This window comes from Pseudophryne corroboree, chromosome 10, assembly GCF_028390025.1.
Source record: "Pseudophryne corroboree isolate aPseCor3 chromosome 10, aPseCor3.hap2, whole genome shotgun sequence".
In the NCBI taxonomy this organism is placed as follows: domain Eukaryota; kingdom Metazoa; phylum Chordata; class Amphibia; order Anura; family Myobatrachidae; genus Pseudophryne; species Pseudophryne corroboree.
Window position 1 is genome coordinate 105672910 of NC_086453.1, and position 288358 is coordinate 105961267.

General features: G+C 46.7%; 1 protein-coding gene and 1 pseudogene across 7 annotated transcripts; one reads left to right on the top strand and one right to left on the bottom strand.

Annotated features, from left to right (window-relative positions):
- Positions 1 to 3018: 3018 nt before the first annotated feature.
- EPN1 (epsin 1) lies at positions 3019 to 240929 on the bottom strand. Of its 7 annotated transcripts, none has more exons than XM_063942702.1 (12): positions 240705 to 240929; positions 199707 to 199981; positions 152458 to 152936; positions 148618 to 148867; positions 94512 to 94636; positions 90815 to 90892; positions 80669 to 80755; positions 78326 to 78623; positions 54437 to 54592; positions 21240 to 21341; positions 6215 to 6448; positions 3019 to 4461 (listed from the first exon to the last, which is right to left on the bottom strand). In XM_063942702.1, exons 3-12 carry the CDS (start codon positions 152683 to 152685, stop codon positions 4076 to 4078), a joined length of 1944 nt encoding a protein of 647 aa, XP_063798772.1. In that variant the 5' UTR covers positions 152686 to 152936; positions 199707 to 199981; positions 240705 to 240929; the 3' UTR covers positions 3019 to 4075. The 7 variants fall into 7 exon arrangements, with proteins under 7 accessions (XP_063798772.1, XP_063798771.1, XP_063798774.1 ...); XM_063942701.1 differs by having other exon boundaries at positions 94500 to 94636; positions 240705 to 240928; XM_063942704.1 differs by lacking the exon at positions 90815 to 90892 and having other exon boundaries at positions 240705 to 240928.
- Positions 161121 to 161239, top strand: LOC134968042 (5S ribosomal RNA; annotated as a pseudogene).
- Positions 240930 to 288358: the final 47429 nt, after the last annotated feature.

The window sequence follows — 288358 nt, forward strand, 5'->3', positions numbered from 1 at the left end:
GTTCCATGCGAAAATCAATTTACTTTGGGAAGAGTCCCCCTTGGCCTACCAACCTTGCTATGCGGCGCTGCACAGAGTTGCTCTCCTAGAGAAATCACTTCTCTATCTGGCTATTTCTTATGGAACTGCAAATTGCCAGCCCACTGCTGGCCCAAACACACAAGGAGAGTAGATCTACTGTAACAACTATTATAGCGGAAGCCTCTGACGAGGAGCCTGCCACATTACAGTTCTGGTATAAAAACTAGAAGAGGTGCATAAAATGGTGACCTTCTCAATCATGCAGAGAGGCTGAGGAAAGGGAAAGTCAGCTCGTATGGAAGCAAAATTTCTCCGGCAAGGCCTTTGACTGAAAAATATGTATATTATATTGGTTTATCAATTTTATTTGGTTAGTTTTTTGCCTTCGAGTGAACGTCGATGTAGATTTAACATTTACAGTGGCAAATAAAGAAAAAAAATAAACAAACCAGACCTGCAATATGAATAATTGGATCATTAATCACCACCTTTTGTGGCTGTAGGAACACCACTAAAATGCTGATTAAGGTTTGTTTATTTTCTTTTACAAGGATTGTAAAACGCGTGTTTAATCTGTGTGCAAAGAATACATTTACATATGTATGGGCATAGATGCTTTAATACAAAAAGAAAAAAAATGAACAAACCACAGCAGCTCCACCTGTGCGGAGACATGGTAAATTACAAGTCATATGGAAATCCCCATATAAGGTACATTTAATTACAAATATCTTTATTATTGTCTAAAGGAAATTTCTTCAATTAAAAATATGGGATTTATTATGTGAAATACTTTGCAGTTGATCGATTTCAGATAAGTTTTTTTTCCTGGAATTTGGATCCCAAGCCTAAAATTTCATTTAAAAGATTAAAATAAATGATGATTCCCTTCCATTAAATGTATTCTGTAGACAGAACATTATGAAATGTGCGGGTGATCTGCTTAGCATAGTTGCATGTAACTGGTTACCTGGATACTACCTACACCAGTGGTTCCCAAACTTTTTTTTAATCATGGCGCCCTATAGTATCAGAATTTTTTCACGGCACCCCTAGGCCAAAAGTTTCTTTGAGAATTTTAGAGAACAATAAGTAAATTATGTTTATGTGTCATCCTTAGTTTCTTTAGTGTGGTGCGGGACAATATTTGCTTCTGTTTGTCCTCATATTTTATAATTGGCAGTCACCAGCACTGGTTTTGTCTATTACTTTGACCAAAAATAGTTTGAATTGGTCCTGAACCACCAATCCAAGGCACCCCTGCTAGTGTCCCGAGGCACCCCAGGGTGCCTAGGCACACAGTTTGGGAACCACTGACCTACACAATTATATACATTGCTAGGAATGATTTACAGAACGCAGTTGCATCACCTTGTGTACAATCACACCCCTCCCTCTTCATTGCACTTTAATATTATGACATATTATACAACATAGTTTACAATGTCACATTTCCCTGTTATTAGGGTGCCATTAGTGCTTAAAGTATAGTGAACCGCTGCTGTAAACTATATTTTAAAATGTTAAAGGGAGAGGCTTCAGGACAGTTGTGTCAAAGCACCGATTTCTTACTTTGTGAAATCGCTGTCACAGTACTGCTAGGATCACAATGCTATTGATGCGTGTCCTCTCCGATCGCTGTCGCAATGGGGACGTGGAGAAAACGGAATAGTGTCCTTGGTACTGAGCAATGAGGAGCAATTGGAGAAGGATCTAATACCAGTATGTTTGCAATTATAACAAAGTGCTGCAAAAATCACAACTTGGAAGATAATTAAGATTTATTTTATTCCACCAAAACCCAATAATATATAATAATGCACAGTGTGCGGGCAGGGCATGGTGAAATAACAGTACTTACTACTCCCATGTCCTAGTAAAAGAAAAACAAAACAAAAGCATAATTTTCACACCTGATAGTGGACTCACACCTGCAGCTGGTGTGAGCCGCAGTCAGTAAGCCAATCAGTCTCTTATGATTGGATTTACTTAATTTGCAATTTGGATAATCAATTTTACACCTGATAGGAAGTTACCGTTTTTGTTCAGGGGAAGAATCCCTTTAAAAGCATTAGAAAAAATGAAGACTAATAACGTCATTTATTGATAAGAACACAATTTGAATTATATTTGATTTTGACAATATATATCCGTTATAGACTTACCATGGAAAGTCACAGAAAATAGTGGTACTGGTGCTGCACCGTGGATGTTTATTCTAGCAACACAATTCTATTTCTCTTTCCACTATTTCTGTAACTCTAGGTGTAAAGGAGACAGAGTTCCCTAATGTAAAGCGTCCATGTGCATGATTCAGAGATGTGGGCAGCGGCTGTGCTAAAATATGCTAATGTGGCAGGAGTGGTCTTGTGTAAACAGACGCCTCATGCCAGGTTCTGTGATCCACTGCTGCAGCATTAATTATATCACTCTGCGTGAACATTAGTCATTTTAGTAACACCCCAAGGTTACTGCAATACGCTTTACTGCAGACTGTAGACGTCCCTTCACTGCCCCCAAACGGCGGCAGTGTATCAACCTTGCAGCGGCTTAGCGGGCAGAGATATGCACATACGCAGTACAGATACCAGGCGTGCGCAGATCTGAAAACACTGGAGTTGAACGCAAAGCATCAGGTTTGTGTCTTCTCTGAATCAGGCCCCACGTGCGAATAGCTGGATCTTTCCAGGGAATACGCTGATTTAGACAAACTAACAAGTCAGCATACAGAAAGCTGAAGAGCATATTGTCTAAGGAAATAGGTTATAGCATTCCTTTGTATTCCATTTACGCCTCATGCGATGTTACGTTTCCATAACATTCTTTGTTCTCTTAAGAATGACCCTAGGTTCCCTTAAAAGAAAAACAGAATTCATGTAGATAAAATATAGATTTAAAAAAATAAATAAAACTTTTCATTTTAAATCAGCTACAAAGTTATTACATTACACTTTCAGACACGACAAGACTTTCTAAAGATCAGCTTGCCAGACTGTGTTCATTTGCAAGAAATTTATTTACTTTAAAACAATAAAATGAAAAAGCATAATCTAGCTTTCCCCGGATTAGTCTGAGCATCGGTATCCTCTTCTAGAGCAGAGAAAACGCTTCTGGAAATACATACGGAATTGAACCAGATGGACAGCACACCAAGCAAAGCCATCAGTTTATTAAGTGGTTATCAAACAGATCATTATCACATATTTGATTTGTAATGGGAATAGGAAAGAATTGGAATAAACTCAAGGGTTAAAAATCCACTTAAATCAGCATTCATGAATTCATTCTAATAAATAGGAAATGTCCTGCGATTATGGCAATATTCCCCATCACAACAAACAACCGCTTCTGGCATTTAAAGAGCTTAGTTTTTTTTTTTATTATTATTTTTTTTAGTGTTTTATGAATAGAAATTTCTAAATAGGGCAATATTTTATCGTGGTCCAGTAACACAGGAGGTCCTAGAGCAAGATGCTGTATTTACATGTGGGACAACCGAGACACCGTTCCGAGGGAAGAGTAAGGGAACAACGTTCAGTGAGGTTTTGGGCTGTAAATGCAGGTAAAAAAGTGTAGGTAAATAACACTTATTTAAATGGAACAAAATAGATGTTTAAAGCAAATATCACTTAGCTCACAACTGAATAACCCTTGGATTGCTACTAGGCAGAAGCAAACAAAACGATCCATACTGTGAAGTGCTGCTAATTAATGCAAGAAGGATGAGGGGCGGACAAACTGAAAGAACACGGACAGCAACTTCTGGCGTAATACTACTGATTATCAATCAACCTGCATAAAATAATATTCAATCTATGGTCTTCTACCTAAAACACCTTTACCTGTACTGCAAGGAGGGCAAAATACTATTTCTTGGTATTCAGAGGCACAGTGAAGAGGAAGCAGACACCAGAGATAACGTGTACTGCCAGCATAGGGTTGCCACAAATGATGAAGGGTACAGGAACATTCTGTGGTAGTAGCATAGAGATACCATTTTTGACCCATCACCCCCCGGTCATCACCATTATGAACTCAATGATCACACAGGCCGTTATAACAGGAAAGGGTTGGTGGTACTCGTCACAGCTTGTGCGGATAGGTTGGGCATTAGTGGCTGTGTCACTAACTGCTGCGGTGGCATCATTGCAGACAGGCTCATAGAAGATACACCGGGATGCACTGTGGCAACCGGAAGGCCGCCCACTCCAGGCTGCATCCCAACCATTGGCGACACGTTGGCTATAGGAATTCCCGGTGCCAGGGGGGACACAGACACCATTGGTGGGACAGAACTAAAAGGAATTGCTGCAGGAGTTTGTCCAGCTGGTGTAATTTGCTGTCCCAATGACATCACAGGGCTGGAACGAAGTTGGTTCAAGGTAAGAGATGACTGTTGGTTGGGTTGGAATGGATTTGTTGCGGTTGAACTGGCTACTCCTAGGATAAAGCAAAGGATGAGATATATAAATGTGTTTGCATGTGCAGGGGAACAGGTGCATAAGAGACCTCAGCCATGCATTATCCATTCTAACCAGAAGGCACTAAATGAACATTGACCACCTTGTTCCAAAAACAGTCTATTTGGGTAAGTTTAAATGTTTTGGTTACGGATCACTGAATGGTACTTGCAGCATCTCCTGCTAAATAACTGGCATTGGAGAACTGGTGGAGTGAGAAACCTGAAGCATCTCACAAAGTGGTCAGTTTCCTACGGAAAGCAGTACATTTCCTAGAGAGGATTTCCTGTGTCGTACGGCTCAGCATAGCCCCAGTCACAGCTCTTACAGTTGTTATGTTAACATTATTAATTGCTTATTTACAGGGGGTATAATAGTCATTTCTGTATTCCTAGATATTTAGACATAGGCAAACACCACTTTATTTTCTCTAAAGCAGGGAAAGCACTACAACAGGGGAAAGGAATGATATTTGTATACATAACCGATTACTCGGAATACAGAGTGTTAGCAATAACGTATACTGAAGTATTGTCAGGCTGAGCTAGCTGCTCTCATGGATTACACTGGCTGCAGCACTTCCCAGGCAGGAACCTTAGAGCAGTTTGTGGCTCGTGTCTCACTGTATAAAAGGGCCACACCAAGTTACTGGTCTGTCTTGCTACTAGTGTTATGTGCAAGCATATACTGTGTGATGATGTATTTTAAACAAGGGTGTTCTTAAACCTAAACTAGCCTGGTACTTGTACTAGTGAACCAACCCCCTTTCAATGTGTTTCTAATATAGATACATTTTATTTACTTGGGCTATACAAGTGTATTGGGAAAACTATGCGCAGATCATTTGCCAGGAGGCTGGGGTGGTTATGCTGTGATTACTATGTTGCCAGCAGGACTGAAGTGTGCCACAGTAGCGGAGGTCAGCCTGCATTTCTCAAATGCAAGGGTCTTCCAGCAGACATGAAGTGCTACACAGGTGAAGGGTGTGTGACATCACTAATGACTATGAAGATTTCATATAAAGTATGGCTGGGAGTAAGAAGATGGAAAGAGCATCTACAGGTAATTTGTGCCATCAAGGCTTTGCTGTGGAACAATCTATACTCAGGACTTTAACAATGTGCTACTTGGTACTATCACTTGCCACTGGTCAAGACTGTTACCCACCGGGCAGAAGTTACTGCTCGCTTGTTACCTTTTTGGTTTTCTATTACTTCAAATGTATTAGTTACACTTAACAAAACTGTGTTGAATTGGTGCCTGGTGTCCGAGTGATCTAAAGGGGTTGTGTTAGTGCCGGTCACCATACAGACACCGGGGTCCCAGTAAGATGTCCGGCAGGTGAGGGGAGGGGGAGACGGGGCAAATGCAACAAAACAGACTTGCGGCCTCAGACACCCACAAGTGGGAATAGTCCGTTAGTCGGGATTGTGAGGGGGCGGGATCCCGATGTCGGTATTGTGACAGACGGCACTACATCCCATCTAAAGAATCCTGCATCCCCACACCAATAACTCTGTACTGCTTCATATTCCTCTAGGGAAGTGCATATCTTACCATCCAGAATATAGAGGTTACCTTTATCTGTAGGTATCTTTTTACTATATAGATTTTTATTTAAGGCTACCATTCAACTTTCTTTGCGACTGTTCCATATCAGCATTTCTAAGATACAGTCCTATATCTACAATGAGAAGGTGAATCTACTATTATAAAGTCTTTATGTCAGTCACCTGTTACAAGGAAGGGATTCGAGGTCTTTGTGTTTTGTAGGGTGGGTTTTGAAATAAGAGAGTCCAAGTCTACTAGGGCGGCATTAGGCCCCAGAAAAGACTCGGGTGTTTTCCGTGTAGGCTTGCCGCTTTCAGAGAGTGACCCACTCATTGCTACCATGTCAAAGGCATCTGGGCTTCTTGATCCAAGGGAACGAGACATTGGGACTTCCCCAGCAAGAAGATCCAGCTCACCTGAGGGGGGAAATCCACAGATCAAAATGCATTTTCATACAGAAACCTTGGTAACAAACAAAAACGTACACACAACTATATAGACAAAGCTGTACCATGAAGTAACTTAAAATAAAACCAGAATGTGCTATCAAGGAATCTAGCTCCGTATGCCAAGTGTAGCATGGAGGAGGATATAAGAACTTTACAAAGACTGAGTGAAACATAGGATAAAAAATACCCAGTTCAGACAGCACTGGATCCGCACTATTTACCGTACTAGATGGTTTGCTTGGAATGTAAGCGTGAGGCAGAAGCCACATACTGTAAGGCCTTATTTAGAATTAAGAATTAACTCAGAAGGTGCAATTTAACAAGTTGCAAATGTACCACAAAAAGAAATGCAGAATGACGTGCACACATTTTTCCTATAATGCACTTGTGTCTCTGCCATGGATGCATGGCATTATGTTGGCCTTCTGTAATTTGACATTCTGCATCGCGGTAGTCCGTGAATTATGACGGAGACCGTGACAACACATTTTTGGCATGATGCCTTTTTAGCGAGAACACATATGTAGTTGAATGTACACTTATGTAGCAGTAGCTTTATAAAATTGCCCTGCATTTGGCCAGAAGTGTTGACTTATGGGATAACTGCATTTCAAAATAAAGGCAGGAAAATATTTTGCAATAAGCTATACATTTCCATAGATGCAATAAAAAATAAAATACACTCAGAAAAACAAAACTATTTTGTTCCCCTGTGTCTCTCTATATAAAGCAGACATATATTCTCCCAGTAGACGCTATGGGGCCAATTTATAAATGAGTTTTAGCTACGTACAAGTTGTTGCATATGATAAATAGTGCTCCAGCCAATCAGCTTCTGTAATGTGTTTGAAAAATGACAGTTAGGAGCTGATTGGCTAGGGCACCATTTGTCAAATGCAGCAGTTTTAAATATCTAAAAACTTGTTGATAAATATAGCTCTTCACTCTCCCTCATTTCTTTCTGCTCCAGTTCATTCACTAATTAAAGTGATGAACATTTTAACCAAATTATTTTCCCATTTTCAATTGCCCTACTCAAAACATAAAAAACAGTCAGTATACAGATATGTCCTCATAAACCTAGCCTCAATATGCCATGTGGTGCACCGAACGGTGTAGCATCTTTTTTCCCCAAAGGTGCGTCTTAGGCGCAATCGAATGTCACTAAACAGCTTCATGACACTGCACTGATTCATTTAATATAATAGACTTTTATATCTGTGTGTGTCTGATTCAGGATACGAAACAACAGAAATTGGCTTGAATACTAAAAAAAAAAAAAAAAAAAAAAAGGTCACGGACGCTGCATCATAGCACTATATGTAGATCAAACTCAGGGGTCTATTTACTAAGCCTTGGATGTTACTTTATTTAGGGAAGCAGCTATACAGTTGGAAAATCCCAAAAGGGTATCGATACGGTCAAAATAGACTTTAATCTTCCTGTTGAAACATATTAATCGAAATATTGCACAAAACCAGTATACCACATTTGGGTTACCAGTCATATGTTAACCCTTTTTCATTACCAATAAACAAACACAAAAATTGTCATTATAAGTATGCTGAAATGTAAATTTAAGGTCAGTAAATCATTGGATGTTATTTCCTTTTAGGAAGTGAGGCTGGGGATGGGTGCTCAGGGTTTGTGAATCTAGGGTCCCCTCTGCTCCTTTTAACCCCCTCTATCCAAACGAATAACAAATGACACAAAAAAGACAAACACTGAAAAAAGAAGACCTACTGTACACTAACACTACACTTCTCACAAACACACCACAGGTACACACAAGCGGACTGAAAAATATGACAGCAGACAAACTTTAAACTAAGACAAGATTACACAGAAAGGAATTTTCTAAATCACTCCTCAAACTGCTCTCCAAACTCACCTTTCCTAACACCAACTACCTCCAAACAGCTCTCTATACTAGACATGTGTTTCGGATTTACTCTGATCTCAATCATGGCATCTTATTGGCTATCCAGCTCTCACGTGGTTTGGATAGCCAATAAGAAAAATCTGGATAAATACGAACTTGCACTAGGTTCAGGTTTTTTTTTATTTTAAGGGGACTGTGATGTAGAAATAGCACGTGGTATGTTTTCCCCTACAGAAAACCACCAGGAAGTATTGGTCTATGTTGTCATCTGATGTCAACACCGACCTACATTGCCATCAATTGACACAGCAAACAGACAGCTACATTTTTATACACAAAACACGCTGACGATTTCTGACGGTTTTCAATTAAAACCAAAACTGATGGTTAGTAAATGTACACCCTAATGTCATAGTACTTAATATGGCCACCACCATATTGGATCTCTATTAATAAAGCAGCCTACACTTGAGCACTGGAGAGCCAGTTCTGGACCAGATTGCCCCGTCTTGGGTATTCTGGTCATGGGAGGTGACTTGAATTGGTCTCTTAAGCCATAAATTGATGTTTCAGGACCTCTACTAGACCCTCATTGGCCCCCCCCATCATAAGGTGGCACTCTCCATGAACATTATCTGTATCCAGAAGATAATACCACCAAAGCCATATACCAGATACATTTAGCTTCTGGTGGCTCCGTACCAGTGCTATCGAGAGGACCTGTGGTCCTTCATCAGATATTGGCACTTTATAATTTTCCCTACGCATGGATTAGAATATATTGGTCTCTTTCTGACCTGGTTCAGATAAATAAATGGCACTAGACAGGGGTGCCCCCTCTCCCCTTTTATTTTTATATTATGTATGGAGGCCCTTTGCATGCACTATTAGACTTAATCATAACATCACTGTCCTTCAAGTCAGTGATATTGAGTACAGTACAAACTAGCACTGTTTGCAGACAACCTGTTTGATATCCTGTCCAACCCAATCGTTTCGATCCCCAATCTGATAGCTGAGTTCCAGAATTTTCGTTCACTATCTAACATTATGGTGAACTGTTCCAAGTTTATAGCAGTGAATGAGTCTGTTCCACCCCAATCCATTGATGGGCTCAAACAGTCCTTTCCCTTTTCCTGGCATACCACTAGCCCCAATTATCTCTGACTTACTCTACATATTGACCTTTCCAGTCTGTTTAGCGCTAATTTAAAACCTTTACTTCTTACTCTGTGCTCTGAACTCAGACACTGACATACCAAACGTTTCTATTGGTTCGGTAGAATTAGTGTGGTTAAAATTAAATGTCCTTCCGCGGGTTTTACATTTGCTACAAACTCTACCTTTTTCACATCTCCGAGACTTGGTTTTGGGAACTGCACAACATAGTCAGGGACTTTGCATGGGGGAAAAGAGACGCAGGCACACTTCAAGGTATATTATGACAATGTTGTGTTGAGTAGGATAATTGAGTGGTCCTGGATGGCTGACACTAAACAGTGTGTCCAATGAGAGAATGAATCTCTGCCCATATATATCACAGATTGTCCCTGTAGGTCAAAGGTTCCTGTTTCTCATCCTACTATAGGCCCCACCCTGGCCTGCTGGAATAGGTTATGGACATTACCTTGGGTGTCCTCTAAGTTTTCTCCTCTGACCCCCCGTTAACTGGGTGTGGATCACAGCATAGACAGTAACTAGGTCGACACCTGAAATAGGTCGACATGGTCACTAGGTCGTCATGAACAAGGTCAACATGGAAAAAGGTCGACATGAGTTTTTTTGTTGTTGTTGTGGAGACAAATCAGGCCTTGGGCGGGGGATTTTGCAATAAAAAAAGGCGCTATGAGGCATGTAGGAGCATCATGGGGCTTTGGGCTGGCATATGAGAGGGGGTCTGTGCTGGCATATATGAAGAGGCTCTGGACTGGCATATAAAGGGGCATAAGTGGGCTACAGGCCGGAATATAAAGTGACATAAAAGACTCTGGGTTGGCATATATAGGGGCATGAGGGTGGTCTGGATTGCTGCATAAATAGGTACAAGGAGGCTCTCAGGCATATAAAGTGCAGTTTTAGCTATACCCTGGGTCAGGCCTACTGCCCAGAAATATGAAAAGTAATAGATGGTAACCCCAATTACAAACTAAATATTAAAATGCATCATAAAATACAAATAAGCAAGCAAACAAGACACCAAGGCCTTTCAGCAGAGAACAGGATAATTCTTCGAAAGTGCATTCAGCTCATCTACAGCACATTTATTTTTAAAGCTCAGGTTTGACACTACATATTAGTAACCAGAATGCCAGTCCATAACCTACATGGTACGCCTTAAGAGTTCCATCTTGCTGTTCTCCAAGCCTTTTAGAAGCTCAAGTCTGTCAGAACCTCAATGGCTTCTAAACAAACATTGCAGAGAGACTGTTGCTTCATGCTCAGGAATAAAGAGTCAATTATTCTGCCTGTGTGTACATGTCCGGAAAGTATTCACAGCGCTTCACTTTTCCTAATTTTGTTATGTTACAGCCTTATTCCAAAATGGAATAAATCCATTTTCCCCTCCAAATTCTACACACAATACCCTATAATGACAACATAGAAATTTTTTCTTTTTATATTTTTGCAAATTTCTTAAAAATAAAAAACTAAGATCTCTGTTACAGAGTAACCCCATTATATACATTTTAGAGATACAAAGAATGAATGATAATATTGGCTTCTGTAACCTGAAGCCGAATTAACATCCCTACACTGTAGCCATGGCTAATTAGCATTTAAATAACCAGCACATGGCCAGCTCAGCTCACTGATACAGCTAGCCCACATGCTGTGAAAGACACACCCACAGGTATGAATATACTGTACCCACTTGAAATCAGAGCTCACTCACTCAGAATCAATCTAGCTCTCAGAAGCATGGCTTGCTCATCACCAGGACCGATCTTCTTACTAAGGCTAAGTATCATACTCAATATCTCATAGATAAACAGCATAGAATAGTTAAATATGTGTTTGTGGTAAAGTAGTTGTGAAATGATTGGCATAGAATAGTTAAATATGTAAATACATCTGACTTTAAGGTTAATAGTACTTGTGCAATCATGTGATTGTTATGTGTTGGTGATAATACTCTATGAAATCTGTAATGAATTGGAACAGTAGACAATCTGTAGCATAGCATTCCTGGTATACATTTGTGGATGGTGATTTATAACAGATTGTAGTGGTTTTATATAGTGCATCTTGCTGAAATATAGCATGTGCTTGTAGCAATGGCAGGCTGATACTTGTGGTTATCTGGTGATCTGGTCTTGTGATGGTTCATATAATATGGACAGCATACAATATGCTCTGGTTATTGAGATACTGTGTTGGCTTGGAATTGTGAAAGGTGATTAGATGGCTTGGAATTGTAATATAAGTTGGAATATAGTGGAGTCTTATGGCTTCTGCTATGTGATTATGGTGTAGCAAAGAATGCCATGTGTTTGGACTTGCAAATCTAAAATGGCTGCTGGCATTCCCTTTTGAACCATATGTTACAGACTTTGGAATCATGGGAGTTTTCCCAATATGGAGTCTAGCTTCTGTCCCATGCGGTCTGTGGACAATGCAGCCACATGCTGCCCCTCCCCCCCACACACACACACATACATAAACCAAAACCAATCCCCTAAGGTATTTCTCTAAGATATATATATTTTCCAATATATATCAATAAATCTAGGATTTAGCCGAGTGCTTTGAGTAATATCTCCCCAGTAATAAATACACACATACAGTACAGTACATACATCTCTCACACTTTTTTCATCCTATTTGTTCCTTATATAGTTTAAATCTGTGAAACTATTATATGGTGACTTGCATTGTATTTGACCAATACTGTTTAATGATAAAAGTGAATTCTATGAGTAGCAATTGTTTGTTGAAATACATTCTTACGATTTACATTCTATATGACTGGCGTGCATTCTTATATGAACAGAATATTCCTAATGATTTAAAGATATATATGTCTAGATGCAACCTCTGCGGGTTTGCTTATAAAAAGTACACAATTAGTGATGAATTATTATAAATCACTAAAGGGTTAAAATTATACATTTGCTTCAAAGATATGAAATATAGTAATATAATACAAGCAATAGAATCAGATAGAGAAAAGAAGGGGAATAGAGAAGGAAAAAGTATACCCCCTTTACAATGATCCCCTTATCATTGGCGCCCGAACAGTACTGCTTTCAATTTAAAAGCAGAGAACCCATATTAAATTTTTTTTTCTGTTTAAATCGCTTGTATACAAAATATACTTTATCTCTCTCCATGCAAGATTTGGGGTTTTTTCAGCACTAACAAGTTTCCTCAAGACCAAGGATTCACGCTGAAGACATTAACCAAGCAAGTATGGTTTTAATTTATAACTTCTATTTGTTACAGCAAATCCAGTTATCTAATGTATTATAAACTGTAGGACTCTCCCCAAGTTTATAAAGCAGACATTTTTCTGTTTAGATCATTGTGTTCACAGCCAATACAGCCAGGAATTATCACCATTGTTCTAAGTGATGTGCAAACAGTTCCTTTTCTGGTTGGTTTAAGACCTAAGATTTGCATACTAATAGGTTTCCTTAATTACTAAAGTAACTAAAGAATTTTTATGGGACAGAGTAAAAATAAATTTTTACAGTTAAAGTCAAACTGCTTTAGTTTTGTTATTAACAGATGCATAATTAATTGCAGCAAACCCATATATGACTTGTACATTTTTTTGGGATAAATATAAAAGTTTTTATAGTTTTGAAGCAAAAATAAATAGAACTGAAAATTTATTAATAGCGATAATAATTTTTTCGTTTAACTGAAATGTATGGAAAGTGTATTCCAATGTACTGTGCTGAAGTAATGACACAAACATTACTTAATTGGCAACTTTTCTTATGTTTGTTAAGGAAATCCTACTTAACACAGGAAGGCTTTAAGCACCAATGTGAAGCATGATTTCAGCTTATCACACCAGAATGGGGGTATTGTTTACAGTGTACAAGACCCAATAAAACAGGGATCTGTATTACTGTACAGCAGCATTACAGAGCACACACATGAAATGCACTTACAATACAATTACCATATATACTCGAGTATAAGCCGACTTTTTCAGTTTTCTATGCTGAAAAAGCCCCCCTCGGCTTATACTCGAGTCAACAGCTGCAGCGGACGCCGTGGGCTGTGTGGGCGTCCGCTGCAGCCGGCTCCAGGGACAGACACTAGAGGTCATTATTGACCTCTTGTGTCTGTGCGGCGTTGCTATGGGAGAGACGTCATGACGTCTCTCCCATAGAGATGATCGGGTGCCGGGAAGCGGGCACCGGAGCGGGCGGCCAGACGAAGCGGGCGGACAGACGGAGCGGAGCAGCGCAGCAGCAGAAGAAGCGGTCGGGAAGCAGGAGCGGGGCAGTGGTAAATATTGTTTTTGTGTGTGTTTGTAAGCGGCGATGGGGGCACAGCAACAGGGGGCAAAGAAAGAGGGGGCACAACTACTTGGGGCAAAGAAAGGGGGCACAACTACTGGGGGCAAAGAAAGAGGGGTCATAACTACTGGGGACAATGAAAGAGGGGGCACAACTACTGGGGGCAAAGAAAGAGAGGGCATAACTACTGGGGGCAATGAAAGAAGGGGCACAACTACTGGGGGCAAAGAAGGGGCATAACTACTGGGGGCAATGAAAGAGGGGGCACAAATACTGGGGGCAAAGAAGGATCATAACTACTGGGGGCAAAGCAACGGGGCATGTTTTTATCTGGCACTGTGGGGGGATATCTGTCACTGGGGGTATATGTGGCACTGGGGGCACAACCCTAGCAACAAGCATTACCCCCTGGCAACAAGCATAACACCTACCGCATGAAACCCCTGGCAACGAGCATGACACCCTGAGCATGAAAACCCCTGGCACCGTGCATTTCCCACCCTAGGCTTATACCCGAGTCAGTAATTTTTCCCAGTTTTTTGTGGTAAAATTAGGTGCCTCGGCTTATATTCGGGTCGACTTATACTCGAGTATATACGGTAGTTAAAATTAATAGATTGTTAATGACTGAATATAAGAACCTTATTTAGGAAGAAGAAAAGAATATGGATAATTCTACATATGCTAAACATGCTAACACTATTTTCTTCTCTTTCCAGATGGACTAAGTGTTATATATTTTTTGTTGCTGATATTCCTCTTCTTAGAATAAGTTCATGTAGATTCCATGGAATTATGGATACTTGACAGGTTTTAGTCAAGGGTGTGATATCTGAGTGTGGTACTCAGTCAAGGTATGAGCCACGTGGGGCGCTCCCACGGACTCATAGATGTAATGCATTAAGCGTAACATCTGGGGGACTCTGCCCTGGTTGCAGTGGTACAAGGCATTCGTTGAATATGTCTTTGAAAGTTGTCTAGGTGGGTACGTGATTAACGACACATTAAGAATTTTGAGCTGACCAATGCGCACTGGATACCTGTTTTAAGGCCTTTATTAGCGATTTCGGCTGGGTGACTCCAGGTCTGCAAGATAAATTCACCGATTCTATAGAGAATCGAGGACTTCATTTCCACGCAGCAGGCAGCAGGGATATCACACAAATTAGTAATACAGTCATAGAACACCGAACATTAAAATATCAATTTCCTTAAATAGTTTAAGAAACTCGCAGAAGGGGGGTATACTAGACCCATTTATTCAACTCTGTTACAATTTATAGGTACCCTGGTAAGAAGCTTATAATCAGGTAAGGTATTGATAAGCAGGGTGTAATTACGTGGACCTTATAGCGGGTTTTGCAATGAGTCCTGTAATAATCGTTCTATAGATTGGTAAGCAGAAGGTATTTGAAAGAAGACTAAATCGCAGGAAGGCGAAGTCTTTAACAATAACGGTAAATATGGATATTCATTTAATTTAAGATGCCGCAGATGTCAGGATGTCTAAATTTTTCTTTCCTTAGATAAACGGGTCATATGGTAAGTATATATATATATGACTTCAGGAAACATGAATTTTTAGACTGCTATATACATGACATTATAAATATTAAGAATGAATGCCATATATGTAATACTCGGAACGTTGGACATGTAATATGCCCTTAGTACTAGGCATGTTATATGATAAGCAAAGATAAGGAGATCTGGGTCTGTCATTTGCATGTACATAAGGAGACGTCTTTTTGTAACATTATTGACAGATAATGGATTCAACCTTTCAGCTTATAATAACAATGAGATACATATAATTGTTCTTAAAACTGTATATGGTAATATATGGGATACAAATAGACAGGTGATATTAAAATCATTGTGAAATCCCAGGTATATACAGGTATTTATAATGGAATATATTGTGTATATATTGGAGGAAAATATCCTCAAACCACCTAGTGGTAGTAAGTATGTATTGCAGCCCTCTGATCAGATTCTTAGGAATTGGAAAATGGGCGGGACAAGGTTCTTTTGGAAGACCTGGAAAAGTTTAATAGCTGACATATCTCTCATAAGGTGACACAGTATTGGATAAACATTGTCACAACTGTTGTAACAGTACAAATGGAAAGGTTGTATAAATCCCAAGTGCTTGTTAAGAGCCGACACAAATATGATTTTATTTTTGTGTTCACAAATCTCTGTAAATCCTAGTTAAATTGAGATGTTCAGAATTAAGAATAACCCTGATGTTTATGGTCTTATACACCAGTACAGGGGGATGACCATAGGTCATAAAATATGATCATCCTGTTTAAACTGTCACAGTAATGATTGAAACTGTGGGAAGGTAAGTTATCCTTAAATGCATATAGTGGTAATTTTGATGTTTTTTTTTTTTTTTACCCCTGATGACCAGTAGAGACACTCTTGTACTTTAGGAGTTTTGGAAGTCCCAGATATTGATGTTGTTAGATCAAATGGTAGGACAATTTGTGGTTTCTTTTAACCAGAAAATTGGAGCAACGTCCTCATGTTAGAAAAGTGGCTTTGCAGAACATGCATGGATCAGCTGTTTGCAAAGAAACTATAAAATCATAATCACAAGGTAATCATAAGATATTGAGCTAATGGTTGCCTAATATCTGATATATGATTGGTCTGTTAACTTGAGTTGTTTCATCTCATCATTACCGGTCCACAGCAGGTAAAAGAATGGTCTCATATTTAAATAGGTTCTACAGGACAATGTTGTGTTTTTGGTAATCTATTTGGGTAAAACTTACTAACAGTTTGTGTGTTTGCAATAGATATGAAAAAGTTTCATTTTGACAGTAATTGTATTATGTATGCTAATGTTTCTATTTTCTCAGAACATCAAGGAACAGTCCAAAAATGTGTCAAAGAGCCCAAGACTTCCTTGATTCTCCTTCCCAATTAATATACAGATTATTGGAAAGGAGAAAGGGGGGGTGGTATATGGGTTAGTTCAGGATAAATATATGTGAAAATCCTGAATATAATGACATTTTGGGAGAAATGTTTTATGAAAATGTGAAAAGCAAAGGCATCCTAGGATCTGGATGCCATCTAGTGGCTAAAATAATGTGAAAGTTCAATCTGTAGTACTCTCAAATAGTGTCAAATGTGATTTGTAAAAATTTCAGAATGGAGTATACAAAATCATCAAGTATCAGAGGGTGGGGAGGGACAACTAATGCTCTGGAAGAGTTTCTGTTTCTCGCATCTACAGGGAAACAAGTCAACAGAAGGATATCAAAAGACTACAAGTGGATCGGATGGAAGAGAAGACATCATGGGTAGGTAGAGAGACATCCAAACTGATACCTCTTTATTTCCTACATAGATACAGATGAGAAGGACGAGCCCAGCTGTAGACAGACTATATATCCAAAGATGACTGCATGGACCCTTAGATTATCGGACAGGACACAGACCAGAAGTACCGGATACAGATTACCTGAACCAGATGATCCAAGGGATGATGACACCTTCAGAAGACCCCACCACACTATGAGAAGAAGACTTCACAAAGAAACAACTAGGCCTTTAGTTTCCATTGTTGAGGGATATTAGGAAAGGGCTTGCCCACATAGGCAGATTTTTTTGTCCTTGCATAAGTATGCATAAATAAAAAAACAAGGTTTTTTTCCCATCTACCTATGGCGGTGCAGGGGAGAAATGCCTCTTCTCAACCCCTTCATTACTTTATACTTTGAACTGTGAAATTACTTTGTTGTAATCTTTTCCAAACTAAATCTTTCCCTTTAGACACCTGTACTAACACAGAACACACACTTACACTAAAATGTTTTTGACTGTATGTCAGTTAAATCTGTTGAATGCCAGATCACTGTCAACCGGGGGATATGTTACAGAGTAACTCCATTATATACATTTTAGAGATACAAAGAATGAATGATAATATTGGCTTCTGTAACCTGAAGCCGAATTAACATCCCTACACTGTAGCCATGGCTAATTAGCATTTAAATAACCAGCACATGGCCAGCTCAGCTCACTGATACAGCTAGCCCACATGCTGTGAAAGACACACCCACAGGTATGAATATACTGTACCCACTTGAAATCAGAGCTCACTCACTCAGAATCAATCTAGCTCTCAGAAGCATGGCTTGCTCATCACCAGGACCGATCTCCTTACTAAGGCTAAGTATCATACTCAATATCTCATAGATAAATAGCATAGAATAGTTAAATATGTGTTTGTGGTAAAGTAGTTGTGAAATGATTGGCATAGAATAGTTAAATATGTAAATACATTTGACTTTAAGGTTAATAGTACTTGTGCAATCATGTGATTGTTATGTGTTGGTGATAATACTCTATGAAATCTGTAATGAATTGGAACAGTAGACAATCTGCAGCATAGCATTCCTGGTATACATTTGTGGATGGTGATTTATAACAGATTGTAGTGGTTTTATATAGTGCATCTTGCTGAAATATAGCATGTGCTTGTAGCAATGGCAGGCTGATACTTGTGGTTACCTGGTGATCTGGTCTTGTGATGGTTCATATAATATGGACAGCATACAATATGCTCTGGTTATTGAGATACTGTGTTGGCTTGGAATTGTGAAAGGTGATTAGATGGCTTGGAATTGTGAAAGGTGATTAGATGGCTTGGAATTGTGGAAGGTGATTAGATGGCTTGGAATTGTAATATAAGTTGGAATATAGTGGAGTCTTATGGCTTCTGCTATGTGATTATGGTGTAGCAAAGAATGCCATGTGTTTGGACTTGCAAATCTAAAATGGCTGCTGGCATTCCCTTCTGAACCATATGTTACAGACTTTGGAATCATGGGAGTTTTCCCAAAATGGATTCTAGCTTCTGTCCCATGCGGTCTGTGGACAATGCAGCCACATGCTGCCCCTCCCCCCCCCCACACACACAAACACACACATACATAAACCAAAACCAATCCCCTAAGGTATTTCTCTAAGATATATATATTTTCCAATATATATCAATAAATCTAGGATTTAGCCGAGTGCTTTGAGTAATATCTCCCCAGTAATAAATACACACATACAGTACAGTACATACATCTCTCACACTTCTTTCATCCTATTTGTTCCTTATATAGTTTAAATCTGTGAAACTATTATATGGTGACTTGCATTGTATTTGACCAATACTGTTCAATGATAAAAGTGAATTCTATGAGTAGCAATTGTTTGTTGAAATACATTCTTATGATTTACATTCTTTATGACTGGCGTGCATTCTTATATGAACAGAATATTCCTAATGATTTAAAGATATATATGTCTAGATGCAACCTCTGCGGGTTTGCTTATAAAAGGTACACAATTAGTGATGAATTATTATAAATCACTAAAGGGTTAAAATTATACATTTGCTTCAAAGATATGAACTATAGTAATATAATACAAGCAATAGAATCAGACAGAGAAAAGGAGGGGAATAGAGAAGGAAAAAGTATACCCCCTTTACAATGATCCCCTTATCAAACTCACATGTACATAAGTATTTACAGCCTTTGCCATGAACCTCAAAATTGAGCTCAGGTGCATCCTGTTTCCACTGATCATCCTTGAGATGTTACTACAGCTTAATTGGAGTCCGCTTGTGGTAAATTCAGCTGATTGGACATGGGGCAGATGTATTAACCTGGAGAAGGCATAAGGAAGTGATAAACCAGTGATAAGTGCAAGGTGATAAACGCACCAGCCAATCAGCTCCAATATGTAAATTGACAGTAAGGAGCTGACTGGCTGGTGCTTTTATCACTTTGCGTTTATCACTTCCTTATGCCTTCTCCAGGTTAATATATTTGCCCCATGATTTGGAAAGGCACACACCTGTCTATATAAAGGTCCAACACTTGACAGTGCATGTCTGAGCACAAACCAAGCATGAAGTCAAAGGAATTGTCTGTAGACCTCCAAGACAGGATTGTCTCGAGGCACAAATCTGAGGAAGGGTACAGCAGAGCTACAGCATTCCTCTGGGGGAGAGGAGAACATTCCAGAAGGACCATCTCTGCAGCAATCCACCAATCAGGCCTGTATGGTACAGTGGCCAGACGGAAGCTACTCCTTAGTAAAAAGCACATGGCAGCCCGCCTGTAGTTTGCCAAAATGCACCTGAAGGATTACCATCCCTACAGTGAAGCACTGTGGTGGCAGCATCATGCTGTGGGGATGTTTTTCAGCGGCAGGAACTGGGAGACTAGTCAGGATAGAGGGAAAGATGAATGCAGCAATGTACAGAGACATCCTGGATGAAAACCTGCACCAGAGCGCTCAACCTCAGACTGGGGAGACGGTTCATCTTTCAGCAGGACAATGACTCTAAGCACACAGCCAAAATATCAAAGGAGTGGCTTCAGGACAACTCTGTGAATGTCCTTGAGTGGCACAGCCAGAGCACAGACTTGAATCCGATTGAACATCTCTGGAGAAATCTGAAAATGGCTGTGCACCAACGCTTCCCATCCAACCTGATGGAGCTTGAGAGGAATGGGCGAAACTGCCCAAAGATAGGTGTGCCAAGCTTGTGGCATCATATTCAAAAAGACTTGAGGCTGTAATTGCTGCCAAAGGTGCATCAACAAAGTATTGAGCAAAGGCTGTGATTTCTTATGTACATGTGATTTCTTAATTTTTTATTTGTAATAAATTAGCAAAAATCTCAAACACTTTTTTCACGTTGTCATTATGGGGTATTGTGTGTAGAATTTTGAGGGAAAAATTAATTTATTCCAGTTTGGAACAAAGCTGTACCATAACAAAATGTGGAAAAAGTGAAGCGCTGTGAATACTTTCCGGATGCACTGTATATATTCTCTATTAAGTATAAGCGGTAACTTATTTCGCACTGTATCTTGCCCCAATACAAAAGGACTATGCTGTCCTTTATAAAAGGTCACAAGACTACCTTAACCTAAGGTAGCAATAATATTGAGCACAACTTCACAAAGAAACCATAGCACCATATTTTTAAATACTATCCAGCCAGAATGTGTGCAAATAAAGTATGGCTCATCAAAAAATGGAACAGCATTGGAGCATTAAATGTGGCTGTAACGTGAATGTACGTACTGCTTGCATGCTTTTTAAAAGGAAAAACAAACAAGCAAAATGCAAACAGTAAATAAAAAAATCAATAAATGTTCTCAAAAGTTGATTTCTTACAGTTTGGTCCCTGTGGTTTTGAAGATACAAACAAATAAACAAAAAAGTGCAAAAAACACAAAACCAAAGCCTTGAGAAGCATAGAGCAATATATAGAAATAAATAAATAAATATAAGACACACACAAAGCAATAAGCAAACGGCAAAGGGAATCACAGTAAGCAAGCAGGTAGGAAAGAGAGCATTCCCAAACCTGTGCTGCTTCCTGACTGGGGAAGGGCAGTCCTCAGGTTGTCAAAATCCGAAAACTCATCCTTATCTGCAGAACTGATGAACTGGTCAAAGGTGGCACTGGCTAAGGCGGCAGGTGGGGCGGACAGAGACAGGCACACACACAAAGACAAACATGTTAAAAACAACAAACCCCACAATGGACAGTCAATATATTAAAATCAATGCAGGATAAATGATTGGCCGATTTGCGCCAAACGGGTACACTGCAAATTACAAAATAAGTAACCAATACCAAATTCTGGCAACCAAAAAAAAGGAACGTAAAAGATTTCCTGTGGAAGCAAAATAATTATTCTGTTTATGACAGAAATTATCCTCATTAAAGCGTCCCACAAACAGGTGGGTCCAGTTTTTCGTATTATTCTCTAAATTACTAGTAACGATTAAGCTATTTAGATGTGTGCAGATACAGTACACCTATCCCCAAATAGCACCAAACAGCCCCATTTAGCACACCATGGACTTTGCTACATAACCGTACCAAAACACATGTATCTAGTTCGCTATGTTGTCAATTCAATTACCCGTGATAAAGCCACCGTGCAAGGAAGTAAGGCTGAATGCAGAACCTACGGTACAGTCAAACTCGTGGGTTTTCATTCGCTGCTGCGTACAAAAAAATCTGTGGTGAGATCGGGCCATAAGGGGGTGGAGCGAAATGTGGTGCCGTTGCCAGTGTTTACAACTTGCCCCCTTCGCAGGTAATTGGATTGAGCCCTATACATGAACTGAGACATCAAATTGAGGAAACTACTTTGTCTCCATTGTGCTACTTTTTCGTAAGTATCACAATGGATAAAAAAAGTAGCAAAGTTGAGGAAAAAGTACACAATACAGGTCTGATAGGGGACCTGTCCCATGCACCTTCTGCTTTGACAGCAACATTTTACCTATCCCATGCAGTTAACAAGTAATCCTAAGCACATAGTACATTATTTACATAATGAGGCACAAAAGTAAGGAAAAGTACGTAGTACGAGACTCTCGCCAGATATCTCACGCCATATAGCGCAAAAGGTGCATGAGGTCACATCTGTAGTCTGAATTATGTAAAAGTTTGGACTAATCAACAGCAGCACCTCCTCATTCCAAAGCCTCACCAGATTCAAGCACGTTTTTTTTTTTTTTTTTTTTTTTAAATATAGTCTGGTGGGCTCCCATAGTACACCATATCAACATATACTAACAGGTTTTGGATACAGGTCTGTGTGTAGTGGGAACACAGATGGAGGTCCCCAGCGGAGGTGGGTTATACCCAATGAGGAGTCTCTGTTCACCGGGCAGACAACCTTCACTCCGATAAGATATCGATCTCTCTCTATACACATATAAACAATAATACAAAGCAAATCTGTGTGTATCTAGCAAATAAAAGCATGGGGATTTTGATTGAAACATTTAAGCTTGTAGCCATCATCAAGGAACTCCAATTCTCTGCAAGTCCCTACAATAGCATATATGGCCAGCACATCACTACATTGCAGTTACATGCATTCACCTCTCTGGTCTCATGATAGCACTAGGCAAAACAGAAATGGAAAATGACTGCGCTCAGTTTTATCCATATTTTACATGGTACCAGCTATGTGGCAGTATTAATGCCACTTATGTATACAAATATATACTTAGAACCATTTTTATGTATCCCGAATCTAATTTTAGTACTTATTTCTCCGGCATGGTCCACAGGTTATCCACAGGATAACAATGGGATATGATGAAGCGACAGTGGATTTGCACCAATCGGTCAAAGTTTTTCCGGCCTCCCAGCATGCAACAGGCCCGTCCATATATCCCCGCCTCCTTGCTCAGGTAAATCAGGTTTTTGTTTGGTGCGGCAGGAGCCGGACCATGGTCAGAGGGCTGCTGGTTTTTAGCAGTTCTAAGCTTTCTTATTTTATTTTTATAGTCTTACTATTTTTTATCTTGAGGGATCTTTCTAAACAGCGTCTTATACGTACCTTCGAAAGAGTTGCTCCAACAACTCTCTGCCGGGTCGTGACAAAGCTTACCCACGAGTACAGTGCTGTTTCGGCGGGCGTCTGTGTCGGATATACTAGCAGGTCCAGCAGACGTTACCAGGCTGTGGCCGGAGCATGGGGAGAAGGTACGGCATCGATTCCGCTTAGTAGGGGAATACGGACACAGCCGCACTGTTTTGGGAGGAGACTACCAAAAAGTCGCTGACGCGGCTGCCACCACGGGTGCACCATCGCTAGATCTTAGGGATCAGAGACTCCAGAAATACTATGAGGCCGCGATCCCTAGGCTTGATGTCAGCAGTGGGGAGTCAGACGCTCTCCTGGTCGCCACTCCCCCCAGTTCATGACCAGTTTCCTCTGAGTCTCCCGCCATGAACTGTTTCCCGCTTCCATCGCAGACGCTGTACACGAAGGGGACCCAGTCGCAGCATAGGCGGCTGTGTGACTGGTGCGTCGGGGTTCACTATAGGTTCATGGAGCGGCAGTGTACACTAGTAGCGTCTGGATCCACTCAGCGTTCGCTAACGTATTGATTGGTCTTGGAAGCGAGGCGAGTCTCCCTGTATCCCACTCTACTGAGTACAGGTAATACAGCACTAAGTTTCTATCTAACCTTTTGAGTACGAATAGTTAGATAAGTGCCTATTGCATACGAGTCTGTATACATTTACTGTTTCTTTCGCAATTGCGTCTGAATACGTTAGATCTGTTTAAACATGATGCAGTAATATGTTCTCCTACATACTTAAAATGTAGTTGTAGTTGATAATATGCTCATATTGCTTATTATACTAATGTATAACATGTGACTGACTGCTAGTGTGATTGCTAACTTTACTATATTTCTGTCAGTTTGTTTATTCTGATCCTCAAGGCTGGTGCATGGGTAGGGTCGGATTGTATGTCACTTTAAGAAGTTTAAAGTGATTACAATCACAAATTGTGTAATACACTGTGGAAGTGTTGATTTATCATGTCTAAGAGTGGCAAAGATGAGGAATGCACACTCACAGCAACACCAACATTCATATTATGTTTTTCTTGCAAAGCTGTGTTATCCTCTCAGGATCTGGTTCAGGATGGTTTGTGTGCAAATTGGTTTAGCTTTCACAGGGGTTAATAAAAAATACAAGGAAAATTCAGGTGCAGATGGCTCCACCTTGGGCTATGTTTGCACAGACTGTATCCAGTATAGCTGAACGGATAATTCCTCTAACTCCTGTACCAGGGATAGGTTACACTATTAACCCTTACATGCAGCTCCCCACTTATGGTGTATCACTTCCAGCAGCAACCTCTCAAAAGAAACAAGCTGATAAGTAAGTAAAACTTCACCCTCACAGGCTACACATGATTCAGATGAGGATTCATCGGAAGATGAAAGCTTAATAAATTCTACTTCGGCATACGAAGAGGAGGAGGAAGGTCAGTGGATATAGCGGAGTTAATTAAAGCAATGAAAGCCATTCTATCCTTAGAGGATTCAGCAGAGCCTGTGTTAAAAACCAAGGCACCTGTGTTTAAGCGTCCCAAAACAGTTAAGACAGTTTCCAGAGTCAGATCAGCTGACGGAAATTATGGAAGAGGCTTGGGCTACTCCCAATAAGAAGTTTAGAATTCCTAAGAAATGGAATTCCAATTATCCTCTTCCAGCTGGGAATTGTTTAAAAAGGGAGGTGGCACCTAAAGTAGATACGCATGTAATTTAGATTAGTGCGAAAATCTACATTACCTTTGCCTTCAACATCATTAAATGATGTCACGGATAGGAGAGTGGATGGTTTTCTAAAAACCATTTTTTCCCTGTCTGGGGCAGTCATAAGGCCAGCCATAGCTTCAGTTTGGATAGCAAAGGCAGTGGCTGCCTGGGCTGATGCATTGGAGGGGGATTTTTCAATAGCTTCTAGAGAGCAAAAATCCCATATAGCACATATAAAACAGGCTGCAATGTTCTTGGAAGAAGCAGCATTGGATATAGGTACTATTGCCTCCAGGGCATCAGCTTCAACAATAGCTGCTCACAGAGCAGATTGGCTACGTATGTGGAAAGCGGATTCAGAATCTAAGAAGATTTTGGAATATTTGCCCTTTTCTGGAGATAATTTTTTTTTGTAAAGAATTAACAGATATTCTGGAGTCAGAAGCAAACTCCAAGAAGGACAAGTTTCCTTCCACATACAATTTCAAACCTAAAGTTACGGCTTTTTGGTCTCAGGGAAAAAGCTTAAAAGGAAAAAGTGATGGCAAGCAGCCCCAATACAACAAGTCTGGTAAAACTAAAAAGCATTGGGCTACCAGAGGACCGGTTGGGAAAACAGATAAGCCATCAGCCTGATGGTGCAGGCCTCCACCTGGGGGACCCCAGGGTGGGGGGGCCGACTTCTTCAGTTTGCACAGATCTGGCAGCAGTCTACAACAGATGCCTGGGTGCAGGAAGCGGTATCTCTAGGTTATGCTTTTGCCTTCAAGAAGCACCCTGCTCAAAGCTTTTTTTGTACCAGCCCTTCTCGGGTAGAGATGAAGGCCAGGGCTTTGTTAAGAGGCAGTTCAGAAATTGCTTCACTCAGGAGTAGTCATTCCAGTTCCTCCTGCACAACGAGGACTGTGTTTTTACTCAACCTGTTTTTAGTTCAGAAGCCGAATGGGTAATTTCGGCCCATTCTCAATCTCAAAGTACTGAACAAATACATTTGGGCATCTCGGTTTCACATGGAGACATCACGTTCCATCATTTTGGACATGGAGCAAGGGGATTAAATGTTATCCCTGGATATACAGGATGCTTACCTACATGTTCCTATAGCACTGTCCCATCAGTGCTATCTCAGGTTCGCTATCCTCGAACAGCATTTTCAGTTCTAGGCCCTACCTTTTGGGTTAGCCACAGCTCCCGGAGTATTTACCAAGATTATGGTGGTAATGGCAGCTTATCTCCGCCAGCAGGGGATAAGTATATTTCCATACCTCGACGATCTTTTAATCCTGGCACGGACGCAGGAATTGCTCTTATGTCATCTGCAACAGACAATAACGTGTCTGCAGAACCACGGGTGGCTCATAAATTGGGCAAAATCGTCTCTGGTTCCGTCCCAACGGATGACTCACTTGGGGGCTGTACTGGATCAAGTCCTCAGAGAGTATTTTTACCTCTGAACAAGATAACCAAGGTTCAGTCAAGGATTCAGGACTTGTTATACAGTAAAAAGGTATCCATTCACGCAGCAATGCACGTGATGGGTTTGATAGTGTCAACATTCGACATGGTAGAGTATGCACAACTCCACTCGAGGCCTCTGCAGCATCTGATTCTTGCCAAATGGAATGGGTTGCATCAGACGATAAAAACACAGACTGCGCTAAGGTTATTAGCCTGGTGACTGCAGGCATCCCATCTGGACAAGGTGAGACCCTTTTGGATATCAGATTGGGAAATTCTGACGACAGACGCCAGTCTCCAGGGCTGGGGAGCAGTGTCAGGAAGGTTGTGTTTTCAGGGGCAATGGACCAAGGAAGAAAGTTGCCTGCCAATAAATATTTTAGAACTACGGGCCATATACATGGCACTGATTCAGGCAAAGGACATTCTTCAGGGAAAACCAGTCCAGATCCGCTTGGACAATGTGACGGCAATAGCGTACCTCAACCATCAAGGTGGAACTCGCAGCCGAAAAGCGATGAAGGAGGTAAGTCACATACTAAAGTGGGTAGAACTTCATCATCCAGCCTTGTCCGCAGTGTTCGTTCCGGGAGTACTAAACTGGGAAGCGGACTTTCTCAGTCGACTTGTTGAAGATAAGCAGCCATCCAGCACCTTCTATCAACTGCATGTGCACCAACATACAAATGTTTTCCTCACTTTATAGTAGCATTGAATAATTCTTATACTACTTATTCCAGTTACAGTATCTTCTTCAATGTTCTTGTGATTAAATGAACCCCTATCTAAGATTAAATCTCCAGTGTATAGTCAGCGACAGCTATTCCTCCTGATTTTGAGTCTATGTGGAGGTTGTCAAATTTTCCAGGTTTGAAATTGTGCGTGTCCTTATCAGTGATCCACAAAGTTCTGTTCTCTGCCCATAACACGAGTGTTGATATCTCTATCAAGCTTTTCATACCTCCTGGTCTGTTCACAAAGGCTTACACAGTCTGCTTGTCTAAGAACATCTTCAGATGTTTAAGTAGTAGTTGAAATGCTAGAGGCCAATTGATAATCAAATAAAATGTAAATAGTTATCCAGCAAGCAGAATTAGAGGACGTAATCATGTTGTGGTGTAAGAGGTATGTGAAAGGTAGGTATCCTGTAACTATAATTTTGAGAAAGTCTCCTCCTCCTTCTGTAGCTCCGAGGATGGAACTTACAGAATCAATAATAAAAGTATTTTTCTTTATAAAAGGATTGAGTCTCCTAAGATCTCACACAGTGTGGAATTCTCCCGTTTCTCCATCAGAAAGAGTTTGGCGTAAAAACCTGTTTTACTCTGGGTAGAAGGCACTCTGAAAACCACTTGCTTCTCAACATATGCGGTTACATAGTGCTACCCTTTGTACATGAGACTGCAGAGTTTTTGACTTTATATATCACAGTTTGGTATTTGTGAAAAAAATGTATAACCAATATTTTTCAATTTCCTTGGCCCAAAAGGTCCTGTGAAGAAAGGATCCAAGCCTACACGTCTGGAAATCCCTCCCCCCCCAAATAGTTGAAAGTCATGTTAGTTCATAACTATTGTGTATTTGTTGTTTGTCTTACTTCTTTTTCACAAAAATAATGCCAGGATGTATTATCTGAATACAGTTTGATACACTCAATGCCATTGTGATAGGTCCTGGATTCATTGAGTTGCTGCCTTGATGGACAAACCGAAGATGTGTATTCCACCACAGGTAACCAATGTTTTAGATCTTCAGTCCCTCTTTGAATAACCTTGTCCAATTTGATTCCTACCAGAAACTTACTTTCAATGGGTAGATTACAGTAGTCTTTGATCTACGGCCAAATCCTCCGCTCTAAATATGAACTCTTAGCTGCAAACCTTACAGTATGCATTGAGGCTTGACATAAAATATCAATCCCATTTTTTTTTTATAATCTCTGAATTTTTTTTTTTTTTTTGAGTATTAGTCATTTGCCTTTGCAAATTCTGCAGCTATAGTAACATATCAATTGTACCTATGGAAACATGAAATCTGTAAAAATCTTTTCTGACCATAGATCTTCAAGTGGACCTCCGTCCTGTAGTTGTATAGCAGTTTGGCTGATAAAAGAGCTTCTGCTGAATCCACTTTGTGCACAGTCCTAATCCGTGTTCTCAGGCTCTTGAAAGAGAAACCTACAGCTTAATCTTATGAAATGAGTTTGTCCATTCTCCAACAGATTACATTCCGTATCCAGCAGATCTTTAATCACAGTATGCACAATAAATGCTCTGTTTATGAAGTTTTACTTAGGGATAAAATAATAATCTTGTAAGTTACATGTATAAGGCCTATACTGTATTATTAATGTGTATCCTGTTTTATTAATGTGTTTAAATATTATATCTACTATTTCAGGGTTAAAAGTTCTTAGTACCTATTTAAATTTCCCATTCCCCACTATCATAATCTTCAAATGAATTCCTCTGAGGAAACGACTTGTATATTATCCACAGCTATGCCTACAGCATCTGTGTTCTTGTCCTTTTCTCCCCATGAGAGGTTGGCAGTACTTATGCACAATGTATTTCACAGGGATACAGTGCATACATAATAAAAACGGTAATGTGTGGCTGGTTCTTTCCCTTTACAGGCTAAATAACAATGCTAAAAGAAGGAAAACAATGAAACATAAATAAAACCTATTACATAACAAACATCCACCCCTAGAAGAGGTTTAAGGTGCATACACACGGAGAGATTTTGTCTATGAGAGATTTTGACTGAGCGGTTTCCCTTGAACTGGCAGTAGGAGATTTTGACTAACTTTACCAGCGATTTTGGCTTACTCATTTAAGCAAGGGGATGCTTTTTTTTTTCCTGCGACCTAGCCAAAATTGATTTGCCTGCAGTCTTTTTTTTTTTTTAAATTGCATATTCTTTATTGAAAATTTCAGTCCAGAAAAAAAGAAAACGGTAACAAAACAATACAATACAGACTAGTGTTCCCCCTAGGATGAGGCAGGGGGCCGGAGTTCAGGGGCACATTGGCGCGCGGCCGAAACAGGGGCGCAGTCATGCAAATTAGGGGGCGTGGCCACCCCCATCATTTTAGTGGGCGGTGCGGCCTACAGATGCTACTATAGAGGGTGCCTGTGGCCGGCGACGTCACTATTGGGGGCGTGCCCAGCACCTCCGTCGGTGCTGGGCTTCCCCCAGCTCTCTCCCAATACGTGAATGGATGCTGCGTGCATGCGCACGGCATCTTTACATGCTGGGAGGGAAGCGGGCGGCTGTTCTAGCAGGGCGCCGCAAAAGGGGCAGGGCGGGTTTTGCCTTCTAAAAAACGGGCAGGGTGCGGCGCCCAGCTAAAACACTACAGACATTGAACAAAAACAATTACATTACGTCATCCGCCACTCAGTTAAACAACCAATTTAGCCCACATATATTAGTGACCAGAACAATCTTAAATTCGTATAATAAGAAAACGAGTTTTATGGTAAGAACTTACCTTTGTTAAAAAACTCTTTCTGCGAGGCGCACTGGGCTCCACAAGGATAGACATAGGGGTGTAGAGTAGGATCTTGATCCGAAGCACCAACAGGCTCAAAAGCTTTGACCTTCTTCCCAAGATGCATAGCGCCGCCTCCTATATCACCCCGCCTCCGTGCACAGGAGCTCAGTTTTGTTAACCAGCCCAATGCAGTAGCAAGTAAAAGAGACGACAACTGCCAGTTGTCACAAACACCACACTCTCGACAGGAGAAGTGTCAGCGGCTAATGCCATACCAACCCAAAGAAGCTAAGTGCGTCAGGGTGGGCGCCTCGCAGAAAGAGTTTTAACAAAGGTAAGTTCTTACCATAAAACTCGTTTTCTGCTGCGTGGTACACTGGGCTTCACAAGGATAGACATAGGGGATGTCCTAAAGCAGCTCCTCATGGGAGGGGATGCACTGTAGCGGGCACAAGAACCCTGCGTCCAAAGGAAGCATCCTGGAACGCGGCAGTATCGAAGGCATAGAACCTTATGAATGTGTCCACAGAGGACCACGTAGCCGCCTTGCACAATTGTTCAAGGGTCGCACCACGTTGGGCTGCCCAAGAAGGTCCCAACAGAGCGAGTAGAATGGGCCTTAATGTGATCAGGAGCAGAGAGACCAGCCTTCACATAAGTATGTGCAATCACCATTCTAATCCAACTGGCCAGAGTTTGCTTGTGAGCAGGCCAGCCCCGTTTGTGAAATCCAAACAGCACAAAGAGAGAATCAGATTTCCTAATAGAAGCAGTTCTCTTCACATAGATACGGAGAGCCCGTACAACATCCAAAGACCGCTCTCAGATAAGGAGAAACAAGTGCAGGAACTACAATCTCCTGATTAAGGTGGAACGAAGAAACCACCTTAGGTAGATAGCCGGGACGAGTCCTAAGAACCGCCCGGTCATGGTGAAATATCAGATATGGGGAACTACAGGACAAGGCACCCAAATCCGACACTCTTCTAGCTGAAGCAATAGCCAGCAGAAACACCACCTTAAGGGAAAGCCACTTAAGATCAGCTGAACCAAAAGGTTCAAACGGAGACTCTTGTAACGCCTCCAAAACCACCGACAAGTCCCAAGGAGCCACAGGCGGGACATAGGGAGGTTGGATACGCAACATGCCCTGAGTAAAGGTATGCACATCAGGTAAGGTCGCAATCTTTCTCTGAAACCACACTGACAAGGCAGATATTTGAACCTTGAGGGAAGCCAGACGCAGGCCTAAATCCAGGCCCTGCTGAAGAAAAGCCAACAACTTGGCTATACTAAACTTGGAAGCGTCATAATCGTTAGATGCGCACCAAACAAAGTAAGAATGCCAGACCCTATAGTAAATCCGAGCAGAAGCCGGTTTCCGGGCCCGCAACATAGTTTGAATGACCGCCTCAGAAAACCCTTTAGCCCTTAAGACGGAAGCTTCAAGAGCCACCCCGTCAAAGACAGCCGGGCCAGGTCCTGGTAGACACAGGAGCCCTGAACGAGGAGGTCTGGGCGTTGTGGAAGTAGAATTGGACGCTCTGACGATAGGCCTTGCAGGTCTGAGAACCAGTGCCGTCTGGGCCACGCTGGAGCTATGAGAAGCAGAATTCCTTTTTCTTGCTTGAACTTCCGAATTACCCTGGGCAGGAGTGACACCGGAGGGAACACGTACGACAGCCGAAACCTCCACGGTACCGCCAGCGCATCCACGAATGCTGCTTGAGGATCCCTTGTCCCTGCTCCGAAGACCGGAACCTTGTGATTGTGTCGAGACGCCATCAGATCTACGTCTGGAAGGCCCCACCTTTCCACTAAGAGTTGAAACACTTCTGGATCGAGGCCCCACTCGCAGGCATGCACGTCCTGACGACTGAGAAAGTCCGCTTCCCAATTCAGGACTCCCGGAATGAATATTGCCGATATGGCCGGTAGATGGCGTTCTGCCCACTGTAGAATCCGTGAGACTTCCTTCATTGTTAGGCGGCTTCGAGTGCCGCCTTGATAATTTATGTAAGCCACTGTGGTGGCGTTGTCCGACTGTACTTGAACAGGATGGTTCTGAATTAAATGCTGGGCTAGGTTCAAGGCATTGAAGACCGCCCGCAACTCCAGAATATTGATCGAGAGGAGGGACTCCTCCTTGGTTCACCGCCCCTGAAGGGAGTGTTGCTCCAGCACCGCACCCCAACCTCTTAGACTGGCATCGGTCATCAACAGGACCCAGTCGGATATCCAGAACGGACGGCCCCTGCACAGTTGTTGGTCCCGGAGCCACCAGAGCAGCGACAGACGAACCTCCAGAGTCAATGAGATCATTTGAGACCTGATCCGGTGAGGCAGGCCGTCCCATTTGGCTAGAATCAGCCTATGGAGAGGGCGAGAGTGAAACTGAGCGTACTCCACCATGTCGAATGCTGACACCATGAGGCCCAGCACCTGCATCACCGAATGTATTGACACTTACGGACGAGATAGGAAGCAACGAATCCTGTCCTGAAGTTTCAGGACTTTCTCCTGAGACAGGAACAACCGCTGGTTGTGAGTGTCCAATAGTGCTCCCAGATGCACCATGCTCTGAGCAGGGATCAGGGATGACTTCTTCCAGTTGATGAGCCACCCGTGGGCTTTCAGAAACCGGACCGTCACATCTAGATGACGCAGGAGAAGTTCTGGGGAATTTGTTAGGATTAACAAGTCGTCCAAATACAGCAGTATCCTGACCCCTTGACGGCGGAGTACCACCGTCATCACCGCCATGACTTTTGTAAAGACTCGCTGAGCCGTTGTTAAACCAAAAGGTAACACCCGAAACTGGTAATGGCAGTTGCCAATCGCAAATCTCAGGTATTGCTGATGAGACACTGCTATAGGAATATGCAGGTAAGCATCCTGTATATCCAGCGAGACCATGAAGTCCCCAGGTTCCACGGCCAGAACTATAGAGCGAAGGGTTTCCATCCGGAACTTGGAAACCTTCAGAAACCTGTTCAATGCCTTGAGGTTGAGAATGGGCCGGGAGGACCCATTCGGTTTCGGGACTAGAAACAGCAGAGAATAGTACCCCCGGCCCCTCTGCGCAAGAGGCACCTGTACTACGACTACTGTATCCAGGAGGGTCTGTACCACCGAATGTAGAGTGTTTGCCCTCGTCTTGTCCAATGGGACATCTGTCTGGCAAAATCGATGAGGGGGTCAGTTTTTGAAGGCTATGGCATAACCTCGAGTGACGACTTCCCGTACCCAGGCATCTGAAGTGGTCTTCAACCATTCCTGGGTATACCCTAGAAGCCGGCCCCCCCACCCTGGGATCCCCCAGAGGGAGGCCCGCCCCGTCATGCGGCAGGCTTATCTGTCTTGGAAGCTGGCTGACGGGCCGTCCAGGCTCTTTTGGGCTTAGGCTTACCAGGTTTGGAAGTACGGGCCTGCTTGTTGTACGCCTGACCTTTTGCTTTACCTGAAGGATGAAAGGGGCGAAAGGAAGTACCTTTCTTTAGCCTTCGGCACAGAAGGAGCAGTACTTGGCAGACAGGCAGTTTTGGCAGTAGCCAAGTCAGCCACAATCTTATTTAAATTCTCCCCAAACAGAATATCTCCCTTAAAAGGGAGTACCTCCAGGGTTTTTCTAGAGTCCAGATCCACAGACCTGGATCTCAGCCACAATATCCGGCGAGCCAGGTCTGACGTAGTAGAGGCCTTGGCTGCTAGGATACTGGCATCCGAAGCTGCCTCTTTAATATATCGAGAAGCTGTGACAATATATGATAAGCATTGTCTAGCATGTTCAGAGGAGATTTCAGCTTCTAACTCCAAGGCCCATGCTTCAATAGCATCGGCAGCCCATGTAGCTGCAATATTGGGCCTTTGCGCATCACCCGTGAAGGTGTAAATTGCTTTTAGACAACCCTCCACATGCTTATCCGTAGGCTCTTTTAGAGACGTGACGGTAGTGACAGGCAGAGCTGAGGAAACCACCATCCTAGCCACATGCGAGTCCACTGGAGGAGGAGTTTCCCAATTCTTAGACAGCTCTGGCGCGAGGGGATAGCGAGCCAGCATCTTCTTTTGAGGCACAAACTTTGTACCCGGGTTTTCCCAGGGTTCCTGACGTAAATCCACTAGGTGGTCAGAGTGAGGTAAAACTTGCTTAACCACCTTCTGACGCTTGAACCTATCTGGTTTCTTAGGAGGGACGGATGGCTCAGGATCATCCGTAATCTGTAGAATTAACTTAATAGCCTCCAAAAGATCTTTAATTGAGCAGATAAATCGTCCGCCCACGGCGGGTTTACTGCAGGGACCACATACGGTTGTACCGGCATTGGAGGTCCCATAGGGGGTGTTAGTTTATGAACTAGCGTATGCAGAAGCGTGGAAAAAGCGGCCCACGGTGGGTCAGTGTGTGCCTCCGTTGCCACAGTCCCACTGGGGGGCAAGGAGCCCCCAGAACCAGAGCCCACAGCTGCTATATTCTCCTCATATGCGTCTGTGGCCTCAGCAACACCGGCAGTGTGTTCAGCCCCAGAACCGTTACCCTCAGAAGCAGACATGATATAACTTGCAGTATGAGGTAACACAGTACAATTATCAGCAGCACTATACCTCTAAACCCAAACCCCTGCGCAGTGTAGTCAGCACTAGCAGAGATAAAGGAGAGATGGTGACTAAATCACAGAGAAAAATACGTAATACAGTATATCTTTGTGAAAATCCTATATTAGACAAAACCTGACGCACCAAGCCCCCTCAGGTTTTAGAATATAGGGATAGCAAGTTGAGTGAAAGACACGAAGTGGACAACACTCAGCTATCAAATGCACACACAGAAAGTCACAGTTTGTACAATGCAGAGGTTATTACTGACAATAATACTGCACTGGACTAGCTTACACAGCTATATAAAAAGAGATACAACAGTACACAGTATTATTATTTATTTATTATTTATTATTACCAGTTATTTATATAGTGCACACATATTCCGCAGCGCTTTACAGAGAATATTTGGCCATTCACATCAGTCCCTGCCCCAGTGGAGCTTACAATCTATATTCCCTATCACGTGTACACACAGAAACATTCACACTAGGGTTAATTTTTGTTGAGAGCCAATTAACCTACCAGTATATTTTTGGATTGTGGGAGGAAACCGGAGTACCCGGAGGAAACCCACGCAAGTACGGGGAGAATATACAAACTCCACACAGTTAGGGCCATGGTGGGAATCGAACCCATGACCTCAGTGCTGTGAGGCAGTAATGCTAACCATTACACCATCCGTACTGCCCAGTAAGAACTGGATGTATATCACAGGGTAATTGTACTATAAAACCCTGACTAAATGCACTCTTTCTTAACTATCACGGTCTAAAAAGGCAGGTAGAATACTTACGTGTCATGTAAAGGCACAGCACTGACAACCAGGCGGCTTTACATAGGAGGATTTGCCCAAGCAGTCTCAGGAACAGTGAGCTGAGGAGTAATGGCGCCGCAGACACTGACAGGGAGTGAGGAAAAGACAGAGATGCAGCTCCAGGGCGGGAACACTTGCTAGAAATGGCACCCTGGGGCTTGGGGAGGGGCTTCAGGTCTAAGCCTTATCCCCCTGCTGGCAAAACCACCGGGTACTGTGGGCGATATAAAAATCGGTTTAGAGAGAAAACCTGACCTGCACCCATCCCCTGGTGATCTAGTGGGATCGCCTGTACTGCCACAGTGTCCACCGCCAGCGCGCGCAGCCCGCCTCCCACTGACCGCGCCGGATCGCGATAAAGACCGGGTCCCGCAAGTGGGACCCACTTACCACCTCCCGAAGCGCTGCCACGTGATCCTGGAGAGCCCCAGCCGTGCGTGTCTAACGTGAAGAAAACCGGAGCCTCCGCTGTAGGTACCCGGCAACCAGGGCTCGGGAGTGTACAGCGCCGCTGGGGGAGAGATGGAGCTGCAAGCAGGCAATGTCTACTGACATCCAGCACAATCTGTGCCTCTGCTGCAGCCCTTGTAGTCTTCTTTTTTCCTCAGAAAAAGCTTTTTCTAGAGCTGCTGTGAGCAGCTCTTCCTGTTACATGCTTGCACTGCAAGCACAAACTACAGACTGAGCTCCTGTGCATGGAGGCGGGGTGAGATATAGGAGGCGGCGCTATGCATCTTGGGAAGAAGGTCAAAGCTTTTGAGCCTGTTGGTGCTTCGGATCAAGATCCTACCCTACATCCCTATGTCTATCCTTGTGGAGCCCAGTGTACCCAGCAGCAGAAACATATATACAGCACTTGTCCATCTGACCCATAGCTGTCACTGCAAGTCATTGTAGACCAATATACCTATATGTGTATATACGTGCCCACCTCTGCGAAGGTATATAGTAGACCATATGTAGAAGTGAAAGAGGAGGGGAGTAGAAGATATCAGAATAAATATTGAGATACCGCCCACACGTAGAAAGTACCCACATATGTAGCTACACCGCTGTCGCAGCTCCCATCTCCCCTCCCAACCCGGATTCGCACCATCTATCCCATTTATCATGAAATTTATGCATAGCATTTTGCTTTCTAAACATATGTTTCTCATGCCGGACCACGTTATCCACCAAAGCTCTCCATTTGTGTATCACCGGGGGAGTATTTGTACACAATACTCGCGCTACAATGACCTTAGCCAAAATAGTGAGGCACCTGTATAACACTAAAGAATGTGTCTCCTCCAGATCTAAGCCAAGCAAACATATTCTAGTACTAAAACCAGGCAGAGAGGGAGCCGTCTGCAAAATATCTCTCCATACCGCCTCCCAAAAGGATAGTACTAATGGGCAATCCTACAATAAGTGCCAAAATCCAGAATTTTCCACCTGACACCTTGGGCAAGAGGTATCCCCTCTAATCCCAGCCCTTTTCATAGACACAGGTGTATGATATATTCTATGTAGGATATAGAAATCTATTAGTTGATAATGAATATAAGGAGCAGTATACCTAAGGGATCCTAAATTCTGAATCCAATGCTCATTAGTTAATGGGCCTATGTCCATTTCCCATTTCAAATTTCAGAGGAGCGAGCCGATTTGGAAACAAATTATTATTAATCTGGACAGAGACACTGGATACATGGTCTCTAGAGCCTAAATTCTATAACATTGATTTAACGGGCGAAGGCGGCAGCACAGGGTCAGTGCGTGAAAACTGAGTTTGAATCACGTCTTAATTGTAAGTATGGAAAAAAGGCACTATGAGGAATACTGAACCCACTCTGTAGTTGATTAAATGATTTAAACATGCCTTCACTGTATAACTGACCTAGGGTAGTAACGCCTTTCAGCAGCCATATATTGTCTGTTGAGATTTTAAGCAGCTCGGAATATGAAGCATTGTGCCACAGTGGGGAATACGCATCATGACCGGACCACTCAAAAAAGTATGTGCATGTCGCCAAATCAATAGAGCCTGCCGGAGCAATGGAGGCAGATTAGAGACAGACAGTGCAGAAAGCAGAAAAAGTAAAGGAGAAAAGGAGGGCCCCACCTGCTCGCCCAGAAAGCCCACCAGAGTCGTGTCAGTGGTGTCCCGTACCCAACTAACAAAATGCACCAGCTGACTGCAGTCTATTTTTAGCAGCGAGAGCGATCTGGCGGGGACGTGCATCACTATCGCTGGCTGTGTACACACAGAGGAGCGATATGTACTAACTTTCGGAGCGATTTTCACTATATAGTCAAAATCGCTCAGCTATATCGCTGTGTGTGTATGGACCTTTACATAGAACTCTTGTCCTTCAGCTTCATGTATTTAATGGTTAGCATGACTGCCTCACAGCACTGAGGTCATTGGTTCAATTCCCATTATGTCAATAATCACTGTGTGGAGTTTGTATATTCTCCCTGTGGTTGCATGGGATTCTTACAGGTATGCCACTTTCTTCCCACAATCCCAAAAAATATATTGGTAGGTTAATTAGCTCCAAACAAAATTAACCCTAGTGTGTATGTGCGTGGTAAGGAATATAGATTGTAAGCTCCACTGGGGCAGGGACTGGAGCTGTGGAATGTTTGCGCAATATAAATAACTGGTAATATATAATAATTTGCTATTTGGGGTTATTTTTGCAAAGAATGAGATGGATACAGATAGGCTTTATTTTGGTAAACATCACTTTCACATATTTGCATTATATGGTGGAAACAAAGCATTTAAAAACTAGTAGAAAGGTATTGGCTTTATGGGAGGATAAGGGTAAGCGCAAAACTAGAATTACAACATATTAATTATGTTATAGGTTTGGTAGCAGAGTAGTGCAGGAACCATACAATCATTTCAATTTATTCACTACAAATTATTTTTTAAGTGTTAATGAAAGTAGTGAAAGAAAACGGATAACATCCACGTAAGTCCTCTGACGTAGATGAGGGCATTTCTTCCATCTTTACTTATAGTAAAAACATTGCTCATGATATAGACCTTGCCCCAGTAAAACCACCCAGCTCACAAGCTCACCATTGTCTGCAATAAGGTTTGGTAGCACTGCCTTCTACTAGCAGGATGACAATGACTGACAGTCACTGCTCACTCATGGGCTTGGTTACCCAATGACGTGCTTATAATCAGATACAGATGCAACTGCAATGCTGAAAAGTGGACAGGCACATGGTCACATGGTTACATGGCATGGGGCAGTCTGGTAGCACTAGGCAGGCAGAAATCTGGCCAACCATTACAAATGTGGTGACGTCTTCAGAGAGCCCCAAAAGCAAAACAAAAGAATTTAAAAAAAAAGAAGAAGATTCACAAAACAAAATTCTATAGGAAAAAAAAATGTCCTAAGCCTATGTTAGAGCATGATCTACTTGTGCCAGGTCCTCAGAGTAAATGAGTTTCTGGCCATCTCTGAAGAGTCTTTGGCAGGGAATATTTGTTTGGAGGCAGCTTTCATCATTCACATTGCAAAGCGAGGAGACTGTCATCTCCCTAAACCATACAATGATGGCTCTTAAAAGTTTAATGCCTGCTATTATGCAATGTACGTAGTAATTAAGATTTTATTGCTTTGCTGACTAGTGTGCAATATACATTCAACTCTTTTAGCATTTGTGATGTACTGTATATGGTTCTGTTGTACAGGATTATCAAGCATCTGGATATTTTAAAAACCAGTATGGACAACATAGTGGGGGTCATTCCGACCAGATAGTAGCTGTGCTAAATTTAGCACAGCTACGATCACTTACACCGACATGCAGGGGGACGCCCAGTACAGGGCTAGTCCGCCCCGCATGTCAGGCTGCCCCCCCACACAAGTACAAAGCATCGCAAAGCGGCGATGCTATTTTACTTGTAGAGTAACTCCCAGCCAGTGCAGCTCCTGCGGCTGGCCGAGAGTTACTCGTCGCTGCCCCGGGTCTCAGCGGCTGCGTGTGTGCCCCCAAACGCTGCCGTGCCGCCCAGCGACCTCCTCTGCCTGTCAATCAGGCAGAGGCGATCGCTAAGCAACGACAGCCATCGGCTGTCAGCCATGCGCCGGCCCGAACCATCGACTGGATTACCATTGCCTTTTCCAAGGGAAGGAACACCTTCTTAGACTCTGTGTCCAGTATCATTCCCAGGAAAGCAAGCCTCCATGTTGGCTTTAGGTGAGATTTCAGCATGTTCAGAATTCACCCGTGATCCAGAAGTAGTCTGGTTGAGAGGCGAAAGCTGTCCAACAACCGCTTCCTGGACAGTGCCTTTATCAGAAGATCGTCCAGATACGGAATTATGTTCACTCCCTGTTTGTGGAGTAGAAACATCATCTCTGCCATAAACTTGTTGAACACCCTCGCTGCCGTGGAGAGACCAAATGACAGGGCCTGGAACTGGTAGTGACAGTCCTACAGTGCAAACCGTAGATAAGCCTGATGGGGCGGCCAGATCAGAATGTGAAGGTACGCATCCTTGATATCCAGAGACACTAGGAATTCCCCCTCCTCCAGACCTGAGATCACCGCTCTCAGAGACTCCATCTTGAATTTGAACACCCGTAAGTACGGGTTCAACGAATTGAGGTTCAGAATTGGTCTTACCGAACCGTCCGGTTTCGGTAATACAACCCTTGTTTCGCAGGTGGTGTGGAACTGGAACAATGACCTGAGTCTGTACCAGTTTGTGAATGGCGTCCTGTAAGGTTATACTTGCCTCTTGTGAAACTGGTAAGCCTGATTTGAAGAATCTGTGAGGTGGAAGCTCCTGGAACTCCAGTCTGTAGCCCTGGGATATAAGAGTTATGACCCAGGGATCCTGGCACGATCCTGTCCAGACGTGACGGAAGAATTTTAGCCGGGCTCCCACCTGACAGTCTTCCAGGTATCGCTGTCCACAGTCATGCAGAAGGCTTTGAAGAAGCAGATCCGGAGCTCTGTTCCTGTGAACCGGCAGATCCTGGTTTACCTCTAACGCCTCGGACGGCTGTAGAAGAACCTCTGGCCTTGCCCCTAAACTTGGCAGTCCGAAAGGAAGAGTAACACAGTGCCTTACATGAAACACACTCGTTGTCTGACATACTGTATAGTGACAGCACACACACACACACACAACCACACACACAGGAAAAGGTTTAATGCACAATTAACCCACAAAAGAGCCCTTCCAGGGAGACAGAGAGAGAATATGGAGTCAGCACACGGCGCCCTAATGCCAAGCTTAGCCGGGCCGCAGACTAAGTACCTAGATTAGGAACTTAGTACACTAATAATCGTTCCCCCCCTGCTATGACCCCCCTGGTACCGCTGAGGTAATCTGGGCGCGTCCCTGTCAGTCAGCGTCTGTGTCAGCTGCATAGGGAAAATGGCGCTGGTGAGCTGCTGGATCCGCTCATAGTGAAGCCCCGTCCCTTCAATGGCGCGCAGTCTTCCTGATCTTCTTTATACTGGCTGTTTGTGTCTGAGTGCATAAAATGGAGACAGACTCCTTTTATGGCTTTGTTGCCAGTCTGGGTACTTTATGGTGGGAAATTAATACCTTAGAGAGGTATCAAATTGATAAATTAATTCCAAAAGGGTTGCAAATTACCAAGGAACCATCCTTCGGTTCCACAAATATAGATTTTAGAAAAGAATGGAATTCTATTTTAGATCACTGTTCTTATAGATCAGGGGTGGGGAACCTTCTTTCTACCAAGGGCCATTTGGATATTTATAAAATCCCATACAAAAATTATCAACTTAAAAATGAGCCTGCCCCCAGTAGATATGCCCCCAGTAGATATGCCACCCATCAGTTGCTATGCCCCATTAGATATGCCCCCTAGTAGCAACGCTCACACACACACACACATTCAAAGGAAAAAAACAAAACACAATACTCACCAGCCCCGCTCCTGCTTCCGAACCGTTGCCCTCCACCTAGCCGCTCGCTCCTCAGAACTATGGGAGAGAAGACATGACGGCTGTCCCATAACACCGCACAGCAGCACACGCACACTGCCAGAGCCGGAAGCCGGAGCTCAGGAGTGAGCTCCTGCCTCCGGCTGCTACTGAGGGTAAGAAGCCAGGCGCCCACTAGCAACAAAATCTCAGCGGCCGCCCGGCTAGGTGAGCCTGGCTGGGCCGGATCAAGTGGCTCTGCGGGCCTTATACGGCCCTCGGGCCGGAGGTTCCCCACCCCTGTTATAGATTAATGGAATTGATTGTACTTGAGAGAAAAAAAGATCTACAAAAATTAAAAGAAGAAATTGTAAATCTTCGAGTCACTATAGGCCCATTAATAGACTTGGTGGATGTAAAGAAGTAGAGATAGTGCGCAAATTAAATAATGAAACTACAGAAATTAAAGATAGAAAGAGAAGAAAGTACCTTGAGATAGTTTTTTTTTTTAGAGAATAAACAGAATGATGGTGAATGTCATTTACCACAGAAAGGGTGTGAGAATAAACAAAGGTTTCAAAAAGAGGAAATTAATGACAAATCATGAGATGGGGAAAGGCAAGAAGTAAGAAATAAAAGGAACCGTTATTATAGACCTAATACAAGATGGACAGAAAGATTACCAAATAATCCTAGAAGTAATTTTAACTCTTATAGAACAGATTATAGGAGGAACCATTTCATAGATAAAAGAAGGGAAGATTTTGACCGAGACGAGGACTGATGGGAGAGGAATGGTAAACGAAGAAATGCCAATTATCAGAATACTCGGTTTTTTTAGACAGAACACCCCTACGGAGGTGGTTTGTCTAAATGATCTCGTTGATGATGTCCCCCCAATTAAAGTGGTCAAATTGAAACCCATTACTAAAACTAAAAGGGGTAAAAGGGGAGGCATCAGGAAAAAACGTCCAATTAATACCAAATCGAGTATTAAAGATCCCATTATAAATGAAAGTAATACAGTAATTTTTTTAAATTTAAGTAAAAGGGTGCTTACGGTAGACGAGAAGAAGGTCCTTATGAGGGGGCTAAAATTCTCACCTACTAGTCAATTGGAACCGTTTGAGTTCTATATTGATTTACAAAATAAGATTTTACTCACCGGTAAATCTATTTCTCGTAGTCCGTAGTGGATGCTGGGGACTCCGTAAGGACCATAAGGAATAGCGGCTCCGCAGGAGACTGGGCACAGCTAAGAAAGATTTAGGACTACCTGGTGTGCACTGGCTCCTCCCACTATGACCCTCCTCCAGACCTCAGTTAGGATACTGTGACCGGAAGAGCTGACACAATAAGGAAGGATTTTGAATCCCGGGTAAGACTCATACCAGCCACACCAATCACACCATATAACTCGTGATATGATACCCAGTTAACAGTATGAACATAACAGAGCCTCTCAACAGATGGCTCAACAAAAATCCTTTTAGTTAATGATAACTATATACAAGTATTGCAGACAGTCCGCACTTGGGATGGGCGCCCAGCATCCACTACGGACTACGAGAAATAGATTTACCGGTGAGTAAAATCTTATTTTCTCTGACGTCCTAGTGGATGCTGGGGACTCCATAAGGACCATGGGGATAATACCAAAGCTCCCAAACGGGCGGGAGAGTGCGGATGACTCTGCAGCACCGAATGAGAGAACTCAAGGTCCTCCTCAGCCAGGGTATCAAATTTGTAGAATTTTGCAAACCTGTTTGCCCCTGACCAAGTAGCAGCTCGGCAAAGTTGTAAAGCCGAGACCCCTCGGGCAGCCGCCCAGGAAGAGCCCACTTTCCTCGTGGAATGGGCTTTTACAGATTTAGGGTGCGGCAGTCCAGCCGCAGAATGTGCAAGTTGAATCGTGCTACAGATCCAGCGAGCAATCGTCTGCTTAGAAGCAGGAGCACCCAGCTTGTTGGGTGCATACAGGATAAATAGCGAGTCAGTCTTCCTGACTCCAGCTGTCCTGGAAACATATACTTTTCAGGGCCCTGACTAAGTCCAGTAACTTGGAATCCTCCAAGTCCCAAGTAGCCGCAGGCACCACAATAGGTTGGTTCACATGAAAAACTGATACCACCTTAGGAAGGAATTGGGAACGAGTCCTCAATTTCGCCTTTCCCATATAAAATACAGATAAGGGCTTTTGTCAATTCTGATACACGCCTGGCCGACGCCAAGGCCCACAGAATGACCACTTTCCACGTGAGGTATTATAGCTCCACGGATTTAAGTGGCTCAACCCAATGCAACTTCAGGAAATCCAACACCACGTTGAGATCCCACGGTGCCACTGGAGGCACAAACGGGGGCTGACTATGCAGCCCTCCCTTAACAAAAGTCTGAACTTCAGGCAGTGAAGCCAGTTCCATTTTGGAAGAAAATCGATAGAGCCGAAATCTGGACCTTAATGGAACCCAATTGTAGGCCCATAGTCACCTCTGACTGTAGGAAGTGCAGAAATCGACCTAGCTGAAATTTCTCCTTTGGGGCCTTCCCGGCCTCACAGTACGCAACATATTTCCGCCATATGCGGTGATAATGGTTAGCGTTCACTTTTTTCCTAGCTTTAAATAGCGTAGGGATAACTTCCTCCGGAATTCCCTTCTCCTTCAGGATCCGGCGTTCAACCGCCATGCCGTCCAACGCAGCCGCGGTATGTCTTGGAACAGACAGGCCCCCTGCTGCAGCAGGTCCTGTCTGAGCGGCAGAGGCCATGGGTCCTCTGAGATCATTTCTTGGAGTTCTGGTTACCAATCTCTTCTTGGCCCACCCGGAACAATGAGTATAGTTCTTACTCCTCTCCTTCTTATTATTCTCATTACCCTGGGTAAGAGGCAGAGAAGGGAACACATACACCGACTGGTACACCCACGGTGTTACCAGAGCGTCCACAGCTACCGCCTGAGGGTCCTTGACCTGGCGCAATATCTTTGCAACTTTTAGTTGAGGCGGGACGCCATCATGTCCACCTGTGGCCTTTCCCAACGGTGTACAATCATTTGGAAGACTTCTGGATGAAGTCCCCACTCTCCCGGGTGGAGGTCGTGTCTTCTGAGAAAGTCTGCTTCTCAGTTGTCCACTCCGGGAATGAACACTGTTGACAGTGCTAACACATGATTTTCCGCCCATCGGAGAAACCTTGTGGCTTCTGCCATCGCCATCCTGCTTCTTGTGCCGCCCTGTCGTTTACATGAGCGACCGCCGTGATGTTGTCTGACTGGATCAGCACCGGCCGGTGTTGAAGCAGGGGTCTAGCCTGACTTAGGGCATTGTAAATGGCCCTTAGTTCCAGAATATTTATGTGTAGGGAAGTCTCCTGACTTTTCCATAGCCTTGGAAGTTTCTTCCCTGTGTGACTGCCCCCCAGCCTCGAAGGCTGGCATCCGTGGTCACCAGGACCCAGTCCTGTATGCCGAATCTGCGGCCCCCTAGAAGATGAGCACTCTGCAGCCACCACAACAGCGACACCCTTGCCCTTGGAGACAGGGTTATCCGCCGATGCATCTGAAGATGCGACCCGGACCACATGTCCAACAGATCCCACTGGAAAATTCTTGTATGGGACCTGGCGAATGAAATTTCTTCGTAAGAAGCTACCATCCTTCCCAGGGCTCGCGTGCATTGATGCACTGACACCTGTATACGTATTAGGAGGTCTCTGTCTAGAGACGACAACTCCTTGGACTTCTCCTCCGGGAGAAACCCTTTTTATCCTGTTCTGTGTCCAGAACCATACTCAGGAACAGTAGACGCGTCGTAGGAACCAGCTGCGACTTTGGATATTCAGAATCCAGCCGTGCTGTTGTAGCACTTCCCGAGATAGTGCTACTCCGCCGAACAACTGCTCCCTGGACCTCGCCTTTATAAGGAGATCGTCCAAGTACGGGATAATTATTTCGGCCATTACCTCGGTAAATACCTCTGTGCCGGGGACAGACCAACGGCAACGTCTGGAATTGGTAATGACAATCCTGTACCACAATTTTGAGGTACTCCTGGTGAAGAGGGTAAATAGGGACATGCAGGTAAGCATCCTTGATGTCCAGTGATACCATGAAATTCTCCAGGCTTGCAATAATCGCCCTGAGCGATTCCATTTCGAACTTGAACCTTCGTATATAAGTGTTCAAGGCTTTCAATTTTAGAATGGGTCTCACCGAACCGTCTGGTTTCGGTACCACAACATTTTGGAATAGTAACCCAGGCCTTGTTGAAGGAGGGGTACCTTGATTTCACCTGCTGGAGGTGCAGCTTGTGAATTGAGGCCAGTACTACATTTCTCCGAGGGCAGCAGGCAAGGCTGAGGTGAGGTAACGGCGAGGGGGAGTCGCCTCGAACTCCAGCCTGTATCCCTGTGATACTATTTGCAGAACCTAGGGATCCACCTGTGGGCAAACCCACTGGTCCCTGAAGTTCCCGAGACGCGCCCCTACCGCACCTGTCTCCACCTGTGGAGCCCCAGCGTCATGCGGTGGACTCAGAGGAAGCGGGGGAAGATTTTTGATCCTGGGAACTGGCTGCTGGTGCAGCTTTTTCCTTCTTCCCTTGTCTCTGTGCAGAAAGGAAGCGCCTTTGACCCGCTTGCTTTTCTGAAGCCGAAAGGACTGTACCTGAAAATACGGTGCTTTCTTAGGCTGTGAGGAAACCTGAGGTAAAAATTTTTTTCTTCCCAGCTGTTGCTGTGGATACGAGGTCCCAGAGACCATCCCCAAACAATTCCTCACCCTTATAAGGCAGAATCTCCATGTGCCTTTTATAGGCAGCATCACCTGTCCACTGCCGGGTTTCTAATACCCTCCTGGCAGAATGGACATTGCATTTATTCTGGATGCCAGCCGGCAAATATCCCTCTGTGCATCCTTTATATATAAGACGACGTCTTTAATATGCTCTATGTTAGCAAACTATTATCCCTGTCTTAGAGTATTAATATTATCTGACAGGGTATCAGACCACGCTGCAGCAGCACTATTTATGCTGAGGCAATTGCAGGTCTCAGTATATAACCTGAGTGTGTATATACAGACTTCAGGATAGCCTCCTGTTTTTATCAGCAGGCTCCTTCAAGGTGGCCGTATCCTAAGACGGCAGTGACACCTTTTTTGACAAACATGTGAGCGCCTTATCCACCCTAAGGGATATCTCCCAACGTGACCTATCCTCTGGCGGGAAAGGGTACGCCATCAGTAACTTTTTAGAAATTACCAGTTTCTTATTGGGGGAACCCACACTACTTTACACACTTCATTCATTCATCTGATGGGGGAACAAAACACTGGCTGCTTTTTCTCCCCAAAAATAAAACCCCTTTTATGTGGTACAGGTTGAGTATCCCATATCCAAATATTCCGAAATACGGAATTTTTTGAGTGAGAGTGAGATAGTGAAACCTTTGTTTTTTGATGGCTCAATGTACACAAACTTTGTTTAATACACAAAGTTATTAAAAATATTGTATTAAATGACTTTCAGGCTGTGTGTATAAGGTGTATAAGAAACATAAACGAATTGTGTGAATGTACACACACTTTGTTTAATGGACAAAGTTATAAAAAATATTGGCTAAAATGACCTTCAGGCTGTGTGTATAAGGTGTATATGTAACATAAATGCATTCTGTGCTTAGATTTAGGTCCCATCACCATGATATCTCATTATGGCATGCAATTATTCCAAAATACGGAAAAATCCCATATCCAAAATACCTCTGGTCCCAAGCATTTTGGATAAGGGAGACTCAACCTGTACATGGGTTCATGTCAGAAATGCGTAACACATTTTTCATTGCCGAGATCATGTAACGGATGTTCCTAGTGGATTGTGTATATGTCTCAACCTCGTCGACACTGGAGTCAGACTCCGTGTCGACATCTGTGTCTGCCATCTAAGGTAACGGGCGCTTTTTTGAGCCCCTGATGGCCTTTGAGACGCCTGGGCAGGCGCGGGCTGAGAAGCCGGCTGTCCCACAGCTGTTTTACGTCATCCAGCCTTGTAAGGAGTTGACATTGTCGGTTAATACCTTCCACCTATCCATCCACTCTGGTGTCGGCCCCACAGGGGACGACATCCCATTTATCGGCCTCTGCTCCACCTCCACGTAACCTTCCTCATCCCACATGTCGACACAGCCGTACCGACATACAGCACACACACAGGGAATGCTCTGACTGAGGACAGGACCCCACAAAGTCCTTTGGGGAGACAGAGAGAGAGTATGCCAGCACACACCAGAGCGCTATATAATGCAGGGATTAACACTATAACTGAGTGATTTTCCCCCCAATAGCTGCTTGTATAAACAATATTGCGCCTAAATTTAGTGCCCCCCCTCTCTTTTTAACCCTTTGAGCCTGAAAACTACAGGGGAGAGCCTGGGGAGCTGTCTTCCAGCTGCACTGTGAAGAGAAAATAGCGCCAGTGTGCTGAGGGAGATAGCTCCGCCCCGTTTTCGCAGACTTTTCTCCCGCTTTTTTATGGATTCTGGCAGGGGTATTTATCACATATATAGCCTCTGGGGCTATATATTGTGATATATTTGCCAGCCAAGGTGTTTTTATTGCTGCTCAGGGCGCCCCCCCCCAGCGCCCTGCACCCTCAGTGACCGGAGTGTGAAGTGTGTATGAGGAGCAATGGCGCACAGCTGCAGTGCTGTGCGCTACCTTGGTGAAGACTGATGTCTTCTGCCGACGATTTTCCGGACTCTTCTTGCTTCTGGCTCTGTAAGGGGGCCGGCGGCGTGGCTCTGGGACCGAACATCAATGGCCGGTTCCATGCGGTCGATCCCTCTGGAGCTAATGGTGTCCAGTAGCCTAAGAAGCCCAAGCTACCACCAGTTAGGTAGGTTCGCTTCTTCTCCCCTTAGTCCCTCGCTGCAGTGAGTCTGTTGCCAGCAGATCTCACTGTAAAATAAAAAACCTAAAATATACTTTCTCTCTAGGAGCTCAGGAGAGCCCCTAGTGTGCATCCAGCTCAGCCGGGCACAGGATTCTAACTGAGGTCTGGAGGAGGGTCATAGTGGGAGGAGCCAGTGCACACCAGGTAGTCCTAAATCTTTCTTAGCTGTGCCCAGTCTCCTGCGGAGCCGCTATTCCCCATGGTCCTTACGGAGTCCCCAGCATCCACTAGGACGTCAGAGAAAAGTTTATACGAAAACTTACGTTAAAAAGGTTTTTTGCTAATAAAGAGGACTTTGAAATTGGGAATACTGGAGGTCCCTCAAGCTCTCAATGTAAACCTAAATCAACTTTTTACTCCTCATATGCAAAGGGAAGTTTTATTGACTGTTTTTCTAAACTTGTTTTAGATGATGTAGAAAATACTTGACGTAAAAAAAGGAATAAATGAAACCTTACTAAAAAGGAATGGGCAGCGTTAAAATCACTTAGAGAAGATATAGATTTGATTATTAAGCCCACCGCTAAGGGCGGAGCCCTTATCCTTATGGATAAGACTGGCTATGTGCCAGAGTTAGACCGCCAATTAGGCGATGGTATCACATACTCAAAAATAAAATCCGATCCCACCAATAAGATCAGTGAAGCATTACACAGATTAACTACTGAAGCCTTATTGAAAAAAAGTATAACTAAGGACGAGTTTGAGTTCATTAACATCAAACAAACAACCCTCCATTCCGACAATCTACTGTTTACCAAAGGTTCACAAAGACCCCATACATCCACCAGGTAGACAGATAGTATCGGGTACCAATAGTATAACCTCTAATCTGTTAATGATCATTGATTACTATCTTCAACCTGTTGGTAAAAGAAACTAAATCCTATTTGAAAGATACGGGACAATTGTTAACCCTATTAGAGGATTTTAATTGGAAGGTCAATTACACACTTGTAAGTGCGGATGTATCAACTCTGTACACAATTATTGAGGAGGATAAAGACTTAGAGGCAGTGTCATACTTCCTTAATAAATCTGATTACAATAGTGATTTAATTTTTTTTTATTTTGGATGGTATCAAATTTATACTCAGAAATAATTATTTCATTTTTAAAGGTAGTTACTATCTTCAACGAGTAGGTACCGCAATGGGCACCAGGTTCGCCCCCAGTTACGCCAATCTTTATGGCATACTGGGAAGATCTAGTTGTATGGCCTGGAGATGTTCTGGGGGCGGGTCTGGTGCTATGGCGTCGTTACATAGATGACATTTTGTTCGTGTGGGGGAACAGTTTAGAAGATTTGAATTCCTTTGTTTCCCTTGGAAAAAATACTTTCAATACAGGTTGAGTATCCCTTATCCAAAATGCTTGGGACCAGAGGTATTTTGGATATCGGATTTTTCCGTATTTTGGAATAATTGCATACCATAATGAGATATCATGGTGATGGGACCTAAATCTAAGCAAAGAATGTATTTATGTTACATATACACACAACCTGAAGGCAATTTTAGCCAATATTTATTATAACTTTGTGCATTAAACAAAGTGTGTCTACATTCACACAATTCATTTATGTTTCATATACACCTTATACACACAGCCTGAAGGTCATTTAATACAATATTTTTAATAACTTTGTGTATTAAACAAAGTTTGTGTACATTGACTCATCAAAAAACAAAGGTTTCACTATCTCACTCTCAGTCAAAAAAGTCTGTATTTCGGAATATTCCGTATTTCGGAATATTTGGATATGGGATACTCAACCTGTATCAAATTATCCACAATGATTAGTCCCAAAGAGATCACTTATTTGGATTTATGTATATGTGTGTGTATATATATATATATATATATATATATGTATGGGTGTGACTATTATGTCTGTGCTACATTAAACCCTGCTTGACTACATGAGCCGTCTGGTGAGTGCACTCCTTTCAAGATTATATGCATTCAAGGGAAAAATAGGGATTATACCCGTTGTCTCATGAATATTGAGTGACACCCCAGCAAGTGTTGGAATTTGGAGTGTGCCAACAACCTGTGACTTTATATATATATATATATATATATATATATATATATATATATATATATATATACACACACACACACATATTATATATAAAATAATCTTTTAAAGACTAAACTATACCGTAAAATTACGGATTCCAACAGTTTTATTGAACGTACGAGCCAACATCATGAACATTGGCTGGGCGGAATCCCCTACAGTCAATTTCTCAGGGTCAAACGGAATTGTACCGACCCTGAGGTTTACTCTACACAGTCAAGGGAACTAACTGACAGATTACTAGAAAAAGGCTATTCTAGTGATTAACAAAAGCCCAGGAAAAAGCAAATGGTATAAATGGAAGCGATTTAATAAGGGTGAATAAGAATGAAAAACAGAAGGAAGATATTTCCAAGTGGTCTTTTATAATGAATTTTAATTCACAACATAAGGAAATTGAATCCACTATAAGAAAACATTGGAAAGTTTTAGTTAAAGATCCAATTCTAGGTGACCTATTACCGGTAAAACCTAGATTTATCTATAGAAGGTCACTGATCGCTTAGTGCATAGTTCCATAGAAACTGCTAAAAGAAGCAGTATTAGAAGTAAAGGCTTCTTTAGGTGCGGGCTTTGTGCAATGTGTAAATGCACTAAAGGGCCAAGTAAAATCAAGGAATTTACAGTTATAGTAATACTTATCCCATTTGGGATTTTATTACCTGTAATTCACGGAACGTCATTTATGCATTAGAGTGTGATTGTGGCCTGATCTATGTGGGCAAGACCAGCCGCAATCTAAAAACTAGACTCTATGAACATGTTTAGAATGTGAAAAAAGGGGTGGCGACTCATACAGTCCCCAACCATTTTCAACAAAAACATGCATGTAATCCCAATCATTTTAAAACTTTTTGGGGTATACAAACTGTGAATCTCACACCACGTAATAAAGGAGACCGATGTGACCCTTTCGAAAACAGAAATGAGGTGGATTTATAAGTTAAAAACCTTGGTCCCCCTTGGTCTTAATAGCGACTTTGAGCTTAAGTGGTTTTTATAAATGCTTTTTATCCAAATGTTTTTTTCCTTATATCAATATTATCTATATGGTTCCTATTAATTTTCTACTTGCTATTTCTTTTTTAACAATTAAACTCTAAAGATCTTCACTCATTTTTAAACATTTTTAAATGTTCTTATGTTTTTAATTGGTCATTTCTGCACATTTATATTTTGTTCACATATATAATGGACTTCTTGCGGTGGAACGCAAACACAGCGATGTGGAACGCATGTGAACATCCGGATATGTCACTTCCTGTAACCAAGACACCAGCGACTTCCTGTTTTGGAGTTGAGACGCATACAGTAGGACGTGATCTCTCTTCTTCCGGATACGTCACTTCCTGGGGACGTCATTTCCGGAATCAACAGGTGTCTCGAATGAATTCAATCCGATCGCTATTTAAGGAGGATTTGGTCAGTATAGCTCCCATGCTTCTGAAGAAGGACATCAGTCCGAAAGCGCTTAAGCAGGGAGACTGTGCAGTACGGGGGACTTGAGGACTGGTGCTGCAATTCCAAACTGTTGGGGACACCAGAGTTACCGGGACTTTATGGTGATTATACCCTTCTTGTAGCAGCCTTGTCCATGAGAAAATTTCTTCGGCACCTTACATGTCTTTTATTGAATGTTTGTGAGTGCAATTTTTTTATTAAATTCGTTGTCCTAAATTTAAAGGCGGTGTTGCACTATTACTACCATTTCTTTTCAAGTGACATTTGAATGAGGATTCTTCTATGAAGAAAAAGCCATTTCACCTATAAAGATCGTTGAATCTTGATTCTCTACATGCAATATTACCTTATCTCTATGTGAGTGGGACTGAGCTAATAAAAACACTGTTTGTTATTTCACAGGTTGACACTATGCCTGTATTTTGTTCATTTTTTTAGTGATGCTTCATCTGTAAAATACAACTAACTGTGGATGCGAATCCTACAGTACGCTTATTGTGTAAGCATTTTTTCTAACTGAGGGTGTTAAGTAGCGCCACGTGGAGTCACAATATTTTAAGTGGGTACTCGGTCCGCTGTCCAGCGTCTGTGTCTGTACACAGGCTGGAGACACAGTCCGCCCTGGTTAGAAGCCATGCGTCTCCGTACCCTCATGCCGCCATAATGGTCAGCGACCCGCTAAACGGGACGCCGGCTTACTGCTCACCACTCTTCAGTCTTCTGGCTCTGTTAGGGGTGGCGGCGTGCTGTGGGAATGTACGCTCGCCGTGGTGGGGCTTTCGAATAGTTCTCTCAGGAGCTAGTGTCCTGTCAGCAGGGAACGGGACCATTAACCCTTTGGGAGGTTGGGCCGTTATTCTTATTACCCAAGGCTGTCACATGCCTCCATTGCGTCAGGTTCTGTCAACCGTAAGGAGCTGGGAATCCAGAGAAAGTATTTTTGTATCACTTTCTGTATATAACACTAATTTATTAACACTATAGTTTTTTTCACTAGTATGCTGCCCTGGGCATTCTGGCTTATGCTGATTTTTGGGGTGCCGCACACTGCACCTAGGTATAGCGCTAGGGAACCCCAATATACAGAGAGACCTTAACACAGCTTGGGGGCTTATTCATACATTTGTGCAAATATATGTAACCAAGATCTCTGAATTCTAATATTGTGTAGGATTTATATCTGGTTACTGTTATCATTCAGGGTGCTGGGCGAAACAACATGCTTTTTTTTTTCTTCCTCCAGAGAATGGGCAGGACCCTTGCAGCTGGTCACAGCCACCTATTCTGTGCCACACTATAGCCGTTCTCCCTATTAGTAATGTGTAGCTTTCACCATCCTCTCTCTGGCCGCTCTACTTTCATTGACCTTCCCCCGGTCTACCCCACAACAGCCCTTCTCCTGCCTCACCCGGTTGCGCTATGGCCGGGTCCCAGTGTGACATCTCCCTCCACCTCTTGTCCTCTGTTATATAGATAAGACTGCCTCTTCCTCCTGTCCTTATTGCCCAGCACAGTCCTCCCTCTGGCACCTACGTGACTGCCATTAGCTAGTAATGCTAGTAGAGAGCAGACAGAGTGTTGCCTGGTGGCTCTGGGGCTTATTTGAGCAGCAACTGCATAAATATAGCTGATATCATCTATATTCTGTTAGTGTGATTTGGATACAGGTATTATATTGGTCATAACATAGTATGCCTTGTATCTGGGGTTGTTTAGTACATTATCCAGCTACTAACACCCTTTACTTATGTAAAAACAGATATGTTTTGTTAGTTTCCATGTCATTGCCTTGTAGCAGTCAAACAGTATTGCATTATGTACTATGGTAGATTGCGATAGAAGTTCATCCACTAGAGCAGATAAAGTCTAAAGGGGGGGTACACATGGAGAGATCCGTGCTTAAATTGTAAGCAATCTGACTACATTGCTTAGAAATTAAGCATGGATCTCTCCATGTGTATGCCCACAGCAATAGCTATGTGCGGCCCCGCGCGTCACCAATTCTAGATTTGGCATGCATGCCAAATCTAGTAGATCGCTCACTTCACCGCTGTGTGCAGTGAGCGGCCCCCTCTTCCTCGCTCAGCACACGATCGCCCGCGGGGAAAATAGCTGCGGGCATAACCAGCATCATAAACAATTATTCTATACCTTATAATACAACATTAGTTTATTTATAAAATCGGATAGCCGCATAGCGGCACCCGGGAATCAGCATAAGCCATTACACTGTTAAGCACGCCCCCCGGCCAATAGGAGTCCAGGGGGCGGGTTTAACTCATAATAGCTTATGCTGATTCCCGGGCGCCGTCACGCTGCACGGCTGTCCCCGGGGAATCAGTCAGCAGCATCCCCGGAAATCTGGCTACCCTGGAAGATTTCCAGGCATACCACTGAAGAGGTTTAAGGAATTCAAGATAACAATGGTTGTTAAGGGTAATTACAATACAACCATATTTGCTGCAAACAATACTATTTTTCAGGCACTGAACAATCAGCATTGTTCACACACTTGTGAAAGAAACTCGACTTATTGGTGCCTTTCTGGCAAGAGAAGCCACACGCAATAAAAAAAAGCACATTCTCATCTAAAACCACTGAGGAAGTCACTATCCAGGATCTTTACATTAAAATCCATTACTTATGCAGATATACAACACACTTGTTTTCACTTTAAAAAGAACAGAAACCTACCCATGGTCCCATTTGTACTTGGCCTAGAAGGAGATCCTCCCCATGGATCGGAAAATGTTGCAGCTGGGGCCCAAGGGTCTGCAGCTGGCTTAGCTGCCATAGATGGACTTGAAGACCAAGGATCATTGCTCTGTGGAGCACCAGTAGCTGCAGCTCCTAAACAGCAAGAACAAAGCCATATCAAGTATAATAGCAGAAAAGGAAAAAAAATAATTACGAAACATTAATGTTGCTATTTAGACCCATAAAAACTAGAACACAATATAACATGTTTCTTCATTATGTAATATTTGCATTGATGTCACCTAGGTCCATAGGGCTTCTGAAGTTCCATGTCAGCCGGTTCTGCTGAAAATGATGCAGTGGTTATATTCCCAGAGATTTGCACATACGCAGTCGAGAAGCTACTGTGCCAACCAGAAAGGAGAGGGTCCGCATGGAGCCTGCACACGGGTCCTCTCCTCTCATATATAAAGGTTGTTTTGAGGTCCTTATGGGTGCTTCATTAAATGGTAGCAGCCCTCTATCTTCACTAGTGGACCTATCCCAAAAAGGTCCAGGTATCAAAGACAAAAGTGGGAAAGTGTGAAGATGGCGCTACCAAAGCGGTGAGGATATAAAAGTGGGGCGGTAGAAGCAACCTTAAAAGTACTTAGAGCGTCGATAAAGAGTCCCTAGACTTGAAACGCGTTGGCAGAGGAGGTATCGGTTAGGTGGACAGTGCTAGACTCCAGAGGAAGGTAGGACCAATAACTTCCTGGTCTTTTTTTGGATCAGCTTTTTATATTATTGGTAATCGGTGGCAGTTTCACCCGGACCACTGCTCCCTTCTAAACATCTGTGGATTTTCACCTCCTGAGAAAGAAGGCACTCCTCCTGAATGATACTTTGTTTTACATTTTTATTTGTATTTTATCTGTTATTGTGTGTAATAAATACATTTTATTTATATTATACACACTGATTCTGCATCATTCTGGGCACCCAAAAGATACCTCTACGTGTGGAACCACGGAATCCTAATTGTGAGTTTCAGTATGATTCCAGCTCTTTTCCATTCTAAAGATACCTTTATGTGCGTCAACATGACCGTATCCATGCAAGTCAGGTGTGTTGATTAAGAAGAATACTTTGAACATTGTCATCACTGGAAAGAGATGGATATTTTTCATATTGAGCCCTAATGATACCTTTATATGCGTATCAAACCTACTTACCTTGTAAGTTAGGTACGCCTCTTTGGTGTATACCATAATAAGACTACTGAAACTCTTCATGTTTATATTTTTCATGTACCCACCAGTGTCATACCAGAAGTAGACCTTCTCTGGAGGAAAGGTGTACACACACCAGCTAAGTACTTTAAGGTTGCTTCTAGCGCCCCACTTTTATATCCTCACCCCCTTGGTAGCGCCATCTTCTTCACACTTTCCTCTAATCTCTTAAACCGCTCCTGAATATTCGTCTGTTGGTGTCTTATGCTCTGCAAATCATAGCTATTAATGCAAATGACCATACATATGACCATTTATCCATGTGCCTGTACTGCTAGGATTACACAGATGTAAGAGATCCTGATGAGACTACAACACACATTCAGATGTGTCCTCGTAGACTTATACTTTTTACGCGGGATGCTTGCATGACTTACATGATCCGCCACGTTAGAGAATCCAGTGCTGCAATACTTTTTCAAAACTTTTGCATCTTAATTCACAAATCGTGTAGCAGGTATCCGGTCTTTAGGTCGACACTCATTAGGTCGACCACTATTAGTCAACCTGCATTAAGTCGACATGGCAAAGGTCGACACATGAAAAAGGTAGACATTAGTTTTTCAATTTTTTTTCAATTTTTTGAACTTTTTCATACTTTACGATCCACGTGGACTACGATTGGGAATAATAACCTGTGCAGAGTGCAGCAGTAGCAGAGCGAGGCACCTTGCCCGAAGCACGGCGAGGGAAGCGAGCCATGTAAGGGGACACTCTGCACTAATTGAGGTTCCCAGTCACTTTACGAAGAAAACAACACCATTTAGAAGGAAAAAACAAACAAAAAAAAAACAACTCATGTCAACCTTTTCCTTATCAACCTAATGACCGTGACGACCTAGTCACTGTCGACCAATATTGGTCAACCTAGTTACTGTCGACCCAAGAAACGACACCCGTTTAGCGTACTAAGACTGGAAACTGTAGAAGATTAAGCAAAATGAAGTGTGGCACGAGTCACTGATCAAGGACCTCTGTGTTTTCCCTTTTGACCCGGATTGCACACATTTTCCAGAACTTTTGCATCTTGATTCATTACTAACATAGTAAGCACTTTAGATAAGTATTTTCATCGCAAGAGAATTGGTATAAAGTAGCAGAGTGAGACACACAGATGTAGCCAGGCTCATCGTTGCTGCCATGCATATGTGCGAAAATATGCGCAACTTAGACGTGTGTGCGACTAGGTGCAGCCACAATCAGCGTGGCTTCATCTGTATTGTAAAAAAAAATGTCACATGGTGTGGCTATATAACTAAACAAACATGGCTATTTGGCAGGATTTGAAGATGTGTATGCGCGCACGGTATCCAGTCTTTAGCTCGACCACACGTAGGTTGACAGTCATTAGGTCGACATTAGTTTTTCACTATTTTTTTTTCTTTTTTTTTTACTTTTTCATACTTCATGATCCACGTGGACTACAATTAGCAATGGTAACCTGTGGCAAGTGCATCGGTAGCGGAGCACCTTTCCCGAAGCATGGCGAGCCATGAGAGGGGACACTGTGTGCTTACTGGGGTTCCCGGTCATTCTACGATGAAAACACATGAAATGACCTTTCGTCATGTCGCCCATGCTCAAGTTGACCTATTTTAGGTGTCGACTTCGTCACTGTCGACCAATAGTGGTCGACTTAGTGGCTGTCGACCCTATGAACTACACCCGCGCGCACATATGTAAACATTTTAGTAAAGCATTTGAAAAAACAAAAAGTGTATTGTTATGCCAAAAGTTAAGAATAACCTGGCATTTCCTTCCTATTATATAAACTAGAGACTAATAAAAGGGGCACAGAAATACGTAAGAGTCACCCTGTAACACTTCTCCATGACCCTTTGTTGCCTGCAGCCAGTGCTGAAAAAGAGGTTGCAACCTCCCTCCTCCCTGACACAAATGAACAATCTCTCCGTCACCGCAAGTCCCCAGCTGGGGTAAGTGTACAGCTGATACTAGCCTTCGGCTTGAGTATTCCATACAGAGAGAAGCTGGGGGGAGGTTAAGCAAAGGACTGACCACTATACGGACATTGATATCTGCCAGCTTACACTATTAAAGCGCTACATTGGGCTTAAATACAGCTCGACTTTCCTAACAGGCACCCACTATTGGAAGTCACTTTACTGCAATTACAAACTGCTAAAGTTCTATCCACATTAACACTGGACCCTGGTTTCACCGATTCTCACTGGACCCTGGTTTCACCGTACCTCTGAAACGGTTTAGACAAGTATTGACTAACCTGAAATTATTCTTCCTGGTTGGAGTACAATTGTTCTACAACTAAATTCAGTCGAGTTTGTATTCTAAGGAGATTGTCCATCTCGTCATATATTTTAATATTTTTTATATATGCTTCGAAATTTATTATTAAATTGATATTAAATGTTTTGAAAACCGATTCTGTGAATGCACTGTCTTTGGTGATACACATTTATCAGGTTAAATGTTATCTGCATAATAGTCCCCTCCTCAAATCTGCCGATGTACATTATATATTTAATTATTTATTTTAGACTTTACAGATATCTTTACAAACAGGAAGGCAGACTAGAACACACACTAGGCTAAAATGATAGCTTAATTTGTTTTTGTTTTTGCAGAGGACAAAAAGGATGGAGAGAATTAACTTCTAAATCTCATCTACTGCATGTACTGGCCCGGGTGTGGTATGTTAGGTAGATTAGATTTAGGTCGACAGTGTCCAGGTCGACCACTATTGGTCGACAGTAAGTAGGTCGATAGGGACTCATGTCGACCTAGAGGTTTTTTTTTTTTTTTTTAACTTTTTTTGGTGTCGTTTTCTTTGTACAGTGACCGGGAACCCAAATTAGTGCACAGAGTTCGCTCGCCATGCTTCGGGCAAGGTGGTTCGCTCTGCTACTGCAGTGCTCGGCACAGGTTACCATTCCCAATTGTAGTCCACGTGGATCATAAAGTATGAAAAAGTAAAAAATAAAAAAAATAAGAATTTACTTACCGATAATTCTATTTCTCATAGTCCGTAGTGGATGCTGGGACTTCCGTAAGGACCATGGGGAATAGCGGCTCCGCAGGAGACTGGGCACAAAAAGTAAAAGCTTTAGACTAGCTGGTGTGCACTGGCTCCTCCCCCTATGACCCTCCTCCAAGCCTCAGTTAGGATACTGTGCCCGGACGAGCGTACATAATAAGGAAGGATTTTGAATCCCGGGTAAGACTCACACCAGCCACACCAATCACACCGTACAACTTGTGATCTGAACCCAGTTAACAGCATGATAACAGAAGGAGCCTCTGAAAAGATGGCTCACAACAACAATAACCCGATTTTTGTAACAATAACTATGTACAAGTATTGCAGACAATCCGCACTTGGGATGGGCGCCCAGCATCCACTACGGACTATGAGAAATAGAATTATCGGTAAGTAAATTCTTATTTTCTCTGACGTCCTAGTGGATGCTGGGACTTCCGTAAGGACCATGGGGATTATACCAAAGCTCCCAAACGGGCGGGAGAGTGCGGATGACTCTGCAGCACCGAATGAGAGAACTCCAGGTCCTCCTCAGCCAGGGTATCGAATTTGTAAAATTTTGCAAACGTGTTTGCCCCTGACCAAGTAGCTGCTCGGCAAAGTTGTAAGGCCGAGACCCCTCGGGCAGCCGCCCAAGATGAGCCCACTTTTCTTGTGGAATGGGCTTTAACAGATTTTGGCTGTGGCAGTCCTGCCACAGAATGTGCAAGCTGAATTGTACTACAAATCCAACGAGCAATCGTCTGCTTAGAAGCAGGAGCACCCAGCTTGTTGGGTGCATACAGGATAAACAGCGAGTCAGATTTTCTGACTCCAGCCGTCCTGGAAACATATCTTTTCAGGGCCCTGACTACGTCCAACAACTTGGAGTCCTCCAAGTCCCTAGTAGCCGCAGGCACCACAATAGGTTGGTTTATGTGAAACGCTGAAACCACCTTAGGGAGAAATTGAGGACGAGTCCTCAATTCTGCCCTGTCTGAATGAAAAAATAAGAATTTACTTACCAATAATTCTATTTCTCGTAGTCCGTAGTGGATGCTGGGGACTCCGTCAGGACCATGGGGAATAGCGGCTCCGCAGGAGACAGGGCACAAAAATAAAGCTTTAGGATCAGGTGGTGTGTACTGGCTCCTCCCCCTATGACCCTCCTCCAAGCCTCAGTTAGGATACTGTGCCCGGACGAGCGTACACAATAAGGAAGGATATTGAACCCCGGGTAAGACTCATACCAGCCACACCAATCACACCGTATAACTTGTGATCTGAACCCAGTTAACAGTATGACAAACGTAGGAGCCTCTGAACAGACGGCTCACAACAAATAACAACCCGATTTTTTTGTAACAATAACTATGTACAAGTATTGCAGACAATCCGCACTTGGGATGGGCGCCCAGCATCCACTACGGACTACGAGAAATAGAATTATCGGTAAGTAAATTCTTATTTTCTCTAACGTCCTAAGTGGATGCTGGGGACTCCGTCAGGACCATGGGGATTATACCAAAGCTCCCAAACGGGCAGGAGAGTGCGGATGACTCTGCAGCACCGAATGAGAGAACTCAAGGTCCTCCTCAGCCAGGGTATCATATTTGTAGAATTTTGCAAACGTATTTGCCCCTGACCAAGTAGCAGCTCGGCAGAGTTGTAATGCCGAGACTCCCCGGGCAGCCGCCCAGGATGAGCCCACTTTCCTTGTGGAATGGGCCTTGACAGATTTAGGTTGTGGCAAGCCTGCCACAGAATGTGCAAGTTGAATTGTGCTACAAATCCAACGAGCAATCGTCTGCTTAGAAGCAGGAGCACCCATCTTGTTGGGTGCATACAATATAAGCAGTGAGTCAGACTTTCTGACTCCCGCCGTTCTTGAAATATATATTTTCAATGCCCGGACCACGTCCAACAACTTGGAATCCTCCAACTCGTTAGTAGCCGCAGGCACCACAATAGGCTGGTTCAGGTGAAACGCTGACACCACCTTAGGCAGAAAATGAGGACGCGTCCGCAGTTCTGCCCTGTCCGTATGGAAAATCAGATATGGGCTCTTATATGATAAAGCCGCCAATTCTGATACTCTCCTGGCTGAAGCCAGGGCCAGTAGCATGGTTACTTTCCATGTGAGATACTTCAGCTCCACCGATTTGAGCGGCTCAAACCAATGGGATTTGAGAAAATCCAAGACTACATTAAGATCCCACGGTGCCACTGGGGGCACAACCGGGGGCTGTATATGTAGTACTCCTTTTACAAAAGTCTGGACTTCAGGAACTGAAGCCAATTCTTTCTGGAAGAAAATCGACAGGGCCGAAATTTGAACCTTAATGGACCCCAATTTGAGGCCCATAGACAATCCTGTTTGCAGGAAATGTAGGAATCGACCCAATTGAAATTCCTCCGTGGGGGCCTTCCTGGCCTCACACCACGCAACATATTTTCTCCAAATGCGGTGATAATGTTGTGCAGTCACCTCCTTCCTGGCTTTTACCAGTGTAGGAATGACCTCTTCCGGAATGCCTTTTTCCTTTAGAATTCGGCGTTCAACCGCCATGCCGTCAAACGCAGCCGCGGTAAGTCTTGGAATAGACACGGTCCCTGCTGAAGCAGGTCCTGTCTTAGGGGTAGAGGCCACGGATCCTCCGTGAGCATCTCTTGAAGTTCCGGGTACCAAGTTCTTCTTGGCCAATCCGGAGCCACTAGTATCGTTCTTACTCCCTTCTGCCGTATAATTCTCAGTACTTTTGGTATGAGAGGCAGAGGAGGGAACACATACGCTGACTGGAACACCCACGGTGTTACCAGAGCGTCCACAGCTATTGCCTGAGGATCTCTTGACCTGGCGCAATACCTGTCCAGTTTTTTGTTGAGGCGGGACGCCATCATATCCACCATTGGTTTTTCCCAACGGTTCACAATCATGTGGAAGACTTCTGGATGAAGTCCCCACTCTCCCGGGTGTAGATCGTGTCTGCTGAGGAAGTCTGCTTCCCAGTTGTCCACTCCCGGAATGAATACTGCTGACAGTGCTATCACATGATCTTCCGCCCAGCGAAGAATCCTTGCAGCTTCTGCCATTGCTGTCCTGCTTCTTGTGCCGCCCTGTCTGTTTACGTGGGCGACTGCCGTGATGTTGTCCGACTGGATCAACACCGGCTGACCCTGAAGCAGGGGTTTTGCCAGACTTAGAGCATTGTAAATCGCTCTTAGCTCCAGTATATTTATGTGAAGAGACATCTCCAGGCTTGACCATACTCCCTGGAAGTTTCTTCCTTGTGTGACCGCTCCCCAGCCTCTCAGACTGGCATCCGTGGTCACCAGGACCCAGTCCTGTATGCCGAATCTGCGGCCCTCTAACAGATGAGCACTCTGCAACCACCACAGAAGAGACACCCTTGTCCGTGGCGATAAGGTTATCCGCTGATGCATCTGCAGATGCGATCCGGACCATTTGTCCAGCAGATCCCACTGAAAAGTTCGTGCGTGGAATCTGCCGAATGGAATCGCTTCGTAAGAAGCCACCATCTTTCCCAGGACTCTTGTGCATTAATGTACAGACACTGTCCCTGGTTTTAGGAGGTTCCTGACAAGTTCGGATAACTCCCTGGCTTTCTCCTCCGGAAGAAACACCTTTTTCTGAACCGTGTCCAGAATCATTCCCAGGAACAGCAGACGTGTTGTCGGGGTCAACTGAGATTTTGGAAAATTCAGAATCCACCCGTGTTGTTGCAGCACTACTTGGGTTAGTGCTACTCCGTCCTCCAGCTGTTCTCTGGACCTTGCCCTTATCAGGAGATCGTCCAAGTAAGGGATAATTAATACGCCTCTTCTTCGCAGAAGAATCATAATTTCGGCCATTACCTTGGTAAAGACCCGAGGTGCCGTGGACAATCCAAACGGCAGCGTCTGAAACTGATAATGACAGTTTTGCACCACGAACCTGAGGTACCCTTGATGTGAAGGGCAAATTGGGACATGCAGGTAAGCATCCTTTATGTCCAGGGACACCATAAAGTCCCCTTCTTCCAGATTCGCTATCACTGCTCTGAGTGACTCCATCTTGAACTTGAATTTTTGTATGTACAGGTTCAAAGATTTAGAATAGGTCTTACCGAGCCGTCCGGCTTCGGTACCACAAATAGCGTGGAGTAATACCCCTTTCCCTGTTGTAGGAGGGGTACCTTGACTATCACCTGCTGAGCAAACAGCTTGTGAATGGCTTCCAATACCGTCTCCCTGTCTGAGGGAGACGTTGGCAAAGCAGACTTTAGGAACCGGCGAGGGGGAGACTTCTCGAATTCCAACCTGTAACCCTGAGATACTACCTGCAGAATCCAGGGGTCCACCTGTGAGCAAGCCCACTGTGCGCTGAAATTCTTGAGTCGACCCCCCACCGTTCCTGAGTCCGCTTGTAAGGCCCCAGCGTCATGCTGAGGGCTTTGCAGAACCCTGGGAGGGCTTCTGTTCCTGGGCAGGGGCTGCTTGCTGCCCTCTCTTACCCCTTCCTCTGCCCCTAGGCAGATATGACTGTCCTTTTGTCCGCTTGTTCTTATAGGACCGAAAGGACTGCGGCTGAAAAGACGGTGTCTTTTTCTGTTGGGAGGGGGTCTGAGGTAAAAAGGTGGATTTTCCGGCAGTTGCCGTGGCCACCAGATCCGATAGACCGACGCCAAATAATTCCTCCCCTTTATACGGCAATACTTCCATATGTCGTTTGGAATCCGCATCACCTGACCACTGTCGCGTCCATAAACTCCTTCTGGCAGATATGGACATCGCATTTACTCTCGATGCCAGAGTGCAAATATCTCTCTGCGCATCTCGCATATAAAGGAAAGCATCCTTTAATTGCTCTATAGTCAATAAAATACTGTCCCTATCCAGGGTATCAATATTTTCAGTCAGGGAATCCAACCAGACGACCCCAGCACTGCACATCCAGGCTGAGGCGATGGCCGGTCGCAGTATAACACCAGTATGTGTGTATATACTTTTTAGGGTAGTTTCCAGTCTCCTATCTGCTGGATCCTTGAGGGCGGCCGTATCCGGAGACGGTAACGCCACTTGTTTTGATAAGCGTGTGAGCGCCTTATCCACCCTAGGGGGTGTTTCCCAGCGCGCCCTAACCTCTGGCGGGAAAGGGTATAATGCTAATAACTTTTTTGAAATTAGCATTTTTCTATCTGGGTTAAACCACGCTTCATCACATACATCATTTAATTCCTCTGATTCAGGAAAAACTACAGGTAGTTTTTTCACCCCCCACATAATACCCCTTTTTGTGGTACTTGCAGCATCAGAGATATGCAAAGCCTCCTTCATTGCCGTGATCATATAACGTGTGGCCCTACTTGAAAATACGTTTGTTTCATCACCGTCGACACTAGATTCAGTGTCTGTGTCTGGGTCTGTGTCGACCGACTGAGGTAAAGGGCGCTTTACAGCCCCTGACGGTGTCTGAGACGCCTGGGCAGGTACTAACTGGTTTGCCGGCCGTCTCATGTCGTCAACTGATTTTTGTAATGTGCTGACATTATCACGTAATTCCATAAACAAAGCCATCCATTCTGGTGTCGACTCCCTGGGGGGTGACATCACCATTATCGGCAATTGCTCTGCCTCCACGCCAACATCGTCCTCAAACATGTCGACACACACGTACCGTCACACAGCAGACACACAGGGAATGCTCTTATCGAAGACAGGACCCCACTAGCCCTTTGGGGAGACAGAGGGAGAGTTTGCCAGCACACACCCAAGCGCTATAATATATATGGGAACAACCTTATATAAGTGTTGTTCCTTATAGCAGCTTAAATATATCCAGTATATCGCCAAAAAATGCCCCCCCTCTCTGTTTTACCCTGTTTCTGTAGTGCAGTGCAGGGGAGAGTCCTGGGAGCCTTCCTCACAGCGGAGCTGAGCAGGAAAATGGCGCTGTGTGCTGAGGAGAATAAGCCCCGCCCCCTATTTCGGCGGGCTTTCCTCCCGTGGATTTAGATAACTGGCATGGGTTAAATACATACATATAGCCTTAATGGCTATATGTGATGTATTCTTTTGCCTTAAGGTAATAAAATATTGCTGCCCAGGGCGCCCCCAGCAGCGCCCTGCACCCTCCGTGACCGCTTGGTGTGAAGTGTGTGACAACAATGGCGCACAGCTGCAGTGCTGTGCGCTACCTTCATGAAGACTGAAAAGCCTTCTGCCGCCTGTTTCCGGACCTTCAATCTTCAGCATCTGTAAGGGGGGTCGGCGGCGCGGCTCCGGGACGAACCCCAGGGTGAGACCTGTGTTCCGACTCCCTCTGGAGCTAATGGTGTCCAGTAGCCTAAGAATCCAATCCATCCTGCACGCAGGTGAGTTGAAATTCTCTCCCCTAAGTCCCTCGATGCAGTGAGCCTGTTGCCAGCAGGACTCACTGAAAATAAAAAACCTAAAAAACTTTTTCTAAGCAGCTCTTTAAGAGAGCCACCTAGATTGCACCCTGCTCGGACGGGCACAAAAACCTAACTGAGGCTTGGAGGAGGGTCATAGGGGGAGGAGCCAGTACACACCACCTGATCCTAAAGCTTTATTTTTGTGCCGTCTCCTGCGGAGCCGCTATTCCCCATGGTCCTGACGGAGTCCCCAGCATCCACTTAGGACGTTAGAGAAATTAGGTAAGGGCTTTTATATGACAAAGCCGCCATTTCTGAGACACGCCTGGCTGACGCCAGAGCTAACAGCATGACCACCTTCCATGTGAGATATTTTAATTCCACAGTGGTGAGTGGTTCAAACCAATGTGATTTTAGGAACCCTAAAACTACATTGAGATCCCAAGGTGCCACTGGTGGCACAAAAGGAGGTTGTATATGCAGTACCCCCTTGACAAACGTCTGAACTTCAGGCAATGAAGCCAGTTCTTTCTGGAAGAAGATCGACAGGGCCGAAATTTGAACCTTAATGGATCCTAATTTTAGGCCCATAGACAGTCCTGCTTGCAGGAAATGCAGGAAACGACCCAGTTGAAATTCCTCTGTGGGGGCCTTCTTAGCCTCACACCAGGAAACATATTTTCACCAAATGCGGTGATAATGTTTCGCAGTTACATCCTTCCTGGCTTTGATCAGGGTAGGGATGACTTCATCTGGAATGCCTTGTTCCATCAGGATCCGGCGTTCAACCGCCATGCCGTCAAACGCAGCCGCGATAAGTCTTGGAACAGACAAGGTCCCTGCTGGAGCAGGTCCTTTCTTAGAGGTAGAGGCCACGGGTCCTCCGTGAGCATCTCTTGCAGTTCCGGGTACCAAGTTCTTCTTGGCCAATCCGGAGCCACGAGTATAGTCTTCACTCCTCTCCTTCTTATGATTCTCAGTACTTTTGGAATGAGAGGCAGAGGAGGGAACACATATACCGACTGGTACACCCACGGTGTTACCAGAGCGTCCACCGCTATTGCCTGAGGGTCCCTTGACCTGGCGCAATATCTGTCCAGTTTTTTGTTGAGACGGGACGCCATCATGTCCACCTTTGGTTTTTCCCAACGGTTTACAATCACTTGAAAGACTTCTGGGTGAAGTCCCCACTCCCCCGGGTGGAGGTCGTGTCTGCTGAGGAAGTCTGCTTCCCAGTTGTCCACTCCCGGAATGAACACTGCTGACAGTGCCACCACATGATTTTCCGCCCAGCGAAGAATCCTTGCAGCTTCTGCCATTGCCCTCCTGCTTCTTGTGCCGCCCTGTCTGTTGACGTGGGCGACTGCCGTGATGTTGTCCGATTGGATCAATACCGACTGACCCTGAAGCAGAGGCCTTGCTTGACTTAGGGCATTGTAAATGGCCCTTAGTTCCAGGATATTTATGTGAAGAGACGTTTCCATGCTTGACCACAAGCCCTGGAAATTTCTTCCCTGTGTGACTGCTCCCCAGCCTCTCAGGCTGGCATCGGTGGTCACCAGCATCCAATCCTGAATGCCGAATCTGCGGCCCTCTAGAAGATGAGCACTCTGTAACCACCACAGGAGAGACACCCTTGTACTTGGAGATAGGGTTATCCGCTGATGCATCTGAAGATGCGATCCGGACCATTTGTCCAGCAGATCCCACTGAAAAGTTCTTGCATGGAATCTTCCGAATGGAATCGCTTCGTAAGAAGCCACCATTTTTCCCAGGACTCTCGTGCATTGATGCACTGACACTTGGCCTGGTTTTAGGAGTTTCCTGACTAGCTCGGATAACTCCCTGGCCTTCTCCTCCGGGAGAAACACCTTTTTCTGGACTGTGTCCAGAATCATCCCCAGGAACAGTAGACGTGTTGTTGTTATCAGCTGTGATTTTGGGATATTTAGGATTCACCCGTGCTGACGTAGCACTACCTGAGATAGTGCTACTCCGACCTCTAACTGTTCTCTGGACCTTGCCCTTATCAGGAGATCGTCCAAGTAAGGGATAATTAAGACGCCTTTTCTTCGAAGAAGAATCATCATTTCGGCCATTACCTTGGTAAAGACCCGTGGTGCCGTGGACAATCCAAACGGCAGCGTCTGAAACTGATAATGACAGTTTTGTACCACAAACCTGAGGTACCCTTGGTGAGAAGGGTAGATTGGGACATGGAGATAAGCATCTTTGATGTCCAGAGACACCATATAGTCCCCTTCTTCCAGGTTCGCTATCACTGCTCTGAGTGACTCCATCTTGAATTTGAACCTTTTTATGTAAGTGTTCAAGGATTTTAGATTTAAAATTGGTCTCACCGAGCCGTCCGGCTTCGGTACCACAAACAGCGTGGAATAATACCCCTTTCCCTGTTGTAGGAGGGGTACCTTGATTATCACCTGCTGGGAATACAGCTTGTGAATAGCTTCCACTACCGCCTCCCTGTCGGAGGGAGACGTTGGTAGAGCAGACTTCAGGAACCGGCGAGGGGGAGACGTCTCGAATTCCAATTTGTACCCCTGTGATACTACCTGCAGGATCCAGGGGTCCACTTGCGAGTGAGCCCACTGCGCGCTGAAATTCTTGAGACGGCCCCCCACCGTGCCTGAGTCCGCTTGTAAGGCCCCAGCGTCATGCTGAAGACTTGGCAGAAGCGGGGGAGGGCTTCTGCTCCTGGGAAGAGGCTGCCTGGTGCAGTCTTTTTCCCCTTCCTCTGCCCCGGGGCAGAAATGAGTGGCCTTTTGCCCGCTTGCCCTTATGGGAACGAAAGGACTGAGTTTGAAAAGACGGTGTCTTTTTCTGCTGAGAGGTGACCTGGGGTAAAAAGGTGGATTTTCCAGCCGTTGCTGTGGCCACCAGGTCCGATAGACCGACCCAAAATAACTCCTCCCCTTTATACGGCAATACTTCCATATGTCGTTTGGAATCCGCATCACCTGACCACTGTCGCGTCCATAACGCTCTTCTGGCAGAAATGGACATCGCACTCACTCTAGATGCCAGGGTGCAAATATCCCTCTGTGCATCTCGCATATATAGTAATGCATCCTTTAAATGCTCTATAGTTAATAATATACTGTCCCTATCCAGGGTATCAATATTTTCAGTCAGGGAATCCGACCAAGCCACTCCAGCACTGCACATCCAGGCTGAGGCGATTGCTGGTCGCAGTATAACACCAGTATGTGTGTATATACCTTTTAGGATATTTTCCAGCCTTCTATCAGCTGGTTCCTTAAGGGCGGCCGTATCGGGAGACGGTAACGCCACTTGTTTTGATAAGCGTGTGAGCGCCTTATCTACCCTAGGGGGTGTTTCCCAACGCGCCCTAACCTCTGGCGGGAAAGGGTATAGTGCCAATAATTTATTAGAAATCAGCAGTTTTTTATCGGGGGAAAACCACGCTTTATCACACACCTCATTTAATTCATCTGATTCAGGAAAAACTACTGGTAGTTTTTTCACACCCCACATAATACCCTTTTTTGTGGTACTTGTAGTGTCAGAAATGTTCAATGCCTCCTTCATTGCCGTGATCATGTAACGTGTGGCCCTACTGGATATTACGTTTGTCTCCTCACCGTCGACACTGGATTCAGTATCCGTGTCTGGGTCTGTGTCGACCATCTGAGGTAACGGGCGTTTTAGCGCCCCCGACGGTGTCTGAGACGCCTGAACAGGCACTAATTGCTTTGCCGGCTGTCTCATGTCGTCAACAGTTTTTTGCAAAGTGCTGACACTGTCACGTAATTCTTTAAATACGACCATCCAGTCAGGTGTCGACTCCCTAGGGGGTGACATCACTAACACAGGCAATTGCTCTGCTTCCACATCATTTTCCTCCTCATACATGTCGACACAATCGTACCGACACCCAGCACACACACAGGGAATGCTCTGAAAGAGGACAGGACCCCACGAGCCCTTTGGGGAGACAGAGGGAGAGTTTGCCAGCACACACCAGAGCGCTATATATATACAGGGATAACCTTATGTAAGTGTTACTCCCTTTATAGCTGCTGTTTTATATTAGCTGCCAATAGTGCCCCCCCTCTCTTGTTTTACCCTGATTCTGTAGCAGGACTGCAGGGGAGAGTCTGGGAGCCTTCCTTCCAGCGGAACTGTGAGGGAAAATGGCGCTTGTGTGCTGAGGAGATAGGCTCCGCCCCCTTCACGGCGGCCTTTTCTCCCGCTTTTTTTTAGGAAAACTGGCAGGGGTGAAATGCATCCATATAGCCCAGGAGCTATATGTGATGTATTTCTTTAGCCATATAAGGTTTAAACATGTTTTATTGCGTCTCAGGGCGCTCCCCCCCAGCGCCCTGCACCCTCAGTGACCGGAGTGTGAAGTGTGCTGAGAGCAATGGCGCACAGCTGCAGTGCTGTGCGCTACCTTATCTGAAGACAGGAACGTCTTCTGCCGCCGATTTCTCCGGACCTCTTCGCTCTTCTGGCTCTGTAAGGGGGCCGGCGGCGCGGCTCCGGGACCCATCCAGGCTGAACCTGTGATCGTCCCTCTGGAGCTAATGTCCAGTAGCCAAGAAGCCCAATCCACTCTGCACGCAGGTGAGTTCGCTTCTTCTCCCCTTAGTCCCACGATGCAGTGAGCCTGTTGCCAGCAGGACTCACTGAAAATAAAAAACCTATTTAAACTTTTACTTCTAAGCAGCTCAGGTGAGCCACCTAGCATGCACCCTTCTCGTTCGGGCACAAAAATCTAACTGAGGCTTGGAGGAGGGTCATAGGGGGAGGAGCCAGTGCACACCAGCTAGTCTAAAGCTTTTACTTTTTGTGCCCAGTCTCCTGCGGAGCCGCTATTCCCCATGGTCCTTACGGAAGTCCCAGCATCCACTAGGATGTCAGAGAAATAATAAAAAAAATTTTAAAAAAAAACAGGAATTTAACTATATCTCCACTGTAACTGCTCTCCAGTGTCCCCTGTGGAATCGGAGAAAGGGATTTATCGGTAAGTACCAAAATCCTGATTTCTCCTTCATCCACTAGGGGACACTGGAGAGCAGTTACAGTGGGGACGTCCCAGAGCTCCCATGACGGGAGGGAGAGCGCCGAGAGTCCTGCAAAACTGCCCAGCCAAACTACGATGCAGAGGCCGCAAAAGTATCATACCTGTAAAACCTGATAAATGTATGTCGGCCTGACCAAGTGGCAGCGCGACAAAGTGGTCACGGAAACCCCACGTGCAGCCGCCCACGATGGTCCCACAGAGCGCGTAGAGTGTGCCGAAATGGAAGACGGAGGTTATCGAAAAACCGCCAAATAAGCATGTCTGATGGTCAGATGAATCCAACGGGCTAATGTCTGCTTGGAAGCCGGCCATCCAGGATGGGCGGCATCGCACAGAACAAATAAGGAATCAGACTTTGGAATAGCAGAAGTACTATCTACATAGAACCTGAGTGCCCTGACAACATCCGAAAACTTGGAATCCGGTGAACCCGCCGAGAGGGCCGGAACCACAAGCAGCTGATTAATGTGAAAATCGGACACCACCTTTGGGAGAAACGACATGCGAGTACGAAGCTCAGCCCTATCCTCATGGAACACAAGGTAAGGAGGTCGACAAGAGAGAGCACAAAGTTCCAACACCCGTCTGGCCGAAGCCAGAGCCAGGAGAAGGACTACTTTCCAGGTGAGATATTTCATCTACACCGACTCCAGAGGCTCAAATAACGGAGACTGTAGAAAAGAGAGGACCAGGTTGAGGTACCACGGAGCAATCAGAGGGTGAAAGGGAGGTTGTATTCGGAGAACTCCTTGAAAGAAGGTCTGAACTTCCGGCAGCAAGGCTAATTTCTTCTGGAAGAAAACAGAGAGAGCAGAGACCTGAACCTTAAGCAAACCCAGTCTCCACCCTGCCGAGAAACCCGCCTGCAGAAAGCGAAGAAGGCGGGCTAAGTGAAAAGGGGGAAAATAATCTTTCCAAATGAGGTAATAGTGAGACGATGTGACTGACTTCAGAGCATAGTATGTATAACCGAACGAGGAATCCCCTTCCTCCTCAAGATGGCCTTCTCAAAAGCCACGCCATCTGGATAAAGAAAAGGACCCTGTTGTAGTAGATCCCGTAGTGGTAGGGGCCAAGGCTCCGCTACTGACAACAGGTGTCGGGCCGAGTACCAAGTCCTGCGCGGCCAATCCGGAGCCACTAGAAGGACCAGCATGTTTTCTTTCTTTATGCGTTGCAGAACCCAGAAAAGGTGGAAAGAAATAAACTGGAAGTTCAAAGGAGCCGTGAGGGCATCCACGGCTGCTGCCGCCTGGTCGCTTGTCCGAGAGTAGTAAAGAGGCAGTTGATGGTTCAGGCGTGACGCCATGAGGTCAATCTGTGGTCTTCCCCACCGGCGGACCAGCTGACGAAACACCTGAGGATTGAGTGTCCACTCTCCTGGGTGCATGTCCTGGCGGCTGAGATAATCGGCTTCCCAATTTTCTACCCCCGGAATGAAGATTGTTGACAAGGCCAGAGCGTTATCCTTTGCCCAGAGAAGGATGTTGGTGACTTCTCTCATCGCCGCACGGCTGCGAGTGCCGCCCTGATAGTTATGTATGGCACCGTGGTGGCGTTGTCGGACTGAACTCTGACTGCTCAACCGCGAAGCAGATGATCTGCATGAAATAGGGCGTTGTACACTGCCCACAATCCAAGCATGTTTATCGGGAAAGCGGATCCGTGGGATGACCAGCGCCCCTGAAACCGGTGTTCCAGGGTTAAAGCCCCCCACCTTTGCAGGCTTGTGTCTGTGGTGAGGAGAGTCCAATCCCAGACGCTGAACTGTTTTTCTTCCAACAGATGAGTAGAATTTAGCCACCAGAGGAGAGACAACCGTGCCTCTGGAGACGTCAACTGCTGATGAAGAAATAGATGAGACCCCGACCACTGATGTAGGAGACACAGCTAGAAGGGCCTGGAGTGGAACAGTCCGTATGGAAGGGCCTCGAACGCCGCCACCATCTTCCCCAGTAGGCGGGTACACAGATACCCGACTGTGTCGAAGGACCAACCTCACCAACGTCTGAAGAGAGAGGATCTTGTCCTGAGAAAGAAAAACCTTCTGACGGACCATGTCGAGGATCATCCCCAAGAACAGTAACCGTTGCGAGGGGCATAAGTGAGACTTCGGGAAGTTCAGGATCCACCCATTCCGAATCAGGTGGTAATGGATTATCCGGATATTTTGAAGCAACTGGTCTGCAGAGTGGGCCCTCAGCAGCAGATCGTCCAGATAGGGGACAATCGTCACTCCCTGCACTCAAAGTAGGGCCATCATGTCTGCCATGATATATGTGAACACAATGGGGGCTAAAGAGAGACCGAACGGAAGGGCCTGGAATTGGAAATGAGCGTCCTGTATAGCGAACCGGAGAAAAGCCTGATGTGGAGGCCAAATGGGACCATGTAAGTAGGCATCCTTGATGTCCAAGGACGCCATGAACTCGCTCTGTTCCAAACCGGCAATAACAGACTGAAGGGACTCTATTGTGAATCTGAACATTCTCAAAAAAGGATTGAGATCCTTTAAGTTCAGAATTGGCCTCGGTATCAGAATTGGCTTGGCCGAGCCGTCCGGCTCCGGTACAAGAAAAAGGCTTGAGTAATAGCCCTGTTTCCGTTGATGTGAGGGAACAGGGACCAGCACTCTTGCGGACAGGAGTTCTTGGACTGCCGCCTGCAAGACGACCCTCCTGTCGTCAGAAGCTGGTAAACCCATGCTGAAGAATCGTTGAGGCGTTTGTATTTGAAAATCGAGTTTGTAATCGTAAGTGATGAGATCTCTGACCCAAGCATCTGGACAGGATTGTACCCAGGCCTCCTTGAAATCCCACAGACGAGCTCCCACTCTGGGGTCCCCCAGGTGGGAGGAAAGCCCGTCATTCAGTGGGTGTGGTTGAAGACTTACCACTTGGCTGGGTTGAGGCTGTTGAACCTCTGCCTCGAGAGCCACGGGTGACGGAAGCTCCTCCCCTGGCATGGCCTCGAAACCTGGAAGGGGCACGAAAGGAAGGACCCGTATAGTTCCGTCGAAGAGCTGAAGCAGCAGTAGGAAGATAAGTCGACTTACCCCCAGTGGCTTGAGAAATCCAGGTATCAAAATCCTTACCGAACAGGACCTCTCCCGTAAAAAAGGCAACGCCCTGCTGCCCTCTTGGATTCAATATCCACTGCCGTAGCCAGAGACCTCTCAGGGCCAAAACAGCCAAAGCTGAAATTCTGACTCCGAGGATACAGATGTCCTTGGAGGCCTCACAAAGATATAACGCTGATTTGCGAATATGTTCTCCCAAAGGTATCAGCTGATCAGGAGGCAAATCTGAGGACAATTGTTCCGCCCAGGCTTCCATAGCCTTGTTGACCCAACAACCTACCTGCGTCAGGCGATGTAAAACCCCTGCCGCAAAGTAAATAGTCTTCAAGGTAGTCTCCAACTTTCTATCTGACCGTTCCTTTAGCGAGGTTGCTCCTGGAACCGACAGAACCGTCTTTTTGGATAGGTGAGTCACCAGGTGATCTAGAATTGGAGGGGCCTCGTATTGTTTTCCGTTATCTGCGGGAAAAGAATAGGAAGACAAATTATTTTTTCGATACCTGAAATTTTGCATCCGGGTGTTTCTAGGCTGCAGTCAGGAGCGCATCCAGTTCATCCGAAACTGGAAAGGTCGCTGTCAGTTTTTGGTTGGTGCCGAACCTCGAAGGTCGTGAAGTGTCCTGTTCCAGCTATTCAACCTTTAACACTAAACGAATGGCTGTAATAAGCGCCTTGATACCCTGAGCCACTGGTTCAGATTCCTCATAAACCTGATCGTCATCTGAATCCTGTACATCTTCCGCCTCCTCCAATAGAGGCATATCATTGTCAGAGTCATGTAATACTGAGGCTAGCAACCTCTTTTTTTAAAAACCTGAGAAGACGGGGTTTGGGAATGGACCATTGCCTTAGAGAGCCCCTCAACTGATCTTGCCAGGGGCCGAGCCCATGCTGGTTCAGGCTCAGGGATCTGGACAAGCTGTTGGAACCTGGAAGCTTCTCTATCTTGACGAGAAGCCTCCAGTTCCTTGGTTAACAGAGACATTACCTCCGTAAACTGAGTATAGTCCAAATAGGAGCATCCTGCAGCCGCTGTGAGGGTTGAGGCTCAGACTCACAATCCTCACATAATAGGGAATTTTCTGACTGACCCTGTTTGAACTTTGCAGCACATTTTTTACATGTGAAAACTTTCTGTGCTGCTTTGGACCCTTTTCCTGCCATGTCAGCACTTTCACACAGACACACACAGTGTTAATAAAGGAAAATGCAAGTACAACAGACAGAAGGGGGGATAGTAAGGGAGTGTAGTCACACCCACCCTGTAAGCCCTGTACTCTATGGTACAGCACCAGGCACGTTCTTACTGTAATCGACAGGTGCCTCACACGTTCCCCAAACTGTCCAACAAACACCCCACTGAACCGCTCACAGTGCCTGGGATGTTGTGCTGCAAACTCCACTGATGCTTCTCATCCTGTAGTGTCTCAGCCTGTAAAATGGCCACCAGCAAGTGCTGCCTGAGACACCCGGTGCCGCTGAGAGTCCAAGCCGGGAGTGAGCTCCGTCCACCCGCTATGGCGCCTATTTCAAACATAGCGGCGCTAGCGGTATTCACTGCCAACGGAGAGAGCACAGTGTAAATACCCCGCCGTCTGCTAGCTGCGGCCGGGCGCATTCTTACCACTGCCGCGCTGCTGGCCGTGAGGCTGAAGGAGCGACCCAGCCGTGCGCTGCGAGCAGCGGTGTCCGGTCGGATCTCCAGAGAGCCAGCGTCTCTACAGCCGGGGATCCTTCCTAAGGCGCAAGCAGCTGCGATGGAAAACCCCGCCAGCAGCTCCAATGATGCAGACTGGCAGAGGCAGAAGCTGCCAGTCTGTTCTTGTAAAAAAAATTAAAAAAAAATTCTTCAGGAGAAACCCAAGAGTATACCAGCTCCCTTGGGCACAATAAAAAGACTGGCTTGGAGGGGGGACAAAGTAGAGGAGGAGTTAGTCACATTGATAAAATTTATAGTGCCAGCTCCCGGTTACTGCCTACTATATCCCCACTGTAACTGCTCTCCAGTGTCCCCTAGTGGATAAAGGAGAAATATTGGAGTAAAAACCCCTGTTGTGTAAAGGAGGAGGTACAGGAACCACCACCCCTGTCCGTAAAAGTTTTTGTATGGCCTCTTGCAAGGTAACTTTTGCTGCGGGCAAAACTGGTAAGCTCGATTTGAAAAATCTGTGAGGAGGAAGTGCTTGAAATTCCAGCCAGTATCCCTGGGAAACACGTGGGCGAAGTGGTGAAGGCAAGCACCTACATGAAAATCGCCTTGCTGCTGGGGCTGTCATATGGAAGGCTTAGCGGCAGGGGATTCGGTGGTCTGGTCCAGGGAGACAGCAGTTGCAGGTTTACGGCACTTACCACAAAATCCTCCGAGAGTGGTGGAGACCCCTCGCGCCCCTTCCTCTGAACCTTGCCACACGAAAGGACTGCAAAGAGGGTCCTGTGGAAGAACGTCTAGCAGGTGGCGCAGCCGACGGCAGATAGGTAGATTTACCCACCGTTGCCTGGGAGATCCATTTATTTAATTTGTCTCCAAACAAGGCATCACCTGTAAAGGGAAGATTTTCAACACCTTTTTTGGCATCAGCATCCGCTGACCACTGACGTAACCACAGAGCTCAGCATGCCAAAACAGCCATAGCAGTAGTGCGGCCATTTATCTTACACAACTCTTTAATAGCCTCGGTCATAAAATGTGCAGCATCCCATATATGTTGCAGCAGAGTAATGACCTCGTTCCAGGGTAGAGCGTCTGAACCATCAATAACATTATCAGACCACTTGACTACTGCCCTGGAAATCCATCCACAAACAATTGTGGGGCGCTGTGCTGCGCCTGCTGCTGTATATATTGCCTTGAGCGTGGTTTCAATTTTACGGTCAGCCGGTTCTTTTAGGTCTACAGCCCCTGGCACCGGTAGTACCAATTTCTTAGACAGTCTGGATACAGACATATCGACTGACAGGGGTTTTTTCCAATGGCTTCCTGTCCTCAGCTGGGAGGGGAAAGGTAATTAAATACCTCTGAGGAATTTTAATTTTTTTTTATCAGGGTTTAACCAAGCCTCCCTGGCCAGGGAGTTTACTTCTTTAGATACACGAAAAGTTGCTGAGGTCTTTGGTCCAACATTAAAAGTACAACTCCTCATCTGGTTCTGCCTCCTGATCTGGTATGTGAAGGACCTCTTACAGCATAAATGAAGGCCTCCACCCCAGGGGACAGAGTGCTGTCCTCATCCATATCATCATCATCCTCATTAGGCTGATCAGAATCAGACTGGAGCACCTGTGGCAGTGAGCGTTTATGTGAAACCAACAGAGCCTTCTCGGCATCTGCTGCTTTGGCCACAAAATCAAGGGTGTTTCAACGCCTGTCTCTCTTTTGGCTGCAGCCAATTCTGAATTTACGTTCTGAATCATGCTTTTAATACTATCTAGCCAATCAGGTGTCTGAGAACGGTGTCCCTGTGGAGATAAGGAACACTGCTCACACATGAGTGACCCCGCTGAAGACGGGGTTGAGTTACAAGCAGCACACATTACCATGTCAACAGACATCTTACACAACCGTAATACAGCGCAGCCCACTGACCAACACCTCCACAAAGACCCTAGAGAGCCCTTGGCATGACACTGAGGAGCGGACACCAGCACACAGAAAAAAAAACAGGAGAACAATGCGTAGCCAAGTGTATGACCTGATAGTAGTGCAGCGGTGCTACCGCTAGCATGCTCCCCCCTGGTACCAGTACAGAGTCCTGTAGCAGCATGGGTCTCTGGAGGAGCAGCGTACATGCAGCTTGATGATCAGCAGCAGCAGGAAATGGCGCCTTCCCGCCACAGGTCCCGCCCCTTGTAATGGCGCGCGGTCCCTGATCAATAGATTATACTGGCCATGTTACTAAAACAACAGAATATGCAATACAGTACACACACAGCCTTTTTGTGACCGTGAGCACTGAGGGGCATAAGCCCAGAGCCAGTTTGTCTGCGGCAGGCACCGCAACTCTTGGCTCGTGACCGCCGCGCGACTTGCCACCAAAACTGAAACGGGGACCCCGGTGTAACACTCACCGCACCTTGTACTTCGGAATCTGTTAGAGGGTGGCGGCTAGCTGCTGGAGTGGGTACATTTACTGAAGATATGTGATCAGTACCTCACGAGCTCAGTGTCCTGTCAGATGGGATTACGAACCATTAACCCTCAGGAGGTTGGTTCGGTCCCCCCCTCTAAGTCCCTCGAAGCAGGTAGCCTGGTTGCCAACCAGGACTACCTGAAAAACAAACTAAAACAAAAATAAAAAAAAACTCTCTGGAGCTCCAGAGAAATGCATCCGGCTCCTTGGGCACATTTTTCTAAACTGAGTCTGGTAGGAGGGGCATAGAGGGGAGGAGCCAGCACACACACACACTAAAGGTTTTAAAGTGCCAGGCTCCAGTGGACCCGATCTATATGACATGGTACTAACGTACAGTACCCCAGTATCCACTAGGACGATTGAGAAAAAAAGGTGAAAAACTAATGTCGATCTTTTGTCATGTCGACCTAAAACATGTCAACCTAGGGTCCCAGTCGACCTACTTACTGTCGACCAATAGTGGTCGACCTAGACAGTGTCAACCTACTTACTGTCGACCTAAAGACCGGATACCTACTGGCCCACCCACGTAGCAAACAGCATGTCACAGGAGCCGAGAAGGACGGACTCAACCTATCCTGTCATATGCAATAGAGGACAGCAGCAGAATTGTTCTGCTCCAATAAATAGCTCTGGGGGCAGTATTTATTTGAACATAGACAGCCCACACCCCAGGGGAAGGCAGACTCCACCCTTTTGCTATATGGGGAAATGAGCAGAACAAATACAGTTCACAGTTCTCCCTAAATTCAGACATTAAGACCTAACCAATGGTACAATTTATAAACCGGTCTAAGCAATCTTGTTAGAAAGACAAAAATATGTGTTTATAACTTAAAAATACTGTAATGAAATGAATGAATTCAGTACTCTTACCTTTTATTGTCTGACTACACTAAACAGTTCTCTAGTTAATTATTCAGTCTCACAAGAATAAAACAGACCTACCACCTGGATTCCACGGGTCAGAGACAGACTTTGCCTCTACAGAGGAAATTGCTGGGGTCCCTGACCAGGGATCACTAGGAACACTGTTTGCCTGGATGCCAGTTCCCCATGGGTCAGTGCTTGCACCTGTAGCCACTGGAGGGCCTCCCCAAGGGTCAGAGACCACCGGCGCGGCAGAAGTGGTGACTGCTCCGGCCCATGGATCTGACGGTGGAGCAGATGTAGGTCCCCACGGGTCTGAGGCAGCGGCTGCAGGAGCTGGAGAGCTGAAGACATCTGCCAAGTCCATTAAGGAGGACTAAAGCACAAATAAATATGGTGTTAAGAAAATGATGATTACCATAAAACTAAGATTATACAACTATTTTAGGTACAGTCACATTCAAGAAGTACGAGTATGCATCACTAGGAGGCACCTAATACTTAAATGAAAAGGAATAAGAAAAACAAACAACTATTGGCTTAAGTGACCAATTCTATATAACACCGTAAATAAAAATGTCCAACCCTTCCCCCGGTTTTAATGGTGGGCACAAAACATAGGCTATACGGACATAAAACAAGAAAAATACAAGGACTGCCTTTAATTTAATTCATAGGTTTTCAAACTCAGGAGCAGATGTATTAACCTGGAGAAGGCATAAGGAAGTGATAAACCAGTAATAAGTGCAAGGTGATAATGCACCAGCCAATCAGCTCCAATATGTAAATTAACAGTTAGAAGCTGATTGGCTGGTGCTTTATCACCTGGCACCTATCACTGGTTTATCACTTCCTTACGCCTTCTCCAGGTTAATTTGCTCACCTGTCCTCAAAAAGCTTACATTTTACAGGTCACCTAGCAGGTGCACAGGTGTACCCATTACTCACTGACATTTTAAAAGATCCACAGGTGGTGCTAATTATTTCACTCGTGACTCTGAAGAGGCCTGGATACATGCACTGTTTGGGGTCATGAGGACAGAGTGTGAGAACCTATGATTTAATTGGTTTTATTAACCAGGCATACAGTCAGTGGGCCTAATTCAGACCTGATTGCTGTTGTGCGAAAATCGCACAGCACCCGATTATCAAATGACTGCGCATGCACCGCAATGCACATGTGCGAGCCCGAACAGCGACAGAATGGTGCGAAAATTTCAATCGCTAGGCGTACACAAAGTGATCGAGAGGAAGCGGACGTGTGTGGATGGTAACTGGACATTTTCCTGGAGTGTCAAGGAAAACGCAGGCGTTCCCAAGAATTTTTAGGGCGGTTGTGTGACGTCAGCTCCGGCCCCGATCAGCCTGTTTGTATTGCACTGCGGAGTATGTCCCGGGCTACGCACAGACTGGAAAAATCATTTGATTTACAGCTGTCCGCTGTCTGGCTAAGTTTTCGCACAGCGTACGCATGCATTCGCACACTTGCACAGGGCGGGTTTTCACTCTCTATGGGCATCGACTATCTGATCGCAGACCTCTGCAAAAACGCAGAGGAGCGATCAGGTCGGAGTTGGGCCCAGTATCAGTTTCTCAACAACTGGCAGTCTATATGCAACTTTTAAACTAGACTTTTCAATCAAAAAGAAAAACAAAAAATACTCTGAGCAGATAACTTTTTTTTATAAAATGGTGTATATATATTTTATAAAAAGAGTTATCTGCTCAGAGTATTTTTTGTTTTTTTCTTTCTGTTTGAAAAGTGCTGTGAGCATATATACATTCACATGTAAAATAAAGCACTAAATTAGAATTGTGTTGCATGGAAAAGGAAAATAAATTATTTTCCTAATGGGAGGAGAAATACCTATAGACCAATACGGTCATCCTTCTTTATGGATAATATGAACAACATGTGCAACAGGCAATTAAAATCCATTCTCAAAATAACCGGCTGTAGAGAATGCATGTACATTGCATACCCAGAGGACACGACAGGAGGAAAGGTGTTGGCTTATTTTCTTACATCCAGGGAAAGTTTACTCACCAATTGTACAGCACCATTGGGAAACTAAATGCCAATACTCAGAACACCATGGTTGCCAATGTAGAATGATATAGGTCCATAAAATGATGGACAAACTAAGCGACATGTACTATTTAAACCTAATTTTGTAAGTATTTACTTTCTATATGGTCAGCATAACAACAGGGATCATTCACCATTGAGAAAAGGATTGTGTAAAGATCAGTCCATTGGTTGTCCCAAATATGTGTACCTGATGCATTTTGTAGTTGAATAACCACAATTTCATCAGATGAATTTGTGGTTTATGTCACACCAAAATGTGCCATATACACCACTTTGGGACTAACATGAAACCGAGGATTTAGTAAAGATTGTTCCAAGTTAGGGATCACCTCTTCCTGCTTAGATGGTGCTTCTTTCTTGCTTTCTTCAATGGCCATTTGGAGCCTGAGGTCATCTCCCCTCTTGATCCTCTCCTCCTAGTTAGAATGCAAGCAAACAATTAACAATCTAATCCCTTCTGAAAATAAAACTTACAGTAAAAATAATGAAGCTGGTCATTTGTGACAAAATGGACAAATAATGGCAACATGACAAAATCCTGACTGCAGCAATCCTACTCACATAACCATTGTTAATTGGAATAAATGGACCTTCTGTAGTATAATCATGCTACAGAGCCAATTTTGGGCAGTACAAATGGTGTAATGGTTAGCAATACTGACTGACAGCACTGAGGTCATGGGTTCGATTCCCAGCATGGCTCCAACTGTGTGGAGTTTGTGTGGGTTTCTTCTGGGTAACTCCAGTTTTGTCCCACACTCCAAAACTATACTGGTAGGTTATTGGCTCCCAACAAAAAGTAACCCTAACTTGCATGTACTTGGGCAGGCTAGATGGGCCAAGTGGTTCCTATATGGCGTCAAATTCTAGGTTTCTATGCAAGTCTTTTTATACCCAACAATTCAAGTCAATGTTTAGTATGGTTTCGCTTAAATCAGACTGTGAAAATGTTTGACATAAAAACTAGAAAGATGCTTAAAGCTATATTGTGTCAATCCCGTTCTAGAATTAAATAGGACTATACATGCTTTGTATGTAATTGTAACAGCATTTAAGGAGGAATATGGGTGTACACGAATGCAAGATCTGAAGGGGAATTATGCACTTGGTGATAAATTGGTGTCACAAAATCATGTGTTTTAAAGGGCACTGTCCACTTATGACCAATTAAAAATACCAATACAACAAATAAATGAGGACCACTGCTCTTGGCATGGATGGACTCAAGGTCCTTCGTCTTATAATAGAGCTCAGTGTATTGGTGATTTATACGTTACTAGGTATCTGAACAGTTTTGTTGTATTTGTATTATCACGTCTCAGTTTGTCAGCAAGAGCAACACATGCTTAAAAGTAGTGGAAAGGACAGGCTAGCTGTAATACATGCCAGTTGTAGGTGCAAATTGGAGACCTAAAGGACCAGAGACAAATTCTAGGAAATGTTCCCTATGATTCTGCACAAGAATTCCAATTTACACTGTGTGTGTTTGTCCAAGTAACAAACAAAGAGCATTGGTATTCGCAAGACACAGGGGGATATCCAATTACCCCCGGTAATACATTGGGTCAGAAAAACTGCAGGTTTTCTGACTTTTTTCCGATGTTTAGCAGTTTTTTTTGGTTTGTTTTTTTACAGGCTGTCCAGATGGATCGCCAGAAAAAGAAAAAAAACTCAGGTTCAGTGAAACCTGTGTGTTTTCGTGTGAAACAGCCGATTATTGTCTGTCTCCGGGGACTCTGCGGCTTATTGGGGCTAATTAGCTAGCCCCTGGCGGGACAATTAGCCCCGGTAATTGGATATCCCCAACAAACTACTAAATCAGTATGAACTAAAAGTAAGAGTAAAAAAAAAAAGTTATTCAACTATATAAGAATGGAAATTCCCAACACAATCATCTGCAGGGATACAGTGTTAAATAAAGACAAAAAGTTAAGACAAATGGATATATGTATTATTTACATGGCTGTAGCTCCAACTGAACACAAAGCAATGTGCTGTCAACTTTTCTCAGTTTATTAAATAAATTGTAGAATTCTAATTCTATAGTCGAAGTACAACATGACCTTGTTCCATTTTTAAGGCATGTTTGACTATAGTTTGACCACTTTATTGAATTGAAACTTCAAATCCTGCTAATCTGTGTGCATATTAATTACTTGCCAATCAAATCATCAAAATGTCTACAGGAGCAGGAGATAATGTGATAATCCTGTGGGTGCCACCGACCGTACCAAATTTGTGCTTGTATTTGTGAGTACACAGCTATGTAATACAGGCAAGTCTGTGTGAGGACCGCAATGGGGGCAAACAAGAAGCCACAGAGTTAGAAGTAATTAGGAACCCCAAAGTCATAGTAGTGATAGGAGGCTCCCATCACACAGGAAGATTGTGGTATCAAATGCAAGGTAAAGTTTTACATTTCGATATAATAAAGCAATGCCCATTGCTTTGTATTACGATGGCTGAGTGATTGAATGGTGGTAACAATTAACATCAAAGCATGCCAGACAGCAGGAGTATTGAAGAAATAGCACAGTCACACGTGTGGTTTTTAGCGTGACAAGTCTTTAAATAGTTTTTTCCAAAATTAAATTCTGCACTGTAAGCCAAATTCACATGCACATTATTAATCACAAATATATGAAGATTCCACATAGCTAAAGGAAAACTTCATGAACCACAATAACTGTAACCTAAGCTCATTTATGCAGAATTATACTAAATACAAGAAAAAAAAAAAAAAGTATTTTCTAAGCAAAACAATTAGACCTAAAATTAATTGGAATAAATAATTTGACGTAGCATGTTTAAATAAGCATCAAAATAGGTTCCCTTCTATGTATCGTAAAGTTTTCTTACCTGCCAATTGGTAAGCATTGGAAATGTGTTGTGATTTACACTTTTTTATACTTACCTTTTAATGCCAATTTCCCAGAATCAAGAAATCAAGATTTAAAAGCACAGTTTTTAGATTTTGTCAATAAATCATTAAAATCAACAAGTGACCATGTTTTGAATTCACCATTACATTGAAAAAGGAAAAAAACAAACGTACAGAATATGCTGACTATTAAATACCTAATGACAATATAAAAGGTGAAACAAGATCTCAAACATAACATTGTACTCCATTTAATTATTAGAACATTAATGTGGCCGGCTGAAGCCAGAATAGAAATACATAAATTACCCTGAAGTGTGCGAGACGGAAAATGTTAGAATGGTTAAGGATTAATTGTAGAGATGTGCAGGTTTGGTTTTACTTAGGTATTTCGGGTTTTGCTTATTGGCTATCCAAAACGCGTGACATCAGTGATCCAATAAGATACCGTTTCGAGCCCAGAGTAAAACCGAACCCGCACATCTCTAATTAATTGGAAAAAACACGGACTTTAGGTGGTATAGGGATTTACAAAAAAAAAAAAAAAAATTTAAATTGTGACAAAAAAAAAAATCTGTATCACGAAAATAAGAATTTACTTACCGATAATTCTATTTCTCGGAGTCCGTAGTGGATGCTGGGGTTCCTGAAAGGACCATGGGGAATAGCGGCTCCGCAGGAGACAGGGCACAAAAAGTAAAGCTTTCCGATCAGGTGGTGTGCACTGGCTCCTCCCCCTATGACCCTCCTCCAGACTCCAGTTAGGTACTGTGCCCGGACGAGCGTACACAATAAGGGAGGAATTTTGAATCCCGGGTAAGACTCATACCAGCCACACCAATCACACTGTACAACCTGTGATCTGAACCCAGTTAACAGTATGATAACAGCGGAGCCTCTGAAAAGATGGCTCACAACAACAATAACCCGATTTAGTTAGCAATAACTATGTACAAGTATTGCAGACAATCCGCACTTGGGATGGGCGCCCAGCATCCACTACGGACTCCGAGAAATAGAATTATCGGTAAGTAAATTCTTATTTTCTCTATCGTCCTTGTGGATGCTGGGGTTCCTGAAAGGACCATGGGGATTATACCAAAGCTCCCAAACGGGCGGGAGAGTGCGGATGACTCTGCAGCACCGAATGAGAGAACTCCAGGTCCTCTTTTGCCAGGGTATCAAATTTGTAGAATTTTACAAACGTGTTCTCCCCCGACCACGTAGCTGCTCGGCAAAGTTGTAATGCCGAGACCCCTCGGGCAGCCGCCCAAGATGAACCCACATTCCTTGTGGAATGGGCCTTAACAGATTTAGACTGTGGCAGGCCTGCCACAGAATGTGCAAGTTGAATTGTGCTACCAATCCCACGAGCAATCGACTGCTTAGAAGCAGAAGCACCCAGCATTGTTGGGTGCATACAGGATAAACAGCAAGTCAGATTTCCTGACTCCAGCCAACCTGGAAACTATATTTTCAGGGCCCTGATAACATCCAGCAACTTGGAGTCCTCCAAGTCCCTAGTAGCCGCAGGTACCACAATAAGCTGGTTCAGGTGAAACGCTGACACCACCTTAAGGAGAAACTGGGGACGAGTCCGCAGCTTTGCTCTGTCCGAATGGACAATCAGATATGGCTTTGTGAGATAAAGCCGCCAATTCTGACACTCGCCTGGCCGAGGCCAGGACCAACAGCATGGTCATTTTCCATGTGAGATATATCAAATCCACAGATTTGAGTTGTTTAAACCAATGTGATTTTTTAGGAATCCCAAAACTACGTTGAGATCGCCCAGTGCCACTGGAGACATCAAAGGGGCTGTATATGCAGTACTCCCTTAACAACTTCTGGACTTCAGGAACTGAAGCCAATTTCTTTCTGGAAGAAAATCAACAGGCCGAAATTTGAACCTTAATGGACCCAATTTGAGACCCATAGACACTCCTGTTTGCAGGAAATGTAGAAATTAACCTAGTTGAAATTCTTCCGTGGAGCCTTCCTGGACTCACACCCTGGCACATATTTTCACCTAAGTGGTGATAATGTTGTGCGGTCACCTCCTTCCTGGCTCTGACCAGGGTAGGGATGACCTCTTCCGGAATGCCTCTTTCCCTTAGGATCCGGCGTTCACCCGCCTTGGCGTCAACGCAGCTGCGGTAAGTCCCGGAACAGACACGGTTCTTGCCGAATCAAGACCCTTCTTAGTATCTCTTGAAGTTCCGGGAACCAAGTCCTTCTTGGCCAAACCGGAGCCACGAGTATAGTTCTTACTCCTCTCCTTCCTATCATTTTCAATACATTGGGTATGAAAAGCAGAGGATGGAACACATACACCGACTGGTACACCGACGGTGTTACCAGAGCGTCCCAGCTATTGCCTGAGTGTCTCTTGACCTGGCGCTTCAGGTGGGACGCCATCATAACCACCTTTGGTTTTTCCCAACGGTTTACAATCATGTGGAAACTTCCAGATTAAGTTTCCACTTTTCCGGGTGGAATTCATTTATGCTGAGGAAATCTTCCCAGTTGCCCACTCCCGGAATGAACACTGCTGACAGTGTTATCACATGATTTTCCGCCCAGCGAAGAATCCTTGCTGTCATTGCCCTCCTGCTTCTTGTGTCGCCCCGTCTGATAACGTGGGCGACCGCCATGATGATGTCCTACTGGATCAGCACCGGTTGACTTTGAAGCAGGAGTCTTCCTAGGCTCAGAGCATTGTAAATTGCCCTTAGCTCCAGTATATTCATGTGGAGAGAAGTCTCCAGACTTGACCACACTTCCTTGGAAATTTTTTCCCTGTGTGACTACTCCCCAGCCTCTCAGGCTGGTATCCGTGGTCCCCAGAACACAGTCCTGAATGCTGAGTGTGCTGCCCTCTAAAAGATGAGCACTCTGCAGCCCCCACAGAAGAGACACCCTTGTCCTTGGAGACAGGATTATCCGCTGATGCATCTGAAAATGCGATCCGGACCATTCGTCCAGCAAATCCCCTGAGATCTGCCGAATGGAATCGCTTCGTAAGAAGCCACCATTTTTCCCAGGACTCCTGTGCATTGATGCACTGATACTTGGCCTGGTTTTAGGAGGTTTCTGACTAGGTCGAATAACTCCTTGGCTTTTTCCTCCCGGAGGAACACCTTTTTCTGGACTATGCCCAGAATCATTCCTAGGAACAGCAGACGTATCGTCGGAAAACAGCTGCGATTCTTGGAATATTTAGAATCCAGTCGTGCTGTCGTAGAACTACTTTAGATAGTGCTCTTCCGACCTCCAACTGTTCTCTGGAACTTGCCCTTTTCAGGATATCGTCCAAGTAAGGGATAATTTAGATGCCTTTTTTCTTTGAAGAAACATCTTTTCGGCCATTACCGTGGTAAAAGGCCCGGGGTGCCGTGGATAATTCAAACGGCATCGTCTGAAACTGATATTGACAGTTCTGTACCACGAACCAGAGGTACCCTTGTTGAGAAGGGCAAATTTGGACATGGAGGTAATCCTTGATGTCCAGGGACACCATATAGTCCCCTTTTTTCCGGTTCGCTATCACTGCTCTGAGTGACTCCATCTCGATTTGAACCTTTTATGTAAGTGTTCAAAGATTTCAGTTTAGACTATGTCTCACCAAGCCGTCTGGCTTCAGTACCACAATATAGTGTGGAAAAATAATACCCTTTTCCTTGTTGTAGGAGGGGTACTTTGATTTATCACCTGCTGGATATACAGCTTGTGAATTGTTTCCAATGCTGCCTCCCTGTCGGAGGGAGCCGTTGGTAAAGCAGACTTCAGAAACCTGCGAGGAGAAGATGTCTCGACTCTCCAATCTGTACCCCTGGGATAATACTTGTACTATCTAGGGGTCAACCTGCGAGTGATCCCACTGCGCGCTGAGACTCTTGAGACTACCCCCCCACCTTGAGTCCGCTTGCACGGCCCCAGCGTCATGCTGAGGACTTGGCAGACGCGGTGGAGGGCTTCTTTTCCTGGGAAGGGGCTGCCTGCTGCAGTCTACTTCCCTTACCTCTATGTCTGGGCAGATATGACTGGCCTTTTGCCTGCATGCCCTCATGGGAAAGGAAGGATTGAGGCTGAAAAGACGGTGTCTTTTTCAGCTGAGATGTAACTTGGGGTAAAAAGGTTGGATTTCCCAGCTGTTGCCGTGGTCCCCAGGTCCGATGGACCGACCCCAACTAACTCCTTCCCTTTATACGGCAATACTTCCATGTGCCGTATGGGATCTGTATCACCTGACCACTGTCGTGTCCATGACATCTTCTGGGTGATATGGACAACGTACTTATCTTGATGCCAGAGAGCAAATATCCCTCTGTGCATCTCACGTACATATATATAGAATGCATCCTATTAAATGCTCTATATGAATAAAATATTTTCAGTCAGGGAATCCGACCAAGCCAACCCAGCACTGCATCTCCAGGCTGATGGCGATCGCTGGTCGCAGTATAACCACCTTATGTGTGTATATACTTTTTAGGATATCTTTCCAGCTTCCTATCAGCTGGCTCCTTGAGGGCGGCCGTATCTGGAGACGGTAACGCCACTTGATAAGCGTGTGAGCGCCTTATCACCCTAAGGGGTGTTTCCCAACGCGCCCTAATTTCTGGCGGGAAAGGGTATAACGCCAATATTTGCTATCGGGGTAACCCCACGCATCATCACACACTTCATTTTATTTTATCTGATTCAGGAAAAACTACAGGTAGTTTTTTCACTCCCACATAATACCCTTTTTTGTGGTACTTGTAGTATCAGAAATATGCAACACCTCCTTCATTGCCCTTAACGTGTGGCCCTAATGAGAAATACGTTTGTTTATTCACCGTCGACACTGGATTCAGTGTCCGTGTCTGTGTCTGTGTCGACCGACTGAGGTAAATGGGCGTTTTTAACGCCCCTGACGGTGTTTCTGAGACGCCTGGACCGGTACTAATAGTTTGTCGGCCGTCTCACGTCGTCAACCGACCTTGCAGCGTGTTGACATTCTCACGTAGTTCCCTAAATAAGCCATCCATTCCGGTGTCGACTCCCTAGAGAGTGACATCACCATTACAGGCAATTTCTCCGCCTCCTCACCAACATCGTCCTCATACATGTCGACACACACGTACCGACACACAGCACACACACCGGGAATGCTCTGACAGAGGACAGGACCCACACTAGCCCTTTGGGGAGACAGAGGGAGAGTTTGCCAGCACACACCAAAACGCTATAATTATATAGGGACAACCTTATATAAGTGTTTTCCCTTATAGCATCTTTATATATATCTCAATATCGCCAAAATCAGTGCCCCCCCTCTCTGTTTTAACCCTGTTTCTGTAGTGCAGTGCAGGGGAGAGCCTGGGAGCCTTCTCTCCAGGCTTTCTGTGAGAGAAAATGGCGCTGTGTGCTGAGGAGATAGGCCCCGCCCCTTTTTCGGCGGGCTCGTCTCCCGCTATTTAGTGAATCTTGGCAGGGGTTAAATATCTCCATATAGCCTCTGGGGGCTATATGTGAGGTATTTTTCGCCAAAAAAGGTTTTCATTTGCCTCCCAGGGCGCCCCCCTCCCAGCGCCCTGCACCCTCAGTGACTGCCGTGTGAAGTGTGCTGAGAGGAAAATGGCGCACAGCTGCAGTGCTGTGCGCTACCTTTAGAAGACTGCAGGAGTCTTCAGCCGCCGATTCTGGACCTCTTCTTACTTCAGCATCTGCAAGGGGGCCGGCGGCGCGGCTCCGGTGACCATCCAGGCTGTACCTGTGATCGTCCCTCTGGAGCTGATGTCCAGTAGCCAAGAAGCCAATCCATCCTGCACGCAGGTGAGTTCACTCCTTCTCCCCTAAGTCCCTCGTTGCAGTGATCCTGTTGCCAGCAGGACTCACTGTAAAATAAAAAACCTAAGCTAAACTTTCTCTAAGCAGCTCTTTAGGAGAGCCACCTAGATTGCACCCTTCTCGGCCGGGCACAAAAATCTAACTGGTGTCTGGAGGAGGGTCATAGGGGGAGGAGCCAGTGCACACCACCTGATCGGAAAGCTTTACTTTTTGTGCCCTGTCTCCTGCGGAGCCGCTATTCCCCATGGTCCTTTCAGGAACCCCAGCATCCACAAGGACGATAGAGAAAGTGCAATATACAGCAAATCAAAGGCACATTTATTAATTAAAAAAATTTCAAAACAAAAACAAGACAAAGCAGAGCTATTTTGGGAACTGGAGAATAAAAGTTCATATCATTTTAAAGTAAGGTTAATGCAAACAGCAATCAAAAGTTATTTTTGTTATAAGTCTGCAAAATCAAAAACATAATTGTAGTTAAAACGTGAATAAAAAGTCTGAGAGATGTGAGTTTATTGAGGTAGAAAAACTGAACCAATTTCTGAGGTTATATAGTACATAATATATATATGTTTATTTCAACTATATGATTTTACTTATCTACTAATATTTAATGTACGATAGTAGTGGAAAAGTATGTTCATTTTTTTAATCATATTAACTAAAGTTATGTATGTGTGATATGAAAAATTTGTAGAATTCCTTCAAGCAAAAGACCATGGACCTTATTCAAAGTTGAACGTAAGCGCAACTTGCTGCTTTTTTGGCCACAACTACTTTTTCTCGTAGTGTGCATCATTTATTTTTTTCAAGCAAGCTGAACTTAAGACATCCTATGAAAAGGGGAGCCGGAATGAGGGTTGGAGGGGCGTGTAGACACAATTTCAGTAAGCGCACATTTATGTTAAATGAGTCTTAGATGGCAGTCAAAAGAAAAACTGCTCCTGCTCTGGAGGTACATGACCAGCAGATACTCTAACCATGGGGCAAGTTGTAAACCAATGACGTTTGAGAAGAAAGCTACATATTTATTAAAAAGCACTTTACAAAAACAAAAAGTTACAATTTTATTTTTGCATTGTTCAATTTGCATGTAATAGGCTTCAAGCTATTTGGGTATTATCTATACTCTCCAACCATTTACTGCAGTGAGGATTAATAGTGTACTGAATTTGTTTAGCAACTTTTGTGCACACCGTGAAAGCACATCTCCTTTCATATTACAGTCGCATTTGCTCCAGTTACTTGTTGTGGCTGGGAAGTGCATTTGCTTCCTACGCAGAACTTGCGTTTGCAGACAACTGTGAAAAATTGGGATTTATGATTTTTTTTGTTAGGTTCAACCGCATTTTACGCTCATCTCTAAATAAGGCCCAATGTCTCGTTTTCCGAAAAAAGCAAATGCTAATTTTTTTAAAAAAAGGTAGGAAACTATAGTAGGCTGGTAATCTATAGTTTGAATCTATATGGTTTATTCATAAAGAACTTTTTGTAAACCAGTAAAATATATGGTTTACTGGGAAATGGAAATCATGATCTTTTCTCCAACTCTCAATCCAAGCAAGTGGTCAGCGTAGTGAAGCAAAAAGGGTTAGTGGAGGTTAATTAGCACCCCACCTTCATCCTCTCCCTCATTTAAAAAAAAAAAAAAAAAAGCAGAAAAAGCAGCAAGACAAAAGGACTGCTGTCAAGGGACTGATTTGTTATAATTGCCATTATAATTATAGTTTTGTTCTGGTACAAAACTCATCAGCTCTACCTTGTCGTGTTCCTCTTTGCTCAAGCTAAGTGCAAGCTGAAGCTGCAATTCCTCTTCGGACACAGCAACAGGAGGGGGCTGGGAAAGAAAAACAAAATAAAAGCACAAGACACCAGCATGGTAGGGAAGGGAAGGGAAAGGGGGAGAACCAAAAAAAAACATGGATGGTAGGAAGGCAGATGAAGACAGATAAGAGATAAAAGACCATATACAGCCATATATACCACAGCTTCAGATCTCAATATGGATCTAGAATTGCAAAATAAACATGATTTGTGTATGTCCTGTAAATAGCAGATATTTGCATTGCATGAAATGCAGATTTCGTCAAGTTCATTAGAATATATGAGAGAAATAGACCGGTCTTAAAATTGCCAAACACTTGGATACTCTTATAGAGCATAACAGCCTTGGCATCTGTTTCACCAACATAAAGACAAGACAACCAATTAGGACGTTGTTTTTCACATAACTATGACATTGCATGCCTTTGAACCACACAAGTATGTTAAATTCAAAATGCACTGCAAAAACTAAATGTGCTGAAGCTGGGGATACTGTGGCCATAAAAACCAACTAATAAGAACCAAGAATAAAACCTGTTAAAATATAAATCAAGAAAGGGAAAAAAAATTCTCAGCAACAAATGGCACATGCTGGCAATGGTAGGTAAGGGGAGAAGGACACAAAGTTCATGATATTGGGTGGAGCTGTGTGTGGGAGGAGGTTTCTTCGGCTGGTCCAAAATAGGAAGACCATGGTAATTTTTCCGTTGGGCATAATTTCTACAGATAACTTCCAGCTAGGTGTGGTGCTGTAGTGCCATATGAAGCCTAGTATAAAATGAAATTGGTTCTTTATGTGGGCAACTCTTGAGACTCTGACCTTCAACTGGAGCTACTGTATGGTAATCAGCTGCAGAAAACCTTTACACAGAAGAAATACAGATTTAATCAAGATAATGCTTGATAACTTGAGAAAAGGTCCTGCACAAACAAAACAATGTTGGTACACTGAAAGGGTAAGTAAAGCATCAAATAGAAGAAAGCTAAAAAATAAAAATCTGTGTTTGGAGCTCATGTTGTCAATACCTGCAGACTTTTGGGCTTTACATCAACCAACTCTCACCAACGACTTTCTTACCATCACTTCTCTCTCCTCATCCTCCTTGATTTATCTGCTGCATTGATATGGATGACAACCCAGTCCTTGAAAGCCTCAGGTCCATTATTCTCCGAGATACTTTCCTCTCATGGTAGAAATACTACCTTTCTAACAGCTCCTTTTCCATTCTGACCTCCTCACCATCTTACTCCACCTGTGTCCCCAAGGATATATCACAAGCAGCAGCGCTTAAGTATTAAGATTATACGAGATCACACAATATAAGTATGATTCACACAATCTAATACACAATGAACAATTTAAAAGACATATACTTTAAAATTGCATAATTGGTTCTCCAGGACCCTCAATATACCCATAGTCTATGGAAGCTTTTTTTTTTGGTAGGTTACATACCTCCAGCTGCAACAGACTGCAGGGGAGAAATGCACTGAAGTCAATCAGGAACATCATTTTCATCGCTTGGACCAATATTGGACTTATTTCTGGATACCTTTAAGAACTCTATCTTCTAAAGCCGAGATTGGAGATTGGACACCGCAAAACATAGTGAGGACTGTCTATCCAAGGAATATTCAGATAAAGCTGCCTAATAATCCTCCAGCGGTACAAGTGTGGTAACGTTACCCTGAAACCACCTGTGTATCGAGAATTTTGCTGATAAGGTCCAGAAAAAACTGGCCATTAAAATAGGAACAAGCATTGCCAAATGGTTCCATAAACTGTATGGGTATATTAAGGGTCCTGAAGAACCAATTATGCAATTTTAAAGTAGTCTTTTAAATTGTTCATTGTGTATTAACTTGTGTGAATCATACTCATATTGTGTGATCTCGTATAATCTTAATACTTAAGCGCTGCTGCTTGTGATATATTCTTTATATATTTTCTGAGAACTGACTATTCTCTGTTATAGTAGCTACCAGTGGAGTAGCATCTCATAGTAGCGCCCGAGTTTTTATCTTTTGATAAAATACATCTCGTGTGTCCCCAAGGGTCTATTTATGGCCCCCTACTCTTCTCACCCTACATTTCCTCTCTTGCACAGGTCATCTCCTCCTGTCTACAATCTCATCATTGTGCACTGATGACAATCAAATTTACCTCTCTTTCCTGAACCTCTCACCCACCATTCTCTCTCATTGTTCTAACTGCTTTTCTGAATGTTCTAGAACTTAACATGACTAAAATTGAACTTCCTGTTCCCAACAGGATCTACATGATGCCCCACCTCTCCATCGCTATGCTGACATCACAATCTCCACTATACCTCAAGTCCGCAGCCTGGGTTTTATCATTGACTCCTCCCTCTCATTCCCTCCCAACAAAACGGACAAACGCTTAATATTGCCACCTCAACTCCTGCAACATCTCTAGCATCAGGCCCTCTCTCACCCCTGATGCTATAAAAACTGTAGTTCATGCACGTATGTCTCACCAGGGCTATTGTAACCTCCTCCTCTCTAGCCTCCTTACACCTTTCTCAACCTTAATACTATCCTTAACGCTGCTGCTCAACCCATTTACTTCTCCCACAGCTTAGAATAGCCACGCAGCAACTGGCTCCATGGTCTCTACTTCACCCTTAGAATGCAGGTCAAAATCTTAACCCTCCTCCACCTTACTTTCACTCTGGTCAACCCCCTCCTGGAACTCACTGCCTTACCAAGTCTTGCTTTCTACCAGCCTCCATGCTTACGAACAAACCCTAAAAAACACACCTTTTCATGAAAACCGCCCTGCTCTCAACTCAGCACTGCCCCCTCTACCTACTCTTATTCATGTTTTACCTTTCCAACTATCCAGTCTTTTCACGTGCTATAAAAATCTCATACGGGCAGGTCTCCATTCCCTTCTGTTCACCCCACTGCATGCCATCAGTGCGCCTTTTCTTTCGTCTCCAGGTGTGAGACGCTTTTCTATATACAGCATCTTCCGCGTAAGGTTTTTTGGCGTTACATTTTTGTTTAGGTGGAAAACACACCCCATGGCCAGGAGTGCAAGGCCCTCTAGCTACCTGCAGCAAGCAGCATTGGTTGTATTTCTGGGTAAGAAAAACGTTTTTTTTTTTTTTTTTGAGAATGCAAAAAACACACCTTAGTAAAAACAAACACTACTTTACTGTTGTTATATTGCATCATTAAGAAACATTCTATAAACCACATTGATTATTAAAGTCATGGATGGTTATCCACTCATTTCTCAAATGTGCAAATATGAACTAAAGACATAGTAGCCAGTCATCCATTATCTTTTATCAGTCTTGTGCAATTAGACAAGCACGTGTCTGATGTGATTTTTGAGAAGATTTGCACCTTTGAGCAATGTTTCCATCTGAATTGTGACCGATGTCTGAAAAAAAAAATATATTTTTTTTTATCTTGTGTACTAAAATGAATTGTAACAATAAAACTGTACAAAAACATTAAAAAAAAGAAATCAAACACAACTTTCTTTGAAACATTATGGTTTCAAATTGTAAGCAATTAGCAAGATTCAAAAATGTAAATTTTTATTTTTATTTTTTTTTTTAACCCAGGATCCCCCCCTTTGGATTTACCTTTGCTCTTACCTGCTCCGCTTCTTCCTTGCTCATGGCCAGAGCTAGCTGGAGCTGAAGTTCTTCCTCTCCACTGCTCTGAGGCCAGGCCTGCTCGGCTTCTGTTGCTGGATTCACCGTTGACGATGCTGAAGATGCTGTAAGAAAACATTAACATTGTATAATGGTTGCATTATGAATGTTGTCCAAAAGTGGCCCCTCCACGCAAACTTTACGTTTTAGGTTTAAATTCACAATTGTTACGTAAAGACAAAAGCATTTATCAAAGTAAATTCTATAAAATGATGGGTAGAATATGACTGGGCAACTTTCCCACTCTTTAGAAGGCATGTCCCCCTTGCTTTGCTCCATGGTGAAAATCGGGTTCACTACGGCTGGCCGGCGGTCGGGCTCCCGGCGACCAGCATCCCGGCGCCGGGAGCCCGACCGCCGGCTTACCGACAGCTTGGCGAGCGCAAATGAGCCCCTTGCGGGCTCGCTGCGCTCGCCACGCTATTTATTCTCCCTCTATGGGGGTCGTGGACCCCCACGAGGGAAAATAAGTGTCGGTATGCCGGCTGTCGGGCTCCCGGCGCCGGTATACTGAGCGCCGGGAGCCCGACCGCCGGCAAACAGAAGACAACCCGTGAAAATCATGTATTATAGAGAAAAAAATAATAATAATTAACGCTTGCTGCAAAAATAGGATTTTAATACCTACCGGTAAATCCTTTTCTCTTAGTCCGTAGAGGATGTTGGGGTCACCATTAGAACCAAGGGGTATAGACGGGATCCGCAGGAGACATGGGCACTTTAAGACTTTCAAAGGGTGTGAACTGGCTCCTCCCCCTATGCCCCTCCTCCAGACTCCAGTTATAGGAACTGTGCCCAGGGAGACGGACATTTCGAGGAAAGGATTTATTGTTAAACTAAGGTGAGATTCATACCAGCTCACACCTCATGCATGCCGCACAACGTGGCATTCAACAGAACACAAGCCAACGGCATGACCAATTTCAGCAACAGGCTGACTATAAACGTAACATAACATGTGTGTAACCACAACTAATAACTGCAGATACAGTACGCACTGGGACGGGCACCCAGCATCCTCTACGGACTAAGAGAAAAGGATTTACCGGTAGGTATTAAAATCCTATTTTCTCATACGTCCTAGAGGATGCTGGGATCACCATTAGAACTATGGGGTTATACCAAAGCTCTTGAATGGACGGGAGAGTGCAGATGACGCTGCAGCACCGATTGACCAAACTTGAGGTCATCATCGGCCAGGGTATCAAACTTGTAAAACCTTTGCAAAAGTGTTTGAACCCGACCAAGTAGCTGCTCGGCAAAGTTGCAATGCCGAGACCCCCCCGGGCAGCCGCCCAGGAGGAGCCCACCTTTCTAGTAGAATGGGCCTTCACCGATTTCATTAACGGCAATCCAGCCGTGGAATGAGCATGCGGAATCGTATTACAGATCCAGCGTGCAATGGTCTGCTTGGAAGCAGGACACCCAATCTTGTTGGGAGCATACAGGACAAACAGAGCCTCTGTTTTCCTAACCTGAGCCGTTCTGGCGAGATAAATTTTCAAAGCTCTGACCACATCCAGAGACTTTGATTCAATTAAGGCGTCAGTAGCCACTGGCACCACAATAGGTTGGTTCATGTGGAAAGATGAAACCACCTTCGGCAGAAATTGCGGACGAGTCCTCAACTCTGCTCTATCTTCATGGAAGATCAAATAAGGGCTCTTGTGAGACAAGGCCGCTAACTCAGACACCCGCCTTGCGGATGCCAAGGCCAACAGAATGACCACTTTCCAAGTGAGCAAATTCAACCCCACTTTCTGTAAAGGTTCAAACCAATGTGATTGAAGGAACTGCAACACCACGTTAAGATCCCATGGTGCCACTGGGGGCGCAAATGGAGGTTGGATGTGCAACACACCTTTCACGAAGTCTGAACTTCTGGAAGGGAGGCCAATTGTTTTTGAAAGAAAACCGATAAGGCTGAAATCTGTACCTTAATTGAGCCCAACTTTAGGCCCGCATCCACAATGAGGATCGCTTGTATCTTTGTTCTTCTTATGATCTTTAGAACTTTTGGAATGAGAGGAAGTGGAGGGAATACATACACCGACTGAAACACCCATGGTGTCACCAGTGCATCCACTGCTATTGCTTGAGGGTCCCTCGACCTGGAACAATATCTCTGAAGCTTCTTGTTGAGACGAGATGCCATCATGTCTACTTGAGGAATTCCCCAATGACTTGTCATTTCTGTGAAGACCTCTCGATGGAGGCCTCACTCTCCAGGATGGAGATCGTGTCTGCTGAGGAAGTCTGCTTCCCAGTTGTCCACTACTGGAATGAAGATCGCTGACAGAGTGCTTGCATGCTTTTCCGCCCAGCGGAGAACCATTGTGGCTTCTGCCATTGCCGCTCTGCTTTTTGTTCCGCCCTGGCGGTTTATGTACATTACTGCTGTTACATTGTCCGACTGCATCAGTACGGGCAGATTGCGAAGAAGATGTTCCGCTTGTAGAAGGCCGTTGTAAATGGCCCTTAACTCCAGAACATTTATGTGGAGACAAGTTTCCTGGCTTGACCATCTTCCTTGGAAGTTTTCCCCTTGTGTGACTGCTCCCCAGCCTCGGAGACTTGCATCCGTGGTTACTAGGATCCAGTTCTGGATCCCGAACCTGCACCCCTCTAGGAGGTGAGAGCTGTGCAGCCACCACAGGAGTGAGATTCTGGTCTTGGAAAACAGGAGTATTCCAGTATCATTCCCAAAAACGACAACCGCGTCGTCGGAATCAACTGTGATTTTGGCAAGTTTAGAAGCCAACCATGTTGTTGAAGAACTGTCAGAGAGAGAGAGCAATGTTTTGCACCAACTGGTCCTTGGATCTCACCTTTATCAGGAGATCGTGACTCCTTGCTCGCGAAGAAGAACCATCATTTCCGCCATCACTTCGGTGAAAATCCTCTGAGCCGTGGACAGACCAAACGGCAACGTCTGAAATTGGTAATGACAATCCTGAATTGCAAACCTCAGGTAAGCCTGATGCGGAGGATAAATGGGAACATGTAAATAGGCATCCTTTATGTCCACCGACACCATAAAATCCCCTTCCTCCAGACTGGAGATCACTGCTCGGACAGACTCCATCTTGAATTTTAATTTATTTAGTAGAAATTGAGGGATTTTAGGTTTAGGATTGGTCTGACTGCGCCGTCCGGCTTCGGGAACATGGACAAGCTTGAATAAAAGCCTTCTCCCTGTTCTGACGGGGGAACAATGACGATGGCCTGATTTTGACACAACTTTTGTACTGCGTCGCATACTACCTCCCTGTCCGGAAGAGAAGCTGGTAAGGCCGATTTGAAAAATCGGCGAGGGGGGAACGTCTTGACACTCCAGTTTGTACCATGGGTCCAGGTCTGAACGAAACCAGAACTGACTGAAGAGTTTTAGACGTGCCCCTCACCGGTGCGGAATCCCGCAGAGGAGCCCCAGCGTCATGCGGTGGAGTTGGCAGAAGCCGGGGAGGACTTCTGCTCCTGGGAACCAGACAAGGCTGGTGATCTTTTACCTCTTCCCCTTCCTCTAGTAGCAAGGAAGGAAGAACCTCGCCCTTTTCTGTACTTATTGGGCCGAAAGGACTGCATTTGATAGTGGTGTGTTTCCTTTTATAGTGGAGGAACATAAGGCAAAAAAGGATGACTTACCCGCGGTAGCCGTAGATACCAAATCAGCGAGGCTGTCACCAAACAAGGCACCACCTTAATATGGTAGAGATTCCATAATTTTCTTGGAGTCAGCGTCAGCATTCCATTGGTGAATCCACAATGCTCGCCTAGCTGAGACTGCCATGGCATTGGCCTTTGATCCCAAAAAGCCAATATCTCTCGCAGTTTCCTTTATGTACGCTGCAGCGTCCTTGATATAACCCAGTGGCAAGAGGATGCTATCCCTATCTAGGTGCAATGACAGGTCTGAGTAGCGTACCTGTGGTCGCATAAATGGATTTTAACGTAGTTTCTTGCTTATGATCTGCAGGATCCTTAAGGGCTGCCATGCCAGGTAACGGGAGAGCCACCTTTTTAGACAAACGTGATAAGGCCTTGTCTACAATGGGGGGGGGGGGGGGGGGGGGAGGGGGGGTGTGACTCCCACTTTTCCCTATCCTCAGAGGGAAACGGATAAGCCACCAGAATCCTTTTTGGGAATCTGAAACTTTCTGTCAGGGCTTTCCCAGACTTTTTCAAATAGAGTGTTCAGTTCATGAGGGGGAGGAAACATTATCTCAGGTTTCTTTTCCTTATACAAACAGACCCATTTATCAGGAACAGCAGGGTCCTCAGTGATATGTAATACATCTTTAACCGCCACAATCATGTACTGAATGCTCTTTGCCAATTTTGGATCTAATCTGGAATCACTATAGTCGACACTGGAATCAGTGTCTGTGTCGGTACCAGTGTCTGCCAACTGGGCAAAAGTACGTTTTTATGACCCCAAGGGGTCCTGAACTTGTAATAACATATCCTCCACAGATTTCTTCCATGCCTGGGTCCGAAACTCAGACTTATCTAATCTCTTACTAATAAGAGCCACATTAGCATTCAAAGCATTTACCCAATCAGGAGTCGGCGGTGCCGACAGGGTCACCCCCACAGCCATTTGTGTCCCTAATACAGGCTCCTCCTGGGAAGAGCACTCAGCCTCAGACATGTCGACACACGTGTACCAAACACCCACAGACACACCGGGCATATAGGGGACAGACCCACAGTAAAGTCTGTCAGAGAGACACAGAGGGGATTTGCCAGCTCACAACCCAGCGCCAAATTGATGCTTCTGAAAACACTACAAAATGCCCCAGACCTGTAGCGCTTTTAATATTAAGTATATTGCACCAATTGTCCAGTGCCCCCCCTCCTTTGCACCCTGATACTTGTCAGCAGTGTGAGGAAGGACCGGCTACTCTGCAGCCTGAGGAGAGGAAATGGCGTGAGGATGAAGCTCCGCCCCCTTAATGGTGCGCTTCTGTCCCGCTTATTTCAATAAATGATTATACTGGCGGGGGTTAGGACAGTGCCTTGGCACTAATGTCCCCTCTTGCCAGTGTACACTGAGGATTTTTAGCTGGCCAGGGCGCCGCACGCCCCCCCGGAAAGAAGGGGGAATCCGTATCTATCGTTCAGACATGACTGCATCTGACAATTATGCGTCATCATCCGTTGTGAGGGAACATAGGCCCAGAAGGTAGACTTACCCGCGGCATCTGCCGAGATCAAATTAACTAGGTAGTCACCAAACCGGGCTTCACCTTCATCGGGAAGAGACTCCATATCCTCTCAGAGTCAGCCTCAGCATTGCATTGGTGAATACACAACGCCCTCCTAGCCGAAACTGCCATGGTATCGGCCCGCGAACCCAAGAGTCTTCAATCCCTTGCAGTCACACGAAAGCATGCTGCAGCGTTCTTGATACGACCCAACGTAAGGAGTATCCCATCTCTCCCCAGGGTATCTATAACTGATGACAAAGCAACCGACCATTTTTGAATACTACTACTCCCCCATGCGCATGTAATGGCCAGGTCTAACTAATGCACGCGTGGACACAACTAGAATATAACGAAAACTTCATATATATGACCTGCTGGCTTTGTGACAGGGCCCCATGTAGAACAGGGGGTGACACCCACTTAATTCTATCCGTGGCGGGAAAAGAAAAGACAATCGGAATCCTCTTGAGGATTTGAAATCATCTTGTCAGGGCTAACCCAGACCTTCTCTAACAGAGCGTTCAGCACATGAGAATGAAGAATATTTCTTCAGCAGTATTATAAATACATATAAACACATGCACATTATAATTATATATATATATATATATATATATATATATATATATATATATATATATATATATATATACACACACACATATATATACACACACATATATATACACATATATATATATATATATATATATAAAATAAGATTTTACTTACCGATAAATCTATTTCTCGTAGTCCGTAGTGGATGCTGGGACTCCGTCAGGACCATGGGGAATAGCGGCTCCGCAGGAGACAGGGCACAAAATTTAAAAGTTTGACCACTAGGTGGTGTGTACTGGCTCCTCCCCCTATGACCCTCCTCCAAGCCTCAGTTAGGATACTGTGCCCGGACGAGCGTACACAATAAGGAAGGATTTTGAATCCCGGGTAAGACTCATACCAGCCACACCAATCACACCGTACAACTTGTGATCTGAACCCAGTTAACAGTATGACAAACGTAGGAGCCTCTGAACAGACGGCTCACAACAATAACAACCCGATTTTTTTGTAACAATAACTATGTACAAGTATTGCAGACAATCCGCACTTGGGATGGGCGCCCAGCATCCACTACGGACTACGAGAAATAGAATTATCGGTAAGTAAAATCTTATTTTCTCTGACGTCCTAGTGGATGCTGGGACTCCGTCAGGACCATGGGGATTATACCAAAGCTCCCAAACGGGCGGGAGAGTGCGGATGACTCTGCAGCACCGAATGAGAGAACTCCAGGTCCTCCTTAGCCAGGGTATCAAATTTGTAGAATTTTACAAACGTGTTCTCCCCTGACCACGTAGCTGCTCGGCAAAGTTGTAATGCCGAGACCCCTCGGGCAGCCGCCCAAGATGAGCCCACCTTCCTTGTGGAATGGGCCTTGACAGATTTAGGCTGTGGCAGGCCTGCCACAGAATGTGCAAGTTGAATTGTGCTACAAATCCAACGAGCAATCGTCTGCTTAGAAGCAGGAGCACCCAGCTTGTTGGGTGCATACAGTATAAACAGCGAGTCAGATTTTCTGACTCCAGCCGTCCTTGAAATATATATTTTCAATGCTCTGACAACGTCCAGCAACTTGGAATCCTCCAAATCGCTAGTAGCCGCAGGCACCACAATAGGCTGGTTCAGGTGAAACGCTGAAACCACCTTAGGCAGAAAGTGAGGACGCGTCCGCAGTTCTGCCCTGTCCGAATGGAAAATCAGATATGGGCTTTTATACGATAAAGCCGCCAATTCTGACACTCTCCTGGCTGAAGCCAGGGCCAGTAGCATGGTTACTTTCCATGTAAGATATTTCAAATCCACCGATTTGAGTGGCTCAAACCAATGGGATTTGAGAAAATCCAAAACTACATTAAGATCCCACGGTGCCACTGGGGGCACAACCGGGGGCTGTATATGTAGTACTCCTTTTACAAAAGTCTGGACTTCAGGAACTGAAGCCAATTCTTTCTGGAAGAAAATCGACAGGGCCGAAATTTGAACCTTAATGGACCCTAATTTGAGGCCTATAGACAATCCTGTTTGCAGGAAATGTAGGAATCGACCCAGTTGAAATTCCTCCGTCGGGGCCTTCCTGGCCTCACACCACGCAACATATTTTCTCCAAATGCGGTGATAATGTTGTGCAGTCACCTCCTTCCTGGCTTTTACCAGGGTAGGGATGACCTCTTCCGGAATGCCTTTTTCCCTTAGGATTCGGCGTTCAACCGCCATGCCGTCAAACGCAGCCGCGGTAAGTCTTGGAATAGACACGGTCCCTGCTGAAGCAGGTCCCGTCTTAGAGGTAGAGGCCACGGATCTTCCGTGAGCATCTCCTGAAGTTCCGGGTACCAAGTTCTTCTTGGCCAATCCGGAGCCACGAGTATCGTTCTTACTCCCCTTTGCCGTATAATTCTCAGTACTTTTGGTATGAGAGGCAGAGGAGGAAACACATACACTGACTGGTACACCCATGGTGTTACCAGAGCGTCTACAGCTATTGCCTGAGGGTCTCTTGACCTGGCGCAATACCTGTCCAGTTTTTTGTTGAGGCGGGACGCCATCATGTCCACCATTGGTCTTTCCCAATGGACCACAATCATGTGGAAGACTTCTGGATGAAGTCCCCACTCTCCCGAGTGCAGATCGTGTCTGCTGAGGAAGTCTGCTTCCCAGTTGTCCACTCCCGGGATGAACACAGCTGACAGTGCTAACACATGATTTTCTGCCCAGCGGAGAATCCTTGCAGCTTCTGCCATTGCCCTCCTGCTTCTTGTGCCGCCCTGTCTGTTTACGTGGGCGACTGCCGTGATGTTGTCCGACTGAATCAACACCGGCTGACCCTGAAGCAGAGGTTTTGCCAGGCTTAGAGCATTGTAGATTGCTCTTAGCTCCAGTATATTTATGTGAAGAGACGTCTCCAGGCTTGACTCGTGCATGGAATCTGCCGAATGGAATCGCTTCGTAAGAAGCTACCATTTTTCCCAGGACTCTTGTGCATTGATGCACAGATACTTTTCCTGGTTTTAGGAGGTTCCTGACTAGATCGGATAACTCCCTGGCTTTCTCCTCCGGAAGAAATACCTTTTTCTGAACAGTGTCCAGAATCATCCCTAGGAACAACAGACGTGTCGTCGGGATCAGTTGGGATTTTGGAAAATTCAGAATCCACCCGTGTTGTTGGAGCACTACTTGGGTTAGTGCTACTCCGACCTCCAGCTGTTCTCTGGATCTTGCCCTTATCAGGAGATCGTCCAAGTAAGGGATAATTAAGACGCCTTCTCTTCGAAGAAGGATCATCATTTCGGCCATTACCTTGGTAAAGACCCGTGGTGCCGTGGACAATCCAAACGGCAGCGTCTGAAACTGATAATGACAGTTTTGGACCACGAACCTGAGGTACCCTTGGTGTGAAGGACAAATTGGAACATGAAGGTAAGCATCCTTGATGTCCAAGGACACCATAAAATCCCCTTCTTCCAGATTCGCTATCACTGCTCTGAGTGACTCCATCTTGAACTTGAATTTTTGTATGTACAGGTTCAGAGCTTTTAGATTTAGAATCGGTCTTACCGAGCCGTCCGGCTTCGGTACCACAAATAGCGTGGAGTAATACCCCTGTCCCTGTTGTAGGAGGGGTACCTTGACTATCACCTGCTGAGAATACAGCTTGTGAATGGCCTCCAATACCGTCGCCCTGTCGGAGGGAGACGTTGGCAAAGCAGACTTTAGGAAACGGCGAGGAGGGGACTTCTCGAATTCCAACCTGTAACCCTGAGATACTACCTGCAGGATCCAGGGGTCCACCTGCGAGTGAGCCCATTGTGCGCTGAAATGTTTGAGGTGGCCCCCCACCGCCCCTGAGTCTGCTTGTAAGGTCCCAGCGTCATGCTGACGCCTTTGTAGAAGCCGGGGAGGGCTTCTGCTCCTGGGAAGGAGCTGCTTGTTGCAGTCTCTTACCCTTTCCTTTGCCTCGGGGCAAATAGGAATGTCCTTTTGCTCGTTTGTTCTTATAGGAACGAAAGGACTGCGGCTGAAAAGCCTGCGGCTTTTTCTGCTGGGAGGTGACCTGGGGTAAAAAGGTGGATTTTCCGGCCGTTGCCGTGGCCACCAGATCCGATAGACCGACCCCAAATAATTCCTCCCCCTTATACGGCAATACTTCCATATGTCGTTTGGAATCCGCATCACCTGACCACTGGCGCGTCCATAAACTTCTTCTGGCAGATATGGACATCGCACTTACTCTTGATGCCAGAGTGCAAATATCTCTCTGTGCATCTCGCATATAAAGAAATGCATCCTTTAACTGCTCTATAGTCAGTAAAATACTGTCCCTATCCAGGGTATCAATATTTTCAGACAGTGACTCCGACCAAGCCACGCCAGCACTGCACATCCAGGCTGAGGCGATTGCTGGTCTCAGTATAACACCCGTATGTGTGTATATACTTTTTAATGTATTCTCCAGCCTCCTATCAGCTGGATCCTTGAGGGCGGCCGTATCAGGAGACGGTAACGCCACTTGCTTTGATAAGCGTGTGAGCGCCTTATCCACCCTAGGAGGTGTTTCCCAGCGCGCCCTAACCTCTGGCGGGAAAGGGTATAATGCCAATAACTTCTTTGAAATTAGCAGTTTTCTATCTGGGGTAACCCACGCTTCATCACACACTTCATTCAGTTCCTCTGATTCAGGAAAAACTATCGGTAGTTTTTTCACACCCCACATAATACCCCTTTTTGTGGTACTTGCAGTATCAGAGATATGCAAAGCCTCCTTCATTGCCGTGATCATATAACGTGTGGCCCTACTGGAAAATACGTTTGTTTCTTCACCGTCGACACTGGATTCAGTGTCAGTGTCTGGGTCTGTGTCGACCGACTGAGGTAAAGGGCGTTTTACAGCCCCTGACGGTGTCTGAGACGCCTGGACAGGTACTAACTGGTTTGCCGGCTGTCTCATGTCGTCAACCGACTTTTGTAGCGTGCTGACACTATCCCGTAATTCCATAAACAAAGCCATCCATTCTGGTGTCGACTCCCTAGGGAGTGACATCACCATTACAGGCAATTGCTCCGCCTCCACGCCAACATCGTCCTCATACATGTCGACACACACGTACCGACACACAGCAGACACACAGGGAATGCTCTGATAGAGGACAGGACCCCACTAGCCCTTTGGGGAGACAGAGGGAGAGTTTGCCAGCACACACCCAAGCGCTATAAATATATATAGGGACAACCTTAATAAGTGTGTTCCCTTTATAGCAGCTCAAATATTATAAATATCGCCAATAAGTGCCCCCCCTCTCTGTTTTTACCCTGTTTCTGTAGTGCAGTGCAGGGGAGAGTCCTGGGAGCCTTCCTCGCAGCGGAGCTGGGCAGGAAAATGGCGCTGTGTGCTGAGGAGAATAGGCCCCGCACCCTTTTCGGCGGGCTTCTTCTCCCGGTTTTTTTGGAACCTGGCAGGGGTTAAATACATCCATATAGCCCCAGGGGCTATATGTGATATATTTTAGCCAGAATAGGTATATTACATTGCTGCCCAGGGCGCCCCCCCCAGCGCCCTGCACCCTCAGTGACCGCTGGTGTGAAGTGTGCGGAGAGCAATGGCGCACAGCTGCAGTGCTGTGCGCTACCTCATGAAGACAGAGACGTCTTCTGCCGCCGGTTTCTGGACCTCTTTTCTATTCGGCATCTGCAAGGGGGTCGGCAGCGCGGCTCCGGTGACCCATCCAGGCTGTACCTGTGATCGTCCCTCTGGAGCTAGTGTCCAGTAGCCTAAGAAGCAAATCCATCCTGCACGCAGGTGAGTTCACTTCTTCTCCCCTAAGTCCCTCGTAGCAGTGAGCCTGTTGCCAGCAGGACTCACTGAAAATAAAAAACCTAACAAACTTTTTCTAAGCAGCTCTTTAGGAGAGCCACCTAGATTGCACCCTGCTCGGACTAGCACAAAAACCTAACTGAGGCTTGGAGGAGGGTCATAGGGGGAGGAGCCAGTACACACCACCTAGTGGTCAAACTTTTAAATTTTGTGCCCTGTCTCCTGCGGAGCCGCTATTCCCCATGGTCCTGACGGAGTCCCAGCATCCACTAGGACGTCAGAGAAATAAATATATATATATATATATATATATATATATATATATATATATATATATATATATATATATAAAATAAGAATTTACTTACCGATAATTCTATTTCTCGTAGTCCGTAGTGGATGCTGGGAACTCCGTAAGGACCATGGGGAATAGCGGCTCCGCAGGAGACTGGGCACAAAAGTAAAAGCTTTAGGACTACCTGGTGTGCACTGGCTCCTCCCCCCATGACCATCCTCCAAGCCTCAGTTAGGATACTGTGCCCGGACGAGCGTACACAATAAGGAAGGATTTTGAATCCCGGGTAAGACTCATACCAGCCACACCAATCACACCGTACAACCTGTGATCTGAACCCAGTTAACAGCATAACAGAGGAGCCTCTGAAAAGATGGCTCACAACAATAATAACCCGATTTTTGTAACAATAACTATGTACAAGTATTGCAGACAATCCGCACTTGGGATGGGCGCCCAGCATCCACTACGGACTACGAGAAATAGAATTATCGGTAAGTAAATTCTTATTTTCTCTGACGTCCTAGTGGATACTGGGAACTCCGTAAGGACCATGGGGATTATACCAAAGCTCCCAAACGGGCGGGAGAGTGCGGATGACTCTGCAGCACCGAATGAGAGAACTCCAGGTCCTCCTCAGCCAGGGTATCAAATTTGTAGAATTTTGCAAACGTGTTTGCCCCTGACCAAGTAGCTGCTCGGCAAAGTTGTAAAGCCGAGACCCCTCGGGCAGCCGCCCAAGATGAGCCCACCTTCCTTGTGGAATGGGCTTTTACAGATTTTGGCTGTGGCAGGCCTGCCACAGAATGTGCAAGCTGAATTGTACTACAAATCCAACGAGCAATAGTCTGCTTAGAAGCAGGAGCACCCAGCTTGTTGGGTGCATACAGGATAAACAGCTAGTCAGATTTTCTGACTCCAGCCGTCCTGGAAACATATTTTCAGGGCCCTGACTACGTCCAGCAACTTGGAGTCCTCCAAGTCCCTAGTAGCCGCAGGTACCACAATAGGCTGGTTCAAGTGAAACGCTGAAACCACCTTAGGGAGAAATTGAGGACGAGTCCTCAATTCTGCCCTGTCCGTATGAAAAATTAGGTAAGGGCTTTTATAGGATAAAGCCGCCAATTCTGAGACACGCCTGGCTGAAGCCAGGGCTAACAGCATTACCACTATCCATGTGAGATATTTTAAGTCCACAGTGGAGAGTGGTTCAAACCAATGTGATTTTAGGAACCCCAAAACTACATTGAGATCCCAAGGTGCCACTGGAGGCACAAAAGGAGGCTGTATATGCAGTACTCCCTTGACAAACGTCTGAACTTCAGGAACTGAAGCCAGTTCTTTCTGGAAGAAAATCGACAGGGCCGAAATTTGAACCTTAATGGACCCTAATTTTAGGCCCATAGACAGTCCTGTTTGCAGGAAATGCAGGAAACGACCCAGTTGAAATTCCTCTGTAGGGGCCTTCCTGGCCTCGCACCACGCAACATATTTACGCCAAATACGGTGATAATGTTGTACGGTTACATCCTTCCTGGCTTTGATCAGGGTAGGGATGACTTCATCCGGAATGCCTTTTTCCTTCAGGATCCGGCGTTCAACCGCCATGCCGTCAAACGCAGCCGCGGTAAGTCTTGGAACAGACAGGGTCCCTGCTGGAGCAGGTCCTTTCTTAGAGGTAGAGGCCACGGGTCCTCCGTGAGCATCTCTTGAAGTTCCGGGTACCAAGTCCTTCTTGGCCAATCCGGAGCCACGAGTATAGTTCTTACTCCTCTCCTTCTTATGATTCTCAGTACCTTGGGTATGAGAGGCAGAGGAGGGAACACATACACTGACTGGTACACCCACGGTGTTACCAGAGCGTCCACAGCTATTGCCTGAGGGTCCCTTGACCTGGCGCAATATCTGTCTAGTTTTTTTGTTGAGGCGGGACGCCATCATGTCCACCTTTGGTTTTTCTCAACGGTTCACAATCATGTGGAAGACTTCTGGGTGAAGTCCCCACTCCCCCGGGTGGAGGTCGTGTCTGCTGAGGAAGTCTGCTTCCCAGTTGTCCACTCCCGGAATGAACACTGCTGACAGTGCTATCACATGATTTTCCGCCCAGCGAAGAATCCTTGCAACTTCTGTCATTGCCCTCCTGCTTCTTGTGCCGCCCTGTCTGTTTACGTGGGCGACTGCCATGATGTTGTCCGACTGGATCAGCACCGGCTGACCTTGAAGCAGAGGTCTTGCTAGGCTTAGAGCATTGTAGATGGTCCTTAGCTCCAGGATATTTATGTGAAGTGATGTCTCCAGGCTTGACCACAAGCCCTGGAAATTTCTTCCCTGTGTGACTGCTCCCCAGCCTCTCAGGCTGGCATCCGTTGTCACCAGGACCCAGTCCTGAATGCCGAATCTGCGGCCCTCTAGAAGATGAGCACTCTGCAACCACCACAGGAGAGACACCCTTGTCCTTGGTGCCAAGATTATCCGCTGATGCATCTGAAGATGCGACCCGGACCATTTGTCTAGCAGATCCCACTGGAAGGTTCTTGCGTGGAATCTGCCGAATGGGATTGCTTTGTAAGAAGCCACCATCTTTCCCAGGACCCTTGTGCATTGATGCACTGAGACTTGGCCTGGTTTTAGGAGATTTCTGACTAGTTCGGATAACTCCCTGGCTTTCTCCTCCGGGAGAAACACCTTTTTCTGGACTGTGTCCAGGATCATCCCTAGGAATAGAAGTCGTGTCGTCGGGATCAGCTGCGATTTTGGAATATTGAGAATCCAACCGTGCTGGCGCAGCACTATCTGAGATAGTGCTACTCCGACTTCCAACTGTTCCCTGAATCTTGCCCTTATCAGGAGATCGTCCAAGTAAGGGATAACTAAAACTCCCTTCCTTCGAAGGAGTATCATCATTTCGGCCATTACCTTGGTAAAGACCCGGGGTGCCGTGGACAATCCAAACGGCAGCGTCCGAAACTGATAGTGACAGTTCTGTACCACAAACCTGAGGTACCCTTGGTGAGAAGGGTAAATTGGGACATGTAGGTAAGCATCTTTGATGTCCAGAGACACCATATAGTCCCCTTCTTCCAGGTTTGCAATCACTGCTCTGAGTGACTCCATCTTGAATTTGAACCTTTGTATGTAAGTGTTCAAGGATTTTAGGTTTAAAATTGGTCTCACCGAGCCGTCCGGCTTCGGTACCACAAATAGCGTGGAATAGTACCCCTTTCCCTGTTGTAGGAGGGGTACCTTGCTTATCACCTGCTGGGAATACAGCTTGTGAATGGCTTCCAATACTGCTTCCCTGTCTGAGGGAGACGTCGGTAAAGCAGACTTTAGAAAACGGCGAGGGGGAGACGTCTCGAATTCCAATTTGTACCCCTGGGATACCACCTGAAGGATCCAGGGGTCCACTTGCGAGTGGGCCCACTGCGCACTGAACTTCTGGAGACGGGCCCCCACCGTGCCTGAGTCCGCTAGTAAAGCCCCAGCGTCATGCTGAGGACTTTGCGGAGGCGGGAGAGGGCTTTTGTTCCTGGGAACTGGCTGTTTGTTGCAGCCTTTTTCCTCTCCCTCTGCCACGGGGCAGAAATGAGGCGCCTTTTGCCCGCTTGCCCTTATGGGGCCGAAAGGACTGCGCCTGATAATATGGCGTCTTCTTAGGTTGAGAAGCTACCTGGGGTAAAAATGTGGATTTTCCAGCCGTTGCCGTGGCTACCAGGTCTGATAGACCTACCCCAAATAACTCCTCCCCCTTATAAGGCAATACTTCCATGTGCCTTTTAGAATCCGCATCACCTGACCACTGCCGCGTCCATAAACCTCTTATTGCAGAAATGGACAGCGCGCTAACTCTTGATGCCAGTCGGCAAACATCCCTCTGTGCATCACGCATATATAGAAATGCATCCTTCAAATGCTCTATAGTCAATAATATACTGTCCCTATCTAGGGTATCAATATTTTCAGTCAGGGAATCCGACCACGCCAGGCCCGCACTGCACATCCAGGCTGAGGCGATTGCTGGTCGCAGTATAACACCCGTGTGAGAGTATATACATTTTAGGATATTCTCCAGCTTTCTATCGGCAGGTTCCTTTAGGGCGGCCGTATCAGGAGAGGGTAGTGCTACCGGTTTAGACAAGCGTGTGAGCGCTTTATCCACCCTAGGGGGTGTTTAGCAACGTGCCTTATCCTCTGGCGGGAAAGGGTACGATGCCAATAACCTTTTAGGAATTATCAGTTTTTTATCGGGGGAAACCCACGCCTCATCACACACTTCCTTTAATTCCTCGGATACAGGAAAAACTACAGGCAGTTTTTTCTCACCAAACATAATACCCTTTTTAGTGGTACTTGTATTATCAGATATATGCAATACATTTTTCATTGCTTCAATCATGTAACGTGTGGCCCTAGTGGAAGTCACGTTTGTCTCCTCATCATCGACACTGGAGTCAGTATCCGTGTCTGTGTCTGCCATTTGAGGTAACGGGCGTTTTAAAGCCCCTGGTGGCGTTTGAGACCCCTGGACAGGCACAAGCTGAGTAGCCGGCTGTCTCATGTCGTCAACTGTCTGTCGTAAGGAGCTGACACTGTCACGCAATTCCTTCCACAAGCTCATCCACTCAGGTGTCGACTCCCCAGGGGGTGACAACTGTATAATAGGCAATTGCTCCGCCTCCATCTCATTTTCCTCCTCAAACATGTCGACACAATCGTACCGACACACCGCACACACACAGGGAATGCTCTGATAGAGGACAGGACCCCACTAGCCCTTTGGGGAGACAGAGGGAGAGTATGCCAGCACACACCAGAGCGCTATATATATACAGGAATACCACTATAAAATGTGTTTTTTCCTTTATAGCTGCTGTTAGTATAAACTACTGCGCCAAATTAGTGCCCCCCTCTCTTTTTTACCCTTTTCTGTAGTGCAGGACTGCAGGGGAGAGTCAGGGAGACGTCCTTCCAGCGGAGCTGTGATGGAAAATGGCGCCCGTGTGCTGAGGAGATAGGCTCCGCCCCCTTCTCGGCGGCCTTTTCTCCCGCTTTTTAGGTGAGTTCTGGCAGGGGTTAAAATACACCCATATAGCCCTGGGGGTTATATGTGGTGTATTTATGCCAGCCAAGGTGTTTAACATTGCTGCTCAGGGCGCCCCCCCCTAGCGCCCTGCACCCTCAGTGACCGGAGTGGCGCACAGCTGCAGTGCTGTGCGCTACCTTGTTGAAGACTGATGTCTTCTGCCGCCGATTTTTCCGGACCTTTTCTTGCTTCTGGCTCTGTAAGGGGGCCGGCGGCGCGGCTCCGGGACCGAGCTCCGAGGCTGGGCCTGTGTTCGGTCCCTCTGGAGCTAATGGTGTCCAGTAGCCTAAGAAGCCCAATCCACTCTGCACGCAGGTGAGTTCGCTTCCTCTCCCCTTAGTCCCTCGATGCAGTGAGCCTGTTGCCAGCAGGTCTCACTGAAAATAAAAACCTAAAACTAAACTTTTCACTAAGAAGCTCAGGAGAGCCCCTAGTGTGCACCCTTCTCGGCCGGGCACAAAAATCTAACTGAGGCTTGGAGGAGGGTCATGGGGGAGGAGCCAGTGCACACCAGGTAGTCCCAAAGCTTTTACTTTTGTGCCCAGTCTCCTGCGGAGCCGCTATTCTCCATGGTCCTTACGGAGTTCCCAGCATCCACTAGGACGTCAGAGAAATATATATATATATATATATATATATATATATATATATATATATATACACACACACACACACACACACACATACACACACACACACACACATAGACCCCTTTGTTCGGAACAGCAGGGTCCACAGTGCCGTTAATACGTCCTTATTATGTACTAATCATGTACTAAATTATTATTTTTTAGTTTTTGGATCTCATCAGGAAGCATTATGGTCGACACAGGAATTAGCATCTGTGTCGGTATAAGGGAGTAGTAACTGGGCAAAATAACCTGTTTGCGACCCCGAGGGGTCTGAGGGAAACATAGGTATGACAAAGACATCCATAGATATTCCTGTGTCTCTTACACCGATTAATTGAACCTTACTATATCTATCTATATATATATATATATATATATATATATATATATATATATATATATATATATACATATACATATACACACACATACACACACACACATAGCCCTTTTTGACATGCATCACATTAATATGTATTTTTTTTTTACACAGTCCTATATCAGAGGTGCTGACAGGGCCACCCGCCCGTGTCTGTGTCCCCAATATAGTTTTCACTTGGGAAAAAAACATCCATCCACTTACATGTTGACACACATGTATCAGGAGTCGGCCGTGCCGACAGGGTCACTCCCATGGCCGTTTGTGGAAAGCACTCCGCCTCAGACATGGCGACACACGTGTACCCAACATGTTAGAGAGACACAGATAGAGTTTGCCAGCTCATAACACAGCGCTTAATTAACAGTTCTGAACATTATAGAATGCCTCCAAACCTGCAGCGCTTTTATATTAAACATATATTGCACCATTTGACTGCCCAGGCAAAGACAAGTGGGAGCACATCAGCCAGGGTGACTATTGCCAATATCCTATGGGGAGGTAAGTGACATACAGATATAAAAAGTTGTGTGCCAGAGTGCTTATGGATGTGTTATGGGAGCGCAGCATGCGTGTTACTAGTGGTTGTGTACAAAGACGCTTCATCGTTCACACTGTAGGCTAGATGGAACATCTGCGCCTGCCACAGAGCTGATGCAAGTTTCTATAGTGCGAGCGTGGTGGTATCTAAAGACGCACCAGGCGCCATTACAGCATCTAGTGATGCTAAAAGCGGGAGCCACTGTCCTTATACATTCATACACAGGGATGTGCACCAGGGAAGGGCTTTGTAGCAGCAGCCACAGAAAGTCACAGATTGGCGACCACCAGAAGACGCAGCTGCAGGTGAATCAGAATCACTCCTTTGCAAAAGCTGTATAGGTGGGATGAGAAGAAGTGTGACCCACACCAGGTATTTTTAGTAAATGCATCTCATGTAGTATGTAATAGGTGGTCATTACTTAATGAAATTAACAGAGGAACATTTAACTTTTAAGACCCTGACTTGTTCATTCATGACAAGCATTTAATGAAGTAATAAAAAGATACAAATACCACAAAAAAACTTTACACAGTTTCCTAGGGACAGAGGAGAATGAGACGAACTGATAAATCTAACTTCTACCTTCACAACTTGGCAGAGAAATATCACTTGAGAAATGTTTTTGCTGCACCTATGCAGTGAAGAGAGAAAACAGATATAAGCTGCAGATCTGCTGCCAGTATAGAATTGCAATCTCTGGAGTTTAGGAGTTAAGGGTTTTAAGGATCTGGGAAGAATTCCTGTTGGTCAAGACCTACATGAAACTCCATTAGACTGCTCCATTACAAGATCGGTGGAAAAGGAAAGAAGCAATTGATTAGTTGCAGTGAAAACCATCTTTTCTGTCCCCTTAGGCCCATGACCCACATTATGTTCCTCAGAATGCAGGTCAAGGCATCTACCGCCCTTTCCTCCCAAGTTTCAACTCTCCATGCAGCTCTCAAACAGTAGTGGTGTGAACTGCAATGCTTTCCTCCAATAAACACATCTGGCGTTCACAAGTTCAGTGAGACATTCAAGAACTAGGAAGGAATGGACGAATAAAAGGTTTGATTAAACTGGAGATGATGGATTTCGCCTTTTAGATATAGCCACCATAATTTCCACTGGGTATGGCTAAATGAGAGGATCAAACCGCACAATATAGAGCCAAATGTATTATCTGCATGCCACAAGGGTGAATGGTCAGCTTCCTATAGTAGATGCATATACTGTAGAGGCTGCTAATGTTTTTTCACCTCCAATCTGTTTCTTTTGTCTATTTCTCAGCGACATACTAACATGCAGGACAACTTAAACAGGAAAGTTCCAAGTGCCAAATGAGACCAGGGGCTGGATGTAATGAAGTCAGGAGGTACGGGCTCCCGGCTGAACTCGGGCTTTTTATTTTTAAAGCGGCAATAATTTACAAGGCATGGTTTTGCCTTGTACAGGATTGCTGCTTTAAAAAAAAAAAAAAAGGAGTCTTACTTCATCCAGGGACCCACACCTCCGGCCAACTTAGGACTTCATTACATCCAGCCCCAGGTTAGAACAGCTGCATGACAAACTGCCATATTGCCTGATTCAGAGTTGTATGCAAACCATCGGGTTTGAGTACAACTCAGATGAGGGAGGACTGCAAATGCTCAGGACCAGTTCTGCCCAGAACAAGTCCTGTGTCATCACACATAGGGCCCCCTATTCCACAGCCTTATTGACAGACTGCGGCAGTCTGTGGGTGGGGAGGGGGTGTTACCAGGCAGAGCTCCAATAAACAGAGCCATGTAGCACCGCAGTTTTCTGGTAGAGTCGAGACAATTGCCTGAGACTTCAGACGCAAAGTTACTGGACTCTGCTACAGATCTGAGACAGCCATCACAGTAACCCTCAGCCAATGTACTTGCAAGTTATCCGATGGTAGCAGTGGATCACAGAAGTAGACATGCATCTACTTACATGAGACACCTTCTGCAGCATCAACAGGATTCTATAAATCAGGCCTATAGCTGTAGACTTAGACACATCTGCTCTGAATCATAGATACACAATAGGAAGTTAATACCCCTTTCACACTAGCAGCTTTGAACACGGGTTATTGGCACATGAGCACGCATAATCCGTGTTCCTGTGCGGTGTGAAAGGTACCAGGGGCAATATACCGGGTTGAGCGACCCGGTATATCAACACTGCTAGCGAGCAGGGCCAGTGCGACCAGTTTCCCGTTCACAGTGCGTCATGTGATCTCCCAGCACCGCCCACGCCGCGGCATATTGCCGGGTTGCAGTCTGCGGTATGAAAGGGGGTATTGAGGCGGGTCGCACACTGGGAGCTCCCATGTCAGGCTCCCGGGTGCGACTCGCCTCAGACGGTATGAAAATGGTATTAGTAAGGGAATGGAGTAGGAGAACTAAAAAGCCATGTCCTCCTTCAGCCTTTATGATAAGGATCTAGGTGCTTTATTGCATTTCTGCCAAAATATAGCTCTTAATAGAGAGTATTAGAGAAACATTCTGGTGGGTTTGAATGAAATACTACACTACATGAACACATTACCAGTACACAAGATAAAAAAAAATTACAAAAAACAGCGACTGGAAGATCTGCACACAGAAATAATACATCTGTAATTGTAGTGCTATACAGTATGTAGAGAACATGACACAAAGAAAAGAAAATGTCCAGGACGACAGCCAGAAAACATTAATAGTTTATAGGTTTGCAAAAGAAACAAAAAAAACACTGAGATTAGATAAGCGAGGTTAAAGATCTTTTCACAGGGTGAGGCTAAATAGCTACATAGTTACTAGGCTGTCAAAGACTTTCCTCCATCAAGTTCATTCACAAGTTTTACTGTACTGATCGGTTCCGGTATGAATGGTCGACCATGTTATGGTCGACAGTCATTCGGTCGACCACTATTGGTCGACATGGACACATGGTCGACACATGAAAATGGCCGACACATGAAAGGTCGACACGATTTTTTTAACTTTTTTTGGTGTCGTTTTTTTCGTAAAGTGACTGGGAACCCCAATTAGTGCACCGCGTCCCCTCACATGGTGCCTTCGCTCCGCTACCGCTTCGCTCGGCACAGATTACCGTTCCAATCGTAGTCCACATGGATCGTAAAGTATGGAAAAGTTCCCCATAAGAAAAAAAAGTAAAAAAAACCTCATGTCGACCTTTTCATGTGTCAACCTTTCATGTGTCGACCATTTTCATGTGTCGTCAATGTCGACCAATAGTGGTCGACCTAATGACTGTCGACCATAACATGGTCGACCATGTGAACGGATACCGTACTGATCTAGGAGGATGGCAAAACAAGACCCTGCAGTGCAACAGTTCTCAATCTAGTACCGTAGGGGGAAGAATGAACGTAAAAAAAAAACCAGAAAAAAACAACAAAAGATTCTTACCCCCACAAAATTGCAAATGAACCATTCTAATAGCGTGTATAGTTTCTTGTATGAGGTATAAAATGCAGTTTTAAATTCAGCAAGTGAATTTTATTTGCTTTCGTAGCCACTGCCTGGCATTGTGTGCTGCTGCTACTACTACTTTAACAGCTAGTATTCCTAAATCCTTTGGCGCTTCACTTTTTCCACTGTTGTATGTCATTTAACGTGTATGTAGCTGTGGCTGGAGACTAGGCACCCACATGGACAAGATGGAAGCAATGGCACTGAGGGGGTTAACTCTCCTGCTTCTGCGTCATTTTTTTAATGGGCCAATTAGTGCTGAGGCAACAGTTGTACATGTGATAGCTGGTGGTAGGATCCTGGGTAGAAACGTGGTTCCAGGTACCACGTGGTAGAAGCCTGGTGGTGGCAGCAAAGATATCAGCCCACTGCGCAGTGGGTGTAGTTAGTAACAGGGGGGTTTACTGATGGTAAGAGGGAATTCCCTATTGGCCCAGGTCCCGTGAGACCCAAAACCAATCTGTGATCGCTTGGCACTGGCAGAGAGGGCGCATCCGGTCACAGTAGCATACATGTTATTACAGCTGAACTGTATCATCCTGTATTTTTTACATTTTTCATTTGGTCTACATCTTTCTGTAGCAAGTGACTACTGCTGGGTATGTAGCATAGATGTTATGAGCAAATATTAACACCTTTGTGCTTGCAGAGGAAAGTTTCTTCATATATAAAATATTCATGCACAAAAAAAATAAAAAAAAAGGAATTTAATAACTACCGGTAATTCCATTTCTCGCAGTCTGTAGTGGATTCTGGGGAACAGTACTTTAGTACCATGGGGTATAGATCAGGTCTACTGGAGCCTGGCACTTTAAAACCTTCAGTGTGTGTATGTGTGTGCTGGCTCCTCCCCTCTATGCCTCTCCTACCAGACTCAGTCTAGAAAACTGTGCCTGAGGAGGTGGACATACCATGAGAGAAGAAAACAGACACAACAGCGGTGAGGCGATTAAGACAACACAACCATAACCAAAAAAAAGGAAAAAAAAAAAAAGGAGGGCGCTAACCAGAACAGAGGATAGCAACACAAACCTAACCAGGATAGCAAAACTACCCCAACATCATAAGGGGGCCGCAATGGAAATTTAAACACTGAGGCGAGCGCCCAGTATCCACTACGGACTACAAGAAAAGGAATTACCGGTAGGCATTAAATTCCTATTTTCTCTTTTACGTCCTAGTGGATACTGGGGAACTGTACTTTAGTACCACGGGAAAGTCCTAAAGCTCCCAAATGGGTGGGAGAGTGCAGAGACCCCTGCAAAACCGCCTGACCAAACTGAAGGTCATCCTTGGCCAAGGTTTTTAACCACACTAAAAGCTTTTAAAGTGTCAGGCTCCAATGGACCCGATCTATACCCCATAGTACTAAAGTACAGTTCCCCAGTATACACTAGGACGTAAGACTAAATCATTTTCATGCCTCCATCTCCATGTAGAACCGGGACAGAAGTATAGGTTTTAGAATGTTTTTTAGGATGAGAAATAAGCAAGCCCAGGAATTTTAGGTTCTAACTAGGGAGGCCAATCCCGGTCCGTTTTTTCAATCCCGGGATTAGGGATTGAAAAACGGTCAATCCCGGGATTCCCGGTATTGCAGTAGGGATCAGTGAAAGTTGTAGGGAGCAGCGCTGGAGGGAGGGTGTAGGTAAAGGTAGCGGTGCGGGAGGGTGTAGGTAGCGGTGCGGGAGGTAGGGAGGGTGTAGGTAGCGGTGCGGGAGGTAGGGAGTGTGTAGGTAGCGGTGCGGGAGGTAGGGAGTGTGTAGATAGCGGTGCGGGAGGTAGGGAGGGTGTAGGTAGCGGTGCGGGAGGAAGGAAGAGTGTAGGTAGCGGTGCGGTACTCAGGAGGGAGGGTGTAGGTCGCGGCAGGGAGGGTTGGTAGCGGCGTGGGAGGGAGGAAAGCTGTAGGGAGCACCACTGACTGCACGTAGGGAGGGAGGGAGAGAGGGTGGGTGTAAGTAATAGTACTTACTATTAGGCGGGCGGCAACCATGAACACACTGAACGCGGCGGCATTTCAAATGAAGCGCCGGCCGCCAGCCAACCAGAGCTGGTGGACCGGCAGCCAATCAGGGAAGCGTCCGCAGCAGTCGCTCCTGATTGGCTGCCGCTGCAGCTTCCCTGATTGGCTGCCAGTCCGCCAGCTCTGATTGGCTGGCGGCCGGCGCTACATTTGAAGTGCCGCCGCGTTCAACTTGTTCATAGCTGCCGCCCGCCTAATATTAGCAAGTACTATTACTTACGCCCACCCTCCCGCGCATGCGCAGTATAATCCCGTGAATCCCGATATTGGATGCTCCAATCCCGGGATTCAAATCCCGGCATTTTTGGGCCAAAATCCCGGGATCCCGCCGATCCCGATCCCGGGATTGGCCTCCCTAGTTCTAACATATTGTAATCCTTTCCCATTACACAATTTGTTTCCTTTTATGTTTTATGTAACAGGGAATAACATACTAAATGTCTAGACAACCTAAAATGACCTAATCTGGGTGTTGGTACCTAAAATGACCTCTTTTGACTGTTAGAACCTACAAATACCTAATTCTGTTACATAAGTTGAAACTATATATAATTATAGTGGAAATGTTTGGAATAATAAGATATTAAACCTACCGGTAAATCTTTTTCTCGTAGTCCGTAGAGGATGCTGGGACTCCGTAAGGACCATGGGGATAGACGGGCTCCGCAGGTGACATGGGCACTTTCAGAAAGACTTTGACTCTGGGTGTGCACTGGCTCCTCCCTCTATGCCCCTCCTCCAGACCTCAGTTAGAGAAACTGTGCCCAGAGGAGACGGACAGTACAAGGAAAGGATTTTTGTAATCCAAGGGCAAGATTCATACCAGCCACACCAATCACACCGTATAACTTGTGATATACTACCCAGTTAACAGTATGAAAAAACAACATAGCATCAGTCCAAGACCGATGAAACTATAACATAACCCTTATGTAAGCAATAACTATATACAAGTCTTGCAGAAGTAGTCCGCACTTGGGACGGGCGCCCAGCATCCTCTACGGACTACGAGAAAAAGATTTACCGGTAGGTTTAAAATCTTATTTTCTCTATCGTCCTAGAGGATGCTGGGACTCCGTAAGGACCATGGGGATTATACCAAAGCTCCTAAACGGGCGGGAGAGTGCGGATGACTCTGCAGCACCGATTGAGCAAACAGGAGGTCCTTCTCAGCCAGGGTATCAAACTTATAAAACTTTGCAAAGGTGTTTGACCCCGACCAAGTAGCAGCTCGACACAGCAGCCGCCCAAGACGAGCCCACCTTCCTAGTGGAATGGGCCTTAACCGATTTTGGCAACGGCAATCCTGCCGTAGAATGCGCCTGCTGGATCGTGTTACAGATCCAGCGAGCAATAGTCTGCTTTGAAGCAGGGCCGCCAACTTTGTTGGCTGCATACAGGACAAACAGTGCTTCTGTTTTTCTGATCCTAGCCGTTCTGGCCATGTAAATTTTCAAAGTCCTGACCACATCAAGGGACTCGGAATCCTCCAAGTCACGAGTAGCCACAGGCACGACAATAGGTTGGTTCATATGAAAGGATGAGACCACCTTAGGTAGGAATTGAGGACGGGTCCGCAACTCCGCTCTATCCATATGGAAAACCAGATAGGGGCTTTTATGTGATAAAACCGCCAATTCCGAAACTCGTCTAGCCAAAGCCAAGGCCAACAACATGACTACCTTCCAAGTGAGATATTTCAACTCCAGTTTTCAGTGGTTCACACCAATGAGACTTAAGGAAACTTAACACCACGTTAAGGTCCCAAGGCGCCACCGGGGGTACAAAAGGAGGCTGAATATGCAGTACTCCTTTCACAAAAGTCTGTACTTCAGGTAAAGAGGCCAATTCCTTTTGAAAGAAAATGGATAAGGCCGAAATTTGAACTTTAATGGAGCCTAATTTTAGGCCCAAATTCACTCCTGTTTGTAGGAAGTGAATAAAACGGCCTAGATGGAATTCCTCCGTAGGAGCATTCCTGGCCTCACACCAAGAAACATATTTTCGCCATATTCAGTGATAATGTTTAGACGTCACTGCCTTTCCTAGCCTTTATTAGCGTAGGAATGACCTCATCCGGAATACCCTTTTCCGCTAGGATCCGGCGTTCAACCGCCATGCCGTCAAACGCAGCCGCGGTAAGTCTTGGAACAGACAGGGACCTTGTTGTAACAGGTCCTGCCTTAGAGGAAGAGGCCACGGATCTTCTGTGAGCATTTCTTGCAGATCCTGATACCAGGTCCTTCGTGGCCAATCTGGAACAATGAGAATTGTTCTCATTCCTCTTTTTCTTATTATCCTCAACACCTTGGGTATGAGAGGAAGAGGAGGAAACACATATACCGACTGGAACACCCACGGTGTCACTAGGGCGTCCACAGCTACCGCCTGAGGGTCTCTTGACCTGGCGCAATACCTTTGTAGCTTTTTGTTGAGACGGGATGCCATCATGTCTATTTGGGGTAGTCCCCACCGACTTGCAATCTGCGCGAAGACTTCCTGATGAAGTCCCCACTCTCCCAGATGCAGATCGTGTCTGCTGAGGAAGTCTGCTTCCCAGTTGTCCACTCCCGGAATGAACACTGCTGACAGAGCGCTTACATGATTCTCCGCCCAGCGAAGAATTCTGGTGGCTTCCGCCATTGCCACTCTGCTCCTTGTGCCGCCTTGGCGGTTTACATGAGCTACTGCGGTGATGTTGTCTGACTGGATCAGAACTGGTCGATTGCGAAGTAAGATCTCTGCTTGACGTAGGGCGTTGTATATGGCCCTTAGTTCCAGGATGTTGATGTGAAGACAAGTCTCTTGACTTGACCAAAGTCCTTGGAAATTTCTTCCCTGTGTGACTGCTCCCCAACCTCGGAGGCTCGCGTCCGTGGTCACCAGGATCCAGTCCTGAATGCCGAACCTGCGGCCCTCTAGAAGGTGAGCACTGTTTAGCCACCACAGGAGAGATACTTTGGCCCTGGGGGACAGGGTGATCCGCTGATGCAGGTGCAGATGCGACCCGGACCATTTGTCCAATAGGTCCCATTGCAAGGTCCTTGCATGGAATCTGCCGTATGGAATGGCTCCGTATGTTGCCACTATCTTTCCCAGAACTTGAGTGCAATGATGTACTGACACTTGTTTTGGTTTCAACAGGTTCATGACTAGAGTCATGAGTTCCTGCGCTTTTTCCGTCGGAAGAAAAACCCTCTTCTGGTCTGTGTCCAGAATCATGCCCAAGAAGGGCAGACGAGTTGTAGGATTCAGCTGCGACTTTGGAATATTGAGAATCCAGCCGTGTCGCTGTAACACATTCAGTGAAAGTGATACGCTGTTCAGCAACTTCTCCCGTGATCTCGCTTTTATGAGGAGATCGTCCAAGTACGGGATAATTGTGACACCCTGCTTGCGTAGGAGCACCATCATTTCCGCCATTACCTTGGTGAAAATTCTCGGGGCCATGGACAGCCCAAACGGCAACGTCTGAAATTGGTAATGACAATCCTGTACCGCAAATCTCAGGTACGCCTGATGAGGAGGATATATGGGAACATGCAGGTATGCATCCTTTATGTCCAGAGATACCAAAAAATCTCCCCCTTCTAGGCTGGCGATGACCGCCCTGAGCGATTCCATCTTGAACTTGAACCGTTTTAAGTAAAGGTTAAGGGATTTTAAATTTAAAATGGGTCTGACCGAACCGTCCGTTTTCGGGACCACAAACAGAGTTGAGTAGTACTCCTGCCCTCTTTGAAGCAGGGGAACCTCTACCACCACTTGTTGAAGACACAATTTGTGAATCGCATGTAACACTATCTGCCTTTCCAGGGGGTGTGTCGGTAGGGCCGATTTGAAAAACCGGCGAGGAGTCACCTCTTCGAATTCCAGCTTGTAATCCTGGGAAACAATTTCTATTGCCCATGGATCCACCTGTGAGTGGACCCAGACGTGGCTGAAAATTCGAAGACGTGCCCCCACTGGGGCGGACTCCTGTAGTGGAGTGGATTTTGCAGAGGCCGGGGAGGACTTCTGTTCCTGGGAACTAGCTGTGTTGTGCAGCATTTTCCCTCTGCAATTACCTCTGGCAAGAAAGGACGATCCACGTGCTCTCTTGCTTTTATTGGAACGAAAGGACTGCATTTGATAATGAGGCGCTTTCTTAGATTGTGAGGGAATATATGGCAAAAAATTTGATTTACCTGCCGTAGCCGTGGAGACGAGGTCCGAGAGTCCCTCTCCAAACAATTCCTCACCCTTGTAAGGCAGCAACTCCATATGTCTCTTGGAGTCGGCATCACCAGTCCACTGTCGGGTCCATAAGACACGCCTAGCAGAAATAGACATAGCGTTTATCCTGGAACCCAGTAAACTAATGTTTCTTTGAGCATCCCTCATAAACAAGACCGCATCTTTTATATGCCCTAGGGTCAGTAAAATGGTATCTTTATCAAGAGTCTCAATATCCGTTGATAAGGAATCTGTCCATGCTGCTACAGCACTACAAACCCAGGCCGACGCAATAGCCTGTCTGAGTAACGTACCAGAATGTGTGTAAATGGACTTCAAGGTAACCTCCTGCTTGCGGTCAGCAGGATCCTTGAGGGTAGCCGTATCTTGGGATGGAAGCGCTATCTTTTTTGATAAGCACGTCAAGGCCTTGTCCACCCTAGGGGAGGATTCCCACCGTATCCTGTTCTGCGACGGGAAAGGATACGCTGTTAGGATCCTTTTGGGAATCTGCAGTTTTTTGTCTGGAGTTTCCCACGCTTTTTCACATAATTTGTTCAGCACATGCGAGGAGGGAATAGAGACCTCAGGTTTCTTTCCCTTATACATGTGTACCCTCGTGTCAGGGACAGGGGGTTCCTCAGTGATATGCAACACATCTTTTATTGCGATAATCATATATCGAATACATTTAGCCACCCTTGGCTGCAATTTTGTATCATCGTAATCGACACTGGAGTCTGAATCCGTGTCGGTATCTGTGTCAACTATTTGGGATAGTGGGCGCTTCTGAGACCCCGAAGGTCCCGGCAACATAGGGACAGGCATGGGTTGACTCCCTGACTGTGCCCCAGCTTCGGCTTTGTCTAGCCTTTTGTGCAATAAATTAACATTTGCACTTAAAACATTCCACATATCCATCCAGTCCGGCGTCGGCACCGCCGACGGAGACCTAACATTCATAAACTCCCCCTCCTCCTTAGGTGAGCCCTCAACCTCAAACATGTCGACACACACGTGCCGACACACCACACATACACAGGGAAGCTCTTTTCTGAAGACAGGTCCCCCACCAGGCCCTTTGGAGAGACAGAGAGAGAGTATGCCAGCACACACCCCAGTGCTATATGACCCTGGAAAAAACACAGTATGTTTACCCAGTAGCGCTGTTTTGTGTATATGCGCCAATTATGTGCCCCCCCCCCTCTACTTTAAAACCCTCTGTCACAGTGTGTCAAGCAGGGGAGAGTCCGGGGAGCTTCCTCTCAGCGGTGCTGTGGAGAAAAATGGCGCTGGTAAGTGCTGAGGGAGAAGCCCCGCCCCCTCGGCGGTGGGCTTCTGTCCCGCTCAAATTTTTCAATACATGGCGGGGGCTCTTTATATACATGTACAGTGCCCAGCTGTACATGTATATATCTATCTTTGCCATAAGAGAGGTTTATATTGCTGCCCAGAGCGCCCCCCCCCCCCCCCCACCCTGCGCCCTTACAGTGACCGAAGTGTGTGAGGTGAAGGGGAGCAATGGCGCACAGCTGCAGTGCTGTGCGTTAGCTCAGTGAAGATCCAAGTGTCTTCTGCCGCCTCAGATGGTCTTTTCCTCACATACTCACCCGGCTTCTTTCTTCCGGCTCTGCGAGGAGGACGGCGGCGCGGCTCTGGGACGGACGGCGAGGGCGAGACCTGCGTACCGATCCCTCTGGAGCTAATGGTGTCCAGTAGCCTAAGAAACAGAGCCCTGAAACTCAGAGAAGTGGGTCTGTTTCTCTCTCCTCAGTCCCTCGATGCAGGGAGTCTGTTGCCAGCAGGCTCCCTGAAAATAAAAAACCTAACAAAAATGCTTTCTTACAGGAAACTCAGGAGAGCTCCTGAAATGCACCCAGTCTCCACTGGGCACAGTATCAAACTGAGGTCTGGAGGAGGGGCATAGAGGGAGGAGCCAGTGCACACCTAGAGTCAAAGTCTTTCTTAAAGTGCCCATGTCTCCTGCGGAGCCCGTCTATCCCCATGGTCCTTACGAAGTCCCAGCATCCTCTAGGACGTTAGAGGAAAGTAGTTTTCATATGTAATTCATATATACGATGTGTCCTGTAACCGCCTTACTGCATGTGTCCCGCAATCCATTCACTTCTATAGGATAGCTGCACCAGCGAATGGACAGTAGCCTCCCATGGCATAGCGAATCGCGGAAGCAAATGCTGCAAGGAAGTAGCGTGACACATCTATACAGATGTATCCACTTGCATCTAGCCTACCTGCACGTTAAAAAGCCTTTCTAGTCACGCCATGGTATGAGATGGTGGTGCCTAGTGTCTTTTCGTGCAACTTTTTCCATTAAAATTACAGGTCCCATGCAACTCCGGTAGCACCAGCTTCTTTTTTTTTTTAAAAAACGCGACATATGCAAAACAATGTGACTAGGATGCACAAGCAGCTTATGCTGATTAAAATGATATGTGGCATGCCTATATTCTCTGTGTAACCGCGGCTGTATCTGCTAACAAATATACTATGCTACATTGTTTCTTGAAAACAGTATAACCTAGCATTTCGTATGCAGATACAGCTTCAGTTGCACAAAGAATATAGGCATGCTGCATATTATTTTAAGAGATGCGAATAAGATACATTTTCTGCAAAAAATTATGCCTGATGCTAAAGGAGTTACACAGCACCTATTCGCTCACTCACAACAGGCATCTCCCGCTGGCGTATTGAGGTAAGATGTATGAGGACACATCTGTAATAAAAGGCACAGCGTTTCAAACAAGATACGTTGTGTGGTTTTGTTTTGATGCAACATATAAATTCCTAAACTGAAATTTTTAAAACCCATAAAATCCTAAAACATGGATTGATAAAAATAAATGTTAGTTTTTGAGATCCTAAAAATCCTCGGCCTAGAAAATAAGAATTTACTTACCGATAATTCTATTTCTCGTAGTCCGTAGTGGATGCTGGGAACTCCGTAAGGACCATGGGGAATAGCGGCTCCGCAGGAGACTGGGCACAAAAGAAAAGCTTTAGGACTACCTGGTGTGCACTGGCTCCTCCCCCTATGACCCTCCTCCAATCCTCAGTTAGGATACTGTGCCCGGACGAGCGTACACAATAAGGAAGGATTTATGAATCCCGGGTAAGACTCATACCAGCCACACCAATCACACCGTACAACTTGTGATCTGAACCCAGTTAACAGCATGATAACAGAGGAGCCTCTGGATAGATGGCTCACAACAACAATAACCCGATTAGTTAACAATAACTATGTACAAGTATTGCAGATAATCCGCACTTGGGATGGGCGCCCAGCATCCACTACGGACTACGAGAAATAGAATTATCGGTAAGTAAATTCTTATTTTCTCTGACGTCCTAGTGGATGCTGGGAACTCCGTAAGGACCATGGGGATTATACCAAAGCTCCCAAACAGGCGGGAGAGTGCGGATGACTCTGCAGCACCGAGTGAGAAAACTCCAGGTCCTCCTCAGCCAGAGTGTCAAATTTGTAAAATTTCACAAAAGTATTTGACCCTGACCAAGTAGCAGCTCGGCAAAGTTGTAAAGCCGAGACCCCTCGGGCGGCCGCCCAAGATGAGCCCACCTTCCTTGTGGAGTGGGCTTTTACAGATTTTGGCTGTGGCAGGCCTGCCACAGAATGTGCAAGCTGAATTGTACTACAAATCCAGCGAGCAATAGTCTGCTTAGAAGCAGGAGCACCCAGCTTGTTGGGTGCGTACAGGATAAATAGCGAGTCAGATTTTCTGACTCCAGCCGTCCTGGAAACATATATTTTCAGGGCCCTGACAACGTCCAGCAACTTGGAGTCCTCCAAGTCCCTAGTAGCCGCAGGTACCACAATAGGCTGGTTCAGGTGAAACGCTGAAACCACCTTAGGGAGAAATTGAGGACGAGTCCTCAATTCTGCCCTGTCCGTATGAAAAATCAGGTAAGGGCTTTTACAGGATAAAGCCGCCAATTCTGACACACGCCTGGCCGAAGCCAGGGCCAACAGCATGACCACTTTCCATGTGAGATATTTTAAGTCCACAGTGTTGAGTGGTTCAAACCAATGTGATTTTAGGAAACCCAAAACAACATTCAGGTCCCAGGGTGCCACTGGAGGCACAAAAGGAGGCTGCATATGTAGCACTCCCTTAACAAACGTCTGGACTTCAGGCACTGAAGCCAGTTTTCTTTGAAAGAAAATCGACAGGGCCGAAATCTGGACCTTAATGGATCCTAATTTTAGGCCCATAGACACTCCTGCTTGCAGGAAATGCAGGAATCGACCCAGTTGAAATTCCTCCGTCGGGGCCTTTTTGGCCTCGCACCACGCAACATATTTCCGCCAGATGCGGTGATAATGCTTTGCGGTTACATCCTTTCTGGCTTTTATCAAAGTAGGGATGACTTCTTCTGGAATGCCTTTTTCCTTTAGGATCCGGCGTTCAACCGCCATGCCGTCAAACGCAGCCGCGGTAAGTCTTGGAACAGACGGGGTCCCTGCTGGAGCAGGTCCCTTCTCAGAGGTAGAGGCCACGGGTCCTCTGTGAGCATTTCTTGAAGTTCCGGGTACCAAGTCCTTCTTGGCCAATCCGGAGCCACGAGAATGGTTCTTACTCCTCCCCGCCGTATAATTCTCAGCACCTTGGGTATGAGAGGCAGAGGAGGGAACACATACACTGACTGGTACACCCACGGTGTTACCAGAGCGTCCACAGCTATTGCTTGAGGGTCCCTTGACCTGGCGCAATACCTGTCCAGTTTTTTGTTGAGGCGGGACGCCATCATGTCCACCTTTGGTTTTTCCCAACGGTTTACAATCATGTGGAAGACTTCTGGGTGAAGTCCCCACTCTCCCGGGTGGAGGTCGTGCCTGCTGAGGAAGTCTGCTTCCCAGTTGTCCACTCCCGGAATGAACACTGCCGACAGTGCTATCACATGATTTTCCGCCCAGCGAAGAATCCTTGCAGCTTCTGCCATTGCCCTCCTGCTTCTTGTGCCGCCCTGTCTGTTTACGTGGGCGACTGCCGTGATGTTGTCCGACTGGATCAGCACCGGCTGACCTTGAAGCAGAGGTCTTGCTTGGCTTAGAGCATTGTAAATGGCCCTTAGCTCCAGGATATTTATGTGAAGTGATGTCTCCAGGCTTGACCACAAGCCCTGGAAATTTCTCCCTGTTTGACTGCTCCCCAGCCTCGCAGGCTGGCATCTGTGGTCACCAGGACCCAGTCCTGAATGCCGAATCTGCGGCCCTCTAGAAGATGAGCACTCTGCAACCCCCACAGGAGAGACACCCTTGTCCTTGGGGACAGGGTTATCCGCTGATGCATCTGAAGATGCGATCCGGACCATTTGTCCAGCAGGTCCCACTGGAATGTTCTTGCGTGGAATCTGCCGAATGGGATTGCTTCGTAGGAAGCCACCATTTTTCCCAGGACCCTTGTGCATTGATGCACTGATACTTGGCCTGGTTTTAGGAGGTTCCTGACTAGCTCAGATAACTCCCTGGCTTTCTCTTCTGGGAGAAACACTTTTCTGGACTGTGTCCAGAATCATCCCTAGGAATAGAAGACGTGTCGTCGGGATCAGCTGCGATTTTGGGATATTGAGAATCCAACCGTGCTGCCGCAGCACTACTTGAGATAGTGCTACTCCGACTACCAACTGTTCCCTGGATCTCGCCCTTATCAGGAGATCGTCCAAGTAAGGGATAATTAAAACTCCTTTCCTTCGAAGGAGTATCATCATTTCGGCCATTACTTTGGTAAAGACCAGGGGTGCCGTGGACAACCCAAACGGCAGCGTCTGAAACGGATAGTGGCAGTTCTGTACCACAAACCTGAGGTACCCTTGGTGAGAAGGGTAAATTGGGACATGGAGGTAAGCATCCTTGATGTCCAGAGACACCATATAATCCCCTTCTTCCAGGTTCGCGATCACCGCTCTGAGTGACTCCATCTTGAATTTGAACCTCTGTATGTAAGTGTTCAAAGATTTTAGATTTAAAATGGGTCTCACCGAGCCGTCCGGCTTCGGTACGACAAACAGCGTGGAATAATACCCCTTTCCCTGTTGCAGGAGGGGTACCTTGATTATCACCTGCTGGGAATACAGCTTGTGAATGGCTTCCAATACCGCCTCCCTGTCGGAGGGAGACGTCGGTAAGGCAGACTTTAGGAAACGGCGAGGGGGAGACGTCTCGAATTCCAATTTGTACCCCTGAGATACTACCTGAAGGATCCAGGGGTCCACTTGTGAGTGAGCCCACTGTGCGCTGAAATTCTTGAGACGGGCCCCCACCGTGCCCGAGTCCGCTTGTATAGCCCCAGCGTCATGCTGAGGACTTGGCAGAAGCGGGAGAGGACTTCTGTTCCTGGGAACTGGCTGTTTGCTGCAGCCTTTTTCCTCTCCCTCTGCCACGGGGCAGAAATGAGGAGCCTTTTGCCCGCTTGCCCTTATGGGGCCGAAAGGACTGCGCCTGATAATACGGCGTCTTCTTATGTTGAGAGGCTACCTGGGGTAAAAATTTGGATTTCTCAGCAGTTGCCGTGGACACCAGGTCTGATAGACCTACCCCAAATAACTCCTCCCCTTTATAAGGCAATACTTCCATATGCCTTTTAGAATCAGCATCACCTGACCACTGCCGCGTCCATAACCCTCTTCTGGCGGATATGGACAGCGCACTTACTCTTGATGCCAGTCGGCAAATATCCCTCTGTGCATCACGCATATATAAAAATGCATCTTTTAAATGCACTATAGTCAGTAATATACTGTCCCTATCCAGGGTATCAATATTTTCAGTCAGGGAATCCGACCAAGCCACCCCAGCACTGCACATCCAGGCTGAGGCGATTGCTGGTCGCAGTATAACACCCGTGTGAGTGTATATACATTTTAGGATATTCTCCTGCTTTCTGTCAGCAGGTTCCTTAAGGGCGGCCGTATCAGGAGACGGCAGTGCCACCTGTTTAGACAAGCGTGTGAGCGCTTTATCCACCCTAGGGGGTGTTTCCCAACGTGCCCTATCCTCTGGCGGGAAAGGGTATGATGCCAATAACCTTTTAGGAATTATCAGTTTTTTATCGGGAGAAACCCACGCTTCATCACACACTTCATTTAATTCCTCAGATGCAGGAAAAACTACAGGTAGATTTTTCTCACCAAACATAATACCCTTTTTAACGGTACTTGTACTATCAGAAATGTGTAAAACATTTTTCATTGCCTCAATCATGTAACGTGTGGCCCTACTGGTAGTCACATTCGTCTCTTCATCGTCGACACTGGAGTCAGTATCCGTGTCGGCGTCTGTATCTGCCATCTGTGATAGCGGGCGTTTAAGAGCCCCTGATGGTCTTTGAGACGCCTGGAGAGGCACAAGCTGAGTAGCCGGCTGTCCCATGTCATCAAACTTCTTTTGTAAAGAGCTGACACTTTCACGTAATTTCCATAAGCCCATCCACTCAGGTGTCGACCCCCTAGGGGGTGACATCTCCACTACAGGCAATTGCTCCGCCTCCACATCATTTTCCTCCTCATACATGTCGACACAGCCGTACCGACACACAGCACACACACAGGGAATGCTCTGATAGAGGACAGGACCCCACTAGCCCTTTGGGGAGACAGAGGGAGAGTATGCCAGCACACACCAGAGCGCTATATATATACCGGGATAACACTATACAGAGTGTTTTTCCCTTTATAGCTGCTGTTTATATTATACTGCGCCTAATTAGTGCCCCCCCCCTCTCTTGTTTTACCCTTTTCTGTAGTGCAGGACTGCAGGGGAGAGTCAGGGAGGCGTCCTTCCAGCGGAGCTGTGAGGGAAAATGGCGCCCGTGTGCTGAGGAGATAGGCTCCGCCCCCTTCTCGGAGGACTTTTCTCCCGCTTTTTTCTGGAATCTGGCAGGGGTTAATATACATCCATATAGCCCTGGGGGTATATGTGATGTATTTTTGCCAGCCAAGGTGTTTATATTGCTGCTCAGGGCGCCCCCCCCCAGCGCCCTGCACCCTCAGTGACCGGAGTGTGTGCATGAGGAGCAATGGCGTACAGCTGCAGTGCTGTGCGCTACCTTGGTGAAGACTGATGTCTTCTGCCGCCGATTTTCCGGACCTCTTCTTGCTTCTGGCTCTGTAAGGGGGCCGGCGGCGCGGCTCTGGGACCGGACTCCGAGGCTGGGCCTGTGTTCGGTCCCTCTGGAGCTAATGGTGTCCAGTAACCTAAGAAGCCCAAGCTGGCTGCAAGCAGGCAGGTTCGCTTCTTCTCCCCTTAGTCCCTCGATGCAGTGAGCCTGTTGCCAGCAGGTCTCACTGAAAATAAAAAACCTAAAACTAACTTTTTTTAAGAAGCTCAGGAGAGCCCCCTAGATTGCACCCAGCTCGGTCGGGCACAAAAATCTAACTGAGGCTTGGAGGAGGGTCATAGGGGGAGGAGCCAGTGCACACCAGTTAGTCCTAAAGCTTTTCTTTTGTGCCAAGTCTCCTGCGGAGCCGCTATTCCCCATGGTCCTTACGGAGATCCCAGCATCCACTAGGACGTCAGAGAAATAAACAATTACCTAATAGCGTTGAGGTAAAAAATACATCTTGAAGAAGATCAACTGAAGTAAAAAGTCCCTCACTCTATAGCATGTTGCATTCCCCTTATGCGTGCTCTACTAGGAAGAGCTCGGAGTAAAAGCCTGCACACCACTCTGTTACAGGAGCTGGGGAGATCACTTATTTTTCTAATAGTGCCTTTATCATTAGGTTTAGTAATGCCTTCACTTCTAATGGAGATACTCCCTCTTGGGCGCAACATGGAATTCTATCTTTTATGTGTATGAGGTCGGTGGCTGGGGTATGCGTGTGTGTGGTGGAACTGCCACAAGGGTATTTATTAATCATTCTGAGGTGGCTGAAGCACAGATAGAGTGAGAGGTGGCTGGGACAGGAGAGTGTGTGTGTGTGTGTGTGTGTGTGTGTGTGTGTGTGTGTGTGTGTGAGTGAGAGAGAGAAAGAAAGAAAGAAAGAAAGAAAGGTGGATGGCGCAGGGCTGGGCATGTATGAGTAAGAGGTAGATGGCTAAGGTTGGGTGTGTGTGTGTGTGTGTGTGTGTAAGGTGGAGTTGCCATGAGGGTAATTATGTATCATACGGAGGTAGCTGAGGCATGGCTAGGTTATCGTATAAATTTATATGACAGATTGAAGCGTTATAATACCTACCACCTCCCCCCCAAACTTGGACTATTTAAAAAAAAAAAAAAAAAGAAAAAAAAGAAGAAAAAAAAGAAGAAAGAAAAAAGAAGAAAAAAAAGAAGAAAAAAAAAGAAGAAAAAAAAGAAGAAAAAAAAAGAAGAAAAAAAAAGAAGAAAAAAAAAGAAGAAAAAAAAGAAGAAAAAAAAAGAAGAAAAAAAAGAAGAAAAAAAAGAAAAAAAAAAGAAAAAGAAAAAGAAGAAAAAGAAGAAGAAAAAGAAGAAGAAAAAGAAGAAAAAAAAGAAGAAGAAAAAGAAGAAAAAGAAGAAAAAGAAGAAAAAGAAGAAAAAGAAGAAGAAGAAGAAGAAGAAGAAGGTTTACGCACCGACTGATGCCCCACCCCACTGTAGCTCCACCCACGGGGGGGGGGGGGGGGGGTTCTGCCCATATGGTCAGTCCCGGGCCCCACAATCTCTGTCGGTGGGCCATAAATTACAGCTATTAAAACTAGATTCCTATTTTCCTCACAGAATGATACAGTTTTATAGTTTTATGTATTTAGGGAGCCGTTGTGCCCAACAGTGTAGGGGTATATACACTCTTATAGCACTGGCCACACTAACATGGCACTGCCTGTGTACACATTCTTTTTCTTCCAGTAGTCTCTACAATTACACTGAAAAAGCAATCTATAACTAATCAATACAATAAAATATAAATTCATCCCCATTAGAAGCCCCTAACCCAGTCCTGGTGCCTTCACAATGTTTTGGAAAAGGCTGAGGTTCCACAGAGGAAGAACTACCGTTTTCACCTGCAGCTTTTCCGCACATAGACTCAGCGTGCTGTCACATCTCCCAGCATTATGCACTATGGTGTGATCTCTCTATGCCAGTGACTTCCCAGCGTGCTGATCACAGCTAGAAGATGAATACAAGTGCTGCAGCCTGCACTTTTGCGGCATTAAAATTAGCGACAGTACTTATCAAGGGGGAACATCCCCTTGCCCTCCGCTACGTTCCTGGAGGTGTCTCACCAGTGCCATTCAGCGAAAGGAACGGGTTAGTATAGCACAAACACTATACTATATACACGCAGCAGAGACACAGGGGGTAAAATACATAGGACACCAAAAGATGAAAAGTTATTGTCACAGTACATATATCTTTTGGCGTGGTTTCTCTTTCTAGTCTCTACTTAGCTGACTAAGGGGGACATGTACTAAGCAGAGATAAAAGTGGAGAAGTGAGCCAGTGGAGAAGTTGCCCATGGCAACCAATCAGCATTGATGTTACATTTACAATTTGCATACTATAAAAGTATACAGAGCAGCTGATTGGTTGCCATGGGCAACTTCTCCACTGGCTCACTTCTCCACTTCTATCACTGCTTGGTACATGTCCCCCCTATATGGTGTTTTATCCACTTGTTCATGCTGACATGGAGTGAAATAGCTATGAACAAGATAGGAATAATGGGCCCGATTCAGCGATGTATGCTATGCCGATGTTTTTGCAGAAGACCGATTATCCGCAATCTGTGCATGCGTAAAGGCACTTTAGAGATGTCGTTTGCAGTGAGGATTTATTTGCAAAGGGATTGACAGTTAAGAGGCGTTTAGGAAAGGAAACGAGGAGTGGCAGTAAAAACACAGGTGTGCTGTGAATGTTTTGGGGGCGTCTTTACTGCGATCACGTATACAGAAAACACTGCAAGACATCCAGATGAACGCTGATTTTTATTTCTGGACATTAGCATTAAAACAGATTTTCTTTCTAAAGAACAGAGCTGGTGAGGCTGCCAGAGTGTTAGGCCAAGATACATTCTTATATGTGTTGTAATACTAGATGGCATAACTTAAGCATTGATTAAAAGGTTTGTATTGGAAAACGTTGCAGAGCATTTTATGATAAGGAACAAGATAGCTTCATGTTTCTGTTTTGAGAGGATGTTTAACTTTACATTCAGACATAACTTACTTGCTCCACAACAATCACACGCCTTGTACATATGATAGCAATTGTAGAGTCAGGTTAAATTCTAGAAATGTACTACTTCTGTGTAGGTTAACATGGCAGCCACGATTACATCCACGTTTCACGTCCCCACACAGGCAATGACATCACTATTGTACGCTTTTATCAGAGGAGCAGGCTTATAGTCATAGGGAATTATTCAGAGTTGTTAGCAAACCAAAAGAGCACACTAATGGGAAAAACCTTGCTGCACTGCAGGTGGGGCAGATATATCATGTGCAGAGAATTAGATTTGGGTGGGGTGTGTTCAAATTAAAACCTAAATTGCAGTGTAAAAATAAAGCAGCCAGTATTTACCCTGCACAGAAACAATATAACCCACCCAAATCTAACTCTCTCTCTCTGCACATGTTACATCTACCCCACCTGCAGTGCAACATGGTTTTGACCAATTGCTAACTTTTTTGGTTTGCTAACAACTCTGAATAACCCCCATAATCCTGTTAATAGTGGAACTTTCCGCTGCAACTGACAAAATAGGATTTTAAATACCTACCAGTAAATCCTTTTCTTGTAGTCCATAAGGGATATTGGGGACAGATTAGTACGAGGGGGTATAGACGGGTCCAAAGGAGCCAGTGCACTTTAAATTTCTTCAACTGGGTGTGCTGGCTCCTCCCCTCTATGCCCCCTCCTACAGGCAGTTATAGGTAAAACAGTGCCCAAAGGAGAATGACATACTTGAGAGAAGGAACATAACAAAAAGTGTGGTGAGCTTTACACATCAGCACACCATAACATAACCAGGCCAGCAACGGCTGGCAACACAAAACAGCAATAGCTGAACAGGCAACACATAACAGAGAACCTGCAGGAAGTCACCGCACAGAGGCGGGCGCCCAATATCCCTTATGAACTTTGAGAAAAGGATTTACCGGTAGGCATTTAAAATCCTATTTTATCTAGCATCCATAACTGATATTGGGGACAGATTAGTACGATGGGGATGTCCCAGAGCTTCCAGAACGGGCGGGAACATGCAGAGACATCTGCAGCACAACCTGCCCAAACAGGGTATCCTCTTTGGCCAGGGTATCAAATTGGTAGAACTACACAAAGGTGTTCTTACCTGACCAGGTAGCAGCTTGGTATAGTTGCAGGGCCGAGACTCCACGGGCAGCCGCCGAGGAAGACCCCACTGATCTCGTAGAGTAGGCCTTCAGAGACTGTGGAGCAGGTAAGGCTGCCGACACATAGGCCTGTTGGATAGTAAGCCTAATCCAACGAGCAATGGACTGCTTTAAAGCAAGGCAGCCCTTTTTCTGCGCATCATACAGCACGAACAAGGAATCCATCTTTCTGACTCGAGCCGTCCTCTTGACATAGATCTTCAATGCTCACACCCATTGCCTCCGGAGGGGCAGAAGTGCCAGAACTGGATGGAATCACAATAGGTTGATTTAAGTGAAACGCGGAGACAACCTTCGTCAGGAACTGCTGTCTAGTCCCGAGCTCCACTCTGTTCTCATAAAAGACCAAGTAGGGACTTTTACACGATAAGGCCCCCAATTCTGAGACACGTCTAGCAGAAGCCAGGGCCAGTATCATCCCAGTCTTCCACGTGAGGTACTTGTCTTCTATCGTTAGCAGAGGCTCAAACCAGGAGGACTGTAGAAAACGTAACACCGCATCCAAATCCCAAGGGGCCGTAGGCGGCACAAACGGAGGTTGAATGTGAAGCACCCCTTGCAAGAAGGTCTAAACTTCTGGAAAGATAGCCAACTTCTTCTGGAAGACTAAAAGAGCTTTAATCTGGACCTTAATGCATGCAAGATGTAAGCCCTTATCCACCCCAGCCTGCAGGAAACGAAGGAATCTTCCCAAGTGGAAGTCTGCAGATTGATATGTGCGTTCCTCGCACCAAGAGACATATCTCCGCCAGATATAATGATAGTGTTTTGGACGTCACAGGTTTTCTGGCTTGCACCATAGTGGCAATGACTTTATTGGAAATGCTCTTTATGAGTTAGGATGTTCCGCTTAACTTCCATGCCGTCAAACGAAGCCGCCGCAAGTCTGGGTAGGCGAACGGTTCTTTCTGAAGAAGATCCCTTCTTAGTGGCAGAGGCCAGGGTTCTTCCAAAGACATGTCCAGAAGAGCCGCATACTACGCTCTTCGGGGCCAATCTGGGTCAGTCAAGATTGCTTGCACCTCTTGATGTCTGATCCGCTTGAGCACCCTTGGGATCAGCGGAATCAGAGAAAATAGGTAGACCAGCTGGTAAGGCCAAGGCGACGTCAGCGTATCCACTGTGCTCGCCTGAGGGTCTCTGGTCCACGAGCAATAGCAGCAAATCTTCTTGTTGAGGCGAGACGCCATCATGTCGATCTGTGGGCATCCCCACCTGTCGATGACCTGTTGAAAAAACCTGAGGGTGTAGTCCCCATTCCCCTGGGTGGATATCGTGGCGACTCAGGAAGTACAGTTCCCAGTTGTCCACACTAGGAACCAAGATTGCAGACAGCGCTCTTGCATTTCTTTCCGCCCAGAGGAGTATTCTTGACACTTCTCGCATGCTGGCCCTGCTTTTTGTCTCTCCTTGTCGATTGTTGTACGCCACCGCAGTGGCGTTGTTCGACAGAACCTGGATCGCCTGATTCCGGAGTAGAGGGGAGGCCTGAATCAGAATATTGTAGATAGCCAGAAATTCCAGGATATTGATCGGAAGTAGGGCCTCTTGGGCAGATCACCAGCCCTGGAACTGCGCCCCTTGGGTGAAAAGCTCCCCATCCTCTCAGACTTCCATCTGTCGTGAGGAGGATCCAATCCTGAATTCCAAAGAGTCGACCCTCCAGCAGGTTGGAAGACTGTAGCCACCACAGGAGTGCAATCCTGGCCTGGGGTGACAGATGAATCATCCGGTGCATCTGAAGGTGTGAACTGGACCATTTGTTCAGGATGTCCAATTGGAAGGTTCTGGCATGGAACCTTCTGAACTGTATTGCCTCGTATGAGGCCACCATCTTTCCCAACAGTTTTATGCAAAGATGAATGGATACTCGAGCAGGTCGGAGAACCATTTCTTGAAGTGTTCTCACTTTGTCCTCTGGGAGGAACACTCTATGCTACAGTATCCAGTAGCATGCCCAGAAACAGGAGCCGCCGAGAAGGCTCCAGATGGGACTTCTGTCTCACCACGGATGGATCCTTAATCTGCAGAAGTTGGACAATGTGATCTATATGGAGCAGTAGAAGCTCCCTGGAACTCGCTTTAAATCAGGAGATCGTCCAGGTAAGGGACTATATTGACCCACTGGACTCTGAGCTGAAACATCATTTCTGCCATTACCTTCGTGAACACCCTCGGAGCTGTAGACAGGCCAAAGGGTAACGCCTGGAACTGGTAGTGATCGCTCAGCAGGGCGAACTGCAGATAGGCCTGATGAAGAGGCCAAATTGGGATATGGAGGTAAGCGTCACTGATATCCAGGGACACCAGGAATTCCTGTGGTTCCAGGCCTGCGATCACCGCTCTTAAAGATTCCATCTTGAATTTGAAAACCTTCAGGTAAGGATTCAAGGACTTCATATTCAAAATTGGTCTCACAGACCAATCTGGTTTTGGCACTACAGACAGACAGACTGGAGTAGAAACCTTGGCCTTGCTGTTGCAGGGGTACTGGAACAACGACCTGGGACTGGACCTACTTGCCAATGGCCAGGAGGAGCGTAACACGCATGTTTTCCAAAGCTGGCAAGCTTGATTTGAAAAATCGTTGAGGAGGAGCACCGTTGAACTCCAGCTTGTAACCCTCACCCACGCTTCTGCCGCAGAGTGAACCGGGGGACACCCCTAGCGGGGTCCCTGGAGTGAACTCACCACTGACGATCACCTTCAGGCAGCGTTAGGGGTGTGCGGCATGCTGCCGCTGTGACAGCCAAGGCGCCATGCCCAGCTGAACAAACAGCCCCCTAGGACAGTTGTCCTGCAGCGGGGAAGCAGCTCTGCACCGCACGAGACCGGTGACCCCCCAAACTCCCACGGCGCAGGTATGCGGTTACCCAAACAGCATACGGAAATAAACAAAAGTTTAAAAGAAATTGAAGAAAAATTCTGGAGCTTGTAGAGTGTGCATCCGCTCCTGAGGGCACTTTTTTTTCTAAACCGCCTGTAGGAGGGGGCACAGCGGGGAGGAGCCAGCACACCCAGTTGAAGAAATTTAAAGTGCACTGGCTCCTTTGGACCCGTCTATATCCCATCGTACTAATCTGTCCCCAATATCCCTTATGGATGCTAGAGAAATTCCTAGTGGAATTTAAGTTTGATTTAAGCAAAAAAAAAAAAAAAAAAAATGGAGAAGACTTCTCGAAAAATTATGGTTGACAGAAACGCGGTGGTCATGTGACAGACACCAGAATCCCAAAACCCCTCAGGAGACAGGCGCCGGGACACCAACAGCTGACATCCCGAAGGCGACTGTCGGGATGTGAGGTAGGGTATGCCCTAGCCAACACCCCAGGAAGGTTACAGTAGAGCAGGGGAGAGTGGTAAAATACTTACCACCGTCCAGTGTCTGGATTCTCACTGTTGGAATGCCAAGGTCGGTCATGTGAGCGCCGGCATCCAACCTCCAACATTTCATACCCAACACATTAGAGAGATCCTACCAGCAATAGTTACAGATCTGGGGCCACTGCCCAGAGTAGCATGAAACAGTGCTGTGTGTTGTTGAGAGCAGGGCAGAAAGAGCTGTGCGTGCAGCATACTTAAGTGTGGGGCCCGACATAATCATGAGCCCAACAGCACAGAGTAAGGGGCACCAGAGGATGGGCTCTCCTTAAATCATGAAAGGAAAATTTGCAGAAGTTACAAATGTACTGTAGTTTGCTTTTGTGCTTGTGCAAGGCTGTGGCAAAGCGTATAACGCACAAGAAGCAACACAAGACTTGAAGCTAAAATTCCAACATTAGGGCTTTTAATCTCTTGCCTGGCATGGTCACATCAGATGTGACCACACTAGGCTGGGCTTTCCCTGACATGGTCGCATCTGATACGACCTGTCAGAAAGCTCACTGTGCGGCTGCAGGTTCCTGTAATCGCCGCTGTCAGAGGGACCTTCTTGGTTCCCTCCCCCCAGTGCCGGCCATGCAGCCGATCGGTCAGCCTCTCGCCATACCTGTGGAGTCCCCGGAGGCTGCAGAGAAGATCACGCACTGGGAAACTGAAGTTGCATGGTTTGGACCATCAATGGTCGCAATGTTCCGACCATCAAAATTTATGTACCAATGTTTATTAAAAAAGTGTTTTGTTTTGTTTTTGTAACTGTATTGGATACACTTTAAATAAACGTTCTTCACCTAATTCAATTATAAAAAACCTGACAATTTCTGTTAAGTGGTTATAGTAGGCGTAGGGTTAGTGAACCTTCAAATGTGTTTGCTGCACCCGACATCAGTAAGGAGGAATCTCTGTATACGTAGAGGCAATTCTAGCACACAGTGGCTTATAATATAAGCTATGCCACCCCATGTGATCACATTATGAACATGTATGTAGGCTTAAAGATATGGGTGAAATGCGGCATCTTTGTTTTGCAAGCCAACATTTCCTCTTCCAGCACTATTGATATGTAATCCATTTTTCTGAGATATAGAAAATAAACTCATCATTAACATAAGGGGAAGGATGGTAACTTGTCTTAGGAAGTCGTTTCTTCTATGCTTCCTCTGCGAAAACGTGTAGACAATAGAATAACTGAGAAACTCTGTCTACGGCAGCAAGCAGGAAATGGATAAGGGAGCTTTCTATTCTGTCCACAAACCTACAGTATCTCACCCAACCATGGGGGTGATTTCGAGTTGTTCGCTCGCTAGCTGCTTTTAGCAGCATTGCACACGCTAAGCCGCCGCCCTCTGGGAGTGTATCTTAGCTTGACAGAATTGCGAACGAAAGATTAGCAGAATTGCGAATAGAAATTTCTTAGCAGTTTGAGTAGCTCCAGACTTACTCCGCCATTGCGACCAGCTCAGTCCTTTTCGTTCCTGGTTTGACGTCACAAACACACCCAGCGTTCGCCCAACCACTCCCCCGTTTCTCCAGCCACTCCCGCGTTTTGCAACTCGAACGCCTACGTTTTTCCGCACACTCCCATAAAAAGCCCAGTTTCTGCCCAGAAACACCCACTTCCTGTCAATCACACTACGATCAGCACAGCGATGAAAAAGCTTTGTTATGCCGTGAGTAAAATACCTAACTATTGTGTAAAATAACTAAGCGCATGCGCTCTGCGAACCTTGTGCATGCGCAGTAAGCGACTAATCGCAGTATAGCGAAAATCGGCAAAGAGCGAACAACTCGGAATGACCCCCCATGGACCCAATACAGTCCTCACTATGGGGCTGAGGCAGAGGATGTCAAAACATAACGGGTCGACATCAAAAGGAAAAGAAAAAACATGAACTAACAAGTCAAACTGATCACGCTTTACAAACGGGACCGAACAGCTTCATTAGTTCCCCTGGACTATGACATTATGAATTATACATGCGTGTATTGCAATGCGGGTGGCATTTACAAGTTTAAAATTCATAACATATTCTACCACCGCACTGGCTCGTTAATCCCTGAAGCAGGAGACGCACCAAAATATGCTTAAATGTATTATTACGATGTCCAACACAGTGGTGTATCAAAGAGTGGGCTTCCCAGCCAACCAAACTGGTGACCCAATGTTGATGTGTGACTTATCAGTCCATCATGAACAAGTCAACATCTATGTTCAACATTCAAAATGAAAACGTTTGCGCATCTATAAATAGATGCATTGTAGAACACACTTTTGGGTGGACTAGTCCATTTTAATATGTTGCTTATAATAAAAATAAAACAAACTTTGCAACATAAAACTTTTCTTTATTCACTAAGGAAAGAAAATTGTATCAACACCCATCCATTGTCCGTCAGAAAAGGAGCGATTCAGTACAATGAAAAGTGAAAAACAATATTTTGCTGAGGGTTAAATAAAAAGATAGAGTATCGGCGCAGTGCATGGTCCTGGCGTTCGTACACAGAGGCGGAGGTTTGCCTGGTGGATGTTTTTTATGCTCTGTGACTGGCCCAAAGTGTGGGTCTTATGTGGTACGGGAACACACTTACCTTTTACCTGTTTGTGTCTAATGATGCATTCATAAAATAAAAAAATGATCTGCACTATGGGCGCATTCTCCTAAATTCTTTTTCCAGGTATCTTTCTGCTCAAAGGGATTCTGAGCCTCTGGGGAATTGCTGCGGTGTTCATTACACCAGTGCCAACAGCACAAGGTCCACTACCTGTGAACTGTGAATGAACTATTGATAGACTATCAGCGAACCTGTACATCGTTTATTTCAGTATATATATATATATATATATATATATATATATATATATATATATATATATATATATATATATATATATATATATAAAATAAGAATTTACTTACCGATAATTCTATTTCTCATAGTCCGTAGTGGATGCTGGGACTCCGTCAGGACCATGGGGAATAGCGGGCTCCGCAGGAGACAGGGCACATCTAAAAAAGCTTTTAGGTCACATGGTGCGTACTGGCTCCTCCCCCTATGACCCTCCTCCAAGCCTCAGTTAGGTACTGTGCCCGGACGAGCGTACACAATAAGGAAGGATCTTGAATCCCGGGTAAGACTCATACCAGCCACACCAATCACACCGTACAACTTGTGATCTGAACCCAGTTAACAGTATGATAACACAAACGAAGTAGCCTCTGAACAGATGGCTCACAACAACAGTAATAACCCGATTTTTGTAACAATAACTATGTACAAGCATTGCAGACAATCCGCACTTGGGATGGGCGCCCAGCATCCACTACGGACTATGAGAAATAGAATTATCGGTAAGTAAATTCTTATTTTCTCTAACGTCCTAGTGGATGCTGGGACTCCGTCAGGACCATGGGGATTATACCAAAGCTCCCAAACGGGCGGGAGAGTGCGGATGACTCTGCAGCACCGAATGAGAGAACTCCAGGTCCTCTTTAGCCAGAGTATCAAATTTGTAAAATTTTACAAACGTGTTCTCCACTGACCACGTAGCTGCTCGGCAAAGTTGTAATGCCGAGACTCCTCGGGCAGCCGCCCAGGATGAGCCCACTTTCCTTGTGGAATGGGCCTTTACAGATTTAGGCTGTGGCAGGCCTGCCACAGAATGTGCAAGTTGGATTGTACTACATATCCAACGTGCAATCGTCTGTTTAGACGCAGGAGCACCCAACTTGTTGGGTGCATACAATGTAAACAACGAGTCAGATTTTCTGACTCCAGCTGTCCTTGAAATATATATTTTTAATGCTCTGACAACGTCCAGTAACTTGGAGTCCTCCAAGTCGCTAGTAGCCGCAGGCACCACAATAGGCTGGTTCAAGTGAAATGCCGAAACCACCTTAGGGAGAAATTGAGGACGTGTCCTCAATTCTGCCCTGTCCGAATGGAATATCAGATATGGGCTTTTGTATGACAAAGCTGCCAACTCCGAAACTCTCCTGGCTGAAGCCAGGGCCAACAGCATGGTTACCTTCCATGTAAGGTATTTTAAATCTACCGATTTTAAAGGCTCAAACCAATGAGATTTGAGAAAATTTAGAACCACGTTCAAATCCCACGGTGCCACTGGAGGCACTATTGGGGGTTGTATATGTAGTACACCTTTGACAAAAGTTTGTACTTCAGGCACTGACGCCAATTCCTTCTGGAAGAAAATTGATAAGGCCGAAATTTGAACTTTAATGGACCCCAATTTGAGGCCCATAGACAATCCTGCTTGCAGGAAATGTAAGAATCGACCCAATTGAAATTCTTCCGTTGGAGCCTTCTTGGCCTCACACCACGCAACATATTTTCTCCAAATGCGGTGATAATGTTGTGCGGTCACTTCTTTCCTGGCTTTAATTAAAGTAGGAATAACTTCCTCAGGAATGCCCTTCTCTTTTAGAATCCGGCGTTCAACCGCCATGCCGTCAAACGCAGCCGCGGTAAGTCTTGGAACATACAAGGTCCCTGCTGAAGCAGATCCCTTCTTAGAGGTAGAGGCCACGGATCCTCCGTGAGCATCTCTTGAAGTTCCGGATACCAAGTTCTTCTTGGCCAGTCCGGAGCTACCAGTATTGTTCTTACTCCTCTTTTCCGTATAATTCTCAGTACCTTTGGTATGAGAGGCAGAGGAGGGAACACATACACTGACTGGTACACCCATGGTGTTACCAGAGCGTCCACAGCTATTGCCTGAGGGTCTCTTGACCTGGCGCAATACCTGTCCAATTTTTTGTTGAGGCGAGATGCCATCATGTCCACCTTTGGTTTTTCCCAACGGTTCACAATCATGTGGAAAACTTCTGGATGAAGTCCCCACTCTCCCGGGTGAAGGTCGTGTCTGCTGAGGAAATCTGCTTCCCAGTTGTCCACTCCCGGGATGAACACTGCTGACAGTGCTACGACATGATTCTCCGCCCAGCGCAGAATCCTTGCAGCTTCTGCCATTGCACTCCTGCTTCTCGTGCCGCCTTGTCGGTTTACGTGGGCGACTGCCGTGATGTTGTCGGACTGGATCAACACCGGCTGACCCTGAAGCAGCGATTTTGCCAGGCTTAGAGCATTGTAGATCGCTCTTAGCTCCAGTATATTTATGTGAAGAGACGTCTCCAGGTTTGACCACACGCCCTGGAAGTTTCTTCCCTTTGTGACTGCTCCCCAACCTCGTAGGCTGGCATCCGTAGTCACCAGGACCCAGTCCTGTATGCCGAATCTGCGGCCCACTAACAGATGGGCAGTCTGCAACCACCACAGGAGAGACAACCTTGTTCTCGGTGACAGTGTTATCCGCTGATGCATGTGCAGATGCGATCCGGACCATTTGTCCAGCAGATCCCACTGAAATGTTCGTGCATGGAATCTGCCGAATGGAATCGCTTCGTACGAAGCCACCATCTTTCCCAGGACTCTTGTGCATTGATGTACTGACACAGTTCCTGGTTTTAGGAGGTTCTTGACAAGTTCGGCTAACTCCCTTGCTTTCTCTTCCGGGAGAAATACCTTTTTCTGAACCGTGTCCAGAATCATGCCCAGGAACAGCAGATGTGTTGTCGGGGTCAATTGAGATTTTGGAAGATTTAGAATCCACCCGTGTTGCTGAAGCACTACTTGTGTTAGCGCTACACCGACTTCCAGCTGTTCTCTGGACTTTGCCCTTATCAGGAGATCGTCCAAGTAAGGGATAATTAATACGCCTTTTCTTCATAGAAGAACCATCATTTCGGTCATTACCTTGGTAAAGACCCGAGGGGCCGTGGACAACCCAAACGGCAGCGTTTGAAACTGATAATGACAGTCTTGTATCACGAACCTGAGATACCCTTGGTGTGAGGGGTAAATCGGGACATGTAGATAAGCATCTTTTATGTCCAAGGACACCATGAAGTCTCCTTCTTCCAGATTCGCTATCACTGCTCTGAGTGACTCCATCTTGAACTTGAATTTCTTTATGTACAGGTTCAAGGATTTCAGATTTAGAATAGGCCTTACCGAACCGTCCGGTTTCGGTACCACAAATAGTGTGGAATAATACCCCTTTCCCTGTTGTAGGAGGGGTACCTTGACTATCACCTGCTGAGAATACAGCTTGTGAATGGCTTCCAAAACCGACGTCCTTTCTGAGGGAGACGTTGGTAAAGCAGACTTTAGGAACCGGCGAGGGGGAGACCTTTCGAACTCCAGCATGTAACCCTGAGATACTATCTGCAGGACCCACGGGTCCACTTGTGAGTGAACCCATTGATTGCTGAAAATCTTGAGTCGACCCCCCACCGTTTCTGAGTCCGCTTGTAAAGCCCCAGCGTCATGCTGATGGCTTTGTAGAAGCCGGGGCGGGCTTCTGTTCCTGGGCAGGGGCTGCTTGCTGCCCTTTCTTACCCTTTCCTCTGCCTCGCGGCAGATAAGACTGTCCTTTTGGTCGCTTTTTATAGGAGCGAAAGGACTGCGGCTGAAAAGACGGTGTCTTTTTCTGTTGGGAGGGGGTCTGAGGTAAAAAAGTGGATTTGCCGGCAGTTGCCGTGGCCACCAGGTCCGAAAGACCGACCCCAAACAATTCCTCTCCTTTATATGGCAATACTTCCATATGCCTCTTGGAATCCGCATCACCTGACCACTGTCGCGTCCATAAACTTCTTCTGGCAGATATGGACATCGCGCTTACTCTTGATGCTAGAGTACAAACATCCCTCTGAGCATCTCGCATATAAAGGAAAGCATCCTTTAATTGCTCTAGAGTCAATAAAATACTGTCCCTATCCAGGGTATCAATATTTTCAGTCAGAGAATCCAACCACACTACCCCAGCACTGCACATCCAGGCTGAGGCTATTGCCGGTCGCAGTATAACACCAGTATGTGTGTATATACTCTTCAGTGTAGTTTCCAGCCTCCTATCTGCTGGATCCTTGAGGGCGGCCGTATCAGGAGACGGCAACGCCACTTGCTTTGATAAACGTGTGAGCGCCTTATCCACCCTAGGGGGTGTTTCCCAGCGCGCCCTAACCTCTGGTGGGAAAGGGTATAATGCCAATAACTTCTTGGAAATTAGCAGTTTTCTATCGGGGTTAACCCACGCTTCATCACACACGTCATTCAATTCCTCTGATTCTGGAAAAAATACAGGTAGTTTTTTCACCCCCCACATAATACCCCTTTTTGAGGTACCAGCAGTATCAGAGATCTGCAAAGCCTCCTTCATTGCCGTGATCATATAACGTGTGGCCCTATTGGAAAATACGTTTGTTTCTTCACCGTCGACACTAGATTCATCTGTGTCGGTACCCGTGTCGACTGACTGAGGTAAAGGACGTTTTACAGCCCCTGACGGTGTCTGAGACGCCTGAACCGGTACTAACTGGTTTGCCGGGCGTCTTATTTCGTCAACTGACTTTTGTAATGTGCTGACATTATCACGTAATTCCATAACTAAAGCCATCCATTCCGGTGTCGACTCCCTAGGGGGTGACATTACCATCATCGGCAATTGCTCTGCCTCCACACCAACATCGTCCTCATACATGTCGACACACACGTACCGACACACAGCAGCCACACAGGGAATGCTCTAATCGAAGACAGGACCCCCTAGCCCTTTGGGGAGACAGAGGGAGAGTTTGCCAGCACACACCAAAAGCGCTATAAATGTATATAAACAACCCTAGAAGGTGTTGTTTACTATATATGCGCTCTTAATATATAAATATCGCCAATTTATGCCCCCCTTCTCTTTGTTACCCTGTTTCTGTAGTGCAGTGCAGGGGAGAGACCTGGGAGCCTTCCTCACCAGCGGAGCTGAGCAGGAAAATGGCGCTGAGTGCTGAGGAGAATAAGCTCCGCCCCTTTTTCGGCGGGCTTTTCCCCGGTTTTTAAGAAACTGGCCTGGGTTAAAATACATACATATAGCCTTAATGGCTATATGTGATGTATTTATTTTGCCACTAAAGGTAATTATATTGCTGCCCAGGGCGCCCCCAGCAGCGCCCTGCACCCTCCGTGACTGAGTCAGTGAGCCGTGTGACAACAATGGCGCACAGCTGCCGTGCTGTGCGCTACCTTCAAGAAGACTGAGGAGTCTTCTGCCGCCTGCTTTCCGGACCTCCGTTCTGCCGTCTCTTCAGCGTCTGTAAGGGGGATCGGCGGCGCGGCTCCGGGACGAACCCCAGGCTGACCTGTGTTCCGACTCCCTCTGGAGCTAAGTGTCCAGTAGCCTAAGACTCCAATCCATCCTGCACGCAGGTGAGTTGGAAATCTCTCCCCTAAGTCCCTCGATGCAGTGATCCTGTTGCCAGCAGGAATCACTGAGATTGAAACCTAAAAAAAAACTTTTCTAAACAGCTCTTTAGGAGAGCCACCTAGATTGCACCCTCTCGGACGGGCACAAAAACCTAACTGAGGCTTGGAGGAGGGTCATAGGGGGAGGAGCCAGTACGCACCATGTGACCTAAAAGCTTTTTTAGATGTGCCCTGTCTCCTGCGGAGCCCGCTATTCCCCATGGTCCTGACGGAGTCCCAGCATCCACTAGGACGTTAGAGAAATATATATATATATATATATATATATATATTTTATATATATATTATATGTATATATATATATATATATATATATATATATATATATATATACATATATATATACATATACACACATACATACATACATACACACACACACATATACATACATATACACACACACAAATAGGGAAAATGCGAAACTTTGGTTTACAGCATCATGGGACTAACCATGGGGGTCATTTAGAGTTGATCGCTAGCTGAAAATGTTCGCTGCGCTGCGATTAAGTAAAAAAAAAAGGCACTTATGCGCATACGGTGCAGTGCGCACGCGCGACTTCCTTTCACAACGGCCGATGTATTTTCACACAAGGTCTAGCGAAGCTTTTCAGGCGCAATGGCCGCCGCAGAGTGATTGACATGAAGTGGGTGTTTCTGGGTGTCAACTGACCGTTTTCAGAGAGTGCTCGAAAAAACGCTGGCTGGGCGAACGCAGGACGTGTTTGTGACGTCAAATCCGGAACTGAATGCTCTGAAGTGATCGCAAGCGCTGAGTAGGTCTGAAGCTACTCTGAAACGGCACAATATTTTTTTGTAGCGTTCTGCGAGGCAATCGTTCGCACTTCTGCCAAGATACACTCCCAGAGGGCGGCGGCGGCGGCTTAGCGTTTGCACGGCTGCTAAAAACTGCTAGCGAGCGATCAACTCGGAATGACCACCCATATGCATAATATCCCAGGATACACAGCTGCAGCATACATTACTTGCAAGAAAACCATTTGGAACACTAAAGGGCTCCATACACTTATGCGACCACATGTCACAGGCGATCACCCCGGCAGCCTCCCGGAGGGCAGCCAAGATATAGTGTATGCTGTCCTTTTGCATACAATGTATTTTGGCCGATCCCAGCCATGCCCCCAGGTCGGACCCGATTGAATGTGCAGCACATTCAATCTGGAGGATCCGATCCTCACGGGAACGCGCATCGGATCGGAAACACCTCCAAAATGCCCGATTTCATCTGATATATGGCTCTAGTGTATGGGGCCCTCAAGACATGTGCAGAAAGTGTATTGAGGCCCATATGCTGGGGCAAACACATTATATGAAACATGAACACCAATGTTTTCAACAACTTATTTTGCTCAGATTAAACCATACACACTTATGTACACAGAGCAGGTATAGTGAAACTGCGAATGGCTCCCTAAATAATATGATTTCTCATGAATCGAATCAGAACACAGGCATGAAGAATGAAAAATAAAAAAACAACCTATCAGCTTCAGAGATGAATTTGCAATCAGCCAATCAAAAGCTGTGGAGACTTCAGGCACCATTCACATCATGCATTGCACTACAATTGATGTGGCTTTTACAGGAGTGTCTGCATCTCTATGCCATTCTGCACGTATACGCAATCCTGCAAACACCCCCTTACTGAACGCAGCCTACATGAGGAGGCAGACCTACAAGTCAGACTCACACATACTGTATACGTGCAGTCATTCTACGGGCACGCGCGTTTACAGATTTAAAGCAATGTTTAACGGAAATCCAAAAAAGCATCGGGTGCAAAGACCATGGATTTAAAATATCCGTCAGAACAAGTCACTATTGCTGTGACACAGGCATGCCATTACAGAGGAAAAAATATACACACTTCCCTACGCCTGTAATGGAATCCTCGGTTACGTTCAAATTCGCTGGAATACGAGGAAAGGCTTGCAAGGCTAGGCAGGTTTACATTGGAGAAGAAGAGACTAAGAGGGGACATGATCAACATCTACAAATATATAAGGAGTCAATACACAGAGCTTGGGAGGGACCTGTTTTCTATAAGATCAGCACAGAGAACACGTGGTCACTTGCTTAGGTTAGAGGAGAGGAGTTTCCGAACATTGAGGCGAAAAGGTTTTTTCACAGGACAATACGAGTTTGGAATTCCCTGCCTGAGAGAGTAATGACAGCAGACTCATCTATGCTTTACATGACATCTCCAGAGATTAAACCAATGGCGTGAAGAATACATTTACTTGTACGTACATGTAGAGGTCTGTGCTAGCTTCTCTTTAGTCTTTAGGGCATGTGCTCGTTCTTCCTTAAGCCGCTCGTCATCCTTCAGTAGAGACACTAACTGTTTCGCCTTCTCTCGGACATTCACCCCTTGATCTTTCCCATCTCTATCCACATACTGGAAATCTTTCAATGTCTGAATAGCATATATGTTTTCTTTGCACTGTTGTGCTACCCGCTCTGAGCCAGTCTTGATTAAATATTCCATTAGAGTCATAGCCTGCAAAGAACATAAACAGATTTTTTTTTTTTTTTTTTTATGGAATACAATGTAGAAAATATAATATGCATGTCCTTGAAAGCAGCAGATGAACAGTATTCAGCAAATACATTTCCATGGTATATTCACGAGACTTTTTTTGTAAGCAAAATGACAGCTGGCAAAAGAAAAGAAAAACAAAACGACAGGTGTTCGTGGCATACAGTAAACAGGGCAGTATATAGTAATCATTTAGCCAACACTAAGATGTCATAATATACCAACACTCGGTAAAACTAGAAGATGGATTGATACATTAACCAGATCTATGTTCTACACACGTCAACAACTACAATGATGGGGTCGTTACAATGATTACTGGCCACATGATCTGAAGATACCCAAGAGTAAGCACTATCAGGGAAATGAAACAAACTTTCTAATGAGGGTACAAGCTGCCCATAGAAACCAATCAGCTTCTAGCTAGTATTTATCAGGTACATCCTATAAAATGATAGGTAGACGTTGATTGGTACTTTATCAGGTTCCCAAACTTTTCACTATTACAGTCCAGGTCTTAAAGATATCCATGCTTGAGTCTAGATGGTTAATTCAAGTTTACTAATTAGGTCATCTGTGCTCAAGCATGGATATACTTAAAACCTGGACTGTAATTGGCAAATGCTCCACTCTTTAGAAGGTTTGATACAACTCCCCGGGATCAGTACGTAATCCCGCTGGACGGGATCCCGGCGGTCGAAATACCGACGCCGGAATCCCGACCACACAATCCCGACAGGGGTGGCGAGCGGAACGCAGCCCCTTGCGGGCTCGCTTCGCTCGGCACACTATTATATTCTCCCTCTATGGGTGTCGTGGACACCCACGGAGGGAGAATATGTCGGGATTGTGGTGGTCGGGATTCCGGCGTCGGTATTTCGACCGCCGGGATCCCGTCCAGCGGGATGTTGACCGCATCCCAACTCCCCCTAGGGGAGGTAACCAGTGGATGCATTGAGGGATAGAGTTTCAAGGTAGGTCTAGCATTTACAGCTCTCAGAAGAGACTATGGAGGGGAATTCAGTTACCGTGGCTAATTGATCTACGGGGGGCTATCCAATTAGCCCCAAAAACATTGGAGATTTTTTCTTAGCTATATCTGCACAGAGGCAGGTGAAACAAAATCCCTGATAACTGACCCAGTTTTGCGATTGCGGCCGAGAAAATACATCGATCTGGGATGGATCAGGGGTCATTTTAAGTCCGAAAAAAACACAACAGCCCAGAACTGAACTGCCTGAAAACCACCATTGGGCAAAAATCTCGACTTTTTTTGTGCTAAACATTTTCGTGAACAATGGAATTCCCCCCTATGCCTAGAAAACATTGTGTATGCTGCATTTAAATAGCTTATCTAATCACTATCATGTGAAAGGAGATGTCCATTCACTGCTCACTGAAAAGTGTCAACATGAAGCTAAAACCACAAATGTTTTCCAGCTGGAAAAACGTTTCATGTTAGATGGCACCATTAAAGGATGGTTATTATACACAATCAACTAATAGACAGGATAGCAAAAAGATACTGTAGGGGTGACGGAGTCCGGCAGAGAAGATGTAGGGGTGACGGAGTCCGGCAGAGAAGATGATGTAGGGGTGACTGACACCGGCAGAGAAGATGATGTAGGAGTGACTGACACCGGCAGAGAAGATGTAGGGGTGACTGACATGAATATGGAGGCATGGTTTATGCATTAGGTTGGAAGTTACAGATCCGGGGATGGAGTGGGTGGACACGAGGAATTTGAGTGCAGAATGAGGACATGAGGTTACTAGGCAGAGGGGATCTGGTCTTTAGGTCCACAGCACTTAGGTTGACACTCATTAGGTCGACCACTATTGGTTGACATGCATTAGGACGACATGGTCACTAGGTCGACATGAGTTTTTCTTTTTACTTTTTCTACTTTACGATCCAAGTGGACTACGATTGGGAATAGTAACCTGTGCCGTGCGCAGCGGTAGCGGAGTGAGGGACCTTGCTTCGCTCGCCATGCGAGGAGACACAGTGCACTAATTGGGGTTCCCGATTACTTTACGAAGGAAACACCAAAAAAAAATTTAAAAACGCGTAACGACCTTTTTCCATGATGACCTTGTTCAAGTCTACCTATTTCAGGTCTTGACCTAGTCACTGTCGACCAATAGTGGTCGACCTAACGACTGTTGACCTTAGTTACTGTCGACCCTATGATCCACGCCCAGGCAGAGATCCCAACTATATCCAACAAGAATTCTGGTTGGCAGAGGTACAGTAATAGAATTCCTTGTCTAGATTTGTTCTGTGATTGGCTACAGCTATTTATGTGCAGCACTTGCGATTCTTCACAAGTAATAATATAGAATGATATACTGACTTTTACACCAAAGTATTTATACTTTGACCTACAAAAGTGACAATAAAAAGCACAAAAAAACCCCCAAGATAACAGTAACTGAGTCTAACATTCATTTGTAACGTTTCTGCTCAATAATTTGTCATCACAGAACTCTAAGCATTGTGGTTACAGAACTTTACCAATAACATACAGTAAGTGAACAATCACTCAATACAGTCATTTCCTCTCAGTGCTACTGAATGCTTGTGTTTTGGTTCCTAAACTAAATATAGTTCACAAGAGTCAAAGTCACAATACAACATAACCACATCAGCTTTATGTCCGTTCCCCTGTTCAGCAGCAGTTAGAAGGTATGGCTATGGAGGATGGCTATACTGCACAATGGGGGTCATTCAGAGTTGATCGCACGCTGGCTATTTTTGCTGCGCTGCAATCAGGTCTCTACTGCGCATGTGTAAGCGCCGCAATGCGCACGTGCGTCGTATGGGTACAATGCGGATCGTTGCTGAGCTATGGATTTGACGAATCCATATGCACAGCTGATCGCAAGAAGACTGACAGAAAGAGGGCGTCTATGGGCGTCAACTGACAGTTTTCTGGGAGTAGTAGGGAAAATGCAGGCGTGTCCGGGCGTTTGGAGGGCGGGTGTGCGACATCAATTCCGGCACCAAAAAGACTGAAGTGATCGCAAGGGCTGAGTAAGTCTAGAACTACTCTGAAACTGCACAAAATGTTTTTGCAAAGCTCGGCTGCACAGGCATTCGCACACTTGCACAGCGAAAATACACTCCCCCGTGGTCGGCGACTATGCGTTTACACGGCTGCTAAAAACAGCTAGTGAACGATCAACTCGGAATAAGGTCCAATGGACAAATAGGATGCGGTTAATGTGTCGGCTGTAGAGATCCCGGTGGTCAGGATACAGATACCAGAATCTCGACAGCCAATACTGCCGCCAGCTGGAATGCCGGCGCAACAGGACTATTCCCACTCGTGGATGTTCACGACACCCATAGAGTGGGACTAGATCCTGTGGAGAGCCCGCAAGGGGACTCTTTGCGCTTGCCCCGCTGCCGGCATTCTGGCGGGCGGGATGCCGCTGTCGGGATACTGAGAGCCAGCATCCCGTCCGCCGGAAAATCATACTGAATCTGGACAAATGGTTCCTGCTCTTTGGTCTAAGTCTTTAGTGTCAGGAGTATATTATCTTACTTTATAGACATGTCTCCAGTTTTTCCCATGGTCATTAAGTCGCTTCCAAATCATACTCATGATTTCGGAGAATGCCACCACATTGTAGGTGAGATCTGCAATCTCGGACATGAGAGAGCTGGACGGGCCCCAAGGATCATTTGATGTAGCCTCTCTCACTTTGATTTCAGCTTCGGAGTAGTTGTGGACGATGTTTTTCATCTGGCGGCGTAGCGAGGAGGTAGACATGTTGGTCAATTTGATGATAGGTGGCAAAAAACAAAACAAAATAAAAAAAACCTAATACTATTTTATAGTCTGCAGGGAAACCTTCTCAGGCTGAAGATGGTCTACAGCATCAACAGAGAGCCAGTAGATCGACAAACGTTGTTCAGGGCATCCAAGACTAAGACTACCTCCTGTTTCAAGTGGGCTAAGATGTCCGGATATACTTCCCAGCAACGTGCTCTCTCTGCATGGTGAGCGCACTACAGGAACATCTGAAAGACAGAAAGGAGGATGTGTGAGTTGACATGAAAAATAAATCGTTGCGACTACAGAGGTGTGCTATATACATTTCATATTAAAAAGTAGCTTATTTACGACATATAGGGGTTGATTTAATTAGGATCAAGCAAGTCGGGTTCTGTGAACCATTCTCTGTGCCTAATTCATGTTTGCACGCAATGAGCGATGATCACACAACGGAGCAACTATCAGCAATCTGCGCACGTGCTGCAATCACAATGCCCGAGGGTGCCACTGTGACCCCACTCACACTGATAACTTTGTTGCAGAGCGATTGACAGGAAGTGGCTGTTTGGAGGTGTTAGCCGGGATTTTGAGGGGAATGTTTGGGAAAACGCAGGCGTGTCATGGCCGTTTTCTGGGCGTGAATATTCTGATGGCTGCGTGATTGTATGTGGAAATATATGGCATCTGAGCTGCAACTCCCGTGACTAGTATGCGTAGCGGTAAAAACCAACCCTTAGCGTCGATGTTTTCCGTAATTGCGCATAGTCCGCTAATCTATATGCAAATGAGTTTACGATGGCTTCGGTGGGCGTCTCTTTTCATTTCTGGGCGGCCACTTCACTTGCTAACATTAGCAGTTCTGTAGCATAGAAAACACCAATCGTATTTTCGTACAAACATGAATTTTAACTAATCACAGCGAATTTGCATTGCATTTGTAATTCAATTCCAATCTCACATTGCATTTTTCCAGCAAATTTGCCATTTTTTTTATTCTTGGTTCGCAATCCCCAGAAAAGGTACTGTAGTGAAATCTTCTTTTATACGTAAAAAAAAAAAAAAATCAGTGTAAAACCTCTGGTTCACCCCTCCTAATGAATGATCATGGACTTGGAGGGGTTCAAATTGTATAAACTGGGCAATAAAGGATGTGTAATATTTTTCTGGTGATTTTACCTAAAATGCTGAACAATGGGTTAAAAGATGAGGGACAGATGTTGCGTTGATGGAACTGGGAATTCTTAACTTGTAGATGGGAGTTACCAAGTGTTTTTTTTTCCCAACTTGTACAAAAACACTGGGAAGAAAATATAAAATATCACATGATACAAGTTTCTCTGTAGCCGAAAATGCTGGGAAGACTTTAAAAATTAAATAAGGTATGTTTATTAAGAAGGAAGGAGGAGTGCGAAGTTTTTTGTTTTTTTTTAAATGTAGAAACGTCACGCAACCTCATCACAAGTCCCGCGAATTGGCATATCTAATTAAACCTGCCATTTCTCAGATGCGCATGTTCACACGATGTATGCCAGTTTTATGATGCAAACTAGCGTCTAAATAAATTGACCCCATTGCTTCTTAACGGAATATAAACCCTGAACCTATTGAAACAAGCAAGACCACAGTTTTGGAGGAGCATAAATAACATATTAACACTAAAAACAGAGTTACTCATGAAGACAGAAGTCAGAGCACTTAAATTACCAAAAAAAAAAAAGCTGGTGTTGACAGGCGCAGTCAAACTACCGCATAAGATAAGTCATCATGTAAATCACAACACTGTCCGGCTTATGTACAGCTGGAATGTAATATACTCTTCCTGTCCTACTCGTAGGCAACAGCCAGAGTTAATAGAGGAAATTCAATTATGGGTGAAGACATCTTCCCGGTCAAATCACTTTAGGCCAGCCCAATCTCGCACAAAAGTATTCGCTACCCCATAGGGTAGCAAGCACTTTTGCGCAAATCCAGCCAGGCGAAAGGTGTGAAATGCGGTGCCATTGCCGGTGTTAAAAATGCTGCGGCAACGGCAATTCAAACCATTCGCCTAGAATGGAATTACCCACAATGTCTATTGCTGTGGTGGTGAATGGGTTGAGAGCTCAGCTCAATGCTCTGTGAGTATAAATGAATATAAGTGTATATGTAATGTGTGGAGCAGCAGCAATGTGTGCAGAGTGTAAATATGAATGGAAATGTTTAAAGTTTTGAAGTGGACCTTTCAAATGCTTAAATTCTAAGTATAGCACTGCAGCGTTGGAAAAGTATAATGTCTGGTGTTGCCAGCGCCTATTCTGGGTGCTGTGCACATTAATATATCTGTATATAGGAGATACATTATTGTAAATGTGAAAGGTGTATTTTTGTTACAGGTATGTTGGAGAGAAGAATATTCTGTGACACTGAATAGGAAACCATGGTAATTAAGAATCTGGTATGATGCTAGGAAGGTGTTGCATTACATGAACGCGCATTAGGGGAGATATCCTGTGCATCGGTGTATGAAGTTTGTGTGGAAATATCCCATTGAGAAGGTTAATGTAATGAACTGAAGATTGCAGTGTGCATCCAATTTTAGATGATACGCTGGTTCTTGTGATACCCACTCATGCATTAATTCACGTAACATGCAACTGCAGACTTGGAGTTACTATTTAAAAAATTGCTGGAGCGGAAAAAACGTGCATTACACGCGGGGTGGACCGGCCCACATGGGCTCAAGGACAACCCCCCCCGGTGGGCCCCAACTGCACGGGCCCCACCTTCTCCTCCTCTAGGGACCATGTTCCAGACTGTGTACTTGAATTATACATTACAGAGCCGTAACTAGACTTTTTGGTGCCCTGTGCCAGAAAGAGAATTGGCGCCCCCCCCCGCCCCCCTTCATTTTTCCAATAGGGACATAAGGCGCATGACACGTGGGGAAAACAAAACTGATCCCAGAGAAAGCCTGGTAGCTGCAAGGGAATGTAATTAAAACAGATAATTGACAAGTGCTGCCAGCAGCGCCATGTGTGGTGCCCCATCCCCAGTTACGGCCCTGATACACTGCACAAGATGTGGTCTATTTTCAAACTCTCAAATGGTTAGGGGAAACCAATTCCAATGCTGCTGCTGGCAACACCACATCTGGAGACCGGCCACACCTCTAAACAAGGTGAGCTGTTTAAAAAATTTTAATATAATATAATAATATAATTATAAATTATATATATATATATATATATATATATATATATATATATATATATATATATATATATATACACATACATACATATATATATATACATACATATATACATACATACATACAAGACGTCTCCTAGCATGCAGCGGCACTCAGGGAATTTTCCATGAAACTTTTAAGCAAAGGTGTTTATTCCATAGTGATAAAAACGGTCCAACGTTTCGGGGTGCAACCACCCCTTTGTCAAGGTGAACACAACAAAAATATATATATATGTTATACTGATTAATGTATTGATAAAATGTAATATAAAATAAGATTTTAAACCTACCGGTAAATCTTTTTCTCGTAGTCTGTAGAGGATGCTGGGGACTCCGTAAGGACCATGCGGATAAACGGGCTCCGCAGGAGACATGGGCACCTCAAGAAAGACTTTAGGTATGGGTGTGCACTGGCTCCTCCCTCTATGCCCCTCCTCCAGACCTCAGTTAGAGAAACTGTGCCCAGAGGAGATGGACAGTACGAGGAAAGGATTTTTGTTAATCCAAGGGCAAGATTCATACCAGCCACACCAATCACACCGTATAACTTGTGATAAACTAACCAGTTAATAGTATGAAAACAACATAGCATCAGTCCAAGACCGATGAAAACTATAACATAACCCTTATGTAAGCAAAACTATATACAAGTCTTGCAGAAGTCGTCCGTACTTGGGACGGGCGCCCAGCATCCTCTACCGACTACGAGAAAAAGATTTAACGGTAGATTTAAAATCTTATTTTCTCTTACGTCCTAGAGGATGCTGGGGACTCCGTAAGGACCATGGGGATTATACCAAAGCTCCCAAACGGACGGGAGAGTGCGGATGACTCTGCAGCACCGATTGAGCAAACAGGAGGTCCTCCTCAGCCAGGGTATCAAACTTATAGAACTTTGCAAAGGTGCTTGAACCCGACCAAGTAGCAGCTCGGCATAGTTGTAGTGCCGAGACCCCTCGGGCAGCCGCCCAAGACGAGCCCACCTTCCTAGTGGAATGGGCCTTGACCGATTTTGGTAACGGCAATCCAGCCGTAGAATGTGCCTGCTGAATCGTGTTACAGATCCAGCAAACAATAGTCTGCTTTGAAGCAGGGGCGCCAACCTTGTTGGCTGCATATAGGACAAACAGTGCTTCTGTTTTTCTGACTCTAGCCGTTCTGGCCACGTAAATTTTCAAAGCCCTGACTACATCAAGGGACTCGGAGTCCTCCAAGTCTCGCGTAGCCACAGGCACCACAATAGGTTGGTTCATATGAAAAGATGACAGCACCTTAGGTAAGAATTGAGGACGGGTCCGCAATTCCGCTCTATCCATATGGAAAACCAGATAGGGGCTTTTATGAGACAAAGCCGCCAATTCGACACTTGCCTAGCCGAAGCCAAGGCTAATAACATGACCACCTTCCAAGTGAGATATTTTAACTCCACCATTTGAAGTGGTTCAAACCAGTGCGACTTAAGGAAACTCAACACCATGTTAAGGTCCCAAGGCGTCACCGGAGGTATAAACGGAGGCTGAATATGCAGCACTCCCTTCACAAAAGTCTGTACTTCTGGGAGAGAAGCCAATTCTTTTTGAAAGAAAATGGATAAGGCCGAAATCTGAACCTTAATAGAGCCTAATTTTAGGCCCAAATTCACTCCAGTCTGTAGGAAGTGAAGGAAACTGCCCAGATGGAATTCTTCCGTAGGAGCATTCCTGGCCTCACACCAAGAAACATATTTTCGCCATATACGGTGATAGTGTTTAGCTGTCACGTCCTTCCTAGCCTTTATCAGCGTAGGAATGACCTCATCCGGAATGCCTTTTTCAGCTAGGATCCTGCGTTCAACCGCCATGCCGTCAAACGCAGCCGCGGTAAGTCTTGGATCAGACAGGGCCCCTGTTGCAACAGGTCCTGTCGTAGAGGAAGAGGCTACGGATCTTCTGTGAGCATTTCCAGCAGATCCGGATACCAGGTCCTTCGTGGCCAATCTGGAACAATGAGAATTGTTCTCACTCCTCTTTTTCTTATTATTCTCAACACCTCGGGTATGAGAGGAAGAGGAGGAAACACATAGACCGACTGGAACACCCACGGTGTCACTAGGGCGTCTACAGCTACCGCCTGAGGGTCTTTTGATCTGGCGCAATACCTCTGTAGCTTTTTGTTGAGGCGGGACGCCATCATGTCAGTCCCCACTGACTTGCAATCTGTGCGAAGACTTCCTGATGAAGTCCCCACTCTCCTGGATGCAGGTCGTGTCTGCTGAGAAAGTCTGCTTCCCAGTTGTCCACTCCTGGAATGAACACTGCTGACAGAGCGCTTACATGATTTTCCGCCCAGCGAAGAATCCTGGCGGCTTCCACCATTGCCACTCTGCTCCTTGTGCCGCCTTGGCGGTTTACATGAGCCACTGCAGTGATGTTGTCTGACTGGATCAGAACTGGTCGGTCGCGCAGTAAGGCCTCCACTTGACGTAGGGCGTTGTATATGGGCCTCAGTTCCAGGATGTTGATGTGAAGACAAGTCTCTTGACTTGACCAAAGACCTTGGAAGTTTCTTCCCTGCGTGACTGCTCCCCAACCTCGGAGGCTCGCGTCCGTGGTCACCAGGATCCAATCCTGAATGCCGAACCTGCGGCCTTCTAGAAGGTGAGCACTCTGCAGCCACCACAGGAGAGATACCCTGGCTCTGGGGGACAGGGTGATCAACCGATGCATTTGTAGATGCGACCCGGACCATTTGTCCAATAGGTCCCACTGGAAAGTCCTCGCATGGAACCTGCCAAAGGGAATGGCTTCGTATGATGCCACCATCTTTCCCAGGACTCGAGTGCAGTGATGCACTGACACCTGTTTTGGCGTCAATAAGTTCCTGACTAGAGTCATGAGTTCCTGAGCTTTTTCTATCAGAAGATAAACCTTTTTCTGGTCTGTATCCAGAATCATGCCCAAGAAAGTCAGACGAGTCGTAGGAACCAACTGCGACTTCGGGATGTTGAGAATCCAGCCGTGTTGCTGTAACACCTTCAGTGAAAGTGACACACTGTTCAGTAACTGCTCTCTTGATCTCACTTTTATGAGGAGATCGTCCAAGTACGGGATAATTGTGACACCCTGCTTGCGCAGGAGCACCATAATTTCCGCCATTACCTTGGTGAAAATCCTCGGGGCCGTGGAAAGCCCAAACAGCAACGTCTGAAATTGGTAATGACAATCCTGTACCGCAAATCTCAGGTACGCCTGATGAGGTGGATAAATGGGAACATGAACGTATGCATCCTTTATGTCCAGAGATACCATAAAATCCCCCCCTTCCAGGCTGGCGATGACCGCTCTGAGCGATTCCATCTTGAACTTGAACCTCTTCAAGTATAGGTTCAGGGATTTTAAATTCAAAATGGGTCTGACCGAACCGTCCGGTTTCAGGACCACAAATAGGGTTGAGTAATATCCCCTCCCTTGTTGAAACAGGGGAACCTTGACCACCACCTGTTGAAGATACAATTTGTGAATTGCATTTAACACTATCTCCCTTTCTGGGGGAGAAGCTGGCAGGGCCGATCTGAAAAACCGGCGAGGAGGCACCTCTTCGAATTCCAGCTTGTAACCCTGGAAAACAATTTCTATTGCCCAGGGATCCACCTGTGAGTGAACCCAGATGTGGCTGAAAATTCGAAGACGTGCCCCCACTGGGGCGGACTCCTGTAGTGGAGCCCCAGCGTCATGCGGTGGATTTTGTTGAGGCCGGGGAGGACTTCTGTTCCTGGGAACTAGCTGTGTTGTGCAGCTTTTGTCCTCTGCCCTTACCTCTGGCAAGAAAGGACGCATCTCGTACTTTGTTTCTTTGTGATCGAAAGGACTGCATTTGATAATGTGGTGCGTTCTTAGGCTGTGAGGGAATATAAGGTAGAAGATTTGATTTACCCGCTGTAGCTGTGGAGACCAGGTCCGAGAGACCTTCCCCAAACAATTCCTCACCCTTGTAAGGTAAAACCTCCATATGCCTTTTTGAGTCGGCATCACCTGTCCATTGCCGGGTCCATAGGACTAGTCTAGCAGAAATGGACATCGCGTTGATTCTAGAACCCAGTAGACTAATGTCTCTTTGAGCATCTCTCATATACAAGACCGCATCTTTTATATGCCCAAGGGTCAATAAAATGGTATCCTTATCTAGGGTCTCAATATCCGCTGATAAGGTATCTGTCCATGCTGCCACCGCGCTACAAACCCAGGCTGACGCAATCGCCGGTCTGAGTAAGGTACCAGAATGTGTGTAAATGGACTTCAGGATAACCTCCTGCTTGCGGTCAGCAGGGTCCCTGAGGGTAGCCGTATCTTGGGATGGCAGCGCTACCTTTTTGGATAAGCGTGTTAATGCCTTGTCCACCCTAGGAGAGGATTCCCACCGTATCCTGTCCATTGGCGGGAAAGGATACGCCATAAGAATCCTTTTGGGAATCTGCAGTTTTTTGTCTGGAGATTCCCAAGCTTTTTGTGATCAAGCTCTCGGAGCGAAACGCGCGTCACGTCCGGTTCCGGCGCCCGAACTTCCGGTCGCACGGACCGCGGCCGCCGGCACCTCACTCCTCGATTCCTGCTCTGTCCACCGGTCTGAGGGTCTCCTGAACAGGTTGGGTAAGAAAAACGGGTTCTCAGTGCCCAAACCACAGCTCCCCCATGTTCTCCCATAAAGTCCACCATATACTTCCCTAGCTAATAGGGGAGAGCGGATTAATTCAAATTAATGTGATGTATTTTGTGCTTAATATCTCCTTGTGGTGCATGATTGCTGGGCAAGGGGGGAGACAGAGAAACCCTCTCACAAGGGACGGCAGTAACTGCAAATTATAATGCCAAAATCATTATTAGAGAATTAGGGTTTTTTGTACCTTAGACGCATTTTCCATTGTCCTGATTATTGTGGGCGCTACAAAGCCCTCCTGTTGCTTAGACTATTTGAGAGCAAAACTATGGTAGAGTTTGATCTTGGAAATTCCAAAACCTCACGGTTATTTTTTTTGCCTCAAATCACCATTGACTAGATCATTTAGTAACTATTCAGCAATTTATTGCATCAATATTCTCTGACACTAACAAAAACTGGTACTTATCCCATTCTCTGATATAAACATAGCCTGGTACTCATTCTGTGATTGACCTCCTGGGTCCCAAAACAATCGGTCGACGGTGCGCCTAGGAGACAGACCTACCTACGGTCAGACCGCACTGAGTATGCCCAAACTCGTCTGATCTTGGAAGCCAAGCACTGCAGGGCCTGGTCAGTACCTGGATGGGGAACCACCAGGGAATACTAGGTACCGTAGGTATTTTACTCTCCAGCAGCTAAAACATTGTGGGACCCAGTGCATCAACCTGGTCTCAGGTTACAGCATTTATTAGACTATATCGAGGTAGTGACCTCACTCATACAAAATTTTGACCATAGAGGATATATACGATTCATTTTTTTGTGAATGAGGCTTTATTTATTTTCGCTCACTTAAATTATTATCTTGCCTATGATAGGTACATTAGCACATATGAACACCTATGTTCTTCAATTATTGACGCCAGCTCTCGTTTTTTCTTAAAGTATACATTAATAAACGCTATGTCTTAATAATTTCATCATTTCTTTTTTTTCAAGTGTGCCCAGGAAAAGGCTTATAGTTGCTTTTTTGGTCCTTTGTTCTCTTTAAAGGACCATACTTGTTGTTTCATAGTTGTCATAACTATCTTCCGGGAGCACCACCAACCATCTGCTGAACGCATCATTCTAGTAGGCTCTCATGTTGGTTTAACCATAATATTTCTAACTTATTGTAAAATAATTGTTATATCCTGTGCAGATTTATTTCTTTTTGTTAAGGTATCTGTCCATGCTGCCACCGCGCTACAAACCCAGGCCGACGCAATCGCCGGTCTGAGTAAGGTACCAGAATGTGTGTAAATGGACTTCAGGATAACCTCCTGCTTGCGGTCAGCAGGGTCCCTGAGGGTAGCCGTATCTTGGGATGGCAGCGCTACCTTTTTGGATAAGCGTGTTAATGGCTTGTCGACCCTAGGGGAGGATTCCCACCGTATCCTGTCCATTGGCGGGAAAGGATACGCCATAAGAATCCTTTTGGGAATCTGCAGTTTTTTGTCTTGAGATTCCCAAGCTTTTTCACATAATTCGTTTAACTCATGTGAGGGGGGGAAAGGTTACCTCAGGTTTCTTTCCTTTATACGTGTGCCCTCATGTCCGGGACAGGGGGTTCCTCTGTGATATGCAAAACATCTTTTGTCTACAATTTGGGATAGTGGGCGCTTTTGAGACCCCGAAGGTCCCTGAGACATAGGGACAGACATGGGTTGACTCCCTGGCTGTTCCCTAGCTTCAGCTTTGTCTAATCTTTTGTGCAATAAATTTACATTAGCACTTAAAACCTTCCACATATCCATCCAGTCAGGTGTCGGCGTTGTCGACGGAGACACCACACTCATTCTCTCCTCCTCCTCCCCCTGAAAGCCTTCTACCTCAGACATGTCGACACACGCGTACCGACACACTACACACTCAGGGAATCCTCTAATCTGAAGATAGTTCCCCCACAAGGCCCTTTGGAGAGACAGAGAGAGAGTATGCCAGCACACACCCAGCGCTATATGACCCAGGAAAAAACACTATATAAATATATGTTTACCCAGTAGCGCTGTTTGAACATCTATAAATGCGCCAAATTATGTCCCGTCCCGTCCCCCCCCCTTCTTCAAACCCCTCTTTCACCGTTGGTTAAGCAGGGGAGAGTCCGGGGAACTTCCTCTCAGCGCTGTGCTGTGGAGAAAATGGCACTGGTGAGTGCTGAGGGAGAAGCCCCGCCCCCTCGGCGGCGGGCTTCTGTCCCGCTCAAATATACTGAAAACTGGCGGGGGCTCATTATATATACAGTGCCCAACTGTATATATACTTATTTTTGCCAGAAAGAGGTTTATATGCTGCCCAGGGCGCCCCCCCCCCCCGCGCCCTTACAGTGACTGCCGTGTGTGAGGTGTATGGGAGCAATGGCGCACAGCTTCACCGCTGTGCGTTACCTCAGTGAAGATCATGAAGTCTTCTGCCGCCTTTGAAGTCTTCTTTTCCTGTGAGGAGGACGGCGGCGCGGCTCTGGGACGGACGGCGAGGGCGAGACCTGCGTACCGATCCCTCTGGAGCTAATGGTGTCCAGTAGCCTAAGAAGCAGAGCCTTGAAACTCACAGAAGTAGGTCTGCTTCTCTCCCCTCAGTCCCTCGATGCAGGGAGTCTGTTGCCAGCAGGCTCCCTGAAAATAAAAAACCTAACAAAATACTTTCTGACAGGAAACTCAGGAGAACTCCCTGTAATGCACCCAGTCTCCTCTGGGCACAGTAGTAAACTGAGGTCTGGAGGAGGGGCAGAGGGAGGAGCCAGTGCACACCTATACCTAAAGTCTTTCTTGAGGTGCCCATGTCTCCTGCGGAGCCCGTCTATCCTCATGGTCCCCAGCATCCTCTAGGACGTAAGAGAAATATTATATATATATAATTTATTTTTATTTATTTATTTTTTTAAACATTTTTCAATAGCTAGAGAAATATCCACATTTATACACTCCTACCAACACTAGTAAAGTTCCAAGCAAAAGCAACCCCGTTTAATGACCTCGTTTGACCACGATGTTGTGTCAACAGTAGCACAAATAGATTGGTGGAAAATGCACATTGGTGCAGAAACTGTAGCTGGCAGTGAAAATATCACGGTAGCAGTACAGCAATCGCTACAGCATCATCGCCTTCAGTAGAAATAATATTTTCAACATTTGGTTTGGTGCAGTCAGAAAAGCGATTGGGTACAGACAAAGCTGCAAAACTGGTTTCTTTTTAAGGCGTTCAATAAACCCAATGTGTAGGCTTATTCAGATTTACAAATCAGGCAATTGCAAACTATTGTAACTTAACATCAGTGCCGTTTCTTCCCTTTTGCAGTTTGTGTGAATTGTGCGTAGTTTGCTGTGCCATGCCATGCTTCATTGTGACACTGTAAAGTTAACTAAACATATTAAAGACAAGTTACAGTATTTTAAAAGAACTTTGTATTATTGGTTTTACTTGGTTTATTTGTTTACTTTATCATTTTTATTATAATCCAATTTCAATTAAAAAAATAATGCAAAGAAAAAAAATCTGATAAAAGAAAAAAAAAAAATACTTTTTTCACACCCTGCCTCTAGACACGGGCGCTACAATTGCATTCCTCCGGTGGGTACTTCTTGCCCCCATCAGACACTGATTACATGTTTAAAATGCAATACATTTATAACACTCCCATGGGGCATTGCATCCCCCCTCCTCTTAACTGTAAAACTTAAGTTTGCACAGCAATGACCAACACATCTTTCTTATTCGTTATAATATAGCGCACACATATTAGGGCGGTACGGATGGTGTAATGGTTAGCATTACTGCCTCACAGCACTGAGGTCATGGGTTCGATTCCCTCTATGGCTCTACCTGTGCGGAGTTTGTATATTCTCCCCGTATTTGCGTGGGTTTCCTCCAGGTACTCCTGTTTCCAACCACAATCCAAAAATATATTGGTAGGTTAATTGGCTCCCAACAAAATTACCCTAGGCGTGAATGTGTGTGTACATGTGATAGAGATTGTAGATTGTAAACTCCACTGGGGCAGGGACTGATGTGAATGAGCAAATATTCTCTGTAAAGCGCTGCGGAATATGTGTGCGCTATATAAGTAACTGGTAAAAAAAAAAAAAAAAACTAAAATTAATATTAATAATAATAATAATAATAATAATAATAATAATAATAATAATAATAAATAATAATAATAATAATACTACACAGCAAATATTTCAACCATTCTCACAATTTCCCTTTTACCACATATATCAACGGTGTGAAACATTTCTGCCTATACTCTACCAAAACCTAGCAGTAAAAAAAAAAAAAAAAAAAAAGTTTAAAAAGGAACCCGAGGATGTAACTGATAGGAAAGCAATGTGTTGAAACATTCGATATTGGTAGTCTGTTCCTTCCTTCCTTCCCTCCCGCCTGCCGTTGTTTTTAGAGAGATTTACAATGTACAGCAGCATATTAAATAAATAATTCATTTAAAAATTGCTTACAAGGTTTTGCTATAAAACACAATTTAAATATTTCTCAATTAAGGTACACATACAGAGACATGAATTGCACATTGGACTAGAGAGACAAATCCCAGCACCAGACTGAGATGATCAGACACTTTATATGGAATTCAGCAGGAGAATGCACGATCATCATTCGAAAGCCGTTGTAGTATAACTTCAATTAGCTATTATTTTCTAGAACGTGAGGAGTTGCTATGGGCACTATAATCCCACACTTTAGTCAGTGTAGATTTTAGGTGCAGGCTAGCAGGGCGGACAACAAGGGTGCTGCAGCCTAAGGACACTGCCGCAGTCACCCCACCAGCGCCTGCATCACACTGGCACCTTGCCCCCCGCTGGACGCTACTTCCACCCGGCGTAATGCAGTAATGGGGGGCAACGGGATATCCGACCGCTCTGCACCAGACACAGGCAGTGTCGGACTGGGGCATGAAGGGCCCACCGGGGGGGATGCAGCGATAGGGGCCCATACTTAAGGGTGTGGCCAGCCTCCACAGAGGCTTGAAATACACAATGGGGGTAATTCCAAGTTGATTGCAGCAGGAAATTTTTTAGCATTTGGGCAAAACCATGTGCACTGCAGGGGGGCAGATATAACATGTGCAGAGAGAGCTAGATTTGGGTGGGTTATTTTGTTTCTGTGATGGGTAAATACTGGCTGCTTTACTTTTACACTGCAATTTAGATTGCAGATTTAACTCACCACACCCAAATCTATCTCTCTCTGCACATGTTATATCTGCCTCCCCTGCAGTGCACATGGTTTTGCCCAACTGCTAAAAAATTTCCTGCTGCGATCAACTCAGAATTACCCCCAATAGTCTAGTGCAGTGTAATGCAACATATCTACCATGTATAATACAAGTGCACAGTCTGGAACCTGATCCCTAGAGGGAGGAGTGGGCACTCAGGCAGTGGGGCCTACCAGTGGTTTCCCTGGTACCACTGTGGGCCAGTCCGACCCTGGACACAGGAGGATGATACAATGTATCCGAGCTGCGATTACTGCAAACCAAAAGTGAGAGGAACGCGGAGGCTGGGCCTTCCATATCCGCCAATCACCGCACAGCTCACTCCCACCCCAAGACACTCTGCTCACCCGCCCGTCAGGGGACATACAGACCCGCCCAATGCATGCTGCAATATCAGCTGCAGGAGGAGATGGGAGATGTGTGTGTTACATAAATGTATTAAGGAGGGAGGATCAGCATATACACGCCACTCTGCAACCATGTCACAGAGAGAGGGGGGAGGGGGGGGGGATCAGCATGTATACACTCCAGTCTGCAACAGTGAGGTATGACGGTTATGGGGGTGGGTCGGCGCCTGTACTATTAGGAGATGGTATGCACTTGTTTAGATAAGATTGTAATTCTGTAAAACTGTGTCACAGTGCTCCAATTTATGATCACAATATGTTACACGGGAGCAGACACTAATTCATTTTTTAATTGATTACTGTAAGTATACATGAGCAAGGATATTATTACATAAATAAGCATAGGTACTCTGGTGTTACCAATGTTAATTGTGCCAAGGGTTACAGAGTCTCTCCAGTGTTCCTTAAATACAGTCAGTGAATTTTTTGCAAAGTTCTAAATCTGGTTGGAGTATGTTAGATGATGTTGGGGGTGATGTGTTCAGGAGGGTCGGTGTCCCGATCCCCCCAGGGCCACAAATATTTACCCTTCCGTGTGCTGGTTGATCACCTTCTACGCAGCGGCGACGTGGTGGAGCAATGCCACCATCTTTTTTTTCCTAGGTCCCCGTTGGTTTCCAATGTCACTGGTGAGAGGTGAATGTGCCCAGCTGGTTACATCAGGGACCACCGGGACTGTAGCTGCCACAGGACTTCCAGGAACCAGCGCTCTCGCAAGATCACGCAGTGGTGGTGCCGATATAGTGTGTTGTAGTAGGAGGTTCCGACCTGTCCCCAGCTGGAAGTAGGAGAGATGGGCAGGAGCCGGGGGACCTATAGCCGGCAGGAACCCAGGGAGCTGGCGAGTGACGGGGGCACAGGCAGCGGGGCAGATGGCACACATACAAACTCTATAGAGAGGATCTACCTGGCATAGCGTGTGTCAGGGGCTCTACCTGGCATAACATGTATAAGAGGCTGTACCTTGCGTAACGTGTATAAAAGGGGCTCTACCTGGTGTAATGTGTATAAAAAGGGTCTCTAACTGGCGTAATGTGTATAAGGAGTAATACAGTGTGGTGTAATGTGACTGAAGGACACTACTGTGTGGTGTAATGTGAATTGGTACTATTCTGTGCCCACGACCATTCCCCATGAAGCCACGCCCATATATTTTACTGTCCCTATTTTACATGGGGTGGGGCACCACAAAGGACTAAAACCGGACCAGACTTTAGTAAATATACCCCTTCGAGTCTTCTGAAATACTTCACTGTAGATAGGTTTTAAAATGAAGATGGTTTTTCATTTTGGAAGGATACACGCCACAGAGAAGGCACAAGAGAGATGTGGAATTTCTTCAGCTGAATCAGAGCAATAGCCTCTAACGGGTTGGGCCTGGAACAGCAGGGGTAAAGGCCAACCACACAATGCCTGGAAACCCAGGACCAATAACATGCAATGCCCTTTGTCCATCTGCCATTGGTAAAATGATAATCAGATAAGACTGCTCTCACACACGGAAGTATGTGGGAGGTTTAAAAGCACTAATACAGTAATTCAGAATACATTCTATATGATGAGTTTTCTATTACATATAATTAGCAGAGATTACTTCCTATATGAATTTTGCCTGTTTGGTCTGTACAGAATTCTCTGTGATGTACGGATGAAGGGACAGCAAGCCTCAGATCGCCAGGTGCAATGCCAAATGTCAGCTAGAGTGGTTTAGTGGTTTAGTGTATATGCAATTGCGGTCGAATTCCCGAAAATGTCGAAAAACGGGACATTTTCGCCCCCCCAAAAAAAATTCGACAATGCAATTCAGTACTTTTTGTCAAAAAAAGGGACTTTCAAAATTCGACATTTGTCAAATTCGACATTTCTGCAAGGGTACAAATGCGGCAATTCGACAAAAGTATATTCAATTGAAGATTGTAAATTCGACAACAGTGCTTTTAGACAGTAAATTCGTCATTTTCAAACCGCCACACTTTGCTGGCGGAATCTAATAAAAAAAATGTAAAAACAGGTTTTTTTTTGTGTTTTTTTAATTGGTAATAGCATATCTATTTATATTAGAAGGGATTAGGTACTTGGTTTGTCTATTTTGGAGGCACAAGTATTATTTATATATTTTTTAAAATATTATTATTTTTTAAATGGAATGGTAAAAATCAGAAAAAAAAAAAATGCGTGGGGTCCCCCCTCCTAAGCATAACCAGCCTCGGGCTCTTCGAGCCGGTCCTGGTTCTAAAAATCCGGGGGGAAAAACTGACATGGGATCCCCCGTATTTTTAAAACCAGCACCGGGCTCTGCGCCTGGTGCTGGTGCAAAAAATACGGGGGACAAAAAGAGTAGGGGGTCCCCCGTATTTTTAACACCAGCATCGGGTTCCACTAGCTGGGTAGATAATGCCACAGCCGGGGGTCACTTTTATACAACGCCCTGCGGCCGTGGCATTAAATATGCAACTAACTAGTCACCCCTGGCCGGGGTACCCTGGAGGAGTGGGGACCCCTTCAATCAAGGGGTCCCCCCCCCTCCAGCCACCCAAGGGCCAGGGGTGAAGCCCGAGGCTGTCCCCCCCATCCAAGGGCTGCAGATGGGGGGCTGATAGCCTTTTGAAAAAATAAAAGAATATTTTTTTCCAGTAGTACTACAAGTCCCAGCAAGCCTCCCCCGCAAGCTGGTACTTGGAGAACCACAAGTACCAGCATGCGGGAGAAAAATGGGCCCGCTGGTACCTGTAGTTCTACTGGAAAAAAAATACCCAAATAAAAACAGGACACGCACACCGTGAGAGTAAAACTTTATTTCACACATGTCGACACACACATACTTACCTATGTTCACACGCAGACCTCTGTCCACTTGTCCAAGTAGAATCCACGGTGTACCTGAAAATAAAATTATACTCACCTGATACAGTGTCCTGTGGTCTTTTATTATAATCCACGTACTTGGCAAAAAAAAAACAAAAACGAACACCCGGACCAGGCGGACTGAAAGGGGTCCCATGTTTACACATGGGACCCCTTTCCCCGAATGCAGAGACCCCCCCGTGACTGCTGTCACAGAGGGTCCCTTCAGCCAATCAGGAAGCGCCACTTCGTGGCACTCTCCTGATTGCTGTATGCGCGTCTGAGCTGGCAGACAGCGCATCGCACAGCTCCCTTCATTAGTTTCAATAGTGGGAACTTTGCGGTCAGCGGTGGGGCGCTGACCGCGGGGTGACCTCACTGCTGACCACAAAGTTCCCACCATTGAAAGTAATGGAGGGAGCTGTGCAATGCGCGTCTGAGCTTAGACGCGCAGAGCCAATCAGGTGAGTGCCACGAAGTGGCGCTTCCTGATTGGCTGAAGAGACCTTTCTGTGACAGGAGTCACGGGGGTCTCTGCATACGGTGAAAAGGGGTCCCATGTGTAAACATGGGACCCCTTTCAGTCCGCCTGGTCCGGCTGTTCGTTTTTTTTTTTGCCAAGTACGTGGATTATAATCTGGACACTGGATCAGATGAGTATAATTTTATTCACAGGTACCCCGGATCGTCGGCGACATTGGAGACGTGCCAGTCGGCGGGTCAACATAGGTAAGTATGTGTGTGTCAGCAGGTGTGAAATAAAGTTTTACTTTCACGGTGTGTGTCTCCTGTTTTTATTTGGGTATTTTTTTTCCAGTAGAACTACAGGTACCAGCGGGCCCATTTTTCTCCCGCATGCTGGTACTTGTGGTTCTCCAAGTACCAGCTTGCGGGGAGGCTTGCTGGGACTTGTAGTACTACTGGAAAAACAATATTCTTTCATTTTTTCAAAAGGCTATCAGCCCCCCATCCGCAACCCTTGGATGGGGGGGGGGGGGGGGGGGGGGGGGGGACAGCCTCGGGCTTCACCCCTGGCCCTTGGGTGGCTGGAGGGGGGGGGGGGGGAGCCCTTGATTGAAGGGGTCCCCACTCCTCCAGGGTACTCTTTTTGTCCCCCGTATTTTTTGCACCAGCCCAAGGCGCAGAGCCCGGTGCTGGTTTTAAAAATACGGGGGATCCCCTGTCAGTTTTCCCCCCGGATTTTTAGAACCAGGACCGGCTCGAAGAGCCAGAGGCTGGTTATGCTTTGGAGGGGGGACCCCACGCAATTTTTTTCCGGGTTTTTTCCCGTTTTTTAAAAATCTAATCAAAATCCGTCAAATCGGCCGTTTTTCGACAGCGGGACTGTCGAATCCGTTTTTTATTGAATATGTTGAATTCCGGCACCCACTTGCCGGAATTAGATGGTCGAATTGTGTCGAATTAAAAAACGGGCGAAAAATTGCCGCGATTCGCCGGCAATTGCATATACCTAGACTTGAGTGCCTTATTTAGGTTACACGCAAATCCAGCTGAAAAAGACACACACACACACACACACACACACACACACACACCTGTAATGCTGTAATTCAGGGACAGTGGTCAAAGTACTATTAACTCTAAAGGTTCATACACACGGTAAGATTGGGGCTAACCCCGATTCTCACTATGCGACAGGGGCTAGGTCAGTATCACAAGCACATAATGAGTGTGCTTGCGATACTGACTATGTGCGATTTTGACTATCTTTTCCACGAGATAGTCAAAATTGACTTGCCTGCACAGTTTATCTATTCTTGCGATGCGGACCGTGCATCGGCATCGCAACGGGATTGCAAGGTGACTTTCACCTTCCAATCTGCACTAACTTTTCTTACGATTTTGACTATATAGTCAAATTCATAAGAAAAGATCTCACCGGGTGTACACACCATTATACTTCTATTAGGACAGATCTAAAAACTGGTAGGTTAAGTGGCTATGTTGGACTCATGCATTGTGGTTGTGTGTGGGTACTAGGAAGTTTAGAATGCAAGCATATGTGATTGGCTCTATATACAGTGCATCCAAAGAGTATTCACAGCGCTTCACTTTTACCACATTTTGTTGTCATGTTACAGCTTTATTCCAACCAGGAATAAATTCATTTTTCTCTCAAAATTCTACACACAATACCCCATAATGACAACATGAAAAAGTTTGAGATTTTTGTTAATTTATTAAAAATTAAAAACTAAGAACTCACATGTACATAAGTATTCACAGCCTTTGTCATGAAGCCCAGAATTGAGTTCAGGTGCATCCTGTTTCCAAAGATCATCTTTGAGATGTTCCTACAGCTTAATTGGAGTCCAGCTGCAGTAAATTCAGTTGAATGGACATGATTTGGAAAGGCACACACCCTGTCTATATAAGGTCCCACACTTGACAGTGCATGTCTGAGCACAAACCAAGCATGAAGTCAAAGGAATTGTCTGTAGACCTCTGAGACAGGATTGTCTCGAGGCACAAATCTGGGGAAGGGTACAGAAAAATATCTGTTGATTTGAAGGTCCTAATGAGCACAGTGGCCTCCAGCATCCGTAAATGGAACAAGTTCAGAACCACTAGTACTCTTTCTAGAGCTGACCGGACGTCTAAACTGAGCGATCAGGGGAGAAAGTGGCCACTCAGTCAGAGCTACATCATTCCCCTGTGGAGAGAGGAGAACATCTGTGCAGCAATCCACCAATCAGGCCTGTATGGTAGAGTGGCCAGACAGAAGCCACTCCTTAGTAAAAAGCACATGGCAGCTCGCCTGGGTTTTGCCAAAATGCACCTGAAGGACTCTCAGGCCATGAAAAACAAAATTCTCTGGTCTGATGAGATAAAGATTGAACTCTTTGGCGTGAATGCCAGGCGTCATGATTGGAGGAATCCAGGCACTGCTCATAACCAGGCCAATACCATCCATACAGAAGCATGGTGGTGGCAGCATCATGCTGTGGGGATGTTTTTCAGTGGCAGGAACTGGGAGACTAGACAGGATAGAGGGAAAGATGAATGCAGCAATGTACAGAGACATTCTGGATGATAACCTGCTCCAGAGCGCTCTTTACCTCAGACTGGGGCGACGGTTCATCTTTCAGCGGGACAACGACCCTAAGCACACAGCCAAGATAGCAAAAGGAGTGGCTTCAGGACAACTCTGTGAATGTCCTTGAGTGGCCCAGCCAGAGCCCAGACTTGAATCCGATTGAACATCTCTGGAGAGATCTGAAAATGGCTGTGCACTGACGCTTCCCATCCAACCTGATGGAGCTTGAGAGGTGCTGCAAAGAGGAATGGTCGAAACTGCCCAAAAGATAGGTGTGCCAAGCTTGTGGCATCATATTCAAAAAGACTTGAGACTGCAATTGCATCAGCAAAGTATTGAGCAAAGGCTGTGAATACTTATGTACATGTGATTTCTTAGTTTTTTATTTTTAATTAACTTGCAAAAATCTGAGAAAAAAAAATTCCACGTCATTATGAGGTGTTTGAAATGCCCTTCTTAGATGGAAATGGTTCCGGTATGAATGGTCGACCATGTTATGGTCGACAGTCATTAGGTCGACCACTATTGGTCGACACATGAAAGGTCGACGCGTGAAAAGGTCGACATGGGTTTTTTAACTTTTTTTTGTGTCGTTTTTTTGCGTAAAGTGACTGGGAACTCCAATTGGTGCACCGCGTCGCTTCGCTCGCCATGCTTCGGGCATGGTGCCTTCGCTCCGCTACCGCTTCGCTCGGCACAGATTACCGTTCCAATCGTAGTCCACGTGGATCGTAAATTATGGAAAAGTTCCCCAAAATAAAAAAAAGAGTTAAAAAACTCACGTCGACCTTTCATGTGTCGACCATGTGTCCATGTCGACCATGTCAATGTTGACCAATAGTGGTCGACCTAATGACTGTCGACCATAACATGGTCGACCATCTGAACGGATACCGATGGAAATGTAGAGACTTGTATAAAAAAAAAAAAAAAAAGGGAGTACACACACTTAACGTTGAGTTGTATCTTTAAAAGTTTGGATGAAAAATTTGACAATTCTGGCACGAATAAGCACCAGCCAACAAATGTTTTCACTTATATAGCCAAAGTATATGCACAGCTATAGATTCAAATCTAAAAAAAAAAAAAAATAAAAGTCCACGCTTTGGTTAGTTTCATTTTGAGAACGTTACACAGACTAACAGAGCTGAAGAATCAAAATCATGTTCCTTTTGGCCATTTTAATTTAGCAGCTTGTCCCACCTGCTACATACCAGATACACCAGGAATTCAGGCCAAAGAGCTCATACATTAGTGAATCAGCAACGACTGTAAGATGGAAATGGGAAACTGAGGAGGTGGGGAGACAGCTGCCTGTAGCAACTCCGGAAAAATGAGCATATGAAGTATAAATAGGATTACATTTAATTAGAAAACCCAGATTGCATTACAATAATACAATGATTAACTAGATCATTTCTTTGCTTATCGATCTATAAAGATAAGCTTCCCGTATGTTAAGTCTCAGGCGCTCTATAAATTGTTCTACTGCTTGTAGCTGCTAAGAGGAGGTAACTGCATAAAAAGCATCTTATAGTCATTGCAAGAAAATTATACACTCCTTACAGTTTGATATGGGGCATCGTGGGAGCAATAGAATAGTTTTGGCCACCTGGAGCTCCTGACTTAAGTGACCAGCGCAGAGGCTGTACATATTGCGGATTTATACCTACACCCTCCCAAAGGGAGAGCAGAAATCTGCGTAAAGTAGGGTTTTGGGGCTGGGTGCGGACCTGGGCTGTCTACAAATAATGGACAGATCAGGACAAAAAGAGAAATCTTCCTGTTTAAAGTTGCCTATTATTGAGTAGCCAGATAACCATTTCTAACCATAACACCCCCCTCCCCCCCAAAAAATAAATAAAATAAAAAATAAGAATTTACTTACCGATAATTCTATTTCTCATAGTCCGTAGTGGATGCTGGGACTCCGTCAGGACCATGGGGAATAGCGGGCTCCGCAGGAGACAGGGCACATCTAAAAAAGCTTTTAGGTCACATGGTGCGTACTGGCTCCTCCCCCTATGACCCTCCTCCAAGCCTCAGTTAGGTACTGTGCCCGGACGAGCGTACACAATAAGGAAGGATCTTGAATCCCGGGTAAGACTCATACCAGCCACACCGTACAACTTGTGATCTGAACCCAGTTAACAGTATGATAACACAAACGAAGTAGCCTCTGAACAGATGGCTCACAACAACAGTAATAACCCGATTTTTGTAACAATAACTATGTACAAGCATTGCAGACAATCCGCACTTGGGATGGGCGCCCAGCATCCACTACGGACTATGAGAAATAGAATTATCGGTAAGTAAATTCTTATTTTCTCTAACGTCCTAGTGGATGCTGGGACTCCGTCAGGACCATGGGGATTATACCAAAGCTCCCAAACGGGCGGGAGAGTGCGGATGACTCTGCAGCACCGAATGAGAGAACTCCAGGTCCTCTTTAGCCAGAGTATCAAATTTGTAAAATTTTACAAACGTGTTCTCCCCTGACCACGTAGCTGCTCGGCAAAGTTGTAATGCCGAGACTCCTCGGGCAGCCGCCCAGGATGAGCCCACTTTCCTTGTGGAATGGGCCTTTACAGATTTAGGCTGTGGCAGGCCTGCCACAGAATGTGCAAGTTGGATTGTACTACATATCCAACGTGCAATCGTCTGTTTAGACGCAGGAGCACCCAACTTGTTGGGTGCATACAATGTAAACAACGAGTCAGATTTTCTGACTCCAGCTGTCCTTGAAATATATATTTTTAATGCTCTGACAACGTCCAGTAACTTGGAGTCCTCCAAGTCGCTAGTAGCCGCAGGCACCACAATAGGCTGGTTCAAGTGAAATGCCGAAACCACCTTAGGGAGAAATTGAGGACGTGTCCTCAATTCTGCCCTGTCCGAATGGAATATCAGATATGGGCTTTTGTATGACAAAGCTGCCAACTCCGAAACTCTCCTGGCTGAAGCCAGGGCCAACAGCATGGTTACCTTCCATGTAAGGTATTTTAAATCTACCGATTTTAAAGGCTCAAACCAATGAGATTTGAGAAAATTTAGAACCACGTTCAAATCCCACGGTGCCACTGGAGGCACTATTGGGGGTTGTATATGTAGTACACCTTTGACAAAAGTTTGTACTTCAGGCACTGACGCCAATTCCTTCTGGAAGAAAATTGATAAGGCCGAAATTTGAACTTTAATGGACCCCAATTTGAGGCCCATAGACAATCCTGCTTGCAGGAAATGTAAGAATCGACCCAATTGAAATTCTTCCGTTGGAGCCTTCTTGGCCTCACACCACGCAACATATTTTCTCCAAATGCGGTGATAATGTTGTGCGGTCACTTCTTTCCTGGCTTTAATTAAAGTAGGAATAACTTCCTCAGGAATGCCCTTCTCTTTTAGAATCCGGCGTTCAACCGCCATGCCGTCAAACGCAGCCGCGGTAAGTCTTGGAACATACAAGGTCCCTGCTGAAGCAGATCCCTTCTTAGAGGTAGAGGCCACGGATCCTCCGTGAGCATCTCTTGAAGTTCCGGATACCAAGTTCTTCTTGGCCAGTCCGGAGCTACCAGTATTGTTCTTACTCCTCTTTTCCGTATAATTCTCAGTACCTTTGGTATGAGAGGCAGAGGAGGGAACACATACACTGACTGGTACACCCACGGTGTTACCAGAGCGTCCACAGCTATTGCCTGAGGGTCTCTTGACCTGGCGCAATACCTGTCCAATTTTTTGTTGAGGCGAGATGCCATCATGTCCACCTTTGGTTTTTCCCAACGGTTCACAATCATGTGGAAAACTTCTGGATGAAGTCCCCACTCTCCCGGGTGAAGGTCGTGTCTGCTGAGGAAATCTGCTTCCCAGTTGTCCACTCCCGGGATGAACACTGCTGACAGTGCTACGACATGATTCTCCGCCCAGCGCAGAATCCTTGCAGCTTCTGCCATTGCACTCCTGCTTCTCGTGCCGCCTTGTCGGTTTACGTGGGCGACTGCCGTGATGTTGTCGGACTGGATCAACACCGGCTGACCCTGAAGCAGCGATTTTGCCAGGCTTAGAGCATTGTAGATCGCTCTTAGCTCCAGTATATTTATGTGAAGAGACGTCTCCAGGTTTGACCACACGCCCTGGAAGTTTCTTCCCTTTGTGACTGCTCCCCAACCTCGTAGGCTGGCATCCGTAGTCACCAGGACCCAGTCCTGTATGCCGAATCTGCGGCCCACTAACAGATGGGCAGTCTGCAACCACCACAGGAGAGACAACCTTGTTCTCGGTGACAGTGTTATCCGCTGATGCATGTGCAGATGCGATCCGGACCATTTGTCCAGCAGATCCCACTGAAATGTTCGTGCATGGAATCTGCCGAATGGAATCGCTTCGTACGAAGCCACCATCTTTCCCAGGACTCTTGTGCATTGATGTACTGACACAGTTCCTGGTTTTAGGAGGTTCTTGACAAGTTCGGATAACTCCCTTGCTTTCTCTTCCGGGAGAAATACCTTTTTCTGAACCGTGTCCAGAATCATGCCCAGGAACAGCAGATGTGTTGTCGGGGTCAATTGAGATTTTGGAAGATTTAGAATCCACCCGTGTTGCTGAAGCACTACTTGTGTTAGCGCTACACCGACTTCCAGCTGTTCTCTGGACTTTGCCCTTATCAGGAGATCGTCCAAGTAAGGGATAATTAATACGCCTTTTCTTCGTAGAAGAACCATCATTTCGGTCATTACCTTGGTAAAGACCCGAGGGGCCGTGGACAACCCAAACGGCAGCGTTTGAAACTGATAATGACAGTCTTGTATCACGAACCTGAGATACCCTTGGTGTGAGGGGTAAATCGGGACATGTAGATAAGCATCTTTTATGTCCAAGGACACCATGAAGTCTCCTTCTTCCAGATTCGCTATCACTGCTCTGAGTGACTCCATCTTGAACTTGAATTTCTTTATGTACAGGTTCAAGGATTTCAGATTTAGAATAGGCCTTACCGAACCGTCCGGTTTCGGTACCACAAATAGTGTGGAATAATACCCCTTTCCCTGTTGTAGGAGGGGTACCTTGACTATCACCTGCTGAGAATACAGCTTGTGAATGGCTTCCAAAACCGACGTCCTTTCTGAGGGAGACGTTGGTAAAGCAGACTTTAGGAACCGGCGAGGGGGAGACCTTTCGAACTCCAGCATGTAACCCTGAGATACTATCTGCAGGACCCACGGGTCCACTTGTGAGTGAACCCATTGATTGCTGAAAATCTTGAGTCGACCCCCCACCGTTTCTGAGTCCGCTTGTAAAGCCCCAGCGTCATGCTGATGGCTTTGTAGAAGCCGGGGCGGGCTTCTGTTCCTGGGCAGGGGCTGCTTGCTGCCCTTTCTTACCCTTTCCTCTGCCTCGCGGCAGATAAGACTGTCCTTTTGGTCGCTTTTTATAGGAGCGAAAGGACTGCGGCTGAAAAGACGGTGTCTTTTTCTGTTGGGAGGGGGTCTGAGGTAAAAAAGTGGATTTGCCGGCAGTTGCCGTGGCCACCAGGTCCGAAAGACCGACCCCAAACAATTCCTCTCCTTTATATGGCAATACTTCCATATGCCTCTTGGAATCCGCATCACCTGACCACTGTCGCGTCCATAAACTTCTTCTGGCAGATATGGACATCGCGCTTACTCTTGATGCTAGAGTACAAACATCCCTCTGAGCATCTCGCATATAAAGGAAAGCATCCTTTAATTGCTCTAGAGTCAATAAAATACGGTCCCTATCCAGGGTATCAATATTTTCAGTCAGAGAATCCAACCACACTACCCCAGCACTGCACATCCAGGCTGAGGCTATTGCCGGTCGCAGTATAACACCAGTATGTGTGTATATACTCTTCAGTGTAGTTTCCAGCCTCCTATCTGCTGGATCCTTGAGGGCGGCCGTATCAGGAGACGGCAACGCCACTTGCTTTGATAAACGTGTGAGCGCCTTATCCACCCTAGGGGGTGTTTCCCAGCGCGCCCTAACCTCTGGTGGGAAAGGGTATAATGCCAATAACTTCTTGGAAATTAGCAGTTTTCTATCGGGGTTAACCCACGCTTCATCACACACGTCATTCAATTCCTCTGATTCTGGAAAAAATACAGGTAGTTTTTTCACCCCCCACATAATACCCCTTTTTGAGGTACCAGCAGTATCAGAGATCTGCAAAGCCTCCTTCATTGCCGTGATCATATAACGTGTGGCCCTATTGGAAAATACGTTTGTTTCTTCACCGTCGACACTAGATTCATCTGTGTCGGTACCCGTGTCGACTGACTGAGGTAAAGGACGTTTTACAGCCCCTGACGGTGTCTGAGACGCCTGAACCGGTACTAACTGGTTTGCCGGGCGTCTTATTTCGTCAACTGACTTTTGTAATGTGCTGACATTATCACGTAATTCCATAACTAAAGCCATCCATTCCGGTGTCGACTCCCTAGGGGGTGACATTACCATCATCGGCAATTGCTCTGCCTCCACACCAACATCGTCCTCATACATGTCGACACACACGTACCGACACACAGCAGCCACACAGGGAATGCTCTAATCGAAGACAGGACCCCCTAGCCCTTTGGGGAGACAGAGGGAGAGTTTGCCAGCACACACCAAAAGCGCTATAAATGTATATAAACAACCCTAGAAGGTGTTGTTTACTATATATGCGCTCTTAATATATAAATATCGCCAATTTATGCCCCCCTTCTCTTTGTTACCCTGTTTCTGTAGTGCAGTGCAGGGGAGAGACCTGGGAGCCTTCCTCACCAGCGGAGCTGAGCAGGAAAATGGCGCTGAGTGCTGAGGAGAATAAGCTCCGCCCCTTTTTCGGCGGGCTTTTCCCCGGTTTTTAAGAAACTGGCCTGGGTTAAAATACATACATATAGCCTTAATGGCTATATGTGATGTATTTATTTTGCCACTAAAGGTAATTATATTGCTGCCCAGGGCGCCCCCAGCAGCGCCCTGCACCCTCCGTGACTGAGTCAGTGAGCCGTGTGACAACAATGGCGCACAGCTGCCGTGCTGTGCGCTACCTTCAAGAAGACTGAGGAGTCTTCTGCCGCCTGCTTTCCGGACCTCCGTTCTGCCGTCTCTTCAGCGTCTGTAAGGGGGATCGGCGGCGCGGCTCCGGGACGAACCCCAGGCTGACCTGTGTTCCGACTCCCTCTGGAGCTAAGTGTCCAGTAGCCTAAGACTCCAATCCATCCTGCACGCAGGTGAGTTGGAAATCTCTCCCCTAAGTCCCTCGATGCAGTGATCCTGTTGCCAGCAGGAATCACTGAGATTGAAACCTAAAAAAAAACTTTTCTAAACAGCTCTTTAGGAGAGCCACCTAGATTGCACCCTCTCGGACGGGCACAAAAACCTAACTGAGGCTTGGAGGAGGGTCATAGGGGGAGGAGCCAGTACGCACCATGTGACCTAAAAGCTTTTTTAGATGTGCCCTGTCTCCTGCGGAGCCCGCTATTCCCCATGGTCCTGACGGAGTCCCAGCATCCACTAGGACGTTAGAGAAAAATAAAATAAAAGCCTTTGTATAGTGGCTCAAAGACACTTGTAGCATAAATGCAGCCTGATTAAATGCAGTCACTTTGAACTATAGGTTACTACATACTATTTCAAATAAATAAAACTTGCATAACTACTTTTCTAGTAGTCCATACAGAAACGTAGCCACATACAATTAAGAAATATTACAATAAATGTGCTGTGTTAGGTCTGATGCAATCATGCTGCTAACCTTTAGAACACAGACTAAACTGGTATTCTAGTAATGATATACAGTTAGTAATAGAGTGCAAAATAAAGCAACTTGACGTAACGGAAGTGAAGCATACTTTTCTGAAACTATGGGGCGGATACAGAATTGGCCGTAATTGCCCCTGCACGGCACCCACATAACTAGCTGCATGTATTCCTCCAAATGCACCTCTGCAGCTGAACAGCCCCTCTCTCTAGGCTTGGTCACATAGCCATCATCATTATCAGTGAGCTCTAGCACAAGCCCTATCTGGAGCAAAAAAAACCCCCAAACAACCCAGTAATGCACCTTCAGTTGCAAGTGGAGAAGCAACCTAGGGCCTGAGAGAGATGGACGCAGCGGATGTATAAAAATATGCTCAAGTTGCAGTAGGTGATTTACGTATATAGATGCCTCCTGCCGGCTTCTCTGATCTGCAGCTGCGTCCAAAAGGCATAGCACCGGATCATCGGCCATCCGAGTAGCCCTAGTGTTATTCAAGATGGCCGGTGCTTTAACATTGCAGGGGCCACTGGCCTCAGCACACCCAGAATATGGGAATGACGCTCTGACACTAGCCATGCCCACCGCCAATCGTCCGCAGCATGTCTGTGGCTTAAGGGGCAACACAAACGTGGTCAAAGACACAGATCAGCAAGCATCGGAGATGTACGGGTGTGCGTACAGCTCCAAATTAGGCCCTGCAATGTATGTGCAGTATATATCTTCGCCATGAAGTCGAAAAAATTAGATATCAACTGCGGTAAAAGTTCCGCTAGATCCATTTAGGTGTTTTCAGAAACTGAACACGGCCATTCTTTCCATTCATTGTGATGCAGCGCTGGTCAGTGACATATTGGTATTATAGGCCTTAAACAGCAAACTGAATTCCATAATTACAGGTAAGAGAAGGAATCCCAAAAGAATATTACTGCTGAAGGAACAAGCACGGAAGGCACAGGATATCAGCAATGTAAGCAGTACTGTTACAACAGATACCAACTGTGTCTAAAACTGTGTACCAAAGTCAGTGCTGCGCCCAACCGACAGTCCGATACAGTCCAGTAAGATGTTTCCAATATGAAACAGTAGAACCTTACGTCAAGCTGCTCTGCCCCAAAAAGTAACAATGATCAGCATCACAAAGTAGACCATTTCTTAATAATTATTATGATATATGGTGTATCAAGAGAGAAAATAGGATTTTAGTACCTACCGGTAAATCCTTTTCTCTTCGACCGTAGAGGATGTTGGGGGTGCTTCAAGAACCATGGGGTATAGACGGGATCCGCAGGAGACATGGGCACTTTAAAACTTTAAATGGGTGTGAACTGGCTCCTCCCTCTATGCCCCTCCTCCAGACTCCAGTTATAGGAACTGTGCCCAGGGAGACTGACATTTCGAGGAAAAGGATTTTTTGTTAAACTAAGGGTGAGATACATACCAGCTCACACCACAAACACGCCGTACAACATGGCATTAAACAGAATTCCAGTGAACGGCATGAACAAAATAAGCAACAGGCTGACCATAACTGAAACACAACCTTTGTGTAACACAAGCAAAAACTATTAAACAAGTACTGCAGATAGTGTCCGCACAGGGACGGGCGCCCCGCATACTCTACGGACTAAGAGAAAAGGATTTACCGGTAGGTATTAAAATCCTATTTTCTCATACGTCCTAGAGGATGCTTCAAGAACCATGGGGTTTATACCAAAGCTCTAGAACGGGCGGGAGAGTACGGATGACTCTGCAGCACCGATTGACCAAACAAGAGGTCCTCCTCAGCCAGGGTATCAAACTTGTAAAACTTCGCAAAGGTATTTGATCCCGACCAAGTAGCTGCTCGGCAAAGCTGTAATGCCTAGACCCCTCGGGCAGCCGCCCAGGATGAGCCCACCTTTCTGGTAGAATGGGCTTTCACCGATTTCGGTAACGGCAATCCTGCCGTAGAATGAGCCTGCTGAATCGCATTACAGATCCAGTGTGCAATAGTCTGCTTGGAAGCAGGAGCCCCAATCTTGTTGTGAGCCCACAGGACAAACAGAGCCTCTGTTTTCCTAATCCGAGTCGTTCTGGCGACATAGATTTTCAAAGCTCTGACCACATCAAGAGACTTAGACTCCGCCAAGGCGTCAGTAGCCACTGGCACCACAATAGGCTGGTTTACGTGAAACGATGAAACCACTTTTGGCAGAAATTGCTGACGAGTTCTCAACTCCGCTCTATCTGCATGGAAGATTAAATAGGGGCTTTTGCGAGACAAAGCCGCCAATTCAGACACCCGCCTTGCAGATGCCAAGGCCAACAGCATGACCACTTTCCAAGTAAGGAATTTCAACTCAACCTTACGCAAAAGGTTCAAACCAATGAGATTTTATGAACTGCAACACCACATTAAGATCCCATGGTGCCACTGGGGGCACAAAGGGAGGTTGGATGTGCAGCACGCCCTTCACGAAGGTCTGAACTTCTGGAAGGGAGGCCAATTCTTTCTGAAAGAAAATAGATAAGGCCGAAATTTGTACTTTAATGGAGCCTAACTTTAGGCCCGCATCCACACCTGCTTGCAAAAAAATGGAGCAAACGCCCCAGCTGAAATTCTTCCGTAGGAGCCTTCTTGGATTCACACTAAGACACATTTTCTCCAAATATGGTGGTAATGCTTCGCCGTTACTTCTTTTCTAGCCTGAAGTAGTGTGGGAATGACTTCACTGGGAATACCCTTTCGGGCTAGGATTTGGCGTTCAACCGTCATGCCGTCAAACGCAGCCGCGGTAAGTCTTGATACACGCACGGTCCTTGCTGTAACAGGTACTCTCGTAGAGAGGAAGAGGCCAGGGATCTTCTATGAGTAATTCTTGAAGATCTGGATACCAAGCCCTCCGTGGCCAGTCCGGAACAATGAGGATCGCCTGAACCTTTGTTCTTCTTATGATCTTCATCACCTTCGGAATGAGTGGAAGTGGAGGGAACACATAGACCGACTGAAACACTCACGGTGTCACCAGGGAGTACACAGCTATTGCTTGAGGGTCCCTCGACCTGGAACAATATCTCTGAAGTTTCTTGTTGAGGCGAGACGCTATCAGGTCTATTTGAGGAATTCCCCAACGATTTGTCACTTCTGCAAAGACCTCTTGATGAAGACCCCACTCCCCTGGATGGAGATTGGGTCTGCTGAGGAAGTCTGCTTCCCAGTTCTCCACTCCTGGAATGAAGACTGCTGACAGAGCGCTTGCATGTTTCTCCGCCCAGCGGAGAACTTTTGTGGCCTCCGCCATCGCCGCTCTGCTCTTTGTTCCGCCCTGGCGGTTTATGTATGCCACTGCTGTTACGTTGTCTGACTGAATCAAGATGGGCAGACCGCGAAGAAGATGTTCCGCTTGCCGAAGGCCGTTGTAAATGGCCCTTAATTCCAGAACGTTGATGTGCAGACAAGCTTCCTGGCTTGACCATTTTCCCTGGAAATTTTCCCCCTGTGTGGGAAAAGTACGGGATAATTGCGATTCCCTGCTTGCGCAGGAGAACCATCATTTCCGCCATAACTTTGGTGAAAATCCTCGGAGCCGTGGACAGACCAAACGGCAGCGTCTGAAATTGGTAATGACAATTCTGAACAGCAAACCTCAGATAAGCCTGATGTGGAGGATATATGGGGACGTGCAAGTAGGCATCCTTTATGTTGACCTACACCATTTTAAATCCCCCTCCTCCAGACTGGAGATCACTGCTCGGAGAGATTCCATACTGAATTTGAATTTTTTCAGATAGAAATTGAGGGATTTTAGGTTCAGAATCGGTCTGACTGAGCCATCAGGCTTGAATAAAAGCCTTCCCCCTGTTGTGACGGGGGTACCGTGACAATGACTTGATTTTGACACAGCTTTAGTATTGCAGCGCAAACTACCTCTCTTTCTGGAAGAGAAGCTGGCAAGGCCGATTTGAAAAATCGGTGAGAGGGCACGTCTTGAAACTCCAAACTGTAACCTTGGGTTACTATTTCCAATACCCAAGGATCCAGGGCCGAGTGAACCCAGACCTGACTGAAGAGTTGGATACATGCCCCCACAGGTGCGGACTCCTGTAGAAGCCGGGGAGGACTTCTGCTCTTGGGAACTTGCATATAGATTGGGTATCTGCACACTCCCTATGTATTCGTTTATTGTAATTCTTGTGAGTGTATGTGATTCATCACCATACATTCACTTGGCAAACCCCTTTTCCCATATCATATATTGTTCAATGTACTTTTTTCAGGGGGTGCTGTCAACTACAGGGTATTGATACTAGAATGTGAGAGAGAAGAAACAGAAGGAAGTCTGTATTGTTGACGCACTGAAGAGATATGAATTTATTCTAAGATATAACCTTTATTTGATATGCATTAAAATAAGATTTATTGTTGTCCTGAACAACAGTGAAACATAAGAGTTAAAATGACAATACTAACAAATATGTGAAAAGACTGAAAAATTGTGAATAAAGAGTTAAAAACGTGTCCACATGTGTTTCACGTCTGATTCTTAGGAGTTGCTGAAATGACTTATGTATCAACGATCTTTATCCAATATCCCAAGCTAGGATGTTGGAACCTGCTATATTACATCAGTGGTCTAAATATTTACTCATTCATGTGTGAATCTTCTTCACTCCATGAAGATTACCATCTGACAGGTACTCCCCCTTGTCCAGTAGAGATATGTGGACTGTAGATTCAAATAGATGCACATATATCACCCAATTCTAAATAAAGGTAGTCTTTGAGTATATGTGGTTGCTTTAGTTTTAATAGGCCTATTATTGTAGGTATACTTCTCTGCTGAAATACAGATCTCCAAGCATCAGGAGTCCTACACACTAACTATACCTTCAAAAGATCTATTATATGTGTGGGTAGCTTCGGAGGTTATAATAAACCCCACTTTTACAGAAAACGACCTACGTGTATATTACACACCGGCTCGGTTTGTCAAGAGTATGGCTATAAATTGCTTATATTAGGGGTATAGCAGCCCCAAATTTTCTTAGAAAGCAATCCACCTGTAGACGCAATTCATTCCATGTGCGTCTATAATATATTGACACTGAGGATTATTGTATGTGTCCTCAAATAGTTATAGTATATTTCTCATTTACATACTGATTTCCCATTGATCAATGTGAATCACTGTTATACCATTAAAGGAATAGACCTTATTTGATTGGTTAATAGTAACAGTGAAGTTAATAGTGGGGTATAACAATCCAGGCTTTAATGTAAAATGACCCACACATATGTTGGTTATGGTAGCCTTAAGGAATAGTTCCTATTTTTTGGCTACCAATATATATAGAATAATAACTGAGAGGTATAGTGCTTGGTGTCACTTAATTACTCTTAAATTGTTTCAGATATAAGGAAATATATTTATTATTTATGTAGGTTTTATTGCAATCATCAGAAAACCTTAATTTATAAAGCAACTACTATAAGGGGAGTCCTGTTATAATTTTAAATCAGTGGTAGTCCTAAAATAAAATTGTGTATCAATATTGCGGGTATCTCAGAGGGTGTGTGTCATGATGTCATATGTCCTAGCTGTCATTTATGCCACAGTCACAGGGATATAACTTTTATTAATGAGAATCACAGTTTTAACATAGACTCAATTTGCTGGTATCTACTTCAATAATGTCTTTAGGACACGTAGCTGTCCTCTGGCTCCTATATATTGCCAGTTCAATGACTGCAGTATGTTATATTCTGTGTATAGAATTGAAACATGCAGCTGCTACTGGCTTCTCAATGTTGCCAGTTTATTCTTATGTAACAATATTATGGTCTTGATGTCTCAGATATCTGAATATGTTACAATTATACACAGTTGCAACAATGTTTTGTTGCAACACTGCTGATGTCTGTAGCTAGCAGCACAGTATTGAGAATTTGTTACACTCTACTAGCTATCATTAAGTGTATCCATTTGAATAGCTGGTGTAAACTTAGCTGCAGCTTAGACAGTCTCCCTCTTCCTAAAGACTGTTAGTGAGGGCTATTGATTGTCACCATATTTGATTATATAGATTTTTAGAAATTTGGCAATCAATGTCCCTTCATCTAATATGTGTATTCAGCCCTTTATGCTAAAATCCTTGTCATTCACGGCTGACAGCTAGTCTCCTATGTGATTCCTATATTAGCATCATGATATACACATAGTTTACAGCCCTCTGCAGTAAATATCCTTATACCTGCAAACTGCCAGCTAACATCCTATAATCGTATCTTTGCATTATAGCATTCACACACTGAACACATGTGGACACGCTGTGCCCTACACGCGTGTTTCACTGCGCTTGTCGCAGTTTCGTCAGGGAGCAAACGGGAGCGCTTCCCGAGAGCATGTATAAATTGAGATCATTCAACCCAATCAACGTCCGTTGTCAGGTCATGTGGAACCGCCAGCCTATCGTAATGCCGCTGTGTCCCGATACGTCACATGCGGCTGCCAGCCAATGGGATACATTTATTGTTGTCACATGGCGCCGCTGACCAATAGCGGTGCCCCAATATTGTATCTATGGAGATGGGGATTTCATTGTCACCATGCCCCGACCTCTGTATATAACATAACCATTCGTCATCTGGCAACATGATCTACAGTACGGCCATTATGTGCCCTCACTTACTGGCACCGCTGTATTTCTATATCCTGCAACATCTTGATGGTCGTATTCCACATGTCCAGGTTTTATTATCTTCATTCCATACATGGTGCTGCAATGGATATATGCATGTTCCTGGGTCGTTCTTAACAAATATCACATGACACCGTTATCCACTCGCGGTGTTCATGTATTAGTGACGAGGTGATTTGTATTGTGTTAAGAAGGATGGACATTCCATTGCAGCTGGGTCCCAAATCTGTATGTGTCATATCGCTCTATTTCCATAGCCTAGCCAGCAGTGGCATCTTTGTATATTCTGAAATTCACTGACCCCGCTGTATTCTTTCTTTTTACAGCGGGTTGATCATCCTATATAGGGGTATATGCAATTGCGGTCGAATTCGCGGCAATTTTCGCCGTTTTTTAATTCGACTCAATTCGACAGGTGAATCCCGGAAGGTGGCTTCCGGAATTCACCATATTCAATGAAAAACGGATTCGCCAGAGTCGCGGGCGAAAATCGGCCGATTTGGCGGATTTTGCCGCGATTTTAAAAAACGGTAAAAAAACGTGAAAAACCCGAAAAAAAAATGGCGTGGGGTCCCCCCTCCAAAGCATAACCAGCCTCGGGCTCATCGAGCTGGTCCTGGTTCTAAAAATGCAGGGGAAAAATTGGCCAGGGATCCCCCGTATTTTTAAAACCAGCACCGGGCTCTGCGCCTGGTGCTGGTGCCAAAAATACGGGGGACAAAAAGAGTAGGGGTCCCCCGTATTTTTAACACCAGCATCGGGCTCCACTAGCTGGACAGATAATGCCACAGCCGGGGGTCACTTTTATGCCGTGCCCTGCGGCCGTGGCATTAAATATCCAACTAGTCACCCCTGGCCGGGGTACCCTGGGGGAGTGGGGACCCCTTCAATCAAGGGGTCCCCCCCCCAGCCACCCAAGGGCCAGGGGTGAAGCCCGAGGCTGTCCCCCCCCCATCCAATGGGCTGCGGATGGGGGGGCTGATAGCCTTTTGTGATAATAAAAAGATATTGTTTTTTCCAGCAGTACTACAAGTCCCAGCAAGCCTCCCCCGCAAGCTGGTACTTGGAGAACCACAAGTACCAGCATGCGGGAGAAAAACGGGTCCGCTGGTACCTGTAGTACTACTGGGGGAAAAATACCCAAATAAAAACAGGACACACACACCTTGATAGTAAAACTTTATTACACACTACCAACACACACATACTTACCTATGTTGACACGCCGACTGCCACGGTCTCCGACGATCCGAGGGTACCTGTGAAAAAATTATACTCACCTTCCAGCGTCCAGAGATAAATCCACGTCCAGAGAGTAAAATCCACGTACTTGTTTAAAAAAAAAAAACACGCAAAAACCCGCTCCATACCGGACTAGAAAGGGGTCCAATGCTTTCACATCAGACCCCTTTCTCCCGAATGCCGGGACATCACGTGACTCCTGTCACTGACGTCCCTTCAGCCAATCAGGAAGCACTACTTCCGTGGCGCTCACCTGATTGGCTGTGCGCTGTCTGTACTGTGACAGCACATCGCAAAGCCGCTCCATTACTTTCAATGGTGGGAACTTTGCGGGTAGCGGTGGGGTCACCCGCCGGTCAGCCGCTGACCGGCGGGTGACCTTACCGCTAGCTGCTAAGTTCCCACCATTGAAAGTAATGGAGCGGCTTTGCGATGTGCTGTCACAGTACAGACAGCGCACAGCCAATCAGGTGAGCGCAACGAAGTTGCGCTTCCTGATTGGCTTAGAGACCTTTCTGTGACAGCTGTCACTGACAGGTCTCATTCGTGGAAAGGTGTCCCATGTGTCAGCATGGGACCCCTTTCAGTCCGGCATGGAGCGGGTGTTCGGTTTGTTTTTTTGCCAAGTACGTGGATTTATCTCTGGACCATGGCTGAGGTGAGTATATTGATCTTTTCTTTTCAGGTATCCGTGGATTCTACATGGAGAAGAGGACCGATGTCGGCGTGTGAACATAGGTAAGTATGTGTGTGTCGACGTATGAAATAAAGTTTTACTGTCGACGGTGTGTGTGTCCTGTTTTTATTTGGGTATTTTTTTCCCAGTAGTACTACAGGTACCAGCGGGCCCGTTTTTCTCCCGCATGCTGGTACTTGTGGTTCTCCAAGTACCAGCTTGCGGGGGAGGCCTGCTGGGACTTGTAGTACTACTGGAAAAAACAAATATCTTTTTATTATCACAAAAGGCTATCAGCCCCCCCATCCGCAGCCCATTGGATGGGGGGGGGGGCAGCCTCGGGCTTCACCCCTGGCCCTTGGGTGGCTGGGAGGGGGGGGACCCCTTGATTGAAGGGGTCCCCACTCCCCCAGGGTACCCCGGCCAGGGGTGACTAGTTGGATATTTAATGCCACGGCCGCAGGGCACGGCATAAAAGTGACCCCCGGCTGTGGCATTATCTGTCCAGCTAGTGGAGCCCGATGCTGGTGTTAAAAATACGGGGGACCCCTACTCTTTTTGTCCCCCGTATTTTTGGCACCAGCACCAGGCGCAGAGCCCGGTGCTGGTTTTAAAAATACGGGGGATCCCCTGTCAATTTTCCCCCCGCATTTTTAGAACCAGGACCAGCTCGAAGAGCCCGAGGCTGGTTATGCTTTGGAGGGGGGACCCCACGCCATTTTTTTTTATGATTTCACCGTTCCAGCATAAAAAAATAATAATAATATTTTAAAAAATATATAAAATAATATTTGTGCCTCCAAAAAAAAAAAAAAAAAAAAAAAAGTACCTAATCCCTTCTAATATAAATAGATCTGCTATTCCCCCCCAAAAAAAACATGTTTAAAATTTTTTTATTTGTTTTCACCGTCCAAAGTGTGGCGGATTGAAAATGACGAATTTGCTGTCTAAAAGCACTGCTGTCGAATTTCCAAACTTGAATTGAATATGCTTTGGTCGAATTGCAGCACTTGTATCATTGCAGAAAAGTCGAATTTACAAAAAGTCGAATTTCAAAAAGTCGAATTTTGAAAGTCCGTTTTTTGGTCGAAAAGCACTGAATTGCATAGGCGATTTTTTTTTTTGGTCGAAAATGACCCGAAATTCGACAATTTCGGGAATTCGACCGCAATTGCATATACCTCATAGTATATTTAAATATTGTTATCTTTATTTTTCATATGATAATAAATACATGTTCCTGGGTTATTTTTTTCTTCTTATTGCGTCCTATTACGTGCAAGGTGTGTGGTCCCTGTCCCACACTCATGCTCTATCTATTATAGTGATACTGCAAATTTTTATTCAATATTCCTGCTGTGCTTTAATATTTCAAATCCCACTTGGGGTATGGATTTCACATCACTCCGCATGTAATTATTAAGATAGCTCATAATTTTGATGTTATACTATTCAATAGTAATTGATATCCAATACATTCAGAAGGTAAGTACGTCCCTTAAATAAATATCTAAATGAATGGATTTGATTCTTCCCTGATATAGCATATATGTCAGGTAAACTAACAGCTCTTGGGAACTTGCCATAGTCTGATCTTTTTCCCCTTCCTCTTGTAGCAAGGAAGGAAAACCCTCGTCCTTTTTTGTATTTATTGGGCCGAAAGGACTGCATCTGATAGTGGGCCGTTTTCTTTTGTTGGGCAGGAACATAAGGTAGAAACGTTGACTTACCCGCGGTAGCCGTAGCTACCAGGTCAGCGAGGCCGTCACCAAACAAAACACTACCGTTGAACGGCAGAGACTCCATAGCCTTCTTAGAGACAGCATCAGCATTCCATTGATGAATCCACAATGTCTTCCTAGCCGAGACCGCCATGGCATTGGCCCTTGATCCCAAAAGGCCAATATCCCTTGCAGCTTCCTTTAGATAGGCTGCAGCGTCCCTGATATGACCCAGTGTCAAAAGCACGTTATCCCTGTCCAGGGAATCCATATCAGATGACAAGTTATCTGCCCACTTTTCAATGGCGCTACTCACCCATGCCGATGCAACGGCAGGCCTGAGCAGCGTACCTGTAGTGACATAAATGGATTTTAGTGTATTTTCCTGCTTACGATCCGCAGGATCCTTTAGGGCTGCCGTGTCAGGAGACGGAAGCGCCACCTTTTTGGACAGACGCGATAGAGCTTTGTCCACCGTGGGGGTTGACTTCCACTTTTCCATGTCCCCAGAGGGGAATGGATATGTCACCTGAATTCTCTTGGGAACCTGTGACTTCTTGTCAGGATTATCCCAAGCTTTTTCAAAGAGCGTTCAGTTGATGAGAGGGAGGAAACGTCACCTCAGGTTTCTTTCCCTTAAACATGCAGACCCTAGTATCAGGAACAGCAGGGTCTTCCGTGATATGTAATACGTCTTTTATCGCCACAATCATGTACTGAATGCTCTTAGCCAGTTTAGGATTCAATCTGGCATCACTATAGTCGACACTGGAATCAGAGTCCATGTCGGTATTTGTATCCGCTATCTGGGTAAATGAACGCATCTGTGATCCCGAGGGGGTCTGAACTTGTGATAATGCATCCTCCATGGATTTTCTCCATGTCTGGTTCTGAGACTCAGATTTATCCAATCTTTTTGTTCAATCGAGCCACATTAGCATTCAAAACATTTACCCAATCAGCCGTCGGCGGTGCCGACACGTTCACTCCCACAGCCTTTTCTGTCCCCACTCCAGTCTCCTCCTGAGAAGAGAACTCAGCCTCAGACATGTCGACACACGCGTACCGACACCCACAACACACTGGGGCTATAGGGGACAGACCCACAGCAAAGGCTGTTAGAGAAACACAGAAGGGAGTTCTGCCAGCTCACAACCCAGCGCCTATCCCTGTTCTGAAGCGTGTAATATACTGCCCAGACCTGGTAGTGCTTTTAATATCAATAAAATAGCACCAAATCAACTGTGCACTCCCCCCTCCCCCCCACCACCCCGTTTTGCACCCTGTTACTTGCACAGCAGTGTGGGAGGCCAGGCTCAGCGTCTCTGCAGCTGTGAAGAGAAAATGGCGCTGGTTAGAGCGGTGAGGGCTAAGCCACACCTCCTTAATGGCGCGCTTCAGTCCCGCTTATTTTTATATATTTATACTGGCGGGGGTCTGTATTTAGTGCCCAGGCACTGTATACTCTCATGCCAGTTGCTATTGAGGTTTTATGCTGGCCAGGGCGACCCCCCCTGCAGTGCCGTTTAGTATGTGGGAGCATGGCGCGCCGTGCGGTACCTCAATGGCCGTCACTGAAATCTTCTGCCATCACTGAAGTCTTCTGTTCTTCTTCTACTCACCCTGCTTCGGACTTCTGGCTCTGCAAGTGGGGTGACGGCGTGGGTCCGGGAACGAGCATCTAGGCGTACCTAGCGATCAGATCCTCTGGAGCTAATGGTGTCCAGTAGCCTAAGAAGCAGAGCCTTGAAACTCACAGAAGTAGGTCTGCTTCTCTCCCCTCAGTCCCACGATGCAGGGAGCCTGTTGCCAGCAGGTCTCCCTGAAAATAAAAAACCTAACAAAGTCTTTTTTCTGAGAAACTCTGGAGCTCCTCAGTGTGCATCCAGTCTCACTGGACACAGAATCTAACTGGAGTCTGGAGGAGGGGCATAGAGGGAGGAGCCAGTTCACACCCATTTAAAGTTTTAAAGTGCCCATGTCTCCTGCGGATCCCGTCTATACCCCATGGTTCTTGAAGCATCCCCAGCATCCTCTAGGACGTATGAGAAAGAGGGGGAAAAAACACAAAGGAAACCACAATAGATCAAGAAGGTGTTAGGTGTAGAATATCGTAAGACATTTAGGGGCAGATGTATTAACTTGGAGAAGGCATAAGGAAGTGATAAACCAGTGATAAGTGCAAGGTGATAAACGCACCAGCCAATCAGCTCCAATATGCAAACTGACAGTTAGGAGCTGACTGGATGGTGTGATTATCACCTTGCACTTATCACTGGTTTATCACTTCCTTATGCATTCTCCAGGTTAATACATCTGCCCCTTAGGGGTCTATTTACTAAGCCTTGGATGGAGTTAAAGTGCCAACCAATCGGCTCCTAACAAACATGCCACAGGCTGTGTTTGAAAATAGCAATTAGGAGCAGATTGGTTGGTATTTTATCTCCAACCACTTTATCTCCATCCAAGGCTTAGTAAATAGACCCTTTAGGCCCAGATTTATTAAGCCTTGGAGAGTGATAAATAGCACGGTGATAAAGTACCAGCCAATCACCTCCTAACTGCCATGTTACATGCTGTGTTTGAAAAATGACAGTTAGGAGCTGATTGGTTGGCACTTTATCGCCATGCTATTTATGACTCTCCAAGTATCGATACATCTAGGCCTTACTTACAATGGTCCTAAATCTAGCATACTTTGGGCAGTTTGGCAGTGCCTTTACCCCATCCTGGATGCCTAACCTGTATCCAAGTAAGCGCACAGGGTCGTAGCACAAATGACAGTACATATAATAAGATTTTACTCACCGGTAAATCTATTTCTCGTAGTCCGTAGTGGATGCTGGGAACTCCGTAAGGACCATGGGGAATAGACGGGCTCCGCAGGAGACTGGGCACTCTAAAAGAAAGATTAGGTACTATCTGGTGTGCACTGGCTCCTCCCACTATGACCCTCCTCCAGACCTCAGTTAGGATACTGTGCCCGGAAGAGCTGACACAATAAGGAAGGATTTTGAATCCCGGGTAAGACTCATACCAGCCACACCGTATAACTCGTGATACTATACCCAGTTAACAGTATGAAATATAACTGAGCCTCTCAACAGATGGCTCAACAATAACCCTTAGTTAGGCAATAACTACATACAAGTATTGCAGACAATCCGCACTTTGGATGGGCGCCCAGCATCCACTACGGACTACGAGAAATAGATTTACCGGTGAGTAAAATCTTATTTTCTCTGACGTCCTAGTGGATGCTGGGAACTCCGTAAGGACCATGGGGATTATACCAAAGCTCCCAAACGGGCGGGAGAGTGCGGATGACTCTGCAGCACCGAATGAGAGAACTCAAGGTCCTCCTCAGCCAGGGTATCAAATTTGTAGAATTTAGCAAACATGTTTGCCCCTGACCAAGTTGCAGCTCGGCAAAGTTGTAAAGCCGAGACCCCTCGGGCATCCGCCCAAGATGAGCCCACTTTCCTCGTGGAATGGGCTTTTACTGATTTAGGATGCGGCAATCCAGCTGCAGAATGCTCCAGCTGAATTGTGCTACAAATTCAGCGATCAATAGTCTGCTTAGAAGCAGGAGCACCTATTTTGTTGGGTGCCTACAGGATAAAAAGCGAGTCAGTTTTCCTGACTCCAGCCGTCCTGGAAATATAAATTATTAAGGCCCTGACTACGTCCAGTAACTTGGAATCTTCCAAGTCCCTAGTAGCCGCAGGCACTACAATAGGTTGGTTCAAGTGAAAAGCTGATACCACCTTAGGGAGAAACTGGGGACGAGTCCTCAATTCTGCCCTATCCATATGGAAAATCAGATAAGGGCTTTTAAATGACAAAGCCGCCAATTCTGACACACGCCTGGCCGAAGCCAAGGCCAATAACATGACCACTTTCCACGTGAGATATTTCAAATCCACAGTTTTAAGTGGCTCAAACCAATGTGATTTTAAGAAACTCAACACCACGTTGAGATCCCAAGGTGCCACAAAAGGGGGCTGAATATGTAGCACTCCCTTTACAAATGTCTGAACTCCAGGCAGTGAAGCCAGTTCTTTCTGATAGAAAATCGACAGAGCCGAAATCTGGACCTTAATGGAACCCAAGTTTAGGCCCATAGTCACTCCTGACTGTAGTAAGTGCAGAAAACGACCCAGCTGAAAGTCCTCTGTTGGGGCCTTCCTGGCCTCACACCACGCAACATATTTTCGCCAAATACAGTGATAATGGTTTGCGGTTACTTCTTTCCTGGCTTTTATCAGCGTAGGAATGACTTCCTCCGGAATGCCCTTTTCCTTTAGAATCCGGAATTCAACTGCCATGCCGTCAAACGCAGCCGCGGTAAGTCTTGGAACAGACAGGGCCCCTGCTGTAGCAGATCCTGTCTGAGCGGTAGAGGCCATGGGTCCTCTGATATCATTTCTTGAAGTTCTGGGTACCAAGCTCTTCTTGGCCCATCCGGAACCACGAGTATCGTTCTTACTCCTCGTTTTCTTATTATTCTCAGTACCTTTGGTATGAGAGGCAGAGGAGGGAATACATAAACCGACTGGTACACCCACGGTGTCACTAGAGCGTCCACAGCTATTGCCTGAGGGTCCCTTGACCTGGCGCAATATCTAGTTTTTTGTTTAGGCGGGACGCCATCATGTCCACCTGTGGCCTTTCCCAACGGTTTACCAACAGTTGGAAGACTTCTGGATGAAGGAGGCTGTATATGCAGTACCCCCTTGACAAACGTCTGAACTTCAGGAACTGAAGCCAGTTCTTTCTGGAAGAAAATCGACAGGGCCGAAATTTGAACCTTAATGGACCCTAATTTTAGGCCCATAGACAGTCCTGTTTGCAGGAAATGCAGGAAACGACCCAGTTGAAATTCCTCTGTAGGGGCCTTCCTGGCCTCGCACCACGCAACATATTTACGCCAAATACGGTGATAATGTTGTGCGGTTACATCCTTCCTGGCTTTGATCAGGGTAGGGATGACTTCATCTGGAATGCCTTTTTCCTTCAGGATCCGGCGTTCAACCGCCATGCCGTCAAACGCAGTCGCGGTAAGTCTTGGAACAGACAGGGTCCCTGTTGGAGCAGGTCCCTTCTTAGAGGTAGAGGCCACGGGTCCTCCGTGAGCATCTCTTGAAGTTCCGGGTACCAAGTCCTTCTTGGCCAATCCGGAGCCACGAGTATAGTTCTTACTCCTCTCAGTCTTATAATTCTCAGTACCTTGGGTATGAGAGGCAGAGGAGGGAACACATACACTGACTGGTACACCCATGGTGTTAGCAGAGCGTCCACAGCTATTGCCTGAGGGTCCCTTGACCTGGCGCAATACCGGTCTAGTTTTTTGTTGAGGCGGGACGCCATCATGTCCACCTTTGGTTTTTCCCAACGGTTCACAATCATGTGGAAGACTTCTGGATGAAGTCCCCACTCTCCCGGGTGTAGGTCGTGTCTGCTGAGGAAGTCTGCTTCCCAGTTGTTCACTCCCGGAATGAACACTTCTGACAGTGCTAAGACTGATTTTCCGCCCATCGGAGAATCCTTGTGGCTTCTGCCATCGCTATCCTGCTTCTTGTGCCGCCCTGTCGGTTTACATGGGCGACTGCCGTGATGTTGTCTGATTGGATCAGTACCGGCTGGTTTTTAAGCAGAGGCCTTGCCAGACTTGGGGCATTGTAAATGGCCCTCAGTTCCAGAATATTTATGTGTAGGGACGACTCCTGACTTGACCAAAGTCATTGGAAATTTCTTCCCTGTGTGACTGCCCCCCAGCCTCGAAGGCTGGCATCCGTGGTTATCAGGACCCAGTCCTGTATGCCGAAACGTTGGCCCTCTTGAAGATGAGCACTCTGCAGCCACCACAGTAGTGATACCCTGGTCCTTGGAGACAGGGTTATCAGCCGATGCATCTGAAGATGCGATCCCGACCACTTGTCCAAGAGGTCCCACTGAAAAGGTTCTTGCATGGAACCTGCCAAATGGAATTTTGCTTCGTAAGAAGCTACCATTTTTCCCAGGACTCGTGTGCAGTGATGCACCGATACCTGTTTTGGTTTCAGGAGGTCTCTGACTAGAGATGACAGCTCCTTGGCTTTCTCCTGCGGGAGAAACACTTTTTTCTGTTCTGTGTCCAGAACCATCCCCAGGAACAGTAGGTGTGTGGAAGGAACCAGCTGTGACTTTGGAATGTATAGAATCCATCCGTGCTGTTGTAGCACTTCCCGAGATAGTGCTACTCCGACCAACAACTGCTCCTTGGACCTCGCCTTTATAAGGAGATCGTCCAAGTACGGGATAATTAAAACTCCCTTTTTTCGAAGGAGTATCATCATTTCTGCCATTACCTTGGTAAAGACCCTCGGTGCCGTGGACAGTCCAAACGGCAGTGTTTGGAATTGGTAATGGCAATCCTGTACCACAAATCTGAGGTACTCCTGGTGAGGATGGTAAATGGGGACATGTAGGTAAGCATCCTTGTAATCCCCCTCCTCCAGGCTTGCAATAACCGCCCTGAGCGATTCCATCTTGAACTTGAATTTTTTTATGTATGTGTTCAAGGATTTCAAATTTAAAATGGGTCTCACTGAACCGTCCGGTTTCGGTACCACAAACAGTGTGGAATAGTAATCCCGTCCTTGTTGAAGTAGGGGCACCTTGACTATCACCTGCTGGGAATACAGCTTGTGAATTGCCTCTAGCACAGCCTCCCTGCCTGAGGGAGTTGTCGGCAAGGCAGATTTGAGGAAAACGGCGGGGGGGAGACGCCTCGAATTCCAGCTTGTACCCCTGAGATACTACTTGAAGGATCCAGGGATCCACCTGTGAGCGAGCCCACTGATCGCTGAAATTTTTGAGGCGGCCCCCCACCGTACCTGGCTACGCCTGTGGAGCCCCCGCGTCATGCGGTGGACTCAGAGGAAGCGGGGGAAGAATTTTGATTCTGGGAACTGGCTGACTGGTGCAGCTTTTTCCCTCTTCCCCCGTCTCTGTGCAGAAAGGAAGCGCCTTTGACCCGCTTGCTTTTCTGAAGCCGAAAGGACTGTACCTGATAATACAGTGCTTTCTTAGGCTGTGAGGAAACCTGAGGTCAAATTTTTTCTTCCCAGCTGTTGCTGTGGATACGAGGTCCCAGAGACCATCCCCAAACAATTCCTCACCCTTATAAGGCTCTATGTGCCTTTTAAAGTCAGCATCACCTGTCCAGTGTCGGGTCTCTAATACACTCCTGACAGAATGGACATTGCATTAATTCTGGATGCCAGCCGGCAAAATATCCCTCTGTGCATCCCTCATATATAAGACAACGTCTTTAATATGCTCTTATGTTCGCAAAATAGTATCCCTGTTTGACAGGGTCACAGACCACGCTGCAGCAGCACTATCTGCAGGTCTCAGTCTAGTACCTGAGTGTATAAATACAGACTTCAGGATAGCCTTCTGCTTTTTATCAGCAGGTACCTTCAAAGTGGCCGTATCCTAAGACGGCAGTGCCACCTTTTTTGACAAACGTGTGAGCGCCTTATCCACCCTAGGGGATATCTCCCAGCGTAACTTATCCTCTGGCGGGAAAGGGTACGCCATCAGTAACTTTTTAGAAATTACCAGTTTCTTATCGGGGGAACCCACGCTTTTTCACACTTCATTCACTCATTTGATGGGGGAACAAAACACTGCCTGCTTTTTCTCCCCAAACATAAAACCCTTTTTTAGTGGTACTTGGGTTAATGTCAGAAATGTGTAACACATTTTTTATTGCCGGGATCATGTAACGGATGTTCCTAGTGGATTGTGTATATGTCTCAACCTCGTCGACACTGGAGTCAGACTCCGTGTCGACATCTGTGTCTGCCATCTGAGGGAGCGGGCGTTTTTGAGCCCCTGATGGCCTTTGAGACGCCTGGGCAGGCGCGGGCTGAGAAGCCGGCTGTCCCACAGCTGTTACGTCATCCAGCCTTTTTGTAAGGAGTTGACACTGTCGGTTTATACCTTCCACCTATCCATCCACTCTGGTGTCGGCCCCACAGGGGGCGACATCACATTTATCGGCATCTGCTCTGCCACCACATAAGCCTCCTCATCAAACGTGTCGACACAGCCGTACCGACACACCGCACACACACAGGGAATGCTCTGACTGAGGACAGGACCCCACTCAGCCCTTTGGGGAGACAGAGAGAGAGTATGCCAGCACACACCAGAGCGCTATATAATTTAGGGATTAACACTATATTGAGTGAATTTTTCCCAATAGCTGCTTATACAATATTGCGCCTAAATTTAGTGCCCCCCCTCTCTTTTTAACCCTTTGAGCCTGCAAACTACAGGGGAGAGCCTGGGGAGCTGTCTTCCAGCTGCACTGTGAAGAGAAAATGGCGCCAGTGTGCTGAGGGAGATAGCTCCGCCCCTTTTTCGCAGACTTTTCTCCCGCTTTTTTATGGATTCTGGCAGGGGTATTTATCACATATATAGCCTCTGGGGCTATATATTGTGATATATTTGCCAGCCAAGGTGTTTTTATTGCTGCTCAGGGCGCCCCCCCCCCCAGCGCCCTGCACCCTCAGTGACCGGAGTGTGAAGTGTGTATGAGGAGCAATGGCGCACAGCTGCAGTGCTGTGCGCTACCTTGGTGAAGACTAATGTCTTCTGCAGCCGATTTTCCGGACCTCTTCTTGCTTCTGGCTCTGTAAGGGGGACGGCGGCGCGGCTCCGGGAACGAACACCAAGGCCAGTTCCATGCGGTCGATCCCTCTGGAGCTAATGGTGTCCAGTAGCCTAAGAAGCCCAAGCTAGCTGCAAGCAGGTAGGTTCGCTTCTTCTCCCCTTAGTCCCTCGATGCAGTGAGCCTGTTGCCAGCAGGTCTCACTGTAAAATAAAAAACCTAAAATAAACTTTCTTTCTAGGAGCTCAGGAGAGCCCCTAGTGTGCATCCAGCTCGGCCGGGCACAGAAATCTAACTGAGGTCTGGAGGAGGGTCATAGTGGGAGGAGCCAGTGCACACCAGATAGTACCTAATCTTTCTTTTAGAGTGCCCAGTCTCCTGCGGAGCCCGTCTATTCACCATGGTCCTTACGGAGTTCCCAGCATCCACTAGGACGTCAGAGAAATTATAGATACGAGAAATTATAGATACGAGACATTCTTGCATTAGATCCTCTGATGCCCTCTTTGTCCCATGGGCAGTACAAACTGCCTAAACAGAATTGGTCTCACTGAATAGCAGTCCATGCTATGTTAAGATGGGTAATAACAACAGATCACATTTCCAACATGGCAGGGACTAAGCTCACCCTACAAGGTTATACAATTCCTGGGAGTGTGTGAGGACAGTGGCTTATCACCAGACTGCAGGGGCAGTAGTGAGGCGGACTATTCATTCATTATGTAAAGTACAATGGCAATAAAAAAAGTAGCACATACTTGCAAATATACTTATAACACAGCACATTACTTTCTTCTACCAATGAAATGTGCACTTACCTTTCTAATGAATGGCTGCATCGTATGATGTTAATAGGAGCACATCCTACATCTCTACCCAAATAAGACCAATGCCTACAGCCTGGTGGATGCAGGAAATATTGGCCCCTTCACACTGTTAAAACTTGCTCAATAATCCTGATAAAATAGTTTTTCTTTCTTTTTCCAAAAGTCATGAAGGAATTGACAAATAGTAAATACAGGTTACTTGTTCCGGAACATGAATGGCTGATGGATCCTCGAGGCGACTCTGAAAATGTATCCTGCTTCAATGCCTAGAAGTCAAAAAAGAAAACAAGTTTTCTTCGAGATGTATCAAAAGATAAAGGTTCATAGAAAAGCATCAAGTTTTTTTTTTTTTTTTTTTTTTTTACTTACTACTGTAATGCATAATTGTCTTAGGTCACAATCAAATTAATGGGACCAGTAATGGGCATGTTAGGGACTGCTTTGAAAGAGGACAATACTGGGCGTTTGTGTCATCACCCTAATGGTGTGTACACACGGTGAGATTTTTTTCTTTCGATTTTGACTATATAGTCAAAATCGCAAGAAAAGTTAGTGCAAATCGCAAGGTGTTATGCCACTTGCGATCCCGATTCTATCCCGATGCGCAGTCCCGCCAGGTCGGTATCGCAAGAAAAATAAGAATTTACTTACCGATAATTCTATTTCTCGTAGTCCGTAGTGGATGCTGGGGACTCCGTCAGGACCATGGGGGGATAGCGGGCTCCGCAGGAGACAGGGCACATCTAAAAAAGCTTTTAGGTCACATGGTGTGTACTGGCTCCTCCCCCTATGACCCTCCTCCAAGCCTCAGTTAGGTACTGTGCCCGGACGAGCGTACACAATAAGGAAGGATCTTGAATCCCGGGTAAGACTCATACCAGCCACACCAATCACACCGTACCACTTGTGATCTGAACCCAGTTAACAGTATGATAACAAAACGAAGTAGCCTCTGAAAAGATGGCTCACAACAAGAATAACCCGATTTTTGTAACAATAACTATGTACAAGCATTGCAGACAAACCGCACTTGGGATGGGCGCCCAGCATCCACTACGGACTACGAGAAATAGAATTATCGGTAAGTAAATTCTTATTTTCTCTAACGTCCTAGTGGATGCTGGGGACTCCGTCAGGACCATGGGGATTATACCAAAGCTCCCAAACGGGCGGGAGAGTGCGGATGACTCTGCAGCACCGAATGAGAGAACTCCAGGTCCTCCTTAGCCAGAGTATCAAATTTGTAAAATTTTACAAACGTGTTCTCCCCTGACCACGTAGCTGCTCGGCAAAGTTGTAATGCCGAGACCCCTTGGGCAGCCGCCCAAGATGCGCCCACTTTCCTAGTGGAGTGGGCCTTTACAGATTTAGGCTGTGGCACGCCTGCCACAGAATGTGCAAGTTGGATTGTGCTACAGATCCAACGTGCAATCGTCTGTTTAGACGCAGGAGCACCCATCTTGTTGGGTGCATACAATATAAACAGCAAGTCAGACTTTCTGACTCCAGCCGTCCTAAACTATATTATATTATATTATATTATATTATATTATATTATATTATATTATATTATATTATATTATATTATATTTATATATATATATATATATATATATATATATATATATATTTTTTTTTTTTTAGGGTCCTGACAACGTCTAGTAACTTGGAGTCCTCCAAGTCCCTAGAAGCCGCAGGCACCATAATAGGTTGTTTCAGGTGAAAAACCTGACACCCCCTTAGGAAGAAAACTGGAGACGAGTCCCAGTTCTGCCCTGTCCGAATGGAAAATTAAATATGGGCTTTTGTAAGACAAAGCCGCCCATTCTGACAATCGCCTGGCCGAGGCCAGGACCAACAGCATGGTCACTGTCCATGTGAGATATTGGTCAACAACATGTTCACTTTCCATGTGATATATTTCAAATCCACAGATTTGAGCGGTTCAAACCAATATGATTTTAAGGAATCCCAACACTATGTTGAGATCCCACGGTGCCACTAGAGGCACAAAAAGGGGTGTATATGCAATACTCCCTTGACAATCTGGACTTCAGGAACTGAAGTCAATTCTTTTCGGAATAAATTCTACAGGGCCGAAACTTAAAACCTTAAAGAACCCCAATTTTAGGCTCAAAACACTCCTGTTTTCAGGAAGTGTAGAAATCGACCTAGTTGAATTTTCTTCGTGGGGCCTTCCTGGCCTCACCCACGCAACATATTTTCACCACATGTGGTGATGACGTTGTGCGGTCACCTCCTTCCTGGCTTTGACCAGGGTAGGTATGACCTCTTATGGAATGCCTTTTTCCTTCAGGATCCGGCATTCAACCGCCATGCCGTCAAACGCAGCCGCGGTAAGTCTTGGAATAGACATGGTACCTGCTGAAGCAAGTCCCTTCTTAGCTCCCCAGGCCCTTAGTCCTCTGTGAGCATCTCTTGAAGTTCCGGGTACCAAGTCCCTCTTGGCCAATCCGGAGTCACGAGTATAGTTCATACTCCTCTATGTCTTATAATTCTCAATACCTTGGTTATGAGAAGCAGAGGAGGGAACACATACACCGACTGTTACACCCACGGTGTTACCAGGACATCCACAGCTATCGCCTGAAGGTCTCATGACCTGGCGCAATACCTGTCCCGTTTTTTGTTCGGGCGGGACGCCATCATTTCCACCTTTGGTCTTTGCCAATGGCTCACAATCATGCGGAAAAACTTCCCTATGAAGTTCCCACTCTCCCAGGTGGAGGTCATGCCTGCTGAGGAAGTCTGCTTCCCAGTCGTCCACTCCCGGAGAGAACACTGCTGACAGTGCTATCACATGATTTTCCGCCTAGCGAAAAATCCTTGCAGTTTTTTCACTGCCCTCCAGCTTCTTGTGTCGCCCTTTCTGTTTACGTGGGCGACTGCCGTGATGTTATCCCACTGGATCAATACCGGCTGACCTTGAAGCAGAGGTCTTGCTAAGTTTAGAGCCTTATAATTTTGCTCTTAGCTCCATCTATGTGGAGAGAATTCTCCAGACTTGATCACACTTTCCTGGAAATTTTTTCCCTGTGTGACTGCTCCCCAGCCTCTCAGGCTGGCCTCCGTGGTCACCAGCATCCAATCCTGAATGCTGAAACTGTGGCCCTCTAGAAGATGAGCACTCTGTAATCACCACAGGAGAGACACCCTTGTCCTTGGATATAGGGTTATCCGCTGATGCATCTGAAGATGCGATCCGGACCATTTGTCCAGCAGATCCCACTGAAGAGTTCTTGCGTGAAATCTGCCGAATGGAATTGCTTCGTAATAAGCCACCATTTTTTACCAGGACTCTTGTGCAATGATGCACTGACACTTTTCCTGGTTTTAGGAGGATCCCGATTAGCTCGGATAACTCCCTGGCTTTCTCCTCTGGGAGAAACACCTTTTTCTGGACTGTGTCCAGAATCATCCCTAGGAACAGTAGACGTGTCCTCGGAAAAGCTACGATTTTGGAATATTTAGAATCCACTCGTGCTGTCGTAGAACTATTAAAGATAGTGCTACTCCGACCTCCAACTGTTCTCTGGACCTTGCCCTTATCAGGAAAGCGTCCAAGTTTCTTTTAAGAAGAATCATAATTTCGGCCATTACCTTGGTAAAGACCCGGGGCGCCGTGGACAATCCAAACGGCAGCGTCTGAACTGATAGTGACAGTTCTGTACCACGAACCTGAAGTACCCTTGGTGAGAAGGGCAATTTTGGACATGTAGGTAAATGTCCCTGATATCCAGTGACACCATCTCGTCCCCTTATTCCTGGTTCGCTATCACTGCTCTGAGTGACTCCATCTTGATTTGAACGCTTGTATGTAAGTGTTCAAATATTCCAGATCTCACCGAGCCGTTTGGCTTCAGTACCACAATATAGTGTGGAATAATACCCCCTCCCTTGTTGTAGGAGGGGTACTTTGATTATCACCTGCTGGGAATACAGCCTGTGAATTGTTTCCAATACTGCCTCCCTGTCGGAGGTAGACGTTGGTAAAACAGACTTCCGGAACTTGTGAGGAGGAGACGTCTCGAATTTCCAATGTACACCTGGGATACTACATGTAGGATCCAGGAGTCCCCTTGCGAGTGAGCCCACTGCGTGCTGAAACTCTTGAGATGACCCCCTACCGCACCTGAGTCCACTTGTACTGCCCCAGCGTCATGCTGCGGACTTGGTAGAAGCTGTGAAGGGCTTCTGTTCCTGGGAATGGGTTGCTTGCTGCAGTCTTCTTCCCTATCCTCTACCCCTGGGCAGATATGACTGGCCTTTGCCCGCCTGCCCGTATGGGGACGAAAGGACTGAGACTGAAAAGACTGTGTCCTTTTCTGCTGAGATGTGACTCGGGGAACAAAAGGTGGATTTTTCAGCTGTTGCCATGGCCACCAGGTCCGATGGACCGCCCCTTTATACGGCAATACTTCCATGTGCCGTCTGGAATCTGCCTCACCTGACCACTGTCGTGTCTTCGTCTGGCAGATATGGACATCACATTTACTCTTGATGCCAGAATGCAAATATCCCTCTGCGCATCACGCATATATAGAAATGCATCCTTAAAATGCTCTATAGACAATAAAATCTTGTCCCTGTCAAGGGTATCAAAATTTTCAGTCAGGAAATCCGACCAAGCCCCCTCAGCGCTGCACATCCAGTCTGAGGCGATTGCTGGTCGTAGTATAACACCAGTATGTGTGTATATACTTCTTAGGCTATTTTTCAGCTTCCTATCAGCTGGCTCCTTGAGGGCGGCCGTATCTGGAGACGGTAACGCCACTTGTTTTTATAAGCGTGTGAGCGCCTTATCCACCCTAAGGTGTGTTTCCCAACTCGCCCTTACTTCTGGCGGGAAAGGGTATACCGCCCATAACTTTCTATCGGAGGAACCCCACGTATCATCACACACTTCATTTAATTTATCTGATTCAGGCAAAACTACAAGTAGTTTATTCACACCCTACAAAATACCCTTATTTGTGGTACTTGTAGTATCAGAAATATGTAACACCTCCTTCATGCCCTTAACATGTAACGTGTGGCCCTAAAGGAAAATACGTTTGTTTCTTCACCGTCGACACTGGAGTCAGTGTCCCTGAGGTAAATGGGCGTTTTTACAAGCCCCTGACGGTGTCTGAGACGCCTGGACAGGTACTAAATTGTTTGCCGGTCGTCTCATGTCGTCAACCGGCTCGCAGCGTGTTGACATGATCACGTACTTCCACAAGTAAGCCATCCATTCCGGTGTCGACTCCCTAGAGAGTGACATCACCATTACAGGCAATTTGCTCCGCCTCCTCACCAACATTTTCCTCATACATGTCGACACACACGTACCGACATACAGCACACACACAGGGAATGCTCTGATAGAGGACAGGACCCACTAGCCCTTTGGGGAGACAGAGGGAGAGTTTGCCAGCACACACCAAAATGCTATAATTATACAGGGACAACCTTTATAAAAGTGTTCCTCCCTTATAGCATTTAATATATATTTATATCGCCAAATCAGTGCCCCCCCTCTCTGTTTTAACCCTGTTTCTGTAGTGCAGTGCAGGGGAGAGTGGGAGCCTTCCCCTCAGCCTTTCTGTGAGGGAAAATGGCGCTGTGTGCTGAGGAGAATAAGCTCCACCCCTTTTTCGGCGGGCTTTTTCTCCCGGTTTTTAAGAACTGGCCTGGGTTAAAATACATACATATAGCCTTAATGGCTATATGTGATGTATTTATTTTGCCAATAAGGTACTTATATTGCTGCCCAGGGCGCCCCCAGCAGCGCCCTGCACCCTCCGTGACTAGGTCAGTGAGCCGTGTGACAACAATGGCGCACAGCTGCAGTGCTGTGCGCTACCTTCATGAAGACTGTGAAGTCTTCTGCCGCCTGTTTCCGGACCTCCGTTCTGCCGTCTTCTTCAGCGTCTGTAAGGGGGATCGGCGGCGCGGCTCCGGGACGAACCCCAGGCTGACCTGTGTTCCGACTCCCTCTGGAGCTCAGTGTCCAGTAGCCTAAGATCCCAATCCATCCTGCACGCAGGCGAGTTGGAGATCTCTCCCCTAAGTCCCTCGTTGCAGTGATCCTGTTGCCAGCAGGAATCACTGAATGAAACCTAAAAAAAAAAACTTTTCTAAACAGCTCTTTAAGAGAGCCACCTAGATTGCACCCTTCTCGGACGGGCACAAAAACCTAACTGAGGCTTGGAGGAGGGTCATAGGGGGAGGAGCCAGTACACACCATGTGACCTAAAAGCTTTTTTAGATGTGCCCTGTCTCCTGCGGAGCCCGCTATCCCCCCATGGTCCTGACGGAGTCCCCAGCATCCACTAGGACGTTAGAGAAAGATAGACTGTGCAGGCAAGTCAATCCTTGCTAGATCGGTGTACTATCTAGTTCATCTCACATGTCAATGACATCTCACATAAGCCAAAATCCATATCTCAAGAAAAGTTAGTCAAAATCGGTGGTGCTGGGCTCCGGGGAGTTTAGGGGAACTCGCAAAGTGAAAATCGGGCATAGCAAGGATCTCACTGTGTCCACACGCCATATGACCACACTTACAAACTGTAGGAGCACTGGAAGGGTTACTGTTACTCAGCCTAAACCATGTCCCGCATGGCTGCACAAATTGTAGCCATTTTGGTGTACTGTATATTACTATTCACTAGGGAGGCCAATCCCGGGATCGGCGGGATCCCGGGATTTGCGGGATCCCGGGATTTGGGCCCAAAAATGCCGGTATTTGAATCCCGGGATTGGAGCCTCCAATCCCGGGATTCACGGGATTAGAGTGCGCATGCGCATTTTTGCCAGACAGCGCTGAGCACTACAGCACAGCGCTGTCCGGCTGTCAGCGATATAGATATAGCAGCCACAGGTAGTTCTACACTCACACTGACCTCGCTGGCGGCATTTCAAATGTAGCGCCGGCCGCCAGCCAATCAGAGCTGGCATACCGGCAGCCAATCGGGGAAGCGGCAGCAGCCGCGGCTCCTGATTGGCTGCCAGTTCTGACTGGCTGGCGGCCAGCGCTACATTTGAAATGCCGTCAGCGCGGTCAGTGTGTGTGTGTCCATGGCTGGTGCCCGCGGCCCATTAATTCTTAAGTGTTATCGCATTCGCTACTTACACCCACACTCTCTGCTCCTGACATCCTCCCTCCCTCTCTGCTCCTGAAATCCTCCCTGCTCGCTACACCCACCTTCCCTTCTTGCTCCCTACACAGCTACCCTCCCGCTGCTCCCTACAACCACTCTCCCTTCCTGCTCCCTACACCCACCCTCCCTTCCTGCTCCCTACACCCACCCTCCCTCCCTTCTCCTTACATGCTCCCTACACACCCACTGTCCCGCTGCTCCCTACACCCACCCTCCCTTCCTGCTCCTTACATGCTCCCTACACCCACCCTCCACCCCTCGCTGCCCTCCACATATACTCTCCCTGCTCCCTACACTGATCCCTACTGCAATCCCGGGATTGAGCATTTTTCAATCCCGGGATTGAAAAAATGCCCCGGGATTGGCCTCCCTACTAGTCACTGTGTACTGTATTATACATTTAGTGAAGACAACAGAAATCACTTTAGTTCTGTACATTGGTCATGTTTGTTTCATAGGGGTTTAAATGTTCTCTAAAAATCCAGCAATAATGAAAGTCTCATCTACCTGCTCTTTCAGCTGAAATCCTGCCTACGTTGTCATGTTTTGTTTTTGCTACTTGATTCACAATAACGTGTAAGCTCTGGCTGGTAGGCGTTTCAGTCGGAGTAAACCTGGTGCAGCTGCACCATGATAATGCAAGACCAGCAATGTGTATTAGGATCCTGGCAAACAGTAGGTTGGATGAATTTTCTATGTTGACTAAATGACACCATAATATATTTACATTTAAAAGGATAAAACAACTACATAGCAAACATTCTAAACCTAAAAATAAGAATTTACTTACCGATAATTCTATTTCTCGTAGTCCGTAGTGGATGCTGGGGACTCCGTCAGGACCATGGGGAATAGCGGCTCCGCAGGAGACAGGGCACAAAAGCAAGCTTTTAGGATCACATGGTGTGTACTGGCTCCTCCCCCTATGACCCTCCTCCAAGCCTCAGTTAGGTACTGTGCCCGGACGAGCGTACACAATAAGGAAGGATCTTGAATCCCGGGTAAGACTCATACCAGCCACACCAAATCACACCGTACAACTTGTGATCTGAACCCAGTTAACAGTATGATAACAAAGAAGTAGCCTCTTAAAAAAGATGGCTCACAACAATAATAACCCGATTTTTGTAACAATAACTATGTACAAGTAATGCAGACAATCCGCACTTGGGATGGGCGCCCAGCATCCACTACGGACTACGAGAAATAGAATTATCGGTAAGTAAATTCTTATTTTCTCTAACGTCCTAGTGGATGCTGGGGACTCCGTCAGGACCATGGGGATTATACCAAAGCTCCCAAACGGGCGGGAGAGTGCGGATGACTCTGCAGCACCGAATGAGAGAACTCCAAGTCCTCTTTAGCCAGAGTATCAAATTTGTAAAATTTTACAAACGTGTTCTCCCCTGACCACGTAGCTGCTCGGCAAAGTTGTAATGCCGAGACCCCTCGGGCAGCCGCCCAAGATGAGCCCACCTTCCTTGTGGAGTGGGCTTTTACAGTTTTAGGCTGTGGCAGGCCTGCCACAGAATGTGCAAGTTGAATTGTGCTACAGATCCAACGAGCAATCGTCTGCTTAGACGCAGGAGCACCCATCTTGTTGGGTGCATACAAGATAAACAACGAGTCAGATTTTCTGACTCCAGCTGTCCTTGAAATATATATTTTCAATGCTCTGACAACGTCCAGTAACTTGGAGTCCTCCAAGTCGCTAGTAGCGCAGGCACCAATAGGCTGGTTCAAGTGAAAAGCCGAAACCACCTTAGGGAGAAAATGAGGACGTGTCCGCAGTTCTGCCCTGTCCGAATGGAAAATCAGATATGGGCTTTTGTACGATAAAGCCGCCAACTCTGAAACTCTCCTGGCTGAAGCCAGGGCCAATAGCATGGTTACTTTCCATGTAAGATACTTCAAATCTACCGATTTGAGAGGCTCAAACCAATGAGATTTGAGAAATTCCAAAACTACGTTTAGATCCCACGGTGCCACTGGAGGCACAATTGGGGGTTGTATATGTAGTACACCCTTGACAAAAGTTTGTACTTCAGGCACTGAAGCCAATTCTTTCTGGAAGAAGATTGATAAGGCCGAAATTTGAACTTTAATAGACCCCAATTTGAGGCCCATAGACAATCCTGCCTGCAGGAAATGTAGGAATCGACCCAATTGAAATTCTTCCGTTGGGGCCTTCTTGGCCTCACACCACGCAACATATTTTCTCCAAATGCGGTGATAATGTTGTGCGGTCACTTCCTTCCTAGCTTTAATCAAGGTAGGAATAACTTCCTCTGGAATGCCCTTTTCTTTTAGAATCCGGCGTTCAACCGCCATGCCGTCAAACGCAGTCGCGGTAAGTCTTGGAACATACAAGGTCCCTGCTGAAGCAGATCCCTTCTTAGAGGTAGAGGCCACGGATCTTCCGTGAGCATCTCTTGAAGTTCCGGATACCAAGTTCTTCTTGGCCAATCCGGAGCCACTAGTATTGTTCTTACTCCCCTTTTCCGTATAATTCTCAGTACCTTTGGTATGAGAGGCAGAGGAGGAAACACATACACTGACTGGTACACCCACGGTGTTACCAGAGCGTCCACAGCTATTGCCTGAGGGTCTCTTGACCTGGCGCAATATCTGTCCAGTTTTTTGTTGAGGCGAGACGCCATCATGTCCACCTTTGGTTTTTCCCAATGGTTCACAATCATGTGGAAAACTTCCGGATGAAGTCCCCACTCTCCCGGGTGAAGGTCGTGTCTGCTGAGGAAGTCTGCTTCCCAGTTGTCCACTCCCGGGATGAACACTGCTGACAGTGCTATGACATGATTTTCCGCCCAGCGAAGAATCCTTGCAGCTTCTGTCATTGCTCTTCTGCTTCTCGTGCCGCCTTGTCTGTTTACGTGGGCGACTGCCGTGATGTTGTCCGACTGGATCAACACCGGCTGACCCTGAAGCAACGGTTTCGCCAAGCTTAGAGCATTGTAGATCGCTCTTAGCTCTAGTATATTTATGTGAAGAGACGTCTCCAGGTTTGACCATACACCCTGGAAGTTTCTTCCCTGTGTGACTGCTCCCCAGCCCCGTAGGCTGGCATCCGTAGTCACCAGGACCCAGTCCTGTATGCCGAACCTGCGGCCCTCTAACAGATGGGCACTCTGCAACCACCACAGGAGAGACAACCTTGTCCTTGGTGACAGTGTTATCCGCTGATGCATGTGCAGATGCGATCCGGACCATTTGTCCAGCAGATCCCACTGAAATATTCGTGCATGGAATCTGCCGAATGGAATTGCTTCGTAAGAAGCCACCATCTTTCCCAGGACTCTTGTGCATTGATGTACTGACACATTTCCTGGTTTTAGGAGGTTCCTGACAAGTTCGGATAACTCCCTTGCTTTCTCCTCCGGGAGAAACACCTTTTTCTGAACCGTGTCCAGAATCATTCCCAGGAACAGCAGACGTGTTGTCGGGGACAATTGAGATTTTGGAAGATTCAGAATCCACCCGTGTTGTTGAAGCACTACTTGGGTTAGTGCTACACCGACTTCCAGCTGTTCTCTGGACTTTGCCCTTATCAGGAGATCGTCCAAGTAAGGGATAATTAATACGCCTTTTCTTCGTAGAAGAACCATCATTTCGGTCATTACCTTGGTAAAGACCCGAGGTGCCGTGGACAAACCAAACGGCAGCGTTTGAAACTGATAATGACAGTCTTGTATCACGAACCTGAGATACCCTTGGTGTGAGGGGTAAATTGGGACATGCAGATAAGCATCTTTTATGTCCAGGGACACCATGAAGTCCCCTTCTTCCAGATTCGCTATCACTGCTCTTAGTGACTCCATCTTGAACTTGAATTTCTGTATGTACAGGTTCAAGGATTTCAGATTTAGAATAGGTCTTACCGAACCGTCCGGCTTCGGTACCACAAATAGTGTGGAATAATACCCCTTTCCCTGTTGTAGGAGGGGTACCTTGACTATCACCTGCTGAGAATACAGCTTGTGAATGGCTTCCAATACCGTCGCCCTTTCTGAGGGAGACGTTGGTAAAGCAGACTTTAGGAAACGGCGAGGGGGAGATCTTTCGAATTCCAACATGTAACCCTGAGATACTATCTGCAGGATCCACGGGTCCACCTGTGAGCGAGCCCACTGATTGCTGAAAATCTTTAGTCGACCCCCCACCGCTCCTGAGTCCGCTTGTAAAGCCCCAGCGTCATGCTGATGGCTTTGTAGAACCCGGGGCGGGCTTCTGGTCCTGGGCAGGGGCTGCTTGCTGCCCTCTCTTACCCTTTCCTCTGCCTCGTGGCAGATAAGACTGTCCTTTTGCCCGCTTGTTTTTATAGGAGCGAAAGGACTGCGGCTGAAAAGACGGTGTCTTTTTCTGTTGGGAGGGGGTCTGAGGTAAAAAAGTGGATTTGCCGGCAGTTGCCGTGGCCACCAGATCCGATAGACCAACCCCAAATAATTCCTCTCCTTTATATGGCAATACTTCCATATGCCTTTTGGAATCCGCATCACCTGACCACTGTCGCGTCCATAAACTTCTTCTGGCAGATATGGACTTCGCACTTACTCTCGATGCCAGAGTGCAAACATCCCTCTGAGTATCTCGCATATAAAGAAACGCATCCTTTAATTGCTCTAGAGTCAATAAAATACTGTCCCTATCCAGGGTATCAATATTTTCAGTCAGGGAATCCAACCCCACACTACCCCAGCACTGCACATCCAGGCTGAGGCTATTGCTGGTCGGAGTATAACACCAGTATGCGTGTATATACTCTTCAGGGTAGTTTCCAGCCTCCTATCTGCTGGATCCTTGAGGGCGGCCGTATCTGGAGACGGCAACGCCACTTGTTTTGATAAACGTGTGAGCGCTTTATCCACCCTAGGGGGTGTTTCCCAGCGCGCCCTAACCTCTGGTGGGAAAGGGTATAATGCCAATAACTTTTTAGAAATTAGCAGTTTTCTATCTGGGTTAACCCACGCTTCATCACACACGTCATTCAATTCCTCTGATTCTGGAAAAGCTACAGGTAGTTTTTTCACCCCCCACATAATACCCCTTTTTGAGGTACCTGCAGTATCAGAGATCTGCAAAGCCTCCTTCATTGCCGTGATCATATAACGTGTGGCCCTATTGGAAAATACGTTTGTTTCTTCACCGTCGACACTAGATTCATCTGTGTCGGTACCTGTGTCGACTGACTGAGGTAAGGGACGTTTTACAGCCCCTGACGGTGTCTGAGACGCCTGAGCAGGTACTAACTGGTTTTCCGGCCGTCTCATTTCGTCAACTGACTTTTGTAATGTACTAACATTATCACGTAATTCCATAATTAAAGCCATCCATTCCGGTGTCGACTCCCTAGGGGGTGACATCACCATTACCGGCAATTGCTCCGCCTCCACACCAACATCGTCCTCATACATGTCGACACACACGTACCGACACACAGCAGACACACAGGGAATGCTCTTATCGAAGACAGGACCCCACTAGCCCTTTGGGGAGACAGAGGGAGAGTTTGCCAGCACACACCAAAAGCGCTATAAAATGTATATAAAACAACCCTAAAAGGTGTTGTTTTTGTTATATGCGCTTTAAATATATAAATATCGCCAAAATATGCCCCCCTTCTCTTTGTTACCCTGTTTCTGTAGTGCAGTGCAGGGGAGAGTCCTGGGAGCCTTCCTCACAGCGGAGCTGAGCAGGAAAATGGCGCTGTGTGCTGAGGAGAATAAGCCCCGCCCCCTATCCGGCGGGCTTTTCTCCCGGGTTTTGAGATATCTGGCCTGGGTTAAATACATACATATAGCCTCAATGGCTATATGTGATGTATTCTTTGCCATCAAAGGTATTAAATATTGCTGCCCAGGGCGCCCCCAGCAGCGCCCTGCACCCTCCGTGACCGTTCAGTGTGAAGTGTGTAGCAACAATGGCGCACAGCTGCAGTGCTGTAAGCTACCTTCATGAAGGCTGAAGAGCCTTCTGCCGCCTGTTTCCGGACCCTCGATCTTCAGCATCTGTAAGGGGGATCGGCGGCGCGGCTCCGGGACGAACCCCAGGGTGACCTGTGTTCCGACTCCCTCTGAAGCTATGTCCAGTAGCCTAAGACTCCAATCCATCCTGCACGCAGGTGAGTTGAAAATCTCTCCCCTAAGTCCCTCGATGCAGTGAGCCTGTTGCCAGCAGGACTCACTGAAAATAATAAACCTAAAAACTTTTTCTAAGCAGCTCTTTAGGAGAGCCACCTAGATTGCACCCTTCTCGGCCGGGCACAAAAATCTAACTGAGGCTTGGAGGAGGGTCATAGGGGGAGGAGCCAGTACACACCATGTGATCCTAAAAGCTTGCTTTTGTGCCCTGTCTCCTGCGGAGCCGCTATTCCCCATGGTCCTGACGGAGTCCCCAGCATCCACTAGGACGTTAGAGAAAATAAGAATTTACTTACCGATAATTCTATTTCTCGTAGTCCGTAGTGGATGCTGGGGACTCCGTAAGGACCATGGGGAATAGCGGCTCCGCAGGAGACTGGGCACATCTAAAGAAAGCTTTAGGACTATCTGGTGTGCACTGGCTCCTCCCCCTATGACCCTCCTCCAAGCCTCAGTTAGGATACTGTGCCCGGACGAGCGTACACAATAAGGAAGGATCTTGAATCCCGGGTAAGACTCATACCAGCCACACCAATCACACCGTACAACTTGTGATCTGAACCCAGTTAACAGCATGATAACAGAGGAGCCTCTAGACAAGATGGCTCACTACAGCAATAACCCGATTTTTTGGTAACAATAACTATGTACCAGTATTGCAGACAATCCGCACTTGGGATGGGCGCCCAGCATCCACTACGGACTACGAGAAATAGAATTATCGGTAAGTAAATTCTTATTTTCTCTAACGTCCTAAGTGGATGCTGGGGACTCCGTAAGGACCATGGGGATTATACCAAAGCTCCCAAACGGGCGGGAGAGTGCGGATGACTCTGCAGCACCGAATGAGAGAACTCCAGGTCCTCCTCAGCCAGGGTATCAATTTTGTAGAATTTTACAAACGTATTTGCTCCTGACCAAGTAGCTGCTCGGCAAAGTTGTAAAGCAGAGACCCCTCGGGCAGCCGCCCAAGATGAGCCCACCTTCCTTGTGGAGTGGGCATTTACAGATTTTTGGCTGTGGCAGGCCTGCCACCGAATGTGCAAGCTGAATTGTACTACAAATCCAACGAGCAATAGTCTGCTTAGAAGCAGGAGCACCCAGCTTGTTGGGTGCATACAGGATAAACAGCGAGTCAGTTTTCCTGACTCCAGCCGTCCTGGAAACATATTTTCAGGGCCCTGACAACGTATAGCAACTTGGAGTCCTCCAAGTCCCTAGTAGCCGCAGGCACCACAATAGGTTGGTTCAGGTGAAACGCTGAAACCACCTAAGGGAGAAACTGAGGACGAGTCCTCAATTCCGCCCTGTCCGAATGGAAAATCAGATAAGGGCTTTTACAGGATAAAGCCGCCAATTCTGACACGCGCCTTGCCCAGGCCAGGGCCAACAGCATGACCACTTTCCATGTGAGATATTTTAACTCCACAGATTTAAGTGGTTCAAACCAATGTGACTTTTGGAACCCAAAAACTACATTGAGATCCCAAAGTGCCACTGGAGGCACAAAAGGAGGCTGTATATGCAGTACCCCTTTTACAAACGTCTGAACTTCAGGGACTGAAGCTAGTTCTTTTTGGAAGAAAATTGACAGGGCCGAAATTTGAACCTTAATGGACCCCAATTTCAGGCCCATAGACACTCCTGTTTGCAGGAAATGTAGGAATCGACCCAGTTGAATTTCCTCCGTCGGGCCTTACTGGCCTCGCACCACGCAACATATTTTCGCCAAATGCGGTGATAATGTTTTGCGGTTACATCCTTCCTGGCTTTGATCAGGATAGGAATGACTTCATCCGGAATGCCTTTTTTCCTTCAGGATCCGGCGTTCAACCGCCATGCCGTCAAACGCAGCCGCGGTAAGTCTTGGAACAGACAGGGTCCTTGCTGGAGCAGGTCCCTTCTTAGAGGTAGAGGCCACGGATCCTCCGTGAGCATCTCTTGAAGTTCCGGTTACCAAGTCCTTCTTGGCCAATCCGGAGCCACGAATATAGTGCTTACTCCTCTCCATCTTATAATTCTCAGTACCTTGGGTATGAGAGGCAGAGGAGGGAACACATACACTGACTGGTACACCCACGGTGTTACCAGAGCGTCTACAGCTATTGCCTGAGGGTCCCTTGACCTGGCGCAATACCTGTCGAGTTTTTCCCAACGGTTTATAATCATGTGGAAGACTTCTGGGTGAAGTCCCCACTCTCCCGGGTGGAGGTCGTGCTGAGGAAGTCTGCTTCCCAGTTGTCCACTCCCGGAATGAATACTGCTGACAGTGCTATCACATGATTTTCCGCCCAGCGAAGAATCCTTGCAGCTTCTGCCATTGCCCTCCTGCTTCTTGTGCCACCCTGTCTGTTTACGTGGGTCACTGCCGTGATGTTGTCCGACTGGATCAACACCGGCTGACCTTGAAGCAGAGGTCTTGCTAAGCTTAGAGCATTGTAAATGGCCCTTAGCTTCAGGATATTTATGTGAAGTGATGTCTCCAGGCTTGACCATAAGCCCTGGATATTCCTTCCCTGTGTGACTGCTCCCCAGCCTCGCAGGCTGGCATCCGTGGTCACCAGGACCCAGTCCTGAATGCCGAATCTGCGGCCCTCTAGAAGATGAGCACTCTGCAACCACCACAGGAGGGACACCCTTGTCCTTGGTGACAGGGTTATCCGCTGATGCATCTGAAGATGCGACCCGGACCATTTGTCCAGCAGGTCCCACTGGAAAGTTCTTGCGTGGAATCTGCCGAATGGGATTGCTTCGTAGGAAGCCACCATTTTACCCAGAACCCTTGTGCATTGATGCACTGAGACTTGGCTCGGTTTTAGGAGGTTCCTGACTAGCTCGGATAACTCCCTGGCTTTCTCCTCCGGGAGAAACACCTTTTTCTGGACTGTGTCCAGGATCATCCCTAGGAACAGAAGACAAGTCGTCGGAACCAGCTGCGATTTTGGAATATTGAGAATCCAATCGTGCTGCCGCAACACTACCTGAGATAGTGCTACACCGACCTCCAACTGTTCCCTGGATCTTACCCTTATCAGGGAATCGTCCAAGTAAAGGATAACTAAAATTCCCTTCCTTCGAAGGAATATCATCATTTCGGCCATTACCTTGGTAAAGACCCGGGGTGCCGTGGACCATCCATACGGCAGCGTCTGAACTGATAGTGACAGTTCTGTACCATAAACCTGAGGTACCCTTGATGAGAAGGGTAAATTTTGACATGAAGGTAAGCATCCTTGATGTCCCGAGACATCATGTAGTCCCCTTCTTCCAGGTTCGCAATCACTGCTCTGAGTGACTCAATCTTGAATTTGAACCTCTGTATGTAAGTGTTCAAGATTTTAGATTTAGAATCGGTCTCACCGAGCCGTCCGGCTTCGGTACCACAACAGTGTGGAATAATACCCCGTTCCCTGTTGCAGGAGGGGTACCTTGATTATCACCTGCTGGGAATACAGCTTGTGAATGGCTTCCAAAACTGTCTCCCTGTCAGAAGGAGACATCGGTAAAGCCGACTTTAGGAAACGGCGAGGGGGAGACGTCTCGAATTCTAATTTGTACCCCTGAGATATCACCTGAAGGATCCAGGGGTCTACTTGCGAGTGAGCCCACTGCGCGCTGAAATTCATTGAGACGGGCCCCCCACCGTGCCTGATTCTGCTTGTAAAGCCCCAGCGTCATACTGAGGGCTTGGCAGAGGCGGGAGAGGGTTTCTGTTCCTGGGAACTGGCTGATTTCTGCAGCCTTTTTCCTCTCCCTCTGTCACGGGGCAGAAATGAGGAACATTTTGCCCGCCTGTCCACGAAAAGACTGCGCCTGATAATACGGCGTCTTCTCATGTTGAGAGGCGACCTGGGGTACAAACGTGGATTTCCCAGCTGTTGCCGTGGCCACCAGGTCTGAAAGACCGACCCCAAATAACTCCTCCCCTTATTAAGGCAATACTTCCAAATGCCGTTTGGAATACGCATCACCTGACCACTGACGTGTCCATAACCCTCTACTGGTAGAAATGGACAACGCACTTAGACTTGATGCCAGTCGGCAAATATTCCGCTGTGCATCACGCATATATAGAAATGCATCTTTTAAATGCTCTATAGGCAAAAATATACTGTCCCTATCTAGGGTATCAATATTTTCAGTCAGGGAATCCGACCACGCCAACCCAGCACTGCACATCCAGGCTGAGGCGATTGCTGGTCGCAGTATAACACCAGTATGTGTGTAAATACATTTTAGGATACCCTCCTGCTTTCTATCAGCAGGATCCTTAAGGGCGGCCATCTCAGGAGAGGGTAGAGCCCTTACAAGCGTGTGAGCGCTTTATCCACCCTAGGGGGTGTTTCCCAACGCACCCTAACCTCTGGCGGGAAAGGATATAATGCCAATAACATTTTAGAAATTATCAGCTGTTATCGGGGGAAAACCACGCATCATCACACACCTCATTTAATTTCTCAGATTCAGGAAAACTACAGGTAGTTTTTCCTCACCGAACATAATACCCCTTTTTGGTGGTACTCGTATTATCAGAAATGTGTAAAACATTTTTATTGCCTCAATCATGTAACGTGTTGTCCTACTGGAAGTCACATTTGTCTCTTCACCGTCGACACTGGAGTCAGTATCCGTGTCGGCGTCTATATCTGCCATCTGAGGTAACGGGCGCTTTAGAGCCCCTGATGGCCTATGAGACGTCTGGACAGGCACAAGCTGAGTAGCCGGCTGTCTCATGTCAACCACTGTCTTTTATACAGAGCTGACACTGTCACGTAATTCCTTCCAACAGTTCATCCACTCAGGTGTCGACCCCCTAGGGGGTGACATCACTATTACAGGCAATCTGCTCCGTCTCCACATCATTTTTCTCCTCATACATGTCGACACAAACGTACCGACATACAGCACACACACAGGGAATGCTCTGATAGAGGACAGGACCCCACTAGCCCTTTGGGGAGACAGAGGGAGAGTTTGCCAGCACACACCAGAGCGCTATATATATACAGGGATAACCTTATATAAGTGTTTTTCCCCTTATAGCTGCTGTATCTTTAATACTGCGCATAATTAGTGCCCCCCCTCTCTTTTTTAACCCTTTCTGTAGTGTAGTGACTGCAGGGGAGAAACAGGGAGCTTCCCTCCAACGGAGCTGTGAGGGAAAATGGCGCCAGTGTGCTGAGGAGACAGGCTCCACCCCCGTATCGGCGGCCTTATCTCCCGTTTTTCTATGTATTCTGGCAGGGGTTAAATGCATCCATATAGCCCAGGAGCTATATGTGATGCATTTTTTGCCATCCAAGGTGTTTTTTATTGCGTCTCAGGGCGCCCCCCCCCCCCCCAGCGCCCTGCACCCTCAGTGACCGGAGTGTGAAGTGTGCGGAGAGCAATGGCGCACAGCTGCAGTGCTGTGCGCTACCTTGTTGAAGACAGGACGTCTTCTGCCGCCGATTTTCCGGACCTCTTCTGCCTTCTGGCTCTGTAAGGGGGCCGGCGGCGCGGCTCTGGGACCCATCCAGGCTGGGCCTGTGATCGTCCCTCTGGAGCTAATGTCCAGTAGCCTAAGAAGCCCAATCCACTCTGCACGCAGGTGAGTTCGCTTCTTCTCCCCTTAGTCCCTCGATGCAGTGAGCCTGTTGCCAGCAGGTCTCACTGAAAATAAAAAACCTAAACTAAAACTTTCATTAAGAAGTTCAGGAGAGCCCCTAGTGTGCACCCTTCTCGTTCGGGCACAAAGATCTAACTGAGGCTTGGAGGAGGGTCATAGGGGGAGGAGCCAGTGCACACCAGATAGTCCTAAAGCTTTCTTTAGATGTGCCCAGTCTCCTGCGGAGCCGCTATTCCCCATGGTCCTTACGGAGTTCCCAGCATCCACTTAGGACGTTAGAGAAAGGTAATTTTACCTACATGCTGGTATTAAGACACAGCTTCAGCTAGTTACCCATCTATCAGATGGTACTAAAGCGACACCTTTTCATATATATTTCTAAATACACAACACTTCCAGGGCTGGTGTAAATACACCTTAGCGGCTCTGGCTGGCCAATTGTGAATTATAGTGTTCATTCTAGCACCCTGCACCTGTCACAACCCGTGCCATCCCTCTTTCCTGCCTGGGGTGTCGCTCTCTGCTCTGGTGCTTTTAGCACAGTCTGGTCGGTATCTCAGTGCTGACATACAGCCCAGAGAGTGCTAAAAGCACCAGAGCAGAGAGCGACACCCCAGACAGAAAAGAGAAACTGCAGAGGCTGTGACGGGTGCAGGGTGCCAGAATGAACAGTAATCCACCTCTGAAGCAGATACACACCTTCCTCGCAGTGCGAGCGCTTATTACGTTTGTGTGCATACTTGAGCAATTTTTATACACAGGAAGGTTTTGTTTTTTTTAGATTGTTGAATCCTAACAATAAATGTCGATTTCACAAGTTAAACAAATGGTTAAAAACATAGGTAAAAGCATATGTATGTGACCCATACCTGACAAACTATGTACATACTGTATGCTACAGATACACTGGAACATTGGCACAAAATTATACCCAATATGCAATGAACTCATCGTTACACCCTTAGGGGGTAATTCCAAGTTGATCGCAGCAGGACATTTTTTAGCAGTTGGGCAAAACCATGTGCACTGCAGGGGGGGCAGATATAAAATGTGCAGAGAGTTAGATTTGGGTGTGGTGTGTTCAATCTGCAATCTAAATTGCTGTGTAAGACTAAAGCAGCCAGTATTTACCCTGCACAGAAACAAAATAACCTACCCAAATCTAACTCTCTCTGCAAATGTTATATCTGCCCCTCCTGCAGTGCACATGGTTTTGCCCAATTGCTAACAAACTTGCTGCTGCGATGAACTCAGAATTACCCCCTTAATTTCTATTTGGTCAAGCTTTTTAATTGGTCATAAACTGTAATAAATAAAAAATAAGAATTTACTTACCGATAATTCTATTTCTCATAGTCCGTAGTGGATGCTGGGAACTCCGTAAGGACCATGGGGAATAGCGGCTCCGCAGGAGACTGGGCACAAAAAGTAAAAGCTTTAGACTAGCTGGTGTGCACTGGCTCCTCCCCCTATGACCCTCCCCCAAGCCTCAGTTAAGATACTGTGCCCGGACGAGCGTACATAATAAGGAAGGATCTTGAATCCCGGGTAAGACTCATACCAGCCACACCAATCACACCGTACAACTCGTGATCTGAACCCAGTTAACAGTATGATAACCGTAGGAGCCTCTGAAAAGATGGCTTCCAACAATAAACAACCCGATTTGTTTGTAACAATAACTATATACAAGTATTGCAGACAATCCGCACTTGGGATGGGCGCCCAGCATCCACTACGGACTATGAGAAATAGAATTATCGGTAAGTAAATTCTTATTTTCTCTAACGTCCTAGTGGATGCTGGGAACTCCGTAAGGACCATGGGGATTATACCAAAGCTCCCAAACGGGCGGGAGAGTGCGGATGACTCTGCAGCACCGAATGAGAGAACTCCAGGTCCTCCTCAGCCAGGGTATCAAATTTGTAGAATTTAGCAAACGTGTTTGCCCCTGACCAAGTAGCTGCTCGGCAAAGTTGTAAAGCCGAGACCCCTCGGGCAGCCGCCCAAGATGAGCCCACCTTCCTTGTGGAATGGGCTTTTACAGATTTTGGCTGTGGCAGGCCTGCCACAGAATGTGTGCAAGTTGAATTGTACTACAAATCCAACGAGCAATCGTCTGCTTAGAAGCAGGAGCACCCAGCTTGTTGGGTGCATACAGTATAAACAGCGAGTCAGATTTTCTGACTCCAGCCGTCCTGGAAACATATATTTTCAGGGCCCTGACTACGTCCAGCAACTTGGAGTCCTCCAAGTCCCTAGTAGCCACAGGTACCACAATAGGTTGATTCATGTGAAACGCTGAAACCACCTTAGGGAGAAATTGAGGACGAGTCCTCAATTCCGCCCTATCCGAATGAAATATCAGGTAAGGGCTTTTATAGGATAAAGCCGCCAATTCTGATACGCGCCTGGCTGAAGCCAGGGCCAACAGCATTACCACTTTCCATGTGAGATATTTCAAATCCACTGTGGCAAGTGGTTCAAACCAATGTGATTTTAGGAACCCTAAAACTACATTGAGATCCCAAGGTGCCACTGGAGGCACAAAAGGAGGCTGTATATGCAGTACCCCTTTGACAAACGTCTGAACTTCAGGCACTGAAGCCAGTTCTTTCTGGAAGAAGATCGACAGGGCCGAGATTTGAACCTTAATGGATCCTAATTTTAGGCCCATAGACAATCCTGCTTGCAGGAAATGTAGGAAACGACCCAGTTGAAATTCCTCCGTAGGGGCCTTCTTGGCCTCACACCACGCAACATATTTTCGCCAAATGCGATGATAATGTTTTGCAGTTACATCCTTCCTGGCCTTGATCAGGGTAGGGATGACTTCATCTGGAATGCCTTTTTCCTTCAGGATCCGGCGTTCAACCGCCATGCCGTCAAACGCAGCCGCGGTAAGTCTTGGAACAGACAAGGTCCCTGCTGGAGCAGGTCCTTCCTTAGAGGTAGATGCCACGGGTCCTCCGTGAGCATCTCTTGCAGCTCCGGGTACCAAGTTCTTCTTGGCCAATCCGGAGCCACGAGTATCGTTCTTACTCCTCTCCTTCTTATGATTCTCAGTACTTTTGGTATGAGAGGAAGAGGAGGGAACACATATACCGACTGGAACACCCACGGAGTTACCAGAGCGTCCACCGCTATTGCCTGAGGGTCCCTTGACCTGGCGCAATATCTGTCCAGTTTCTTGTTGAGACGGGACGCCATCATGTCCACCTTTGGTTTTTCCCAACGGTTTACAATCACTTGGAAGACTTCTGGATGAAGTCCCCACTCCCCCGGGTGGAGGTCGTGTCTGCTGAGGAAGTCTGCTTCCCAGTTGTCCACTCCCGGAATGAACACTGCTGACAGTGCTATCACATGATTTTCCGCCCAGCGGAGAATCCTTGCAGCTTCTGCCATTGCCCTCCTGCTTCTTGTGCCGCCCTGTCTGTTTACGTGGGCGACAGCCGTGATGTTGTCCGACTGGATCAATACCGGTTGACCCTGAAGCAGAGGCCTTGCTTGACTTAGGGCATTGTAAATGGCCCTTAGCTCTAGGATATTTATGTGAAGAGACGTTTCCATGCTTGACCACAAGCCCTGGAAATTTCTTCCCTGTGTGACTGCTCCCCAGCCTCTCAGGCTGGCATCCGTGGTTACCAGCATCCAATCCTGAATGCCGAATCTGCGGCCCTCTAGAAGATGAGCCTTCTGTAACCACCACAGGAGAGATAACCCTATCTCCAAGGACAAGGGTATCCGCTGATGCATCTGAAGATGCGATCCGGACCATTTGTCCAGCAGATCCCACTGAAAAGTTCTTGCATGGAATCTTCCGAATGGAATCGCTTCGTAAGAAGCCACCATTTTTCCCAGGACTCTCGTGCACTGATGCACTGACACTTGTCCTGGTTTTAGGAGGTTCCTGACTAGTTCGGATAACTCCCTGGCCTTCTCCTCCGGGAGAAACACCTTTTTCTGGACTGTGTCCAGAATCATCCATAGGAACAGTAGACGTGTTGTTGGAATCAGCTGTGATTTTGGGATATTTAGAATCCACCCGTGCTGACGTAGTACTACCTGAGATAGTGCTACTCCGACCTCTAACTGTTCCCTGGACCTTGCCCTTATCAGGAGATCGTCCAAGTAAGGGATAATTAATACGCCTTTTCTTCGAAGAAGAATCATCATTTCGGCCATTACCTTGGTAAAGACCCGTGGTGCCGTGGACAATCCAAACGGCAGCGTCTGAAACTGATAATGACAGTTTTGTATCACAAACCTGAGGTACCCTTGGTGAGAAGGGTAGATTGGGACATGGAGATAAGCATCCTTGATGTCTAGAGATACCATATAGTCCCCTTCTTCCAGGTTCGCTATCACTGCTCTGAGTGACTCCATCTTGAATTTGAACCTTTTTATGTAAGTGTTCAAAGATTTTAGATTTAAAATTGGTCTCACCGAGCCGTCCGGCTTCGGTACCACAAACAGCGTGGAATAATACCCCTTTCCCTGTTGTAGGATGGGTACCTTGATTATCACCTGCTGGGAATACAGCTTGTGAATAGCTTCCAATACTGCCTCCCTGTCGGAGGGAGACGTTGGTAGAGCAGACTTCAGGAACCGGCGAGGGGGAGACGTCTCGAATTCCAATTTGTACCCCTGCGATACTACCTGCAGGATCCAGGGGTCCACTTGCGAGTGAGCCCACTGCGCGCTGAAATTCTTGAGACGGCCCCCCACCGAGTCTGCTTGCAGAGCCCCAGCGTCATGCTGAGGACTTGGCAGAAGCGGGGGAAGGCTTCTGCTCCTGGGAAGAGGCTGCATGGTGCAGTCTTTTTCCCCTTCCTCTGCCCCGGGGCAGGAACGAGCGGCCTTTTTCCCTCTTGCCCTTATAGGGACGAAAGGACTGGGTTTGAAAAGACGGTGTCTTTTTCTGCTGAGAGGTGACCTGGGGTAAAAAGGTGGATTTTCCAGCTGTTGCCGTGGCCACCAGGTCCGATAGACCGACCCCAAATAACTCCTCCCCTTTATACGGCAATACTTCCATATGTCGTTTGGAATCCGCATCACCTGACCACTGTCGCGTCCATAACGTTCTTCTGGCAGAAATGGACATCGCACTTACTCTAGATGCCAGGGTGCAAATATCCCTCTGTGCATCTCGCATATATAGTAATGCATCCTTTAAATGCTCTATAGTTAATAATATACTGTCCCTATCCAGGGTATCAATATTTTCAGTCAGGGAATCCGACCAAGCCACTCCAGCGCTGCACATCCAGGCTGAGGCGATCGCTGGTCGCAGTATAACACCGGTATGTGTGTATATACCTTTTAAGATATTTTCCAGCCTTCTATCAGCTGGTTCCTTGAGAGCGCCCGTATCAGGAGACGGTAACGCCACTTGTTTTGATAAGCGTGTGAGCGCCTTATCTACCCTAGGGGGTGTTTCCCAACGTGCCCTAACCTCTGGCGGGAAAGGGTATAGTGCCAATAATTTATTAGAAATCAGCAGTTTTTTATCGGGGGAAACCCACGCTTTATCACACACCTCATTTAATTCATCTGACTCAGGAAAAACTCACTGGTAGTTTTTTCACACCCCACATAATACCCTTTTTTGTGGTACTTGTAGTGTCAGAAATGTTCAATGCCTCCTTCATTGCCGTGATCATGTAACGTGTGGCCCTACTGGACATTACGTTTGTCTCGTCACCGTCGACACTGGATTCAGTATCCGTGTCAGGGTCTGTGTCGACCATCTGAGGTAACGGGCGTTTTAGCGCCCCTGACGGTGTCTGAGACGCCTGAACAGGCACTAATTGATTTGTCGGCTGTCTCATGTCGTCAACAGTTTTTTGCAAAGTGCTGACATTGTCACGTAATTCTTTAATTACTACCATCCAGTCAGGTGTCGACTCCCTAGGGGGTGACATCACTAACACAGGCAATTGCTCTGCTTCCACATCATTTTCCTCCTCATACATGTCGACACAATCGTACCGACACCCAACACACACACACAGGGAATGCTCTGATAGAGGACAGGACCCCACTAGCCCTTTGGGGAGACAGAGGGAGAGTTTGCCAGCACACACCAGAGCGCTATATATATACAGGGATAACCTTATATAAGTGTTACTCCCTGTTATAGCTGCTGTATTTATATATTAGCTGCCAATAGTGCTCCCCTCTCTGTTTTACCCTGTTTCTGTAGTGCAGGACTGCAGGGGAGAGTCAGGGAGCCGTCCTTCCAGCGGAGCTGTGAAAGAAAATGGCGCTTGTGTGCTGAGGAGAAAGGCTCCGCCCCCTTCACGGCGGCCTTTTCTCCCGCTTTTTTCAGGAAACTGGCAGGGGATAAATGCATCCATATAGCCCAGGAGCTATATGTGATGTATTTTTTTTAGCCATATAAGGTTTTTATATCGTTTTTATTGCGTCTCAGGGCGCTCCCCCCCAGCGCCCTGCACCCTCAGTGACCGGAGTGTGAAGTGTGCTGAGAGCAATGGCGCACAGCTGCAGTGCTGTGCGCTACCTTATTTGAAGACAGGAACGTCTTCTGCCGCCGCTTTCTCCGGACCTCTTCGCTCTTCTGGCTCTGTAAGGGGGCCGGCGGCGCGGCTCCGGGACCCATCCAGGCTGAACCTGTGATCGTCCCTCTGGAGCTAATGTCCAGTAGCCAAGAAGCCCAATCCACTCTGCAGTCAGGTGAGTTCGCTTCTTCTCCCCTTAGTCCCACGATGCAGTGAGCCTGTTGCCAGCAGGACTCACTGAAAATAAAAAACCTATTTAAACTTTTACTTCTAAGCAGCTCAGGAGAGCCACCTAGCTTGCACCCTTCTCGTTCGGGCACAAAAATCTAACTGAGGCTTGGGGGAGGGTCATAGAGGGAGGAGCCAGTGCACACCAGCTAGTCTAAAGCTTTTACTTTTTGTGCCCAGTCTCCTGCGGAGCCGCTATTCCCCATGGTCCTTACGGAGTTCCCAGCATCCACTAGGACATCAGAGAAATATAAATACAGGATTGAAGTTATTTATTTATTTTGGGGGGGGGGGTGGGTTCATTCCCTCTACTTTAAATGATGGGATTCATGTATATTAGAAAAAAATAAAATAAAGATACATTTATTTTGAAACAATAAAAGTAAACTAGTGATCTAAATATTTTCCCTTTAATCTACATAGTGTACAGTAGAACAGGAGCATGCCGAATTCTTGCAAGAAGCAGCTGAACCTTTATCCCCAATATGTCCTTGGTGGACAAGACAAAGTTCAGAGTGCTTAGATTAGATAACGCAATGACAAGCTATATAACGTAGGCCATAACTAGCAGGCCAGTAAGGCTGACAACTATAATGAGGGGCACACATACAACTAATACCCCCTTTCCACGGACTTGAAAATCCCGGGTTATTGCAATGTGAGCGCGCAGGAACCTGGGAGTTTTGGAAACAGCTCCACCTGTGTCCAGTCACCCGGGAATCCTTCTTGGGAACAGAGCAGGGTATTCCATGAAAGGGACCCAGGTGAGCTGCAGTGGAAATTGGTAACCCAATTACAGCATAGGGAGAGCCGCTAGCCTGGTTCAAGGAGACAATGTACTCTCCAAACGCCGACAATGTGAACAGCGCCGATCCGGGAATTACCAGGATCGGCGGGGCAGCAGAAAGGGGTCTGTCTAGTGTTCCAAACCCTGGGTCAGACCAGGGACTTTAGTGTAAATGTGGTATAACCTGAGAGCTAGTTTAATTAGTAACAATCCGTTCTTTATTTACACTGATTGGCCCAGAGCCAAAAAATGCACTGACCAATTGTGAGGTTTCTCACCAGCATGCGCAATTTCACATTTAGATCAGACTATGATCATGCGCATTTTGGTTTACACGGTGTAAAATCAGGCACCCTGTCTGACAATGCAGCCTGTGACCCTATTTGAAGGGAAAATATAGGAAACAATCCTCACCGGACTTGTACTCTGTGACATGTGAATATCTGATATGAAATGAAAGGTAGGACTTAATGATTTTTAAGCACTAGATCAGGACTGACCAACTTGTGGCTCTCCACCTGTTGTGAAACTAAAAATCCCAGCACACTTTGCCACAGTTATGCTATTATGAAATGCTATGGCAGGGCATGCTGGGATGGGTAGTTTTCCATCAGCTGCAGAGCCACGGGTTGGCGAGGCCTGCACTAGACTGTATGAAAGGCAGGAGACAGAGTATGACTGTAAAAGCCTGGTTCTCTTTGGGGTCAGCTACACAAGATCAAATCAGATGATTTCCTACAATAGGAGGGGGAGAGGGATCAAAAGTTCTGTAGCACACAGGTGTAGAAGTTACCCATTGTAATCAATCAGCTTCTAGCTATCATTTTAGAAAAGGTACTTTATAAATGCTACCTTGAAGTCAACTAGTTGCTGTAGGCAACTTCTCCATTTGTCCACTTTAGAAGGTTTGCTATATATCCCTCATGTAAACACACACAGCTGTGTAACTGTAAAGCTGGGCATACACTATACAATTATCTGGCAGATTATCTGTCAGTTCTGGCTGGTTGGAATTAAAATCTGGTAATGGATGAAAGCAAATTATAATATACCATTTGCTCCCAAACACTGAAAAATGGACAATACTCGCATCTAATGCTGGTCGTCCTGATGTATGGCCAGCATTAGTAAAATTACATATTTTTTTATATATTGTTATCAATGGTGCACTCACTTTTACACATAGGTTTCTGATGACCTTATTGGATCAGTATGGTGTGTTCCCCTGCACCTCACCTCTCTCACAGACTGTATGTGGGGTTAAGTATGCGTGATCACCGTTCACAAAACTGGCACTCGTAAGGGGATCAGCACAATGTCAAATCCAGCATGACGACAAGTTACTAATGCCACCCGCAGCTGTAACAGTGTCGGCGTTACAACTGTGAATGTGATGGGAAAGCATTAGGTTTAAAATAGTAAAGTTGAAGCCAGATACTGCAGATGGCATTAGTAACATGTGACATGCTGGGTACCACGTTACACTGCCACCCTTCTGACCAGAGCCGGCCTTAGGCATAGGCAAACTAGGCAAATGCCTAGAGCATTTGGTATGCTTAGGGGCACCAGCAGCTTCTGCTGATTAAAATGATATGCGGCATGCCTATATTCTGTGTGTGACTGCGGCTGTATCTGCATACGAAATGCTGTTTCAGTGTATTCCTGGAAATCACTGTAATGTAGCATTTCATATGCAGATAAAGCCGCAGTCGCACACAGAATATAGGCATGCTGCATATCATTTTAATCAGCAGAAGCTGCTTGTGCGTCCTAGCCACATAGTTATGCAAATAAGATGCATTTTCATAAACAAAAGGCGCCCGACGTTAGCAGAGCTGCCAGCTGACTCATGCCAGCCATTTCCTGCAGAACTAGCGGCGGTGCTAGAGGGCACCAGCCAAAATCTTGCCTAGGGCATCAAATTGGTTAGGGCCGGCTCTGCTTCTGATAACGTGAGAACATCAGTGTGGTATGCGTGACAGCACATGGCAGAGTACAGTTTTACTATAATGTGCTGTACACTTGCTCAGGGTTTGAGACAAGAGAGCTGCATGGAAAATGTGGATGTACAAAAACCATTATATGGGGAGATTTATCAAAGCGTGGAGAGAGCTAAAGTAACAACCAATCAGCTCCTGCCACTTTTCAAACGCAGACTGTAAAATGACAGAAGCTGATTGGTTAGTACTTTATGGGCCTAATTCAGATCTGTTCGCTCGCTAGCTATTTTTTGCAGCTCTGCAAACAGATAGACGCCGCCCACAGTGGAGTGTATTTTAGCTTTACAAGTGTGCGAACGCGTGTGCATCCGCCCTGTACAAAAACAGTTTGTGCAGTTTCTGAGTAGCTCTGACCTTACTCAGACGCTGCGATCACTTCAGCCTATTCGAGCCCGGAATTGACATCAGACACCCGCCCTGCAAACGCCTCGACACACCTGCGTTTTTCCAACCGCTCCCAGAAAACGGTCAGTTGACACCCACAAACGCCCTCTTCCTGTCAATCTCCTTGCGAACGGCTGTGCGAATGGTTTCTTCGCTAGACCCAGTGCACAACAATGATCCGCTTCGTAACCAAACGGCGCGCTTGAGCATTGCAGTGCATACGTATGCGCAGTAATTACCTGATCGCTGCACAGCGAAAAACGCTAGCGAGTGAACAGATCTTAATTAGGCCCTGTGCCCCTCCACTTTATGGGGGTGACTCAATTGTTTGACAATTGTGTCTTTTTTCAGCACTGATCACGCTAGACAGCCTGGGTTTAGCCATGTAAAACGGCTAAACCTGACCAAAGTGCTGGGCGCAACGCGAAAAGTGCCATTTGGGTGACCAAACGGGTCACTTTTTGCGCCTTTCAGCGTCGCCAGCACGAGGGGCTGCGTGCTGAAATGCTGACAGCTGTTTGCGCCCAAACAGAGCAACAACTGAATTTCTCCACTGGGCGCTATATAGTGGCTGCTGGCGTGAAAATAAAACGTGCACATATATGCGGCTATACTAACCAACCACTTAGTTATCAGGACAGACTTGCACCAGCCTATTCCCAGTGCAAGAGACCTGTGTGGATTCAGACTGATCTCTTTGTACGCACAAGTCAAACTAGCCCGCAATTCCAACAGTACACCCATGGATTATGTACCAATGCCCCTTTGCCACTCACTTACAGCAGTAAGTGTGACACAGCAAATGTGTATGACTGCCCGTAGTTACATATGCCTGGCTACAGACCATGTGCAGTTGCTAGGAAACAACAACAACCACCTACAGGATCAATCCGCAGGACAGACTTGTTTGCAAGTTCACCTGTTCTCCTGAGCAACATTCTATTGTATGATGAATCATTAATCCTCACACTGGCAATTCAAATCACTGAGACACAACAGGCCTGAGTCAGATGTGGACAGAGTGGGCATCACTGCTGCTTGGAAGCGGCAGCGAATGCTGCAGGAGGCATCTGGTAAAAGTAGCCGCCTCCTGCATGCATGTGTGATCCTCTGCTGCGTCCAAGGAAACCGCATCGGATCACTCTGGGTCACCATCGGCCTTGTTGAGTAACCAATGAGGTCAGGTAGGCCCGGCTGCCACAGCGGGAAATCTCCATCGGAAGACTGAGACCGTGGCTTTGGCACTCCCACAAAACGGAGGCGACTGTCAATAACTTGGCGCCTGCAGCTGTACTGTGTCTGATGATGCAGGACCCGTACTGCACATGCGCATAATACAGAACATCGGTACTCTGCATGATCTTTTTTTTTTTTTTTTTTGCATCGGGACAGGAATCAGACCCATACCTCCATAAAAGCTGGCCACTCTGATCAGCAACTTCACATACAGTACATGTACCAGGGTTGGGAAGTAGCAAACAGGAAGGCAACACAAAGGGATTTGTGACACAAAGAATGCAAGAGTGAAAGTAAAACAGAGAAATGTTAGCCAACAAAAAGAAAACTTTTTTTTTTTTTTTTCAGAAAACAAAAATCGGTTTCATAAGGCAACACAATATTCCAGTAAAGCACTGGGAAAGGTGTGCTGTGTGTGGGGGTAGACTTCAGTATGCCGCCAGCCGGGATCCCGGCGACCAGCATACCGGCGCCGGGATCCCATCCGCTGGCATGCCGACACATGTTCTCCCTCTTGGAGGTCCACGACACCCCTGGAGAATAAATAGCGTGGTGCACGTAGCGTACCGCCGTGCCCACAGCGTGGTGAGCCCGCAAGGGGCTCATTAGTGCTCGCCCAGCTGTCTGTATGCCGGTGACCGGGATACCGGCACCAGTATGCTGGCCCCCGGCCACTCATACTACACCCGTGTGTGGGATATAGTAACAAATAATAAGCCTACGCTTAGCAAGAACTGGTGGCTCGCAGACTGCTAAATAAAAGGTTCAATTAACATGTTGGACCTTATGCAGAGATGGACACAGATCACTTCACACACAGCGAGATCTGCGCCCATCTCTTCACATGCTGGGGGCCGCCCAGCACAGGGCAAGGTCGCCCAGCATGTGTGGCACCGCCTCACAGTGCATCGGCACATCAAACCTAGGTTGAACACTGGGAGAGCAGCCAGGGGGTCCAGGGCCAGTTTTTTTAATTGAAACAGGTGCGTGTGACATCACGCAGTTGCCCCCGAAAACGACCCTATTTGTGCAGTCACATCTCCAACTCTGCGTCGCAGCCTTGCAAACGCCCCGCCACTGTCAATCACATTGCGGCCACATCCTTCAGGTATGCGGCCGCAATGTTTGAGGCTGCGCAGCGCGTGCACAGTTTGCCGATATAGGTAAACTGCGCTGCAGGACGCAGCAGCGTCCATCTCTAAATATGGTACTTTATCGTGTAACCCTTTGTAGTGGCTGTGTAATGAACCACATACTCTGTGTGTATATCATGGAGAGGAAATAGCACACAACACTACATGCCCTTATTTCCAATTTCTAATCTTGCTATGTCATGTACCGACCAAGCATGCCTTAACCTGGGCACAAACTATACGCTATATATTGGTAGAGGCTGCATTCCGCAACATCATATAGTGGGTACTCTCAAACCCACCTGATTCATCATTTGACGATCTGGGTGGTCACATCATCTCATGGGATGTTCTGTACGTCCAATGGGACAATTCCATGGACAATAGCTATTGTTACATGAAGAATGTAGCGATACATTGCGCCAACATATGATGCATTGTATAGGGTGTACCCAATGTGATATCGCTACAAATTTTACTACCTGCTGAGGTTTAAACACCTAAAACCCTTTGCACAAAATATATGTAAAATACATTTTTAAAAAATTGATGTAATTTGGACAGTAAATTGATTCATTTTAATTTTGTCCATAAAAGAATATATACCTCTAAAAATCAATGTGGCAGCATCTACTCATGTTAATAAATGCAAATATACAGCGATAAGGTTGACAGCATAAGATATATTACCCTTGCGTTACAGAAAATGGAACATTAACAGATATAGACTGAAATAGGGAATCAATGATAAGCAAACAATGACGCACTGAGCTTGGGAGAAGACTGGACGTTACCAAACACTGTAGCAGAACATTACTAACAAGAGACCAATAGTGCAGCACCCACAGAAATCAGACTTTTGTAGTCCTCAATCAACCTTGCTTATTTTATATATAAATCTCTAAAAGATGCCAAGATACATTAGCCTGACTTTCCAATGTATCGCTGCTAAAGAATAAATTAGTGTATAATCAGATGCCGTGTGACCACATTTAGTTATGTATAAACACCTGAGGGATTTTTCTTATTGCAGTACAGTAAGTCTGCATCTGCATGGTGAGAATTATTCAGGTTGAGGGTACAGGACAAAACCCAAGAAATCCAGAGGCTTATTGTGAGCCGCAGGCAATGCGGATGTATGCAACTGCACCTAAATAGGTAAAAAGTGGCACAGCCCATGCATCTCACTGTGTACAAAGTCACAGGACCTTTTCAGCCGCACGGACTCTGGAATGCATTGAGAGTTCCTGTGCGGGCACTGGGAGTTGGCTAAACAGAAGCACAAAGATATCCTGTATGATGGGTGCATTATAAGCTCATATACTGTACTTAATCACATATACTAGTGGAGGCCATACTATAATGGAGGTTCTGCAGCTGGCATGTGGCTGGTGCAAGTTCCGATGATTGTGACTGCAGATGCACAAAGCAGTCATTCCAGCCCTTACACAGTCAGACACACACTTGCACACTAGCATTAGCATAAAGTTGAACATGCAACTGCTGCAAAAAGATGCTAAAGTGGTCGCAGCACTAAGACTCAGAATCTTCCCCCCTAGTACGCTCCAAATTGAAAGGCCTAAACACATAGGAGGGAATTCCATTGTGCTGGGCATCTTTAGCAATAGGCATCTATCGGAGCTATTCAATTGTTGTTGCTTCAACAGATGCCCATTAAGGACCCATACACTACAACGATTGTGCACGATTTCATGCGATTCCGACCTTTTGGCCCGTTATATCGTATGAAAAGTATCAAATCGTATGTCTTTTCGATGCGATGCGTGGTCCCGTGACTGTCGGATCAGACCCTTTAGATCGCTAGTGCTGCACAACTGATTTATCGGCATTGCATGGATTCAGATGGAAAAATAAGAATTTACTTACCGATAATTCTATTTCTCGGAGTCCGTAGTGGATGCTGGGGTTCCTGAAAGGACCATGGGGAATAGCGGCTCCGCAGGAGACAGGGCACAAAAAAGTAAAGCTTTACTAGGTCAGGTGGTGTGCACTGGCTCCTCCCCCTATGACCCTCCTCCAGACTCCAGTTAGGTACTGTGCCCGGACGAGCATACACAATAAGGGAGGCATTTTGAATCCCGGGTAAGACTCATACCAGCCACACCAATCACACCGTACAACTTGTGATCTAAACCCAGTTAACAGTATGACAACAGAAAGGGCCTCTTAAAGATGGCTCCTTAACAATAACCCGAATTAGTTAACAATAACTATGTACAAGTATTGCAGATAATCCGCACTTGGGATGGGCGCCCAGCATCCACTACGGACTCCGAGAAATAGAATTATCGGTAAGTAAATTCTTATTTTCTCTATCGTCCTAAGTGGATGCTGGGGTTCCTGAAAGGACCATGGGGATTATACCAAAGCTCCCAAACGGGCGGGAGAGTGCGGATGACTCTGCAGCACCGAATGAGAGAACTCCAGGTCCTCCTTTGCCAGGGTATCAAATTTGTAAAATTTTACAAACGTGTTCTCCCCCGACCACGTAGCTGCTCGGCAGAGTTGTAATGCCGAGACCCCTCGGGCAGCCGCCCAAGATGAGCCCACCTTCCTTGTGGAGTGGGCTTTTACAGTTTTAGGCTGTGGCAGGCCTGCCACAGAATGTGCAAGTTGAATTGTGTTACAAATCCAACGAGCAATCGACTGCTTAGAAGCAGGTGCGCCCAACTTGTTGGGTGCATACAATATAAACAGCGAGTCAGATTTTCTGACTCCAGCCGTCCTTGCAATGTATATTTTTAAGGCTCTGACAACGTCCAACAACTTGGAGTCCTCCAAGTCGCTAGTGGCCGCAGGCACCACAATAGGTTGGTTCAGATGAAATGCTGATACCACTTTAGGGAGAAAATGCGGACGAGTCCGCAGTTCTGCCCTATCCGAATGGAAGATTAGATAAGGACTTTTATAAGATAAAGCCGCCAATTCAGATACTCTCCTGGCAGAGGCCAGGGCTAGTAACATAGTCACTTTCAATGTGAGATATTTCAAATCCACCTTTTTCAATGGTTCAAACCAATGGGATTTGAGGAAATCTAAAACTACATTTAGATCCCACGGTGCCACCGGAGGCACCACAGGAGGCTGTATATGCAGTACTCCCTTGACAAAAGTCTGGACCTCAGGGACAGAGGCCAATTCTTTTTGGAAGAATATTGACAGGGCCGAAATTTGAACCTTAATGGATCCCAATTTGAGACCCATAGATAATCCTGATTGCAGGAAATGTAGGAAACGACCCAGTTGGAATTCCTCCGTCGGAACCCTCCGATCCTCGCACCACGCTACATATTTTCGCCAAATGCGGTGATAATGTTTCACGGTGACTTCCTTCCGTGCCTTAATCAAGGTAGGAATGACTTCTTCTGGAATGCCTTTCCCTTTTAGGATCTGGCGTTCAACCGCCATGCCGTCAAACGCAGCCGCGGTAAGTCTTGAAAAAGACAGGGACCCTGCTGTAGCAGGTCCCTTCTCAGAGGTAGAGGCCACGGTTCGTCCGTGAGCATCTCTTGAAGTTCCGGATACCAAGTCCTTCTCGGCCAATCCGGAACCACTAGTATTGTTCTTACTCTTCTTTGCCGTATGATCTTCAATACCTTTGGTATGAGCGGCAGAGGAGGAAACACATACACTGACTGGTACACCCAAGGAGTTACCAGTGCGTCCACAGCTATTGCCTGTGGATCTCTTGACCTGGCGCAATATTTGTCCAGTTTCTTGTTGAGGCGAGACGCCATCATGTCTACAATTGGTCTTTCCCAACGGTCTATTAACATGTTGAAGACTTCTGGATGTAGACCCCACTCTCCCGGATGAAGATCGTGTCTGCTGAGGAAGTCTGCTTCCCAGTTGTCCACGCCCGGGATGAACACTGCTGACAGTGCTATCACGTGATTCTCCGCCCAGCGAAGAATCTTGGCAGCTTCTGCCATTGCACTCCTGCTTCTTGTGCCGCCCTGCCTGTTTACATGGGCGACCGCCGTGATGTTGTCCGACTGAATCAACACCGGCTTTCCTTGCAGGAGAAGTTCCGCCTGGCTTAGAGCATTGTAGATTGCTCTTAGTTCCAGAATGTTTATGTGAAGAGACTTTTCCAGGCTCGACCACACTCCCTGGAAGTTTCTTCCTTGTGTGACTGCTCCCCAGCCTCTCAGGCTGGCGTCCGTGGTCACCAGGATCCAATCCTGAATGCCGAATCTGCGGCCTTCTAATAGGTGAGCCTTCTGCAACCACCACAGAAGTGACACCCTTGTCTTTGGTGACAGGGTTATTCGCAGGTGCATCTGCAGATGCGACCCTGACCATTTGTCCAACAGATCCCTTTGGAATATTCTTGCATGGAATCTGCCGAATGGAATTGCTTCGTAAGAAGCCACCATTTTTCCCAGGACTCTTGTGCATTGATGTACTGACACTTTTCCTGGTTTTAGGAGGTTCCTGACCAGATCGGATAACTCCTTGGCTTTTTCCTCTGGAAGGAAAACCTTTTTCTGAACCGTGTCCAGAATCATTCCTAGGAACAGCAGACGAGTTGTCGGGATTAAATGGGATTTTGGAATATTCAGAATCCACCCGTGTTGTCTTAGCACCTCTTGAGATAGTGCTAAAGCTGTCTCCAGCTGTTCTCTGGACCTTGCCCTTATTAGGAGATCGTCCAAGTATGGGATAACTAATACGCCTTTTCTTCGAAGAAGAATCATCATCTCGGCCATTACCTTGGTAAAGACCCGAGGCGCCGTGGACAATCCGAACGGCAGCGTCTGAAACTGATAGTGACAGTTTTGAACAATGAACCTGAGGTACCCCTGGTGTGCGGGGTAAATCGGAACGTGTAGATACGCATCCTTGATGTCCAAGGATACCATAAAGTCCCCTTCTTCCAGGTTCGCTATCACTGCTCTGAGTGACTCCATCTTGAACTTGAACTTTTTTATGTAGAGGTTCAAGGACTTCAGATTTAGAATAGGCCTTACCGAGCCATCCGGCTTCGGTACCACAAATAGAGTGGAATAATACCCCTTTCCTTGTTGTAATAGGGGTACTTTGACTATCACCTGCTGAGCGTACAGCTTGTGAATGGCTTCCAACACCCTCTCCCTTTCGGAAGAGACGGTTGGTAAGGCAGACTTCAGGAAACGATGAGGAGGATCCGTCTCTAATTCCAACCTGTACCCCTGAGATATTATCTGCAGGATCCAGGGGTCTACCTGCGAGTGAGCCCACTGCGCGCTGTAATTTTTGAGACGGCCCCCCACTGTCCCCGAGTCCGCTTGAGAGGCCCCAGCGTCATGCTGAGGTTTTTGCAGGAGCCGGGGAGGGCTTCTGTTCCTGGGAAGGAGCTGCCTGTTGGTGTCTCTTCCCTCTTCCTCTGCCTCGTGGCAGGTACGACAAGCCCTTTGCTCTCTTATTTTTGTAGGAGCGAAAAGGCTGCGGTTGAAAGGTCGGTGCCTTTCTCTGTTGGGGAGTGACTTGAGGTAAAAAAGTGGATTTCCCGGCAGTAGCCGTGGCCACCAAGTCTGATAGACCAACTCCAAATAACTCCTCCCCTTTATACGGCAAAACCTCCATGTGACGTTTTGAATCCGCATCGCCTGTCCACTGTCGTGTCCATAAGGCTCTTCTGGCTGAAATGGACATAGCACTCACCCGAGATGCCAGTGTGCAAATATCCCTCTGTGCATCACGCATATAGATAAATGCATCCTTTATTTGTTCTAACGACAGTAAAACATTGTCCCTATCTAGGGTATCAATATTTTCAATCAGGGATTCTGACCAAACTACTCCAGCACTGCACATCCAGGCAGTTGCTATAGCTGGTCGTAGTATAACACCTGCATGTGTGTATATATTCTTTTGAATAACTTCCATCTTTCTATCTGATGGATCCTTAAGTGCGGCCGTCTCAGGAGAGGGTAACGCCACTTGTTTGGATAAGCGTGTGAGCGCCTTGTCCACCTTAGGGGGTGTTTCCCAGCGCGCCCTAACCTCTGGCGGGAAAGGGTATAATGCCAATAACTTTTTTGAAATTATCAACTTTTTATCAGGAGCAACCCACGCTTCATCACACACGTCATTTAATTCTTCTGATTCAGGAAAAACTGTTTGTAGTTTTTTCACACCATACATAATACCCTGTTTTACGGTATCTGTAGTATCAGCTAAATGTAACGTCTCCTTCATTGCCAAAATCATATAACGTGTGGCCCTACTGGAAAATACGTTTGAATTTCTACCGTCGTCACTGGAATCAGTGCCCGTGTCTGGGTCTGTGTCGACCGACTGAGGCAAAGGGCGTTTTACAGCCCCTGACGGTGTTTGAGGCGCCTGGACAGGCATTAATTGATTGTCCGGCCGCCTCATGTCCTCAACTGACTGTTTAAGGGAAGATAAACCATCACGTAATTCCACAAATAAAGGCATCCATTCTGGTGTCGACCCCCTGGGGGGTGACATCTGCATATTTGGCAATTGCTCCGCCTCCACACCAATATCGTCCTCATACATGTCGACACCACGTACCGACACACACCGCAAACTCACAGGGAATGCTCTAATGAAGACAGGACCCACTAGCCCTTTTGGGGAGACAGAGGGAGAGTCTGCCAGCACACACCACAAAGCGCTATATATACAAGGGATATCCTTATATTAAGTGCTCCCTTATAGCTGCTTTAATATATATATATATAGCCATTAATGTGCCCCCCCTCTCTGTTTTACCCTGTTTCTGTAGTGCAGTGCAGGGGAGAGACCTGGGAGCCGTTCTGACCAGCGGAGCTGTGACAGAAAATGGCGCCGTGTGCTGAGGAGATAGGCCCCGCCCCTTTTTCGGCGGGTTCTTCTCCCGCTATTTTTCCAGTCAGGCAGGGGTTAAATATCTCCATATAGCCCCTATGGGCTATATGTGAGGTATTTTTAGCCTTGTATAAGGTTTATATTTGCCTCTCAGAGCGCCCCCCCCCAGCGCTCTGCACCCTCAGTGACTGCCCAGTGAAGTGTGCTGAGAGGAAAATGGCGCACAGCTGCAGTGCTGTGCGCTACCTTATGAAGACTGAGGAGTCTTCAGCCGCCGGTTTCCGGACCTCTTCACGCTTCAGCATCTGCAAGGGGGTCGGCGGCGCGGCTCCGGGACCGGACTCCACGGCTGGGCCTGTGTTCGATCCCTCTGGAGCTAATGGTGTCCAGTAGCCAAGCAGCAAATCCACTCTGCATGCAGGTGAGTTTACTACTTTCCCCCTAAGTCCCACGTTGCAGTGATCCTGTTGCCAGCAGGACTCACTGTAAAGAAAAAAAAACCTAAACTAAACTTTCTCTAAGCAGCTCTTTAGGAGAGCCACCTAGATTGCACCCTTCTCGTTCGGGCACAAAATCTAACTGGAGTCTGGAGGAGGGTCATAGGGGGAGGAGCCAGTGCACACCACCTGACCTAGTAAAGCTTTACTTTTTTGTGCCCTGTCTCCTGCGGAGCCGCTATTCCCCATGGTCCTTTCAGGAACCCCAGCATCCACTTAGGACGATAGAGAAATGGTGTTCTTTTGTGCATGCGATGTATCGCAGAAGTTTCACCGGCATTCTCAAGGACACTCCCAGCCCATCAGATATATCTTATGGTACAACTGTATGCCATACGATATATCTCATGCGAAATCGTATGGAATCACTCCCGGGAAGGTCCCAGGGGAGTTCAAGGGAAATCGCATCCGACTTCAGCCTCAGACATATTGTTGTAGTGTATGGGGCCCTTCAGCCGCAGCAGATACTTTTTTTCTCGCACCCCCTGAAAAGTCCATAGTTAGGGAACCTCAAAGCCGGACTTAAGACGCCCATTCAGGCTCTTTAGATGGGTTTAGCTGCTTTGCGCAACTAAACCCAGAGCTGACTGGCACCATAATACCCCTTTCACATCGTAAAAATAACCCGGTATCGACCTGGCATATTGCCGGGTTGACACGGGTCACTGTGCGATGTGAAAGGGGTCTTGGAGAATTCCCGGGTCACCTGACCCGGTAATTCAACCCGGGTTAAAAGAAAGGTTATTCGCGGGTTGAATACTGGGTCAGTGGCAGTGTAAACGGGTTCCCGGGTTGATGCGATGCGGGACCTGTTTACTACATAGGGAGAGGCGGCACGGAGATGAGCTTATCTCCCAACGCTGCCTCCGCCGCTATGGCAACCGGCATGGCATATTGTCGGGTCGGGAAGCCAGTGCTGAGGCTCCAATGCCGGATCCCACCCGGGAAGGACCCATTTCCAATTCCCAGGTGGGATCCGGCATCGGTGATGTGAAAGGGGTATAACTGGAAATGGTCGTCTGATTGGACCAACAATTCAATAGCTCAGATTAGACGCCCATTGTTACAGATGCCCATCAGGAGGTGCAGTTAGCAACTGAATCGGTCCTATATATTCCACATCCCATTTAACAAAATGCTCTGGTTTGCTCCTGGCTATAAATAAATGCAGACTAGATTCCCCACACCTTAACAAAGACCATAAAACTAGTTAAGGCCAATTAAATCCAAGCAGATAGCTTGGTCCAGAGGGGTACATTTTACCATTCTCCAACTCCAAAATCAAATATAAACCGTTCTATACAGATAGGAAAAGAAAAAAAGAAACATGTCTACAACGGGACAAAAACCTTAAGTACACCAACACATGTGCATTAGGTCAAATCCAGCAATTTCCATTATTGTACCCTACACATTTCAAATGTTCCTCACTATTAGCTGTGAAACCCACATTATGCAATTCAAGCCATAGCCTAAAAACAATGTTCTGTTCAACGTGCAGCTCTAGCCGCATTTCCTGCAATCGTTTCTGCTGAGCATTGCATGACAAAATCTACAGTACCCAACAAAAAAAGTCTGTCAAAACTACATAAATGTACGTACAGAGCTACGAACAAGACAATGCATCCGGATTTGCCAATCATACCTAATTCACATGGGGAACTACCTGGCCAGGTATTCTACTTTGCTGTCAGTGTCAAACACACAGCAAGTACAGTATTCTTGCGGGCTCTTATTCTGCACAATGCATTAGATTCTGGAGTAACATGACTAAGCTCTGATCAGATCCTTTTCATGGTTTATGTCACATACTGTGCTGCATGTGCGCTCTATAGATTGTAAGCTGGCAAGCCGGGCCCTTGGATCTACCTGCCAATACCCAGTCTTGTTTAATTAAGCTGTTCCCAATTGTAAAACACAACTGAACATGCTAGCGCTACAGCATATAAATAAATGATAATTATTGATGCACTGGAGCTCAGCAAAGTGCCCTTAGGCTTAGGAATGCTATATATCCAATGTTGGCAGCTGTGCACATGTTGGGTGGGACAGGAGCTCTGACAGATCACACCGCCTCCCTGTCTGCAGGATCACACAGCTACAGTAGTACATGCACAGAAATGTGTGCCTGTATTTCTGTATGTGACATGCCTTACTGCAGGCAGCATGGATGCTGGCGACTGTCATAAGCACCATTGCAGCAGCAGGCGTAGGTGTATGCAGGGAGGAGGAGTAGGGTGTGGGGGCACTCCTTGTGTGGATAGGGACATGCACAATGGGCTGACATTGCCACTGATAAGGCAATGCAGGTGCAGCTGGGCTTAGCCTGGATCCCCACTGTGGGGGCACTAATAGGATAGATGAGTGGAGCATTAGAATAAAGCAGGTCTCATGCATCAGCTATAGGGCAGCCCACAATGATTGGCAGAGCACTGCCCTGCTCCTATCCTGTTACCTTGGAGTCTGGAACCTCACAGCTGCTGGTCGTTGTGTGTGTGAGGCGGCGAGCTGGCTGTCAGTCCCTCCCCTGCTTCCTGACAGTTATGTTGGCGGCCTGTACTTCAGCCCGACTCGGCCGGGGCCTCCCTTCTGGTGTCTCCGCTATACGGCCAGCAGGCAGCAAAAAACGCCCCGGAGCCTACGCCCTTTCACCTCCGGATGCAGAACAAGAGGAAGAAGATGGATTGCTGGCAGAGCTGCACAAGATGTCGACGCTTCCGCCCACACAGTGACGTCACGCGCGATCACGCCCACTCCATCCAGAGCTCATCATCCTTCATGATCTGTATTTTTGCAGCTCATTCTCTCTTGTTAATATGCAGATAATGACTGTGCTGCTGTGTACAAAATAATGGTTCATTACACAGGGACAGATCTTATAGGATTTGTCCTTGTATAACTGTTGATCTGCTCTGCTAGCTGGCCTGGTTATGAATGGTGACATTTCTTGTGCCCTGTGTGCAGTTGCAGTATATACAGCAGGTCTCCCTCTTTATACAGTTCTTCCCCCTACTCTCTAAATAAAAGTGCTGTAAAAAAAATAAGAATTTACTTACCGATAATTCTATTTCTCGTAGTCCGTAGTGGATGCTGGGGACTCCGTCAGGACCATGGGGAATAGCGGCTCCGCAGGAGACAGGGCACAAAAGTAAAAGCTTTAGGATCAGGTGGTGTGCACTGGCTCCTCCCCCTATGACCCTCCTCCAAGCCTCAGTTAGGATACTGTGCCCGGACGAGCGTACACAATAAGGAAGGATTTTGAATCCCGGGTAAGACTCATACCAGCCACACCAATCACACTGTACAACCTGTGATCTGAACCCAGTTAACAGCATGATAACAGCGGAGCCTCTGAAAAGATGGCTCACAACAATAATAACCCGATTTTTGTAACAATAACTATGTACAAGTATTGCAGACAATCCACACTTGGGATGGGCGCCCAGCATCCACTACGGACTACGAGAAATAGAATTATCGGTAAGTAAATTCTTGTTTTCTCTGACGTCCTAAGTGGATGCTGGGGACTCCGTCAGGACCATGGGGATTATACCAAAGCTTCCAAACGGGCGGGAGAGTGCGGATGACTCTGCAGCACCGAGTGAGAGAACTCCAGGTCCTCCTCAGCCAGGGTGTGCCCCTGACCAAGTAGCAGCTCGGCAAAGTTGTAAAGCCGAGACCCCTCGGGCAGCCGCCCAAGATGAGCCCACCTTCCTTGTGGAATGGGCATTTACATATTTTGGCTGTGGCAGGCCTGCCACAGAATGTGCAAGCTGAATTGTACTACACATCCAACTAGCAATCGTCTGCTTAGAAGCAAGAGCACCCAGTTTGTTGGGTGCATACAGGATAACAGCAAGTCAGTTTTCCTGACTCCAGCCGTCCTGGAAACCTATATTTTCAGGGCCCTGACAACATCTAGCAACTTGGAGTCCTCCAAGTCCCTAGTAGCCGCAGGTACCACAATAAGCTGGTTCAGGTGAAACGTTGACACCACCTTAGGGAGAAACTGGGGACGAGTCCGCAGCTCTGCCCTGTCCGAATGGACAATCAGATATGGGCTTTTGTGAGACAAAGCCGCCAATTCTGACACTCGCCTGGCCGAGGCCAGGGCCAACATCATGGTCACTTTCCATGTGAGATATTTCAAATCCACAGATTTGAGCGGTTTAAACCAATGTGATTTGAGGAATCCCAGAACTACGTTGAGATCCCACAGTGCCACTGGAGGCACAAAAGGGGGTTGTATATGCAGTACTCCCTTGACAAACTTCTGGACTTCAGGAACTGAAGCCAATTCTTTCTGGAAGAAAATCGACAGGGCCGAAATTTGAACCTTAATGGACCCCAATTTGAGGCCCATAGACACTCCTGTTTGCAGGAAATGCAGGAATCGACCGAGTTGAAATTTCTTCGTGGGGCCTTCCTGGCCTCACACCACGCAACATATTTTCGCCACATGTGGTGATAATGTTGTGCGGTCACCTCCTTCCTGGCTTTGACCAGGGTAGGAATGACCTCTTCCGGAATGCCTTTTTCCCTTAGGATCCGGCGTTCAACCGCCATGCCGTCAAACGCAGCCGCGGTAAGTCTTGGAACAGACATGGTACTTGCTGAAGCAAGTCCCTTCTTAGCGGCAGAGGCCATGAGTCCTCTGTGAGCATCTCTTGAAGTTCCGGGTACCAAGTCCTTCTTGGCCAATCCGGAGCCACGAGTATAGTTCTTACTCCTCTACGTCTTATAATTCTCAATACCTTAGGTATGAGAAGCAGAGGAGGGAACACATACACCGACTGGTACACCCACGGTGTTACCAGAACGTCCACAGCTATTGCCTGAGGGTCTCTTGACCTGGCGCAATACCTGTCCAGTTTTTTGTTCAGGCGGGACGCCATCATGTCCACCTTTGGTCTTTCCCAACGGTTCACAATCATGTGGAAGACTTCCCGATGAAGTCCCCACTCTCCCGGGTGGAGGTCGTGCTGAGGAAGTCTGCTTCCCAGTTGTCCACTCCCGGAATGAACACTGCTGACAGTGCTATCACATGATTTTCCGCCCAGCGAAGAATCCTTGCAGTTTCTGCCATTGCCCTCCTGCTTCTTGTGCCGCCCTGTCTGTTTACGTGGGCGACTGCCGTGATGTTGTCCCACTGGATCAATACCGGCTGACCTTGAAGCAGAGGTCTTGCTAAGCTTAGAGCATTGTAAATTGCTCTTAGCTCCAGTATATTTATGTGGAGAGAAGTCTCCAGACTTGATCACACTCCCTGGAAATTTTTTCCTTGTGTGACTGCTCCCCAGCCTTTCAGGCTGGCATCCGTGGTCACCAGGACCCAGTCCTGAATGCCGAATCTGTGGCCCTTTAGTAGATGAGCACTCTGCAGCCACCACAGAAGAGACACCCTTGTCCTTGGAGACAGGGTTATCCGCTGATGCATCTGAAGATGCGATCCGGACCATTTTTCCAGCAGATCCCACTGAAAAGTTCTTGCGTGAAATCTGCCGAATGGAATCGCTTCGTAAGAAGCCACCATTTTTCCCAGGACCCTTGTGCAATGATGCACTGACACTTTTCCTGGTTTTAGGAGGTTCCTGACTAGCTCGGATAACTCCCTGGCTTTCTCCTCCGGGAGAAACACCTATTTTCTGGACTGTGTCCAGAATCATCCCTAGGAACAGCAGACGTGTCGTCGGAGACAGCTGCGATTTTGGAATATTTAGAATCCACCCGTGCTGTCGTAGAACTACTTGAGATAGTGCTACTCCGACCTCCAACTGTTCTCTGGACCTTGCCCTTATCAGGAGATCGTCCAAATAAGGGATAATTAAGACGCCTTTTCTTTGAAGAAGAATCATCATTTCGGCCATTACCTTGGTAAAGACCCGGGGTGCCGTGGACAATCCAAACGGCAGCGTCTGAAACTGATAGTGACAGTTTTGTACCATGAACCTGAGGTACCCTTGGTGAGAAGGGCAAATTGGGACATGGAGGTAAGCATCCTTGATGTCCAGGGACACCATATAGTCCCCTTCTTCCTGGTTCGCTATCACTGCTCTGAGTGACTCCATCTTGATTTGAACCTTTGTATGTAAGTGTTCAAATATTTCAGATTTAGAATAGGTCTCACCGAGCCGTCTGGCTTCAGTACCACAATATAGTGTGGAATAATACCCCTTTCCTTGTTGTAGGAGGGGTACTTTGATTATCACCTGCTGGGAATACAGCTTGTGAATTGTTTCCAATACTGCCTCCCTGTCGGAGGGAGACGTTGGTAAAGCAGACTTCAGGAACCTGCGAGGGGGAGACGTCTCGAATTTCCAATCTGTACCCCTGGGATACTACTTGTAGGATCCAGGGGTCCACTTGCGAGTGAGCCCACTGCGCGCTGAAACTCTTGAGACGACCCCCCACCGCACCTGAGTCCGCTTGTACGGCCCCAGCGTCATGCTGAGGACTTGGCAAAAGCGGTGGAGGGCTTCTGTTCCTGGGAATGGGCTGCCTGCTGCAGTCTTCTTCCCTTTCCTCTATCCCTGGGCAGATATGACTGGCCTTTTGCCTGCTTGCCCTTATGGGGACGAAAGGACTGAGGCTGAAAAGACGGTGTCTTTTTCTGCTGAGATGTGACTTGGGGTAAAAAAGGTGGATTTTCCAGCTGTTGCCGTGGCCACCAGGTCCGATGGACCGACCCCAAATAACTCCTCCCCTTTATACGGCAATACTTCCATGTGCCGTTTGGAATCTGCATCACCTGACCACTGTCGTGTCCATAAACATCTTCTGGCAGATATGGACATCGCACTTACTCTTGATGCCAGAGTGCAAATATCCCTCTGTGCATCGCATATATAGAAATGCATCCTTTAAATGCTCTATAGTCAATAAAATACTGTCCCTGTCAAGGGTATCAATATTTTCAGTCAGGGAATCCGACCAAGCCACCCCAGCGCTGCACATCCAGGCTGAGGCGATCGCTGGTCGCAGTATAACACCAGTATGTGTGTATATACTTTTTAGGATATTTTCCAGCCTCCTATCAGCTGGCTCCTTGAGGGCGGCCGTATCTGGAGACGGTAACGCCACTTGTTTTGATAAGCGTGTGAGCGCCTTATCCACCCTAAGGGGTGTTTCCCAACGCGCCCTAACTTCTGGCGGGAAAGGGTATAACGCCAATAATTTTCTATCGGGGGAAACCCACGCATCATCACACACTTCATTTAATTTATCTGATTCAGGAAAAACTACAGGTAGTTTTTTCACACCCCACATAATACCCTCTTTTGTGGTACTTGTAGTATCAGAAATATGTAACACCTCCTTCATTGCCCTTAACATGTAACGTGTGGCCCAAATGGAAAATACGTTTGTTTCTTCACCGTCGACACTGGAGTCAGTGTCCGTGTCTGTGTCGACCGACTGAGGTAAATGGGCGTTTTAAAGCCCCTGACGGTGTTTGAGACGCCTGGACAGGTACTAATTGGTTTGCCGGCCGTCTCATGTCGTCAACCGACCTTGCAGCGTGTTGACATTATCACGTAATTCCCTAAATAAGCCATCCATTCCGGTGTCGACTCCCTAGAGAGTGACATCACCATTACAGGCAATTGCTCCGCCTCCTCACCAACATCGTCCTCATACATGTCGACACACACGTACCGACACACAGCACACACACAGAGAATGCTCTGATAGAGGACAGGACCCCACTAGCCCTTTGGGGAGACAGAGGGAGAGTTTGCCAGCACACACCAAAACGCTATATTATACAGGGACAACCTTATATAAGTGTTTTCCCTTATAGCATCTTAATATATAATAATATCGCCAAATAAGTGCCCCCCCTCTCTGTTTTAACCCTGTTTCTGTAGTGCAGTGCAGGGGAGAGCCTGGGAGCCTTCCTAGCAGCGGAGCTGTGTAGGAAAATGGCGCTGTGTGCTGAGGAGAATAGGCCCCGCCCCCTTTTCGGCGGGCTTCTTCTCCCGTTTTTCTGACAACCTGGCAGGGGTTAAATACATCCATATAGCCCCAGGGGCTATATGTGATGTATTTTTAGCCAGCATAGGTACTTTCATTGCTGCCCAGGGCGCCCCCCCAAGCGCCCTGCACCCTCAGTGACCGTTGGTGTGAAGTGTGCTGAGAGCAATGGCGCACAGCTGCAGTGCTGTGCGCTACCTCATGAAGACTGAGAAGTCTTCAGCCGCCGATTTCTGGACCTCTTCTCTCTTCAGCATCTGCAAGGGGGTCGGCGGCGCGGCTCCGGTGACCCATCCAGGCTGTACCTGTGATCGTCCCTCTGGAGCTAGTGTCCAGTAGCCTAAGAAGCCAATCCATCCTGCACGCAGGTGAGTTCACTTCTTCTCCCCTAAGTCCCTCGTTGCAGTGAGCCTGTTGCCAGCAGGACTCACTGAAAATAAAAAACCTAACAAAACTTTTACTCTAAGCAGCTCTTTAGGAGAGCCACCTAGATTGCACCCTTCTCGGCCGGGCACAAAAACCTAACTGAGGCTTGGAGGAGGGTCATAGGGGGAGGAGCCAGTGCACACCACCTGATCCTAAAGCTTTTACTTTTGTGCCCTGTCTCCTGCGGAGCCGCTATTCCCCATGGTCCTGACGGAGTCCCCAGCATCCACTTAGGACGTCAGAGAAAAAAAAATCTCTTGCGTGTCATCACGTGTGGGAATGTCTGGCGCAGAGTTTTTGGGAGTGTTTTTGCATTTGACGAATGGAGTCGGGGATCAAAGTACTTAGGGGTCTATGTAGTAAGCCTTGGAGAGAGATAAAGGTGGAGATAAAGTACCAGCCAATCAGCAGATATCAGTTTTCATACACAGCCTGTACATGGCTAGGAATGGCCATCTGTGTGCCAATGGCCATTGATGGTTGCAATTGATGGTGAAGTGGCCATCGATAATGACCAACTATGACATGGGAGACCATTGATGGTTTCATTCACCGATGGTGATCCCTGTTCTTTCATTGACTGGCCCACGGGTCAATCACAGCCTGGGATGGGCCTTCACGGGTGTCGGGTGCGGAGCTATGCTCCGTATCCTGACACATTGGGAAAAAAATGAAATATTTGTTTGTGCTGTGCCATCGTTGGCAGGAAACCATCTGGTTCCCTCCCATCAATGGCAAAAAGCATTCAACATCGGTCATAAACCATCGATGAGTATGACCCCTACAGTGGCGGAACTAGCGAGCGGTGGGCCCAGGTGCGACAAAATGCTTTGCCCCCCTCATCCCATCCAAGTCCACCCCCTCACCCCTTCGGAGGATCTGGTGAGGGGGACCTGCTCAGGGCCAGAGAAATGGATACCTAGCAACAGTGCCGTAACTAGACATTTTAGCGCTGTGTGCAAGAAACGGCATCGGATTCCCCCCCTTTCCTCTATGTAAAACAGGGGCAGTGCGCGGCGTAGGAGCGCGCAAAAAATATAGGGGCGTGGCTTCGTGGGGAAGGGGTTTTGCCACAAAATAATACAAATTCATATTACGGTGCACAGTAGTCTCCATTATTCAAATTAAGCTGCACAGTAGCACCACTACACCAGGTAGAGCCCCTTTTACACCTTACGGCGGACAGACTCCCCTTTTTACACATTACGGCAGACAGTGTTCACCTTTTACACATTACGGCAGACAGCATCCCCTTTTTACACGTAACGGCAGACAGCGTCCCCTTTTTTACACATAACGGCAGACAGCGTCCCCTTTTTACACATCACGGCAGACAGCGTCCCCTTTTTACACGTTACGGCAGACAGCGTCCCCCTTTTTTACACATAATGGCAGACAGCATCCCCCTTTTTACACATTACGGCAGACAGCGTCCCCCTTTTTACACATTAAGGCAGACAGACAGAATATATAGAAAGATAGATAGATAGATAGATAGATAGATAGATAGATAGATAGATAGATAGATAGATAGATAGGAAAGAATAGATTATACTTACTGTCTCCGCTGGCAATCAGGCTCCTCGGTGCAGCTTCTGGCAGATCCCGGGCAGGGGAGGAGGAGGAGGGAGGTGGAGGAGGGAGCCGCAGCAGCGCTGTGTAATTGGTGGAGACGCTGCTGCAGCTGTCCCTCTCCTTCACCGTAGGCTGTCCTCCGCCGCTGTGAATGCTCCTCTCCTCGGCGGCGGCCCGCAGCACACATTGGCATGTAATGAGTCAGTTTGACATGCCGCTGGCTATGGGCCCCTTGACAGTGGCGGGCCCCAGTGCAAGGCACTGCTTGCACTGGCGGTAGTTCCGCCACTGGACACCTTATATCCAGTGTTGGGGCAGATTTATTTTGACAGGTATTAAATTGTTCATTCTCTGTCACCCCATGTAGTTCTGTAAATCTTTATGCTAACCGCTGCCTACAGTAAATATAATATACATGCCAACATGTTAAAATACACTTCAGTGACCCTTAACTACTGTCAAACATATACATTTGATCAAAGGGCGTAACTGGACATCTGGGTCACCTTGCGAAATTGGGATGAGGCCTTCTAGTAAACTCCTGTCCAACATGATGTTTCCTCCATCCCCAGCCAGTAGGAATTGTAATAGTACCAATCTGACACATTAGTCTGAACTATACATACAGCTATTTTTTTATTATTTTCTACATCAAGCATACTTCCCCACCAACACCCGTAACCCTACCTCCTTGCAGCCTCCCCCCCCCACACACACACACCCCTCCCCAAGTGGTGCCTAAACCTGACCCTCCCTCTACATTATAACTCTCCCGGGGGTTCTTAAACCTAACCCCACCCCCCTCCCCACAGCCTAACTCTCACCCTCCCTTCCCCGCTGCCTAACCCTCCCAAGGTGGCGTCTAGACCTAGCCCCTACGGTGGATGCCATCAGTCAGGATTGGCAGTGGCAGCTGGGCTCTATCTTGTTTTGCAGCAGTGGCTTATCTATAATTATTTACCAGCCCGTCAAAGTGACGGAACAACTTAACAGTAATGCCAGCACTGGCCGCTATGTGCGCCTGAAAGGAGCAACATTTGAATAGCTCCGTTGGACGCTATCTAGTGGCTGCCAGTGTGTAAAACAATTGAATTCCCTCCATTGAGATGAGGAGCAGTGTTAGCCTTTTCTTATATAGGATGACGGCAGAGTGTGGGGTGCACACGGGCTCCGGGATCCAGGGTGTGCTGTGTGGGCATTCTGGATCCCATTGAAGTTACTTACATGGTGGCCCAGGCACTGTTTTTTCTGTGCTGTTTTCAGAAATATTTCTTTCAGGATGTGGGGTCAACAGAAATTGCACATGACTGTTCCTGTTTTAAAACGCCTCTGATCTTCAGAGAAGGAATGCCACTGACCCAAAAGAACAAGACACTTAACAGAATTTATTTTATTAAGGATGCCATACGATGCCATGATAGGAAGCGGGGAGACTAACAGTAGTTAACATCCTCCATTTTTTTTAATAAACAATCTTAATAAATAATAATAAATGTATGTTTAAAATGATTACATCAATTTAATCATTAAATTCAGTAACATGACTTAAATTGTGACAATAAATAATACTTTCTCATGCAGTTATGCATTTGCATGGCGCATTCATCCTGATTGTGTTTGTACAGAGCTGCAGTAGCCATTTCAGGGGAAGTGTATTGAAAATGGGGGTAATTCCAAGTTGATCGCAGCAGGAATTTTTTTAGCAGTTGGGCAAAACCATGGCCCTCATTCCGAGTCGTTCGCTCTGTATTTTTCATCGCATCGCAATGAAAATCCGCTTAGTACGCATGCGCAATATTCGCACTGCGACTGCGCCAAGTAATTTAACAATGAAGATAGTATTTTTACTCACGGCTTTTTCATCGCTCCGGCGATCTTAAGGTGATTGACAGGAAATGGGTGTTACTGGGCGGAAACACGGCGTTTTATGGGCGTGTGGTTGAAAACGCTACCGTTTCCGGAAAAAACGCAGGAGTGGCTGGAGAAACGGGGGAGTGTCTGAGCGAACGCTGGGTGTGTTTGTGACGTCAAACCAGGAACGACAAGCACTGAACTGATCGCACAGGCAGAGTAAGGTTGAAGTTACTCAGAAACTGCAAAGTAGTTTGTAATCGCAATATTGCGATTACATCGGTCGCAATTTTAAGAAGCTAAGATACACTCCCAGTAGGCGTAGGCTTAGCGTGTGTAACTCTGCTAAATTCGCCTTGCGACCGATCAACTCGGAATGAGGGCCCATGTGCACTGCAGGGGGGGCAGATATAACATGTGCAGAGAGAGATAGATTTGGGTGTGGTGAGTTCAATCTGAAATCTAAATTGCAGTGTAAAAATAAAGCAGCCAGTATTTACCCTGCACAGAAACAAAATAACCCACCCAAATCTAACTCTCTCTGCAAATGTTATATCTGCCTCCCCTGCAGTGCACATGGGCCCTCATTCCGAGTTGATCGGTCGCAAGGCGAATTTAGCAGAGTTACACACGCTAAGCCGCCGCCTACTGGGAGTGTATCTTAGCATCCTAAAATTGCGACCGATGTATTCGCAATATTGCGATCACAAACTACTTAGCAGTTTTAGAGTAGCTCCACACTTACTCTGCCTGTGCGATCAGTTCAGTGCTTGTCGTTCCTGGTTTGACGTCACAAACACACCCAGCGTTCGCCCAACCACTCCCCCGTTTCTCCGGCCACTCCTGCGTTTTTTCCGGAAACGGTAGCGTTTTCAGCCACACGCCCATAAAACGCCGTGTTTCCGCCCAGTAACACCCATTTCCTGTCAATCACATTACGATCGCCGGAGCGATGAAAAAGCCGTGAGTAAAAATACTTTCTTCATAGCAAAGATACTTGGCGCAGTCGCAGTGCGAATATTGCGCATGCGCACTAAGCGGAATTTCACTGCGATGCGATGAAAAATACAGAGCGAACGACTCGGAATGAGGGCCATGGTTTTGCCCAACTGCTAAAAAATTTCCTGCTGCGATCAACTTGGAATTACCCCCAATATATTGAGCGTTCTTGGGAGGTGGTTAATAGGACGTAGGAGACGTAGCATCGTATGGGTGATATCATAGATTTGCAGTTGTGTCACATTCAGTAGCGGATCTTGCCACGGGCAAGCAGGACTTTTGCCCGGGACGCCGCCTCCCGGAGGGCGCCGCACCATTGCAAGATCCACTACTGCTGTGCTGCCCGCTGTGTCCCCCGCTGGTTCCCCGCTGTGAAGGGAACTAGACGCTACGCATCTAGTTTCCCTTCGTAGAGAGGACCTTTGCTGTGCGGTGCACGATGACGTCATCGGGCACCGCACAGCATTGTGGGACTGACACAGACGCTAGGGGTCATAATTGACCTCCAGTGTCTGTCTATGCCAGATCCGAGGAGAGGAGCGGCGCCGGCGGAGGTCTGCAGCGGTCAGGAGCGGGGATAGTAAGTATTTTCTTTTTCAGCGGCGCTACTCTACTGTACAGGGGGCATAACTGACCACGCCCCCTGTATGAAGACACACCCCTATTTCCCGCCCGGGGCGCCAAAAGGGCACGAACCGGCCCTGGTCACAATGGAGGCCAGACTCACAGAAAATCTGCACCTAGCGACCGACGGTAGCATCTAAAGACACACAAAGCGTGAAAGTGGGTGTCTCAGTCCTTGCATACATGGGCACATGACTGTACACCAGGGAAGAGCTTTGTAGTAGCACAGCATAATGTCTCAAGGTTGGTACACACTGATAGATATATCTGCAGATCAATTGATCTGCAGATATATCTATAGACGGATCGGGCTGTATGCCCAGCATACACACTGCCCGATCCGTCGGGGACTGACGTCATGAACTGGGCGCCAGCTCAGCTGTCAATCACCGCCGGCTGCTGATGAACTCTATGAGCGATGGAGTTCACAGACATATCGCCCGTACACACTGGCCGACGGACCCGCGATATATCGGCCGTTCAATAGATGTGCTTTACCCTTTTAATTTACACTATTTACCATTATTCACACCGTCGTAAGGGGCTACGCCCCCTTAACCCTTGCACACCCTTGTGGCGTGCAATATTTTTATTATATGGAGTATTACATCCAATCATAATTGTGTGAGTGGTGAAATATTGTACGGACAAAGGGGTGGTTAAGGGGTGGAAGCCCCTTGCAACGGCGTGAACAGCGCACGCAGGGCCTGGTAAATCACCTAGTAGGTGCTTTGGTTGGGGGAGTAGGGGGTGCGGGGAAAAGGCGGATGGGATCTGGGGGGGGCCACGGGCGGGGCGGTTGCAGTGGTGCCGCAGGTGGGGGAGGGTGCGTGGGTGACCCGGGTGGTGGTCCAGAGCCGCTGCAGGTGGGGGAGGAGCAGTTGCGGGGTTGCCCCGGGTGGGGGAGGGGGGATGCGGTGGTGCGCCGGGAGGTACGAGGTCGCTGCGGGTGGGGGAGGGGGTCCGGAGCTATCGCGGGTGTTGGAGGGGTTGTGTGGGGGTGCAGCGGATGGCGCCCGGAGGTACTGTGAGTGGGGGAGGGGCGGGTAATGCTTATCCTGCTTCTCCTCCTGTCAGCAGCTAAGCTGCTGTCCTCCCTTTGGCAGTGGCTCTCCCAGAGACTCGCACAGCAGCCAGTCACTATTGTTAGCGCCGGTGTCCCAATGCGGAAGATGTACGCAATAAACTACAACTCCCAGCAGCTCTAAGGGGCGGAATGCTTCAGTGCTAAAGGCTGCTGGGAGCTGTAGTTTATGTAGTGCGTCTACTTCCCTGTAATGTGGCGCGTTGGGACACTGGTGCTAACAATAGTGACTGGCTGGCAGAACTGTGTGACTGGCTGAATCAGTGAAAAAGGTGAGAGTGCTGTGCAGTGTCAGTGACACTACACACAGGCCCGGCGTTAGCCGCTCAGGAAAGGGATGCCGTGCTGGGAGGCACCAGGAAGGAGAGACGGAGAGACGTTCTCCCTGCTCTGCATCCCTGTGCTGAGCTACTGCTGCTATCCCTGCTGCTGCTGGCGGCTGCTGTCACACATGCAGCGGCGCCGGAAGCACAAAACCTTTTCTCCCCCTCGGCGCCGGCAGCACAAAACCTCCTCTCCCCCCTCCCCTCCCCTGTGTGACATTCAGTGGCCGGGCGGGAGGCAAAGTGGGCGGAGCTAGATGGGAGTAAGGGGCGGAGCTACACGGGGCCATGCTGCAGTAGGAGGATGAGCTGCTACAGCTTCGGCCAGCCAGACTTCATTAGTTAAGTGTCTGGAAAGAGAGTGAGTGTGTGTGTGTATATATACAGTGTCTGTGTATACTGTATATATGTGTATGTGTGTAATGTATGTACAGTATGTATGTGTGTGTTTGTATATATATATATGTGTCTGTTGTGTGTGTGTATGTGTGACTGCTGCATAATGTGTGTAAGAGTCACTGGTACAGGGGGCGTTACGTGTGTAAGCGTCACTGGTACAGGGGGCGTTATGTGTGTAAGCGGCACTGGTACAGGGGGCATTACGTGTCTAAGCGGCACTGGTACAGAGGGCGTTACGTGTGTAAGTGTCACTGCTACAGGGGGCATTACGTGTGTAAACGTCACTGCTACAGGGGGTGTTACTTGTGTAAACGTCACTGGTACAGGGGGGGCGTGACATGTGTAAGCGTCACTGGTTCAGGGGGCACTATATGTGAAAGCGTCTCTGGTACAGGGGGCATTACATGTGTGTCTCTACTACAGGGGTCATTATGTGCGCTGTGCGTTTGTAAAGTATGCGAGGGTGCAAATTTATAGTTTGCAGGGGCGCGCCGAACACTCTAGCAACGGCCCTGACTGCACACCCACTGCACTGCACAGCACTGTCACCTTTTACATTGATTCAGCGTCCAGACATTACCCTCCGCGATATCACCCACTCTATCCGTTACAGTAGCCATCTTGGGGCTTCCAGGCCGGCAGGCCAGGTGCTGTGTTGCGAGGTCAGGGCTTCTGGGGATCTGGGTGCGGCTGTGGTGGGGAGGCACTTCTGTGACATCACACGCAGAGCAGGCTCGGGGGCTCAGAGAGTATGCGGCGCAGGGAGGCCTATGAAAGTCTTCCGCTGCGCCGCTTTCATACACATCTATACCGGTGGGCGCAGCAGCTTTTGTTCCACCTGCGGCGCGGCTAGGGAGTGGGGATTGTTGATGCCGGATGGGGCAGGTGGACTGGCAGCAAGACATTGGTGGTCATTCCGAGTTGATCGCTTGCTAGCAGTTTTTAGCAGCCATGCAAACGCTATGCCGCCTCCCACTGGGAGTGTATTTTCTCTGACGTCCTAGTGGATGCTGGGGACTCCGTAAGGACCATGGGGAATAGACGGGCTCCGCAGGAGACTGGGCACACTATAAGAAAGATTTGGTACTACCTGGTGTGCACTGGCTCCTCCCTCTATGCCCCTCCTCCAGACCTCAGTTAGATTTCTGTGCCCGGCCGAGCCGGATGCACACTAGGGGCTCTCCTGAGCTCCTAGAAAGAAAGTATATGTTAGGTTTTTTATTTTACAGTGAGACCTGCTGGCAACAGGCTCACTGCAACGAGGGACTAAGGGGAGAAGAAGCGAACCTACCTGCTTGCAGCTAGCTTGGGCTTCTTAGGCTACTGGACACCATTAGCTCCAGAGGGATCAACCGCAGGACCCGTCCTTGGTGTTCGTTCCCGGAGCCGCGCCGCCGTCCCCCTTACAGAGCCAGAAGCAAGAAGATGGTCCGGAAAATCGGCGGCAGAAGACTTCAGTCTTCACCAAGGTAGCGCACAGCACTGCAGCTGTGCGCCATTGCTCCTCATACACACTTCACACTCCGGTCACTGAGGGTGCAGGGCGCTGGGGGGGGGGGCGCCCTGAGCAGCAATAAAATCACCTTGGCTGGCAAAATAACCACAATATATAGCCCCAGAGGCTATATATGTGGTAATTACCCCTGCCAGAATACAGAAAAAAGCGGGAGAAAAGTCCGCCGAAAAAGGGGCGGAGCCATCTCCCTCAGCACACTGGCGCCATTTCTCCCTCACAGTTCCGCTGGAAGGAAGCTCCCTGACTCTCCCCTGCAGTCTACACTACAGAAAAGGGTAAAAAAAGAGAGGGGGGGGGGGGGGCCACAAATTTGAGGCGCAGTAAATATTATAGCAGCTATAGGGGACATAATTCAGTTAGTCCCTGCATTATATAGCGCTCTGGTGTGTGCTGGCATACTCTCTCTCTGTCTCCCCAAAGGGCTTTTGTGGGGTCCTGTCTCCTTTAAGAGCATTCCCTGTGTGTGTGTGTGCGGTGTGTTGGTACGGCTGTGTCGACATGTTTGATGAGGAGACTTATGTGGAGGCGGAGCAGATGCCTATAAATGTGATGTCACCCCCTGCGGGGCAGACACCTGAGTGGATGGACTTATGGAAGGAATTACGTGCAAGGGTCGACTCCTTACATAAAAAAATTGACGACATGCCAAATGCGGGACAGCCGGCTTCTCAGCTCGTGCCTGCCCAGGCAATTTAAAGGCCATCAGGGGCTCTAAAACGCCCACTACCTCAGATGGCAGACACAGATGTCGACACGGATACTGATACCAGTGTCGACGACGATGAGTCAAATTTAATGTCCACTAGGGCCATTCGTTGCATGATTGAGGCAATGAAAGAGGTTTTACACATTTCTGATATAAACCCAGGTACCTCAAAAAATAAGATTTTACTTACCGATAAATCTATTTCTCATAGTCCGTAGTGGATGCTGGGGACTCCGTCAGGACCATGGGGAATTGCGGCTCCGCAGGAGACAGGGCACAAAAGCAAGCTTTTAGGATCACATGGTGTGTACTGGCTCCTCCCCCTATGACCCTCCTCCAAGCCTCAGTTAGGTACTGTGCCCGGACGAGCGTACACAATAAGGAAGGATCTTGAATCCCGGGTAAGACTCATACCAGCCACACCAATCACACCGTACAACTTGTGATTTGAACCCAGTTAACAGTATGATAACAATGAAGTAGCCTCTAAAAAAGATGGCTCACAACAATAATAACCCGATTTTTTGTAACAATAACTATGTACAAGTAATGCAGACAATCCGCACTTGGGATGGGCGCCCAGCATCCACTACGGACTATGAGAAATAGATTTATCGGTAAGTAAAATCTTATTTTCTCTAACGTCCTAGTGGATGCTGGGGACTCCGTCAGGACCATGGGGATTATACCAAAGCTCCCAAACGGGCGGGAGAGTGCGGATGACTCTGCAGCACCGAATGAGAGAACTCCAGGTCCTCCTCAGCCAGGGTATCAAATTTGTAGAATTTTGCAAACGTGTTTGCCCCTGACCAAGTAGCTGCTCGGCAAAGTTGTAAAGCCGAGACCCCTCGGGCAGCCGCCCAAGATGAGCCCACCTTCCTTGTGGAATGGGCATTTACAGATTTTGGCTGTGGCAGGCCTGCCACAGAATGTGCAAGCTGAATTGTACTACAAATCCAACGAGCAATAGCCTGCTTAGAAGCAGGAGCACCCAGCTTTTTGGGTGCCTACAATATAAACAGCAAGTCAGACTTTCTGACTCCAGCCGTCCTGGAATTATATATATATATATATATATATATATATATTTTCAGGGCCCTGACAACGTCTAGCAACTTGGAGTCCTCCAAGTCCCTAGTAGCCGCAGGCACCACAATAGGTTGTTTCAGGTGAAACGCTGACACCACCTTAGGAAGAAACTGGGGACGAGTCCGCAGTTCTGCCCTGTCCGAATGGAAAATCAAATATGGGCTTTTGTAAGACAAAGCCGCCAATTTTGACAATCGCCTGGCCGAGGCCAGGGCCAACAGCATGGTCACTTTCCATGTGAGATATTTCAAATCCACAGATTTGAGTGGTTCAAACCAATATGATTTGAGGAATCCCAACACTACGTTGAGATCCCACGGTGCCACTGGAGGCACACAAGGGCTGTATATGCAATACTCCCTTGACAAACGTCTGGACTTCAGGAACTGAAGCCAATTCTTTCTGGAAGAAAATCTATAGGGCCGAAACTTGAACCTTAATGGACCCCAATTTGAGGCTCATAGACACTCCTGTTTGCAGGAAGTGCAGAAATCGACCTAGTTGAAATTTTTTCGTGCTGCCTTCCTGGCCTCACCCACGCAACATATTTTTACCACATGTGGTGATAACGTTGTGCGGTCACCTCCTTCCTGGCTTTGACCAGGGTAGGTATGACCTCTTCCGGAATGCCTTTTCCCTTAGGATCCGGCGTTCAAACCGCCATGCCGTCAAACGCAGTCGCGGTAAGTCTTGGAACAGACAAGGTCCCTGCTGGAGCAGGTCCTTTCTTAAAGGCCGATGCCACGGTTCCTCTTGGAACAGACATGGTACTTGCTGAAAGCAAATCCCTTCTTAGCTCCCGAGGCCATTAGTCCTCTGTGAGCATCTCTTGAAGTTCCGGTTACCAAGTCCCTCTTGGCCAATCCGGAGCCACGAGTATAGTTCTTACTCCTCTATGTCTTATAATTCTCAATACCTTGGTTATGAGAAGCAGAGGAGGGAACACATACACCGACTGTTACACCCACGGTGTTACCAGGACGTCCACAGCTATCGCCTGAAGGTCTCGTGACCTGGCGCAATACCTGTCCCATTTTTTGTTCGGGCGGGACGCCATCATGTCCACCTTTGGTCTTTCCCAACGGTTCACAATCATGCGGAAAACTTCCCGATGAAGTTCCCACTCTCCCGGGTGGAGGTCGTGCCTGCTGAGGAAGTCTGCTTCCCAGTCGTCCACTCCCGGAATGAACACTGCTGACAGTGCTATCACATGATTTTCCGCCTAGCGAAAAATCCTTGCAGTTTTGCCACTGCCCTCCTGCTTCTTGTGCCGCCCTTTCTGTTTACGTGGGCGACTGCCGTGATGTTATCCCACTGGATCAATACCGGCTGACCTTGAAGCAGAGGTCTTGCTAAGCTTAGAGCATTATAAATTTGCTCTTAGCTCCAGTATATTTATGTGGAGAGAATTCTCCAGACTTGATCACACTCCTTGTGTGACTGCTCCCCAGCCTCTCAGGCTGGCCTCCGTGGTCACCAGCATCCAATCCTGAATGCCGAATCTGCGGCCCTCTAGAAGATGAGCACTCTGTAATCACCACAGGAGAGACACCCTTGTCCTTGGATATAGGGTTATCCGCTGATGCATCTGAAGATGCGATCCGGACCATTTGTCCAGCAGATCCCACTGAAGAGTTCTTGCGTGAAATCTGCCGAATGGAAGCGCTTCGTAATAAGCCACCATTTTTACCAGGACTCTTGTGCAATGATGCACTGACACTTTTCCTGGTTTTAGGAGGATCCCGATTAGCTCGGATAACTCCCTGGCTTTCTCCTCTGGGAGAAACACCTTTTCCTGGACTGTGTCCAGAATCATCCCTAGGACCAGCAGACGTGTCGTCGGAACAACTGCGGTTTTGGAATATTTAGAATCCACCCGTGCTGTCGTAGAACTACTTGAGATAGTGCTACTCCGACCTCCAACTGTTCTCTGGACCTTGTTCTTATCAGGAGGTCGTCCATTTTCTTTGAAGACGAATCCTCCTTTCGGTCATTACCTTGGTAAGGACCCGGGGTGCCTTGGACAATCCAACGGCATCGTCTTGAAACTGATAGTGACAGTTCTGTACCACGAACCTGAGGTACCCTTGGTGAGAAAAGGCAAATTTTGGGACATGGAGGTAAGCATCCCTGATGTCCCGGGACACCATATAGTCCCCTTGTTCTTTGCTATCACTGCTCTGAGTGACTCCATCTGGATTTGAACCCTTGCAAGTGTTCAAATTTTTCAGATTTAGAATAGGTCTCACCTAGCCTTCAGTACCACCATATAGTGTGGAGTAATACCCCTTTCCTTGTTGTCGGAGGGGTAATTTTATTATCACCTGCTGGGAATACAGCTTGTGAATTGTTTTCAATACTGCCTCCCTGTCGGAGGAAGACATTGGTACAGCAGACTACAGGAACCTGCGAGGGGTGAAACCTCTCGACTAGAGATGAGCGGGTTCGGTTTCTCTGAATCCGAACCCGCCAGAACTTCATGTTTTTTTTCACGGGTCCGAGCGACTCGGATCTTCCCGCCTTGCTCGGTTAACCCGAGCGCGCCCGAACGTCATCATGACGCTGTCGGATTCTCGCGAGGCTCGGATTCTATCGCGAGACTCGGATTCTATATAAGGAGCCGCGCGTCGCCGCCATTTTCACACGTGCATTGAGATTGATAGGGAGAGGACGTGGCTGGCGTCCTCTCCATTTAGATTATAAGAGACTGAGAGAGATTTACTGGAGCTGACTAGGAGGAGTACTGTTACTGTAGAAGTGTAGAGACTGAGTGGAGAGAGTTTACTAGTGAGGACAGTGCAGTTTACTTTATAATCCGTTCTCTGCCTGAAAAAAGCGATACACAGCACACAGTGACTCAGTCACATACCATATCTGTGTGCACTGCTCAGGCTCAGGCCAGTGTGCTGCATCATCTATTATCTATATATAATATTATATATATCTGTCTGACTGCTCAGCTCACACAGCTTATAATTGTGGGGGAGACTGGGGAGCACTACTGCAGTGCCAGTTATAGGTTATAGCAGGAGCCAGGAGTACATAATATATTATATAGTGAGTGACCACCAGACACACAGTGCAGTTTATTTAATATATCCGTTCTCTGCCTGAAAAAAGCGATACACACAGTGACTCAGTCAGTCACATACCATATCTGTGTGCACTGCTCAGGCTCAGGCCAGTGTGCTGCATCATCTATTATCTATATATAATATTATATATATCTGTCTGACTGCTCAGCTCACACAGCTTATAATTGTGGGGGAGACTGGGGAGCACTACTGCAGTGCCAGTTATAGGTTATAGCAGGAGCCAGGAGTACATAATATATTATATAGTGAGTGACCACCAGACACACAGTGCAGTTTATTTAATATATCCGTTCTCTGCCTGAAAAAAGCGATACACACAGTGACTCAGTCAGTCACATACCATATCTGTGTGCACTGCTCAGGCTCAGGCCAGTGTGCTGCATCATCTATATATATTATATATCTGTCTGACTGCTCAGCTCACACAGCTTATAATTGTGGGGGAGACTGGGGAGCACTACTGCAGTGCCAGTTATAGGTTATAGCAGGAGCCAGGAGTACATATTATATTAAAATTAAACAGTGCACACTTTTGCTGCAGGAGTGCCACTGCCAGTGTGACTGACCAGTGACCTGACCACACTGACCACCAGTATAGTTAGTAGTATACTTATATTGTGATTGCCTGAAAAAGTTAAACACTCGTCGTGTGACTTCACTTGTGTGTTGTTTTTTTTTTTTTTATTCTATAAAAATAAAACTCATTCTGCTGACAGACAGTGTCCAGCAGGTCCGTCATTATACCTGTCCGGCTGCAGTAGTGATATATATATATTTTTTATATCATTTATCATCCAGTCGCAGCAGACACAGTACGGTAGTTCACGGCTGTGGCTACCTCTGTGTCTCTGCACTCGGCAGGCAGTCCGTCCATAATTGTAATACCACCTAACAGTGGATTTTTTTCATTCTTCTTTATACATACATAGTTACATAGACATCTTCTCTTTATCAACCAGTCTATATTAGCTGCAGACACAGTACAGTACGGTAGTTCACGGCTGTGGCTACCTCTGTGTCTGCACTCGGCAGGCAGTCCGTCCATAATTGTATACCACCTAACCGTGGTTTTTTTTCATTCTTCTTTATACATACATAGTTACATAGACATCTTCTCTTTATCAACCAGTCTATATTAGCTGCAGACACAGTACAGTACGGTAGTTCACGGCTGTGGCTACCTCTGTGTCTGCACTCGGCAGGCAGTCCGTCCATAATTGTATACCACCTAACCGTGGATTTTTTTCAGTCTTCTTTATACATACATAGTTACATAGACATCTTCTCTTTATCAACCAGTCTATATTAGCTGCAGACACAGTACAGTACGGTAGTTCACGGCTGTGGCTACCTCTGTGTCTGCAGTCGGCAGGCAGTCCATAATTGTATACTAGTATCCATCTCCATTGTTTACCTGAGGTGCCTTTTAGTTGTGCCTATTAAAATATGGAGAACAAAAATGTTGAGGTTCCAAAATTAGGGAAAGATCAAGATCCACTTCCACCTCGTGCTGAAGCTGCTGCCACTAGTCATGGCCAAGACGATGAAATGCCAGCAACGTCGTCTGCCAAGGCCGATGCCCAATGTCATAGTACAGAGCATGTCAAATCCAAAACACCAAATATCAGAAAAAAAAGGACTCCAAAACCTAAAATAAAATTGTCGGAGGAGAAGCGTAAACTTGCCAATATGCCATTTACCACACGGAGTGGCAAGGAACGGCTGAGGCCCTGGCCTATGTTCATGGCTAGTGGTTCAGCTTCACATGAGGATGGAAGCACTCAGCCTCTCGCTAGAAAAATGAAAAGACTCAAGCTGGCAAAAGCAGCACAGCAAAGAACTGTGCATTCTTCGAAATCCCAAATCCACAAGGAGAGTCCAATTGTGTCGGTTGCGATGCCTGACCTTCCCAACACTGGACGTGAAGAGCATGCGCCTTCCACCATTTGCACGCCCCCTGCAAGTGCTGGAAGGAGCACCCGCAGTCCAGTTCCTGATAGTCAGATTGAAGATGTCAGTGTTGAAGTACACCAGGATGAGGAGGATATGGGTGTTGCTGGCGCTGGGGAGGAAATTGACCAGGAGGATTCTGATGGTGAGGTGGTTTGTTTAAGTCAGGCACCCGGGGAGACACCTGTTGTCCGTGGGAGGAATATGGCCGTTGACATGCCAGGTGAAAATACCAAAAAAATCAGCTCTTCGGTGTGGAGGTATTTCACCAGAAATGCGGACAACAGGTGTCAAGCCGTGTGTTCCCTTTGTCAAGCTGTAATAAGTAGGGGTAAGGACGTTAACCACCTCGGAACATCCTCCCTTATACGTCACCTGCAGCGCATTCATAATAAGTCAGTGACAAGTTCAAAAACTTTGGGTGACAGCGGAAGCAGTCCACTGACCAGTAAATCCCTTCCTCTTGTAACCAAGCTCACGCAAACCACCCCACCAACTCCCTCAGTGTCAATTTCCTCCTTCCCCAGGAATGCCAATAGTCCTGCAGGCCATGTCACTGGCAGTTCTGACGAGTCCTCTCCTGCCTGGGATTCCTCCGATGCATCCTTGCGTGTAACGCCTACTGCTGCTGGCGCTGCTGTTGTTGCCGCTGGGAGTCGATGGTCATCCAAGAGGGGAAGTCGTAAGCCCACTTGTACTACTTCCAGTAAGCAATTGACTGTTCAACAGTCCTTTGCGAGGAAGATGAAATATCACAGCAGTCATCCTACTGCAAAGCGGATAACTGAGGCCTTGACAACTATGTTGGTGTTAGACGTGCGTCCGGTATCCGCCGTTAGTTCACAGGGAACTAGACAATTTATTGAGGCAGTGTGCCCCCGTTACCAAATACCATCTAGGTTCCACTTCTCTAGGCAGGCGATACCGAGAATGTACACGGACGTCAGAAAAAGACTCACCAGTGTCCTAAAAAATGCAGTTGTACCCAATGTCCACTTAACCACGGACATGTGGACAAGTGGAGCAGGGCAGGGTCAGGACTATATGACTGTGACAGCCCACTGGGTAGATGTATGGACTCCCGCCGCAAGAACAGCAGCGGCGGCACCAGTAGCAGCATCTCGCAAACGCCAACTCTTTCCTAGGCAGGCTACGCTTTGTATCACCGCTTTCCAGAATACGCACACAGCTGAAAACCTCTTACGGCAACTGAGGAAGATCATCGCGGAATGGCTTACCCCAATTGGACTCTCCTGTGGATTTGTGGCATCGGACAACGCCAGCAATATTGTGTGTGCATTAAATATGGGCAAATTCCAGCACGTCCCATGTTTTGCACATACCTTGAATTTGGTGGTGCAGAATTTTTTAAAAAACGACAGGGGCGTGCAAGAGATGCTGTCGGTGGCCAGAAGAATTGCGGGACACTTTCGGCGTACAGGCACCACGTACAGAAGACTGGAGCACCACCAAAAACTACTGAACCTGCCCTGCCATCATCTGAAGCAAGAAGTGGTAACGAGGTGGAATTCAACCCTCTATATGCTTCAGAGGTTGGAGGAGCAGCAAAAGGCCATTCAAGCCTATACAATTGAGCACGATATAGGAGGTGGAATGCACCTGTCTCAAGTGCAGTGGAGAATGATTTCAACGTTGTGCAAGGTTCTGATGCCCTTTGAACTTGCCACACGTGAAGTCAGTTCAGACACTGCCAGCCTGAGTCAGGTCATTCCCCTCATCAGGCTTTTGCAGAAGAAGCTGGAGGCATTGAAGAAGGAGCTAAAAGGGAGCGATTCCGCTAGGCATGTGGGACTTGTGGATGCAGCCCTTAATTCGCTTAACAAGGATTCACGGGTGGTCAATCTGTTGAAATCAGAGCACTACATTTTGGCCACCGTGCTCGATCCTAGATTTAAAGCCTACCTTGGATCTCTCTTTCCGGCAGACACAAGTCTGCTGGGGTTGAAAGACCTGCTGGTGACAAAATTGTCAAGTCAAGCGGAACGCGACCTGTCAACATCTCCTCCTTCACATTCTCCCGCAACTGGGGGTGCGAGGAAAAGGCTCAGAATTCCGAGCCCACCCGCTGGCGGTGATGCAGGGCAGTCTGGAGCGACTGCTGATGCTGACATCTGGTCCGGACTGAAGGACCTGACAACGATTACGGACATGTCGTCTACTGTCACTGCATATGATTCTCTCAACATTGATAGAATGGTGGAGGATTATATGAGTGACCGCATCCAAGTAGGCACGTCACACAGTCCGTACTTATACTGGCAGGAAAAAGAGGCAATTTGGAGGCCCTTGCACAAACTGGCTTTATTCTACCTAAGTTGCCCTCCCACAAGTGTGTACTCCGAAAGAGTGTTTAGTGCCGCCGCTCACCTTGTCAGCAATCGGCGTACGAGGTTACATCCAGAAAATGTGGAGAAGATGATGTTCATTAAAATGAATTATAATCAATTCCTCCGCGGAGACATTGACCAGCAGCAATTGCCTCCACAAAGTACACAGGGAGCTGAGATGGTGGATTCCAGTGGGGACGAATTGATAATCTGTGAGGAGGGGGATGTACACGGTGATATATCGGAGGGTGAAGATGAGGTGGACATCTTGCCTCTGTAGAGCCAGTTTGTGCAAGGAGAGATTAATTGCTTCTTTTTTGGGGGGGGGGGTCCAAACCAACCCGTCATATCAGTCACAGTCGTGTGGCAGACCCTGTCACTGAAATGATGGGTTGGTTAAAGTGTGCATGTCCTGTTTTGTTTATACAACATAAGGGTGGGTGGGAGGGCCCAAGGACAATTCCATCTTGCACCTCTTTTTTCTTTTCTTTTTCTTTGCATCATGTGCTGATTGGGGAGGGTTTTTTGGAAGGGACATCCTGCGTGACACTGCAGTGCCACTCCTAGATGGGCCCGGTGTTTGTGTCGGCCACTAGGGTCGCTAATCTTACTCACACAGTCAGCTACCTCATTGCGCCTCTTTTTTTCTTTGCGTCATGTGCTGTTTGGGGAGGGTTTTTTGGAAGGGACATCCTGCGTGACACTGCAGTGCCACTCCTAGATGGGCCCGGTGTTTGTGTCGGCCACTAGGGTCGCTAATCTTACTCACACAGCTACCTCATTGCGCCTCTTTTTTCTTTGCGTCATGTGCTGTTTGGGGAGGGTTTTTTGGAAGGGACATCCTGCGTGACACTGCAGTGCCACTCCTAGATGGGCCCGGTGTTTGTGTCGGCCACTAGGGTCGCTAATCTTACTCACACAGCTACCTCATTGCGCCTCTTTTTTTCTTTGCGTCATGTGCTGTTTGGGGAGGGTTTTTTGGAAGGGCCATCCTGCGTGACACTGCAGTGCCACTCCTAGATGGGCCCGGTGTTTGTGTCGGCCACTAGGGTCGCTAATCTTACTCACACAGCTACCTCATTGCGCCTCTTTTTTTCTTTGCGTCATGTGCTGTTTGGGGAGGGTTTTTTGGAAGGGACATCCTGCGTGACACTGCAGTGCCACTCCTAGATGGGCCCGGTGTTTGTGTCGGCCACTAGGGTCGCTTATCTTACTCACACAGCGACCTCGGTGCAAATTTTAGGACTAAAAATAATATTGTGAGGTGTGAGGTATTCAGAATAGACTGAAAATGAGTGTAAATTATGGTTTTTGAGGTTAATAATACTTTGGGATCAAAATGACCCCCAAATTCTATGATTTAAGCTGTTTTTTAGTGTTTTTTGAAAAAAACACCCGAATCCAAAACACACCCGAATCCGACAAAAAAAATTCGGTGAGGTTTTGCCAAAACGCGTTCGAACCCAAAACACGGCCGCGGAACCGAACCCAAAACCAAAACACAAAACCCGAAAAATTTCAGGCGCTCATCTCTACTCTCGACATTCCAATCTGTACCCCTTGGATACTACTTGTAGGATCCAGGGGTCCTGTACGGTCCCAGCGTCATGCTGAGAACTTGGTAGAAGCGGTGGAGGGCTTCTGTTCCTGGGAATGGGCTGCCTGCTGCAGTCTTCTTCCCTTTCCTCTATCCCTGGGCAGATATGACTCTTATAGGGACGAAAGGACTGAGGCTGAAAAGACGGTGTCTTTTTCTGCAGAGATGTGACTTAGGGTAAAAAACGGTGGATTTTCCAGCAGTTGCCCTGGCCACCAGGTCCCATGGACCGACCCCAAATAACTCCTCCCCTTTATACGGCAATACATCTTTGTGCCGTTTGGAATCTGCATCACCTGACCACTGTCGTGTCCATAAACATCTTCTTGCAGATATGGACATCGCATTTACTCTTGATGCCAGAGTGCAAATATGCCTCTGCGCATCTCGCATATATAGAAATGCATCCTTTAAATGCTCTATAGTCAATAAAATACTGTCCCTGTCAAAGGTATCAATATTTTTAGTCAGGGAATCCGACCAAGCCACCTCAGCTCTGCACATCCAGGCTGAGGCGATCGCTGGTCGCAGTATAACACCAGCATGTGTGTGTATACTTTTTAGGATATTTTTCAGCCTCCTATCAGCTGGCTCCTTAAGTACGGCCCTATCCGTAGATGGTACCGCCACTTTTTCTGATAAGCGTGTGAGCGCCTTATCCACCGAGGGGTGTTTCCCACCGCGCCTTAACTTCTGGCGGGAAAGGGTATACCGCCAATAATTTTCTATCGGGGGAAACCCACGCATCATCACACACTTCATTTAATTTATCTGATTCAGGAAAAACTACAGGTAGTTTTTTCACCTCACACATAATACCCTTTTTTTTGTGGTACTTGGAGTATCAGAAAAATGTAACACCTCCTTCATTGCCCTTAACGTGTGGCCCTAAAAGAAAATACGTTTGTTTCTTCACCGTCGACACTGAAATCAGTGTCCGTGTCTGGGTCTGTGTCGACCGACTGAGGTAAATGGGCATTTTACAGCCCCTGCCGGTGTTTGAGACGCCTGGACAGATACTAATTTGTTCGCCGGCCCTCTCATGTCGTCAACCGGCTTGCAGCGTGTTGACATTGTCACGTAATTTCCATAAATAAGCCATCCATTCCGGTGTCGACTCCCTAGAGAGTGACATCACCATTACAGGCAATTTGCTCCGCCTCCTCACCAATATTTTCCTCATACATGTCGACACACACATACCGACATACAGCACACACATAGGGAATGCTCTGATAGAGGACAGGACCCACTAGCCCTTTGGGGAGACAGAGGGAGAGTTTGCCAGCACACACCAAAACGCTATAATTATCCAGGGACAACCTTTATATAAGTGTTCCTTTTATAGCATTTTAATATATATACATATCGCCAAATCAATGCCCCCCCTCTCTGTTTTAACCCTGTTTCTGTAGTGCAGTGCAGGGGAGATCATGGGAGCCTTCCCACCAGCCTTTCTGTGAGGGAAAATGGCGCTGTGTGCTGAGGAGAATAGGCCCCGCCCCCTTTTCGGCGGGCTTCTTCTCCGGAGTTTTAGATATCTGGCAGGGGTTAAATACATCCATATAGCCTCAAGGGCTATATGTGATGTATTTTTCGCCATACAGGTATTATACATTGCTGCCCAGGGCGCCCCCCCTCAGCGCCCTGCACCCTCCGTGACCGCTGTGTGAAGTGTGCTGACAACAATGGCGCACAGCTGCAGTGCTGTGCGCTACCTGATGAAGACTGAGAGTCTTCTGCCGCCTGGTTCCGGACCTCTTCATCTTCAGCATCTGCAAGGGGGGTCGGCGGCGCGGCTCCGGGACGAACCCCAGGGCGAGCCCTGTGTTCCGACTCCCTCTGGAGCTATGTCCAGTAGCCTAAGAATCCAATCCTTCCTGCACGCAGGTGAGTTGAAAATCTCTCCCCTAAGTCCCTCGATGCAGTGAGCCTGTTGCCAGCAGGACTCACTGAAAATAAAGAACCTAAAAACTTTTTCTAAGCAACTCTTTAAGAGAGCCACCTAGATTGCACCCTTCTCGGCCGGGCACAAAAACCTAACTGAGGCTTGGAGGAGGGTCATAGGGGGAGGAGCCAGTACACACCATGTGATCCTAAAAGCTTGCTTTTGTGCCCTGTCTCCTGCGGAGCCGCTATTCCCCATGGTCCTGACGGAGTCCCCAGCATCCACTAGGACGTTAGAGAAAAGGGTATTATGTTTGGGGAGAAAAAGCTACCAATAGTTTTTCCCCCATCTGAAGAATTAAATGAAGTGTGTGAAGAAGCGTGGGCTTTCCCTGATAAAAAATTGGTGATTTCAAAAAAATTACTAATGGCGTTCCCTTTCTCGCCAGAGGATAGGTCACGTTGGGAAACTCCCCCTAGGGTGGATAAAGCGCTCACACGTTTGTCTAAAAAGGTGGCACTACCGTCTCCGGATACGGCCGCCCTAAAGGAACCTGCTGATAGAAAGCAGGAGGCTATCCTAAAGTCTATATATACACACACTGGTGTTATACTGAGACCAGCTATTGCTTCAGCGTGGATGTGCAGTGCTGCTGCTGCTTGGTCAGATTCCCTGTCAGAAAATATTGACACCCTGGACAGGGACACTATATTGCTAACCGTAGAGCATATAAAAGACTCTGTCTTGTACATGAGAGATGCACAGAGGGAGATCTGCCGGCTGGCATCTAGAATAAGTGCATTGTCCATTTCTGCAAGGAGAGGCTTATGGACTCGGCAGTGGACAGGGGATGCAGATTCTAAAAGGTACATGGAAGTTTTGCCTTATAAGGGTGAGGAGTTATTCGGGGATGGTCTCTCAGACCTTGTTTCCACAGCAACAGCTGGGAAGTCAGAATTTTTGCCCCATGTCCCCTCACAGCCTAAGAAAGCGCCGTACTATCAGGTACAGTCCTTTCGACCCCAGAAAAACAGGCGGGGAAAAGGCGGGTCCTTTCTGTCTAGAGGCAGAGGAAGGGGAAAAAAGCTGCACCACGCAGCAGGTTCCCAGGAACAAAAGTCCTCCCCCGCTTCTTCCAAATCCGCCCCATGACGGTGGGGCTCCACAGGCGGAGCCAGGTACGGTGGGGGGCCGCCTCAAAAATTTCAGCGATCAGTGGGTTCGCTCACGGGTGGATCCCTGGATCCTTCAAGTAGTATCTCAGGGGTACAAGCTGGAATTCGAGGCGCCTCCCCCCCGCCGTTTCCTCAAATTGGCCTTACCGACAACTCCCTCGGGCAGGGAGGCTGTACTAGAGGCAATTCACAAGCTGTATTCCCAGCAGGTGATAGTCAAAGTACCCCTACTTCAACAAGGACGGGGTTACTATTCCACACTGTTTGTGGTACCGAAACCGGACGGTTCGGTGAGACCCATTTTAAATTTGAAATCCTTGAACACATACATAAAAAGGTTCAAGTTCAAGATGGAATCGCTCAGGGCGGTTATTGCAAGCCTGGACGAGGGGGATTACATGGTATCCCTGGACATCAAGGATGCTTACCTGCATGTCCCAATTTACCTTCCTCACCAGGAGTACCTCAGATTTGTGGTACAGGATTGCCATTACCAATTCCAGACACTACCGTTTGGACTGTCCACGGCACCGAGGGTGTTTACCAAGGTAATGGCAGAAATGATGATACTCCTTCGAAAAAAGGGAGTTTTAATTATCCCGTACTTGGACGATCTCCTAATAAAGGCGAGGTCCAGGGAGCAGTTACTGGTCGGAGTAGCACTATCTCGGGAAGTGCTACAACAGCATGGCTGGATTCTAAACATTCCAAAGTCACAACTGGTTCCTTCCACACGCTTACTGTTCCTGGGGATGATTCTGGACACAGAACAGAAAAAAGTGTTTCTCCCGCAGGAGAAAGCCAAGGAGCTGTCCTCTCTAGTCAGAGACCTCCTAAAACCAAAACGGGTATCGGTGCATCACTGCACACGAGTCCTGGGAAAAATGGTGGCTTCGTACGAAGCAATTCCATTCGGCAGGTTCCATGCAAGGACCTTCCAGTGGGACCTCTTGGACAAGTGGTCGGGATCGCATCTTCAGATGCATCAACTGATAACCCTGTCTCCAAGGACCAGGGTGTCTCTACTGTGGTGGCTGCAGAGTGCTCATCTTCTAGAGGGCCGCAGATTCGGCATACAGGACTGGGTCCTGGTGACCACGGATGCCAGCCTTCGGGGCTGGGGCGCAGTCACACAGGGAAGAAATTTCCAGGGACTTTGGTCAAGTCAGGAGTCGTCCCTACACATAAACATTCTGGAACTGAGGGCCATTTACAATGCCCTAAGTCAGGCAAGGCCCCTGCTTCAAAACCAGCCGGTTCTGATCCAATCAGACAACATCACGGCAGTCGCCCATGTAAACCGACAGGGCGGCACAAGAAGCAGGGTGGCGATGGCAGAAGCCACAAGGATTCTCCGATGGGTGGAAAATCACGTAATAGCACTGTCAGCAGTGTTCATTCCGGGAGTGGACAACTGGGAAGCAGACTTCCTCAGCAGACACGACCTACACCCGGGAGAGTGGGGACTTCATCCAGAAGTCTTCCTACTGTTGGTAAACCGTTGGGAAAGGCCACAGGTGGACATGATGGCGTCCCGCCTCAACAAAAAGCTAAAGAGATATTGCGCCAGGTCAAGGGACCCTCATGCGATAGCTGTGGACGCTCTAGTGACACCGTGGGTGTTCCAGTCGGTTTATGTGTTCCCTCCTCTGCCTCTCATACAAAAGGTACTGAGAATAATAAGAAGGCGAGGAGTAAGAACGATACTCGTGGTTCCGGATTGGCCAAGAAGAGCTTGGTACCCGGAACTTCAAGAAATGTTATCAGAGGACCCATGGCCTCTACCGCTCAGACAGGATCTGCTACAGCAGGGGCCCTGTCTGTTCCAAGACTTACCGCTAGAGATGTGCACTTGAAATTTTTCGGGTTTTGTGTTTTGGTTTTGGGTTCGGTTCCGCGGCCGTGTTTTGGGTTCGACCGCGTTTTGGCAAAACCTCACCGAATTTTTTTTGTCGGATTCGGGTGTGTTTTGGATTCGGGTGTTTTTTTCAAAAAACCCTAAAAAACAGCTTACATCATAGAATTTGGGGGTCATTTTGATCCCAAAGTATTATTAACCTCAAAAACCATAATTTCCACTCATTTTCAGTCTATTCTGAATACCTCACACCTCACAATATTATTTTTAGTCCTAAAATTTGCACCGAGGTAGCTGTGTGAGTAAGATAAGCGACCCTAGTGGCCGACACAAACACCGGGCCCATCTAGGAGTGGCACTGCAGTGTCACGCAGGATGGCCCTTCCAAAAAACACTCCCCAAACAGCACATGACGCAAAGAAAAAAAGAGGCGCAATGAGGTAGCTATGTGAGTAAGATAAGCGACCCTAGTGGCCGACACAAACACCTGGCCCATCTAGGAGTGGCACTGCAGTGTCACGCAGGATGGCCCTTCCAAAAAACACTCCCCAAACAGCACATGACGCAAAGAAAAAAAGAGGCGCAATGAGGTAGCTGTGTGAGTAAGATAAGCGACCCTAGTGGCCGACACAAACACCGGGCCCATCTAGGAGTGGCACTGCAGTGTCACGCAGGATGGCCCTTCCAAAAAACACTCCCCAAACAGCACATGACGCAAAGAAAAAAAGAGGCGCAATGAGGTAGCTGTGTGAGTAAGATAAGCGACCCTAGTGGCCGACACAAACACCGGGCCCATCTAGGAGTGGCACTGCAGTGTCACGCAGGATGGCCCTTCCAAAAAACACTCCCCAAACAGCACATGACGCAAAGAAAAATTAAAGAAAAAAGAGGTGCAAGATGGAATTGTCCTTGGGCCCTCCCACCTACCCTTATGTTGTATAAACACGACATGCACACTTTAACCAACCCATCATTTCAGTGACAGGGTCTGCCACACGACTGTGACTGAAATGACGGGTTGGTTTGGACCCCCACCGAAAAAGAAGCAATTAATCTCTCCTTGCACAAACTGGCTCTACAGAGGCAAGATGTCCACCTCATCATCATCCTCCGATATATCACCGTGTACATCCCGCTCCTCACAGATTATCAATTCGTCCCCACTGGAATCCACCATCTCAGCTCCCTGTGTACTTTGTGGAGGCAATTGCTGCTGGTCAATGTCTCCACGGAGGAATTGATTATAATTCATTTTAATGAACATCATCTTCTCCACATTTTCTGGAAGTAACCTCGTACGCCGATTGCTGACAAGGTGAGCGGCGGCACTAAACACTCTTTCGGAGTACACACTTGTGGGAGGGCAACTTAGGTAGAATAAAGCCAGTTTGTGCAAGGGCCTCCAAATTGCCTCTTTTTCCTGCCAGTATAAGTACGGACTGTCTGACGTGCCTACTTGGATGCGGTCACTCATATAATCCTCCACCATTCTTTCAATGGTGAGAGAATCATATGCAGTGACAGTAGACGACATGTCCGTAATCGTTGTCAGGTCCTTCAGTCCGGACCAGATGTCAGCATCAGCAGTCGCTCCAGACTGCCCTGCATCACCGCCAGCGGGTGGGCTCGGAATTCTGAGCCTTTTCCTCGCACACTGTCAGAGTCGGTTTAGTTTGTGTCCCCGGAGGGGGCGCTAGTGGGTCAGTGGAGGTAGGTGGAATGAAGTGAGGAGGCAGTATTGGGTTTCTGCGCATGTGCACAATGTAGATTTATTAATAACAAAAAGTCCAGATAATAATGCAGCAGAAAGTAAAACAAACGAATGCAATGGAAATGACAATGGTAACGGCAATGGTAATGGCAATGATATAATGTGGTTTGAAACTGAAAGTCTATGGCAGAGTTTGTAATGCAGAAATGGAACCAGAGTAATTAAAACGTGGAGCCAGCAGAGGTGGAATAATGGTAGCAAACCTGGTAGCAATGCAGGAGACTGGATGGTAATGTTCACTGTGCTGTTGGAAGTGCACAATCAGCATGCAGGCTGAATCACAGGTGAGATGACGGAATGCACCTGGAGAGGGAGTCTCTACTGCTGTAGGCTGGAGCACACTGCAGGTGTAGAAGGTGTGAAGCCAGAAAGGTATTGCTGGTGCTGGTACTTGTAGTTCCACGGAAGTAACAGGTACAGAAGATTATCCAGGAACACGGAGGATCAGGAGAATATCCAGGAACACGGAGGAACAGGAGTACAGGTCCAGACACACGGGTCGCAGGAGTGACACAAAGTTCAGGACAACCTCTGACTCACCCTGCAGCTCCTGATATACCCCCTGACCGGCAGGTATTGGCTGGAGTGAGACGAGGAGGTGCGGCCAAGCTCCGGATTGGCTGCCGCACTTACACTGGGGAAAACTGTCATGGCGGCGCCCATGACGCGGCCCGGCTGGGACGCGGCGCGCCCACACGCCCGTTGACTCCAGGGGCGCTCCCAGGCCTGAGATGGTATCCACGAGCAGGGTGACAGGTGACAGCAACATGCAGTGACCCCGGACGGAGTCCGCTCCGGCGGACAGACATAACAGCGGTAAGTCGATTCCTGACAGTACCCCCTCCCTTATGGGTGGGCACCGAACACCCACGTGGCTTGGAAGGATGAGACCTGTGGAAAACACGGACCAACCTGGGAGCGTGGACATCAGCAGAGTTCACCCAACTCCTCTCCTCAGGACCATAGCCGGCCCAGTCGATGAGATATTGCAGACGACCATACCGGTGACGGGAGTCCAGGATCTTCTCTATCTCGAACTCTATGCCCCGCTGAGTTGGAATGCTGGGGCCAGCTGGAAGAGCTCTTTGGAAGCGATTTAGGACTAATGGTCTGAGGAGAGAGACATGGAAAGCATTAGGAATACGCAATGAAGAGGGTAACTTGAGCTTGTAAGCCACAGGATTTAGAACTCTTTCGATGGAGAAAGGACCAATGAAGCGTGGTGCAAACTTCATCGAAGGCACTTTAAGACGAAGATTCCGGGTTGACAGCCAGACTTTATCCCCAGGTTTCAAGCTGGGAACTGCACGTCTCTTGCGGTCGGCAAAGAATTTGTACCGAGCAGAAGCCTTTTTGAGTGAAGTATGAATCTTCCTCCAGATTGTTGAGAACTGACTGAGGACAGTAGTGGCAGCAGGAACATCGATGCTAGGAAGGTCTTGAAAATCAGGAACTCGTGGATGCTGCCCATAAACAGCGAAGAACGGAGTAGTTTCAGTAGCTGTGTGGTAGCGGAAATTGTGAGCGAATTCAGCCCACGGGAGCAAATCTACCCAGTCATCTTGGGAAGATGATATGTACAGTCTCAGGAAGGTTTCCAACTCCTGGTTTACCCTCTCTGTCTGCCCATTCGTCTGAGGATGATACGCTGACGAGAACTTGAGATGGACCTGCATGGCAGAACAGAGAGCTCTCCAAAACCTTGCCACAAACTGAACTCCACGGTCAGATATTATTTCAGTGGGTAGTCCATGTAAACGGAAAATCTCCCGTAGGAAGATTTGAGCCAGTTTTGGAGCGGAAGGAAGTCCTTGGAGTGGAACAAAATGAGCCATTTTGGTAAATCTGTCGACCACTACCCAGATGGTATTGAATCCTTGGGAGGAGGGAAGGTCAGAGATGAAATCCATAGACAGATGTGACCAAGGACGGCTGGGAATGGATAATGGCTGTAACTGACCTGCTGGAGACTGACGAGGAGTTTTGTGCTGCACACATTTAGGGCAAGACGCCACAAAGTCTTTGATGTCGACTTTCATCTTCGGCCACCAGTATGTTTCAGAGAGAAATTTAAAAGTCTTTAGGACACCAGGATGCCCAGTAAATTTAGACTGATGAGCCCAAGGCAACAACTTAGAACGAAGTTCAGGAGCAACAAAAGTTTTACCAGGAGGCGGAGCTGGAGAAACTTGTGAAGAAGCAAAGGCAACAGGATCCAGGATGGAGCGTGGTACTGGATCGGATATCTCGTCCTCAGATTCCATGGATCGAGACAAGGCATCTGCTTTGGTATTCTGAGAACCTGGGCGGAAATGGAGCTTGAAATTAAAACGGGAGAAGAACATAGCCCATCGGGACTGGCGAGGATTAAGGCACTGAGCTGCCTTCAAGTAGAGCAGGTTTTTATGATCCGTATAGATATTAAATGGAAACTTCGCCCCTTCCAGGAGATACCTCCATTCCTCAAGGGCCAGTTTAATCGCCAGAAGCTCTTGATCTCCGATGGAATAATTAACTTCTGCAGGAAGAAATTTACGGGAAAAGAATCCACAGGGATGAATCTTCCCGTCAGCTCCCATCTGAGAGAGAACAGCTCCCACTCCTACTGTGGAAGCATCCACCTCCAACTCGAATGGCTTATTAATATCGGGCTGTAACAAAACTGGAGCGGTAACAAAAGCCATCTTGATTTTTTGAAACGCAGCCAGGGCATCTTCTGACCAGTTGGAATGATCTGCCCCTTTCCGAGTTAAGCTAGTAATAGGAGCAATGAGAGTTGAAAAGCCTCGGATGAATTTCCTATAATAATTGGCAAAGCCCAGGAATCGTTGAATGGACTTGAGAGTGTTCGGAATGGACCAATTGGCAATAGCTTCCAATTTTGCCGGGTCCATCTGGAGATCCGATCCAGAAATTATATACCCCAGGAAGGGTATGGAGGTAACCTCAAAGGTACACTTAGATAATTTGCCGTAAAGACAATTCTCACGAAGACGTCGGAGGACTTCACGGACTTGGAGACGATGAGAAGGGAGGTCTTGAGAGAAGATGAGGATATCGTCCAGGTAAACAACGAGATACTTGTACAGAACGTCACGGAAAATTTCATTAACAAAGTGTTGAAACACTGCTGGAGCATTGCTCAACCCGAATGGCATTACCAGGTACTCGTAATGGCCATCCCGAGTATTGAAAGCTGTCTTCCATTCGTCACCGCTGCGGATTCTGATGAGATTATAGGCACCGCGGAGATCTAACTTGGTGAAGATGCGGGCTCCTTTGACTCTATCAAATAACTCGGTAATAAGAGGTAACGGGTAGCTGTTCTTAACGGTAATATCATTAAGTCCCCGGTAGTCAATACATGGACGTAGTCCTCCATCTTTCTTTTTAACAAAAAAGAAACCTGCCCCAGCAGGTGATGATGAGGGACGGATGAATCCTTTCTGTAGGTTTTCTTTGATGTATTCGCTCATCGCTTCGGTTTCAGGAACAGATAACGGGTAGGTGCGCCCCTAGGTGGTTTTTTGCCAGGAATGAGGTCGATGGGGCAATCCCACTCTCTATGGGGCGGCAGGACATCAGCGGCCTTCTCGCTGAAGACGTCAGCGAAATCTTGATAGGCCATAGGAAGAGTAGACTGGGTCTTGATTTCAGAAGTCTTGACAGGAACAACTTGGGCTAAACAGGACTGACGGCAATGTGAACCCCAAGCAGTTAGTTGTAAGGTAGCCCAATCAATCTGTGGGTTATGTAGCTGGAGCCAGGGCATACCTAACACAATCTCCTGAGTTGCCTGAGGAATAACTAGAAATTTTATTAACTCAGAATGCAGGAACCCAACCCCCAGTATCACTGGCCGGGTTTGTTGAGTGATATACCCCTTAGAAATACGACTACCATCAACTGCCGTGATGTAGACTGGATATGGAAGTTCATAGACCGGCAGATGAAACTTGTCTACCGCAGCTTGAGTGATGAAATTCCCCGCTGCACCACAGTCTACCAACGCAGTTGCAGATTGGAGTCCAGCCGCCGTCTCTAAGGTCACAGGAAGAATGAAATCTTGGGTTGAAGGAGCTTGCTTGAAAGATCCCAACTTGACTCCTCCCCTACAAGTCAGGATCTGGCGTTTCCCGAACGCACTGGACAAGAATTTATTTGGTGACCTACTGCCGCACAATACAGACACAGTCTCTCACGAAGTCTCCTTGACCGCTCCTCAGAGGTTAAGCGGGACCTATTAATTTGCATAGGCTCGTCAGAAGGTGGAGGCTGAAACTGTACAGGAGGTACCATTCTTGGTTTGCGACACTCAGCACGAGCACGCTCACTATTGCGTTCGCGGATGCGAGAGTCCAACTTGATACATAGGGAGATTAATTCTGGTAATTGCACAGGGATATCACGGGTTGCCAGTTCATCTTTTATCCTCTCCGAGAGTCCATGCCAGAAGGCTGCTACCAAGGCTTGGTTATTCCACTGGATCTCTGCGGCTAGCGTCTGGAACTGGATGACGTATTGGCCCATACTGCGAGTCCCTTGACGGAGCTGGAGAAGATCTGCGGAGGCTGATGTTGCACGACCCGGTTCATCGAAGATGCGTCTGAAGATGGAAACAAACTCAGCATAGTTGTTCATCAACGGGTCGGCACGTTCCCATAGAGGAGACACCCAGCTCAGGGCTGATCCAGAGAGCAGTGAAATGATATAAGCAACCTTGGATCTTGGCGTGGGAAAATTATGAGGTAAAAGTTCAAACTGGACTTCACACTGGTTGAGGAACCCACGGCATAACTTCGGACTGCCATCATACCTGCTAGGCACAGGCAGGTGCAAACGAGATACAGGAGCAGATGCAGCCGGAGAAGAAGAACCCCCTACACTTGCATGTGCAGAGGTAACAGGAACTGGAGGTGCAGGCGCACTTAGCAGAGATTGTTGTAACGTATCAATCCGGGAGGACATCCCTTGCAGAAACTGGAATATCTGCTGCTGCACAGCCTCTTGTCCATCCAAACGGGAGACCAGGTTTTGTAAGGCCCCTGACCCCACACTCTGACCACCGTCCGAGTCCATCGGTCCTGAACTTACTGTCAGAGTCGGTTTAGTTTGTGTCCCCGGAGGGGGCGCTAGTGGGTCAGTGGAGGTAGGTGGAATGAAGTGAGGAGGCAGTATTGGGTTTCTGCGCATGTGCACAATGTAGATTTATTAATAACAAAAAGTCCAGATAATAATGCAGCAGAAAGTAAAACAAACGAATGCAATGGAAATGACAATGGTAACGGCAATGGTAATGGCAATGATATAATGTGGTTTGAAACTGAAAGTCTATGGCAGAGTTTGTAATGCAGAAATGGAACCAGAGTAATTAAAACGTGGAGCCAGCAGAGGTGGAATAATGGTAGCAAACCTGGTAGCAATGCAGGAGACTGGATGGTAATGTTCACTGTGCTGTTGGAAGTGCACAATCAGCATGCAGGCTGAATCACAGGTGAGATGACGGAATGCACCTGGAGAGGGAGTCTCTACTGCTGTAGGCTGGAGCACACTGCAGGTGTAGAAGGTGTGAAGCCAGAAAGGTATTGCTGGTGCTGGTACTTGTAGTTCCACGGAAGTAACAGGTACAGAAGATTATCCAGGAACACGGAGGATCAGGAGAATATCCAGGAACACGGAGGAACAGGAGTACAGGTCCAGACACACGGGTCGCAGGAGTGACACAAAGTTCAGGACAACCTCTGACTCACCCTGCAGCTCCTGATATACCCCCTGACCGGCAGGTATTGGCTGGAGTGAGACGAGGAGGTGCGGCCAAGCTCCGGATTGGCTGCCGCACTTACACTGGGGAAAACTGTCATGGCGGCGCCCATGACGCGGCCCGGCTGGGACGCGGCGCGCCCACACGCCCGTTGACTCCAGGGGCGCTCCCAGGCCTGAGATGGTATCCACGAGCAGGGTGACAGGTGACAGCAACATGCAGTGACCCCGGACGGAGTCCGCTCCGGCGGACAGACATAACAGCGGTAAGTCGATTCCTGACACACCCCCAGTTGCGGGAGAATGTGAAGGAGGAGATGTTGACAGGTCGCGTTCCGCTTGACTTGACAATTTTGTCACCAGCAGGTCTTTGAACCCCAGCAGACTTGTGTCTGCCGGAAAGAGAGATCCAAGGTAGGTTTTAAATCTAGGATCGAGCACGTTGGCCAAAATGTAGTGCTCTGATTTCAACAGATTGACCACCCGTGAATCCTTGTTAAGCGAATTAAGGGCTCCATCCACAAGTCCCACATGCCTAGCGGAATCGCTCCCTTTTAGCTCCTCCTTCAATGCCTCCAGCTTCTTCTGCAAAAGCCTGATGAGGGGAATGACCTGACTCAGGCTGGCAGTGTCTGAACTGACTTCACGTGTGGCAAGTTCAAAAGGTTGCAGAACCTTGCACAACGTTGAAATCATTCTCCACTGCGCTTGAGACAGGTACATTCCACCTCCTATATCGTGCTCAATTGTATAGGCTTGAATGGCCTTTTGCTGCTCCTCCAACCTCTGAAGCATATATAGGGTTGAATTCCACCTCGTTACCACTTCTTGCTTCAGATGATGGCAGGGCAGGTTCAGGCGTTTTTGGTGGTGCTCCAGTCTTCTGTACGTGGTGCCTGTCCTCCGAAAGTGTCCCGCAATTCTTCTGGCCACCGACAGCATCTCTTGCACGCCCCTGTCGTTTTTTAAAAAATTCTGCACCACCAAATTCAAGGTATGTGCAAAACATGGGACGTGCTGGAATTTGCCCATATTTAATGCACACACAATATTGCTGGCGTTGTCCGATGCCACAAATCCACAGGAGAGTCCAATTGGGGTAAGGCATTCCGCGATGATCTTCCTCAGTTGCCGTAAGAGGTTTTCAGCTGTGTGCGTATTCTGGAAAGCGGTGATACAAAGCGTAGCCTGCCTAGGAAAGAGTTGGCGTTTGCGAGATGCTGCTACTGGTGCCGCCGCTGCTGTTCTTGCGGCGGGCGTCCATACATCTACCCAGTGGGCTGTCACAGTCATATAGTCCTGACCCTGCCCTGCTCCACTTGTCCACATGTCCGTGGTTAAGTGGACATTGGGTACAACTGCATTTTTTAGGACACTGGTGAGTCTTTTTCTGACGTCCGTGTACATTCTCGGTATCGCCTGCCTAGAGAAGTGGAACCTAGATGGTATTTGGTAACGGGGGCACACTGCCTCAACAAATTGTCTAGTTCCCTGTGAACTAACGGAGGATACCGGACGCACGTCTAACACCAACATAGTTGTCAAGGCCTCAGTTATCCGCTTTGCAACAGGATGACTGCTGTGATATTTCATCTTCCTCGCAAAGGACTGTTGGACAGTCAATTGCTTGGTGGAAGTAGTAAAAGTGGGCTTACGACTTCCCCTCTGGGATGACCATCGACTCCCAGCAGCAACAACAGCAGCGCCAGCAGCAGTAGGCGTTACACGCAAGGATGCATCGGAGGAATCCCAGGCAGGAGAGGACTCGTCAGAATTGCCAGTGACATGGCCTGCAGGACTATTGGCATTCCTGGGGAAGGAGGAAATTGACACTGAGGGAGTTGGTGGGGTGGTTTGCGTGAGCTTGGTTACAAGAGGAAGGGATTTACTGGTCAGTGGAGTGGACTGCTTCCGCTGTCGCCCAAAGTTTTTGAACTTGTCACTGACTTATTATGAATGCGCTGCAGGTGACGTATAAGGGAGGATGTTCCGAGGTAGTTAACGTCCTTACCCCTACTTATTACAGCTTGACAAAGGCAACACACGGCTTGACAAATGTTGTCCGCATTTCTGGTGAAATACTTCCACACCGAAGAGCTGATTTTTTTGGTATTTTCACCAGGCATGTCAACGGCCCTATTCCTCCCACAGACAACAGGTGTCTCCCCGGGTGCCTGACTTAAACAAACCACCTCACCATCAGAATCCTCCTTGTCAATTTCCTCCCCAGCGCTAGCAACACCCATATCCTCCTCATCCTGGTGTACTTCAACACTGACATCTTCAATCTGACTATCAGGAACTGGACTGCGGGTGCTCCTTCCAGCACTTGCAGGGGGCGTGCAAATGGTGGAAGGCGCATGCTCTTCACGTCCAGTGTTGGGAAGGTCAGGCATCGCAACCGACACAATTGGACTCTCCTTGTGGATTTGGGATTTCGAAGAACGCACAGTTCTTTGCGGTGCTTTTGCCAGCTTGAGTCTTTTCAGTTTTCTAGCGAGAGGCTGAGTGCTTCCATCCTCATGTGAAGCTGAACCACTAGCCATGAACATAGGCCAGGGCCTCAGCCGTTCCTTGCCACTCCGTGTGGTAAATGGCATATTGGCAAGTTTACGCTTCTCCTCCGACAATTTTATTTTAGATTTTGGAGTCCTTTTTTTACTGATATTTGGTGTTTTGGATTTTACATGCTCTGTACTATGATATTGGGCATCGGCCTTGGCAGACGACGTTGCTGGCATTTCATCGTCTCGGCCATGACTAGTGGCAGCAGCTTCAGCACGAGGTGGAAGTGGATCTTGATCTTTCCCTAATTTTGGAACCTCAACATTTTTGTTCTCCATATTTTAATAGGCACAACTAAAAGGCACCTCAGGTAAACAATGGAGATGGATGGATACTAGTATACTTATGGATGGACGAGCGACTGCCGACACAGAGGTAGCTACAGCCGTGGACTACCGTACTGTGTCTGCTGCTAATATAGACTGGATGATAATGAGATGAAATCAATATATATATATATATAATATCACTAGTACTGCAGCCGGACAGGTATATATATTTATTATGTAATGACTGATGACGGACCTGCTGGACACTGTCAGCTCAGCAGCACCGCAGACTGCTACAGTAAGCTACTATAGTAGTATGTATAAAGAAGAAAGAAAAAAAAAAACCACGGGTAGGTGGTATACAATTATGGATGGACCAGCGACTGCCGACACAGAGGTAGCTACAGCCGTGGACTACCGTACTGTGTCTGCTGCTAATATAGACTGGATGATAATGAGATGAAATCAATATATATATATATATATATATAATATCACTAGTACTGCAGCCGGACAGGTATATATATTTATTATGTAATGACTGATGACGGACCTGCTGGACACTGTCAGCTCAGCAGCACCGCAGACTGCTACAGTAAGCTACTATAGTAGTATGTATAAAGAAGAAAAAAAAAAAAAACACGGGTAGGTGGTATACAATATTATATATATATTATATACAATTATATATATATATATATATATATATATATATATTAAACTGGTGGTGACTGGTGGTCAGGTCACTGGTCACACTATCAGCAACTTGCAAGTAGTACTCCTAAGCAGACAATCACAATATATATTATACTGGTGGTCAGTGTGGTCACAATGGCAGTGTGGCACTCTGGCAGCAAAAGTGTGCACTGTACGTTATATGTACTCCTGAGTCCTGCTCTCAGACTCTAACTGCTCCCCACTGTCAGTGTCTCCCCCACAAGTCAGATAATATACAGTCACACTATCTATCACTTCAGCAAGTAACTAGTACTCCTCCTAATGCTCCCCAAAATTACTACTGTGTCTCTCTCTACTGTCTCACTCTCTTCTCTATAAACGGAGAGGACGCCAGCCACGTCCTCTCCCTATGAATCTCAATGCACGTGTGAAAATGGCGGCGACGCGCGGCTCCTTATATAGAATCCGAGTCTCGCGATAGAATCCGAGCCTCGCGAGAATCCGACAGCGGGATGATGACGTTCGGGCGCGCTCGGGTTAACCGAGCAAGGCGGGAAGATCCGAGTCGCTCGGACCCGTGTAAAAAAACATGAAGTTCGGGCGGGTTCGGTTTCCGAGGAACCGAACTCGCTCATCTCTACTTACCGCGGCTGCATTTGACGGCATGGCGGTTGAATTCCGGATCCTAAAGGAAAAGGGCATTCCGGAGGAAGTCATTCCTATGCTGATAAAAGCCAGGAAAGAAGTAACCGCAAACCATTATCACCGCATTTGGCAAAAATATGTTGCGTGGTGTGAGGCCAGGAAGGCCCCTACAGAGGAATTTCAGCTGGGTCATTTTCTGCACTTCCTACAGTCAGGAGTGACTATGGGCCTAAAATTGGGTTCCATTAAGGTCCAGATTTCGGCTCTGTCGATTTTCTTCCAGAAAGAACTGGCTTCACTGCCTGAAGTTCAGACTTTTGTAAAGGGAGTGCTTCATATTCAGCCCCCTTTTGTGCCTCCTGTGGCACCTTGGGATCTCAATGTGGTGTTGAGTTTCCTAAAATCACATTGGTTTGAACCACTTAAAACCGTGGATCTGAAATATCTCACGTGGAAAGTGGTCATGTTATTGGCCTTGGCTTCGGCCAGGCGTGTGTCAGAATTGGCGGCTTTGTCATGTAAAAGCCCTTATCTGATTTTCCATATGGATAGGGCAGAATTGAGGACTCGTCCCCAGTTTCTCCCTAAGGTGGTATCAGGTTTTCACTTGAACCAACCTATTGTGGTGCCTGCGGCTACTAGGGACTTGGAGGATTCCAAGTTACTGGACGTAGTCAGGGCCTTGAAAATTTATGTTTCCAGGACGGCTGGAGTCAGGAAAACTGACTCGCTTTTTATCCTGTATGCACCCAACAAAATAGGTGCTCCTGCTTCTAAGCAGACTATTGCTCGCTGGATTTGTAGCACAATTCAGCTGGCGCATTCTGCGGCTGGATTGCCGCATCCTAAATCAGTGAAAGCCCATTCCACGAGGAAGGTGGGCTCATCTTGGGCGGCTGCCCGAGGGGTCTCGGCTTTACAACTTTGCCGAGCTGCAACTTGGTCAGGGGCAAACACGTTTGCTAAATTCTACAAATTTGATACCCTGGCTGAGGAGGACCTTGAGTTCTCTCATTCGGTGCTGCAGAGTCATCCGCACTCTCCCGCCCGTTTGGGAGCTTTGGTATAATCCCCATGGTCCTTACGGAGTCCCCAGCATCCACTAGGACGTCAGAGAAAATAAGAATTTACTCACCGGTAATTCTATTTCTCGTAGTCCGTAGTGGATGCTGGGCGCCCATCCCAAGTGCGGATTGTCTGCAATACTTGTATATAGTTATTGCCTAACTAAAGGGTTATTGTTGAGCCATCTGTTGAGAGGCTCAGTTATATTTCATACTGTTAACTGGGTTTAATATCACGAGTTATACGGTGTGATTGGTGTGGCTGGTATGAGTCTTACCCGGGATTCAAAATCCTTCCTTATTGTGTCAGCTCTTCCGGGCACAGTATCCTAACTGAGGTCTGGAGGAGGGGCATAGAGGGAGGAGCCAGTGCACACCAGGTAGTACCAAATCTTTCTTATAGTGTGCCCAGTCTCCTGCGGAGCCCGTCTATTCCCCATGGTCTTTACGGAGTCCCCAGCATCCACTACGGACTACGAGAAATAGAATTACCGGTGAGTAAATTCTTATTTTATCTTAGCAGAAGTGGGAACGAAGGGATCGGAGAGCCGGTACAAAAAAAATTTGTGCAGTTTCAGAGTAGCTTCAGACCCACTCGGCGCTTGCGATCACTTCAGACCATTCAGTTACTGATTTGACGTCATGAACACGCTCTGCGTTCGCCCAGCCACGCCTGCATTTTTCCAAACACTCCCTGAAAATGGTCAGTTGACACCCTTGGTCAGTTGAAACGCCCTCTTCCTGTCAATCACTCTGCGGCTGCCTATGCGACTGAAAAGCATCATCGCTAAACCCTGTGTAAAACTACATCGTTCGTTGTAATAGTAAGCTGCACGTGCGCATTGCCCTGCATACGCATGCGCAGAAGTGCAGAGTTTTTGGCTGATCGCTGCACAGCGAACGAATGCAGCTAGCGATCAACTTGGAATGACCCCCATAGGACGCTGCAGTAAAAGGATTGTTTTTTACCCTATCTACAGCACAGAGACTTGCTGCAGATGCAGTGGCATACCCTCCAGCTGCACCTTTTTGGCAGGTACAGACCCTTTTTTTATGATCTGTACCGTTTTTTGACTCTCCAAGCTTCAATTGAAAGTATAGGAAAAGGGGCGTGGCCACGCGGCTGTACCCGTGGCCACGCCCCCTTTTCGAATTTGTCTCAATGTTTATGTGTAAAGTGTTGGAGGGTATGTTGCTGCAGATGCAGTGGGCCCATTTTGGGGTTTGGGGCTGGAGTTGCAGCTCCATCAGTCCCATTGCTAATCCTGCTCTGTGAAAACACAGCAGGCAAAGGGCAGAGCCTCCCATTGGATGTAACCTGAGTGGGAGAACGTTTCTCGCCCAATCAGCTGTGGACTGGGTGTGATAGACCTGCCACTAACCCAATGACAGCTCCTAGCCACGCCCAGCGTTAGAGACCCAGGCACAGAATCACAGGTCTATTATATAGGAGATGGCTAGCCAAATAAAATACAATTGCAAGTATGGACATATACTTGAGCTGAAAAATGAATCTCGTATGTAATTCAGATTCTAATGTAATTTATCTCTTAAGAGTCATACACACTGAAAGATTATCTGTCCAATCTTTCTGGTTGGAACAAAAATCTGGTAATGTATTGGAGCAAATGACAATTGACCATTTGCTCTCAAACACTGGAAAACAGACAAAAATGGACTTTCAGGCAAATTGGTTAAGTTTGTTTCATTAAACCAATTTATCTGAACAACCGTTTTTGTCCATTTTCTGGATTTTGGGAGCAAATGGTTGATTGTCATTTGCTCCCAGACATTGCCAGATTGGGCAGATAATCTTTAACAGTGTAGGGCCTATTATTTCAAGGATAAGTTTAGCTCCAAGTAACCGAGCATTGTTAGGCAGGTCAGCCAGTCAGGATCCTGCACACACATGGTCCGGGTTACCATGACTTCAGCGCAGTCAGGATGCTGTACACACATGGCCTGGGTCACCATGGCTTCCAGCACAGTGCAGCCAGTCAGGATCCTGCACACATGGCCCGGGTCACCATGGCTTCCAGCACAGGCTAGACAGTCAGAATCCTGCATGTGCATAGCCCAGGTCACCATGGCTTCCAGCGCAGTGCAGCCACTCAGGATCCTTCTGCACATGCATTGCCTGGGTCATCATGGCTTCCAGCATAGGGAAGCCAGCCAGGAAGCTGAACACGCATGGTCCGGGTTACCATGGCTTACAGTGCAGCACAGCCAGTCAGGATCCTTCTGTGCATGCATGACCTGGGTCACAATGTTTTTCAGGGCAGGGCAGCCAGTCAGGATCCTGCACACACATAGCCCAAGTCACCATGGCTTCCAGCACAGGGCAGCCAGTCAAGATACTGTGCACACATGGCCTGGGTTAACATGGCTTCCAGTGCAGGGCAGCCAGTCAGGATCCTGTGCACACATGGCCCAGGGTCACCATGGCATCCAGAGCAGGCTAGCCAGTCAGGATCCTGCACACAGCTGGCCCATGTTACCATGGCTTCCAGCGCAGGGCAGCCAGTCAGGATCCTTCTGTGCACGCATAACTTGAGTCACCATGGCTTCCAGCGCAGGGCAGCCAGTCAGGATCCTGTGCACACATGGCCCAGGTCACCATTGCTTCCAGCGCAGGCTAGCCAGTCAGGATCCTGCATGTGCAGGACCCATGTCACCATGGCTTCCAGCGCAGGGCAGCCAGTCAGGATCTGGCGCACACATGGCCTGTGTTACCATGGCTCCAGCGCAGGGCAGCCAGTCAGGATCCTTCGCACATGTATGGCCAGGGTCACCATGGCTTCCAGTGTAGACTAGCCAGTCAAGATTCTGGACGCACATGGCCCGTGTTACCATGGCTTCCAGTGCAAGGCAGCCAGTCAGGATTCTTCTGCGCATGAATGGCCGGGTCACCATGGCTTCCAAAACAGGCTAGCCAGTCAGGATCCTGCGCACACATGGCCCGTGTTACCATGGCTTCCAGCACAAGGCAGCCAGTCAGGATCCTTCTGCGCATGCATGGCCTGAGTCACCATGGCTTCCAGCGCAGGGCAGCCAGTCAGGATCCTGCACACATGGCCCGGGTCACCATGGCTTCCAGCGCAGGTTAGCCAGTCAGGATAACTGCATGTGCATGACCCAGGTCACAATGGCTTCCAGTGCAGGGCAGCCACTCAGGATCCTTCTGCGCACACATGGCCCGGGTCACCATGGTATCCAGAGAAGGCTAGCCAGTCAGGATCCTGCATACAGCTGGCCCGTGTTACGATGGCTTCCAACGCAAGGCAGCAAGTCAGGATCCTTCTGTGCATGCATGACTCGAGTCACCATGGCTTCCAGCACAGGGCAGCCAGTCAGGATCCTGTGCACACATGACCCGGGTCACCACTGCTTCCAGCGCAGGCTAGCCAGTCAGGATCCTGCATGTGCATGACCCGGGTCACCATGGCTTCCAGTGCAGGGCAGCCAGTTAGGATCTTGCGTACACATGGCCTGTGTTACCATGACTCCAATGCAGGGCAGCCAGTCGGGATTCTTCGCGCATGGATGGCCTGGGTCACCATGGCTTCCACTGTAGGCTAGCCAGTCAAGATTCTGCACGTACATGGCCTGTGTTACCATGGCTTCCAGTGCAAGGCAGCCAGTCAGTCAGGATCCTTCTGCGCATGAATGGCCTGGGTCACCATGGTTTCCAGAGCAGGCTAGCCAGTCAGGATCCTACGCACACATGGCCCTTGTTACCATGGCTTCCAGTGCAAGGCAGCCAGTCAGGATCCTTCTGTGCACGCATGGCCTGAGTCACCATGGCTTCCAGCGCAGGGCAGCCAGTCAGGATCCTGCACACATGGCCCGGGTTACCATGGCTTCCAGTGCAGGCTAGACAGTCAGGATCCTGCATGTGCATGACCCGGGTCACCATGGCTTCCAGCGCAGGGCAGCCAGTCAGGATCCTTCTGCACATGCATGGCCTGGGTCATCATGGCTTCCAGCATAGGGAAACCAGTCAGGAACCTGCACACACATGGCCTAGGTCACCATGCTTACAGTACAGCGCACCCAGTCAGGATCCTTCTGTGCATGCATGTCCTGGGTCACTATGTTTTTCTGGGCAGAGCAGCCAGTCAGGATCCTGCACATAATGGTGCAACCATGCCTGTTTCAGAGGAGCCAAGAGAAGTAAACTAGTACTGGGGTGGAATACACAGACAGGAGTTATGCCTGATAATTACCGAAAGAGGGATTGAGGATCACATTAAAGAATATGTAGCCGCGAAGGAGATAGAAAAACCTACAGACATGAAAAGGGGGAATAACTGTCTGGGGCGCATTGTTGTGGTGAATGCTGATGGGGGCTATCTTGGCCACAATGTTGTGGTAAATACTTGTGGGGGCTGTCTGGGGCACATTGTTATAGTAAATACTGATGGAGGAGCTGTCTGGGGCACATTGTTTTGGTAAATACTAATGGAAGGGCTGTCTTCGGCACATTGTTATGGTAAATACTTGTGGGGGTTTTCTGGGGAACATTGTTATGGTAAATGCTTGTGGTGGCTGTCTGTAGCACATTGTTATGGTAAATACTGATGGAGGAGCAGTCTGGGGCACATTGTGATGGTAAATACTGATGGAGGAGCAGTCTGGGGCACATTGTGATGGTAAATACTGATGGAGGAGCAGTCTGGGGCACATTGTGATGGTAAATACTGATGGAGGAGCTGTCTGGGGCACATTGTTATGGTAAATACTGATGAAGGAGCTATCTGGGGCACATTGATATGGTAAATACTGATGGAGGAGCTGTGTAGGGCACATTGCTATGGTAAATACTGATGAAGGAGCTGTCTGGGGCTCATTGTTATGGTAAATACTGATGGAGCAGCTTATGT

Coding starts and splice junctions, on each gene's coding strand:
- EPN1 (XM_063942701.1), bottom strand. CDS start 152,685: ATGTCTACCTCCTCGCTACGCCGCCAGATGAAAAACATCGTCCACAAC. Junction 54,593..78,325: donor TGACCCGTGGAATCCAGGTG/GTAGGTCTGTTT, acceptor CTTGCTGTTTAG/GAGCTGCAGCTACTGGTGCT. Junction 6,449..21,239: donor CCAGTCAGGAAGCAGCACAG/GTTTGGGAATGC, acceptor TTCCCCCCTCAG/GTGAGCTGGATCTTCTTGCT.